The following is a 288358-nucleotide window of genomic DNA, read 5'->3' as shown; positions in this document are numbered from 1 at the left end:
ACTGCCTGTCACAGCCACCTATTAAAATAAGGTTCTCAGACACCCAGGAGCAAGGAATAACACCCTTTCACACTGCATTATGGCAAACCAGCATGTCACTCGGCATGCTGGATGGAAACGCTGTGTACATGGAGTGTGCAGGAAGATTCTCCTGATTTCCTGTACTGCCATTTGAGAGATGAATTTGAGGAGGGGAAGAGAGGACTGTACTGCTCATAGCCTCTGCTTTTGTTCAGAGGTGATAGGGAAAAAAGGTTAGCCACAGATCTAGCTTTGCAGGCATAGGGAATAAATCTGTCTCACAAATTTCTATGCTGTCTCTTCTCACAAAGGCCTTTGATTCAGGATTTGCATAGAAATGCTGGGACAGGCAGTTCACTCAACTAAGCCATAAGTATCTGGGTTGCAAACATACAGGTAATTGTGAAATCAGACACAGGATGACATCCTGACTCAGATGAGACAGCAGAGTAACCCTGTGCCTGTTTTCTTGTCTCATTAATCAGAATTTCTTCACTGGCAGTCAGCTGAGTGCTCACTAAAAGTGCAAGGAAGAGGTAAGCTCCCCTCCTGTTTTCTAGAGCAACCAAACAGGAGATGTCTGTGCATAGATATATGCAAAATAACAATACACACTGCCAGAGTGTGGATCATAGCACTCACTATGCAGAACTTTATGTGGCTTTAAGAAAATCCATGGATGTTAGGTGTCAATCTGTTTGCACATCAAGAGATACTGGGTGCCTAATATTATCAAGGTCTGCTGAAATACTTGAGCATCCATGTGAACTCTCAGCATCTGATGGCTTTGCAGTAGTAGTTGTGTCTGCCAAAAGCTTTCTCTGATTGCCACGCAGAAAAGTTCAGATGCAGAGAAGCTGTTCTTGGGCTTGTGGAAAATATGAATCACACTGGCCTCTCTCATGTCTGCAGATGCTGCCACTAGACAGTGAGCTAAGCTACTCAAGTGGCTGTTATCACAATAGTCTCCAATCTGGATTTTGCTGTGTTGGAAAGAATAGCAATCTCTTTTTCAGTGTCAAGGGATGACTGTCAGCCCTTGGGAGTAAACAGTTTTAGTTCCTTTCCTGCATGTCTCTGGCAGCTAATCACAAGCTCTGTGTGATGCTGCCTTTATTTATTGAGATAGAATATTAGCCTCCTAATTGCATCAGAATAATGTCATTTCCCTGGGAGACAGAGAACACCTGCAAGTCATCTGCTGCCCAGTTGGGAAAGGAGAGCTCATTCTTTCCATCTGGGCAGGCAACACACCTGTGACATTAAATACAATTTCTGCACATCTCACCTTTCTTCTCTCCCTTGCATCACCCCAGCAGCTCACAGGCCATACAGTGTCTCTAACCCTAAAATACAACTCAGTTGCCAAATCTTTTGACATTCTGGTTAGGAAAGAGATGTCCTCTTCCTTTCTTCCTTTTAGACATTGTCTCTTTACTTTCTTTATGTACATGAGGGGCTGTGCATCTAATTTAATGCAAGGGTTATGTCAGATACCTAAAATAGAAATGTATCAGCCAGAAAAGAGGGGAAGGACAAGATCAGAAGGCAAGTCAGGTGTCTGAGTAAAGCTCCTTCTCCAAGCTATCTACTTTGACTGCTGATGACAGAGGTTGCTGAGGAAAAGCAGCATCCTCCCTAGCTCCCAGCTCTGGGGCTTTTCACTTACCAAGGATAATTACAATGCTGTACTTGATCGCCTTCACCTTCGCCCTGGATATGAACCCACGGCTGGTGTAGCCACGGGAGGTTTTGCCACCTGGGAAAAGAACAGTTCACCTGGTGAAAGAACAGGACTGGTGTGTGGATGTGTCAGTGTGTACCTTGACAGGCAGGACAGGAATACACAATCTCATCTTTCCCTGGTGTCACTTAGGACCTCAGTAGTTCCTGAAATTTGGACCTTCACAAGTCAATCAAAACCTGAGCCACCCAAATAAAAGGGAAAAAGTAGGCAGAGCAGATCTCCCCAAAGCATTGAGGCATGTGCAGTCTTGGGGATGGAATACTCTGATCATTTTATAACTTTCTGTGGCCAGGAATTTCTGATCCTGAGCAAAATTTAGACTTGCAAGGACCTGTGAAGACACAGAAAAAGTGTTGCTGAGTATATGCTAGGAAAAAACTATTCTGGAAATGAACAAAGTTCTAGGAATAGGAATTCTAACTTCTAGAATAAGTAGTTTTACTTTTTATTAATTTTCTCACAGATGTTTCCTATTATGCCTCTAAAGAGAATTTAGTGTCAAAGGAAAGAAGGTAAATTATGTAGAAATGAGTTATGAATGAACAAATACAGAAACCCCATTCCCACCACAGCAATGAGGGCCCAACATGACATGTGCATGTCCAAGCACTCCCAGATTTGTGAGGATCAGCTGGAATTGAATCACAAAGCTGGAGTCACAGGTATGCTGAGACTCACCAGGACAGCTGGATATGATGACAGCCTGAGCTTTGCTCTTCATCCAGATGGTTCGAATCACAATTGAGTATATGACACTGCAGAAGGGGAAAAGTTACTGGTATCAGGCACAATAAATTTAACAGACATCTGAGTCTTGTGCTCTAAGAATATACTTGTCCATGTGTAAGGAGTTCACAGAGGTGGTGGGACTGCATAGGAATGATAATAGTAAATGACAATAATAATAATAAATATGATATGACTCTCCCACAGTACTTTTCTGTACTGAAAAGAAAAGTGAAGACTTTTCACTATGGAAGTCCATATGGTTGTCCTGGCTTTGTAGATGTCAAATTTGAGGCTCAGAGGAATGTAGTAATTCAGCCAAAAAATCTTTCAGGCAAGAGCTCATTGGTGATTTTGAGCCAGCCAATGCCAAATCCATCTGAGTATCAGCCCTGCAGCACTAGCTCTAATGAGGGAAGCATGGGAGGGACCTGGTTTTGCTGTATGTACACTTCAATTTTGCTGTTACTTTTTGGATATGAAGCTGGTGAATAAAATTTCGCCCTGGGGAATTTGATAAGGGCAAGATCAATCAGAAATGCAAGTAAATACAACAGTGCTCAGTTTTGGGTCTCAGTGTCCAGTGGTGGAAATCAAGGAGAACTGAAGTGTCAGATAAATGGGAAGAGTTAGATGATTCAAAATCAGATCCACCACAATTTGCATATTTAGAGAGGTTTATATACTTTCAATAGGAAAGATGAAAAGTGTCCTAGTACACAGTGACCTTGCATAGTTATGGACTTTCCCTGTGCAATAGCCAATCTGGACTTCTACTGATTTAACATAGAATAGATAAAAATAATTCCTTCAAGGTGAAGAGCTGTTTAAACCCACCTCCTGCTTGAGGATGTTAATTGTCATAAACCTTAGTGGTCCTTATGTGAAATAGGTGCAACAAAGGACATAATTTCAGGGTGTTTTATAGAGGAAAAATGTGTCTTACTGTTATATGGCTTATTTTTGTTATCAGAAGAGGCGTTATACTTATTAGTCCTTTCAGACTGATATATGAGCCTTTCCTACACCACCCTCAATCACTAGACACGCTTGCAAAGGCAGAATTTGTGCTCAAAAAACTATGAAGGTTTGGAGGTTTCCCTTTCTGTGGCAGTCTGAGCCATCTGGCTGCCAGGCTCAGTAGGTGAGAGCTACAAATTCAAGGTGCAGTCTGGGCTGTGCAGCGGAGCAGTCGCGTCCCTGCCCCAGCGAGGGGTTTGCTCACATCTGCCTACAGCTTGGACTACAGCTTGCTCTCCTTAATGCCTTCAAAAGTCCAGCTTGGCTCCCAGCTGATTTGGACATTTTCCTTTTATCTCCTGCCTTTTCAAGAACCTGTTTATTTAACAGCTCATACACTTGAAACTCGAGAGTTTCTTTGTACTTTTTACAGACAATGGTGGAAAATTCATGTACATTTCTCCTTTGATTGTTCCAATGAATCAGAATGTATTATAATGATAATTGTTGTCATCTCAGAAATTTTACCAGCTCACTCTTAAAAGTCCTGTTTCTATTTTCTTCCTAGCCTGCTGTCCCTAGCCTGACCTATTTATTTGCAGCTGAGACAATGTCCTTTCTGATGCAGATTTTCCTTTGTCCAGCAGGAAATATTCAGAGTTTCTTAAGCATCAGGACAAAGGAGTCTAACTCTGTAGTCAAAATATCCTTACTTTCGGCCAAATGCCAAATAAGGATTGAATTATGAAGCCAGGCTTCTCACTTGCTTTGCTTTGACCCCAGAATTTCTGCCCTCTTGGCTGAAGACTGGTAGGGGCATGTCTTTTGCCAGCTACAGTTACATCATCTGTCTTCTCATTGGCATTTCACCTATGAGATTACTTGCTGACTCGTTTGAATCCTTAATTTTTAGAGCTCCAGAGGAAAGTTGAATTCTTGTTTTCATCTAGCAGCTTAACAAAGTGCTGCCAACATAGTGGATCTGTGTCAGTATTTTTGCTTCTGTTCATCTTTCTTTGCTCTGTAGCTGAAGCCAATGGAGTCTTCCTTATCAAGAGTGGACTAGAGGTGGTGTAAAGCTGCTCAGGGTGGGTGTCAGGAAAGTTTACATGCTAGGTAGATTTCTGAGCAGTTCTTGTGCCAGCCACAGTTATTCATTTATAATTTGATCTCTCTGGGACTCCAATTTGTAGTAGTACCTGACCCTTTTCATTTATTTTTTCCCCAGCAATGTCGACACGCAGCTGAGAAACTGCACTTTCCAGAAACGAGTTACCTAAAGCATAGGATTATAACAGGCAACTGCATGTGTATTTCAAAGCCACAGAAGTAAAAAGAGGGCTCTTATGAAGGAGAAGTATTTTTCTTACAAGGGAAAATCAGCTTTTTTCAGAATACATTTGTAGCTCCCTTTTTTCTTGTAAAAGGTGGCTGGAGGAGGATCCTGAAGTTGGTCAAATGTCAAAGAAATTCTCACTTGAAAAATGAAGTGGAAGATGAGCAAAGAGTAACAGGGAACAGATGACAAAATGGTATTCAGAGGAGTGTTTGGAAATAGTCTGCACTATTCCAACCATATCCTAATTTCTGTTCCCTTCCTCTGGACTCTGAGCTGCTCAGCCTTCACTACCAAGATGTAAAAGCATGTGGTACACACTGCCACAAAGCTCTTTTTTTAACCCATGTAACACACCTGCATGCTGCTGGCCCTTGTCTCCACTGAAAGCACAGGGAGGTGTGATGTGCAGCTCTGGAGGTCCAGGTGTTGTCAGGCTTCTTTGTGTCTATAAGTGCACAGCACACTGATCTTCCAGCCCAGGTTGTAGGTGAGAGACTAATGAAAGGGTACTAAGGTGGAAAAGTCAAACCTGGATGGAAAATTCATCCAAGGCATTCTGAAAAGTAGCTGCTCAGGCTTTGAAGACCACAGGATAGAAAGGACATGCTGTTGATCTGAAAATGTGATGATTTTTCTAACACTGATAAAATGGGTATCTGAAGAGGTCGGAGAAAAATACAAAAACATGGCTCGCATTAAGGCTGTATCTCAGAAATGAAATTCTTTACATCTCCAAAAGCTTGATCCAAATTTTAAAGGATTAAGAGACATGTTCATCATAGCCTGCTATTAGTTAATGGTGTTGTTTAATATGCCTCATTGGTAATTACAGCATTTTTTATCCATGTAAACATGTAACTTATGGTTAGTCATACAAATGCAACTGTGAATAATCACACCCCATCTGTATTTTTAATTCATAGAACACTTTTTTTTTTTTAATAAAATGTCTTCTGGTAAAGCTATGTATTGATATTAACAATCATAAGTGTTATTGATCTGCCCACTCTTTAAATGTAGAGTTTTTGGAAATAAATAATTGCACTATGAGGGCGTCCCACACAGCCTCAGTATTTTCTAGTAAAATGAGCCTTCAGCATGGCAAAAGTGCACTTAAGCTCCCTGTTAATTACTTCTATTCATCATCCAGTATTGCCTATTGTTCCCTATACTTTATTTGTGCAAAGTGATGTGGCTGCTTTGTTCTATGGCAGCTAATTTACAGCGCTATTTGTCTAAAGAGAAAAGTAACCTCATCTGAACAAACCATTGCAGCCACATGTAATGGGTAAGTGAAGAGATGGACAGATACTAGAATGTATGTGCAAGATCCAGGGTCTTCATTTAGAAATGGAAATTGCAGGCAAAAAAGAATGGCCTCACTGAATCAAGTTCAAAAAATGACCTTTGGTATTTTTATTAATAGCATTTCTAGTCCTTTTATTTGATTTAATTCAGAGAAATACCTTTTATTTAATCTATTTTTTATTTCATTACAATGCCTTGGGTTTAATTCCATATTTTTCCTTTTAGCTGATTTTAGGTTTTTTTCTCTTCTAATTATTTTTCGGCTTCTCCAAAGCAAATGTTCTCTTTGGAGTTCAGATTTTAAACAGCAGATGGATATCTTTTTCCTCTGTGCTTCAAAAGGAGCTTTAGCAATTTTTTTTTAAAACATGAGTTTGCAATTATATTAGGTAAATGTCTATGTATTATATTTATAATTTTAAAATATAAAAAATATATTTAGCAATCATGAATAACAGCTAAAAAGTTCTAAATTTCTGGATACTCAAGTGCCAGAACATAATTATGTTTTGGCACAGAGTAGCAATGCAGACTAGAAACACAGTAGCTCTTCTGTTTCCCCATCGCAGGTTCTGAGGGGCCCAGGTGCAAATATTTGCAGGAGAGCAGTGTGTAATCTTGATTTGAGCCATATTTAACCTCTGTTCAACAGTGCCCCAGAGGTTTTCAACAATCACAGATACCATGTCAGCTTTACTTGGTGTGTTTCGGGATAGAAGAAAAGGCTTTGGTTATAGCTGCTGACACTTGTCCCAGAAGAGGAGAGAGCTAATTACTGCAGGTTCCCTAATTACTTTTTTTGAATCTTCTGCGGTTTCATAGGTTGATAATATCAACTGCAGAAGAAGTGGTAGAATAATGTAAATAAGAGGGAGCAGGCCAAATTTTTAAGTGCTGTATAGAAATGCCTGACTCAGGATCTGTGGTTCTTCTTGCACAATACTGAGACAGTGGGGACAAGGGAAGTTTTAATATGAAAAGAACAGATATTCTCCACTTTTTTCAGCTCTCAAAGATATCCACACACTGGGGTTAAAAATACCAATCATAGCTTTTCATTTTCTTTTCATTATTCAGGTCTTGTTCATTGGTATTGTAATCAGATAAAAAAAACTTGCTGAAAGACCACAAGCTTTTTGATAACTGATTGCTGATTCTCTAGTTGTGAAGAAGTGGTAGGAATAAACCTCAGAAGTATTAAGGTCTTTCAGGCTGTTGCAGTTTTCTCCATAAATTACCTTTCTATACATACATTTTTAAAAAAGCAGGGGGTGAGGGGGAGAGAATGCTGCGTTCTTCTGGTTCATGTTTTGGCTTGGAATCTGTAGAGTTTACTCACACCACATCTGGGGGTTTAGCTTGTCAGTGGAAGGGTTTTTCTTGGTGAGCATAAGGTTATCAGCTAAATAATTCATTCCATGGGCTGCAGTGTTATGAATAACACAACTCCTGTGAGTTAGTTGAAGGCTGTCAGGAACACGTGAGATCAGCTCTACAGAGAGAGCTGAGAGCTGCATGAGAGAAGCTTAAAAGATGATGGTGTCTGAACTGTAACAAGTGAAAACAGCTCAGCCAAAGCAGCATATCTAGTGTGGAATTAAGTCCTGCACCTGAAAAGTATGATTTTATCCTTTGTATGCACTTCAGATGAACAGCACCAGAAAAAGTGCTGTCATCAGTGAACTGCTTTGCTCTAGAGGTTAGGTTTTCAGCAGATTCAGGCAGCAGAACTAATTAAGAATTAACTCTGGCAGCCAGTGTCCCACATTGCATCAGACACCTGCCATGCAGCTAAATCAGAGTGCTTCAGCAGAGAAAATAAAGTAGCTGTGCAAACAATATGAATTCTTGCAGAAAAGGTTTAATTTTTTTCTTTGTGTGCACCCTGCCTTGCTTCCTCACTAAGTGTGGTGTATGGCTTAGCTTCTGGCTTATATGTATTCAAGGCTTCTTCTACTGATCCTTGACCTTTCAGTTACACATTTATGGATCTTCTCTCCATTTTTATGTTGTGGCCTTTTTTAAATAACATCTTCGGCTAAAGGTCATTAAATTAAAAAAAAAAAAAGCCTTCCAAAATTTATTAAATAACACCTTTCATTTTATAAATAATCTCTTGTCAGAGTAACACACAACTGGAACATACGTGATCTCTCTCACCCTTATGAAATAGCATCTCGTTTATCATCAAACCTCCTGTGCATCTGAAAGTATTGGGTGGAACAAAACTTTTACAGAGAAACTGAGTCCCAGGGGGTATTAACAGCCATTCCTGCTGTTCTTGAGCCACATACTGCTTACCAGAGTATTTGTATGCTGCAGCCACATCAGGTGGATTAGCTTTAAACTCCTGGACTCCCAATGATTTTTAAAGGAATAGATGTCACACCTTCAGGCTATGTTGCCAGATGTTTTACAGATACATCAGCTGGGAAGCTGCAACCTTCACTTTTCTGCTTGAGACTTAACAAAGTGTTCTAAAAAATAGCCATTTCCTTCCAAATTGCATGGCGTTTTTTCATAATGTCTCTGCTGACCTTGCCCTGTAGCTAATCCTCTTTTTCTGTGGTTTTAGACAATCCTCTCTGTTCTGAAGAAAATAGTATCACTGACAACTAGAAATAAATAAGCACAAAATAAATCCTTCCCTGCACCACTCCCCTTCCTTCCTTCCAGTGCCAGACACCAATTTGGACCTGTCAAAAATCCTTCTTCTGCTGGCAAGGACACAGGAGCATTTATGTTAATAAACACTGAAACCAGGAATGTTTCTGGGCAGGTGATGGACACTGTGCTGCCCCTGGCTCCAAAACCAGTGGTTTTAGCTCCTGTCCTGCCATAAACTTCTTGTGAGAATGTTGCTTAAGGTTAAAGCCACAAAAAATTTAGGATGTTTTATTCATGTGTCAGATGTCAGGGCAATCTCATGAAATGCCAGTTTCACTGCCTTTCTCTTTCCCCTCATGTCTTCATCACCTTCTTGCTTCTGGGGATTTACTGTAAAGCAAGTCACAGAGCTGATCTGGTTTGAATATCTTTCTTTGGCAGGGAGGAGGGGAGCATAATGTCAGCAGCTCTGAAATATTTATTGCTCTGTAGCTTGCCTTTTCTTGCCAAACAAGTATAGATGGTGTGTAAAAGGAGTGGCTGGTCTGTAACAGAAACCATGCAAATCTATGTGTATGTTAGAGTGTGAAAGAGATGTTTCACACACCTGTGGAATGACTGGTAACTGGGCAGGCTGTGGGATTTTTTTCCTGAAACACTTAAGATGCTGGCTAGAATTTCCCAGCTGCTGCCTATTTGAGAAAGCTCATAAAAGAGCCCCTTTCACAGTAACAGCCAGCCTCAAAATTTTCTAGTGCCATTTCTTTTCACTGTTAAATTGCTTTCTGTTTGTGCAGTGTATGTTTATTGATTTTGCTGCTACTGCTGGGCTGCAGATCTACCCACATTTTTATTTACATATTCCCAAGAATATTTTTTTTTGCATATTGAAAACTAGGCTGGCTTTCAGAGGCAGGAAAACATGCAGAGAAATTATCCCACCTAGGAAGGATAACTTGGGAGTAGTTTTTCCTTTCTTCTCAAACTTTTCTTTAAGGAAAACTTTCTTAATTTTTTTAATTATATCTATGCAATCTGGCACAAAAAATGGAAGGTTTAGTGAACTGACATGTTATGAGAAATGTGTAAAAATCATCCCTTCTCTCTAGGGAGCAACACTGGTCCATTTTGAATCCATATCAAAAAGTCAGCTAGATGAGTTCAAGCACCACATGGTTTTGATTCTATCAGAGATAAACTAGTTGCCATTAAAAGCTGCAGAAATTAATCTCTGTGATAAAACAGTAATAAACATCAAGGTTATGTAGTCACTCCTGTCATCATCTAGAAGAGATCAGCCTCTGAGCACCCTACTCTCACCCAGGGCACTAATGAGCAGGAAGCTAAGGGACGCTCATGGCTCATCACTTGTTGGAAAAGCAGCTGGACCAAGAGATAAATCCAAGGGACATTGCAAAAATAGTTTTTCTCTCAGAGTCCAAGCAGCAAATTATGGGGGGAAAAAAGAAGTCCCAGCAAGTCTTTCTTGCTGCTGACAAGAAGAGATGGACACCAAGAAATACAATTGTAACCTTGCTAGTGAAAGAAAGAACAGTAATGGCTCTGAGAACTGTCACTGACACTGGCAGCATTTTGAGGCAGTTAGGAAGCCTCACTCCCCTTCCACATCTGATTTTGGCTGCTCTTTTGCATTGGTGGCTCCTCGTGGCTAGTTACCTTCTGTTTCACAGCAGCTGAAGGCAGTGCTCTAGAGGGAGGCCGATCACTAAGTCTGCGATATTGATTGACTTCAGTTTTATACAGTTTCTGCAGATTGTCTTTGTGATTTGAGGCAAATCAGTCTCAAATATCTGCTTAGGTTTCCTAGCTTAGGTTTCCTATTACAAAACAGGAAGAAGTACATTTGTTCATATTTTAGGAGTAATTGGCAACTACTTGGAGCACTTGGAGATTTCTTTCCCATCCTGGTGAAGGAAACCTTGTTGAGTATTGTGAAGCTTGAGAGCACTTCAATTTAATTTTAGTTAATTAGTGTTAAGTGCAGTTTCCTGTTCTTCTATTAAAATTATCTTTTGTCATAATGGATAAATATTCATACTGGTTTTATAAAGATATCTTTCAAGCCTGAAGCTGTGGAGATAAGTGGACACACTTAGAGATTCATTCCTTTTTTCAGAGAAAATGTTTCTGGCTGTTAATACCACACAGAGAACACCCAGGGCAAGTACATGGACCCATGTATTATGTGATAAAAACCAAAACAGCTATGCAGCAGGTATGGAAATGAAATTGTAATGAATGACTAGAAATTAAAGCATTAAGCTGATTGCACACTTGACAGCATTCACCACACATTTGCTGACTGGGCTTTGGACTTACCTGATTATGATCAGAGGAATGAAATACACCAGGAAAGCCACAACTGTCATGTAGGGGATCCAGTAGGAGTCATCAGGCCAGAGAGCCCAGCACTGCACTTCCCCATTGGAGAGCTGCCGTTTCCCAAAAATAATCAGAGTGGGTATGGAAAACAGGAAGGAGAGGCCCCAGGCCACTCCTATAAGCACTTTTGCCTGCCTTTCTGTGTAACAGAGTCAAACAGACAGTGTCAGTGGGGTTGTTGGTGAGAGTGAACCCTTGCAGCACTATTGACAGAAAGGCAGGGAGGAGGAGGAAATTCTGTGAAGAAAGGGAATTTTAGGCTGCAGCTGGCTGGTGCTGAAAAGACTTCAAAGGAGAAAGAGGATTTCATCTCTTTCTCATGATAAATTGTCATGTCATTAGGAGCTTGTATTTTGCAAGTTTTATTTAAGGATGCTTAGGGCCTGTTGAATCTGAAACACTCTGAGAAAGGCACTGGTCAGGGTCAGCAAGTCAGAAACATGAAATGCAAATGGTACCTCTATGCCACAGAGAGAACATCACTTATGGATGTGAAGGACCTCAGACCTGCCCTACTGCATGCCTAGTGATGCACCTTGAAGTGAGAAAGACTGCAAAACATTTCCTATGAGGAAAAAGAAAATGCCTCAGTTCACCATCAGAACAAGATTGCACAACCAGCTGCCTTTAACTCCATCTGCAACTTTACTCACCCAAGGAATCAAGGGCCTGAAGAACCTGGGCATCTCCTGCCCTTCTCTGTATGAGGGTGGGGATCAAATTTAGCTCCTGCTGATAAACCCAAGCCATGCCAGGAGTGGACTGCTAACCACAAGACAGTGCAGATGACGGTGCTCAAGTGCCCAGCCCTGTTTTTATCTACTGCAAAATACAGGAACTGGGAGATCCTCCTGGACTTCATGGTGAAGAGCAGGAGCTAAAGGACCTCAAAATCTCCAGCAGGTTTGGGCTACTGCATCCTCTTGATTTCTGGCCACTGCCAAGTGAGGAAAAGCAAGTGGGAAACGAGATGACATCTGGTGGCACCCACAAGATTTTGTAAATATCAGTGGGTTGGAGCAGAAAGTTCCAAGGCTTTAATTTTCAAAAACCTGCATCTTCTGGCTAAAATCCAGTTAGCTCTAGCTGAAAAGGATGGGGAAAAAGGGCTTATCTGTGGAGTACCCATGGTTATCAGTGACACTTATTCCTCCTCAGCCAGATTGCAAGAGGAACATATGGGGACAGATTTTTTTTTTTTTTTTAATCTGGGAGCTTTAGTGTTCAAATACTTTATTGTCCTAAAAAACACCCGAGGTTGTGTGTGAAATCGAAAACCACTTTAAATTATGCATATCAAGAAGAATGTCTTTCCTCCTTGAAACTCTAAGAGCAATACAAAAGCATGTGGGCGAAACATTCAAAAAGTAATTTTATGCTTTATAAAACATCAGTTGCAAATACTCAGTTATCCTGCTCATTTTTAAATGCTACCCACGTTCAGGAAAGTATGGTCTTGCTAATCTAAGGCTTAAGGGAACTCTGATGACATCTGCCTAAGTGAGAGGGTTAGATTAAGGCTATAAATATTGTACAGGCAAAAGAGAACTGTGAAATTTCCCAAAGCATAAGGGAATAGAGTTAGCAAAAGGAATATTAAGAATAAATTTCACAAAATATTTCCTCACAGAAAGGATATTTCAAATGTGAGCTAACTACTTAAATTACAATCATGCAAGCCTCAGTGTTTTTCTAACTAAAAACGATCAGAGCTGGAAAAGAAATCTTTTTTTTTTGTTCTGTATATTGAACGGAACTGGACAATTTGGGTTGGGCAATAGAGCTATTTCTTTGTGTTTCATAACACTTTTCCTGCAATGTTAATTTATTTTCATTTTTAAATGTCCCTTGCATTTGGTAGAATATGGCCTTGCTAGTCTAAAGGGTGTTACATAGCACTGATAGGTAAGCAGGTTTTTGTTTTATAAGAATAATGTCAATTTTCTGCCTCACCAGCAGGACTTTTTTTATGCTGCATTTTTAATAATTGCTCTAATATGCTCAAAATGCCAGCAAATCACATAACTAGAGCTGTATCAGTTATAAATGAAATCAAACAAATAACTTTTGAAATACAATATTCTATTGAACCAGTCTGAGAATTTTCCTTTAGAGCTTTTCAAACTGTGGTGGCCAAGACTAACTCCCAGGGTTGGAGTGGGAACCTCAGCTGTGAGCTCTGGCTCTGACTCTCCTAAAAGATGTTTCCTTGTGACTGTCCCCTTTGCTCTGCTCCCACCACCCACCACCCCTGCACTGTGACAATGGGTTTGAGAACATCTCTCTGCTCCCAGCAATATGGGACAGGGGGTCACCTCCTGGAAGGAACTTTGCTTCCTGCCATCAAGAATGTAATGTAAATGTAATGAATGTAAAATGCTATGCAATCCTTTGATAAATTGAGTGTTACCTTAAAATTAGGTTTTAAACCCAGAGAGAGCAGAGCTGTTCCAGAATCTCAGTGACAGCACTGTTTTCAGCCCAAAGCCCCACAGGGATCAGTTTACACCTTTTTGGGTTTTGTCATTTTCTTCAGCAGTTCTTTTTTCACCTGCTGTTTAGTTTGCATGTTGTTTGCATATACCTTTCCAAGATGATGAAGTATTCATAAAATATTTTCTGCTATAACTTCTCAGTTTCTTTTCTTTTTGATCTTTATTTTACAAGTTTTTCTTAATACCCTTTTGGTTGTAGAATTAGGTGTCTCATAGTAAAAGCTTTATGATTAAAAGGCATTTTTCTTTCCCATACTGCACTTTCTGTGGTCATTTATATATTTGAAATGTATAAAATATTCAGCTGTTGAAGTTTGTTTTCTTAAAAACCATGCAAAGAACAGCTCATTGCTAATACTTTTTAACAAGACTTGAGGCTAGTAACTAAACCACAATTTTAAAAAATTGTTTGACATTTTCAAAGTGGAATGTTTGACTTTTTTTTTTTTTTCTAAAATGATATTTCAAGGCTACATGGAAACATAATTTTTCAAATCAATAAGAAGAAAGAACTCTTTTGTTCTTGATTGAAGGATTTTGGGGGGATGAGTGTTTCATTTTGCAAAGAAATTTGCCACAGGTTGACTCAGAACTATTCATGAAGTTCCTCTGTGTCATCACCAATGACAAAGATTTGTAAATCTCTTTGTTCTCCATCTGTAGAATAGCTAAGAGGGCATTTCAAAAGCGTCCCACACAGCACCTCTGCAAGGAATACCTGGGTGCAAAAGGTGATTATTTTATGTATGCTCCAGAAAGTTACTATGTTAAATATAACTCTCTAGAGCCTTCTTTTGGATTTACAGCTCTCTTCTTTTTTCCTTTGAACATGGACTTTGCTTGTGCATTAGTGTTTAGCCAGACCTTGCAAGAGGCAGATGGGTTTTGTCAGTGTTCTCTCTACTTGTGACCTTTTTCCCCTGACCAGAGCTGCACCCAGCTGATGGTTTTGCTACCCTCAACTGAGGCAACATCTGCTTTTCTCCAGTTAAAAAAAAAAATCAAACAAAAAAACCCTTTATGGTCTAGGTATAGGAAATGGGATTTTAAAAAGGCTTTTATGAAGATTTGAAGTGATTTTTCATGGGTTCTTTTTCAACTTCAAAGCGCTTTTCAAAGATTACCCATAGAATTCTTTACTATACCCAGGCAGTAATTTAACAAGCACTGCTTTTCCTGTGCCATGCATGAAGAAGAAATGCCAGCAGGTCTGTCCCACAGCTCATCCTGCTCAGCCAGCAGGTTTATGAGCCCCCACCCTGCCTGGTTGATGAGCCCTCCTGAAGGAGCTGTAGAGCAATGCCACCCCTCCCAAAACCCACTGGGAAAACCTTGATATCCATCTCCCTGTTCTGAAAGAGTTGATCCACACACTGGGGAATCTAAAGCTAAATTTCACACAAGTTTTTGAAGCTTTCAGACCTTAACATCTGCCAAAGCTGCACACTGTCTGAGCTGTGATAGACTCACAGGTTTTTAAGGCCAGGAAGGACCATTAATCTGATCCCCTGAATAGACCCGTCTGGCAAAAGCCATCATTACTCCAAAACAAGAATGATATTTGCATCTGATTAAAGCACAGCCTCCAGACCTCACGGCTCTTGTAATGTTTTTCTTCCTCCACACCTGCAATTTCTGCTTCTTCACTCAGTGCAACATTCTTAACACCCCACTTTGGCTCTGTGGGGAAGAAATAATTTTGTTTAAACTGTACTGCTAAGAGGCCAGGATATATCTGAGTGCTGTAAAAAAACTGAAACCAAACAAACAGAGGAAATTATAAGAAACAATAGATATCCAAACTTATATGCTAAGTCTTTTGAACATACATCAAATTATTTTGTGAATTCTCAGTACACCTTTCATCCAAGTTATTTTTTAATGTGAATAAATAGACATTATAGATGTTGCAGCTTTTACAGTCAGTATAGTGGAACAAGGGATAGCTTTTGTCCATTAAAACCTTCTAAAAATGTTGGAATATAATGAAAACCATTATACTTTTAAAAATGTCATTTCATTCTTTGCTAACACAACACTTATAAAAACTGCTGAGGGCTAAGTGGAGTTTAATAAATCCTGAAACCACAGCTACTTCGTCCTTTGGAAAACTGTAACAGAGTTCAAATGTAGCTAGAGCAGGAATGAATAATTCATAGCAACAAGGTTTAGAATTTTGAGAACTAAAAAATTACCCAATAATGTCTACAGCAATAACAAGGTACTGAAATTCTCCTACCTCCTTGCAAGAACTTCATGGGGTAAACTATGGCGTGGTACCGGTCTATGCTTAGTGACACGAGGACGTAAGTTGAGGCATAGAGAAGGACCACCTGGGGCAGAAAGTATAACAAGACAACAGTTGAGCCACATCTATTGCAGAAAGTAATGTCAGTGTGAACTCTGAACTAGGAATGTTTCAAAGCTTACTGGGGGAAAAAAAAAAAAGAAAAGGAAATCCTCCCACTCCCTTGTATATTCACCCAGGTATTTTTCCTTTTTCCTGTCCACAAAATTTAAAATATTTAATATGTTTTAATGTGTTTGACCTTTAAATGAACATTTTCAACATTTAGCACTTTTGTTGCTAGAAAAAATTCTACGCAGGGTTTTTGTCAGAGTTTACTGCTATGGGGGCACAGAGCACGAGGTTTTTGTACCTGGAAGTAGCGAACGACCCTGCAAACGATATCAGGGGCCATAAAATCTCCAGTGTAGCGCCAAATGATGTCAGTCATTATGTTGATGAGTCCTGTGAATGAATCTACAAAGAAATTAAGTGAAGAAGCATTGGAAGAAGCAAATACATCACTTCAGGTGAATCCCAGAGGCAGGTAGGACCCTTGGGATGTATCAGTCCTAGGGGCAGCCAAGCCATGACCACTCAGCCCAGTATGCTAGAGGAGTTGGGAAAGCCTCAGAAAACACCCCATAATTATTTTTTAAGTGTGTCAGCTTGATTACAGCTGTGACAAATACTGAACCACTAAACCTCCTTTATTCTTTATCTGTTATTTCATTTTAAAAAGTCTCCTGCGAAATCACCTGGAGTGGCAACCAAATGCTGCTAAAGTTAGTGGAAATTCTGTCAGGAGTTAATTTGCAAACTTAATTAATTAATGACTAACTGTGCCTTGTCAGCTTGAAGTTAACCTACTTATGCCTTTACTTTTATATTTGCCAAATAAAATACACCTCAGGCTATTTCTTCTTTTTTCTTCTCCATTTTTTTCTCCTGCAAGAAAATCTAAAGAGAAATTCCAGCCTTTGTTCTGTTTCTTATTGAACAAGTGAGTGCTCAGAGAGATGCAAGTTTTACAAATGAATCACAAGAACCGGTACTCCTGTTTTACACACAGGTAATATTAAGTTTTGTCTTCAAAACCAACTTCTCTCACATGGACAAGATAAATGTTTTCAGTGCAGTCCATGGAAGAAAATGTGTACCAGTCCAGTGTCCTGCTACTTCAAGTAACGTGTCGTGTTGCTCTTCTTGCACAGATTACCACAAAGTGAGAAAACAGGTTAGGAAAACATTTCATGCAATTTTCAGGACAAAATCAACAATATGAAGAAAAAACTTCAGTCTATATTAAAAAAAAATAAAGTGTTTCATTTTGCTACCACTATTTTACACATTCAGAAACCATCTCTAAATTTTAGTGATAAAGATATTTTAATCCTCACATCAGAAGATTTTGATTTGAAATGTATGCCTTTGGAAACAAGCTATTTCAGCAATTAATTTTTTTTTTGAGAAATAAACAGTTTGGGTCAGTATTTCCAAGCAAACAGGCATGTGTTTTGCAAAATCGATTTCTTCGAAGCCCTTTGAAATTACAGAAATTCCAGATATTTCTAGCTGGAAATTGAGATTTCAGCTTAATGCTTCAGAAAAAGCAACCTGGTATGCTTTAGTGGAAAATCAGGGTTATTTTTTCTGTATCAGTAGTCCTTTATCTCCTCATTTTCTTCTTTCATTTATCTTCCTCTTCAAGTCTCAGTTCAAAATTAAATTAGTGTAACTACATTGCCTCCCTCCTTATGACTACTGTTCAATTAATACTGGTTTGCTCTTTATTCTCGCAGCCTTTTCCAGCCCCATTTTCTCTCTCTTGTCTCTTCCCCTGCCTCCAGAGAGAGGCTGGATCAGAGGCAATCTCCAGAAGGAAGTCTGTGGTTTGAAACATTATGTTAAATATTGTTCATTGAGTAGGGTGATGGGGCAAGGAAGGATTGTTTCTCTGATGAGTACAGTGGCTTTAAGACTTTACTGAAAAGACTGTAGGTATATAATTAAGGCGGTCTTTGAAAAAACCACACAGTTTAAGTGTTTCAGAAAGTGAAGTGCATCCTCCAGCAGTGGTTCCAACCGATCCCTTTCCCTTGCCTTACCCCTGAATTATTGATTCATGTTCTCTCTCTCTACAGTAATGAAATATATATTGGTTCAAAGTATTGCACATCAATAGAGCTTCACCTCAGGGCATCCTCCGGCTTTTGATGGTCTGAGCATCTGCCAAGCAGGTGCTAAATCAGGGCTCAGCTTTCCTCGGGAGGGGGAGGGCGCAGAGGCTGCCCTCCCTCCTGCCAATCTCGGTGCTCTGAAGAGGAAAGGGAGGCAGAAAGGACAGCACCTGGGTTATCTCCTCATTCCCCTCTCCTCACGGCCATCTTCCTATCTCTTTTCAGTGCATGGGAGAGTGCTTTAGAGGTGCACCCTGCAGCTGTGGTGGGAGATGGGACAGCATCCTGGTGGTTTCCTTCAGGTAAGCAATTCGGCAGTCCCAGGCAACACGCTTTCAGCTTACACCTTTCAGCTTTTTTGCATCAGGAGTGTGATTTTTAACCTGTGGATGGCCCCCACTTCACTGGAGATGTGATGGAGATCCATAGGGAAATGAGCCTTTGTTTGGCTGATGCTCAGCCCAAAAATACTCTCCAGGGTTGCCCTCCATGCATCCTACTCGTGAAGCTACCAGCCAGTGCTCAGGCTCAGGAACCATGGCAAAGTTTATGCAGCAGAAGCAGATGCCTCTCCAGAAATACGGAATGTGGGTATCAGCTCTGTCCTTTTCTTGCTACCGGTCTCTACCCACTGTGCGTCATTACCTACAAATGTATCTATAGCCTTAAGTACTTCAGGAGCTTTAAAGACAACTCAGAATTGTCATTCCCTTGAGAGCCGTTGAGTGAGGTTTTTCAGGTGACTGCAGAGGCTTTTAAATGAGGCTTAAACTTCACAGCTTTTTTTGTGCTGGCAGCCTCAGCTCCTCTCCCCCAGCAGTATGTTTTAAGAGTTCCTTGTGCTGAATTTCAGAATTGTGGAGGGCTCAGCATGAGCCTCCAAGCACGTGCCCCTGAACACAACACACACGTGTGTACCAAAGCCAATGCACCCAGCTGCCTGTGTGGGCCAAATTTAGTCAGATTTCTCAATGCCCTTTAATTATAGAAACATTCTCCCACTCAATGCCCTCATGCCCTCCTCAGGTTTTAGGAATATCTCTTGTCTTTTCAATCCTAAATGTACCAGACTAACTTTTCTCAGAGGATCCTTCAGTCCTCTGCTGCCTGCTCCAGAGAATGTTTCTTATCCCATCTCTGCAAAGGACCAGGCTCTCTCAGTATGAACACACATGTCTCGAGGGTTTGTACTGCAGAATTTACACAGGGCCACCAAATAAATAATTTGCTTTGTGCTGGTCATCAGACAGCATAAAGGGAAAATGCAGCAAGCCTACAAATTTTGACAAAGGATTGCTTAATACTCTCCAGAGACACAAGTACCTAGTGCAAACCTTTATTAGTGATTTAGACACTAAATGTGCTGCTCATTAATCTGTTCTCTTATGCTCATCACACCTTCAATAACTAGACTTTATATTTTTCACACCTTCACAGCAGTTTTTCTTACAAGCCTCTTTTTGCACAAAGCCCTGACATGCCAGCACTATAAACCTGGTACAGAGATAATGAATTGCCAGCAGACCTTTTGCCACTGGTAGATGAATCCTTCTCACCCTTGTATCATCTCAGATGCAATTATATCCATGACCACAGCATCCTGAAATCCTCATTTGCCGTGTAATTTGAATTGCTGTGGTAGAGGTCAGTGCATGGAAGTCAGCTGGTTTCAGCAATGATCTCAGCAGATCACACATTCCCTGGCTGCTTTTGGCAAGCTTGCACCTCAAACCGTGTCACTGGATTGCATCATTGCCATCCTAAGTGGTGAATGTCAGGTACACAAAGCTGACATAGCCAATATGTCTAAACCTCAGTGTCCTCATTACTTTGACTATGCTCACCACTCCTTACAAAGCTGGTTGCTCAAGTGTTAGATACTTGTGCTCTTTCACTGACAAATGCTCCTGGGCCAAACAGCACCAAGATAATTTCTGAAAACTCTCCTAAACAATCTTCACTCACAGCTGTGTACAAGCTTGTCATTCCCACTGCCTTCTTAACAGTGTTCTAAATTTTTTTACTAAGCAGCAGTGTGTTTACTGTGGTACTGTGTCAGCATTGCTAGGCAACAGTGGGGTTATAGACCCATGTAATTACTCAGAAAAATAGGCAGAAATTCAAATAATGAAATATATTCTCTTCTGATACAAAATAAAGATGCCAGCAAGTGATAATTTGTGACTTTTAAGCCAAATGTATATTCAAAGAAGGATACAGATGAAACAATTCCTTGTCGAAGAGAGAACATGGTACTAGTGTGACAGCAATGGAAGAACTTTGCTCCTGAGGGAGAGTGGATTTTCTATAAACAAATCTAAAAGAAAAAAATCCATGAGATTTCAATAATAAGAAAAAGTAGAGGGAGAAAGGGAGTAAAGATAGCCTTGCCTGGGCAGAGGGAGGGAAGAACAGCTTTGTGGGGTTTGTGCAACTGGACAGGTCTGCAAACCTTTATTGGCCTCCTCCCTGTTGCCGCCATGGCCACAGACAGTCCTCAAAGGCAGATTAGTGTCTGCCTCTACAAACCTGTCAGCATTTCAAAATGCAGCATTTTTAGACAGCATTTATCAAAAAGGCCAAGAAAATGCCTGAGAAGGAGAAGCACCCTGTTGTTCCCAGAGGAGACTGAAACATGCTGAATATAGAGCTGCAGCATCTGTCATTGGGAAATATGTCAGGTACTGAAACAACCTGTGAAAATCCTGGGTCCTAAAGGCCAACATAACCCAAGTTTCCATCATTTTAGCAAAATGCCTTTGGATTTTTTTACAGGCATGAGTGAGTGCAGGCATTGCCTCTATAGTTTTGAGCCCAGGAACCACTTGGTTCAGGAGGTGATTGCAGTAGCTTGGGTAGTGGGTGCTGCCTCATATGACTGATCTCAGAAATGTAAAAAAGAAATCACTGCCCTTGGAGGGAGAAATCTGAATGTCAGCTTGCTGTTGGTGTGAGTGAAACAGATTTTTTTGTCAAAAAGCCCTCCACAGAGAAAGAAGTTCATTATAGAAAGCAAATGGAGGTAATTAGCAATCTGGCTTGGGAACAGACAGGTTACAACTGTCTCAGATAATATGTTCATAGAAATTCATTGACTTGATGGTATTGCCACAGGGATGTACCTGTGCAGACTTGAGGATATTCCCTTCATTGCAACTAAGGAGGTTCAATCAAAAATCTGCACTAGCAAGTCTACAAGAAAATATCTCTATCATTTTATTATTACTACTGACACCAGTCTTCCCTCAAGACACTCACCCTGAGGATGAAAGTCTTTTCTGTCAGAAGTGGAGAGCAGATTGCTGGTAAGCTGTGATGGGTTAAAAAGCTCCACGTGTCATCTCAGCTGCAGTTTCATTTTCCCCTGATGAGAACAGTTCTATTAAGTTGGATGTGGTGATCCATGACTTCTTGGTGAAGCTGTGCCTCTTACTAAAATACTCTTTCTCTTTTCGTGTCACTTACAGAGTGATTCCATTTTAACAAGGTACATTTTGTTCTGCTTTGTAAACAGCACCAAGCTGCACAAGGAAACACAACATTTTGTAAGGCAAGACAAAGGGTGCAAGCTGCTGGTCAGGGCTGAGCATTTCATATGGCTCATTTTTTTTGGACCTCATGATGTACATTCCCATCACCCACCACTCCTCAAGGAGCGTATCCTCTGGAAGCATCAGAAACAGCAGTTCACCAACACCTGCCTGAAACTAAGTGATAGACCCATAAAAACAAAAGTGGCTTCATTGCCCTATGGCAAAAATAAGGTCTTGTCCATGATTTTTGAACTGATGAGGCAGCCACTGCTCTCTGACCTTGCTGCTGTGTATCACACTTTATGTGCTGTCAGCTAACCAGAGTCAGTGCTGTGAATAGGCCTTGCCAGTTAGCAAAACTCATATCTGATATTTCTACAGGCCTGTGGGTGCAAGATATTTAAATTAGGTGTTCTTAGGGGTCCTGGAGGTTGGCTTTAGTTCAGGCACAGGGCAGAGAGAGCAGGAGAAGCTGCCCTACCTCTTGCAGACACCCCTGCAGCTCATTTTCTCCCACTCTTCCCATAGCCTGTGCTTTCCCCTGTAAATTTCACAGGTGGCTTTGCAAGTATTTACTGAACTAGAAATAATTTTGTAACCACATGTCCTAAAAAATGTACCCAGAACTCTGTTCTCATTCAGGACCTGATAGTGAAATAGGTTGTGTCCCTGCTCTGGGCATCTGTAGGACAAGATACTTACAAGATGCCTTTTCAAATTATGACATTTTAGCTCTTTAAACACTGAGCCAGGAGAGCCTGGTGTGTGGCCTCTCTGTGCAGTCATGGAGCAGCAAGGGGCTGTGTGTGGAGCAGGGTGGGTGCAGGGGGCCTGGGTGCAAGAGTTGCCCTCGTGCTTTGACAACTGATTCCTCCTCTTCACAACCCCTCCAGGTGCACTTATCTGAGTTTATGGTGGCTTGCAACCCCTTGCTCCAGCACTGCAGAGCATCTGGGCACCATGCTGGAGGCAGGGCCAATGGGGAGGATGGTTGACAACCCCAGGAGCTGCCATGAATCTGCCAATCCTGATTTTAACTATTTTAGAAGTGTTGCTATGAAGCAGATGTGATTGTGCTAATGCAGTGTAAGGATCCCAGGTTTCTGCCAGAGAATCTCTGGCAAAGGGACAGTAAGTGTGAGCCAAAATGTGGGGTGCACTAAGTTTTTGTGGGGAATCAGCAAGGACACCCACAAGTGCTTTGTTCCATTGTGGTGCCTGCATTGGAGCACACATTTTGCATTGGAGCAGGAGTTCTGCCACAGGTGCTAACAATGTGTACTATGCTGCTCTTGGGCATTTTATCCTTCAAGCCTGGCAGCCTGGAACAGAACACCAAATGTAATGTATGAAGCAAAACCCGCTTGAAAATTGTCAAGAGAAAACCTGCTCAATTGACCTGTTAAAGCTATGTGGATTTTTTTTGTGGCAGAAGTGGTGCTTTCTTTCTCTTTCTGGCTCATTGGAAGTGACAGGAAATTTTGTTGAACTGTGTGAGCACCTAATTTATTTGTTGCATTTCTTATATTTCTGCTCTGAGGTCCACTTTCTCATGAGATGAGGCAGGCCCTGTTAGGCTAGATGTTGTAAAGGATGGATTCAGTGATGCCCCAGCCTCACTCCATAGCTCATCCAGGCTGAAAGATGAAGGGCTGAGAAAAGAATATACTGCACAGTACCAACCTCTTAAGAAACAGCACTTACAAGGAGATCAGACCTCCAAGAATTAAAATTTAATATGCCCTGCCATTGTGAAAGGCATTAAAGTTATGTTTAATTTACCTTTATTAATATATCTCTTCCTACCACACCATTGCTCTAGAGATAGAGCTGGAGGGAGCTGGACTGATCCAGCAGTTCTGATAAGAAGGAGCATGGCAGCCACCAAAACAGGGCAGGATAATGGGAACAGAAGCAGCACATCAAATACAGTGGGGAGAGGTGGGCAAAACAGAGGGCTTTGTCTCATTATTCAGAAAAACTGGTTCCTCCCACAAAGTTGAAGAAATTACTGGAGAATGGTTTCCTTGTAAAACCAGGATGTATTATGAACCAGTCAGAACAGTAAAGGCAAGTAATTTTCATTCAGATGCCCCCTTTTTCAGACCTCTGCAGATACTGTGGTTTGGGAATGGCAGTTGCCCTTAGGGGGAATATGCAGGGGCAGATGAAGTTGGTGATAATTCTAAATCCTAGGACAAAGTTTCCTCATCCCATCTTGTGTTACTTGCACGTAGATGAGACCACTTTCTACTAGATGAAATGTTATTTTGTTGCATGCAGTTCATTTTGTGTAAATTCATTCAATGGTTCATTCAGTGGTTCATTCTGTGTAAAGTGAATGTGTCTCAGTGTAAATGCAGAAAACACACTCCTGTGGATCAATTTGTCTTACATAAACACAGAAAAACAAGAATATGCCTCCTCAAAAGACAAAGGAATCACACTGTTTGTAATTCATTGCTGCTGTATATATTTCAAAAACATTGCTGCTGTATTATATATTTCAATTTTTTTTCTGGAAAACACTTGTAGTGTTTTCCAGAAAAAAAATTACCTTCTGAGATAGCAAGTACCAAACAATTCTATTTTTAATTATTTGCTTCCCCAACATCTTGTACATACAACCTTCTGCTATTTCTTCTGAATCCTCTGTATTGATCCTTTTGCCAACTCTTTACCTCAAGTATTTGAAGGACAGCAGGTTTATATATTGGTCACAACAGAAACTGTGTGACTATTGTCATCTAAAAATGTGGACCATCCTAGGAGTATTTTCTGTTGGTGTAATTCATGCACCCAGGTCACTAGGGTCTTTGATTACCCACACTTCTTCCAACACTGCCTTAATTGGCTCAGATATTGTTGATGCAGATACTTTAGTTTAAGTAGGAGTAGTAAGGGTGAAGCCTTCTTTCTCCCCTCACAGCAAACGGTAAATCAGACTCCCATGGTGCTCAAGCAGTGACAATGCATGCTGCTGCTCAATTTTTCTTGAAGCTTAGGCTTTCCTTTACAGAATAGTAGAATAGTGTTCCTTCCCATTTTCATATCTGCTTTGTCTCCCCTGGTGTTTGCTCATAGCATGAACAAAAGCACACTGGTTAGTTTCATTGGCAAATTCCCATGTAAAATCATCATGTGGAAAAGGCAGATCAGGCAAACCCTCACTGAGCTGTTTTCCATTAAATATGCTGCAGTGCCAGAAGAGGCTGAAAATTCATTACATGTGGTCTGGATCTCAGTCCTGTAATTGAGCTGAACATGGCCAAAACGGACATCTAAGCATTTGGTCTTAATAGAGCAACTAGGTGTCTGCAGTGCCACATGATATCTTTGGCCTGAATTCCATAAATCCTGTTAATCATTTGTAAACATTTGGTAAGCATCTAGGCAATGGAGCTAAAGGGAGTGACTCTCCAGGGAAAACCTGTAAAACACGTGAACATGAGTTGGACATATTGGCAGGTGATGAACTACCACATGAAAATGTTAGATGTGTCATCCTACAGCCCTTTGCAAAGATGGGTAAAAGGAAATGTGTCAGTGTTAGTGACACAAAGACAATATAAGTAAATAAATATCACTGCTTGAATATGCAAGAGGGGAATAGAAAAACCCTGATCTTCTTAATGTAATTTCAGTGTATGCAAAGGCTATTTCCAGAATAATTTCTGTTTGATTGCAACTAGATGTGCTGCAGTACAGATGATGGACTAAAAGGTGCTAATGATGTATTTGTACTTTTGATGTCAAAAGTTTAAAGTCATGTCTTTTAATGGGAGATAATGAGATCCTAAATGATGATTCCAGGTAAAGCATAGTCGTTATAGCCATGCTGTTGGCAGCACCACACTCATGCAGTCCTGTTTCTCAGTAATTACTGCTGCACATGAAGAAAGGTAGCAAACTCCACACACCTACCTATAGTTAACAATGGAAGTCAAACTCTCATGTAGAGTAACTGTAAAATAAATATCCTCTATGCCAGGTGACAAACCTGCCTGGATAGCCATCAGGGAATCAAACAGGCATCCATAAAATTTAGAGGTAATGTTTTCCAAGTAATTCAGAAAGAAATCCATTTCTCCCCTTAATGCTGAAATGTTGGACCCAGAGGATTATGCAATTTATCTGCCAAGCACCTTTTATTAAAAACAAAACAAAAAACAAACATAACACAACTGTCATTAGGATTTGAATGTCTGAAACAGGCTGAAGATAGGAAAGCCATAATCAGTCCTTCAGGACCACATAACAATTCTGTAGCTGTCAAAACAAGAATTAAGGCTTCCTATAAACTGACATAAATTGGCACAGCAAAAGCTGACTGCTGCTGATGTAGAAAATTCATGGTTCATTTCATTGACTGTCAAGTGTATCTACAAAACATATTCAGGGCCACCACTGGGCTACAGGAAAGGCTATTAAAATTACCTTCCTAAGGTTATCAAAACAACCTTCCTAGACTATCCTCATGTCTGGTTTTGCTCTGGAGCCCCATAGAAAACCCCGAGTTCACCTCCTGCCCTTCATGTTTCCCTGTGCCTCATTACATGCAACAAGAATAAGACCCCACTTGTTCTTGCACTCTGCCTTGTTCGAAAAATGCAGTGTTTTGAAGAAAGTGACTTATGAAAAGAGGCATTAAACAGGACCATTGTTTTTGCAGCCAGACTTAGAGATGCTGCTGCTCTGTTTTCCCAAACTATGTTACTGATGTGAATGAGGGCTGTGCCTACACACAGCACATCTGGACTGTGGCACTGCATGGAGCTGGTGTATCAGATGTTGTCAGTGTGGCCAACTCAGACCTCTCTGACTCCTTCCCTGGGTTCCCAAAGCGTTCCACCTGAGACCAATTTGAGGGCACAAAAAACCTCCAAGACCTACACAGAGCTTTGCTCTAATGGAGTCAAAGTCCCCCACCAGTGTCAAAAGTATTTGGATTGCATCTGAATTTTAGTTTAAGGGTTAAGCCAGCCAGCCAGAAGCTGTGTCAAGGTTGCAATCACAGCCCAAAGTGGAAACCCCAGCATGCTAAAATCATAAAAGACATTAGTTTTTTCAAAATGCCTGGCTTCTTTTCCCGACCAAAAACACATGAGAATCTTTGAGATTAATAACCAGATATTGGATTTTCCCTGGAGGTAATTCACTGAGATTGATTGACTATAAAGACTGTAAACAACTCTAATTTGAAAGCTAAAATCAATTGATTTGTGCCTTTTCCACATCCTGTCAGTCAACAACCTAGCAAAGTACTTCTGAAATTGGAATGTCTTCCCAAATGATGAATGAATGTGAAGTTTTGTGTTTATTTAAAATTCACACTGAAAATGTAACTGTGGCAAAAAAATAACGAAAATCCAAGTATGTTTATCTATATCTGAAGCAATGAATGGTCAAGAAAGGGATGTGAGTATTTTTACAAACATCCTAGAATCATAGAATTATTTAGGTTGAAAACAATCTTTGTGATGAATAAATGGCATAATCAACAGACTTCATAAATTCAGCAATATGAAGAATTTATAACCACTATCATTTCAAGAACATTTTCCTCAAGGCACAAAAATGTATTGTGGAAATATTGTTAGCTGAAAACAATGCTAACCTACCAAAGCACTCATATTGAAATGTATTTGGTATACTAATGAGTGAGTGTTTAAGGATTTGGAAATAGAGTTGAAAATGAAAAACTCTATCTTACAGGAGTCCATTCATTTGTAACATTTCAGAATGATCAAACTAGTCTTGAGCAAGAGCAAAACATTTTGTTTGTGATAGCATCTGCATACAAAGAGGTCCGATAGAAGAATTCAAAACCATTTCCTTTTACAGATCCTTTCAAATTCACATTGACATTATAAACCTTGTAAGTGGAGCACAGAGTTATTTAAAAGTATACCTTCAAGGGGCATGGTTTTGGAAGCATGGCTTTGTTTTTCCGACAATCTTGTTGAATTGATTTTTTCCAGTCTATTTGTATTAGCTGGGTAGAAGATTCACAGAAATGCAATTGTGTATTGTAATTTGACTTTGATCACAGTAATTTTCTTTCTTGAGTCTCCCAAGCAGTCTTCTAGAAACTACAGCAGTAATGGTATGCAGCAGTGGATATTGAACTGCTTGCAAGCCACTCGGGTAGCTCATAAAAAACATTATTAAAAGGCAAATGCCCTTTGTGCTCATAACTCCTAAAGCACACAAGCTGAAGTGCTTTAATACTTCTAATGCATTTTAATATATTGAGATGTGCTCTCTTGGAGTTGGTGTCGTGGCTTTCCTGCTGACAGCTTGTGCTCTCCTGCCAGTCACCGTGGTCTGGTTTGACTCTGGCTCTCCCTCCAGTTCAAGAAGTCAGGGGTCTGAGTGTGGTTTGCTGGGAAGCTCAGTGGCTGGCAGGTGGCATATGCATCCTTTCTGGAGTAATCTCATCTTCTACAGAAGGAACCTTTTCAGAGCATCCTGAACTATTTCCCTTCTACTAATGAGTGTTTTCTCAAACCGTGGAGGCTCTGGAGATGCCCAGTCCTGCAAAGGGGCTTTGGCTCACCTGCTAATGTGAACTGGCTCCCAAGGTGAGAGTTCTGGAGACCTGCAAAGGCCACAGGGGACAAGAGCATTTTCTGTGCCCACGTGCTGTGTGTGCTTTACCAGGTAGAATAACAAAAGAACCCTTTAAAAGATAATCCTGATGTTCACTGAGAAAGTGGCATAGTGCTTTATTTTCTGGCTGCATTAAACAGCAATCTTCCCATCTCCTAAGGTCATCCCTCACCCAGCAACATCCATTAATGTTATGTTCAGACATAACATTCAGACATATGAGTTTTCTCCTTTACCTGATGAACTGGCACCACATCTGAGGATGTGCTTTCTCTCAAAATCAGAACCTGTGCAGGTGACCTGGAGCTTTCCCCAGAAAGAGAAGAGCAACAAGACTTGCTGTAGAGCTCAACAGCTGAATAAGTATTGCTAATCCTTACAGTGTGCTGGGGAATTCTTCTATCATTTATTATTTTCTGTAAATGTTTGTTTTATTATCATCATCTTTTTTTTTCTATCTTGTCTAGTTCTTTTGTAAACTAAGCATTAACTTTATACTGTCTACAGGATCCAGATTTTGTGGCCTTAAGAAGTATTTCTGCAAATTGCAGTCAAAAAGGATGCAAGATATGTTGGAACATCTAAAACCTTCACACCAACAACAGGCACCATGCTAGTCAGTATCAAATTGTCAACATAGGATTTATTTCTTCAGTTGGCCTCAAGAGCTTTATCCCAAAAAACAATTTCTCTATTGGCTCACAACTTCCCCTAAAATGGAAATTACTTTCCCTTCTGGTCTATTTTGGTGTATTAGGGACTCCTCTTTAATAGTGAGTAAACTGTACTGCCTTCATTTCCTCCTCTTCACTGCTCCCCTCCCCTTTCTCCACTTCCAGGTCTGAATGGAGATGTTTGATTTGCATAACTGGTCTAGATAGTGAGAGCTCCGCCCAAAAAGAGCACTTAAAAGTTACTTTCAGAGATGGAGTTTATGCCTCCACCACAACAAAAACAAAAAATAACCCACAAAAACTAACAAAAGTTAGGCAGAGGGCTGACATTCAGTTTTAAGTATATAAGTTGTTTCATGCTCCATGCCTTCGGACATGGTATGTACTTACAGTAAGGTAACTTCAGAGTGCAAAACATGCTTTTAATGCCATTACTGACAGAAAATCCATACTTGAGGCAATATACACACACTTTTCCCTGCCCTAGACACAGTGCAAAACAATTCCATGCTGATTTCCATTAACCATCCATTTTCTCCAAGGCCTCAGAAGACATCCAACACTGAATCTTGTCTCACTCATTCTACAACCTGGTCCCAGTAAGCTGCGGTGCTACATGCCCACACTACTCAAAAATATCTGGCTTAACAAGCAGTTGGTAGACATGTGACTGCCTTTGAGAAATACCTGAGGAGAGCCAAAAGTGCTCTATTTTGAACAAACCCAGTTGGTTTATTTACTGTGTGGAAGGCAAACTGGGAATTTGGGAGGCACTTGAGTACCATGTTGTGGTGTCCCATTGAACTAGGCAAGCTGTGAGTACCAGAATACCCACGCGGGGAGACTTACAGCCAGACTGCAAAGGCACAGGATGCATTACTGATTTGTTTGTCTAAGTTTCAGTGCTTGAGAGAAAAGATTTTACAGCATATTATGAGAGGGCACTTCAGAGAAACTAGGTTGATGTGCAACTGATGTGGTTGTCACTTATTAATATTAGATTAGACACCTTGGCAAAGCAAAGATTTCAGGTGAATAGTTTTATCACTGTGCTGTCTTTTGTGTGTTAAAATTTCATTAGAGTTTCTGTCTTAGAGCAATGAGATTTGCCACTAATGGCTCTTTGACACAAAGAAACTTATTCTTTATTTGAGTAACACAACACTATAAAACCTCATCAGAGCAGATCATCAGAGATTGGAGATGCATGGATTCCATGAGTGGATTGGTACTGGTACTGTAGTAGAGTCTTCTTGGGTCTCATGCTCCCAGTATTATGAGGATTATTCAAATGGATTGTGCCATTTAACAAGTTCAGTACTTAAAATGTGTCAAGCTTGCTGTGTGCCTGCATGTGCTTCTGACAGGGATAAGAAGGAATCCAAATTTAAATTGATTCTCTGAATGAAACATGGAAGTGTTTATGGTATCCTCCTTTCAAAAAGATGAACAAAACACTGAAAGACCCTTACTTTACCAGGGTTATGTACAAAGCTGTCCTCAGGAGTGGTGACACTGGATTCCATGCCAAGGATGACGGAAAATGCCACTCTGCTTTTCAGCTCTTTTAGAGGGAATCTGCTACTGACTTCCATGAGCAAACAGCTGTTACCTTGCAGTTCTTAAGAAAAGGGTTTAAATAAAAATGTCCCCTTGATTTCTAAAAGTTTTGCATGTTTCATTAAACAAAGATGACTGAGCAGCAAAAGACATTTCTTGTATTTCAACTGGCTTATCAGCAGGAGAGACCGTTTCAAAGTGAGCATTGAAATTACCTACTTAATATACCTTAAATCTTTTCTTTGGACTTACTAGTAATATAGCAGTAACTCCAGCTCTTCCGTAACACATTAGATTAAACAGTGATTATACAGTCCCTATCACTGCAGCATGGAAAAGTCATTTTTCTAAGAGGGCTCTCCATCCTTTCCAGATGTGACATCAGCTCCTGATTTTCTCTCTGACTATGGGAGCTGGAAATGAAAATGTGTAGAAATCATTCTTCTATTTAAGACTAGAAAATGTCCATCAAAAAAAACAATACCATCTCAAAATGTGGATGGGTTTTTGATTGTGGAGTTTTTTTATAGGAAACAAATAAACATCTCTTTTTTGTCACGTGTCTTCAAATTCCCAGACTTTCAAAGCAATCTGTTTCCTCATGCAGACAACCCCTTATTCCCCACTTCTAGTGTGCAGGTTTCTGGCATATTTGAATAACGTTTTGCCTCTTGTTCTATTTTGCTAGTTTATAATGAAAGCAAAAAATGCCTTTCAAGAAAAAATTCCTTTCGTTTGTTATCAGTAACCTCTAAGAAACTGGCATAATCAAACACTTCACTTTTCAGTGCTGTTATCCTTGTTCCTTAGGAACTAGCAAAAAATTTGACTTGTGAATGAAATGTTTGGAGATTTTTCCAGATGTAATTTCCATGATATTTTGACTGATCGTGTTCTTGTTAAGCAGGTCTTCACTCTTCTTTCTTGCTTGCTACTGCTTGCAACATAACATAATAGGAGTGGAGAAATGTGTGACTTACCTGCAAGTTTTTCTGGATTTCAGGGCTATGGTGTGGGGGGGTGGATGTGGCTGTGCCTGTATTACATGTGTGCAGAAACAGAACCAGATCCCCATTGCATCCTTCAGTGATTTCAGGTGGTTCTTTCCACCAACGCAGTGGAGCACAGCACTTACATGCACTGAACTCAACAATCTTGAAGTTCTTTCCTAACCTAATCTATTCTATGATCCTAAAGATTCTCCTTTAAGGCTAATCATGCAGCTGTAGTGTTAGTGCACAGGTTTGGAGTAATATTTGTCACTTAAATTTGTCACTTTTGTTCCATATCCCATTTAGATCTCTGTAACTACCTGAAAGGACACTGTAGAAAGTTGGGGGGCAGTCTATTCTCCCTAGTATCAAGCAATAGGACAAGAAAATGGCTTCAGGTTGTGCCAGGGGAAAATTAGTTTGGATACTTGGAAAGATTTCTTCTTAGAAAAGGTGCTCAAGCATTGGAACAGGCTGCCTAGGGAAGGGGGTTAATCACCATGCCTAGATGTATTTAAAAGAGATGTAGATGTGAAATGCAAGGACATGATTTAGTGATGGACTTGGCAGTGTTGGACTTGATCTTTTCCAACCTAAACGATTCTGTGATTTCATGAACAAATTGTCTTTTGGGCAGCACCTAGAAAATCTGGGACAAGTTCCACATGGCAATTAAGAAGCAATTCTGAGCTCAAAAGAAATAATCCTGCACTTTCCATCAGGTAACATTGCTATGCCTTGCTGTGCTTAAAAATAAACAAATGGAAAGGTTCTGAGAAATACCTTCCCTGTAAAACTTGGTGTTTGGGGATGGGATTTGAGTCAGAGCCTTCTGAGGTCTGATTGAAAAGGAGGAAGATTGGGTTCTTAGTTGTCAAAAATGAATAGTAATCCTGACATATTTGGTGATGAATGAACACTGGAGGGATTTATATAGTCAACTTTAGAGATCTAAATTAGGAATTGAGTCCTTCTGTGCAAGTCAATGAAACTTAAGCCCAAGTATAGAGCTGCATGGAGTGTTTTGCTCTATTGGCTATAAATTGAGCATGGGAAGGGTGACTTTGTATCTTACATACCCACAGTGAGGCGCCTAAAATAGATGGCATGAATAATCCCTAAAATGAATACCAATGTGCAAGAATGCAGTCATGAGATTTAATCCAATTATCTCTGTGATAATTATGTCTCATTTTTCTTCCCAGAACTGATGTCAAGGTGTGGGCTTTCTTCAGACCTACTTCTGTACACATGGCAAGAGGCTAACAGGGCATCTGCCCTTCACCCTCCCTGCTATTAGAAAGAATCACAGAATATTCTAAGTTGGAAGGGACTCTCAAGGATCACCAAAGTCCAGCTCTTAAGTGAATGGCCTCATACAGAGATCAAACCCACAAAATTGGCATTATTAGCACCAAACTCTTACCGGCTGTGCTAATCTCAGTATTAGTGATGTTGTATAAAACAAAAGGTGTAATATTCCAAATAATAGTAATTTCCTCAGGTGGAGAAGGTCACAGATTAAAATTGCTTTGGTCAAAGACCTGCAAATGTAAATAGTCACCACCCAGCTGTAAGACAAGGAAGGTATCTGAAGATACTTGCCTAGTCTGCATTTCACTTGGCTGACTGGAAAAGTTACCAAGATTAGAATTTTGTTGTTCTTTTTGCTGTTTCTTTCAAATGCCACACAGCTGCTCTAGCAGAGCCCAGACCATACTACATTTTTGTCTTACAGCCCTCAAAGTGCTCTAGTTGCCTGTACAAACCTTTATAAACTCCACAGAGCCCTGCTGGTACCAGCAGAGCTGTGACAGTGCAGTAACTTAGCTGCACAGTGCAAGTGTCAGCAGAGGGTTTGAGAAATTACATTGCAGGTAAAAGTGGAGAGTAAAAAGCTACTGGCAAAAAAAACCCAAAACAACCAGCTGAAAGGAAATGCTTTCATTTTAGTCACACAGCTGTCTAGTCAGGAAAAACATTTGTATGCAAAGATCTGAAGGAATGACAGCTTCTTTTGAAAGAATAGAAATGGTAAATGTGGACTTCCTGTGCAGAAATCTGTAGGTGGGTAAGTGGAATCAAGTTTAGGCTGTGTGTGTCTGTTGAAATGAGAAAACAATGCCTTTGACAAAGATAGGACATATAAGGCCCGTTCATCACTTTTAATCCTTTCAGAAATGACTTATTAGCCAGGAAAAGCAAATAGAAGAACTGATTCCATCTTAGTTTAAAATTGCATGATCTAGGGTGAATTTGGGAAGATAGGATTGTCACTGAGATGTTACACTGATATTTCTTACTTCCTTTCAGGGGATGTACAGGGGCCCAAACCTTAGAGATGGCATTCAGAAACACTCCCAGATGACTTAGTACAGAAGTCTTGTGCCTGCTTGTGATTTTAAACATACACCTACACTGCAAAGGAATAATCATTGGACACTGTATTACATATTTATAGGCATGTTGTAGTTAGTTTTTCCCCTGCTTTAGAAGCAAGAGGATTTGTGAACTGAAGCCTATTAAGTCCCTAAAAGCTGTATAAGGAAATAATATCTTTGTAGAAGCATCAACACATCTACTGAAAATACTTCATAACTCAAAAAAAAAAACCCCAAAAACAAATTAAAGAAGGATTATGTCTGGCTTCAGAGTATTAAAGTGATTGAGATGCAGATGAAATGAGGGCAAATCATCTTTATTGCTAAATTCTCAGGTCCCAGGTGGTCCACTGGAATGTGAAAAAAACCCCACATGACCATATCCTACACTGGAACTACTGACAAGCAGAGAGAGCATGTCTTCTGTTTTGCATTTGCAGAGGAAGATACAGTTTCTATCCCTAGGCACTCTGAAAATTCCACACTGAGTTCCTATGTATGATGAGCACACAAACTGTCCCCTTCCAGAACAATTCAGTGCAGCGTTTAGGAACTTTGAGGAAAGAAAATACTTTTTTCATGAGTTCTCCTTGCCTGTGTGAACGTCAGCTCTGTACTTGGTTTTAAGCTGCAGAGTGATTTTTGCTACCTGAAAGGGATCTGAAGACCACTGTTCACAGAAAATAGACAGAAAACCACTGGTTTAAGGATGTCTGCCTAGTGGGTTGTGATTGCATTAATTACAAATCATGAATCATGGACATCTTGTTCCTGCATTTGTAAGATTAAAGTAGGTTATGTAAATAAAAGTCATTACAGGGTTTTTAAGGGAATGATCATGCTTGCTTCCAGTAGCAAATTACCTTTATATTGCCACTAATGGGAGGGACACTGCATTCTACTCATTCTACTCCTACAGTTACTGCACATCAGTGCTTTTTTTTTTTTTTTTTTTTTTTGTGCTAGTGCTGCTGTTTCCTACCGCAGTGAGCTCCAGTGGATAGAGTCTAAGCAACTAAGCAAAGACAAATACTGTGTGCATCCCTGGACTTTCCAGTGATCCCCTGAGAAAATATCTAATTATCTAAAACTACATGAGCATTAAGAAAAATATAGCATAACAGGCTTCCATCTGTGGGCTGGTGAAAAACTCTTAGGATTTGGTTTGGAATTGAATTCTAAAGCAGAAGTTGTTGTCAGCAAACCTACAGCTCATTTCTGCATTCTCCAAATGTCCCATCTCTACAATAGCTTCCAGCCAGGTTTTTGGGGTATCTCATTCTGGCCTAAAACTCTCTGGTTTCTGCATCAAGATTCGATCCATTGATGTTTCTTTGTCTTTCGTCATATACTTGCTTGATTCCAATCCTTTTGGGCACATACAAGAAAGGCAAACTGCCTTAGACCCCAGGATTACTGCCAAGTCTCCAAGGCTACCTTTTTTCCTTATAGTCCCAATCTTGTGGTATCATAACTTTACCTTTTCAAGGAGGTAAATATTGCACCAAAATAAGTTTCTTTTTCTTTTGCTTTAGACCTCACAGGGAAGTAGGGTAACCCCATAGATTGTTTGAGCACTAGTCCCAAATTCAATGTTCCTACACTACTAGACCGGACTGGAACAAAGTATTTTCAGGATACCAAGTTTTCTGTGTCAGACCTCTTGCTTCATGATTTCACCTCTAAAACATAAAATCTACTCTGTTTTCTGTGAGCATTTTCCTTTGGCTGGCTGACCAAACACTGTGAAATAGAGGCCCTGATACCCCTAAAGAGAACATCTCTCTTTCACATAAAGCTTCTTTCTGTCTCTCCTGAAGTTCACTTCTGGTTTCCTTTCCTGCCTTCTGAGGATATTCCACTTTTTACCCCATCTACTTCAGGACTGGTTGGGGAGAAAATGAATTTTAAGAGGGATGAATGTATTGGATATTTTCCTGGCGAAAACAGAAACTATGTTTTGACTAACCATTTATGCAGAGATAAATGAATACATACAGACATGCAGAAATACTCATGGCTCTTTACATAAGAAATATTAGAGTATAGTAAAAGATGATTCATAATATCAAGCTGGAATTGCACAGCACCAGTGTCCAAGTTGCATATTACAAACTAGGGAACTATGATTCATCTTCAAATCTGAGTAAAAGTTCAAAGGAGAATTCAAGTCTCTCCTAGATGTTATTGAATCACAAGGAATGGCAATGGGTAGCAAATCTGTTTTGTCTTGTGCTGCCACAGAGTATTGCAGGCTGTGATCACATTTATCTTATCCTCCATTATGTTTCAGTTTGTGGGGGCACGCTAATACATACCTCACTTAAAGTCCCATGTTGTTTTCCTCTTACTGAATTCATCTTCTTGGCAGAATCAGCATGGAAAAATGATTGCTGCTTTTCCAGGCAGCTAATGCAGCCATGAAACAATTTTTTTTTTTATTCACATAGTTTCATGGGATGCATTGAATAAGCAATACTAATATTTCTGTGTTTACTCCCAGAGACCATTTTTGCTCTTGGTAAATTGAAGCACATTTATTCTGTAAATGCAAAATGAAAGTTGTACTAAATGCTATCATTTTCATAGCCTACAAAGGAAAGGTGGATGTAATCTATTTCTTTCCCTATTTATCAAGCAATGTGTGCAGTCAGGTGATTTGCAGAATTCTTAGACTTCCAGATAGGTGTTTGGGAATCAAGCTGCTTGCAAAAGTGGGGAATTTGGATGTCATTGGGTATTCTGTAAAATTTAAGTGTTTGTGCCTGAGGAAATATTAACAAATTACACTCTTTCTTCCCAATCTTGACAAACCTCTTTCAGCAGTGATGGGAGCATGCAGTGCAGAACACAGATGATCCATTAGCAGAGACAGTTTCCTTACATTAATTACACTTTCAAGAGGTTTTAGATCATAATGAATATAAGAAATGCACATGTCCTTCTCTCAATTTCAGCAATGAATTCTGCAGTATGATTGTAACTTCCTCTAAGTTTTCTTCAGGTAGGATGATGAAATCTCTCACCTTTCTTCAGCCTTCATATTTTTCCTACAAATAGCGGACAATTAATGTGGAAAGAGGAGGAAGACAGATTTCTGGGAATTAGTTCAGTTTTGTGCATTAAGTTTCTGTGTCTTAGGTGGACAATCATGTAAATCATATTGGTAGGTTCCAGCCAAGACCCAGCTGGCAAGAAAGGCAAGTTTTCTAGTATAACTGGGAACTCTATGGACTTTTTGGCTGCCAACAGTCCACCTCCATTAAGGTGACTTGCTGATTTAGCTGCTAATTGCCTCTGTGCAATTAACTTCCAATGCTCATAATCACTGTGATGTCTAAGGTACTTGTAAAACTGATGAAATTGTATGTATGATTTCTCTAAAGTGCAGAAATATTCCAAGTATCATTTTCCCAATGAAAAGCTGGAACAGAGACCATTATCTGTTAATAATGTTCTACATGTCAATTTTGGTAATGGTGTTATTATATTAAGCTTTTCTACAGATCATGGAGTAACAAGTCATCTTCATTCCTTCAAGTCATGTAGAACAATAAAGAAAATTATTGAAGGACAGGCACAGTGCATTAAAGCAGTCAGTACCCAGTACCCTGCTGGTTTTGGTGTAGGGGAAAAAAAAAAAGAAGAAAAGAAGAACAAAATTTGTTGATGTTTAGCTCTTGTAGCTGCACAGTTAGATGCACTCATTTAGTGCATTTAACTGGAAAATTAGTCTCTGCCTTCAGTCATCTAATCCAAAGTCCCCCTAGAAGTTGGTGATTGAGCCCAGCTGGTTTTAGTCTCACAGTCATGCTCTCTCTGGGCAGAAGCAGCACAAAAATATAGCAGCACTCTTTGCTTTAGCAGGGTCCATTTCCACCTATCTGCTTGTGTTGCCCTCTCAGTGTATCAGCTTTTTACCAAACACTGAACAAAATGAGTGCAGCTGGTGAGGACCAAGGCCTTCAACTTTCTTTGAGCAACCGAGGAAGGTAATGATACAAATATCTTTATATCACTTTTTAAATTACCTCCTTGCCTTTTTAATGTAATTCTCAAGTCATCCCTTAGGATTTGGTATTTATACCATAATATGGACTGTACAGCTCCATATGTTTACAGAAAATCTTTTGTTTTCCTGTTTATATGTAAGCTACCATAAAAGTTTTGTGATGTTCTTTCTATTTTCTCTCTTCATTACAGCCACAGCAATATGTATGTGAGCACACATTTCCAAACAAGATTGTCAGGCTATAGCTTAAAATTTGGCATGCAGTGAAGTGCCTACATGTATTTCTACTCCTAACAATGGACAAAATGTAACACTGTTCTTAAATTACTGATTTCTGTTAAATGGTGGAATAGAAGCACACTGAGCTAAAGGTCATGACATTTCAAGTTCCAAATTTCTGGATGGTAATGTTGGAGAAAAAGATCTAAATAAACTACCTACTTTTCATCAATAAAAAGAACTTAAATACATTCCTCTGTCAGTGGTAGTTAAAGTTGAATGGAAAATAATGAGAAGCAAAATTCTTTCTTTTTATTCATTCTCTTAAATTCATTTCTTTTCATTCAAATATAGACTTTTAATGTATTGCTTGATTGGTTTTGGAATTGGTCAAATAATAGCAGCTCTTGCTGTTACAAAGTACTAACTCTTTGGCCCATAAATTACATTTGTTATCCACTTATGCTACTCAAATACTTTGATATATGCCTCATGTCCACTGCTTTTACATTTTGAGAGTAAACTTAAGAAGACCTTCATTTAGTAGATACACAGATATAAATGAGCTATACAGAGCTCATTTATACAGATATAAATGTGAGCTATACAGATATAAATGTGTGGACAAACCATTTTTTCAGAAAACAACAATATTTCACTTCAATACTTCCAGCTTTATACAGCTCCTGTGAACTCATCCCAGTCTTTGATCTTGAACCACTTGGTGATTTCAGTCGGAGGCAAACATCTTAAATACACTAAGACACTGAAGTTATGTGAAATGGCATCGGGTAGGGGAAGATGTAGAGATTTCCTGCCAGGAGACATAGCTATGCCATGAGCATAACTTGTGCTAAGCTCAGAAGGAAAGTGTTTGGGGAAAAGTGCTTAGAAATACCCTCCTCACAGGGTAATCTTCAGAGCTTGCTCTTTCTGAGAAACTAAATTACCTTGGAGATAGAAATCTGTAGGAAACCTAGTTTTAGTTTCCGTCTGCACAGACAAACTTATTTCTAAGAACAACATTTTTACAGAAGAGGAATATGCCCAAAGGCAAACTGAAAACTGAACACAAGGCAAATATGGCAATATTCCTCTTCATTAAATTAGCTGATGCTGAGTGATTAGTACTATTGTTCAGCTCAGCTGTTAACTCTTAGCTGATTTCCTAGTGCTTAATTCCCAGATAATTTCAAAGAGATTTATGCATGAACTGAGAGTTAGACATAGACTTAAACGTTGTACTGACACAAGCATTGTATAAGTGTATATTTAATGTAAAATATTGTGAATCCAGGCTTCAGCAACATCCTTAAGCATTCTGAAGCTGAAGGGATTACTCACATTCCTACAGATCCCCGCAACCTTGAGCACCATGTTGAATTATGATGTAGTAAAGGATCAGTAAGAATATTCTCTAGATTTGTGGAGTGGGTTGAACCACTGAATTCTGTCAGTGTTGAAATAAGCCTCAATCAGTTAGTTATTTCTCATCTGCATCTGGCTTGGCAACCAGTCAAGAAGAACAACAGCACTCACTTCCTATTCATGTATTATGCACAATTTTGCTTTGAATACCTTATTTATTCTAACACAAAGGCTGTATTTTAATTTCATTTTTGGTACTACATCAGTGGGAAAATGTGAGAATTGAGGGCACCTCTCAACTATTGAGCCACAGATCAATAGACAAAAAGTTTTTAAATGGCTTTGAAATGTCTGCATTGACAAAGCTATATCCATTATTCTTCTTTCTGCTACTGGGCAGAAATAATAAATATTTTAAGGACCTCAAAATAGATGGAAGTAGTAATATTGACTAAGCAGAAACTGTTTGCCAGGAGATTAGGCCTTAGTTGGAAGGATTTAAATATGCTTGGCATGTCAAAGCAATGTGACAAGTCGGTGTTTTCATAATGTTCTGCGTCTACCTCATAACTTGTTGTGAAAGGATGATGGCTGTTGCCAGCTTGCTTTGTTCTTAATAATGTTTTTAAAGATAAGAAAGTAAAATGGCTCCATTTCAGGAATTAAGTAATTTCCTTGTGCCAAAATACTGACAAGCAGTCTTGGTGCGGGAAGATAAATTAGAGTTCTGACTCCTGCATCACAAAGAAGAAATCGACATTGCTTGAAAGGAGCCTTGCTGTTAGAGCTGAAGTTACTTCTTTTAACGTTGCAGATGTGAATGTCAAGTGAGTTTTCTATGTGAATTTTTGTAATATGAAATGGAACCGACTGTTGAACTCAGGCAATTTTAAAAGTCAAGGATAATTTTAGGGAAGGGGAAGTCAGAAGAATCAGCAAGTGGAACACACAAATCCCAGTCAAATTATAGCATCAGCTGTATAGCACTATTTGCTGCCCACATCTAATGGTATATTTGCCCTGTTGTCTTTGCCACTGTCACTGATTCTTTCAGCTCCCTCAAAACTGCACTTGCAATGCCTTCCTCTCCCTTCATGCTGACAGTACTTAAATCCCTAGTGAACAGTTCTTCACAGACCTCCATTCTAATACAAAAAGTCCTCTTTCCTATGGGTACAAAATGGAAAAATTCCCACTCAGACACTTTTCCAGCACAGAAACAGCAGTAGACTCCTCCCAGTACACCTGACATTAAATATGAAATGGATGATGTCCATCTGGAGCTTCCTCTGTTCTTCTTTCTTTGCCTGTGCTTCTGCTTGGCTGCCTGAGTACATTCCATTCATCTGGGATTGGGAGCTCTTTGAGCAGAAACTGTTTATTTTGAAACTCCTGTGAACACTGTAATGCTTGATCTGTGATTGATGCTTCCAAGCTGTGGGGTGAGGCTGTATTGACCTGCCTTACCTGATGGATAATACTGCTGCCTCATGAAGGAAGTGGCAATAAAGGTCACAACTGAGATAAGAAGTAAAACTATTTATTACAGATGACTCAGGCAAACAGGAAAACTAGCTGTCAGCACTTCAGAAAAGAAGTCACTGCAAACCTTCACCTCCTCACCTTACAAGGATTCTTCCATCACCTGTTACAGGCTTGCCTCTTTGCATCTATTTGCACACCCTGGTCTGTTTCAGCTAAGAGTAGTTCTTCAAACTGAACATGCTTCTGAGCAGACATGGCTAAGACCATGGAGTTCATTTATTTACAAAAATGCATGTTGGAAATTGGGCAGTGTAGTGCTTTGTTTTTCCAGTTTAAACACAGGTACATCAGAAAAAAAGGAGGAAGCAGTATTGTTGGAAAATCATATATTAAATGGTTCTTTAGTGAAAACGTGCTATAATTCCTACCATAGCTTAGGGGAAGAAAAAAAACAAAACAAAACAGTAGAAGCATATAAATATATCCTATATACACAAACAGTACAACACAGATGTCTTGTAAGCAGGGATTAGTAGCAGGACACTGTTATAGAAACAGCACATATTTTCCCTTGGGAAACTTAAACCCCCACAAATGTAGTCCATTCAAGACCACGGAGAAACAATGTGCTGCTTATGCTCATTTCCTTTCCTTCTTGCTGAGACTGACATTTTACAAACCAGGCTCCTGTACATTTCACATTCTGTTTAAAAACTGCAAAGTCCTTGGATCAGCATCCTTTTGTCCATTAAAAAAAAATCTAAATGCATTTCTCTCCACCTTTATATTGTTATATTTCCCTTCATTAAACTGGACAACATGAAGTTATTTTCACTCTTCACCACAGGAGAATGATTGATGGAGTAGTTTTAGTAGAAAAACACAAGAGATTCATCTTAAACTAGTTTAATTTAAGCAGTTCCATGACAACAGCTGGAGACATAGCTTCTGGGAAATGCAGATGCAAACTCAGACTGGAAGATAAAATTTAGTGACACCAGTGAGTTGCAGCTGCTGCATACTACTACATCTAGCAACATCTTTTTAGATCAGAGTCAGACTGAGCCCTAAGATAAGTAGCCATCCATTTGCTTTATGGCAAACTGCAACTGGACATTAGGTGGCAACTGAATTCTTCACCACTCAACTCACATTTCCTTATTTGTCATTTTAATAGTGATTCCTGTGCAGGTCAGGTGCCCTTTCCCCTCCCATACACTACCTGTGATTGCCAGCTGAGTAACAAAGTAGGTCATTCGAGATTTCCGCTTCCTCCTCCAGGTAGAGAAGAGCACGATGGCATTTCCAGAAATTGTGACAATAAAGAGAATCCAAAGAGTCACCAGCTGCTCTGTCTGCAATGCAAAGGAGGGGAAAAAACGTATTGATGGGTGGATGGACAGTGACTTATCCTCAGACAAATGAGATGAGAATGGAAAACAGGAGTGAAATTTGAGTTTTGCCAATTGATTTCAACTATTTAGTCTAAAAGACATTCTTGGGTGTTTTCAGAAAGTATTTAACATGCATCACTGCTAGTGATGTTCTTTCCAGTTTGGTTTGCAGTGGCTGTATATTACTTCTCTCTTCACAAAACCGCTAGCAGTGTCTGTATTCTGCACTTAGTGCTAAAATGAGAGGCAGCTCTCAGCTTTCTTGTACTGCTCCAGCAAGCTGTGAAATAACCAGCTGCCTCACTTCATAAGGAATGTTGATAGATGGGCTCCTTTGGAGAAATGGAGGAAATAAATACTTCTCTCTTCCCCGACTTCAGTGAGTCTGGGTCATTCACGAGCCCTAATGAAATTCAGACATCCAGTCCATGATCTAGACGTGCACCAAGACTGAAAAGGAAGCATGACCCACTAAAGAAAAGTATACTTGTGTAGCGACTGAAACGTGATGACAAAACGTCCCCTAGTGGTGTGTATACAAAGAAAACAAGGTAAGAAAGCAGTTCGTGCTCTCAAAGCATCAGGATGCTCTGGCTGCAGGATCAATACCGTATGTGTGTGTCCACGTTTGCTTGTTTGGTGAGTGCACACCCAATCTTTACATCCTAGCAACCGTTTTACGTTTTGTCAATGCAGTCGTTTGGGATCTTTCCATTCAAGACAGCAAACCCACAAGATGGGAGTTAGAGGAAGATGGAGGAGGCAGCTGAGGGCTGCAGCTGAGGAGAGGCGCCAGATGCTGGCCCTACAGACGTGGCCTCAGCAGGCTGGAGGAAAGATGCTGTTAGTAATACATGACTAGGCTGATAGTAGAGGAGAAACCAGGGATAACACTCATTAAAAACATTTGTAAGCCACTGTGGGTAAGCAGAAACCAGAGCTCCTTCTGCTTGCAAAGAAAATAACTCACTGTGAGCATGGGGAGGGAAGGTGAAATGAAAGGAATGGAGCAGGGACATGGAGCTTCCTGATTTATAATTAGCCTTAGTGCCTTCTCAGCACTTAGCCCCACTCCTGGCCAGCAGTCATTGTCCCTCCTTGTCCCTCCCATCACCCCCCCTGAGCAGCCTCTCCTGGGAACCAGCCTCAGCTTTGCTCCAGGTAGGGAGCCACCGTACCTTGTGGATCACAGGGTCATGCAGGGAAAGCAAGACCTGATGAGGAGCAATTTGATGTTGCACTCTGTGGCTGAGCCCAGAGATTAATTTAAGCAGTTAGTTGTGTAGAGAGGACTTCACTTTTCCCAGCATGATGATTTTCACCAACATAGTGTCATCTCACCTAACTTTAAAGTTCCAAAGAGACACAACTGTTCTAAATTGTCTTAGTATTGTCTAGGTAATAGCAGTGTCTCAGAGATGAGTCACCACTCATCTCACCTACCTTGGGATGACTTGTCTCCACTGAGTATAGAGTGACCTAGATGAGACAACCTGTGTGGGCTAGATAGTTAGCCTTTAGATTCCAAAAACAAAAATCTATCTTTTTGGGTTACCTGCAAATCTCTTGAATTTCTTGGGAACAAATTTCCTTAAAAATGTGTGGCAGAGATATGGTGAAACTATTTTTATGGGGATGCTTTTCTTAGCACAGGAATTGGAAAGAAATGTCTTTTTTGGACGACAATAAAATCATAAAAGATAACATTTCACATCACTTTTGTCCTTGAAATCAATGATTTCTCCTCAGGGTTTGTTTTGGTTTTTCCATTTCAGAAAACATATTTCTCACATGAAGAAAACTAAGGGACTAGACTTGTTCCGGTTTTCTTTGGTATAAAATCAGAAGAGCATTTTCTCAAACAGAATTATATTCCTGTATTATACTGATATAGATAGGAATAGAAGAAGGATCTGACACTCAAACCTTCTTATGTTTCCCACAGAAGAAATAGCTATGGAGCATCAGAGGCTGTGTTAGAAGGATAAGAGCACAGTACAAATGGTCAGATTAAATCCCTTCTGCCAATTTCAAAGCAATGCCTAACAATTAAGCAATGTTAGACTCCAGACTTTAAACCAGACTGCAAAGATAACTTAAAAATGCAAACACTGAAAATAGAGGTAAGTCTGGAAGGGCCGTAGACAAAGAAAGAAAGCCAAAATTTCTATTAATCTATTTGTGGGAGCTGCCATTCTGACTAAAAGGAAAAATATCTCATTCCTGAGGATTAAGAAGTTGTAACAATAGGCAACTTAAATCACTGCAGCCTCTCTCAGTCTGTGTTAACTTGCAGAATGAAAACTTCCATGGTTATTAATGGGATGCCCACTGTGATAAAGGCCTTTGCAGAGGCTAGGATCGGAATTCAAAATTATCTTCATGAATTGGAAACGTGTACTGGGAAAAAAGCAGCATGCTGTCCAACAAGGAGAAGTGCAGGACTGCAGTGTAGTGAGTGTAATCTCTCTTGGTCGGACCAGCCTTCCAAACATCAACCCTCACACGCAACACACATGCAAAGGGCCCCAGAACATCATGGAATCACCCTACCAGGAGGGCAACAGCCACCACCACTTTGGGATCAACACCAGGCTCATGTGCCTCTGCTCTAATCTTCCCACTGAGCCATGCCCACTCCTGGGCACAGTGCTTCAAGAGAGACACACAAACGAGTTGACATAAAGGATGTAGTCAGGCAAAACGACTGAATGAATCAAGTTGCTAAATCCAGGAAAAGCCGACTGCAGGAAAAGATGAACACAGCACTGAGGACACAAAAAGACTAATGTAAAAAAGTAAAGGACTAATCTCTTCTTCAGATCCACTGTGGACTGGACAAAAAATCAAAACTACGGTACTGAATTCAGGATGAAAATTTAAAAAGAAAAAGAAGGCTTTAAAATATATCATAGATAGAGAGATTGATTGAGCCAGTGAAGCCATCTGTGAAGTCTTTAAAAATAGTTATTAGATTAGAGAGATAGCTGATGGATCTTTGAATCTCACTCCAGCTGAACTTTCTTTAGTTTTATTCATCATCTTCAGATTGTTTAGACATAGAAGTGTTTAGTTTCATGTCTTGTTCATTCATCAAACAAAAATACTTTTTTAATAAGAGTCCTAGACAAGGTAATTTACAAAAAACATGCTTCAACAATATGTTGTGCAAACATCAGAAGCATTCTGATAAAAAGGCAGATAATAATATCTCCCAAACCTCTTTTGACAAGGGCTTCTTTTGAAATGGGCATTAATAATTACACTAGATGAGAATGCCATGAGAGACTAGTGTCATACAGCAGTTATTTCAAGTTAGAAAAGCTAGAGATGCTGTTGACATTATTAAGGTTACCAACAAATGAAAGTCAAGAGGATTTCCTTGGTTTGACTCGAGCCATTGCACATGCTGTTGTTCCACAAGGCTGCTGTGTTTGGAGCATGGAAGTGCTCAACATCCAGAAAGAGTATTCAGGTTTTGCTATGTTGCTCCAAGATTAAAACCAGGTTTAGTCAATGAAGAAAATGCCTCTTCATGGGTGAAATGTAAGCCAGAAAACCTGTCTGAAGATTGTGTGCATTTTCCTTTGGCTATAAAAAAGGCTTGTCACTTTCTATCTCTAATTCAATTTCTGAATCCAGAGGCTGGAATAAGTCTAACAAGAGGTGTATTCTGCTTTACATTTGAGGCAGAGATCACCCCTGCAAACCCCTTTAATCAAGACCATATTTAAATCCTTTTGGAGATGTTGGGTGGCATTTTGGTACTGCAATGCCATCCCTCCTTCCAGTTCTCCCCAGCCAACTTCCTTGCTCTGTCTTCTCTCAGGATTTGTATCTCTCTTGCTGGGGAGCACAAGCTGTGATTGTAGAATGGGGATATATCTGATAGCCCATTCCAGTGGAGGAGCTGTTCCTTATGTCTTGAGGTGCAAAAGCCTTTGTCTAATATTAGAGAAGTTGCCTAATAGAAAGAGAGGTTCAACTAGAAATGGACAAAGATTATTTGTACTTGGACAGGGACCCAATCTAAAACACTTTGGCTGCTGAGACTGCTCTGGAAAAAATTGGTTACAGGTAGGAAATGAGCAAATAGAAAAAGAGAGGGAGAGATACTCCATGCCTGGAGTGGCTGACTGGCCTTTTGATATGAGCACTGCAGGCCTGTGGTAACTTCTTGGTCCTGCTGACCTGGCATCTTTCTGCACCATCTTCTTGGTCTCCTGGGTGAAGAAGAGGAATGATCCCTCATATCACAAGCCAGTAGCAGCTTAAGTCTCTGAACAGCTTTTTCTTGACAGTTGATAAACTCTGGGAATACACAAATGATCTTGCCTTTGGTATATTTTAAAAATTATGGGGTTAGCATAGCAGCAATTGAGATTGTAAGAGAGCTGTAATCATGAAGCAAGCCAAGCAATTTTGCAAGAGTGCTCTTAACACATAAGAAGAATATATAAATCCCCTTGTTAAATTGGGTAACTGTCATGCTTGTGGTCAAGTTCACCCCTAGTAGATTGCATTGCACTTTCTTGAAGGAGGGAAAAAAAGAGAAAAATCTTTTCTCATTCTCTAAAATAATCACATTAATTGCAGACCATGCAGAAAAATGGAGCAGTCAAGATTAGCAATTTTTTTTATCCTACTATAGAAGATTTGGAATCTTGAACATTAAAAACTGAAAATGTTCATTTATGATGGAAACTTAAAACCCTTAAAAAGAAACCCAAAAAAAACCCAAACAAAGACCAAAAAAAAAAAAAAAAAGAAAACCAAAAAACCAGGAGAATTAATTTTCCAGAGGCAGACAGGTGCCATGCAGTTTGACTGATTTCTGTCAGGGATTTATAATCAGCTTATCTCTAAGGCAAATTGCACTTTTGACTGTAACACTGAGGGGAATAAAAGGAATACACCCATTAACCCAATTAGGGAGTTTTAAAGGTACTGACTAAACCTCTGATATAATTAATTGAATTTTTAAATAAATAAACAAAGCAAAAATAATAAAATGCCTCTTTTCCATACTGCCAGATTCCTACACAGCAGAAACCCTAGAGGAGCCTTCTGGGGTGTCTAAGTGCTGCCTACAATTATCTGGCAGGAGGGTGCAGAGAAGATGGAGCCAGATTCTTCTCAGATGTTCACCATGAAAGGGCAAGAGTCCACAAACAAGGCTTGCAACATGGGACATCTTGGTGTGACATTACAGGGAAAGTTTCTTCATGAGGGTGGTCAAGCATCAGGAAGGGAACCCAGAAAGGTTGTGAGATTTCCATCCCTAGAGATATTCAGAAATCAGACAGACACTGCCCTGAAAAATCTAAAATCATTTGGATTTGCTCTCAAGTGGCTGGTTCAGGCTACCTCCAGAAATCCTTCTCTACTTGAATTACTATGCACACACACAAGTAAGCATAAGACCTATTTTCTTAACAAATATTCTTAAAACTAGAAGATACTTAAACAGACATAATCAGATTAGTGGTTTGCACACGTTGCATATTATTTTTTGTATCACAGAAACATGAATAGCTCAGGTCTTTCTGGGAATCTTTACGTAAATTAAAATTTGCTCTACAAGTAAAGAGTATGGCTGTAAAGGCTACTGGCATGGAAATGGCAAAACCACCATTGTCTTAAGAAAAAGGACTTTAAAAGTCCTTTTTTTAAATATTTACTTGAAGTCCTGAGATGAAGAATTTCTGCCAGGTGTGATCAGCTTAAACTGTGGGCTTCCAGAAATGAAGTGTGATGACACTGAAAGGGTCATGACTACGGTTATGATTACCCCCTACAAAATAAAGGTTCTTTAATACACACAAAAAAAAAAGAACAAACTTGGTTAAAATTCCAAGGAAACATCCATATTTTCTCCTGTGCTGAAACTTTCTACACAAGTTGGGTTGTGAAAAAACCCCACAACAGACAGCAATCTGCTTGAAGAAAAGCTGTGGATGCATTGTGTATACTTGCGTTGTAGATAACAGTTCTAACGGTCAAGAAGGAAAAAAGTAAGGGACACCAAACATCTTACAAGAGGCACAACAAACAGAATACTTGGGCTAGAAGTAAGCTTCACATGGCAAATGCTAATGACCTGACTGTGAAAATTCAGATCACTAATTCATCTCCTAATGCTCAAGAAAAGAAAAGCTGAAGAAAAATGGCTGAAAAGCTCTTGATTCATTTGCTGATCGGCTTAATAAGAAAGAAACATAAAACTGGGAAGGTCACTGGAATCTGCAGCCTTGGCTGTCACAAGCAGCAGCAAATTGTACTGTCCACCCCTGTAATACAAATATGTTTTGAAAGAAGGTTCTCCATCCAGCAAGGCAAAACTGAGAAGATGTTTCTACTCAGACCTCACGCAAGATATCCCTGAAAACTTTGGGAAAACAATTTGATTGACACTTAAAAACCCAGGGAAATCTCATGTGAAGGTAAGAAAGACTGGGAGAAAAGAAAGTTCCAAGCTAAGTTTTATATTTTGTCATTGAAAGTGCTTCCATTATGATTGAATTTGAGAGAAACACATTTCAGCAGGCAACAAGCCCTCTAGGAGTTGATTTTTTTTTGTTGTTTTTAATTAGTGTGGCTGGAATGGAGCCTGATTCAAAGTGCATAAACACCAGTTCAGCCTCAGGTTTGACTCTGGGACTGCTGCTTTCTCATTTAAATGCTACTGGTTGTGCTTGATAGCCCTCCTATCCCCTGTGCAGAGGCTGCCTTCTAACTGATTACTTGGGTTATTCTCCCAGCCCAAGGTTATGGAACATTCTGGCAAAGCTGGGATGCATTGCCGCATGAAACCTCCACCAACATATCAAATATTCTGACAACAGTCACTTCCCAAGGAGTCCTTATCGTTGGAAAAAACACACAGCCGGAAGGAACACAAGTTGATTTTTTCTGTTCTGTTGAACTTGAGAAGCAGTTTTGTATGAGTTTGTGTTGATATGGTATTTCACTCATAGTCTGTTATGTTTATATGTTACATAGAGGAAAGATCTACAATATTTTCTTCCTTTTAGACTTAGGGAAACAGAAAAGCTGAGAAATAGACTGAGAAAGTCTATTCACTAAATCGGGACACTTCCTTATGGAAAGGGGCAATTTTGTTATCAAGATTAATTTCTCATCTTTTTGAAATCTAGCATTTTTTTTTCTGTGAACCTCTGCTTTTTAAAAAAACCTATTTATTAGCTCTGACTTCATCACCATGGATAAGCAGGGTCCCTTCAGTGCACACAATCTAATGCATGCTAATTGCAATGATCTTTCCAACCACAACAGCTGAACGAGCCTCCACTCTGTCCCAAAATTCTCTATAGGTATGATGGTGACAGTCAGTAACAAATGTGATTAATTCAATCCTATCACCAAATAGTTCTTATTTACCATTCTGTTGAGATTTGGTACAAGACAGATAACAAAGGCAGGCAGTATACTGTTCAGTTATTGCAGAATGTTTTACCCATTGCACTCTAGGAAAATTCCACAGAATTAGACAGATATTCCTGATTTAAATGTCATCAGGATACATAAATTTTTAATGGTGTACCTATCTATTTTTTTGTAGAATATTTTCAATGTAGAAAGATAATATTAGACCACTCAAAGGTCTATCCATAATTTTATGATTTCTGACAGCCCTATTTAAAACTCCAAAGTGTCGTTTTTCTTAATCACTTAAAATTATCATGTATGCCTAACTGTAAAATTTAAATATCTCAAAAAATGTGAAAAAAATTATACTTCCTAGGCACATTTATGTAGGAGATGCAGACAGGTGCAAACCATGTGCCTGTGTGGAGCACAGGGACAATAGTATGAGGTTTGCTAGTACAGAACAGCCCAAACCAGTTGGCTCAGAGCTGCTCCCTGCTGGGCTGTCATACTGCCAGACCCTTCTGTGCTGTGTTTAAGCCACTGGATGAGGCCAGCCTGGCCAACAGCACGGCAGCAGCAGTTTCCTAAGGAGATTATTCTCAGCACAGCATCTCAGGAATAGCAACAGTCATTACAGCATATTGCAGAGGCTGTGTTCAGGAGTCCCTGAGACCTTATTTGTGTAAACTTAATCCTCCTCCTCTCCCCCACCGAAAGATTGCAAAGTTACCTCTGAATTATTTGATATGTCTATTTTCTAAAATGTGTGATTGCATTTGCAGAGATTACTCCAGAAATTTGACAGCACCCATTATTATTTTCCTATTATGTATTCAATGATGGGATGCTCTGTGATATTTGCTTGAAAATCAGAATGAGCAATAGCATAAGCAAATACTTTTCAGGAGATAAAGTGACTCCTACATTTGGATGAAAGGGTAGGGACATTAGACTGTGACTTCAGCAGTCTCTGAGATCACCTGGAGCCAAATCCATGTAACTGGACAGTCCTACAAAACCTCTTTACATGTTGGTCTCCTCAGCTCTTTGCTGGTGATGGTAAAAACCCCAAGCCTTGTAAAGAGCATTAGCTCCATGGATAAGCAGCCCATGTTCTTAGAGTTGTGCTTACTTGTGCTAGGTTGTCCTGTCCTGTTTAATATCTGAGCTACATGGGCTAAAACACACAGGTGCAGGGAATGCTGCAGTGCTAGGGGATTACAGTCAAAGACATACATTTAAAATAATTTGTGATTGTTTTGATAGGCACACAGTTCCTCCTGAAAGCTGTAACACTTCAGTGTCACTGCTGTGCTATTGCTGCATGGCACAGGGACCAGGGCTCATGGGGCCAGAGGCAGGGGTGTGTCAACATTTGGACCAGTGATTGGGGCTCCCACTTGGCACGGGGGACACTGGGGTTCTCAACAACCTTGGATGTAACCTTTGTGTCCTGCTGTACAGGTGGGGACTCTACACAGCAGGAAACAAAAAGTACTACTTGATGGATTCCCAGCTCTGCTGGGAGGTAGGAAATGATGGTGGGAACACGGTCCCACTGAGAAAACTCACAGTTGCTGTTCCTTTCTCTTTTTGAGCACTCCAACCTTTACTTTCTTGCCTAAAAGCAGAGCGTCTTCTTTCTCAGCAGAGCTCTTAAAACAGATCCCTACCCAATCTTTCTGAGGACAAGCACGCGCTCCTACCATTGTGAAAACTTCCGGTCTGTTTAGTATCTGGCAGGAGGAGATGCTTCCTCCAGCCCTGACAAAGTCTCCCAAACCCTGCACAAAATCAGGCCAAACCTATTCTGAGATTCCACCTTTTCTCCAGGCGGGTTTCTGGTTTGTACCGTGTTAAGTTTGCAGAGTTAAGAAGGTCCTAAAGTAGAGGAAGGCTGCAGGTATTTAGATGATTTCTGCTCTTTTTGGACTACTGTATTTGGCAGGTGCTATTGATGCTTAGAGCCCTTTTACACATGGATTAAGCACATATGGAGGAGATTGTAAAGGATTGTAATGACCTTTCCTTTGGCTTGGAAGGTTGGAGCTGTAATTAATACCAATTTGCACATCTGTTCTGAATTAGGTGCTGAAACAGCCAGCAGAATTCCTTGTAGTTTAAGTCAGCAACATACCTGGATACCCCACAGAAAGGCACCCAGGAAGAAAGATGATCTGGGTTTTCAGGGACAATTTGCCATAACAGAGAAGCAAGACCTAAATGGCAGTGGGAATGAGGCAGTGCCTTTGCCATGGAAAGAACCAGCTCATCTTGCATGCTGAGTGATGCATGGATACACCCAGTCCCGCCCCAAAAGCTGCCATTCTGTATGCCAAGAGTCAGTTTAGTTAGCCCACATGGCCCCAAAATTGGACATCATTAGCAAAACTTTGATGAGCAGCTGGCCCTTCTGTAGTAATGACTACCAGAAGAAATTCTGCATTCCTCTAAGTGGAGGAAATGTTCCATTTTTGAGATAAAATAAAGCAGTAAAATTCTCCTCAGTCTTCCCCCCAAAAAGACAACAAAAACATGAACTGGCAAAATATTCTCTAATCTAAACTAAACTCTGCAGGGTTTAGTTGTTAAGCAGAAGAAGAGACAGAAGCGCAAATTTTTCTGGAAGAGAAGCAATCACAGCTCAGCCTTTCTGGCACTGAAATACTCTAATGCACATTATTTTACTTTTGTCATGTTGCCACCACAGTATAACACAGACACTACCTGGGGTGGGTACTGGCCATCCTTTTGCACCTCGGGAGGAAAAGAAGACACCAGCACATGCTCATGGAGTTTGAGCAGCATGTGAGATAACCCTGGCAGCTGTCATTGGGTAAAATCATTAAAAAGTCATCAACACAGTTACAAGGTGTCACTCCCTAGTCTCTTTTTATCAGTTTAGATCATGTTTTCCTATGACTGCTTTGCTAAGGTAGGTTACACCTGCATTTTCCAAGCAGAAATAGCTTGTGTGCTCTGTCTGCACACAGATTCTGGGCTCAGCCTGTGTAGTGACTTCTCACCCACACTACCTTCACAGCCAGCCACAGGTTACAGTGTGTTTGAAAATCCAAACCCTATTTGTAAGCCACATTTTGAACACCAAACTCTGTTTTTCAAATTCATTCAGCCTGTTCCATACTGAAACTTGAATTGTTTTAGCTGCTTAACTACAGCATTGTAAAGAGGAAGATGATGCTGCTTGGCTTGCTGAAGTGGGCAAGGACGCTGCCACAACATGGGCAGAGCTGGTGGAGGATGGACAGCAGAGTCAACTGGTATCAGCAGCACCTTCCACATGTGAGTTTTACTGAGTGCTGAAATTGCTGGCAGGGAGCCCTGTCTTCCCTGCACTGCAGTCATCAGAGCAGGTGCTTTCTCCTTCCTTTCCTACAGCTGCACCAGCTGTCACTCGTCTCTAGAGTCAAAATATTTCCATGCCTATCAACAGCTAGTAATTGATGTGAAATCAGTGAGTCTCCTTGCAAAGTTCATGCTACATGTGCCAGAGCCAGGCATCCGGCAGAGACTCGAGCAAATCTAATGAGAAGTCCTCAGCTACAGAATTGTTTCCTTTAGCAATGGATGAGCATGCATGACTATCCTTGGTTCCCTAATTATTGCAATTTACTCAATCTCTCCTATTAATGAGCATTTTTCTGCCTGGGGACTTTCTAATCATGGAATTAATTGTCACTTCTACTATTATAAAATACTGCTCCCATGACATTGTTCAGATTTACAGCCCTAACTGTGAAAAGAAGACAGGAGATAAAGAGAAAGTTGTTAAAATATTTTTCTTGTCCCTTGTGATTTCTTTTTCAAGAGCATTTTAGGAATCTAACATGGAGAGGGAAAAAAAAGGAATAAAAAATAATTTTCACCCTTGAAATCCTAGGTAGGAAGTATTACCTTAGCAATTATAAGCAGCATGTTAAAAGAGACCCTCACTAATTAAGACTGGCAGTATGGATCATCTCTTTCTTAATCAGGGCTGGGGAACCTGCTGTAATTCCACTGATTCCACTAGGATTGTGTCAGAGCACTACCAATCTCACAGATACAAAAACTGCTCCTGAATATATCCCCTTTTACCTCACATGTTGTCAAATGATATAAATGCCTGGATCTTTCCTGCTGAAATTGATCTCTTTGGTGCTGAGGTCCAGAAGGAATTGCAGGGCACTCCTAGCCAGACTTTTTAATGACTTGAACTTGTACGATGTACCATAAAAATAAAGAGACACATGGCATTCAGAACAAAATTAAGCAGTCGCAACAGGCAGAGAAATCTGAAGGAAATATGAACTTCAGAACTTCTCCTGAATCTTTTTCCTCCATTTACATATTGCTAGGGTGATGTTTAGTTTTGGAGATGACTGAATACACTTCCCATTCAATTGAACAGCATTCACTACTGAATGACTCATCTAATGCATTCTTAACAACAGATTTCTAAAGACACTGCAACCCCCACTCAACTCACAAACAAACAAACAAACAAACAAATTAGAACCTGTCCCTCATGATTAAAAAAAACCCAAACAACAAAAACCCCGTCTCACTTGTATACAATATTTGTTACAGCTGGAAAATTGAAAAGAAATCCCTTATGCCAAGACGATGCATCTAAGAAATTACATTAAAAATGTGTTAAAATAATGCAAGCTTTTGACTAAAGATGCATGTATAATTACAATACCTCTACAGAAAACCAGTACTGTCCTCTCTTGGAAGGGGATAGAGTTAGCTAAGACATGTAAATCTGAAGTCTAATTTCTACAAGTATTTTGCTTTTCAGTAAATGCCTCACACATGCTGTCAGTTTTCTTTGCAGGGAAAAAAACACCTACCAATATCTGGGAAAAAAAGTTAAAGAATCTTAGTTATCTCCCCACATATGTGCTGAAAATGCTCCAAAGCTGCAAGCATTTGAGAAAAGTAATGCACCCCTAAAGTAATACCTTAAAGGAATAGTAAAAGGATCCCCACTCCTCTTCTGCCACCACTTCTGTGAAAGTCACCGTTTCAGTGAAAGTGACAAGGGTAAGATCCAGACAGCTGGTGCCTCCCTGGGAGCTGCTGCTGGCTTCTGTGGAGTTGACCTCCATCACTGGATTTTGCTGAAGTTGTCCAGGTGCTGGTTTTAGTAAGAGTTAATGCAGCCAGGCTTCTCCTGTAAGAGCGCAGCACAAAACCAGCTTCTCACTGGCTACCAGAGGTGTCGGGCTTCAGTGCAGCTGAGTGATAGGAAAAAAAAAAAAAAAGCCAAGCTGGCATTCCTTTGAGCTTTCTTTTGGTACAACTCTGACAACAGCCATTCACATGCTCTTCCCAACAGCAGCAGCCAGTAGCAAAGTCTGCACACATGGCCCCAGCCATGTGCTTTGTCGACTCTGGATTACCTTGCACCCCAAGCTGCTAGCTCTGGAGTCAGGCACACCTGTAAAAGCATGGAGCTCTTCCCTGCACTGAGCCCAAGAGCCTGGGTATTCTGCTCAGCAGCATTGCTTACTTACCTTAGCTGAGCTCACTATGATGTTGATTACCTTTAGTCTTATGGTATATCCATAAACAAACACCAACATGCTCTCCTATATTAACAAAACCCTAATAAGTTTGTAGGCTTAAGGGATGTCAATATCTACCTGACTTCATAAATAGACCTCTCCCTCACCTCTGCAAAGAGCTGGAGTGTGCTGCCACACAGGAAAGCAGTGCTTTCTTCTCCATACAGAAAACCTGCCTGGAAAGGCACAGCTCCTAAATACTTAGAGACTCAAGACTCTTCAGAATGAGGTAATCAATTATCTCTCTATTCACAGATTTTCTGGGCACCGATCCCACACACCCTCTGTGTATTCAGATGTTTTTGCCCATCTCCAGCGGCATCACTCTAGCCGTACACCAAGGTGACAGATGAGAGTGCACTCACCTTCCCTGACCAGAGCTCAAAGTCACTTGTAAATACAGCACTTGTTCAGCTTTGTGAGGATGCTCTGCCCCAATGACAGTGCAATCCTAAGCAGAACTCGATGTGTTTCACACTCACACCCCACCAATTCAATCTCTCCTTACCTGCTCATGGCAAAACCCAGTCCTGCGTTTCTGTAGGTACAGACGGCCATGGGTGAGCTCAGGACTCTTTAAACCCCTCTCTCTTGCTAGCACAACACACCTTTTCCCCAGGTGCTGGAGCAGGGGTCTCCACAAAATGCCCACATCATCCATGTCCCTGATCTTCTTGGGACTGTGCCTATCCCTGCCTACATGAGCAGCAAGAGAGGGGTCACTAAAGGGCCCTCCAACTCCCAGATTCTGTATTAATAGAGGAAATTTAGCGAAATTCAGGTCCAAATTTTGACTCTGAATCCTCCCAAATTAGGACATGCCTGGATCTAGGGCTTTGGACGAGGCTGTTCTAGAGACTGCAGAAACCTCTGTGTGTCTGAGCAATAATCAGACTCTCCAGAAGATGCTGGATCCATCAGAGTAATTCAGTGGAGTCATTAGAGGAGGGAATCAGTCTAGACCAGTACAAATAATCAGTACCAGTCAGGAGGCAATCAACTCTGACTAATATGCACCAGCGATCAATATTTAACAGTGACAAATGATTCACGGGTTGGAAACATGAAATAGATAAAAAAGAAATATTATAAAGAAAAAATATAAAAAAGAAATATTATAAAGAAAAAATATAAAAAGAAATATTATAGAACCACAACATTTTTGCTGAAAACCACTGGGGAAATGCTCATATATATTATATAAAAGAGAAGGGAAACATTTTTGCATTTTTTTCTGACTGATTGTACAGGTTGAGTTTGAAACTCTGCTCAGTATTTAAGTAGCACCCAACGTTTAACATCCAACCTTCTTGAAAATATTTTACCATTTTTTTACCCCTCTTCTTCCTTCCTCTAATGTTTCTTTCTTATATTTACAGAATTTTCTTAGCTAGAGTCAAAATTTATTACACTGAGCTTTTGGGTTTTTTGCACTTTCATTCCTCCAGAGCTGTTAAGCTCAAGCATATTACAGGCACTAAGAGGCTTCTCAGTATCTACCCCACACACCAGATCATGTGCAGCTCTCAGGGCTAACCTAGAGTGACTTGCCTTGTGGCTTTGCCAGCTACTTTCTCTAAGTAGTGCTTATGGTGCTGCAAAAGGTTATACCATGCCCTGCTCCAGCACTCTCCAGTCTACAGAGGGCTAATTCAGATTTCCCATCATTATTAGCTTTTCCTCCAGTGAGTATTTCTCAGTCACTGTCACTGCCGTGTTTTGTTGTCAAAATGCTGTTTAGTCACAGAATTTGAAGCCATGGGCTGTCTGTGGTACCACATCTAGAATTAAGCTAATTCTCTAGAATAAAATGCTTTGGATTTAAACCACTAAAAGTGATTAACAACTCTTTGAAATTTGGTGTTCAGACTTTTTTCCTCACCCACTCTCCATGGTGATGTTAAGCAAACTCTGAAATGAATGGCAAAATAAAATATTTTATGATTGAATCTCAAAAACTTACAAAAGGCAAGATCAAATCCTAGAAACTCCTCTGTGCTGAAGGAATAGCTGATTGATTCCAGTAAGTCACTTAGTTTTTTCCTCAGTTGGGACCTTGAAAAGTCTCCGAGAATTTTAAATGTTTTAAGTGATTGAGACAGTTTTACAGGGAGAGAAATTCAGTCTTCTCTCTGCTTTAATGTAAAATGCTGTCCAATTATTATTGCAAGACAGTTTTTTATCTAATGTATAATAAAATATGCTTCTTCCTTCTTAACCTTTAGAGTGGCTTTTTATAAAGTTACTGTATTGTAGTACTGCACCACAGCATGCTTCCTAAGTTGGAAAGGTATTTAAAAAACCCATAAGGAATAAGAATGGATTATTTGAAAGAAGAATAGAGAGAACTTGCTTTAGAGGCCTCCTCATTTGCTGTTGCCTTTATCTCAGTCTCGCAAGCTACACACATTTCATTTTCTTAAATAAAGCCTTGAAGCAAAGGACCAGAAAACCCAAGAGCATAAATGGTTCCACTGAAAGGTGAAGAGAGTATTCTGTGGTTGCTGTGCACAGCAAAACTGATATTCTGTGTGTGCACAAACATGGGGGCAGATGTGCAATGCCCATCTTTTATCTCCCCATACTGGCATGGCATTCCCCTCTGGAAAGAAGAGGAAAACCTGTGCAACTGCAGAAAGTGAAACCAGGAGATTGATGTGATGATGTGATATGACTGATGTGATGTGATGTGATGTGGTGTGATGTGATGATGTGATGTGGTAGATGTAGGTAGGTAACTCTGGAAAGAAAAGGTAAAAAAATAAAAGGAAAAACAGGAAGCAATGAATCAAAGTTTTTAAAGATCAGGTAAAAATTAGTCATTTTGATTATTTAAGCCTGAAATTCCTCAAGCAAAAACTCTGGTCTTTCTCGCACAACACCTGTGAAATGCAATAGGTGGAGATGGTTGATTTTGTGCATCACAGTGTGGATGCTCCATGGCAGGCAGAGGTGCCATCACAGAGGATGTTACACTCCAAAACTCAGCAGCAGTAGGAGGAGGGACTATGCAGGAATATCTGGTTCCTCCTCTGCTATCTGTTTCTGTATCTTGACTTCCCTGGCAGAAACTGTTGTGTGGCAGTATTTTTGTGCATGATGTAGATAACCTGCCAAAAGCCAGACAGTGTAAATATTCTAATGTGTCAAATTTTAAAAAAGATTAGGTACATCTGAAATGGGCAGAAAAAAGATCTGCTCAAGTATATTATTTTTACTGAGACTTTATGCTAGATTTCATTTTGTTGTATTTAGGCATCATTCAGAGTAAAATTGAAAAAATATTTGGTTTTCTGCTCTTTGGAGCTTTGGCACCCTGGAGTAGTTAGGCATAATCATATTAAATGCAAAGAACAAATAACAGTATCAGACTGTAGGAAGAAAGAGAATGAGAAATTTCTTACTTCTAGAAGAGCAGCAAGTTAATTGCTTTTCTGTTAAAAACCCCATCCTTATCCAAATCTTTATATGCCAGCTTTGGAAGAGGAAATTTAGCCTGCTCTTCCCAATGCTCAGCTCCTCCCCAAAAGCTGAACATGTGGTGCAATTCAGAGGGAATCAGCTGCTGGCTCTGGTGGCACAGCACCACTTTGCAGCTGTGTGCCCTCATCCCGGCTGCACAGGAGAGCAGAACTGACACATTAGTGACACAATTCCTGTTGTTTGTCAGAAACTCATTCTCCTTTGACTTAACAAGATGCTTAGCACATGTGGTGGGTTCCTTTGGCGCCGTGCATCCAGAGGGATGCAGACCTGGGCATCCTGGGTAGGCAATACCCAAACAGGCATTGATTGCCTCAAATCTGGAACCAAAAACATCTCCATGTGATCCCAGTGCCTGGGATGTGGCTGGGAAGGGATGCCCATGTTTCTGGACTCTTGTAGGTCATTGCTGTGTGTGAAACAGAGGGTTTCATGTGTGCCTTACTTAGGATGCAAGTATTCTGCCACACATTTGCACTCACATTTATACAATTTTTGTGCCCCTCCAGGTGGAAATGACATCAAATTTCTAAATCTTCAAGACTAGAAACAGCAATGATATTTTATAGCCCAAATAAAAAGGTACTGGATTTTCTTGACAGAAACCCCTAATATCCATTCTCCACCCTCCAGAATGAAGTGGCTGTTACTAGGATTTAAAAATTTGGGAGTCAAAGTAAGATTTCAGAAGCTGGTTATAACCTCGTCCCAAGCATTTAGTTTCAGGATCTTCATCCCAAAGCAGGACCTGGTAGCAGCATGTTGACATTGCCAAACTCAGCCATTCCCAGGATGCTCTTTGTGAGGTGTGAATTTCAGCTACACTCTGCAGAGACTCCAGGGTTGTGACTCTGTCCCATCTGCAGCACATGGATCACCTTGGGCCACCGGGCCAACTAACAACACACTGTGTTCACTGCAGCCCCAAATTTCTTGGTTCTGGAGTTAGAGTCCAGTAAGTACAGCTGAAAAGCCCTTCTCTTTGATGGAAAAGTTTGAGCTGGATTTTCATCCACAATCTGCATAAACTTAATTTTGAAATATTAAAAGCATCACAGAATTAGATAACTGTTCTCTGCTGGGCTCCAGACTGATCTTTCTCACCTGTCAAGTCTCTATCCAGCTTTGAATCAGATCCCCAAACTGACAGAAAGTTGAATTTTCCTCTAATGTCAGTTTTGAATCAGATCTTTTGCACATGCTTAGATTTTACCCTTAGTAAAACACTAGAGTTTCAAAAATCACTGAGCATTTTTATAATAAATAATAAAATGCGAGTTGGTTGTTTCTCTTTCTTATATAATTTAAACACTTTTTTTTTTAAAGAGGAGATTTTTCCTCATCTTTATTACTCTTTGTTGTCTTATTCCAGACTGGTTCATTTTGCAAAAGGGATACACAGCCATTTCTTATTTCTTGTTAAGAAACTTTTGCAGAAGAATGAGGAATTCTTAAGGGATTATCTTTGAAAAGAAGCAAGCAGATAAAGAAAACATGGAGATGAATGTCATTAAATATGAATATTGTGTTAGTGGAACTGTCAGACACCCTGAGATTTCAAATCCCTTCACTCTGTTCCTCTCAATATTACCATCAAGGAAATCATATATTTTGCAAGGGCCTGATTCTCTATTCATTTAGTGTGTTGCAGAGCAGAATTTCTTCTTGTTCTGTGACTAGAATGGCAACTAGCTTCCACAAAAAATGAGCCAAACCCCTTGAACTGAAACAGATGCCTGATGAATGTGCATTCCTGAAAATATTGAGACAGTCAACATAGTCACTTGGAGTGTTCTAACTTTTCAGGAGCTGAGCAGGTGGCCAAAATGTATGGCATCCATCAGGTGCTGGCATGTAGTTATGTGTACAGGTGCCAGTACGTAGGTAGAATAAATTCACAGCTCGCATCACCACCAGAAAGATTTTTCCTTCAAAATCTTCTACTTCCAATTGCCAAGGTACTGTCTGCCCTTCTCAAAGCACTGCAGCTGGAAAGGGAAAAGAGCACAGAAATAAAGCCAAGCTGCCAAAAGGGAAAGGTGGCTTCAGGTGAGCCCAGGCCAGCTCCCAGCACAGCCGGCAGGAATGCAGCCAACCCTTCCGACAGCATTGCCCGGCACACCGTATGCTCATTAACAGGGCAACTGCAGGGAACAAAGCACCAGCCATATGCTTGTCCTGCCCTGCTCCTCCCTCTATTTAAGGTCCCATTTAACTACAATGAGCATCAATGTACTTTGAGAGGGGGGGCCAAGAGGCTGTCCAAATGCGGGTACTAGATCCTATTTTGTCTACAGCTGGCATCAGCAGCTTGCTGTAAAATCTCCTGAGCCACAGGCCAGAGCCTCAGCAGTCCAAAGCTCTGTTTTCCACAGTACAGGAAGGCCATTGGAGGAAAATTGGGTTCAGGATTTCCAAAAGCCAACTTCTTAGCCACTTCTGACACATAATGTATTTAATATCCATTAATAAGAATCTTTTTCAATTCTGTTTTCACATTGTTGTTTAGAAGAAATTTTCTTTCCTTCTCCCATTTTTAATTGAACCAAAACCAATTTAACAGGCTGTTGGACAAGATGATCATTGTAGGTCCCTTCCAACTGAAAATAATCTCATCTGGTCTCTTCTATACTGATTTTTAATTCATCTTAATCTACAGAGTGTGGATAACCACATCATATCTGCTTTGGGAGAGAAATACTCCCCTCCTACCACTCCTTACCTTTCTTTCTGCTACCTCTGGTGAGTAGACCAAGAGGTCATTTCCATTATTACCATTCAAGCCTGCACTGATATAGGAATTACTCCCCTGTTAGATTTCAGAGGATGCCCGGATCTGATAAAACTCTCTTCTTCTGCAGGGGATGATCCAATGGCTAAGACTCAGGCTTGGAGTTCAGGGAAGATAGTAAGCATCTTGCTCTTTTGCACATTCCCATTCTGACCCCGACCTTTCTCCTGTCCCATAAGAAAGAACTCTGGAAAGCAAACATGTAACAGAAACTCAGGCCCTTCTGGATCTCATTCCCCATTCACCTGGATGCTCCTGTCTGCATAGTTATCCCCAGCTCTGGGTACATTTCACAGCTGGTCTGTGGCTGAGTAATTAATTCAGTTATAAATAAGAAACCCAGCCCAGATCCATAAACTGGCCCCCGGGTTGAGCTATGATAGGATGGATTTGAATACATACAGGGACTTCACCCCATCATGTTCCACCCTAAGCTGCAGATATCTCACTGGCACAGGAATTGGCTGGTGTTTTAGCCAGACCAATGAGCTGTCTGGACTGGGAGATTCAAATCCTCCTATTTTAGGAGGGTGAGGACAATAAAACAGGCTGCTGTTGCATGAGAATCCTGGGGTGTGTGTTGTCTCTGTCTCCAACCACCGACTCCATGTAACACCTGATGCCCCGTGTGAGGATCCAACTCAGCCATTTATAACAAACAATGACAGTATTGCAGGGAGACAGGAACTGCAGTGGAATAATGCCGTGAGCAGCAGAATAATTGCTGCAACCAGGCAGTGGGACAGCAGAAAAGCAGTGGGAATTGCTGTGGGCAGCAGAAATGCAAAATCCCAATGGTAGGCAGCAGAGTGTGCCTTGTGGTTTCAAACCCCACTTTGCGGATTGGGATCACCATCAGGACCATGGGAGCATGGACCTCTACACCAGAAGACCCCACTCTGAAGATATGGACTTTCTTTCTTAAATAAAAGAGAGGAATTAATTATGACAAGTGGGCTCTGCTAGTCCTGCTCACGTGGTACAAAAGCCACAAACTCGATGTGTCTGAAAAGACCTCCTCGGACTTATTAACCTGGGAGAGGACTGGCTGAGATATACTTGCCACAGCCGCCATTGGTGATGACACAAGGCATCAATATTATAAACCACGACCCAGGTCGTGGGTGATCAAAGACCTAATACGGTTTGCACTGTTACAATGCCTAAGGCAAAGCCTTTGCAGATAAAGGTCAATGGAATGATTGGCACAGGGGCAGACATCACTGTGCCAACATATGGCCTTCATCATAGCCTACAACACCTCAGAGGGACCACACAGAGCTGCTTGAGCAGCAATCCTGTGTTGATGAAAAATCCTGAGGGCCAAACAGCTACAATCCAGCCTTACATCACTGCTGCACCACTGAACCTGTGGGGAAGGGATGTTTTTTCTGCATGGGGAGTTCAGACGGGAAGAGATTTTTAACAGAGGCCACTGTGTTAAAGTGAATAAGGTGTCCCACACCATCTCTGAAATATCTTACCACTCAGCCTGCGTGGATACCACTGTGGCCTCTTGAGAAAGAGAAGCTAGATCCCCTAAAATCATTAGTACAAGAACAGCTAGCTCAAGGACACATAGAGTCATCTATGAGCCCTTGGAATGCCCCCTGTATTTGTTGTGAAAAAGAAATCTGGTAAATGGAGTTTGCTTCATGACCTAAGAAAAATCAGTTTTGTAATGGAGGGCACGGGTGCTTTGCAAGCTGGTGTGCCTTATCCTACAATGATACCTGCCTCCTGAGACATCCTGATTGTGGACCTGAAGGATTGTTTTTTCACTATTTCACCGCACCTAGATGATACCTCAAAGTTTGCCTTCCAGTAATAATGCTGCACCAGTGCAATGCTACCAAAGGCAAGTTCTTCCCCAAGGTATGAGAAACAGCCCTGCAATCTGTCAATGATGAGTTGCACAAGCACTCTCATCACTGAGAGAACAGTTTCCAGGGGCCTACTGTTATCACTACATGGATGACATTTTGATTGCAACCTGAACAAAAAAGGAATTCTCACAGATTCAGCCAAGCTTGCTGCAAGCATTAAAAACATTTGGGCTGCAGGTAGCACCAGAGAAGGTGCAGCAGCAAGCACCCTGGAAATATTTGGGCCTCAAAATAATGAACCAAACTGCTCAGCCACAAGCAATTCAATTTTCAACCAAAATTCAGACTCTAAATGATGCACAAAAACTTTTGGGTACTATCAGCTGGGTCAGATTGTATCTAGGTTTAACCAATTCACAATTAGCACCCTTATTTGACTTCCTAAAAGGTGATCCTGAATTAACTTCCCCCAGAAAATTAACCCCAGAGGCAAAAGCTGCTCTTGAAACAGTAGAGCAAGCTATCACAAACAGACAAGTCTGCCGGATATGCCCAGAGGTGTGTTCATGCCACTGTGTTCATTCTTATTGTTAATTTTCATCCTACTGGTACTATTGGATAGTGGAATAGGGACACTGGCCTGACCCTTTGCACATTCTAGAGTGGGTGTTTTTACCTCACCAACCAAAAAAGACCCACCATCTTTGAGCTAATTGCACAGTTAATCATCAAATGTCGTCACAGGTGTTTACAATTGAATGCTAGAGATCCTTCATAAATTATTCCTGTGACACAAGAGCAGTTTGAATGGTGTTTTGCTAACTGTACAGCCTCGCAAAGTGCCTTGCAAAATTTTTCAGGACAAATCACTTACCACTTACCAAGCCATATATTACTAAAGTTAAGTGGCTAAACTGCACTATCTCTGAAACCTCTAAACAGCTGAACACCCTTAAAAGGTGTTACAGTGTTTATTTATGGTTCTGGGAAAACAGGAAAGTCCGTTGTGAAAGAGGAAGGTGAGTGGCAAACATTGGAGGGATATGAGAATGGATCCCCTCAAATAGTAGAGCTACAGGCTGTAGCTGTGGCTTTCCAACATTTTCCCCACACTCTGCTAAGTGCTGTAATTGATTCTGCATATGTGGCTGACATCACACAAAGATTAGACCAAGCACTACTAAAGGAAAATGATAATGCACAACTATTTAACTTAGTACAAACTCTAAGCCTTATTATCCAAGCCAGAACTTGCCCTTATTGTACCCTACAGATCAGGAGTCACACAAATTTACCAGGTTTTATCACAGAGGGCAACACCAGAGCAGATATATATGCTAGCTCTGCTTGAACAGTACCACAACCAGATACACTAGCACAAGCAAAGGCATCACATATTTTTTTCCACCAAGGTGTTTGAGCCTTACAGCAGCAATTTCAGCTGTCAAACACCGAGGGTTGTAATATTGTTAGCACCTGTGCTGACTACCAAGGTCACACTGCCCCACTGCAGGTGGTGGTAAACCCTCATGGACTGCATGCTTTGCAAATCTGGCAAACTGATGTCACACACATCCTTGAATTTGGCCGCTTAAAACATGCACATTTCTTAATTGATACCTTTTCATCAGCAATGTGGGATACAGTACACACAGGAGAAAAAGGTCAGGATGCCATTGCATACGGGAGATCAGCTTTTGTGGCTTTGGGCATTCCTCACATCATCAGAATATACAGTGGCCCTGCATACACTTCACAGAAAACTAGACAGTTTCTACAACTCTGGGGTGTGTCACACCAAACTGGTACTCCCCACTTAGGAACTGGACAGGCCATTTTAGAAAGGGCACATGGCACTTTAAAACATATCTTAGATCAACAAAAAAGGGGAATGTGTAGTGAAATACCACAGTGCAGAGTAACAAAAGCTGTTTACACTTTGAACCATTTAACAGTATTAGAAAATCCCAGAACCCAGTTATTTTAAATCACTTCTTATCACTACAATCATCCTGTGATTTTAGCTTGCCCAAGGTAATGGTGAGAAACTTCCTCACCAATACATGGTGGGGGTCCTTAGGATCTTATTACCTGGGGATGGGGACTCTTGAAGCGACAGTTCATATAAGGGCTTCATTTGTTTACAAATTATTTTTTCCTGTTTACAAGGTTTTTCTATTTACAGATTGTTTTTCTAGTAGTTGGGTTTTTCTCTAACAGTTCTAAGGGTTAAATGGTTTCTTGTTTTTAGAGTTAAGTTGTGACTTGTAACTATAAGCAGGCAACCTGTGTCATGTTAGCCTGAAGGATGGTGATCTCGCCTAACAGCTCCTGGAAGTGGGCGCTGCAACTTCAAGTGGTACATGGAACACTTTGCTAGCTGGGGAAGCTAGGTTTGTCAAATTAAGTAAAAGGCCTCATTCACATTAGACCACACCATTGGTCCTCAAGTGCCAGTGAAATCAGTAGTAACTAAAACTGTGCTGAGCAGGAGCAGAAGGTTTTAAAAAACTGCAAGTCTAGGTGACGTTTAAAATTAAAGTTCCAAACATAGCAAAAAGATTGTAATTAATACATAAGAACATGTTTTCAGACTACACTGCCATCTTTAATCTCTGATGAAATAGTACTTCAGATGCTACAGAGATAGAAGGGGGCAACAAAGGCAACACTAAAACCTTAGGAAAAGACCAGTACAAACCACAATGTAGGTAAAAAAATATGCCCATAGAGAGGTACTGGGAAGAAAAGCAAGCGTGGGAAGAAATTTAAATTCCTGCATCCCAGTTCTTCTTTTCCATGGAAGAAGTTGTACCTGAAGTAATGAATACACTCTGTCTTGTGGCGATGAGCAGCAGAGTGGAATTACAGATTTACAACAGAGGTAGAAAGCCATTAGATGAATTGCAGGACCCTTTATTACCAATTGCAATTTCATGGCAGGGTTATTATTTATTAAATACAGGAGCAGCCAGTTGAATTCTTACTGCTCTTTGGCTTAATTCCACTTATAAAAAGGCTGAAGAAATTACACAGAGCAGACTAAAAGTGCTCTGCAGTAGCAGGCTTCTTTCTCACTGCCTTCACCTGGATGCACACACACACACACACACAGAGAGAGAAATTTAAAAAGTCATTGTATGGAAGGGGAACAAGTCATATCCAATTTCTCTTTAAAAAATCTAAGGTAGAGTAAAATAAATGCACTGTACTGCTATCATTACTGCGCCTGAAGAGCAGTTTGGACAAGGTAACACCCTCAAGTAGCGAGGCTCAGTTTTTAACCATCTCCAGAAGAATATACACTTCACCCCCTGCTCACTCATACAAAACCAGTGTGTAGACAGAAAACAAGCACATGAAATTACATGACCCAAGTCAGAATTACTAAGTGGGTGGGGGGAAGAAGATAATATTTGCCATAATATACATTGCATCTTCATGAAGAGAGATTATGTATATTTTCAGGCAGTAAAAGGGATGAGCTATTCAAACCTCAGCAGCTTTGTACCAGCACTTATTTTGAATTCCCTGAACTGCAGAGCAGTGGAAAGGAAGAGGAACCAGAAAGAAGTGAAGAAATACCCACTGAAGAAACTGTCTCAGCATGGCTCAAATCTCTAAGGCTTTGTTCATGCTTATCTGTCACTGCACATTGGCACAAGCAGGGTGCTTAATAACTTCATTTGCCAGAAAAACAAGTGCTATAAAAAAATTTCTTTAAATTTTTTTTCTTTAGTGTTTGGCAAATAATTTAAAAAAAAAGATTCACTAGGAGCAAAAAATATGTATAAAATTTCTGTAAAATATAGTTTGTATATAAAAAAGTAATCTTCTGCAAGCCAGCTATTTTTAGAGTATAATGTAGATGTAGATTAGTCTGGTGTGATGCAAACCTTCATTTCCCAAATAACATAGTCCTTTGCTAATATATTTTTCAGGCATACTTCTTCATATATTATCTGATATTCCTTAGCAGTACATTGATGTTCCTGATCACACTGTGAAATATATTTTCATTAAAAATGTGGAAATGAACTGCTATCATTTCCATTTCTGCACAATAAAACCACTCAATTATGGTTCCAATCCAATGAAGAAGTGAAACAGGACTGCCTCACATGCTGACTTGAACACAGAAAGCACAGTTCAAAGAAACAAGATTGTCTAAAGAAAAATACAAAATTTAGCAACCAGTTTAAGGTTGTGGATACAGTTGCTCTAAGTGTTCACATCCCCAGTGACCAAACAGGCAAATTCTAACTAGGCAAATAAACTCAATCCAGCATTTTTATGTTCCCACATTTTGAGACTGTTGTGCCTCTTAGATCACCCGCATTTGAATAAGGTGACAATGATGTGGATATCTCATGCTAATGATTCTTTTCTCACTGTTGTAAATGTGAGCATAATGATACAAATGCTCAGAGAAATGGGAACTAGGGTGTTGTTTTCGGAGTGGGCATGATTACCCTCACAATGGCATTGCACACAGGCAGCCCTCACAAGCTAGATGAGGACAGCTGCTTTATGTGCAGTAAGCTGAGGACCTGCAGCATCAGATCTTCATGCAAATAAATGGGCTCAGCCCTTTTCAGCTCACAGGTTGTGCCCAAGCATGTGAGCAGCTGATCTGGCCTGCTGCTTTTGGGAGGTAAGCTGTGGATTCTTTTCACATACGCGTATATGTATAAGCAGAGATGATTTACTGTCTATACAGATAAAACAACATCTCCTTTAGTTAGCTGAGAAATTTCCAGTGCCTGTCCAAACATACCTCTGAAACAGGTAATATTGTTCTTGTACTAAAGGAATACAGGATAAAATAATAAGTATCATCTAGGAAGCAGGAGTGCGAGAAGTTTCAAGTGCATAACAGTGGTGTGGGCGGAATATATGAAGTAGCAAATACAATACCCAATTTGCTAAAGTCATTAGAAGCAAACCAGAAATCAGTGTGGGAGACATTCGTTGCACCTGCTGCTCAGAGCTAAGTTTTCAGAACTTTTAAAAAGACCAAAATTGTTGAAGAGTTCCTAAGGTTTTATCTCTGGAACAGACAGAAAATTGAAAGGGAAAAAAAATTATTGTTATGCATCCACATGTATCAAGCCAGTGAGAGATTAAATGAAGGAAAAAGAAAATGCCTCTACACTCAAAGCGTTCAAAGCTTTTGTAGCACAATTTGCTTCAGGAGAAAATAATGTTTTCTGTGGTTACGAACATGCAAAAAAGATTCCAGACTTTATATGAACTGCTGCTTGGGGATTAGATGAGGATTTAATATTTTTCTCAGAGAAAGGATTAATTAAAATCTGTCTTCTTTGGGAAGGTGATGAGCAAAATAATTTCATATGCATACAGAGCTTTTGAGCTTTTTCTCTACAGAAATGAAATGTATTTGGTGACTTCTCATTTCATATCTTTTTCTTCAAAAAAAGGAATAATTTTATATTTTTATTCATAGGACTAGCTGAAGGGATTTTAACATGTTTCCAAAATGTCAAAAAAAATTGAATCATGGGAGTCTCCTTTAGAAAACTTTGAAAATCTGCTGTTAGGAGCTGAAGAAATACTGCTTGAACATCTCTAAGGATCTGTCCTTTTGTACATATTTCACCATGCTTAACAGTGAAATTGGTTAGAAAGTCTACTGGCTAGTGATAGACCTAACTGCATTTTTAATTTCATGATCATACTGCAAAAAGTTTTACTTCTCTTTCCACAAAAGGCCTTGATTGTCATCAAAAAGCTGAAGCATGCACACACACAATTGATTTTTGTTTATTTGCAGACCTTAGAAGCTGGTGTTTTAGGGAACTAAAATCCAAGTAATCTGGCCCTGCCTCAGGGTGTGAAAGTTTGGAAATGTCTTTCACCACCTTGAGAAAGAAATGACACAAATTAGAGCATCTCATAGGATACCTGTTGGCCCCCTCCATTCTCTTTCTCTTTATAAAGCAGCAATCCATGACAGTTTCGGTGAAAAAAAGAATTTTAAATCTTGCATTATTTGTTTCATGATAGAAATGCCAGTAGACATGTCTGAATTCCCTCCAGCACTGATACGAAAGGAATAGATATTTTACTGAACAAATGTAATTTTAAAAAAATGCTAAATATATTCTTTTTGAGCCATCAAGAGTGAAAAGGCTATGATTCTTATCTTTTTTATCAAGGAGTCCTTATCTTTTTATAAGGAGTTTGACACCTGTGATCCTTTAACTGTACCATTTTTTAAAATTAAATATCTGGTAAATTTACATAAATTTAAACACACATATGTATATCTATCTACATATATAGATATATAGTAGGAATTTAAATTACTCAGGCTAAATTTCAGAGCTTCCTGTACTGGAAATCATTGAGACACAATGAATGGATAGTTAGTTAAAAAAAAAAACAAAAAAAAAAACCAAAAAACCAAACAAAACAAAAAAACAACTTAAAGAAACCTAAACACAGCCAAGCAAACAAACAAAAAACCCAAACCAAAATAAAACCAAAAAAAAACCCAGATCACACAAAAATCTGTGTAATAGGTGCATAATTCATACCAGAAGTATAGCAAAGTAAAAAGCAATAAGTGACAAACTGAAAGTAAGATCTAAAGAAAGAAACAAAAACAAAGGCTCTACTGGAGAACTTCACACCTTTTTTTTTTATACAGCTTCTGTTCTTAAAACCCTGGGACCTCAAGTGGATTTTTTTGTCTTTCATCTGTCTCATTTCTTCAGTCCCAAGATGCAGGAAGTCTAAGGCAAAGGCTTGTTCACTTCTGCTGCCCTGTTTGATGAGCATCAGTGTCCCCTGCTCAAGTGGTCAAGGTCCCTGCCCTGCATCAGAGCACGGGTAATGCCAAAAAAAGCAGGTGATCCTCCTCCTGATGAGCACACTCCAGCAATTACCAAATAGTCAGTATAGCAGGGAACAGCATCTCTTGGATGGAGCAGGGAACAGACTTGGATGATCTGGTCTACTGATTTAAACATGGCTCAACTTCAAGGAGTGTTTGCCTGAACTTTATAAGGCAGTCTTAGCCCATATGTTTATCATAGATCCAAGGAGCTCAGGAAAGGATTGATGGCCTGCAATTTTACAGTCACTGCATGGTCTTGTAAGATTAGTATGGATTAACTCTCTGAGCATTAAATATTTAATGTAATAGAAAGTTTTCTTAAAGGTATGGAAGTGTGACTTGGTCCTGCATTTTAATTATGCTTAAAAAAAGGCCAGTCAACATCTAATTTGTTCTGTTCAAATCCCAATATGGTCCAAAGATAAATCTCTTCTGTTTGGAGAAGAAGAGAGAGTCAAAGGAGAAGATCAAATAATTAGGTATAGCTGAATTTAAAATCACTGTTCCAGACTATCAAATAGATTAGACTTCAAAGACAGAACAGTAAATTATACATAGGTATAATACATGTGTAAAATTTCTCATTCCGTTTTTGTAATTGAAAAAAGAAAAAAACCATATATTATTAATTCATCCCAGACTCTCTAGATACTCAATACTAGGTCAGCAATTACATTAAATAAGTTACAGTGAAATCTTTGTGGTACCTGCCCAAAATTAACCTGAGCCTGTACCACATCATAGCATATCCTTAGCTCTGTCTAGCTGAGACTAGGTATGCATTTCACCTTCTGTACCTTTTCTCCTGCACTACTTTTTGGACCTGTGCTAATAAATTATGAGGACAGGAGGTATGACCTCACTCGAAATGAAAATAAAAAATTTCAGCTGTGTTGCTTTAGGTCAGGTAACAGCTTTTTTTACTTTAATTACAAGTAGATGAAGCAATAATGTTTCAAAACTTGTAAAATGAAGAAAATTAAGTATTCCATAGAGAAAGTGCTGAAGTTGAAATTTCTCTGACCTGTTATTTTAGCTGAAAGTCTTTGCTAATTTGAACACTGCTTGTGAAAGCAAAAACACCATTAAGATTTTATCACATTGGCCTCTTACTGGTTCTTGGTGGTTTGCCTGCAGATGAACCCAGATCTTATCTGTGTGTCATCACTTAAGAGCAGCACCCTTCAGTTCAGGTCAGAGGCAGAACATTTTTCCTCCTCTCCTCTGTCCTGGTGTCAGCCAGGTAAGAAGTTGGTGGGTGGTAAGATCTGGGTAACAGAGAGGGAGCATTCTCCTGCCTTTCTCACCTTTGCCCAAGGGAAACACAGCTCACCTCCAGTGCAGGGTGTCCCCCAGGAACCTCAAGTTTCCCAGCTGAGGGAACAGAGTCATGCAAAGTTAGGGATAGAGTTCCAATGGCATGTAGGTTAAGGTTTCTGGCCACTACCTGCAGCACCAACTCAGTGACTGAGTTTTTAAATGCTTTTTTATTGCAGAGACCATTAAACCACAGAATGTCCCTCCTGAACACTATTAAGTGGATAAATAATGAGTTCAGCTATCAGTGGTTTCTGCACCTTCACTGCTGCCTCGCAAATGGAAGAGTGAACTCAACAATTTGACACCAGCAATTAAAAAGAAAGAGGTGAGCAACAGTTAATTTTATAGCATGGAGCAATCTGAAAGCCACCCAAGGTAACACCTGCTAGTGGAGCCAGCTTATAAAGTGACCACACTGCCTGAGTGGCAGCATTCTGGTGATATACTTCACTTCATAAAGACTCCTTATTAATTAACACATTTGCATTTGATTTCTGATGGCAGGGTTTCAGCTGCAGCAGAACAAACTCTCTGCGGACAGGGAACCTGCTTGCAGGAGCAAACAAACCAAATCCACTGAAGGAGGGGAATTGTCAAGTTTGTCCTGGTGAATCCCCTAAACCTGTGCAGTGGGAAAAAGGCTGCTTGTGACTAGCATGATTTTAAAATGAAGCTTCACACCTCCTGACACCTACCTTTTTTCTGGAGACCAAAGCAAATGTGATTTTTTTTCCCATTTCACAGTGAAAACTTTGTTCCTTAACCTGAAGAAACAAGATGAAATTTCATTTGTGCACAATCATTGTGCCATGATTGCATTTAAAAAATCAATAGACACAGCTGTCCTACAGCCTGCCTTTATTGTAAAGTACATTGATGCTACCAAAACCAACTTTCCCAGAAGCCTACTACCTCAATCAGGCATATGAAACATTGGAGACAGCAGCTTGCAAGTGGCTGATCAGTTTCAGGCATTTTGCAGTATCGTGACACTTTTGCCGCTCCATGGCTTTACATTTTAACTCCATGCATTCTCTGAAAATTAAGCGCAGAGTACAGGGTCTACATTTTAAAAGGCAGAAATCAGCTGCTCCCTATGTGTGAGGCATCATGCTTGTTTTCAGACTCAGGTGGAATTTTGAGGACAAATCCAGCATATAAAAAGCAGCTAAACATTGATGGGTTGTTTTGAAAAGCAAATAGAGGCTTGACAGACCATCAGTGACAGCAGGAAGAGCAGGTACTCCATGAGTTTTACCTGTGAAAAAGATTAAGGACAACTATCTCTGCTGATGTTTAAAAATCAGCAGCAGCACTCATCCTCAGTATCTCAAACAGAAGTCCTACATGCTGCCTATTGGAACCAGAAGAAAATACCCCAGAGATGCAGGAGACAGTGGGGTGAGTTTCTCAAGGTCATTACAGGTTACTGACACATCGATCCTGGTGGTTCCAGATGGCTGCAGCCAAAAGTTGAAAGAAGGACACAGCTCACAAATTACATAGGACACAGCTCACAAATTACATAAAGCTCACCACAGTATCTCACACTACTCACACCTAATCCTCCCACATCATTGAATTTTCCACTGTCTTGTATCTGTGGGCATACCTACACCTTCAAGTATTTCCAGCTGCTGCACAGACATGTTTCATTATCCTAGCTAGAAATGGAAGATAAAAAAGCAGAATTTCTAGCTCATGGAAACTTTCTTCCCTTCACTCCCCAAGTACCTATTCTTCCACTTCCTGTTTCTAAACTCTTGTACAAATTGACAAGCCAAAGATCTGAGAGGGCTCTTCAGTGAGCAGCTGTCTGTTGAGAGCCAAAAGTTAATGAGCTTTCGATTTCCTGAACTCAAACAAAGACACTGCAAGCTCTGGCGTGGCTCTGCTGGAACTGCCTGGGATTCAGAAAACACACACTAAGCCTGATGTATGTGAGATCCAGTACTTCAAATAAATCACTGTCTTTTAGTAAAAGAGAATTGTACCTCCTACTCTACTAGCAGTTGTTTTGTCAAGTTCTGCCTGTCAGTCAGTAATGATTCTTTTTACTGTCCATAAGATGTCAATGCCATAAAAGGCAGTGTCTCCTAGACCTCCTATCAGGGGTTTGCTGGAAACATCTTCTCATCTATAGATCCTACTCAGTACAGCAATTTGTCAGAGCAATTACAAACTCACAAGAGAACTTTGCACTGCTGCTCTCCATCAGCCCTTGTGACACCCAGCTAGGAGAGCAGAGAGCACTGATTTCAGCAGGTAAGATCCACATGGTTTGTGGCAGAAGACATGGGTGCTTAGAGCAAAGATCTTAAAAGTCAACAAACAAAATGACGGAAAACTTGAGCTAACTGCGCACTTTTTCATGCTGCTTAAACCTCATCTACATTTAAGTATTCTCAGCTGCAAGAAACTTAAAACTTGCAGCCCCTCCTTTAGGTGTAGGTAAGTATCAGAGCACCAGCACACTGCAAGATGAATTCTCCATCCAGAAAATTGATGTAATAGGAACAAAGCAAGACAAGCCCATCATCTCTTCAATAAATGGTCCAAACTTTAAAGGTTTGCATCATTTGCAGCTATAAAACAACTGTTCAGTGTTTTCAAATAGCTATTGCAACCATCATTATTCAATAACACATCTTCCCTTAGCAAAAGAGGAAAAAATAATTCCAGTGCATAGAAGATATATGATATATGATGTGAACAGTATTAAGTACCTTATTTAAGCATTAATCTTTAACCTTCACAAACTTTGTGACAGCATACAATGATAGTTGCTGGAGGAAACTCTTTTTTCATATTCACACAACAGCATTATTTATAGCAGCAATGCACATCTGAACAACAAAGGAGCAGGAAAGGTAGTGATGAAAGATGCATTGTAACAAGCAATAAATCATACAGCACTGAATCATTGAACGCTAAAGAAAATGAAACTACCTGAAAATAACACTGTGATTTAGCAAAAGTCCTTTAAGATGTGCTTAATGCTAAGTACATATTTGTTTCTTACTGAAGTAGTGAACTTTTATTCAGAATTAAGTATGTTCTTAAATGCTATGCAGAGTCAGGATCTAAAGGAGGATGACATTTATGGTGACTTCCCTCTAAGTCCACAGGATAAACAATGTTTTCAGGGAAATTCATAAAGCCATCAAACACATAGGCACATCTCAGTTGATAACAACAAATATCACTGACAAAATAAACTCTATTAGCATTCTTTTCAGATTGCATAAGTGGCATTCCTGTAAGCATTCATTTTTCACCTTCCAGTAAAGTGCTTTTGCTCATGAAAAACTGCTTTAGGAGACTTAAATATATCTAAGAGCTGTTACAGATAAGCTGTTCTCCTTTACCCATGATTTTCATGCCTTTCTAGGGCAACAATTCAAGACAGTCAGGAATGAAACATTGAATTTATCCATTCAGTCTCTATCTTTGCAGACTGCCTGTGATGTTCATATGTGTGGAGTCCTTCATGTGTATTCTGCGTGTGAATGTATTTGTATTGCCTTAAATAACATTTAAGCATCAATCTTAGATTCTCTAGGAGTTCTCCATAATCATCACTTTCATTAAAAAAGCTTTGTTCATTAAGCCATAAGGATCTGGTCTTTACAATATTTAGCATGATTATTTTATACAAATAATTACTTTTTCACTGATTTAAGGCAAAAATCTGTAATAGTAAAAATTATCAGAATCTTAGGGCATGCAGCCTATACAATAACATAAAAGAACAGTTTAATCAGGAGAGGAAGTGAGTGAAGAAAGACACAGAACCAGTCTTCAAATCCATCAGCATGGGAAGGGATATGACATGAGGGACACAAACTGCAGCAACAATTAAGGTGGACATTAGGGACATAAAGAATTCTCAAGTTATAAGGCAATGGAAATCTCTGAGACAAGTTGCCTGGGGATGTAATGTAAGCCCATCCCAGGGGTTTTTCTAGTTCAGCTAATGAAACATCCATCAGGAAGGGTTTAGGAATAAATTTTTCTTGCCATGAGGATAGGAGACGTGTCTCTTGGCATGTCGTTCATCCATTTTTTGTAGGCTTTTTTTTTTCTAATTCCAGGGTAAAATTTAAGTAGAAAGTAATAGAGAAAGGAAAATGGAGGAAAAATCATTCTAGTTTCTTTATGCCAGACTGAAGAGACAGATGCTACTTTGTTTCTGGAGAGTTGTGGCTCTTCAGAGTACCCCTTAATGATGCACACATTTTTATCACCTCAGCAGTATGAATCAGCTGCCTAGATGTCCTGGAGTCTGCAAAACACCCCACAGGCTGAGATATCTCCCACAGATTACTTGACAGGCCTCTAGGTAATTTCCATTTGTTGAGATAAATGCAAAAGCACCTCCTGTGTGTTACTAGAGGCCTGCTCTCTGCTCAAGAGGGACCATGGGGGTTTCCTTGCCATTTTCATATACATACATATATAAGTTTTAGCTTAGCAAAACTAGCAGCTGCTGCTGGTCTTTGGTGATGTAAGGTGATGTATCTGACCGTGGGAAGCAATCTTTGATACACAGAGCATCCTCATTCATTAAATTAGTTTCAGCCTGAGTCTACAATAATGTGACAGCATCTTTGCAATGAAAGCCTTTTGACTCATACTCCCTCTTTAAATGCTGAGAATCCAAGCAGCTGCAGAGGTCAGTATCAAAGTGTGAGTCATGAAATGAGTTTCAGACTCAGTTATATAATGAATCTGAGCACACAGCCTCCTTCACACAGAAATAAAGCAGAACTCTATGAATCAAATGAGAAATGGCCAGAAGGAGAAAATGTTTTCTGGTCTTTGATGTAAGTCACTGGTATTTTTCAGTTTGAAGACCCCATAAAAGTTTCCCAGTGAAGCTGTGTACTGTCTTCAGTGAATTTCATCCTCTGCTGATAGCTTTGCTTTGCCTGATACTCCCACTGATCCCTTAGAAGTTGAAGAACACAGGTATATGTGAATTCCTTAAACTCAGGGAAGTTTAAAAGGGAACAAAAATTATGTTCTTCACAAGCCTGCCTGAAAATGTTTGCAATTACCTCGCTGTTTTGGTTGCAGTTAAGGAAAGATGATCCTGCTCTGTGTAAGTAATATGAAATGAACAACCTCTTCCCCTCAAAGACACAACACCTAGGGATGCCAGAACGGGTGTATTTCAAAGCAGAATTAGGCTCTAAGTAAGATTTCTGTTGGCAGCTTTTCTTATACTTTTATATTAAATTCATTTCAGAAGGTTTTTAGGCTACTATTCCAATATCAGCTGAAATCAGTGATCTTAATATTGATATTAAAGAACAATAAAGACCAAGTAGTTGCAGGATTTTTGTGAACAATTAGCTAAAGACCAATACATTCAGGGCAATTTTGCACATTTGCTCAATGCCAGGTACTTCTCTAGTTAACTCATTCCAGCTGCAATTACAACAAGCCAAATTTTTAAATTATTTCCTCAAAATTTGCTTCATTCAGTGTGCGAATCTATAGGACTTTGGCTACCAAAGGCCACAACCTTGTGTGCAACCCTGGAAAGAACTCAGTGCAGTATTCTGAAGAGCTTTTGCAATGAAAAGAAAGGTTCACACTTCAGCTATCAAACATTACCTCTCCACCAGTTGGTGCTTTGATCAGCCCATTACAGCGACGCAGCAGAAGTGATGTACAACACAACACGGCATGGTAGCTATTTTTCCGTGCTCTGAACAGCTGCACAAAACAACCCACTGCAAAGAGAAGACAATGAGATTTGCTGTGCCCTCATCTGGGGCTTTTTACCACCCATTTATTATTCATACAGAGCTGTAAAAATGGTCTGTGCTTGGCAGTCCTAACAGGATTGAAATTATCTAGGTGAAGCGACACTGTTCTCAGCAGTTGACCTTCCTGCAAGTAGGACATCCCTTATGCATCTGATTTTAATTTAATAAATAGTGTTTCATTTTCCAATACAAAGAACATTATTGTAATTTTCTTCAGCTGTACCTCAGGATACATTTTAAATGTGGTGTGATTTTATTTAAATGTTGCAACCTATGTACATATTAGACAGTTTTCACCCAGAAGCAGCACAGAGATATTAGAGATCATTATAGAACTGTTGGATTTTTAGAGGGAATGTTGCTGATAGCAAAAATATGACAGGCTAGTAATCCTTATTTATTGAATTTCTCTGTCTGGCACTGAAAGGGACGTGCTTTCCTAATTCCTCTTCTGTCTTTAGCAATTCACTTCAAATTTACTCAATTTAGAGCGTTTCCATTCACATGCTGGGTCAAAATCTAAATAGAGCAAACTTCCAGGTTCATATTCAAGCTGTAAATTCTATTTGAAAATCCACCATGTTTGATCATGTGTTTTATCCTACCCAGAATCACTTTCATAATGACTTCATTTCCTTCTTTCAAAAAAAGAGCTATTTTAATCCATGACACCATCTAGGTCGTCTCTCTTTATGCAAACTGCCTCATCCTTCTTCTGGATCTTTTCATGGGTAAGGATCTGGATATTTTTCTTTTTGCCTTTTTTTTTTTAACCTGCATCTCATAGGAGAACTAGAATTAAAATATTAATTACCTTCTAACAACAAAAAAAAAAAAGCTAAAGGGCCTTCTGAAATGTACGGAAAACTTCCCAATAAATCCAGCAGGGTGACAATTCCATCCTGCAAAAAAACAGCATGTCTTCTAGTGCTGGTCCATGGATATGGTTTTAGACACACATGGATACATTTTTTTCACTGGGTTTTACACATGTATATCTTCCTTAATGTCTCCATCTACAATCAACACACTATTTGAATTTAAAACAGTAATAGGCACTGTAGAGAGAGAGATATTAATTAACCATCCAAGAAATCCAACAAAACCCATCATTAAAATATTTGTAAACACCAATTAATGTAGTCTTAACAGATAAAACTGTGCCTGTCATAGATTCTCTCCTCTACCTCCACTCAGTCCATTTACTGCACATTTGTGACATAACACCTCCTCTGATGAGACAGGGAATCTTTTCTGTTCTTGGACAGCTGTGAAAGGCATCTCAGATGTGAAACTGTGACGCATCTCAGCATGGACATCAGAAAGTCCTACCTCTTAACCCTTGCCCTGCCACCATGCCACTGTTATACAGTTGCTAGCATCCAAAGAGAGTGTTCCACAAGAGCCCTGCAAGTAGGCAGGTACAGGGTTTTGAGCAGGGAAAGACAACTTCAGTATGATTTTGCTTTTCCAAAACTCACACCAATTGCATAAGCTGCAGAACTTTTAATCAAAGACCTTTAATTTGCCTGGAAACACAACAACAGCACTCTCACCTCACCAGCAGATTGTGTTCCTTTCTGTTGGTGCCCAATTGTCACCATAATAAATAATTTTCCAATTACAAGCTATTATCAAGCAGAAATTTTAAAAAAAAGGAAGATAAAAAGTTTGATTAATTTTATAACATTTCTTAAATAGTTTTAATTTTGCTATAGATTTTTGCACAATACTGACAGTTTTTCTCTCCCCATCCTTGTAGCTAGTCTATAGCTGTTTGCTCACTGGTCTTTCCCAAAGAACAAGATGTGCTGTTATTCAGCTTCCATTCTCCTCTTCTAATCTCTTCTTTTCTGAGAAGTCAGCCAGAGAATAAGAAAGAGCACAGCGAAAACAGTATTGTCAGAAAAAGGCAGTATATTTTAAAAATAGATTGCCATTTTTTCCATTAATTTAAAAGCTATTTAGTCATAACTTCAAAATTGAATCTAAATCTAACATCATGAAGCATCATCTTTCCAGTACTTTTTCTAAGCAGTCTTTTTGTTTAGAAGTTTCAAACTGGAAATCATTTTAAGATAAGGTAAACCTACATAGCAATACCCTTCTGCAGAAAAGAAGCAAAAAATATCCACATGGATTCTGTCTAATCACATCAGATTTCCAATATTTTTTCAAATAGATTTTTTCCACCAGCTATGTTAGCTTGAAAACGTATTCAAGAAGCACCTTTTATTATTGGGTTTTTGCTATTATATTTATTTTGGGGGGCATTTTGGTTTTCCCCTCTTTTTCTCACTGTGTTCAAGGTGGGAATTCTTTTAAATCTAGTGTGTCACAGCAGTTGTCTTGCTCCTATTATTTTATTTGCACAGATTCTTCATAAGATCAAACACCCAGAATTTAACCACAAATATTTCTTCTTTATTTGAAAAAAGAAAATAAAAAAGTATTGGTTTTCTAAACTAAACTGACACACTCAACTTTTGTTGAGATAATGCAAGCAAAGCTCAAGAAATTCTGATATTTTGATCCCTCAGATTGAATCATCAGGTTTCTGGTTTTTGAAGTGCTTTGCTCAATCCTGCTTCTAATGAAAGCCAATGATTTTTAATGAATGAGTAATAGAAATGACATTCAGAAAACTTCCAGTGAGTGGCCTTGGCAATGTAACTTTGGTTCAGTGTACCTGTAGAGCTTTATACCTTAGCTGATTAAAAGCTGATCTTCTCATGAAATCTTTAGGATATATGCAGAGTGTTCAAGCTGCACTGCATTGTAATGCAAATGAAGCTAAGTTGATCAAATTGTTTTATTTAATAAAACTATGTTTTATTAAACTGCTACATAGTTTTCTCATTTTGCAAAGCAAATGCAAAATAAATGTTTTGTCATGATTCTCTCATTTTCCATTTCCTCTAGATCCACTGCTATAAGCCAATCTGTCAGAATGTAGTTTATTTATATGTTTGTTCAATCAATGGCACAAGAGAGAAATGTTAATGCTCTTCACTCTTTGCTCCATTTCAACTTCAGTTCTCCTCCTCTTTTAGGTTGCAACTCTACTAAATAGTTTTCAAATGTTTTTAAATGAGGTTTGTCTGAGAGGAAAGATTCCCCCTCTCTTCCACATGTGGAAGTTTTTTTGGTATCTATTTTCTCTGCCCACTAATTTTAAATCTCTGACGTGGATACACTCAGCTGCTGAAATTGTCATTGCTTAAAGTTCCTGAATTTTATCTCCTCTTCTCTTCAAGAGGCCATCTTTTTATGCAGCCCTAAATGCCACACTGAACCAATCTGAAGTGTCAGATGCAACTTATTTGTCCTTCCAGGCAGCTTTTTTCCACCAATAGCAGGGAGCCAGAAGGGTGCACAGCTGCAACACCTCTCCCAGGACTGTTTCTAAAGACTGGTCAGAGACCATTCTGCCAGGACTTGTGGCCCATAGGGGACCCACCACACTGGAGCAGCCCACTCCCAAAGAACAGGACATCTAGAAATTCTCCATGCTAGAGAACTTCTTGAAGCACTGCAGCCTGTGGGAAGAACCCAGAGTGATGAAGGTTTGTCTCCCATAGGTGGAACCCTATATGACATACGGAAAATATGAGAGGAGGAAGGAGAAGAGGAGAAAAGAGTTGTCAAAAGACCACAATCCCCATTCCCCATTCCCATGTGACACTTGGGGAGTGAAGGGGAGGTGGAAGAGTCAGGACTGAAGTTGAGCCTGGGAAGACTGAGGTGGGGAGTAGGGGGAAGGTAATTATGTTTAATTTCTCATTATCCTTCTTTGTTATTAACTGGAAGTAAATTACATTGCTATTCCCCAAGGTGAGTCACCCATGAGAGTGATTGATAAGTGACATCCTTGTCCTTATCTCAACCCAGGAGTTTTTTCATCTTATTTTCTCCTTCTGTTCTGCTGAGGATGGGGACAAGTGAGCAGCTTGGTGGGCAAATGACAGCCAGCCAAGGTCAACCCATCACAGGCAGAGAGATGAGTGGAGGGTGGGTGGAGAGGTCCTGCTCTACCTGCTTTCATCCAGGGATGCATGGGACTCATTTTCTCCTTTTTGCTCTGAGCAGTACCTGCTAATCGTTGGTGTTCTAAAGTTTAACTTGCTTGCTGTTTATTACTTTGGGCAACAAATTAAAAAATATGGGACCTAAGCAAATTGGTCCAACATAAAAATAGGAGAATTCATTGAACAAACTGGTAAACATCAGCTATTCTTAATTAGAGTTATTTTTCTTTTTTATGTGACTTTCTTTATACATCTGTAAGTGTCCCTTAACAGTAGAAGAAACATTTCCCTCCTGAGCTGCAGTGGAAAGGAAAAATTCCTCTAAGGTGGCAAAAGCACATGAAAGGTCAGCTGTATCCTGAGAGTTTGGGTAGCTCAGTGCCTTGTGCCCTGCAGAGAAACATTATAAGCTCAGATGCGCTAAGCATTTCGTGTCCTTGAAAGAAAAGTAAGGGTCCTCCCTGTGTTATGACAAGTATTTTTGGACTATAAATATAGTTAAAATAACCTTTAATTTTGTGAGAGGCATCTGCACTTAAATTTTACTAGAATTTGGCAGAAGCCACAGATCCAAGCTGTCTCATATGCTGGTGTGCATGATTAAAGGGATGCAGGCGGGCCCAGCCAAGGAGGTGTGCTGCATTCCTACTTAATGTGTGTTACTGTTGCCAAGTAACATAAATTCAGTGCTGCAGTCAAATACTGCCATAAGTCAACAGCTACCCTCCAGCAAGGCATCAATCTTGAAATGAGTTGCTAAGATGCAAACATAACCTTTTCATCATTTCTCTGCAATGGAATATTGTTTTGTCCTTCCTATTTTCCTCTACTTCTTTCTCTTCCCACCAAGGTATGGGCAAAAGAATGTGACAAAAATATTTGCTGTCTGTCAGCAACTTTTAACACTAAGTGGTCTGTCATCATTTCTTTAACACTAAGTCAACAGTTATTACACTCTGTTCAAAGTTTTGGCATGTGGCTTCCTAATCAGCTGGTTGAACCTCAAGTCAGGACCTACAAGAATTTCCTTCCTTTTCCAGTCAACCAAACTGGCCAGGCTTACAAGGCTGTGAAAGTTTTGAGTCTCAATGCTCAGCGAGAAAATCTCTCTGTGGTTCCCAGCATACAATGAAGCTGAAGGGAAGCAGACAGAATGTCTTCTTTTCATTCTAAGGGTTCCAAGCAAGCTCAGATTAAAAATAAAAAAAATTTAAAAAGTAAGAAAAGGGAAAAGCAAACCCCTTTCACACTCTGCTGGCTCTGGCTGGGGTAGTTAATTTAATTCACAGTAGCTGGCATGGGGCTGTGTTTTGGATTTGTGCCGAACACAGGTTGATAATATAGAGAGGGTTTATTTATTGCTGTTATTGCAGGGGCTACACAGACCCTTTTTTGCTTTCCATACTGGCTCACTGGTCGGGAAGTTGGGGGTGCATGGGAGGCTGGGGGCCAGGAAAGCCAGGACAGGTGACCCAAACCGACCAAAGGGACATTCCAGACCATGGCATCATGCTCAGTACATAAAGTGGAGGGAAGAAGGAGGAAGGGGGGACATTTGGAGTGATGGTGTTTGTATTTCCAAGTCACCGCTACATGTGGTGGGGCCCTGCTCCCTTGGAGATGGCTGAACACCTGCCTGCCCATGGGAAGCACTGAATTAATCCCTTGTTTTGCTTTGCTTGTGTGTGCAGCTTTTGCTTTTTCTATCAAGCTGCCTTTATCTCAACCCGCAAGTTTTTCTAGCTTTCACACTTCCCATTCTCTCCCTGATCCCACTGGTGGGGGAGTGAGTGACCAGCTGCATGGGGCTTGGCTGCTGGCTGGGGTTGAACCACGACACAAAACACACATACACTTTTGGGTATGATCAAGCAAAGGACTTACGTGTGGAATCGCAAAATACAGAAAGTTAATTTGGCCTCAATGAAAAGACTTGTTTACATACCTTTGTGAAAGTTATGCAAGGTTTGTTAAACACTCTGAGAGCTTTGCATGGTGGAACTGCATAAGGGAAGGCCACAGGAGCCTCTTACCTCTACCGAAGTCAAGGGTGCAAGCATTTTCCACTGGAGAGCAATAAATGCCAGGGTGTCTTGAGCCAGGATATCCAGAGGCTGGGATATCCTATTATTGTAAATACAGGGAGGAAAGAGTTCAGGTTTATGCTTATTTAGGTTTAGCAGAGATTTTAGTTAATTCGTATTTAATGGATTCAGGTTCAGTCCCCATTCAACTAACAGATGGAAATGAAAATGGAAATATTACAGGTCTTTTGACTATTTTTAAACTTCACAAGTAACAAGACTTTAGCAACTGAAAATGTACTTGAGAAATTAATAGAAAAAAAATAAGGAGCCTGATACAACATATTTTTTATTTGCTCAGTTTTTTTACCCCTCAAAAAAGACAATACTGAATGCCAGCAACATATGCATACATAGCTGGACTAGGCAGAATAAGTTTTGGTAGTTGATATATCCAAGTTGCATCCTTCCAGGAGCAGTCAGAGACTTAGTGTCACTTCTTGCTTCTTGAGATTTGGTTCATCTGCAATGCATTGGCTGGATTCTTTTTCAAAGCATTGAGGTCTCTGTATAAAGCTCATGAAACCTTAAAACTGGAAGAAATTTCAGTTCTTTAACTGTACTTTCAAGATCAGCTATGTTTAACATTGATTCCGTGGTGTCATTATTTTTGTTCTATGAGCAAAGAATGTCTCTCTTAATTTATGTGTGTGTTAGACAAAATTTTGTGCTACATTGCCCAAATTTTAGAGTAGGACTACTATCTGTGACCACTATACACATCTGATGAAATGCATATGCTCATACAATTTTTGCTCTTTATCCTTTTTTTTTCCAATGACATTTATAAAGCTTCAGTAGAAGAAACAACCCGATGGTTACAGCTGACCTTTTAATAAAATACCATGAGGTTCCTCATGGCACTGTTCACATCAGAGAGTCTTTGTTGTTGTCTTAGCAGGCTTCATCACTTATTCCTTTGGTGCTATCCTATGCTCATTTCTGTTTCAGGATGTGTACTTCAGATCACTTTATGTTGCAGACAGGTGTTTCATAACATGGCAGGAATCCATGGGCTCAAAATGTTGCTTAAAAATACTTTAAATTGAATGTTACTTGTAAGACAAACTAAGAGGGTTTTTAGCTTGATTTTCTAAAAAAAAAAAAAAAAAAGAAAGAAAAAAAAGCCAAAACCTGTAATCACACTGCACATCTTTCCAATTCTTACCTTTTGAGTCCACCAGCAAACTGCAGTCATGAGTGCTGGATGTGTCCAAGACATAAAGATCCTGCAACCTCACAAACACCTGCTACAGAAAGTACTGGTGTCTTTACAGAGGACCCACAAAGGAGAATGCTTTTTTTTCTGCTGGGGTGATTTTCCATTTCCCTGAGCAACAAAAGACCACCCAGCATATACACAGATGAGTACACACAGAAGCTACCAAAATGCGTGGAACAGCCACCAAACTGCATGAACAATTTACTGCACATGGTGGCTTCTCCCCTGCAAAAGACAGGAAAGAATATAGGAGAACAGTGTGGTGAACACAGTATGGTATTTAAGGAGACATACATATCATGCTAAAAGAATTTTATGAGAGATTGCATTAATTTTAACTTCGAAACACAGTGGGAATACACCCCCCTCTAATTTAAAATGCATCATTTTCAATGCCCAGAGAACATTCTGTTCTGCAACAGCACACTTATTTCTTTAGTCTTGAGGCAAAATGCTCAATCAGTAAAATCTGTCTTCCCTTTATTTTTGTTGATGGTAATGACCATTGTCACTATTCTTATACATCTCAAGTGTTTGTAATTTCAGCATTTGTTCAAAGTTTCAAGTCCTAATGGCACTGAGTCAATTATTTTGCAGGATAATGATTTGTAAACACTTAAAGTGACCAAATCAAGGAGAGGGCACAGGAAGCAATTTGCTGCACTTTTTGTAGTAGTGACTGTGAAATACAAAGAGGTGACCATGAAATACAAAGCCTGTGTTGCAGTATCCTTCTTGGATATGGATTTAACTGAGAATATGTTTTTGAGAGAAGAAGATACTTAGGATTTGAAAGAAAGTGCAGCAGTTTTCTCAGGATGATGTATTTGAGTGAGTTTTCACAGACTGGTTCCCACATTTAACTACTGATTTTGCTTTTTTAGTTAATGACTCTTATACCTCTAAGAACATTCTTGGGAAATGGGGGGGTTTGCCACTCTCTCCCTTACTGCAGCTCAGCTTACACTGATTAATTCATAAAATGGTGCTTACACTGCAAGCACCATTTTATATATTAACCAGAGGCTGAAGAGGTGGTTGTTCACATTTGCACAAAATAGAATTAAAGACAGCAATGTGGCTTTTTTAATAACAAAAGAGGTCTGAGATGCTGCAGAATGATCTCCATAAATGGTCCTTCCACTTCAAATCCCAAATGCTGTACACAAGATTTCTCCTACCCTTTCTCCTACATGGCCAAGGGAGTAGATTGAGTAAAAAATGCCCTCTACACTGCACCTCAAGTGGCAAATGGGTGGCCATGTGCTTTTCTATATCACCTCTATGTCATCTGTCACTCCTAGCATAGCTGAAGAAAGCAGCCTTTATTAGATGGCACTAAAGGGAAAAAAATGAAACAAACAAACAAAAACAATCAAAAGACCCAAACAAAAAAAGGCAAACAAATGAAACAAATGAAAACTCAAACCAAACAAAAAAACAAAACAAAACAAACAAAAAAAAAAACAAAAACAAAAACAAAACCAAAAAAAAACCCCCAACCAGGCAAAAAAACCCCACAAACCCCAACTACCAAAATCATTATTAAAACCCACCTTCCCACTTTCAAGCATAAGATAGTTTTGAGGTTGGATTTTTTTTTAATGCATCTGAGATGTTATTCCCTATACACACACATTGTCTTTCTGGTTTGGATTTGGTAGATACACTGTGGTCCAAAACAAAAGCTGCATCCTCTTTAAATTTCTTGTTTAAGTCCTTGCTGGACTGTAAGCTGAGGAGTATTTGATAACAAATTCAAAAGCTGTGACTCACTGGACCCTGGATAAAGGCTTGGTTTTTGATCTCAACAGCCTTACCAAGGTTGAGATCAAAACCTATCTCAGGTGAGCAACTACCCAGGTTTGCTGGATCCCCAGCTGCATGGGATCCAGCAAATCTGGGCCTCCAAATTCACCTCTTAATGACCTAGGCAGTATCCTATGTGCTGTGCTGGTAGTATATATCCAGGTTTGCTGCCCAAACAGCCTTTGTTTTCACTTTCCTCAGAGGACAGTCTAGACCTGCAGAAGCCTCCTCAGGCAATTCACTTGATGGCTCTACTACAATATAGGAGGGTGCTGGATGGGGCTTTGAGCAACCTGGTCCAGTGAAATGTGTCCCTGCCCATGGCAGGGGGCTTGGAGCTAGATGGTCTTTATGATCCCTTCACACCCAAACCATTCTATGATTCTATGAATATTCCTCCTGGCCCAGAGACTCTCAGAACAGCTCCACACATTCTCAGCTGAATTTTTCTCCAGCTGCTCTCTCCTGACTGGCTCCTCCAGCAACCTTTGGGAACACTCTCCCTAAGGGAACTTGTGCCACTTTGTCTCATAGAACAAGACACAAGGCCACTGCAGAATAAAATAATAATAATAATAATGATGATGATGATGATGATGTTGTCAAAGTTCAATAGTTGCCTTGCCCCTACTGGGACAGAGCTGCCACATTTAAACTTGTATCTGTTGAGGTGCTGCACTAGACTCATCTGTAGCCAACATGAGATAGAAGCTTTGCATCTTTTCATTTACTTTTACAAGCCATGCTGCCCATTAAGATTTCCACATGACCACTTTACTGAGCAATTTAAATCAGAGGAGTGCTTTCATTAACAAGCTTGATGAGTTGATTTGTGCTGGGCTCCAATCACTAGAATCCTATCGGCGCGCAACATAACATGCTAGACATGTATTTCCTCTAGAGGCAGAGGTAAAGGTTATTGTCCTACTTTAAATATTTGGCTTTTAACTCTTTCCACTGTACTGATCATGGAAAGACCTCTTCAATATAGATTAATTTTGTACAACTTTCTCTGAGCTCTATGTGTGTTTTGAGTTTCAAGACACCAAGAGTGCAAGAACTGCAGGTGTCTTGAGAGACAACGAAAGCCATCTTTTACAGCAATCCAATTCATATTAAACTAAATGTGCATCATGGTCTGCTTTTGATGGATGCACCACTTCCACAGTCTCTTGGTGCTTAGCCATGTAACAGTGTTTTTTTCACAAGTGCATACCCACTAGTCACAATTGGTAGATCAATTATCTGTCTTTCTCTCTCACTGACAAGAGATAGATCCTACATCTTCCGTCCCATTTACCACAGTCTGCCCTCAAGACCACCTTCACCTGAAAGACTTTGTCTGTTCAACATCTAGCATGTGACCAGCAGGTCAAGAGAGCTATTTCTGCCCCTCAGCCCTAGTGAAATCCAACCTGGAGCACTGCATCCAGCTCTGGAAGCCCAAATGTAGGAAGGATGTGGACCTGTAGGAGTGAGTCCAGAGGAGGGTCAGGAACATGAGCAGAGGTCTGCAGCACCTCTCCTGTGAGGACTGCCTGAGAGAGTTGGGATTGCTCAAACTGGAGAAGAGACTTTATGGCATCTTTACAGTACCTGAAGGAGGCCTGCTAGAGAGCTGGAGAGGGACTTTTTACATGTAGGGGGGAATGGCTTCAAACTGACAGCAGGCACGTTTAGATTAGATATTAGGAAAAAATTCTTTACTGTGAGGGTGATAAGGCACTGGAACAGGTTGTTCTGAGAAGCTGTGGATGCCCCATCCCTGGCAGTGACCAAAGCCAGGATGGATAGGGCTTTGAACCAACAGGTCTGGTGGAGGTTGTCCATGTCCATGACAGGGATGTTGGAACTAAATGACCTTTAAGGTTCCTTCCAACCCAAACCATACTATGACTCTCTGATTCTGTTTGTTTGATCAAACAGCATGTAGGAAAGTCCAGATGTAGCTACCAAAGAAAGCAGCCAGTTCACAGCTCCTGTCTGCATATATTTAATCAAATCTTCAAACACTGCATCCTGGACTTTCCCATTATTTAAAATGCTTCATTTCATTAAGCACATAGTTGAGCCTCAGTCATCACCAGCAGTATGTTCACCTCAAACCATGTGTCTTCAATTGCTGTGCTTGGCCACTTCCAGCCTCCATATCCCCAGTGCACAATACTGCAGGCATCTTGCACAGAACTCTCATTTTTCTGAGAAGGTCTCAGTCATTAGCCTGTTATCTGCCTGCTCACCGGTTGCACTCCTGACAGTCATGCTCCATTACCTCATCCATACTGCTGTAATAATTAGCCTTCCTGTTTACAGGCATGAACAGCATTGCTACAACATTTATACATCTCAAGAAGAATTCCAGGCAAGTAAAACCAGAACATATCCCAACCTAATCCACAAGCGAGAATACAATAATGAGTTGACCTCTTGTATTGGATAATGCACCTCTATCAGCAAAGATAGCAACACTGCCTTTGCTTTGATTGTGTTCCACATTCACTACATGATCCTAAGGAAACACATTTATTGACTTATTTATAAAAATATCTGCTTTTACATGAGTTGAATTTTCCTTTTGTTTTCTTCACTGTGTTCCAACAGCTCTGTATCAGAACACAGAACTTGAAAGAGCAAAGAGCATCCTGAAGGATGGTTGTATCCAGTCCCCTCCTCTTGCAGGCACAGCCTCATACTATGCCTTTCACAAAGTATTATCCACCTCAGCCTTAGACATGGATTTTTCCCCCACTACTGGGGGGGGGCTTTCAAAGAAAACTGGCTCAGAACCTCATGCCTCTGATGGTTGGGAATACAATTTTCATCTTCACTTTATGTATGACTTTTTAATAACCATTTGTTCACCTGCCTCTGTTGTCACTTCTCTCAGATTTGTCCTTCTTGTTGGGAACTTAACATTCGTGATTATAGACATGCTAATGTTCCACCATGTTTTTATTTTGTTTGGCTAAAGAAACAATGTTTTTTTATGGCATTGTTTAAGAAAAAAATGCCATTTATGTCCTCTACGTTGGTATCAGGCTCCTTATTCCACTCATGACCCTGTCTGTGACTGTCCCATGTCCCAGTATGACTTCGTCTTCCCAGAGGAAAGACTGTTTGCACATTTGTCCTGATAATATCTTGAAGAGTTTTGTCACATGATCCAAGCTCCTTCCCTGTCTTTATTGAAAAGCTACCCCTGAAATTGGATTACTTATCACAATTCCTCTTTATTTTTTCCCAGCTGACTTCACCTTTTTCAAGCCACCATACCACAGCTGAACCGTCTAAATATTCACCATGAGATCCTGGTTTTCAGGGATCATTAGCAAAACCCTGCTGAACTTACAGAAGGGAAACAATTTTACATTCTGAAGTTTGATCAGTGGCTTCAGCTTCCTCCCACCACTCAGACCATGGCACACAAAGAATAACCTTCTGTAATCATGCACAAAACTACAGCAAGTTCAGGACATAAACATTAATTCATCCTTGCACCCCATTCACCTCCCTCAGCTCTTACATGTTTGAAAGACTTTTTGAAATCTTTTCACCTTCAGTTGGTAAAAAAACCCCATGATGTAAAACAGATGAAAGCTTCAGTCAAGAAACACTGGTGGGTGTTTGAGCTTGTGCTTCTTCCCCACAGGAAAACACAATTAAAGCTGATCTGTTTGCTTCTGGATTACACTTCCATAAGAATCCCCTTGGAAATTTCATTGCAGAAACAGTGCCACAGAAAACATAAACCAGAATTTTCTTCCTCTGGCAAATTTCATTTAATGAAGATTCTCTACTCCCCGTATCTTAAGAAATTCCTTCAGTTTTCACTTGCCCTTAATGATACTTGAATAAAACCAGTAATTTGGCTTTCAAGCAAACAGCCTGTGTGAGCCGTTAGATTGCAGCAAATTGGCCTTTCTAAAAACCCCAATACCCACAGTAGGTTTTATCACCAATTAAATAAAGTACTTGAGCCATAACTGGACATTTAGCTTGGAAAAAACAGTGCCTTTGCCAGCACTGTGAGAAGAAATAAAAGGGAGACCTCAGATTTGTGCAGCAGTTTCCTTGACTATTGACTAGAAATCATGACAGAGAGGGAAAGATTACAGGTCCATCTGTGTTAGCCTTTTAGTTCAGATCAAGAGTGCCCTTTTGAAGTGAACCTCCCAATTTTTCCCTTTTACCACATTTTGGTTCACATGGCTGAGCAGTCCTGTAGAATACAAACCAGATGTCTTTCAAATAAAACTTACCTGTAAGAAGCTTTCCACAACTGCCCGTAGGGCGCTCCAGTCACTGACAGAGGTGGATCCTTCGGGATGAGACTAATCCAGAGCATATCCCCCTGAAATGTGTATCTTTCCTGCTGAGTCTGCAGTGTCAGCTCTTTTGCTCTGCAGATCCACCACTACTATTGCATTGTACTCACTGATGCAGGTGCACAGCCCAGGTCAACCCAGATGTCTCGCTTCTCAAGCATTTCCTTCCACTGCTTAGCTTCATTGCTCTGAACTTTCAGAAATCTCAGGGCTGGAATTCAGCTATGCCTCAAAATGTTTAGGTTTTTCTTCAAACGAATCTGTGCCTATTAAGGCAGCAAAACAGGACTAAAAGTACTGTATGTATTTACCCACTTGCCAGAAATGTGGCCTTTCTGCTGGATGTAACATGAAGCAGACACTTCTGAAGTTTCAGCAATTCTCCTTGCACACCTGGAAAAGGAATAAACACAAAGCAATAAGCCAGAAATAACTAACATCCCTCAATCTGTTTGGCTAGAAAGAATCATAACACACAGTGAAGTTGGAGATGCACAAGCCTGCTCATCTTCTGGTCCCAGCTGCAAAAAATATGGACATGCAGTGCTTAAGATCAGCCTGAAACCTTCAAATGCTGAGAAAACTTTGTGTATTCAAGTCAGCCAAGTCCCTTACGGACATCTCTGAGCACCCATTTGGCTTGTGCTGTGCTACCTTTTGTACCACAAGGCTCAGAGGGATGAATGTACATTCTGGTGGGTGTAACACCACAGCAGGGACATTTCTATAAGAGCTGTTTCTGGGGTGAACCACTGCAGCAGCTCAGAAGTGTACCGCAAAAAGCAACAGCTGGGCACAAGACATATAGCCTAAGAAGCCTTACAAGAAAGACTCAGAAAGGCAGCGTTATAAGGCACTTTTAATACCACCAATGTGCCAAACTCAAAGCAGAAGGGCTTACTCATTTAAGCAAGGGAATACAAATATAACCACATATAAGCAGCTCACCACTATTATTTCATCCCATCCTGTCACACACACACAGAGAAACTAGAGCTACATGCATCTATCCCCTGCCAAGAACAGTCTCTAAGGAGAGATTACCATGTGTTATCATCCTGAAATGCATTAATTTGATCAAGGGATCAACTTCTGGCCAACTTCTTTAGCAAATTTCAACCTCATTTGCTGTCAGTATATTATCTACAAACATCTATAAATCCCAAACTACTGATGGCTCTGTAACTCTTGATAACATTAGAGCTGCAGGCAGGGTCCTGAGGGTATGAACAGCTCGTTTTGTCCCATCCTGACCTCTCCTGGAGACACTCCTACCTCTGCCTATGGCCCAGGACCCCATTTTACCCCATGTCCAAATGTGTAGCACTGCCAGTCTTCAGCTCCACACAGCCCTGAACTGCCTGGCCATGGAATCTGCTAATCCTGTCCCCAACATGTGGTGTGGGCTGATGTCCCAGACTGGGCTCAGGGATTTGCTCCAGATGCTTCATACAGATGACTTCTGTTCCCTCTCAGCCCTCCATGAGGACCACTGCTACAAATGCATTTGCTAATACATCTTTGCAAGATTACTTGCACAGCAGGGACAGGTGTCCTTTAGTGCGGCATGTGATCAGCTTTCTTAAAAGAGCTCCATTAAGAATAAATGAACAAATTTATTTACAAAGCATTGAAAATGCAAAGGAAAACATGATGAGTAAAATTCAGGGCAGTGAGCCAAATCAAATATCATCCAGCTGAAAATAAATATCTAAAAAAATGAAGAAAATAAAATGTCTCGTTCACATCTCAGAAGCCACTGTATAAGGACAAGGGAGAGAGGAAAGCTTCCCACAAATGAAATTTGAATGCCAGTCTGAGAAACCTGTAGAAAACTGGATACTTCTATTTCCCCTGTTCAGCCTGAGCAACCTGGAAACAGTCTAACTGTCCAAGAAGCGCTGCCAAACATTAAGAATTAATTCCTTTTCAATTATCATCCTAAATTCAATACACTGAATTTAGAAAGCACCCATCACCAAGTTCAAAAATCTTGATTTTCATCTGAGAACTTAACAATAGTGACACATAGGGGACACAAGCAAAGTTAACATCTGGGTGGCAGAATCATTAATTCAGTGATTTTTTTTTAATGGATGCCTAACCTTTTTTCTACTAACATGACATGAGGGTTGCCATGTGCAATTCCAGGATTTGGTGAGACTCAGGCAGGGACACCAAGTAATGTTTCTAAGAAGATGGCTCAGTAAAAGTTGTAAATCTGTATTTATTTGGAATAAAAGGCAGGGTGTCTCTCAGAGAGCTGCACGTGAGTTTTGTGACAAAGCGAAGATATCTACACAGACTGCAGTAGGATGAACTCCAAGAAGAGATATAGCTTAGGATAAAATTATCAAGTACGGTAAGTGGTGAAACAGATGAACACATTAAAAGACTTTTTGGGAATCTAAGCTCAGCTGGGAGCTGTATTTAATTCCCTTCTATAATTTATATTTAGCCAATGTTCTTCACAATTCTGCTGCTGTAATTAGTGCATGCTTTTAGGGAAAAAATTATTGAAGAAGTCTTGAGAAGACATTTCTAAACATCTGAGTATCAAAGCAACAGTGAAAGAAACAAGGGGACTTTTCCCATGCTGAGTCTATAGCCTGAGCACAGAGTGCTCAATGGACAGCTCGGAATTATTGGGAGACACCATCTTCAATGTGTCCCTTGGCTTTCTTTTCCACCATCACCCCTCCCCTCTTGTTTTTCTTAGGTTGTTCCTATCAGTAACTCCAAAGAATATATCTGTCAGCTTGTTCAGAAGGTGAAAACATAAGCTCTCCTCTGAACTGCCAGCCAGGAGGATTATAGTAGCCAGAAAAGAGTTTTTAATGGAAAGAGGAGAAACATTCCACGAAAGAGATGTCTCCAAATTGATAATGCACAAAAACCATAAAAGAAAGAAAGTTAGCTTAAACCAGAACTAGTATCCTACGGAAAGAATAACAGTCTCTGTTTTAACAATTCCATGCAATCACAGAATTGCAAAATATTCTGAGCTGCAAGGGACCAGTGAGGATCATCAATATCCAGCTTCTGGCCCACCACAGAACAGCCCATGTGCCAAAACATCACACCACATGCCTGAGAGTGTTGTCCAAATGCTTCTTTAACTCTTTCAGGCTTGGTACTATGACCACTTCCCTGGGGAACCTGTGCCAGTGCCCAACACCCTCTGGGTCAAAAACCTTTTCCTGTTGTCTAACCTAAAAGTCCCCTGTTTTTAGGCCATTCCATCAAGTCCTATCACTGGTCCTGACAGTGAAGAGATCAGTGCCTGCCCCTCTACTTCCCCTCATGAGGAAGCCGCTGACTGCTATGAGGTCTCCCCTCAGTCTCCTCCAGGCTGAAAAGACCAAGTTCCCTGTATAGTTTCCCCTCAAGGTCCTTCTCCCTTCACTGCAGTCTCTGCAAAACCATTCCCAACTGAATAAGGATCAGGCGAATGTGACTGGAGAAAAATTTCTTTTCCTACATCCCTTTTTCTTCTTTGTCCAACCTCAAAGCCAATAAACAAGAGTGCAGAGACCCGCAAAGCCCCCATCAGCCTGGCCTCCTCCAGTCTTGGATGAGGAGGGAACAGGTGTGGTATTCACATTCTCTGAATACAGAGAGACATAATTCTCTCTCCCAGGATTTTTCCTGGGGAAGGCAATGAGAAGCTCAGAGAAGAAGAGAAAACAATTCTTATTTCTATTCGCTGCTCCTGTTGTTTGGCACATGTGGAATGTGTTATGGAGATTATTTACTGAGAGAGATTTTTTAATTGGACACTGGTGAGGGTTGTTTGGATTGATTGGCCAATTATGTCAAAGCTGTGTTGTGACTGTTGGAGACAGTCACAAGTTTTTCTTTAATATCTCTTTAGTATAATTTTAATACATGGTATTAGTGTAACATAACATAGCTTAATAAAGCAATTGTTCAGCCTTTGGAAATCATGGAGTCAGAGCACGTTATTCCCTGGCTGGGGGTGCTTTTCTAAGATAAACAGGCACACCAGTGCCTTCTTCCTTTGCCTGCCCTTTGGCAGTGAGAGAGCAGTGATGCTGTCTTGCCCCAAGAGGCTCCTAAAGCAAGTTCCAGTCAGCTCTGCTGTTCCTATGGGGCCCATCCTGTGGGCTCTGAGTGTCCATGAGTTGTAGAAACCAATACTCAGGGAGAAGTCTGCCATCCAAGAAGAGTCCTTTTCCTATGGTGTTCAGTGCATTGACATTCACACCAAATTTTACAAGTAATTACAGATACAAATAATTAATTTACAGAAGATGAAACCACTCACCCAAGGCAAAATGCCACCAATCCCATCCCTAAGCTTTGGGTAAGAAAGTGAAAAGAAATAATTTTTCAGGGATTAACAATCAGATTTTACATGTTTGATTCATAATTTTTTTAAACTCATTTTGAGGACAGCTCTTCAAAATATGTATCTCAGACTTAGTCACAAGCCCCTGAAATGAATGTGACAAGAGAGCGAGAGTGTTTGCTCTTCCTTTTCAAAGTGTTATTAACAATGAAATAAAATCCACAAAGATTTAATGTGCCAAACACAACACACTCCAAGAACAGAGTTGTATAAAATTCTAAAATTTAAACATGAAGTTACCTTGGGCAATATTCATAGCTAAGATATTTTATAGAGAGCCATTCTTGTGTTCTCTGCATTCAAGAATAAATTACTTTAGCAGAAGTTATATGAACAAGGATATACACTGAGGTATACAAGTTACTTGTTCATATCCTGCATAATCACTTATTCCCATCTCATAACCCAGTACAAAAACTCAATAAAGTAAGAGAAAGAAGGACTGATAGTACAATTTTGCAGACAGCCAACAAAGTACCGCACTTAGGGTTCATTTTCATTGGTAGTGGTGGTCATTCCACAATGAAACTATATTAAGAGAAGTATAAAAAGTTTTTGCTTCAGGCTTGTCTTCACTGCTGTATCAACACCAGGAACAATCCTGTCATTGCTGCCACAGGAATACCAACTCCTGCCCACACACAGAGATCTCAAATCTCCATTTAAACCATATCACAAATCCTTCAGACAGGCAGGGGAAAAGCAAACTGATAAACTTGCAGGATAGAGCCACAGGCCACGGCTTTTCTTAGATTAATTAATCAGCTGTTAACAAGTATTCTGTCTTGCAAACATTCCTTCAGCCATTCTGAAGCCCTTTTTTCTCAAGTCAGAGTACATTAATGCAGAACCAGATCCTGAGTACTGCAGTCAGGCAAGCCCTGTTCTGCATATCACCAAATGAAGGGACTACAAGAACAGCTCATCTTGAATGAGATGGAAAACCATCATAAAGTACCTGTTCCTACTCCATGCTCTGGTAAATGCACCTGACTAAAACACAGATAACCAGTTTGTTATTCTTTCTGCTAGAAGAGCATTTTTAAGTTAATAAGGAAGACTTAAAGACAAGTCTTTATGCTTCCAGCAGCAAAGGAAGAAAAGTCAATATGCAGGGTTTAAATCTGTCATATTAACTCAAGCTTTTAAATATTAATCTACCTCAGTGTTTTAGTAGTACAGTTGTCTTTTTTATCCTCAAATAGCTATTTATGAGTCAGTATGTTACCAAGGGATACCATCCAAAGAAATGTTTCAAGGAGGTGAATGTGTTGCTGGATCCTAATCTTGATTACTAGTGATGTGTTTCTGTGAGACTGCATTCATTCATGGCAGGAATAGCTGGTTTGCACTCCTCTGACAGTTTCATCTGCTTGCCTGAAGGAAGGATAATCCCTGTAGCAAATTAAAAGTGATAAAGATTGATGAAAAGATATTATAAGGGCAAAGAAAACTTCATGTAGGTATGATCTACATTTACCACCCATCAGAGACCCAGGAAACATGAGCTGAAAGCTGACCCCACATCTGCAATAGCAAGGAATGTGACCCACGGGGGTGGGCCTGTAGAGTGAAACATTTGATGCTGAGGACCTGATTTGCCAACTCTGCTGTGCTTGGTTTTACTTTCAGACTATTTCTAGTCTGGCCTCTTGGCCAGGATGCCCGTTTTGGCTGAAGTGCTGCACTTCAGCACATATTCAACCTTCATTTCCTCTTGAAACAACACAGCTCATGAGTTCTAAGGGCCACCCCATGGTACAAAATTAGGTGCAGGAAGTGTGGGAAACCAGGAGGTTCATTTAAAACTTCACTCTGATCCAAAAAGAAATCATTAATCTAAGTGGGCCCTTACTGCCTAATTGATGCTAGCAAGATGCAGCTTTAGTCCATGATACACAGTGTGCAAGGGAGAAGGGTACAGGAGAGAGAGGCTGGAATAGAGGAATCCACTCAGAAGTCTGGCCAACTTGGAAATCTTTCTGCCAAGAACTGAAGAACTAATCAAATAGGTCATAATGGCATCATATATCTTTTCTTCTACTGAGCTGCCCAACTGTTTTTTTCTTGTCATTTATTACATTGACTACTGGTTGTGCTTTTTATAGAAAAATCACACTCTATATCGAGTATTTGAAGACTGTTGGGATACAGATGGGAGGGAATAAGATTACTTTCAATAATCCCACTAAAGGAAAGAGGCATCTAATTCTTCACCAGAAATAAGAGCCTTAAAATTAAAAGATGTCATTGGAGCTAGAGGAAAAGGACACAAAATGGCAACGAGTAAACAGTCTGGAAAAAATGAGAGATTTATAATAATGGGAGAACTGGAAGTGTAGAACTAGCTTCCAGCAGAATCCAGGATACATTTTTCAGGTGAAATTCAATAATTTGCTAAAGAAAACTGCCAGATATCATCGTCTACAATGCTGGACTGCCATCATAAAGTCCCTCCTAGTTCCATAAGAACTGCATCAAAGCCCAAAACCAGCAAAGGACATGAAGGACAACTCACCCCCATGCAAAAGAAAGTGATCTTTCTGCTCTCAAAGTGGGAGAGTGGTGGGTTTGCATCTTGTCTGGATGAGTACTATGGACAGTCAAAGCACTGCATTAGACAGAACTCTTCACATCTCAGGAGTCATTGCCTGCCCCCTTCTTTGGCATACAGCTAGATGTTCATGGGCTTAGCTCCAATTTTGGATATAGATCTCTTGCTAAAGAGTTTATTGCTCCAGCTTGCCAAGAAGCAGATTACTGTCTTTGGGAATAACACTACTATCTTGGGAACATGCAAATGCCTCTCCTTGTAAACTGTAAACTGCCACATATCTGTTAAGATTTAGACCAGACTCCCCGTAATGTCAGTACCTACCAGATCAACAACCTGCTCTATCTCACAGGCCTTTCAAGCAATATTGCCTGAAGATTTTCTCAGCTCCAATGTCCTATTTGCTTCCAAATGCCCACAGCCTCAGACTTTACCTCTACAGAAAGCTACCAACTACTGCTTATGGATATACAAAAATCCCCAGCCCTTCACTAATGATATGTTACAGTGTTCCTATGGAAATGGAAAGAGATCTGTCCTTATGCTTGGAATTAAAGAGATGCACCGGACTGTTGTTATGGAAATGTTTTGCATTTTTTGTAAATGCCAATTATATGAAAACAAAAACCAGGCTGAAAAAGCATAAAAGGTATTTTCTGCACTGAAATATTTCAAAGGGATATATTGACAGTCCCTCTGAGATAATAGACAAAAGAAAAAAAAGCAAATCAGTATTAGCTAATTGCTAGGTTTGGTCTGAAGTAAATGTCAAAAAGGAATCAAAACACAAAAGGCATCAGCTATGACCATCATAAGCTTTTACTCTTGCTATCTTCCTTTTCAAAACATTGGTCTTTATTAACTTGGTTTAATTCAGTTGTTACATACATACACACTCTGGCACACAGAACCATGATTTCTGTGCTTTTGTCAAGATAGAAAATTGTAAACAATATGTTAATATTACTCATAGTTTGTTTCATACAAAATCAAATATTTTCACTAATGACAGGAGGGTCTTGCTCTGTTTTTCAGGGGCACAGTAGTGCAGGCTGTGAAGAATGCAATTTTGATACATTGTATTGCAATGCTTTTATTTAAAAAGAGCTGTAGCTCTTCTGCTGTCATTTCTATCTTTGCTTATGGATAAAACTATTCACTGACTCCTGCACAAATTCTTTCAACTAGTCTGAAAACACACATCTTTTAAAACTAAAAGGCTATTTGATCCAAATCTTCACCAAACTCCATACCGGCACACGCAGTGCTAATGCACCAATACCACAGCCCTTGCCACCCCTTTGCAAGCACATCTTGCACCCATGGCAACCTCATGACTAAGTAATTAAATGTAGTAATACAATATTACAGTCACTATTTTAGGGAAAAAGATTATTTTTAGATCAAAGTGCGGCAGGCAGCTTCAGAGTCATATCAAAATTAAGTCAGTAATGAAAGAAATCATCACCATCATGATTTTGATCTCATTAATTACCATGGCCAACCTGATCTTTGTAACAATTTCTGGTTTTATTCAATTACATATTGATGTTTGTCTAAGTTTGGGATATCAGTACTTTCTTTTTCAGTATCCTCCTCTTCCAAAAGAATTAGGATCAAATCAAAGCACACATTTCCTGGGTAGGTTCATGCTTTAATATTTTACCAGCACAGTTTGCTTTTAACCACCTTTCCTCCCCACCTCCATCACTGCTTTTCATTTATCATTCAAAAAAACACCACGCTTTTGAGAAGCCATAGAATTTAATGGCATCATTATCAGCACAGCTTTCTTCTAGCATTAAAATTCATATTTACACTGGTAAATATGCGAGGGAGCACATAGGGGTGAAGAAAGGATGTGCGCATATCTCTGTGTGTGTGAGAGTGTAAAATGAACTATGAGGATGGGTGAGCACAGGCCAGCTTCTCACAGTCCCTGCTTGTGGGGACATCCAGACCCTTCCTGGCCTCTTTGGCTGATGAGGTGCCTGTTTCACTGACTATTTTTACCACATGAAGGTGACTCTTTGCAAGCAGCTTCATGCACCAGGAGATCTCAAAACAGCTCCCAAGGGAGGTGATGTTGGACCAGCAAAGAGTATCTGTGATCAGGCAGAACCCTGGTTCCCCTGGGGCCACGTCTCTGCCCCATGTGCTGCAACATGTTACCAAGAGTCCCCTTCAGGCCACTGAAAAGAGATTCTTCCAATCTGAGCTCCACCTCTCCTCAGACAGCAGCACAAAAGTAGCACCACAAAAGTACTGTGGCTCCCTGCAGCACTCACAGAACTCTCATGTGTTATGACACACGTACCCCTTCCTCCTCCCCCACATTTTGCAGTTGCATGGCTTCAGGCCATAACTGTTTATTCTTCTGAAGAGCTGGAAAACACTATCATTTTCCAGTTTGGCTACTCAGCATTGGATGCCATCAGCCCACCAAAACGTTAAAGGCATCAGTACAGTCTGCAGATTGTTTTAATGGCAAATCAGTCTTGTAATGCTTAAATAATGAAGTCTCATTTTCAATAGTGACATTGTAGCAGATTTGTAAAGGCCCTCTAGTGCTTTAGCCCTCACACATATTCCTATTAGACATCTTTGAAATAAGGAGGCACAATAGTCTCATTAAAAATAATTGGAGCTGAGCATACAGCTACTTTGGAAAATTCTTCCAAGTACCTACCTGTATCTTTAAGCATCTAAATACTTTTAAAATCTGGGCTGAAGGGAATACAAGTCATTAGCATTTCCTGCCAAGCACCAGTTTTATTTTTTAATTAAAGTGATGCTATTTCTGTTGATCCCATTGGTCCTTTCAGTGACCAAATGCCAGAAACAGCAAATTCTAAATTAGTGCTGTAAAGGTGCAATGGAGCAGCACCAAAAACTTGTTTAATGAAACCTTGCCCCTTCTCAATGCCCTTGGGGCATGCAGCAATCAGCAAAGAAGGCAGAGAGGTCATACTTTTCTTCCTATCTAATTACCCTGCCTGCCGTAGCCCTGCAGTATTCTGGGAGTGTCATTCAAACCCTAAGACATGGTTCAGAACTTTATAATCTGCTGGTGGTCTACTTGGGATGTCTGCAGTGGCACAGATTGCCTGGTCTCCACTGCTGTATGGTACCCATGTATCTAATTATCAGCACTGATACATATCTTCAGGTTTTGGATCAAATCAAAGATGACTTGAGAAAGTTGGTTTACTTCTAATTCACCTAAGTTCAATTACACCAACATACACAGCCTTGACAAAGGAAAAAGAAAGTGTTTGTCAGTGGGCATAATGGTATTTATTTCTGATGAAGAACAAATACCATGCTGCCAGAAAGTTTCAGTGGGGTTGCTTGTAACACCTCAGTGTTGGTAACACACCTTGTCCCCAGGACTGTACCAGTTTCTAGAGGCCCATTTTTCTAGGCTGACCCAGAAGGAGGCAAATAGTGCACAATGCTTGTAGTGCCTTATTTTAAAAGACCCTGAGTACAAATTCATCAGGAGAAAGAAATGCTAATAAGTGACTCACATTGCTTAGAAAGGGAAGTTTTCATCTTTGTTTAAGAAGGAGCCAAGAGCTCAGTTGGCAGTGCTGCTGCCCATGGTAGCTGCTGTCCTGGGAATGCAATGTACAGCCTCTCACAGTACTTCCAGCTATGCCAGAATGGCCTATAGGCACTGTAAATTTTTAGGGAGCTGGTCTTGGAAGGACATCAGCTTAGCTTCTCTCACTATTGCCAAAGAGACATCCTTCTCCTCCCTGCCCTTGACATCAAAGAACACTACCACTTTTCACAACCAAAGAGTTCAGCACCAAACACTTCCCTGTGGCTCAAAAGCTCAGCAAATGCAAGTACAGATGACATAAATGGCCACACTATTTTTTCTTCAGAAGAGTAACCACCAACACACTGCTGTCATGGTTTGGTGCACATATCCAGGTTAAAGCTTTGTCACTGCAGAATTGTTGATCATCTAGTTGGCAAGGAATCAGTTCACTGAGTTCTGCCTATAAGCATTAAGTGCCTCCAATATTTGCACAGCTCTACGATGTCAAACAAAAAGCTTTAAGACTGAACTGTTAAAATTCACTTGAGCCTTTTGAAATGGATTTGCTAATAAGTAGGCTCAGATACATTCTCTGAACTTTCCAATCAACTTAATCTTGCAGTGAGACATATTTAAAACTAACCTGGATATCTGTTTTTTCATTCCAGTTTTCTTACCTTTGCTGTAAATATCCTTCCTCTGCTAGGTAATGAATTTTGCAGGCTCAGCTTGCTGTAATCAGTAAAGCATATGCCACAGTGTAAGCTGCAATACAAAACAAAGCACAAATTCAATATATTCAGGGAAAAAACCAAATACATAAAATGAACATATGCTTCCTTTCAAAGACTTAGCAGCTTACTTGACTACTTCTGAATTTGCTTTGGCTTTTAAAAACAATCCACCCAAGACATTCCAGTGCACATAGCTCATGGCCTTCAGACAGTCCAAATTCACACCTTGGGGAGGGATGGATAAACTAAACTATCTCCCATTAATAAGAGGGAGACCAACATATAGACAGATTAATTATTCTTGTGCTGCATATTGGGAACTGAGAACATTATGCAACTACTTCTTACTCACCTGCACTTCTGCTCCTACAGATTTCCTGCTGACCAACACATAAAAACTCCCAAGTGTCTTTTTTTACCCCACTGCTCTCCTGACTTGACCCCTCTATGGCTAACACTCCTGCTTTATCAGTGCCAGGCATGCCCGCAGTGTTCCTGTTAAAAGCAAATTATTCCCAAAGCAACTTTTTCTCCAATAGTTTAGATTGAAATTTGTGGCCTCATGGAGTGGAGATCTGCTGATTTGACTCCACTACTTCTTGTGTCTTCACAGTCAAGGCATTTGTGCATTGAGATGAAATTACCTCAAGAGACCTGTAAAATAGCCTATCAGATTTACTATTTCTGTCTTTTATGTTTTGTTGTTTAGTATTTTCTCAGCCTCAAACAATCGATTCCCTTTCTTGCAGGCATCCCAGTAAGGAAATCCAATCCTTACACTGTATTAAAGTAGCACTTTAACATATCAGTATTGCCTGGAATTGCTTTTATTGCACAATTACAAATCTTGTGGAAAAACTAAAATCTTGCCCAGCAGATTTATCATCTCTAGTGTCTGTGTTTGAAACTGCAAGCAGTGTTGAAGTGTATCAGCATAAAAATACAGTGATAAAAATTAAATGCTGTTATCTCCAATGAGATAAGAAGAGGGCAAGGCTAAAGAGCTCTGACATGCAAGTATTTTTGTGATGCTGTTGCTGATGCGTTCATACAAATTGTTATATTGATTGCACTGATGAATGTAGTGGTGCAAGTTCAGGGGAAACCTGAACTGAAAATCTTAAACATCCTTTTGTTCTATCACTCTGATGTAGAGTTTATATTTCCACTAATGTGGTAAACAAAATAGCTTCCCTTGTTCCTCTTTGGCTTTCAGCTCTGACAGATCTATCCTAACAGGTTTTATTTGGGGACTGAAGGAACTGAGCATCACAATTTCCAGGAGATGTTGGCTGCAGAGCAGAACAAACATCCATCCTGCTAATGCTATCCTGATAGGAAATGCAACCTCCAGACTAAAAAAAAAAAACCCCAAGTTTTCAGAAAAGAGAAAGTTTTATAGAAAATTTTCCCCCCTCTTGTTGAATGTGTTGGATCACCTTGGAAATTGCCTTTCTCTGCCTATCGAAGGGAGAGAGTCCAGATGAAAACTCAGTCTGGATACCCAGCTTTCAAATGCTCAGCTGAAGAATATTAGTCTGTTCCTTGGACTCACAGCAACTTGTTCCTGCCAGAAGGCTAAAGAAAGGAATAGCCACTGGGCCACTCTCAGCTGCAGTGCTGGAAAAACTATGCATGGAACTATGTACTAGAAGGAAAGCACTTGACAGCTTGGTTGTTCCCTGTTTATTCTGTGGAAATACAGAGAGGGGAAAAGAAAACAAAAATATGGTGATCTTCTAAGCTGGAGAAGGAGCAGGTATTTTACTGTTGTTAAAAGGAGAACATGAAGTAAAGAGACTGCTGAAATGACAGGAGCATCATGACAACATGCAAACAGGGTTCATAAAAATACCCATTTGAAACCTTAAAAACGAAATTTAAATATTAAATACGTGCACTTTTCTGTTAATCTTTTCTTTCACCTGAAATAAGGCAGCTGTTTCACTGAAGCAAATCATTTGCCGAAGGAAACACTGTGGAAACCCTCTCCCAAACGGCAGGTTTAAAAACAAAAAGAAAAAAAGAAAAAAAAAGAGCTGATGTGTAGCTGAAGTCTCTGATTACAGGTATGCTTCCTACTTTGAAGCAGCCATGGAAATCCAAGTGCTAAGCCCAGACACAAAGGCTGTCAGGATCCCTGAACTGCTCTGACAGCACAACCCCTATTCCCCCATGCATACAGCAAGAACAACTGCCACCAGAGAAGAGCTCTGCTGAAAAAAGCACTGAATTGACTGCCTCACTCACCTCCTCCTGTGATTTTAATTTCACATTTTCACAAATTAAGAAGAATCCTCTTGATTTCAGCAGGGACCAGATGAAGCTCATCCATGAGAGCAGTATCTGAGTGTTAAACATCTGCCTTTCCCAAGTCGGCCTGATAAAATATCAAAGAGCATACGGACCATTTATTCAAGTAAAGAGTGTTTCTTTGGTTATGGATGTTGCAGCTGCCTCGAGGCTACCTAGAAATTAAGTGTTCAGAATTTGGATGACTTTAATTGGCCCTCCAGAAAGGAAATGTGTAATCTACCACCATGACCATGAATGGGAGAATTCAAGAAATAACAATTTACATGGGCTGCAGCTGCAGACATAAAAGAATGAGTGTATGTACAACACATGTGTATTCCTACAACAAACAAACACTTGGGCTTCACATTTGAAGCCTTTAAACTCTGTGAAGACACAGAAGAAGATGGAAGTGATGTCAAAACACCTTAGCTCAAATTGCTGCAGCTACTTAAATTGATTTCAAGGGTCTGTTAAGCTTGTTCTGAAATGACCTAATAATACATTGCATACCTAAAAATCACAGCTGAAAATGGGACATCTCTTTCTCCTGATGAACATGGAACCACTCCAGGGCACTGAGCTATGTTTAAAAGCTCCTGTGAACTTTCAGAAGAGCTTTGAAGCAAAAATAGACAGGGAAGAGCAGGACAAGAGCTCCCAGGGACCATGGAACAGAAGGGCTGTGGACAAGTTTGCTCCACAGTTTTGTTTCCTTTTGGAGGTTCAGTGTTTCTGAGCTTTTTGGCAGGTGGACATTTTAGTGAAATTATCTTTGTGCCACAACAAAAAAAGGCAGGGGTGAGTTAACATAACCCTACATATGTTCAGGAGCAAGAACTCTGCCAACTGTGATTTGGATGAGATAAAATTGGTAGTACTGCTAAACTCTCATTTTTTTAATTCTCTTGTTTTGTTTTTTTTTTTCCCCATAAAATTTGAGCTCTGGAAAATGTGAACATTAGAAAATGGTAAAATCTTGGAGAGGAGTGCAGTTGTAGTCTTTGGTTCAGGTAGTGATTTTAGGTCTCATTTTCAGACTTCAAGTTTTTTCATAATTTTTTAAAATAGGCATTTTGCTTCTTCCGTGACTAAGACTTTCACATAATAACATGAATTAAGCTGCTAGAAATTTAAAAATAGCACCATGAAATATTACACCAAATACCACAGGAATAAAGATTTTTAAAAAGAGACAACCACAGATTGCACTGCTTGGATTCCTGAAACAGCACTGCTACTGCAACAGGAGAGCCCTCTGCCCTTCAGTCCCCAGTCCCAGCTGAGTAGAGAATCTTCTTCGTAAGAATGCACCAGATGAAACTTCCTCTTCAAAAGAAATGTTTCTGCTGGATATAACCAACCTTTTCATCACTGATCCACTGGGAAAAACTGTTTAATTAAGTTACTGTGCCTGCCTCTGAATAGTTATCTAGTCATAGAAGGATACTAAGATTGCATTATAATTAGATGCCACAAAATTCTTTTTCCTGAAACCAAAACCTTCTGGCAGTTCTAGATCTTAAAATTAGTTTTACAAAAGAGTTTTAGAACATCCATATTTGAGTTAGACTGTTCAACACACGAAACTGACTCATCAAATAAATTTAATGTAAAAGTTAATGAAATGTGGCACCTTTATCTTGTTCACATAGAAGCCAATCCAATAAAGTTATTTAAAACCAGCCTGAATATATGGCAGTTTAGGACTGATCTTTCCAGCAATAATAATTATGTTATTATTGCACCTATGCAAACTGTTGGACTTCAACAGAGTTAAATTATTCTATGACTTGGCCATGTAAATTCCTTTCCAGAATCTCCTAATACAGAATTCTGCTTTCATATTGCCTTGGTCATTCCTAATCAGTGATTGCAACCTGAATTTCTTTCCTGCCAGGATCCAAGGTCCAGAGCAATAACACTGAGCACAGGCAGGTATGCAAAACACGTAAAATCCACCTGGGAGCTGAGCGTTTGACTCCTGTTAGTTCTTGTGCTTCCTCAGACATTCAGGGCTGCATTTCCTTCTTTTCAGAGTTCAAGGCAGAAGTTAATTTAGTAAGAAATCATGGCATTATATTGCCTATCTACTACAAGCTGGGGTAGTCCCAGGCTGCTCTGCCTTGCTCTGGGGTGAGCACCAGTGGCCACCTCGAGCAGCAGGGAGATGGCTGAAGGTGTAGAGAGACATTTCTGCATTGCTGCTCATCACAGGCAACTTGTGCATGCTGCTGTGTCTCCATCACACTCCCTGGGTGATCCTACAGTGGCTATTGCTCAGCCAGGTGCCAAAGTTTCTCGTATAATATTTTCAGTTAAAGGTGATCCAAGAGGAGGGAGCCTCGTTCCTGCCGTGTATTGCCCTGTGAGGTAGCAAAGGCTGTTTTTGCCTTCATGTCATCTGGAAAAGCATTCTGGAGGCAGAGCACAACCTTGCACATTAACGATGGCTCATGAGAATCCTGAACTGTGAAGTGTAAAAATCAAACACACATGCACCCAAAACCCTGCCTGCGCTTCAGGCTTCAAAAGGATGGACAGCACTTAGCCATTAATAGAGGAAGCTTCTCAGATTAAACTGCATTGTTTTTTTAAGAATTACCAAAAGAAGGAAATGACAGATAATAAACAGTTAAATGTTTCCAACTGTCTGATTGGTCTCCAGCATCCTTTCTTTGCACAACATTGTAGAGCCCAGTATTAGCAAACACTTCCAAACACCTGGAGACAGAGTCTTTCCTGCATCAAACCTGGAAACAGTAACCAACTCTGCTGACTTCCCATTTTCCCCCTGGTTCATTCTGCTCTTTTTTCTGATTACCAAAGCCCCATTTGGCATTGATGCATTTTGCATGCACACAAAGTCCCGCTGGAGATGGAGGCATGTTCACTTAATTGAATCTGCCTGACAGATGTGATGCACTGAGATAATGAATATGCAGTAGACAGATGCCTATGCTATGTGCGTACACATATTAGGAAGCAGGGACACAGATTTCCTGTGACGGAAAACAGAGAGAGCTGCTCATTGGAGTTGAGCTAAGAGTTGTTGCAGATCTGTTTCATTTAAGAGAATGACATAGTTGGAGCCTAGGGAGAATTTAGGGTAAGTTCAAGACCACCAGCTGAATGAATTGAGACTGTTTGACACTTGCTGCTGCTGGAAAGGGCCTTTCCTTCCCACTCGGGCCACACAGCCCTCCTATCTGCCTTGCAGAGATTCAGTTGCTCACTGCATGCCCCCAGGCCAGGGCTCAGCAGGCAGCAGAGCTGGGACAGGGCTCCTTGTTGCCAAAAGAGAATGATGCTGCATCCTCATCTTTGGCACATCATTTCCTGTTCCTGCCCATATGGTCCTGCTTCCCTGCTTCCTCCCCAGCTTCAGCTCTGGCACTCTTCAGATCCTTCCAGGGACAAATCTATCTCTTCAAAATGGCATAGCTTTGCAATGTTATGGCACAGGGAACATGCCAGTCCCAAGGCTGCAAGGATGGTGATCATTTTATTGTTTATTTTGTGCCAGTGAGCACTGGTGGGATGTTCTGCAATTCACACCACAGACAAGCAAACAGCAAGGAGAGGCTGACAGGGAGCATCATTACAGGTGATGGCAGCAACAGAATTTTGACTGGCAAGTGTCAAAACCAGCATTGCAGTCCCATATGTTGTTGTGCAAAATCAAATGCTGCAGAAAACAGGCTCAGGCAAGGACTACAGATGAAGGTAGTATTTTAAACATACCAGCAATGTAGTAAGGTCACCACTAGATTCATACTGATTTAAAAGTTTACATGAAAACTACCAAAGGGAGTGTGATTTATCACAGTATCTGGTAATGACTTCCCCACATGATTTTCAAAGAGTGGCATTTTAATACTTGCTGTGCAAAAATTAGGTCCACAGACTGGCGGTCCCTACATCCTTTGGCTGTGTGTCAGTCTAGAATTTCCTCTGGGACTCTTCACAGGATTCAGAGCCTATGCCAATTGATTGTGCCAATGCCAAAGGCATGAGAAACTTGGAGCTTTTCCTGAAGTGCTTATTTTCAATGAAAATTGGAAAGTAGTATGAAACTCAAAGTGAAAAATATCAGATCTGTAGCAATGAAAGCTGAAGGTTATGTGAACAGAGCTGTGATGGGCTGATCTCTTCCTCATGCACTTCATGAAGATCCAGCAATGTCTCAGGGCTCTCAAGTGCTCAGGGCTTCATGAGGATGAGAAGGTGGTTGGCTCCTTGCAGGACTGCACAGTTCCTGTTCGAGAAGACCAGGAGCAAACAGGTGGTAGGTTTTCCTTCGTCCCAGATGGGATGCTTGTCAAATGCCTTGCCATGCAGAAAGCCATGCAGAAAGCACACAAAATTCTGGGCCATTTGCCATGTAACTGAAAGTCCCCCAGCAGTGAAGGCAGTGAGGTGTATGTGGTGCAGTCATGGAACAGCAAAACTGGGACTTCAGGGATTTCTCCTGAATCATATAAATAACTCTACCACATGCAGGAGGCAGCTGTTTCTTTCTCAGATAACTAAAATCAGTCACATACTTCCTTAAGGATATATATAGTTCCCCCTAAATCGAGTAAATAATAAAAGAGCAAAAGGAAATCTTGTTCCCTTTTTTCAAATAGGGGAACTGCAGCAGAAAGGTATTAGACCTGAACCAAGCCTTTCTGTCTTCAAAACTACAGTGGTATCTTAGCTTCCTACACAACACAAATCTTCCTCACACCTGTCTGCTTTGGAAGCCATGAATCCCAAGAAAAGCAACACTGACCAAAGGAGAGAGCTGTTGGTGGGTGACCAAGAGGTATAGCAGGAGTGCATGGATATCACTACTTTCCCCACCTGGAGTGCAAATGGACATGGCTGTTACATGAGAGGCAGGTGGGAAAAGCAGCCTGTCCTTGATAACCTTCCTTCCACGTGGCATCTGTGTCTTTTTGTCCTAGTGGGAGTATGACTGTAGAAGATCCCTCTCTGTGAGATACTCTTGTGGGACATCACATTGTCTGAAGCACCTGCCACACTAAGCAGGCATGGAGAAGAATATCTTGGTTCACAGTATCATAGCAGGACACGAGAGTAAGGTCTAGGAAAAGGTGCTGGGATACCAGCATCTGTATCCACACTTACACACAGGTTTACATTTTCACAGATAGACATATTTCTGTAACAAATTTATCTAACCCACAATGCTTGGAAGTTTATCCTGAGTCTCCATCATAATCTAAATCATGGATCATCAATTATTTGGTCATTAACACCCTCAGCTGCCATTTCTTTCTCTATGGTTTTCTAGTGGAAGCTGCTACAAAAAGTTACACAAAAGATTGGCCAAAGTTTGCTCATGTTTGACCAAGAAGGGTTATGTGTCAAGTTCAAATTTTGTCTAACTTACTGCAAGACACAGATCCAATGCAAGTTTCCACTCAGAATGTTTTCCTGGACCACTAATTAAAATAATACAATTAAAATAATATAGTAACATAGCATGGAACAGAAGGTCAAGCAAACTGATACATTCAGGTAGATCATAGGAAAGAAATGTTGATTTACCCAAGCCCAGATTTACCTATCAAATGTCTGCATAGCATCACTTTGTGTTGTTTAATGACAGTTTCACTGAGCAGATGAAGATCAAGGAGTTTCCTCATCTATCCCACAAAATCTCAGTTTAGCTTTTTGGGCACTTTAACATTTTAAATGTGAGTAAGCCAATAACAACAGTAAAATGCACAGTAAACTGTAGCAGTTAATCAACATTTGCATATATAACTGTCATCTAAAATGCTTTTGGATGTGTTTTCTGATCAGTACAATGGAAAGATATAAACTTGTACTTTGTGTAATTGTTTTCAAAGCTTGGTAGCATCAGAAATCAACATTCTGCAAAACTGCTGGTTATGAAAAGCTTCTCAAATCAAAATTTTATGGTAAAACAATATTATACGTTAAAATATAGATACCATAATAAAACACACAGGGGCATTCCCTGCTGCATTTCCAGGAGGGACTTCAATCATGTTGTCATATTTGCACAGGGTAATAATTTTTCCTTTAATTTGACAAGGATCATTAGAATTCTTTCTGTGGCCAAGGGATTTGCACTAAAACACTTCTAATTAAACCTTTGGTGAATGTGTGCACTGTTAGAGTAGTTACTGAGTATCAAAAGCCTTATAATTAGTATTTTGCAGGTGTTAAGCAGACATGCCTTAGGGCTTTCTGGAAAAGTCAAATGATAGCAAAGCATAGACAGATGACATTTTCTCTCTCTCAGAACAGTCCCATTCTGACAAGAACGTGAGTCTTAAAAAGGCTTAGCTTAACTCAACTCCCATTTGACAGGAAATAGGCAATCAAGACACCCCCTCAGAGCAGAAGAAGGTGAAGTTGGCAGTAGTCAGACTTACAAACAGCAAGATGCCACCCAGAAGTTGGCTCCACTGGCCAGCAGAAAATAATGAGTGGGCTCAAAGACACACATTTCCAAAAGCACATGTCCCCATCTGGTTTTGCACATGCAGCACAGTAACAGCAGGTACTTTCCAGCTGTATTTCTTGGCAACCATTCAACTTGTCAACTGGAGGCTGTGCACCTGGTGCTAGAAGATCAATTTAAAATGCCAGCATACTGTCAACTGCCAAATTTCTGTTGTCAATTTTGGGGGGAAAATCCACCCAAATTGGTTTTCTTCCATTTAAAATTACATTAAACAAACCCAAAGACTACAGTAGCAATGAATGGAAGTGAAGAAAATGTAGTTCAACAGCTACAGCATCTTTCCTCCTCTCAATGCCTATGTCTCCAATAGACTCAGACTTTCTATAGTTTAGTGTTTCTTATATTTCAGATTAAATATCCGCTTACAGAAATTATTGCTCTGTGAAAGCAATAATTATAGTTACAGTTTTTCTCTTCAGAGTATATGTTTATGTGTGCTGATCACCCACTTCATAGATAATAATATAAAACACTCAAGTAGATGATTGAAGGATACTACTTCTGTGTAAAGCCAGATGCTGCTGGGCCTGCTGCTCCCACAGCCCAAGAGATGCTCTGAGGCGCCTGCTCATTCCATCTGCTCTGAATGGCCTCATCTCTTTGTGGACACACTGGAAAATGGCCCTTCCCATCACCTTTGGCATGGAACCCTTCCAGTACCATGGATTACACCCATGGCATGTTGCACTAAAGGTATGACAGGGATCCCATTTCTAACCAACAGAGGAAGGAATATATGCACTTTTTTGGGATGGCAAAAGAGTTTACCTGAGGTTATGGATGTGAGGAAAAGTCAGGAATAGGGAATTCACAAGAAGCTCTCACAATAAGGAGAGCTGTAGGTAAAAATGCTCTTGCTGTTAAGGTTCAATATGCAGTATTTTCCCACCTGAAAAGATGCATTCAGCACATATATTCTTTTTGTCTGGACATTGTAATTATTTCTTTCTGTCTCTGACATAACTTTCAGGTTGCACAAAAGTGAAAAGACATGGAAACTAGGTAAAAATATTACATCATACATTGTTCCAAGGTTCATCAATCAGGCATACTGGTCATCAATCAGGCATACTGGTTTAGACAGGTGGATTAGAATTCATAACCTCCCTAACTGCCAAGTAATAATAATCTGCAGGATTTCTTCATCATGAAGGGATTCTACAATCCATTTAATATTCACAAATACCAGAAAAATATGAAACAAACAAACAAAAAATTGCTTCAAGAGTAAAGAAATGGCTGAAAGAATGAATAATTCACTGAGAAGTCAAAAGGAAATCCAATCAGAATTTCCTATTTGTGACTTCTATTAAATTGATTTCTGGATATGAAATCTGGGACATTACAGAGAGTTTGGCTAAGTTTAACAAAGTTAAACAGTTTAACAAAACACACAATCATTCAACATCTACAGAACCAAGAGATTCTTAGCTGATCAGAGTTGCAGAATATTTAGATTTCCTCTTTCAATCAATCTTTTACCTGCTGAATAACAAAGCAGGGAAAAAAAAAGAGAAGTATATACCAATATTCCACAATTATTCAGAAGTAAAAAGAAAGGAAGGACACATTATTGAGATCATTTGTCTGCAGAAGCACTGAATGCAGCCTTGACACCAAAATCATGAAAAAAACCACTGAGAACAATCGAGGGAAAAACTAGTCAAAGTTTGTACTTCATGATCTTTATGTTTCAAATCACATTCACAATCTCTGTTAATAAATAAAAAATTCAAAACTGGTTCCTGCAGAGAAATTGCTTAACCCTGTGAAACCAGATGTCAGGGAATGGGACAACAAGCAACCCACCGATATCATAACTATTTCCTGATAAGATATATATATTTTTTTTTACCGAAATATTGCAATATTTTGTGCCACAAGGCAGAATTTCAATAAGCTGCTTGAGGGGAGGAAGCAATTCCCTCAGGAGTGCATTGCAGGTGTAATGTGAGAACAAAGAAATGAGCAAATTAATATAATCTGATTCGTGGTTACAAGTGGCATTTCTTAAAGCATTTCTTACATGTAAGAGGAAAAATTGATGAATGATAATGTAATGGAAATTTACATTATGGTTTATTCTTATTGTTAGAATAAGAATAAACCTTGCCTAATGTGCAAAGGAGCACCTGAATTTATACTCTGGATCTCTCCCACCCTCCAAAGCAAGACGGTCCCATCTAAACTGCCTTCTGCGAGTGGCCCTGGCCCTAGCTGGCCTCTAGCCCCTGCTCAGGAACTTTTTGGGAGAGCTCTACCTGCCACTTACAGCTGTCAAAGGCCTTCCTACAAATTTAACCGTACCACAGTCCATCTACAGTGCCCAGGACTAATCCCTGGCACTATGCACTGGCAACCATCCTCCTCCCTGTCTAATCAGTGTCTGATTATGAAATAAATCTGCATCTTTCAGGTTATAAGAGATGACCAGTAGTTCTAGAAGTATTAGCTTAGACTCTGACACAGCTTATACTACAGGTGTCTATCAATTAATCTATGCCTCCAAAATTCTCATTCATGATACCTTTGGATAGAGGATAAAAGGTCTTCCGTGGGCATTTAGTCAATATTTTACAAAATAGACTTTACCTTGTTTTATTTTTTCCAGTAAGATTTGATAAGAGAGATCAAGCTTCAGCCCCTCTCCTTAGAGCAGGTTTCCAAATTTGTTTTGTTAATAAGGAATCAGCTAAGGAAATTGACACTCTGCTCTGGAGAGAGGCTCTCCTATTGTTTGATGGCTACATTGAGCAAACTATTCAAGTGGTGAAGGAGGCCATCCAACCTGTAAATGCTTTTAAAAGTCCCATCACAATATTATAATAGTTCCTAATAGAAATCTCAGTAGCTACAAAGACCTTGGATAGAATGTGGCCCTCACACTGAAAATTTTCCTTCCATATCCAGCAGATCTCTGTGATTCTCATCCAGTTTTCTGCATAGGGAACAAACAGCTGTGTTCCCACACAGCAGACCACAGCAGCTCTTCCACATGATATTTAACAGACATCTTATGGAAACCCCAATTTCACAAGGGAGAGGAGATTCAGTCTAGAGCATGTCTTCACTTTCTATGAAAGGAGGTATGTCACTCCTTTAATTGCCAAAGGTCCATATTAAAATAAATCGTCTCCTCATCTACCTAGCTGTTAACATCTTTCACACCTCAAAGATGGCTAACAAAACCCAGATCATGTAGTACTGTAATCTTTTTTTCCCCTCCTTTAATAGTGATTTCATTTATTCAAGACACTATTATGGGAAGTTGACAATAATGGATGACTTTAGTGAACACAGACGAGATTTTTATGTTTCCAATCAGTACATGGCAATACCCCAGTTTAACTGTAGGTAGTCTATTAAGTATCTGGAAAGCCACTTAGTCTTCTGGACAGACTCCACAATTCCTCTGCACCTAACATTCATAACTACACAAATCAAAAGCCTTTATTTTCCATCCCCTCTTAGTCTGAGCTCATTAACAACCTTGTAGGATTCATTTCTCCCTACTCCTGTGACAAGCAATCTTCAAAGGAAGCTCTAAGAATGATAAAATACGCACCCTCCACATCCAGCATAAACTAATGTAGCCCTGTGTCCCACCAGCAAACTCCTTCTAGGTACCTGAATTTGGTGTTGCAGCCAAGTTATCCATCATAAACTAAATGTTTGAATGAGCTGGGAGCAGTGTGGTGCTGCACAATCCAACTGTGCTTCCAATGCCATTAAGGTATTTGTACCTTAAGTCCTCACAGGGGGTGATTGTGAGTCACGCATCCTGGTGCCTCGAACAAACCCATTTCCAAGGGCAGTGCAGAAAGCCAGACAATCTGCTTTCTATTCTATTTGCACACAAGTTTGTATTACTAGATCACAGAAAACCTTGAGCAAGAGCTCTGGTATAAAGTATCCTCTAATTAGCACTCACACCTATCAAGGGTAACTACCAAAACCCCTTAAGTCAAACATGACAAATCCCACATTCAATAAAAGGTAGGTATCCTTGTTTAGCTTTTGAGGGTGTACAGAGACATCAACTTTGTGAATAACATGACCTGCAACATCCTGTATTAAAGTTCTATTGAACACTTTAAAAAGTCAGGGACATTTTTCCTTTCAGTATGGTTGTTTATACTGCCTTTCAGGGGCCTTGCCAGCCTATTACACTCATCAAAAGAAATAAAAAATCAACAAACATCTAGACCTGACCAGACATAAGTCCTGTTTAAAAGGCACTCCTTTATTCTGGTTAGTTTTCTATGAAGAAGCAAGGACTGAGCACAGGGACTATAAGTATAGAGAAAAACTGTCTGTCTGGCTTGTGTTATGTATTATTACTTGCTGCAATGGGATCAGGCAGAAAAGAAAGACTGTAGGACTCATCATTCTCATGTCTTTGATAGTACATATACATAAGTAGAGAAAAAAATTCACAATTGCAAACAGCATCCCAATTACTTAACCTTTTGAGACTATAACTTTGTGACCATTAAAGCCTTTCTGGTAGAAAATCCATTCTTCTGCATAAACATTTTCCTTGTACTAGGGCTGAGAGATGAGACAATACTTTTTCTCCCAATACCCTTTGCAATAGCTTTCTCAGTGTTTGCTCAGGTCATGTTACTCATCTGGGGAAGCTGCAGAGCTGTACAAGACTTAAAACCCCAGCACAGACAACCCTGCCATCGCTCTCTTCCTCCACCAGAAACAAGGAAAGCTGCTTGAAAAGTAGCATTGAGAAATGTAGTCTTTCAGCATACCTGTTCATATCCTTCAGAGTTATCTTCTTAGAGATTTCTTCTTTCAGTATGAAAGGCAATGGCAATTTGACAGATCTGTAGATATTTTTAGTACCTCTCTGGGAAAAATCTTTTTTTGACACCTTGTTACAATTATTTAAAGTTCTGTTGAAGACAGAGATAGAGAAAAAGATCCAGCATGTAAATAAGATACATTTACCATCCATCTCATCAACATACTTGTCACAGTTTATGCCTGTGGGGTATTTTATTAAGCCCTAAGTGAGGAATAGGCCTTAAAAATGCCCTGTTCTTAAATTAAAATAGCTGATACATGTCATCTAGTATTAGAAGAATTTTACTATTGTGTTCTATAAATCAAAACTCCAGTTTCATCACATAACAGATCAGTGCCCTTAAAGGTGTGTTTTAAAACTGTTAGCTCATATGAGGTGAGAAGCAGCCCATGATGTTCCTCTAAAAACAAAATGCAGTGTAGTGGAGAGCACATTTCTGTGAAAAAGACAAACCTGTTAGCACATTTCCAGGCAGAGATGCCACAGTGCATCTGTGCCACACAGGTCCTCGGGCTGGGCAGAAGGCTGCTCTGGCAGGAACACTTTGGGAAGTCTTGACAATCATCCAGGCAATGGAGAGAATCATTCTGAAGAGCTGCAGAGAAATCTGGGGAAGAAAAAAAAGCAGTAACTTGTGTGTCTATGAGAGTGAATGGAAAAAATATTACAAGCTGCTGGATTGTTTGAGCAATCACTGATAACACTCAATAATTCAGACTGCGTTTTTCCTTTATCAAAATTATTACATTTAGCAAGAGTTTTTAATCTCATACCAGCTTCAAATTTACTTTTATCCAAAGGCATTCAAAACTTCAAGGAGACCATGACTAACAAATTATTGTTAGAACAGCAAGTCTCTCAAAGCAACCAAAAACCTTTATAACATTTGTCCATAAGGAGAAGTAGAAAACAGCAATGAAATCTGCTGGGGAAGAAGAAAGCAACAACAGCAGGAATTTTTAGTTTCAGCATAAAGCATCAGTGTTAAACATTTGATAAGTCTCATGGTTTTGTTCTGAAAATAGATGAGAGGGAGTGTTTTCGTGCATGACTAGTCACAGAGCAAATAAATTCATGCTTAAAAAATATAGCTTATGCACAGATGGCTGCAGAACAATTACTATGTATTAGTGTTTCTCATTCCATATTAAACTTGTGATGTACTAGAAACTCCCTCTTCTCCCACTCTGAAGATTTCTCTGAGAGATTTTAATGCATCATTACTTCAATAATTATGGCATGGCCATATTGCATTTAACCTTGTTTTATTCCTCCAAATGCATAATAATTCTCTTTCTTCTTATCCAGTTCCTTTCATTTAACAAAGTTACAGTCTTCTTGTAGTGATAAGGAAGTAGGCAGTCAGATGCCATCTGGCAATAAAACAACAGCCTGCTTGCTGTCCACACACATCATCCAGAGCTAAAAAAAAAAAAAAAAAAAAAAAAAAAGAAAGAGAATAGCCAGGCTATCTATCTGCAATTTAAGCAGTAAATACAGTAAATATCTGAAGGTGCCATGCATTCACTGGAGCCTGTGGTTTTGGTACACGTGCCATTCATTCATCTGGACACTCAGCCTGTAATGAGGACACACCAGACACACTCCAAAGATTCCAAAAACAGATACAGCAATTCTGATAAAATGCAGACCTGACACTCAGATTACAGCTCTTTCAGATCAGATTGAATTTACAATAAGGAAACAATTAGTGACAGAAGCAGACTTGAATATGTAGACTCATTTTCTCTTGTTCTATTCTAGAAGAATGTGAAAAGTAACACCCCTAATGCTATTATTCCTATTATGCTATTTACTCTAGAATGCTTCACTTTTGTGCAAAGATTTAAAGTGAGTTGCAAAAATATACTTGGAGATGGGGTCCTTTTTTTTAAATTCAGTTTTCACTTATTTGGTCTATTCTGGGCACACTGTCTATTCATATTGGTGACTCTTTTTTTGTCTTCAAAATATAACTTGCCCAAGCGCTGTTTTGCCCATCTATCATATTCTCTCTTTTTATGATTAGAAGACTTTGACAGCAGATTGATGTTATGTACATTTACAAAGGCAGCTGAAAAATTGCATACTTTTTTAGTTTTTTTGAAAGCTACACTAATATAGTTTATTCTCCAAGACAGCACTATCAAACAGTACTTTGGTTTTGCAAAATTGAGTCACTTTATGTCAGATTTGAAAATAAAAACCTATTTGGCTATTTAGGCTTTTATCAAAATGCACTCTTCCTTCTCCCAGTTCTCAGGGAAGTTGAGCATTAAGCTCACACATGAGTACCACATAATACAGCTCTGACCCAACTCAGACAACTGAGCCTTTACCTGTGAGCATCCCAGAGCCCCTCCTGCCAGGCTACACCTTCATTTATCAGATTATGATGCACAACATGCACAAATGACACCAAACTGGGAGAGGAGGCAGATCTGCTGGAGGAAAGAGCCTCCTCCTTGACACACCTTGACAGTGTGAAAAGCAAGCAAGCCAACAAGGCCTGCGCGAAGTTTAAAAAAGATAAATGCTAAATGCTGCACCTGGGATGCAGCAATCCCAGCCAGCACCTGAAGGCACAGCTTGGGTGGTCCTGATGGGTGACAGCCTGGACATGTTTCAGCAGGGTGCCCTAGCAGCAGGGGAGGCAAACATTGTCACAGGTTGCATTAACGAGAGGACAATCAGCTAATGGAAAGCTGTGATTTCTCCAGTCCATTTGGCACTTGTTAGGGCACACCTGCAACACTAGGTCAAGGCTTGGACTCCTCACTTCAAGAAAGACACAAAAAACTTGGAGAGGGAAGAGCCACCAACATGATGAGAGGGTAGTAGGGCTTGACAGATGAAATAAAATTGAAGGAACAGGGTATGTTCAGCCTAGAGAAGTCTTGAGAGAATCTAATCATATTTTTCCAATACCTGAAATGTAATTTACAGAGGAAAGACAGAAATTCCTTCCACAAGGATGCATAGGGACAAATACAAGTAATGGATGCAAATAAGTTTGGAAGAAAAGCCATATGCTAAGGAAAAATTGTACAACATGAGAAAAAATAAACATTAGAATAGGTTGTCCCATTTCCCTTTCTGGAAATGACAAGATTTGACAGGAACCTTCATAACACAATTAAAGGCCCAGCTTTCAGCAAAAGGTTGGACTGTGCAATCTCCAGAGGTCCCTGCCAGCCTCAGCTTTTACTTGGCTCTGCTGTGCTATGCAGGTCTGGTGACTGGTCCATGTTCAAAGGTGACAGACAGAAACTTGAGAAAGTAAATCTCTGCCAAGAAACAAGAGTCAAAAGCAAGAAGATGCTGCTTTTTGATGCTCCCATCTCTAACCAGGAAGGTGAAGCTCCTTGGCATGAAGAAATACTTATTGCTGTTGGCTACAGAATTCCATACCAGTAACTTTTGATATATGGTCAAAAACAGAGCAGTAACTATGTAAAAGTTGTTCCATATCTTAGAATAAAATATTTTATTGATTTGAATATAAAATAATTCAGGACCAACATTTTATTATTTTCCATCTTTCACTGCCTGTGAAAATCTGTGTCATTTTTACTTCTACTTTCCTGACTCCTCTCTTCAAATTTCAGGGGGTTGGGATTGTTCTGAACCCAGTGTATGGTGAGGAGCTTTGGGCCCCCTCTCCAACAGAATGCCCACCTTGTCTGCCAGGCTGAGCACAGCTCAAGAAGCACCACATCCCCTCCTCCCTGCTGCACACTGCCAGAGACAGAAATCCTAAGAGAGGAAGAGAGCCTGGGAAGGCAGAAAGGGAAACCAAACAGGTTAAAGAGCTAGTTCCATGGCAGTAAATCACTGATTACACTGTTCCCCCTGTCTGCTAGCTGTAGAAAAATGTCCAAAAAATGCAGAAGTCTGTCTGGTGAAATCTATTGCTATCACACTTATTGCTCAGCATTACACTAATAAAATTGTATTTCATAGGGTTGTGAATTATAAAAGAAGAGAAAAAAAAGAACAGAAGATACTCAAATGGGCATTATAGCTGTGGGTATATAAGTCACATTTCACACAACTATCAAAGGATGGAGGGATGGCAAAGTGAGGGAGTGAAATAAAAATTGATTCACATTAAGTAACTCTTCCCAAAGATGTAAAAGGTTTTCAACCAAGTGAAAAAAGGAATTATTGTGACAGCTACTCATGTGCATTCCCACCAGCACTGCACAGGTGACAACCTGTGCTAACTGGTTCCTACTCACTGCCCAAATTTTTGCAGCTCCTGTTTGAATGCATTACTTCTTCCCCTGTCTGTATGCAGAGTGTAGCTATCCCACATTGGATTCTCAGCTTTCTCACTGGGGGCTGGATGCACACATAACAAGCATAAATACTCAGGCTTTGCAGTCCCCAAGTCCCCTCAGTGTCTAGGCACTCTTCAGAAGCTGCCTTGCTTTTTCACTCACAGCATATTAATATTAAGCTATTTGCTTAAAAAAATCAATTTAAAAGAAAATAAAGATTTAATTTATTTTCTCTCTTCCAACTAGAAATTATTTCAAACCCCAAGAGAGAAAAAAACCCCAAACAACTAACTACCAACATAATTTTAAATTCTAAATTTGGCTTAAAAAATTACTTCTGGAGATCAGAAGGGCTAAACTCTGACATACAAATATTACCCATGAAGAAAAAAGCCCTTACATTCCACCCCTAAGTCATTCCTGATGGCAAATAAAGCTCATTTTGTCATTGAAAATGCTCTTCAGTGCAGTCTTTCAACAATGCAGTTATGTGAGTTAGAAAGGAAACATCAGCCTTGCTTCAAAACCATTTTATCCAGAGTGTTTTCAGAGCACTGAGAAACCCTCTAATTCCTGATTTAGTATGTAACAGGGCTTTCAGGAGAGGCAGGAATCCAAATCTTTACTTAGTGCCCCAGATTTACACAAATGCTACTAATGCAATTTAAATGTCTTCAACGTTAAAACATTATCAGTACTCCCTCTAGTGGGTGTCCTACACGAAGCAAACATTCCCTGCTGACTTCCGAGGGAAATATTTTATTGTCTAAAAATTGTCTATTCTCTGAAATTGAAGGGCAGAATTGCAGCTCCCAGAAAACAGGGTTGTTACTGAGTATCCCAGGACTTTTTGTTTCCTTAGGAGGTGCAAGGGGCCGGCAGCAGCCAGCACTTCACTTTTTGTGGAACTGGTAGGGGCAGGTCAGATAGAGGGAAAACCTGGTTCTAAAGAAGCAGGGACTCGAAGACATCAGTTTCCTTTGGATGTGCATCCTGCATCCCTGCACAGCCCTTCACAAATCCATCAGGACCCCAGATCCTCTCACACACACTCACACAAACTCTTGTTCCTGCCTTGGTCCCTCCCAGACAGTGGCACCTGGGCTGGAGGGAGCACGTGCTTTGTCTTGCCTTTTTTCGTTCATTTTCTATTCCACTGTCTGAACAGAGAAAACAGAGAGAAGGATGGAAAATATTAGAAGACACCCACCCCCCCCCCCCCCCCATTGCCAAAATCTCAAGGGGGAAGATTTTAGGGAAGAAAAGGTCCCCATCTCCCAGCCCCCCAGAGGAATAGCAGGCACTATCATTTCACCAGATTTACTGTCCCAGCATGAAATTCTGACTGGTTTGAATGAACAAAGCAAATAACAAAGCTCTTATTGAAATCCAAATCCTTGCTTTTTCCTTAAGAGAAAATGATGAGAAAAGTGATGCAAAATTAGAAACACTAATTGAAAGCATTACATTGATTTGTGTGATCATTTTATATACTTTCTGTGTCAAAATTTAGCTTCTTTTCCCTCCTCTAATAGAAAAAGAATTGGAAACGCACACCATGAACAGAGAGGAACCTTCTGCATGTAAATCACTACCAGATTAAGCAATGGCAGCAAGTTATTTATGAATACATTGCATTGTTCCTGTGTTTTAAACCACAAGTTCTGTTGAAAACAACTTTCCAGCTGATTGAATAATTTAAAATGTCATCTTAAAAGATGTTCAGTTTTGAAGGGTTTAATACATGCTTTTAGAATAGGAAAAAATTATGTGCTACTTTATAAAAATAGCTGTATCAAGAGCATATTCATGTTCTACATTTCAGAGCTAGCACACTATTATCTCATCACAGAGAAGCTACTTAAGACTAAAGCAGCTTGTTTAAGAAGCTCAGATGTTTGTGTGATCTCCTTCAAAATTTTTTGGGGAAAAAAAATCTCTAAATATACTGATGAGGAAACAGTCTTGTTTTCTCTGGGCTGCTGCTAGTCCCTTTTTTTTTTTGTGCCTTGCACCCATCTCCTCACCTTCAAGGACTCTGTATTCTATCTCATTGTTTGCACAGCCATAGACCCACAATAGATCAGCCCCTATGAAGGCATTGGAGCTGGAACCTCCCTCACACTCCCTTTTTCTGAATATGAGATGGCAATAATGCTCCAGTCATTGATATTATCCTTATTCCAGGTGATTTGCTAATGTAGCTGTCTCAGCCAAAATTCCAAATAGAAATGCAATCTTTCTCTTCCAGTTATCTGGAAGGGAAGAAACAACACAGTTTACCCAATCATGTAAAATAAGAGGACACCAAAATTAAAATGTGAAACCAAAAAACTTTGCCTTAGAAAGCAAATAGCTGTACAAGAGGAAGGGAAGATCAAGCCTTAACTATTGCAGAAAACTGCTGTATTTCTTTATTATCTTATATAGTCTGTGGGCAAAGTGGCACAGCAGGAGTTTAAAACCTTTACAAGAGAAACAAAATAAACAGAAGGGGAAAATCACAGTAATGAGTGATTTTGAGTGAGAATGATTTCTAAAATCCAACCCAGATTGGATCTTCAATTATCCTAATTAAGCATTTATCCTTCATTAGTCATCAGACATCAGAACAGGACCATAATACCTAGATCTTCTTTTTTTCAAGAATAACATTTTCATGCTGAAAGACACATAAATGGTTACACTTCTGTACTTGCACTTCTCAAATTCTGTTATGAAAGTATCTGCACAAGAAAACCAAAGGTTTTGAAAACTGGCTTTTTAATTTTTTGTTATGGTTCTCTATATCCAGAGGCTACTGGGCTTTAGGCACTCCTCACATGCAAGAGGAAGGCACTGTTCTGCCCATGTCCAAAACTGGGGAAAATTGGTTTCATTTCTGTCACAGATTTCCAGAGACTGCAACACCAGAAGAAGAATGAACTTAAACTTACAGTCAAAGTGACTAAAAAAGCCCCAGTAATCTGATAGCAACAAAAATGTGATTGACCACAGAGAAGATTATTCTAAGTTGCATTTGTCCAATCTATGAAAATGTATTTGCCATTTAGCCTGCACAGCTGAGATGCTGTGTTAGCTGTAAAACAAGAAATATTGTAAAACAAAAGTCAGCATGTTAACGAATCTGAATGTCAAGAATCAAGTAAAAATAGAACTGTTTCATGAGCAAAGTGGTGACATTTATAGCATTTCTCATTAATTACAGGCCGTGGGGCTCTTTCAGCTAAGTGTGGGAAATGTTACGATGACTATGAATTCTTCAGTCACAGAAACCAAACTTAACAATCAAAAAGATGTAAAGAAAAGTGATACAGCCTTAAATAGAGCATTTCACCTTTCCAAATAGCCATTCTTCTGACCTTTTGATGACATCTATGCAGTTAAGACAGATTCCAATCTGAAGAAAATACTTAAATAGACAAAAGAAAAGCAGGGCACAGTCCCCACAAGGTATTTGAAATTTTTTTTAAATTCTTCTTCATGATCCAGAAATCTACAGCAGGGTACAAGCTGACCATATACCGAAATCTGAAAAAAACATGGGAGTGTTTCCATACTAACAGGAAAAAAGATTTCTGGATATCAGGAAATGTGAAAGAATTATGGAATCGCAGAACAGTTAAGTTTGGAAAATACCTCCAAGATCATTGAGTCCAACTGTTAATGTAGCACTGCCATGTTACCATCAAACCATGTCCCCAGATGCCACATTCACTCATGGGTTTTTGAACAATTTCAGGGATGGTTATTCCATCACTTCCCTGTGCAGCCTGCTTCAATGCCTGAACATCCTTTGAGTGAAGAAATATTTCCTGTTATCCAATCTAAACCTCCTCTGGTGCAACTTGAGGCCATTTCCTCTTGTCCTATCATTTGTTACTTGGGAGAAGAGACCAGCTCCCACCTGGCTACAGCCTCCTTTCAGGGAGTTGTAGAGAGCAATGAGGGATCTCCTGAGCTCCATTTCTCAGGGTTAAGCACCCCCAGCTCCATCGGTCACTCTTGATCCAAACTGTGCCCCATACCCTTTAGCAGCTCCCTTCTCTGAACACACTCCAGCACCTCAATGTCCTTCTTGTAGTGAGGGACCCAGAACTGGACACAGGAGCTGAGGTGCAGCCTCACCAGTGCTGAGTACATTAGGATATCGGTCTCTGAAGCCCACAAGAAAAAGTCGCAGTCACTCAGAATTTGAGGGCACCATTAACTTCCTATTCAGATGTAACTGAGCAAAACTCTCAGTGAAATCAGCAGGAAATTGTCCTAAATAGGCTGAGTAGCAAACTCAGGATTGAAAAATCAGATTTACTAAAGGAAAGAATAGCATGATGTGCCATTTGCACAGAATAAGTAGAAAATAGTTATATAGACCTATGGATACACACATAGATACTCTCAGTAACACTCCAGTGTAACCAGCATATATGCATACATTGTGAAGGAATTATCCAGTTTAATAACAGGCAAAATGAAAACTTCTCAAATTGATATTTCTAGATGTTTTGTGCATTTTGCTGTAAAATCTAGATTACTGTGGGTTAAAAAATAAGTTCAGGGATTTTTATTAAAACAAAAGATAATTCCCTTTCTCAAAATGGAGAATTGAGTTTTGAAGAGAACTGCTTTTGGGTAGAATATGCTGTTACAATGCTTTGCATATATTAATGCAAATCACAGATGCTAGAGAGAATTAAAACACTATTCCCAGAGAGATTAATCCAAAATTAAAATTTATTCTGCACCAAGTTAAATAGGCCATACTGGGTCCTTCTTTGCCTATTGCAAATTAAGTGTAATTTCAGACTATGAATTTCTTGTATTCTTGTAACCATGCTGAGTTAATATATGGTTTAATATATAGGTGCTGCAGTATTTTTATGGAATCCTTGTTTTATGCTACGTGCTACATATGTACACACCAACTGCACATATTCCAACAACTTTGTATCAAATGGGGACAGTGTAGAAGAAATGTTCTGTTTTCATTCTGGAAACCATTTTCCCCCTTTATTTCAGACATTTTGCTATTCCTAGCAGCTTTTGACTGATAAAATGAGTCACATTGAAATGCTGTAATACCCTTTCACCTCCACAGAAGCACTTACGCAAAACTTGCCCTTCTGTATCCCAAAATCCTTTCTTTTCCCCCTTAAGGAGGAGAACATCATCATACATATTCCCAGTGACCCTGAGCTGAATGAAAATCAACATGTGCTGTAGCTGGAAGTTTTACAACTGTTGGTCAAAACACTCCAAACTAAAACTGCAATAATATTCTCTAGAAAGAGGCTCAGTCTTCTTCCCTCTGAGGCATCCACTCAAGCTCCAAATTTCAACCATTACCAGCAGCAGAAACACACAAAGGCAGATGGAAAAGTTGACCAAGAGGCCTCTAAATACACAGGGAAATAGAAGAGAAAAAACTTTCAGAGAAAACACTGAGTTTCATTCAGCATGATCAGAATTTTAAAAATATTCACTCCAGCTGAAAACTTCAGTAACGGAGGCTTCATTAATTTCTTGCCAGGGCCTTCAAACAGAAGCAGTTGAACTCCACAGGACAGAGGAATCCTCAGCATGCTGGGAGAAACCACTGTTATTATCAGACCAGCAGAAAATGAGCCTGGTAATTATTCTGCACACCCTGATGGAGATTGCAACAAAACAGATGGCAATAATCAAGAGAGGAGATGAATTTTAACTCTGAGGGCAGGTGGGGAGAAAAAAGGCAAATCTTGGCACAGCAGGGAGAAGGAGTTCTGTGTGAAGAGACAGTGGAAACACAGTCTGCCTTGTATGAAGCCACCAGCAGTAGGTGCCCCTGTTGTTGCTCTGGGTGGATGTTTCTGGACACGCGGCCGGGCATCGCCGCTGGTTCCATCTGACAGAGGGAGATGTGCACACCCCATCTGACTCACACAGACACCAGGCAGCTCTGCTGACAGCTCCTACCTACCTTCAGAGCCCTCCTGATTTGCTGTGCTGCCTGTAGCATCCCTTTGTCTGCTGAAAGAATCCCTGAAGTGAAACACTTCCCAAGCTGGGAGCTGCTGCTCCTGGAGACGTGGCCATCCAGGCCCAACATTCCTCAAACAAAAACACTTACACACCTGATGTACAGCTGAAAATAGAGACCTCAAAATAGATTACCCCAGCTTACTGTCTTCAAAGCAAAATCTCTTTATCTACTCATCTTTTGTGAATTAAGAAATTTCTCAAAAAACCCTGCAAAGGTTAAACCTTAATCTGTTAGGAGTTATTGCAATTTTTTCCCCTTGACAATTACCACTTGTTAAGAACTAATTGGTTTATGAATAACTTAAATGGCCTTTTATTATTCAGAGGAAAATTTTGATACTTTACATCCAATAAAGGCAGTTTATATAGATAAAATCTTCATCTAAATTACCCATCTAAAATTTTATTTCTGTTATTCATTCTGTACAGTGAGTAAAGGAAACCTTAAAATCAAATTCATGAAGGAACTGTATTTTAGAAATTCATTTTAACTCCATTCTAATCAAATTATTTGTATAATCAAATGCGTGACTATGAAATTCTTGTTTACAGACAATGAAGACAATCTGCAAAGAGTAATTTACAAAGCTACTTGTCTTCAAAATAACAAAAAAAAAAAACTTGAATTTTTTTGTTTTAAATGCTATAAACAATGTATAAAGCTTTTTAGTAACCCACTATCAGTGGCTTATGCTTCAACTGAAAATTATTCTGGTTTATTTCCTCTTGGTATAGGTAATTTATCAATAGAGCATTGTTACAAATTCCTACAAAAAATGTAGCTGTTGTGTAGAGCTTCAGTTAAGCTTGCCCATACAATTACAGGAGGAAATATATTTACAAAGTGTTTGTAGTCAATATTTCATATCACTCTAATAGTTTTTTTCATTCGTCTCTGGAGATGAACACTTGGCATTTTCCTAGGTTTTAGACATTGCTTGTAATAAATTTTCAGGAATCTCTTCTCATGGAATTTCCCTCAATTGTGAAAAGCTTTTGTCCCCTTTTTCACTAATCTGTCTAGAATTAGACTTTCTGGACTGTCTAGAAGAGCCTCAGGAGTTTAAGTAGATGAATGTGGGAAGTACCACAATACAAGAATGAATGAATTTGATATAGAATAGTATATATACATAAAATAGTTATTAGGTTAACATTTTTAGTCAAGAGCTCAGGTTTGAGAATAACCTGAGGTTTGCACTTTGCATGTGTGTGGTATAGCTGAAGGGACATGTAAAGAGAGCAGCTTTGGAGCAGGACCTAAATTTCCTGATTCTGATTCAGAGCTGCCTATAGAACCTCTGTAGAATCAGTCCCACAGCAGTATAAGATGGATTTTTCAATTAAGTTTTCATCAGACAAGTGTCCAGATTCAGCTTTGTTGTTTGGGCTGCTTTAAAGATGGATTTGTATCTGTTTTCCTTCCAAATGGAATCCAGTTCCTTAAGTCAGGAAATGTCAGGAGGAGTCAATATTACTGATTTATGCAAATAGATTATTTGACAAGTAACTCTGACTTTTCTCAAAACTGTAGGCCTTTTTTTTTTTCTGGAAAGTTATCTTAAAGACATCTGTTTCTATCCTATTCTTTGTCCTGCTTATAGATCACCACAAATGAAGGGTCTGGACACATTTCTTCAGGGTCTTTCCATAGAGCACTGGCACAAAGCAGTCAGTAAACTGAATCACAGCCAGTAAACCCCAAACACAGCCACAGCAGTCAATGAGCAATGGGAGCTGATGAGAGACCACTCCAAAAAATAAAGAACAAGTTTTCCTTTCCTCTTGAAGGGAAGCCCTGTGCTTGGGAGAGTTGTAGGAGACACGTGAAACATCAGATCCCTGGATCTATTGTTCTTCTAATGATTCGGGATCATAATGTACACCTTCCAGGAAGAAGATCATTGTTTTGACAGGGCAGGTGCACCTATGAGATGTAGACAGGGCCCTAGATGGTTTGCTGGCTACCAGTGAGAGGAGCCAAAGGAATGTGTCAGCTGATACAGGCTGGTACAGTATCTTGTATTTCACTGGAGCTGTGTGAGAAACATATTATGTGAATTTATGCTACTAAACATCTAATCTAAACACCTGCTTTTGTAAGCACTAATCCATAAGCAGTTAGCCACAACAGGAATCTTCTTGGAAATTGCTTGTGTAAGACATGTTCTTCTGACTGGAGTAAGGAGTTGCTGTTTTCAATTCTGTAGTCTTGTTTACAAACACACGCAGCAGAAAGCAGTTTTTATTTTAAACACAATTCAGTCAAGATTTCTCTTCAGTCTTGCTCCCACATTGCCTTTGCTTGCTGTTCACTCACTTTCAGATTCCAGTCACACACAACCACAATGAAGCCAGTGCCCCAGTGCCTTTCCTTGCTGCCTGTTTGAAAGGACCTACCACAGAGTTTCTGCTCAGACCTTAACCATTCCACTCTGTGCCTGGGGACAGGGATTTCTGTTGATCAAAGAGAAATTAAACAAAGATGTGTAATTGACTTTCTCTTTTCTCTGTAGAAAAACTATGTGGCATTAACTAAATGTCCCTTTTACTTTTTCCTCTGTATAAAAAGTACATGGCATTAACTAAATGTCCCAATTAACTAAAAGTCCCTTTCAGTGCCACTGAGAGCTGAACTTGGATGTAGGTTGGATTGCAGCTCCCTGCAGCCTTACAGGACGCTCCAAGAGCCAGTTCAGTGTTAAAAGTAGATGTAAGAATTTATTTCTGTCATACATCTCCAAGTCTTCTGGAGTTTACACTTACTTACCTTCCCTGATGTAAGTCGCTTTCTTTGTGTTTGCTTGGTGCAGTTCACAGTGATAGTGAAACCCAAGGACAAGAAACAGCAGCTCTTAAAACATTAAATTATATGGCACAATACCTTCTGCTCTTGAGAACACCCTTATTACCCTCAACTCCACATTACCATTTCCACTTTTGAGAAAATAGGGTAAACTTGTGAACTCTAGCTACATTTAGGCAAGCATTATAGAGACCAATCTTGTAACTAACAGGACACCTTTTATACCTTTCTAAATTGCACCTGCAGCCAAGCTCTTCCTCTCTCACTGTGGCTGGGCAGACTCTTCCCTGGCTAAGGGGGCAAGTTTTAGACTAGAATTGATGCTGCAAACTACCTTGGTTCCATTTTCAATTCTTTTTCTTTCCCCCCCCACCCCCCGCCGCTGGAAACTGGTGCTGAATACACCTCCCTTTAGATGGATGGCAGCTTTGAAATTTCCTAAATATGAAATATTAGAATACAATTTCTGAACAGGTACTAGTAGATTCAGCAGTAAAATTTGTTCCTTTTAGCTCCTTCAGGGATTTGCTTAGTGGTTTTTCTAATGTTATTTTAGTATTAACCATCCCTTGAAGGAGGTTTGTGGAGAGCCAAATCTACATTTCTGTTCAGCTCTCAGGAAGACATTACTGACTGTGGTAGGGACAGAAGTAGCCAGGAGGATTTTGGCTCAAGTACTCACAGTAGGGAAACATTGCAATTCTCCATACCAAAAAGGAATATCCTGATTTGAGGAAGAAAGAGAAACAGCCTTCACCATGAAAATGGACAATGCATCCTACATCATATGATACAGTCACAGCAATCCTGCTTCTCTGCCTTCCCCCATCCCAACTGAAGGTACACATGCAACACACATGTGCACACACACTTGGGCTGACCTGACTCCATGCCTGGGAGTGCACCCTTTTCAGGACTGGGTAAATCACAGTTCCTTTCTGAAGCCTATAAAATATTTCTTTTACAGTCTGCTTTGGCATTTACCCAGTACTCTACAAAATGGGACTGATGAAAGGGGAGTAGATGCTGTAAATTTGTGACAGATTAATATATCAATTAATCTTTTTCCTACAGCTTTGTAATTGCAATGAAGTAGCAACTTAAACAATGGAGTCTCTTGCCCAAGTTTGTTTTTAGAAACTTCAATATTAGATTTGGCTTTCTCAGTGGCAAGAGAGTTAAAATAAGAGCAGTATTGATTATTGCCTCAGCAGCACTGTGATCTGCTCACAGCAGCCTGTGGAGAATAGAAATCTAAACAAAAGGGGAAGGTGGGCCAACAGCTGCAGATGGTGCTTAAACAGACACTCAGCTGCACACAGGCTCCCAGCAATCTTGGCTGCAATCGCTTACTCCTCTAAGAAATGTTCTTAGGATCAGGAAACAGAGGCTCCTTTAATTGTCTGGTATTATAAAGGTTTCAGAGAGAATTTGGCCATTTCTGTTTGGCAACACCTCAGATAAATTCACATCATTTCCCATTGCCCATAAACAATCGTGCCTCATATGCCAGAGAGATGAATTCTCATTCCCTCCTCTGCCCCGGAGCAAGGAACAAGGGCCCCTTCACAGGGCTTGCACATGTAAGGTCCCGGTAGATCTTCAGCCTCTTTGCTGAATTGATGGCAGCTTTTCCACTCAGGTCTCAGGAGATCTGAGTCATTAATGGACCACTCACCTTTGTGCTAAAACCTGGATTCTGGCTTGTTTTAAACAGCAAAGCTGATGCTTTTTCTTCCCCATATGGACTAGTAGGTATGATTCATAATGTCTCATGGTACCACGTATTTTTCAAAGTTAATCTGATCAGGTCTGTATTTGAAATCACTGTGGGTTTGAATCCTAGTAAATCTACTGCAGATGTGGGACTTCTACATTCAAGTCCAACTGGCAGGTCATCATGTGCATCCCTATGCAGATGTGTTGGAAAAGCACCCAACTCATGTGCTTAAGCTCTTAAAGGAGTCTTAACACCGGCACTTGGCCTGCAGCTGCATTAACTTGACTTAAAGGCTGGCTTGCCTTTAAAACTTCTGTAGGCAAGGATATGGACTGCATCCCCCACAGCTGCACATAAGATCTATCATTTTCCTATGGACAGCCTTAGTTCTAGTAGGGAATCAAGCTTTGACTCTATAAAGAAATTGGGGCAGCACTATGGCATAACTGCTTATTTAGCAGGCAAGCAGGGCATCTGAAAATTAGAGTAACTCCAGAGATTTTAGGTTGATTATGTGAGCATGAAATGTCTTCCCAATGGGTTTTGCATGGCTGGCTGGCTGTCACTACAGCCCACAGTCTGCAGCCAAGTACCCTTCAGGCTTCAGAACTCACCCAACAAGGTTGGGGTTGATATACCAGTGCTATAGACTGGTGTAAATGTTTGTATTCCTGCTGTTCATACCTTATAAGTGTTTGTGCAGGAGGAATTTCCCTCTCTGAGACATTAATTGTGAGCCCTTTAATCAGTAATTTTAAAAATGCACATTTAAAAAGAAATTATTATTCTTTTGGAAGAAAAAAACAGGCCTAAAAATAATAACGATTAGTTAAAATGCTTTACTAAGCATGTCATTAAATTCTCTTTAGCTTTCTGACTCATTGCCCCCCTTCATATTATTCCCTTGGCTCATGATAGCTTGTGTTTCTTTATCATGACAGCTGCCTTATTTGAGATAAATCCTGAGGTTTTGACATTGCAGAATGTAAACAGCACCTCAGAGATGCAGCAACTTCATTATCTTGCTAATAAGACACCAAGAGTGGAAACAGTGATGCAAATTCTTGCTTAGTCCTGAGACAGGTCCCACCCACACTAGGAAAGGCTTACCCAGAACCACAGCACAAGATCATCTGTTGGTAACAGAAGAAAAAGTATCTTCTCTCATTGACAGGTGTGTGAATGAGAGTTTGGGGACATCAGACTAGGTCTCGTCACACCATTTTCTTCATTTCTTTTTGTCCATGTGGAAAGTAGTATTTGGGGGCTTGGATCCTTCCCATTAGTTAAGTGAACTATGATGAGCCTGGAGGAAAAGGGCAATGATCAAGATCAATAATCCTGCTAATGCCTAATTCCTTTCCAAATATATAGTTCCTCATAGCACACAAGAGAAGTTTTTTGAAGAGCTGTTGTTATGTGCCCTTCATTCAAACATTGTGCAGATTGTGTAGATTAATGTAAGTCAATCCTGTTGGGGGCCTTCCACTCAAAATCCATTCTTTGAAAAGACTGGGAAGTATCATTAGAATTCAAGTTGCTAGGCTTAGCTGTTTTCAGACATTGGTTGTAAAGCATATTTGTTAAGCACCATCTGCTGTACATTCAGAAAATAGCAACCAAAATTGCTACTCTCTTTCCATCTTTTAAAAAAACCCATAAATTATTTAAATTTTGTCAACTCTCTAATAAATTATTTCACCTCTAGAATGTTAAAACAGTATTTATCTAGTCCTAGAAATTCATTATCTATCCATGTAAAGTTATATGCAGACCACAGACTGGGATAGACACCTGGGGAGAAACTGCATTACAAAACACTGTGTCAACTAACCGAACACTGGAAGGAGATGGGGAAATAACAGTGATGTTGAGCCTGATTTCCAGATCTATTAAATAAAACAGGATGAATACAACTGAAGACATAGCATTGTCTTTCTAGGGCAAATTTAACATGTGCTAACCACAGGACACAATCATAAAAACAGAAATTATGCACCAGCTAAAAATCCTAAATGAGGATTATTAGTGTGTCAGTATGGTTGAATTAGAAAAACAATTATTACCAATACTCTCAAACATTAAAGTTCTATTGATGATGAACTGTAAATGATGAAGAAAAGTACTCCAATTATTAGCCTGAATTAAGCAAATAGCCTGAAATAAATAAATCTAGAGACTGTTTAAATGGAAAACAGACACACTTTTTTCTTTTTCTCCATGTTCTTCCATACTTTTCTTAAATAAGATTTTCCTCTTTGAGCGTTTTTATGAAAAAAAAAAAGAGTGTCTGCCCACTGGGTGTCTGCTCAGCTCAGAAAAGGTCACACAGGAGGGAGGAAAGGATTACTGCTGTGATGTGCAAGGCACAGGCTGCCCAAATGAACAAGACAGCAGAAGTGGAGGAGCCACAAGAGCTCTGCTAGAGGTGCCCATGACACCCACACTTTGCCTCCACTAACAGTGCAAGTGTTCTGCAAAAGGTCAGAGTGTAAAGCTCTACATTGGGCAGAGACAAAATGTTGATTGTTTATATGCTTGATCTCACCAGGAGCCAAGTGAAGCCTGGAAAGAGAGAAGTGGGGATAAAATCCATAGATGCACATTATTTTGAATGAGAATTAATACTGCAGCATTTTTGGTGAAGAGGCTGCATCCCAAATGGGTGGGGAAAATAATATGTAATCACTGTGACCACTGAGGGGTTATTCTGGGGTAGAAGTTTTGTGTGACCATGTGAGTCATCACCAAGCACAAGGAGCATGCAGGGCCTGATCACAGAGCCTTTGAAGTACTGCCCTTGCCATGTCTGCATTGCCCTCACACCTCAGTAATGGAACAAAGTCTGAAGGGACCAGCCTGCACATCCCAAGATGAACATTCAGTGTCTTGTGATATTGAAGCAGCCTGTCACTGGGGGCTTCACATGAATTTAGTTAGTACAGACTGAGCAAGGACTCCCACAGCTACAGAGGATGCAGCATAGTAGTCCTATGAATTTCCAGGAAAGTTCCAAATCTCTTACCTTCTGTGCTCTCCTCATCCTCTCATCTCCTCCTTCCAGGAGGAAGAAACACATCAAAGAAAGTGTTCTTGCCCAGGGTAGAGCAAGGTTTGCTCTCAGTCCTGGCTGTTTGGGGTCATGACCTATTTACACTTTCAGAAGCAGAACAGGCTGCTCTTGGCAAAGAAAAAAGCATAAAAATAGTTGACTATTGTAAGGACTGATCTGGAGCCCAATGGGCATTAACAGGAGCTTTGCTCAAACACAGATCAGTGGATTTCTTTCCGAAAGCTCCTGTGATTTTTGTAAAGCATCATCCTTTCTGCTTCACCAGTGAGAAAACAAAGACAAATAGCAGTGAAGTAACTTGAACTAGCAGTACCACATAAATGGCTCACCATCTGAACCAAGGGTCTCAAAATTCCATCTCTCTAATCACAGGTGAAAGTAAAGGAAAAGAGTTTGCATGGCTCCTTCCTCCCATCCCAAGAAATAAGAGTATTTAAATTCTTAGGAGAACACAGTATCAACCATTGTATGGGACGTGCTGCTTTTCTGAGTCAGACTTTGCAAATCATAACAAGTTTTGCTGAGAGCTATGAAATAACAAGGCATCAATATTTATCTGCATAAAGATAATAAATATTCTGTTTATAGAGGAATAAATAGTGTCTTTACAAACATACTCATCACAATTCTACTTTTACAAAATTGTATTAGTACAATATTCTTACAAAAACTGTATGGATACTCAAAGACAAGCCATGGGAAGGTTACTGCACAGTTTGCAATTTTGTGAGACATTAAACTACATAACAAATTTAAATTCAACAAAGATATAAACTGAGACATACTGATGAAGAAAAAAATTTAGTAAAATTTTAAATAGGTATCATTTTACCTTAACGCACCTCAGGTGAGATCTATTAAAAATTTAGCACAAGTAAGCAAAGCAATTCTAAACACTAAGATGTAAACATTCTGCAGTAATGCTCTTGACACTACAGAGCATTCTCCATAAATTTCATATAAAATATGTAATGTAACCCACCCATAGATTAGTGGCTTCTAATAAATGTGATACACTCTGCAATTCTCCCTACAGCTTCTCTTCCCCTTCATAACTTGCAGGGTACCATTTAAATGAAATGAACAAATAAAAAAACCCCAAACATGTCATTTGATATAGATACTACCCTACGAGTTCCACTAAAGTTATCCCTGATGCATATCAATATGAAGAAAGTCAGGGCTGTATATTCAGCATGGTGGAGTTCAAACACCTGCATATTTACACTCCAAACTAGAAAACATTCAGATGTCTAAGATGGGATAATATATTTGCTCCAAACTCTACTCATTTATTTCAGTTCCTTCAAGACACAGTGAAATTTTAACTGCAGAACTGCATCAGCACATATCTACTTCTGAGTTTTGATTCATATTCTGTAGAGCCCAATCAAGTTTTTTCTGTGGGTTTTGAAAGCCATTCAGGGATACTTGTTAAAGAAGCTGAAAACTTGCACTAAATATTGAAAAAAATATTAATCTTCTTAATTACGTTTTATTCATTACTTTCTACAGCCATAATTTCCTTTTCTTTATTAATACAACTTATACAAACTATTGTCAAAATAAGAAAAGAAATTATTTTTTTCTTCATCATTTACAAACTCTTGTAGCAAATTATTTATACTGATTTGGGCTACAGATGCTTTTATTCTAATACAGTGTTATCAAAGTTTTATAATGAACTACAGCAACTGGAGGTCTAACAACTGAGAGGAGCCACACCAGGACTGTGGATTACCTCCACAGCTATAAAGTCAGGACAGTGTTAGTGTGCACTCAACCCAGTTTAAAACTAGTATAGCTAGAAACAGTTAATTCACTGAAATTGTTCCCCACTTTTACCAGTACAAAAGAAAAAAAAAAATCAGGACCACTACATCCCTTTGTTTTAACAATAACAGCAAACAAAATATAGTAGAAAATTGCAAAGTTATGGAAGAAATTACTACGTTGACATAGGAAATCAATAGAAAGAAATTCCCCAATCTTCTAAAGACCCAAAACAAAAGCCTTCAAAAAGCCTTAACTGCTATGATTTTCTGGCAGTAGATAGCAGCACGATCATAAAATAGACCTATGTGTAGAAATAATGAAGAAATACAAAATATCACAAGGTTTAATATTTGATCCTGCCAGATGCTGAACTCTTTGGCCCTGGCCCAGGAAACCATTTAAGCCTGTGGTTAGAAGTCAGCATGCATGTTGCCTCATTGAAGCAAAGGAGGTTATTCAAAGTTTGAGCACAGATAAGTGCTTTGAACGATTGGGTCATTAAAGTACCAACCACTTACTGCCAGAATATAAAGCTAAATTGCCACTATGAGCAGGTTGTTGCAGAGCTGTCCATTATGAGGCTTACAAACATTCTTTGAAGTGTGCTTTGAAGCATTTCTTCACCGCTGGATAAGGAAAAAAAAGGTGGGTCTGTCTGGACAGGAATTTCCTACATTCCCATCAATTCACTTTCATGTGCAAAACTATATTGATGCCCAGGTATAAGCATCACTGAGGGAAATAGAAAGTGCTATCAGTGATAATGATAATTATATCATGCCATCACTCTCCCACCACACATATGCACCCCATTAGAGCCAGCTTCCTCCTGTGTGCAGGGCTAGCATTAATTCAACTCGCCACGAAAAGGGTAAAGTCATGCAAATAGCAAATGCTACATGTCATATTTAACATCACTTGCAGTTTCTAAAATGGTCCTTGATGGTGAGTAATGTTGCTGCAAAAAAAATTACTTATGCTCTCTCAGCAGTGAGGAGAATTTGCAATTTTATCTCAAGGCCAGGAACAAGTCCAGTTATAAAGCGCATTTGTAGGTTTTGTTCTGACAGTTGTGGCAATGTGTGTTCACTAAAATATAAATCCTGGAAGAAATCAAGGCAGGTTTGCTGTGCTAGGAAATATGTGCTAGGAAATTTCCAACCCTGGAAATAAAATCCCTTTCCTTCCCTTTGGTGACTTCTTCAAAGGAGATGTAACAGTTATGAGAAAAGTAGGAATAGACTCATAATCTTATTTTAATTATGGATTCTACACCTAACAATGTATCTATTCCAATCAGATCTCAACACATGACTACACTGCCATTGGATTGGGATTTTGAGTGGTTGGTGGGGTGGTTTTTTGCCATGGGCATGTGAGGGATTAAGAGTTACCTTATGTTGACAGGAGGAGAACCTTATTTTGTTTTGAGAAATTCTGATGCTGATGTGTCACACTTATTTTGCGTAGAAATATCAATCTGTGCAACAACTTTTTAACACAGAGAAAAGGAATATACTACTATGGCAGCACAGTAAGGCCTTTGTCCCGAAACATTTGCGGAGGTGGACTAGAAATGGTTCTGTAAGGGAGCAGAAACGTCTCTCTTGCCACAGGGCTTTCTAAAAATGATAAAATCTAGGACAGAAGGACAAGCATTTGATCAGTGTTATGTAACATAAAGTTCCTCTTTGTCAGATACTGAGATCATGGCACAATAATATCCTTTAGCTGGAACTGTTCCTGAAATAGTAGAACACCTTACCACTTCAGTGCTAAATGCTGTTGACTGACTGTCTTTCCGGTCTGTCCAGCTGAAAATGTTGTTATTATTATCATACCTGTTAGCTCTGATATCACCTTATCCACTTTTGATGAAGGCAAAAAAAAAGCAAACTGCTGTACCCCTACACAGTTGTTCAAGATCAGTCCAGCCATTGCAACTGTCAGGTTCTGTCAGTGAGAAGCCAGGCAGTGTCAAACTGTATTTGAATCCTGTGTTCAAAAAAAGCAGAAAATATGAGAACTTACTTCTTTTAGGTTATCTGCTGAAAACTACTTGTGTGATACAGGGATGGGGGGATGGGTTCACATTTGGGTCAGACAATAAGAATATTTTCTTTTTTATTTCTTTTTGTTGTTGCTGTTTGTTTGGTGGTTTTGCTTGTTTGTTTGTTTGTTTGTTTTGTATAAGTTCAACCAACCTTACTCTATAGAAGAAAAGTGTTCTTGGAAGATGCAGGACTCTTGGGCTACAACTCAAATTGTTCTGTTTGGCTATGGCTTGTCTCCATGATTTAAAAAACTCAATATAGAAAAGTAGACACAACTAAAAGACACAAATACATGAGAAGGAAGTAAATACATTTGACCTCCACATATGCCAACTAAAAGCTGACTTCCAAGTGATGATGATTTGGGAGAGATGGGACAACTTGATGTAAAGCAGACCTGAGTAGATTGGTAAAATATCAGCTGACATTACCCTGATATGTCATTTTAGAACATTTTCCATCCATAAACTTTAAAAAGATGCACAAATCCAGAGCCTTGTTTCCCCAATGAAATTAGAATATTAAATGACTTGCCAGAGAACACACAGCAGATTAATTGTGGAAATGTTGACCAGGTCTCTACTTGACTCTCTCCATTGGACTACAGAAGTTTGTACATTGGACTACTCTCAGACTTCACTTTCAGATCATTCTTTGATTGGAACCTCTGCTCCTTCAAATATATTTCACCTTACAAATTGGCACAAAGTTATATACACTGATTGACATAAGCATTATCAAGATCAAAATTTACACCACCATCAGTTTTGCATAGTGAATACACCATATGCCATATGAATTACCAATGTTATATTATTATTTTAAAAATTATTCCACATTAAACACATTTAGCATACTAATAGTGGATTAGCAGTTAATTTCATAAAAAATAAATCCCCAGTGATATAAAGGAAACTTCCAGCTCTAGCATGCTAAGGGCAATATTCCATGAGGAAAGACAGAAGGAGAAAGATGGGCTTCAACCCAAACTTTGTGAGGCCAGTGATAATAATGGTATTGATGGTATTGGGCTAGACTTTCAACTTTTGAATGGCCTTGAAAGAGAGAGAAACAGAGAATAGTGGAGTGCAACAGGCCCAACTGGGCCTGATAGCGTCTCAATAGTTCAGTTAGGTGCAAGGAAACCACAGATACAGATGTAAAACTTCTGCCAAGTGAAAATCTGGGGGAAATTTCCAGAAGAGTGGAACAACCTGTTCTTAGATGGTACATGTGAACTGAGCAGACAGATTATAGCACTTAATCTTGCCTTGAAAACTGTGGATTTTGGAGGAAAAAGCTCTACAACACCATAAGGACACAACCATTTGGCTTAGAGGTAAAACCATTTTCTCTTCCTCAGTCTACATCACTAAACTTAAAAGCATCAGTCTAGTCTTAATTAGGCAGACATGAAAAACTTAAACCAAGGAATGAGTCCTCATTTTGAGATTACCTGGTCAGGTTTCAAACTGAATCATTTTAAGACCTAAAAAAAGAAATAGAGTTCATCCTACAGAAAGACTGAGTCACCTCTTCACCTAGAATCAATTAAGCACTGCTTAAATGTGATCAGTGGACTGAGAGAGCTGGAGGGCTCTCCCTTCACCTTTCACTCACCTCTGTACGTCTGAAGAAGAGAGAAAGAGAGATGTATACACCATTCATGTATGCAATTCACGTTGCCTGTATTTTTATTTTGGAAACATCAAGCAGTAAGTAATTACAATATGCCCTAAACTAAAGGTAGGCAAATATTCTTTTAAATGGTTTAGACCCCATATCTTAGCACTGAAAGCTCGCAGGCTGAAAAGCTCTTTGGTCTGACTGACACTTGAAATTATTTTAATGACTGCTATTTTATATTTTAACTCCTTCAGCCCACTGCAATTGTTCTAAATTTCAACTTTGCCATTCAATTAGCACATGAGCCACATAAAACTCTTCTAGTTTCCTGCTCTGATGGGATCTGCACATTTTCAATTCTGCTTCCCAGTCCACTTGTGTATGAGTCTTCAAAACCCTCTCTTGCCAGTTAAACTGAATTATTTGATTGTTACAAGAAAACAAACACAAAAGGGACATAAAAAGATCAAGCTGAGTTTATTTAAGATTTGGATGAACATCCATGGAACACTCTTGGCATTATATGCCCAGCTCTTTTTAACACTGTGGTGGTACAGCATTTTGGATAGTGTGGTGCCTAAGTTAACCAGGTTCACTCAGCATCTTCCTCCAGGGTGGGATCACAGAAAGGTTGTATAACCCAAGTGTGTTTACCCACTCACTTACTGTAAACTCGGGCCCTGCTTAACTTCCTCAAAAGAAAAGAATTAAAGGAGAAAGTTGTTCAAAGCATTACAATGTGCAATTTCAATGCAAGGCATGATGGAAGTAGCTGTGTGGGAAGATATTACTTCATTATAAACCTAAATCAGATGCACAAAGATTTCTATCATCTCCAGAGACCATTCCATCAGGCTCTAAAAGAGCCTTTTCCAGTGAAGAAAAATAGCCCCCTGTCCCTTCAGGCTTGAGAAAGTTGCACGGCTTTTTTATCCGTTTCTTATGAAATCCCATATTATTGCTTCTCCCCTGGGAGACTTCAAAAGTCATGCAAACTTCACAGAGCCCACATGTTCATAAACCTCAACCAAAAGACCACTAAGGAAATAAAATGCAGTTCTCCAATTAGCATTTGACATTCCCACATTCTCTACTGGTTTTCGGTGGGGTGAATTTGTCTTTCTTCTAAGCTATGCTGATAAATTAAATGAGTTACTAAGCCTGGCATTATTTAATGTTTTAAGGCACACTGAAATAAAATGTTTCAGCGTGGGATTTGTTTTTGCATAATATTTGGGGGAGACATGAAACAAACCTAGGCGTTTCAAACATATTTAAGGGGCTAATATGCACATGAATATTTTCTTCAAGCTCCTCATTGTGTATTCACAGCTACTGCCAAACACAACAGAGATGGGGCATTAGGATATGAAATGGGAAGTGGTCAGATTTTCAAAGTGAGCTGTTGGGTGCCTAACACTTATGAAAATCTGGCCCCGACTCTTTGGTGCCGTTCCAGAAAGAAATATCTCTATCCTGGCCATTGTCCAACCAGCTTTGGAAATCATTTTGCACAGTTATTTCAGTAAAGCATAAAAGCCAATCCCCAGCTTTCTCTGCCTGATTAAGCACTGTCACCAATCACTATGCAGCTCTAAGGTACGCATGAAATATTCCTAGATAAATCCTCCATCTCCAGAGAAATGTGTTTCCTGTACAACTGTAAATCCAGGTTCTGTGTTGAAACTAATCCAGCCTGGCAGTGCTGTGGCCCTAGAAAAGTTTCCTTGGTAACGACAAACTTATGCAACGGCAAAGTCATCCAATCTTTTCATGCCACAATATTATATTAAAAACACCTGGTTTATTTATACAATGACTTACAGATCTGGGTCCTAGAAATAATAATACATAAACTTTATAGCAAAAAATATACATATTATAATTCATCCTTCTATGGTATATAGAAATTATGTGTATTTGCATGTGGACATATATATAAATATATGGGTTGTACTTACGTTTAGGGCACTCGTGTATGGACACACGTGTCCAAATACACACAGTATACATTTATATATATCTTTCTAGGTGCCACGTGTGTGTACTTAGAGACACACAAATGCACACAGAGGAGCATATTTACACTCTGTGAGCAGACATGTACTTTGCAGAATCTGCACACAAACAGCTGGAGTCCTTCACTGGCTGTGAGCATCGGGGGAGTCAGTGACCACCCACACTAGTGTCCATGGAAAAAGAATGAATGTCACCGCTGCGGGCACAGGACTGGCTTGATGCATCTTCCTCTGTGAAGAACTAAATTCGCAGGGCAGTGACACCCTGCAACGCAGGGCTTGTTGCATGGTCCAATTTCATTCCAGTTGTCACATGTTTTGACACATCCCGGACCACAGGTATCATAAACTGCACCGTGTTTACACTGGGTTGCTGAAAAGAGATAAAGGGAATAAATTATGCATATTACACACAGCACCACAAGGAAATTTACTTATCTGTTTGCTTAGTTTCTACTGCAAATATCAAAAAGCACATTTTAGCATGACGATTACCTAGAGGAAAAAATTACTTGTAAAACGATTCCACTATATCACATAATAAATATAAAAGTAGCAAAATTCCTTATCAAAAGTATCAAATCCACAGCATTATTGAAGTTTTTGAGAATTTTAACACAACCAATGGTATATAAGGCTTTGGCAAGGTTTCTATCTATATGCAGATGTACACTTCATATTAAAGGATTAAAACTGTTTATTCATTACAATGCCTTTTATCAAAGATTTCTGAAACATTTACAAAGACAGTTTTATTATCAGTTCCATTCCTACAGAAAGAGGAAGAGAAAGAAGAGTCATTCACCCCATTAGAATTTCTGACTCTAAGATCATATTTTCTATATTTAATATTGCAGCAAACTAAATCAATGTTTTTATCCAGAAGCACCATTTCTAAAACAAACAAATAAACAAACAAACAAAAATTAAAAATCAATTGTATCCACACTGTTTTAAGGGATCACTGACAGTGAGGGCTCTTGTACTTAATGATTCCAGTATCTATTCACTAATTTATGGAGCTGACAGTTCAATGTATTTTCAGCATAAAAGATCACTGAAGACTCAGCTAAAAGCACTAAAACCCCTTCAGATCAATATTGAAACTCTCAACATTTTATATCCTGCCTTTTTAGTATGGAGAATAATACACAGTTCAATGGCAAATAAAAGTCTGTTATTCTTTTTAACAGCTGTGCTGACGGCAAAAACAGAGACTGATAAAATAGTTCATAGGTGGTAAGGGACTCTCGAGCATCCAGAATCATCTCATGCTATTTTCAGAAAGGTGTGATTGTATTAGGAAGATTTCTTCAACTTTGAGAGAGACTGAAGGTCAATATTTTTTAAGCGAAAATTTTCTTATGGACAGAAAACACTATTTTGTTTTGAGAACTGGCCTACAGAGTCATTACAGCACTGCTATTATTCATAAAGAGAAAACAGAAATAAATTGATTAAACATATATAAGTGTATCAAAGAGAATGGAAGTCTTATTGCTAAGATATATAAATTTAAGGGGTTCCTTTTCACCATTAAGGGATCTTCAAAAAAGCATCAGCTTCTTTCAAGTTTTACTTGTGCATTTTATGGAATTTATGTATACGTAATTCTCAGGATACAGATATTAATAAAAAACCCAAAATTGTAAAAAAAAAAAAAAAGATAGCACAGAGGCAAATTATCCTGGTGTTACAGAGAATCAAATGCTGAATATTAGTTGGATATTAGATATCAGGGGAGAAAAACCCCAATCTTCTATCCTTAAGCAATAGAAATCACCAAGAGCAACCTACCTAGAAACTCTCTGAGACATCTTTAATTAAACATTGTTTTAGAATAGGCTGGAAACAAATATCTGTCTGTCAACTATGTTCAAGATAGCTTATTCAGTTTTTGAGCATAGATCTTTTGAGAATATTTTTCCAACTTTACATTTCTGTCTTGCTCTGCGTGATAACTTCCATGCATACTTAAGAAGGAACAAAAAAAAGGAAAAACTAAAAAAAAAATTAAATTAAATTAAACATGAAATTCATAAGGTGGGAAAAAAACATGCAAGCAATATTAAGCATAGAATAAAATCTTTGATTCCCAGGAAACTCTATGCTTACTTAGTGGGTTAAGAATAGAGTTTCAATCTTTGTAAGAGGGGAAACGAAACTGTGCAGATCTTCTCAGTGCTTTGCAAACAATGTAGTAAGAGATTAGAAAGGTAGACCAGGACATTCAAGGATAGTTAGTGATTGTCCATACACAATGTGAATTATCTTACAGGAGATGTTTATTAGAAGCTTTTATCCTTCCTCTCTGAAAATGAGCTTCCCTTTGTAGGATCGCTAATTGACCAACCAAAAACAAACATTAGACTTCAGCTCATGTAGTTTCCATACAGAAGGCAATACAAGCTTCAGCTTTAAGGCTGCACAGGTTTCATCCCACAGAGCTCAAGTGCATAATAGCTGGCCCATTCCTTTCACCTGAGCTCTGTTTGGTTCCTCAGCTGGTGGGTTTAAGGAAAGTTGGCTAAGGGCTCCTTTCCAGAGCAAATGAGAACATATTACAGCCTGCCCTCGGCAGCCATGGCATGTGTAAGTACTCCCCCTTCTGCTTTACCACACATGCATGTGGGATGTCAGAACACCTCCTTATCCTTTAGACGATGCCATGTAGAAGATATGATGACTATTTTCTGCTGTAGGCAGCCCATAATGGCATTATTAACACGCTGTCAAGGGAAAAATCAGAAAAGTACAATGGCTGCTGTTTAAGTTCCCTGGATGGCTTTTATTGTTGAGCGATTCAGTTGTTAACATGTGGTGTGATTGATCCAACATTCCACTTCATCAACAGCTTAAAATATAAAAATAAAGACATTCTGCAGAAGGCTTCCCAGGAACTGCTGAAGTGATTCGCTACCATGTAAACATGGAAAACAGAAGTGTTGTCTTTGCACCCTTCTTCTGAGACAAATTCCTCTCAAAGAACTGAGCTCTGTTACTAATAACTTCCTTAGTATACTAGCAAAAAAAAAATCCAAAACCCAAGTCCAATGTACAAAAGTTACTAATAGTACTGTATTTTGAAACATTAGCAGTCCCAACAGGATTTTTCCACTCTTCTTCTAGAACATGTGTTTGGCATGACAGATGTGAGCTTCCTCAGACCACTTTCTGAGCTGGCGGGATAATAGCCTGCTCCAGTCCAGAAGCCATATAGTCACATAAATACAGCACTGTGCCTAAGCTAATAAACCCAGCCTAATAAGGCTACAGTTTGCAGACTAGACCTGGTTTAGTCCAGCCACTTTGGCAGTTTCACAGAGGAGGCTTCTGTGCCTGTCTTTGTAGACATGGCTATAATTATTCAGGAGGAAATCTTATTCCCCAAATAAAAAAGCCAAAATATGTAGCATAACTGCTGAAGGATTCCCTTGGCTAATGATATCTGGTAAATCTGATTTCACTGAAAATTCTGAACTAATATTTGAGCATCAGTGAATGTTCTGGCTTATTCTGTCAGTGTTACACAGTTTGGAAGTCTTCTGTAAGACTTCCAAATGGTATTTGACTAATAGTGCTTGCAATTCACAACACCTCTTTCTAACAGAGCTAAAGGTGATGGATCTGAGCACTGACCTTCCCATGATACACTCATGTTAATGTTTTCAGTTTTCAGTTTTCAGTAAGTATCCACTGAAAAGCCAGAATAGCCCTCCTGATACATTTACACAGGCAATAAAGCAGTCAAAGGAAAGCAACATATAGCAGGGGAAAAGAGTGACACATGCCATAAAATTCTCCAGCAGAAAAGGGACCCAAAGGAGGAGTCAAAATCAGATATACGCTCATATTCCTCCACTTCAACTGATCACAGAGGAAAAGAGAAAATTGTTCAGATTTTATGAAACTGTTGTAGCATGTCAGCACATCAGTGCATTTTGCACTATATTATAGCCCTTATCTCATTGTTTTCTTGCATGTGTAGTCATGCCCATGGCAGGGAGTTATTGCCTTCTGCCATCCTTGAGTCTTCTTTCTCTTGGTATCCTGAGAAATGCAGCATTAAATTACTATATCCCAAGGCCTTTTAGCACTTCCGTTTACTTAATTGTACTTTATAAATGTCTTGTCTAGCCTTTCTTGGGTAAAAAAAAATAAATTTTTTTCTTTCTCCTTTCCTTTTCAAACAACTTCCACTTCTATCCTTTATTTTTCTTCTTGCATGTATCACTTTTTTTTTATTTCTTCTTTCCCTCATACTGGCTGTCCTGGCTTTTTAATTTCTCCTGCAAGAACCATATTTTTTCCTATGCCCATCCTAACAGGTCTAACTCCCCACTACTTTCCATGGCAACCCATATCTTTTTCCTAACCCTCTCAGTTCCCATGTTCACCAACCTACCCTAACCATTTTCCTTACTCATTATCTTCCACTTTTCACTCCTCCAATAAATGACAGCTGACATTCCCTTTAATGAGCCAACCTCATAGGACAGCAAACCTTGAGCAGCAGTGTTCTGCAGAATAATGAAGAGGAGGATAAGCTATTGCACTGGGGGAGATAGAAGAGCACGCAGGGGACAGGACATGCAATTCCTGAGCCTCCTGAGCATCCTATTTGGCTGGCCCTCCAGACAACAAAAGTTTTCTGAAGATTATAAAGATGAGCTAAGCTTACAGCAGTTAGGGCAGAGCAACTAGCAACCACACAAGATCTAGTTTTAAAACACACAAAAGTATAATTAAAACCTGACTTTCTAATAAGTGTACTCCATTTTCATCAGAACACAACTCGTGCAAGTATCCTGCCAGCTATGAAATGTCAAGCAGGAAATGAAAGTCACAGAATGCTAAAGTTTTATTACAGAAATTTTGTTTCCGACCTATGAACTTTTATCTGTAATTGAGACACAATAATTGCACTACTTGTTTTGGAGAGAAAAAAAGTTTGTTCAAGATTAAAATCTTGATGCTGGCCACTGGTACCAGATGGAAAGCAGTGGATGCACTTTAATTTAATGGTTACTGTATTATTTACTTAGAAGATGGTGCTACTTATCTAACATTGGATACTTAAATAAGTGTTTTGAGGGTACTTAGCCTTATACAGCTTATTTACATTTTCTGCTTAACAAGATTTCCCCTTTCTCTCTAGAAGAGATTAAAAAATTCATGCTGATTTAAAAATGTCTTTCATTAGCTTTAATGGAGGCTGTGTGTTTAAATTCCTTCATAATGTTCTCTCAAGGACTGGTTTTGCCTCAGAAAATTTTCTTCTCTTTGGTAAGATGCCAGAAAAAAAATTGCAAAATGAAGCCTCAATTAGTTAAGTCGTGATATGTCAACACTTGTATAAACTCCTTAAGGCAGGGGCTGCTAGCAAGAAGTTTTTATTCTTTTTACAGCATCTGCCACAGTGAGGTCTCAGTCTGAAGTGCTTTGGAAAAAAAAAGTCACAATGCTTGCTTCATGTTCTGCATGGATCAGCTATCATGATAGATAGATTAAAATTATATATATTACTAGTGCTGTCCAAAACCACATCCTTGAATAGGGTTTTCACTTAGTGATACCCTGTTTGGATTGTCCTGTTGCTTCGTAAGGAAAAAAATGAACCTTTTGGGAACAGTCAATCAAACATAATTTTCTCTGTCACTCACCCATCCCTGCTAAAATGCCTTCAACAGAAAAGGAAATTGAAGTTCAGAGAGTAGACCCTGAACCACACACAATTACCAAAATGGACCACAGAGTAATACCTCTTAGAACAGCACTGAGTATCCTCCTCTCATTCTTTGTTGGTTTTTTTCAACTACTGTTAATTGCTTTACATAAATCTGAATACATTTCTAGGCAAACCAATGCCATTACAGAGTGTCCTAAATTAATGAGACCATCATCAAGGGAAATACTCATCTGCAATATTGCATTTTAGTTCAAGTGCCCATAGCCACAGGCCACTGCTGCTCATGGAGGCAATTACTCACAGCTACTTGCAATTAATGCAGTCCAAATCACACAGTGAGTATGGACCAAATGCAATTATTAATGCAGGTTTACATTTTAATATTTGCACTAAATAGATTTGCTCCTCTTTCCTTGTTGAACCTACTGCAATTGTATGTGCATGTTGTCCCCAGAAATATAACTATGTTTTGACAGGAGGTCAAAGGAGTTTAAACTTTTTCTGTAATCAACAGTTTACATATCCTGAAAGAAAAACTTGCAAGAACTTCCAAGCTGCTACAACTCCTGTATCATTTTTGATCCTGCTCCACCAGTAAAAGGATAGTATGATCACAGCCTATTAGCCTATGCAACAGCTTACAAAGAAGCAGTCCCAAAATGCTTACCTGCACAGTTCTGCTCCGGCACCCACTGGACTTTCAGCCCTTCCCTCTGGCAGGCTCGGGCGTATGCCAGGAATGACTCACAGTAGCAGTTTTTATGGATTGGACACTCACACATGTCTGTCACACAGGACCTGCAGAACAAAACCACAAAACAAATAAGAAAGGAATGCTTTGGCAGATATCTGCCCGAGGGTTGGAGTTGTTTACTTTCCAGTCACATGGCATTCAATGCCACAGCAACTTGTGCTAAATGGCAAGAAAGTTAAAGGCATCCCTGAGGTTACATCCCAAGGGCTCATCTCTTTTTTGGTGTGCTACTTTAATGCAGAGAAGCCTCCAGAGCACCAGGGAACCACACAGAAACAGGGAGATGAGAAGACCCAAGAAATGCCAGGTAGAGAGGATTGAGATGATAATGGGGGAAGGCAAACTCCATTTTTGCAATGATTTTGTGTCAATATAAGACAAAAACTTTTTATTCCTAGAAAGTAACAGTTCAATAATTTTACCAACAATCATCACAGTAGTGTTAAGCGTATGAATTCTGTAGGCAATGAGCACATGTCCCTCCAGGAAAGTGATGATGCCTTCTCTTCAGGTTACCTCCAGACTTACCTCTTCCTCCTTTGAAGGCGTGAAAATAGCTATATGCCTGTTTTCTCAGCAGCATCACTACTAAGTGCCAGACTTTAAGACACTCCAAAGGAACAGGGCTGATGCAGCATAACTGAGCAGTTTCATGCTAGGAAATCCCTCAAGGATGGTTCATACCACCCAGTCTCTTCTTATGTGGAAGTACCACAATGACAAGGAGCAAAGCTGCTAACATGACCCTACACGAAACTGCTACTGTGGATGTCACCACTATATTTCAAGTTAGCTCATTCAGAACATGTGCCTATTTGGCACAGGCCTAAAATATAACTGGCAAGAGCCAAGAGATTTGAAGTTGGTGGTTTCTCCATATGCAAAATGTTTAGATGGTTCTGCATGTGTAGCAATGTGAATTCAGAAATGCTGAGTATCTACTGCTCTCAGCAGAATCATTAAAAGGCAGGGACAAGGTATAGGGAAGGCATACTCTGAAAATCACACCCTCAGTTCATCTGCTTTCCACTGAAGGTGATCTGTGCATGAACCTTGGGCATCCATGGTCAAGGCCCCCCTGTTCCATGCATGTTCAGGGGCTTTCCTGCTTCCCTGTTTCTGAGAGGACAAAGGCATAAATCCTCTTGCAAAGAGGAAGGGCTGAAATGAAAAATGTGCTCTTCATGTTAGTTGCTCTTTCTGTGGACCATAATATGAACTGTCTATAGGAAAAGGATAGATACAGGCTTAGCTTCCCAGAAACTTTTCCACAGCAGAAGAGGTAATAGCTTGGAAATGGTGCAAAAACCTCAGACAAAGTAATCAGGAGCCCTAATGCCCATACTCTAGAGTAATTGAGAGCCCTTTATTCAAAACTAGGAGAAAGGATTAGTGATCCCTTTAACACAGACAAGCCTGTTTCTGTAAGTCCAACAGTGCCCCTGAAAGAGGAGTATTTCCCCACGACAAAGTCACTGGCTGCTTCAGTGACCCGACAGTTCTGCTCAACATTTTCATGAGTTTTAATAAATTTACTCTCAGTGGACCCTCAATATGAAATTACCTAAAAAATCACTGTGACAAATAAGTAACACAAGTGTTAATGTATGAAGGTTACCTGTCCTTGATTTACTGACACATATGCACTGTGAATAAACAGAATTGCTTTGGATCAAATATATAACATCCTCATATTTACAGACCAGTTGTTTTCACTGGCAATAACTTTACTTTCTAAGGACAATGTCATTTTATTTCACTTTAGTCCTGTGGTAGGTCCCTTTACATCTTTTCCAATAACAGATGTTGCTGTATGCATATCACAGCTGAATGGCAAGGAATAGATTAGCACAACATCCTTGGGGTGGTTTGATGTTGTCAACTGATAAAAGACCTTGTATAAGCACAAAGGGTCACCTTTTTACGTGGCACACTAAATAACTTCACATTGTTTTCCTTTGGCCACAACATCTCTTTGTGATCTCTTCCTATTATCTCAGCAGCAGGCACTGCTCCATATACCCCATATAATTTAAGAGGTGCCTGTCTCATTTTTACAGTGAAGTAGATGCTTGCTTGCTACTGAAACAAATCATTATCACAAAGAAAGTCTGTATATAATCTCCATAAATAGTTGATTGTCAAGGTACCATTTTATCATGTTTTTGTTTCTGTGCCAGCCCCCTTTATGAAACACATTTCATCGCTCTCCACTCAGATTTAGTTGTTATTGATGTCCATGGTGTTTAGGGATGCTTGCCAGTATCAGCTTGGCTATATGTTCAGCAACTTCTTTAACTAAGAACTTATAAAACCCTAAATCTGAGGTACTTCCTCTGCTTTTTAGCGCATACCTTTGGTTTTGCCTTTTTTTTTTTTTTTTTTTTTTTTACCATTACCTGGAGAGAGATGTCACATCTTGCGCTGAGTCAATGAACCTACAGCTACCTCAGATGCTTGCATTGGAAAAAGATGCAAGAACAGGAAAACTCCAGGCTCACCATCAATAACCCAAGCTTTTTAAAAGCTAATGTGTTCATGGTAAGGCTAGCATAGACCCTGGCAAAGGCTAGGCAGAGTCTGAGGGATCAGGGAAGGGAGGACAGCATTCCCAGTCTGCAGGAGGGCAGCCATGCTCTTTGAGAGTGCAGAGCTTAGCTCCTATATTTATGTGAGCAACACCAACCATTATCCCTTGGCATTGAAATGGCCATGGCCATCCAGGCATGCTCCGGAGTGAAACATCTGAGCTTTGGCAGGGATCAGCGCTATTTGCTGCAGTGTTCAGCATGGGTGTCCACCGAGGAAGTAGCATGCCATGTGCAACACAAAGAATCTGCTGATTAATTACATACCGAATTGCTGGTGTAATTTTTATTTTCATTGAGAGTTTAATCCCGGTGACAGCTGCTCGGGTCAAGCCCTAGGCTTAGCTGAGGAGCCATTGTCAGATTGCAGCAGTTTTATAAATTAATTACAATTTCAAATTATTTGTACAGTTCATTAAATTAGCTAATTAATGTTAAATCAAAAAGGAGTGTAAAGAAAACTATATCCACAGCTGCCAAGCCTAGTGAATAAAAATAAAACCTCCTTTTATTTCCTAATGAAAGGGCAGTTCTGAGTAAGGACACAGAAATAAAAGATGTCCATTCTCTGGGGCCTGGTTCTGAGGGTGACCTGCTGATGGCCCAAGGCCAAGCTTCAACTTTGGGTCTGTTTTTTAGCAAAACTTGTTTACTTTTTGCACTTAATTAAATTTCTCACATTCATTATTGCTACAGTTGTGTTAAAGGGCTATTATGGGATGATTTACCAAGTAAATTGAAAAACGGATTATTGTGTGCTATCATAATCCTTTCCCCTTGCAAAAAACTTTGGCATGCCCATAGCTTTTATTTTTTTATCCTCTCCAGTGATACATTTCAAAAAATATTCTCTGCTTCCCCAGATTCTGCCTTCCTATCATTCTTCCCTTGAATTGGAAAAGGAGATTTGGTGATACTAACTGCATGTACTCACATCTTATCTGTACTCTAATCTGACTGAACTGTTCAAACAACAAAAAATACATTTTAATAAAACTTTGGAATTATGCCAATAATGAAGCTCTATTGACAATTTACTGCACTGCACAGTAATGGAGACTTTGGGTCTTGTGGGGTATTGTGACTCTTTACCAAGAAAAAAGCATTTGTGTAAATGAAGTAAAAACATATTAGAAACTTAAACATCAAAACATTACAGTCAGACAGAAATAATTCCACAAGAAGGCTGCAGCGCAAGTTACCTATAAAATGAAGCTATTTCACTAGTCATGGAAATATAAGCAAGATACTTCAGGCAACCTTAGTTCTGCCCTCAGTGAAATCATACAGAGATGCAATGATGTTGTGGTCCAAAAGAAAATGACATATTATTTTATTTTAAGGATATATTTACATTTAGAAAAAGAAAAACACTTGGATGTGACCGTACACTTTATCTGGCCTCCCCACTCCAAATAAGCACCAGAGAACAGCCAGCCTCTGAGTCCTGGTACCAAGTGCCTCACTGTGATCCCTTTTGATGCTGTCTGTGCTGCCTGCAGGGTATGTGTCAGAGATGGTGTTAATTGGGTGTGTATAATCACAAACTGTTGCAAGGGGAAATCCATGAAAGTGAAGGCATCCGGCAGCTGTGGGACACACCCTTGAAGGAGACAAACACACACTCTGCTGCCACACCTTCAAAGCAAACTGGATGACTACACTCCTTCAGCAACAGCCCTTTTTCATATTAAACTGTGGAAAGTCTCCAAGTCCCACAAAGGGCAAAGAACAGACTCCTGTGCTACATGCAGTATTTAAAAAAAGAAAAAGAAAAGATCACAGCAATGAAGCCTACAGCCTTAGTCTGTGCCACACGGGATTGAAATTGCAGATGTTCACTTGTGGAACATCAGCAGTTCATTTTCCTCTGCGATACACATGAATCCAAACCCAGAATCAACCATTTAAGAGGGGCTTAATTTTTCCCCCACATATCACAACAGGAGTATGATGCAGTGCATTTTTCAAACATTTTGACCCTTTGAGCTGTTCCACACAGATAGAAAACAATAACATCTACTTCTTTCCATCAGTAGATCTCAAGAGGTTTTACAAAAGCAGTAAGATATAGTGCATCACTGCATATATTTTGTGTATATGAAGAAGCATCAGAGGGTGACAGGGTTTGTCCTCTCTATACTTGGAATAAGCTGTACACTTGCAAATTTCAAAGCCTGAAGAGTCATCTGCCTATAGAGGAATATTAATTTCCAGCCCCACCATCCTGTGAGACTTGACTTCTTGGGATAAATTTTTATTGGGTAAGACAAATCAGAGTTTTAGCATAAGCTTGGCCTAATTTTTAAGGAAAAAATTAAAGCCTCTTTAAAGTTAGTAAATTAAAGTCAGTAGTTAAGTTGAGAGAAAGTTTCTTTGGGCTGTTTTTTCAACAAAATTCAATGAGTTGCCATTATTTATGGCCCCAGATAGAAGACATTTCACAAAGTAAGAAGATGAGAAGATGAACCATTTTCCAATGTATAATGGAAAGTCTCATGCTGTTGCTATCTCAAACTCTCTCTTGTCTGCATGTGCATGTTTAACCTTACTGAAGTATTGAAATATAGTATGTAGAGCCGGAGACTTATTATGTCTTTGAAGCTTGAGATCAAAGGCCTGAGATCATTCTTTCTTTCTCCAGAGTTTACTAATATTAATGCACAACCAGCAAGTAGCTCAAAGAAAGTAATTTTGGAGGCAGCTGAAAACACAGAAATTCTTAAGTTTATTGAGAATGCACTCAAAGCACTTGCCTGGGGAATTGACTGTTTCATGCAGCAAAGTCAGTCATTTTCAAGGACCATTTCTTCCAAGACCAGGTAAGCACGTCTGTACTCCCTCTATGCTTTTCCCACACATCCTAACATTGGTAACTACCTTAAATTGGGGATCAGATAAAGGCATCCATAACAAAGTTAAATCATCACTGCTCTGACCCTTTTTTTCTGGTAAGTGTGAAAATAAGGGCCCACAAAAACTGGCAAGCAGCTTATGTGCACTTTGTACTGGAGAATGCCCCATGCTGAAGAAGTCCCTGCTCAACAGGCTCCAAAACATTGCTACGAATGTGGGAGCAGAAAGGGAACTCACAGCTCATCTTCAGTGGGCTGTACATAGCAAATGTACTGCAGGCACATCCTCTCCATGGGGAAATCTCATTACTATAAAGAAAGCATTGGCTATAGTGCTTGAGAATATGACTGTTGTTTTTTGGCAGAATGCAGAGGAGAAGTTTGCAGCAGAAGGCATGTGAATCAGGCATTCAAAGTTCATTCTGATTCCTGATTTTTGTGCAACTTGGATTCAATCATGGACTGTATTTCCACACTAAGCTAAGCAGAGAGAATTATAAAATACATAATTCCATCAAAGGAAAAGAGCTGCGTGGGATCTAAGATTTTTGGAGCATAGCAGTCTTGTTACACACACACTGAAGAGTCCTAATTTAATTCTGAGTATCATCGTTCCTGGTCCAGATATAGATGTGGCACTCAGATAATGAAACAGAATCACACAAGATACCCATATCCATCTCTGCCTTGCCAAGGAACTCTCCCAAAGCAGTTATTTAGAGTCAACATAGGAAAAGGATGCTTTCAATGCAAGTGGTAATTACTGCTGGTAATTTCCAACATAGCAAAGACAGACAGCAATTCAATTTTGATTTTTTTTGCGTATACATCTGCTTAAAAAACATCAGAACCCATATTTCCCTCACAAAGGAAAAGCAAAAATGGTATTTTCCCAATGCTGAATAAACTAATGTCCATGTGGACCTCTGAAAGAAACCATATTGTGCTGCACAATATCACCACAAGCCTACACTATGTGCTGCTAAAAATATTATCCAAAAGCCTTTGGATAAAGCCAAAAAGAGTGTTCTGCATGTATTTTTACCCTTTATATAAAGAGTATTCTGTGCCAGAATTGTGTTTCATTGCTTTAACCAACATTACCCACAAGAATATGGCAAAATTAACAATGAAACATTGTGGAAAATTTTCTAAAGCCTCATGAAATAGAAGTTGTCAAGACAGCACTACTCTGACACCTATTTATAATCTCTCTCAATGCGCAGTACCAGCGGTACATGCACTTAAAAGGGAGGAAGGAAGAAGAACCAAATAAAGAATGAAATGGCACAGCAGCCTTACCTACTTCCTTCTTCATGATAATTGTGTCATGATAATGTGTCAAGTAGGCTTTTTACATCTCGTGCTTGGATCCTTACAGGCATCTGTGACTTTAGTTGTACTTTCTGGTCCTGAGAATGGAAAGGTTGGCTAAAATCCCTCCACAGGGAAATAGCTGAACAATGACTAAGAAGGACAATGTAGTCCCATGCTGGACTCCAAGAAGCATCTGGTATGACTCAGAATATTTCCTAGAGCTGAAGGTTACAGTACAGCTGAGCAGCTGACTTGCCACCTTTAGAAAGAGTGGATTTTTGCTCAAAAAACTCTCAACAGAATATTGAAATGCCACCCACAGCTGTGGAAGAGCTGACCCCTTGCATGCCCACACATTTTTCAGAAAGTGGAAAAGAGTTTTCACATCCTCTTCTTCTGTTTCTGTTTCTCTGCACCATGCAGAGTTTCACCTTCATTGTGCAGCCATGGCATTTGAAATAAATAGTCTTGGCATTTGAAAAAAAATTCTGTATGCAAGAGAACTCAAGTGGCTTGAGTTCATATGTAGCATATATCTTGAAGTGAAACAATTAAAAAACACTCCTCTGTGTTTACATGTGACTCTGTAACTGGAATTATTGGAATAAAGAGGAAATGCAGCATAAGATTCTTAACCCATTTCAAACAACTGCCCAAGATAACACTGAAAAGAACCATCAAAAATATCCTCATTTAACTTGCATACTGGAGTGGTATAAATAAAGTTTTTTCCACCCTCTTTGAAGAGATTACTGCAAAAAGGATTCGGCTGCCTGTACATTGTATGATCTGTGGATTGTATATCTAACTGGAAAATGCCAGTACCTTAATAACACTGCACTAGAGCAGAGTACCCAAACCCCCTATAAAGAAGTCATTTGCAATTAAATATGTGGATCAACAATAATATGAGAGAACCACATTTAGGAATATGACCTGGAATCTGACACTGAAGGTTCAAAAGCTAGAGCCTGCTTTCTGAAGATATGTTATCTTCAGTTAACTAATATCCATAGTCATCCACTTGCAAACATCCATCACATAACTGGCAAAAGCAACAGTAGCTGTATATGTAAAGCTATATGATAAGGCTTATCATGCATTTATGCAAAGTTTTGGAAAAACATACTATAGATGCTCTACAGGTTTAATGTTCAGGAAGAAAGTTAACTCTTAAAGGATTTTCTACAAAAATCCCATCTTTCCTAGGCCCAGGGGCCTTAGGTGTACAGCCTATATGCTCATCGCTGATTTCCTATGGCCAAATTGACCTTCTTTGTGTTTCTGGTACCCCATCATTTATCATAGAATGTCTTGGGTTGGAAGGGAGTTTAAAGACCATCTAGCTCCACCTGCCACAGGCAGGAATGTCTTTCACTAGACCAGATTGGTCAAAACCCCATACAACCTGGGCTTGAACACTGCCAGGAATGGGGCATCCCCAGCTTCTCTGGGCAATATGTTCCAGTGCCTTATCTGTACCCTCACAGTACAGATTTTTGTCCTACTACCTAAGCTAAACCTACTTTCTTTTAGTTTGAATCCATACCCTCTTGTCCTATCATTCCAAGTCCTTGTAAAATGTCCCTCTCCGTCCTTCTTATAGGTTCCCTTTAGGTACTGGAAGGCCACAAGTAGGTCACCCTGAAGCCTTCTTTTTTCCAGACTTGAACAATCCAAATTCTGTCAGCCTTTCCTCGTACAAGAGGTGCTCCATTCCTCCAATCATCTTGCTGACCCTACTCTGAAATTGCTCCAAAAATTTGATGTTCTTCATATATTGGGGACCCAAAATTGGATGCACTCCATCTCTCAAGAATGGAGGGGCAGAATCACCTCCCTCCCAAGCCACAGCCTAGAAAAATTGCTAAATTTCATAATGTTTAGGATTTTTTAAGCCAGTAAGACTCCTTATTACAGATTCTGTTCTGACATAATACAGCAGTATTCAAGTTATTTGACTGACCACATCATATGCATATATCAGGTCTTTCTTAAGAAAGGAAAACAAACAGAGAATGTTTTAGTGGACCTTTTCAATATCCATATTAGTATTCTACATTTCCATTCACTGCGTGCAATACTTAGCTTAGCACTTACACTGCTAAAGTGAATTTGCCTTATGACAGAGACACTCCATCATAATGGAATTTTCAGTGTCCTCTGGCACAGCTACCAAGGAAAATCCATCATCATTTTGAACTTTTACATTATGTAACTGACATAAAATTTTATCTTTTTTTCCATGTCTAGACTTGATTTTTAAAGAATACTTCCCCTAGCTCTCTAGTCAAGTGGAGACTGAACTGCCATATCTTATCTAGAAAAGGAAAAAAACTTAGTAATTTTAATCCAATTTCAAAAAGACAGACACATTTTAATGTCTAACTTTATACATTAAAGTACTTTCAATCAACAGTTAAACTTTGTTATTCTGTTTCATACAGTGTAAATGAACATTGCATGGACTAAATGGTTCTAATATGACTGCATCAACTTTCACTCTGGTAGACAGAGAGCCCATTAGTGTATTCTGTGTGACAGTTCTCATCTGAGAAAAGCCAGAGGTTTTGCATGAGCTTATAAACATCCTAGATAGAACCTCAAAAATTATTGGGAGGTTTTGAAGTTATGGCCCTATAGAAATATAAACCATGTAGATATACCAAAAGCATATTGTCATAGTCATTAGATAAACATATAAAATGATACAGGTTTCAAATCTTCAAAATAAAAATTCAAACCAGATCATCTCCTCCTGTCTGCTGACAAAATGTGCTGTGGCCCTGCTATACTATCTGTCATAAAAATATGTCATATCCAATAACAAGCACAATGAGAACACGAAGCAGGAAATATTTCTGAACTATAAACATAAACTGAAGTTATCTTCAGCTTTTGATGATGATTCACTGTATATATTTCCAAGGAGGTCTTGTGATATAATAATAAACAGGCTGGCTAGTTTAGAAACTCACATTCTTAAACTCTGCAGAGCCCACTCCTTGGCTTAATCCATATAAAATTAATTTCAATCAAGCAGTATTTTTCCTCTAGGTGGCTGCAGAGCATTTAAAAAGTTGCTGGCTCCAGATGGAATAAGAAAGACAGACAGCAATGGAAAGACCTGATAGGACTGCTATTTAGAAAACAGCTTTCTCCCTCATCTTGCTCTCTTTAGAAAACAAGAGCCAAACTCTCATCTCAGCAAAGACAGACTCATGGAAAATGCCACCTTTCAGACAGTCACATCCTCACAGTGCATTTCACCTCTGAGATCTCCCTCTTTGCTCCTCATCAAAGTAGTTGCTAAAAATAGGACTTGGATGAAGTGGCAAAACAGCCAACTTACCTGAATTTAAAAATACAGAAAAACATTCTGTTTCTGGGTTTTATGGCTTTCTGTGTGGTCCTGGCCCAGACCCATACAAAGACATAGGCTCATAAAGCATGATTGAGACAGGATTCAAACACATGAATGCAAAACTGCAGTCCTGGAGGGGTTACCCCAACTCCAGCAAGGCTGACCTTTTTCATGATGGATATTTAGCTCCTGCCTTACATTTCCTCAGACACCTCTGCTTTTGTTCTGCATGTTCTCATAACCATGTGGGCATTGGCAGGCATAAAGCCTGACTGGCAACCCAACAGTGAGGCCCATCAGGGATGGCTGTCTTAAAACAGCAGCAGTGCTGCCATGTCCCATTCAGGATTTGATACCAGAGGCAGAGGGTGAGCAGAGTGATAGGGATTCAGCCAGGAGGCAGACACCTAGTTTGTGCTCTCTAATCAGTTTGACATAGCCTGCTACTTCACAGAGAGCTTTGGATAACGTATACTTTGCATAGTGCCACAGTTCTTTAGCCTTCCTGACTGCAAGGTTTCAAGTGCAAAACACCATACAGAGCATGAAAACACAGTGGATGAAAAGCTGGCTTCAGTGAAATGGATGGGGATTTTCCTGCTGACAACACAGGAGCCAAGACTCAGAACTGTCATCAGCCTTTTTTTTTTTTCAGTTCTGTACTTCAAGGCTTTGAAGGATCCAGACTCATTCAGAACACCACCGAACATTAAATTCAAGCATTCTGAATTTAAATGCTATGAATTAAAATTTTCTGTACTAGACATAGTGACTCCAAGACATATCAGCCTGGCCCAGGAACCAAAGAAACCCACATAGATTTTATAAAGCCAGAATGACCTAATTCTGGGTGAAGTGGGATGAGACGATATGAGCAGACAGAGCCAAGGTTTGTTCTTCAAACTTACCTTCCAGTGAGTTGGTTTGGGCATGGTCATTCACTTGGCTAGATACAAAGGCAGTTGTGATGTAAATCAGCAGACTTTAATGAGAAACTGCAGCCACATGAGCAAACTCTCCCTATCACAAAATAATCACAGGTTGTTTTCCTGTTCATCTGTGGGTCATGTCCAATGGCAAAAATGTTAAGATAAATTCTGGGCTTAGTCTTGTGTACAAAGTACTAAACATGGTTTTGCCTCTTTTTGTTGGCTAGGCAGAGACTATGGAACAGATCAGTGCTCCATGCTGGCCACCTTGAACAAGTTGCCTGATGGAGCCACAAAGCAATTCATTCTCTCTCCATCACTTCTCACCCCATAAAATCTTCCCTGGCCTCCCTACAGAAGCAGCGGAAAGATCTCAGAGCTGTACCAGTTTGTTAGGAAGCTTGCTGTCAAACTTGGCAGCGGCTGCAAGCTACTATATCCTTTCTCACCAGCAAAGTTTGCGGGTGGAAATTGTCAGACCCAAGTGTGTCTTACAGACTTTGGGAAAAGGGAGGCAGCACAACTGCAGCAAAGCAGCCCATACAGCACGTCTCCTGAAGAAGCCATCTGATAGATGGAGGGAGAAATCACAGAAGGCAATAAAGAAGGAAAAGCTATTTCTGGGAATTGGGCAGATTGTGCAGGAGATTGTGTTCATGTTCTCCACGGGTCCTTGGGAACCACAATGTTTACAGTCCATACCTCTGTGAAGCCACTGATTGCTTCCCTTTGAGGTGAGCATGTGGAACAAACTCAGTAGTTTTTCTGCTCCCATGGATCTTTCCACAGGTGGGGAGCCTGAGGGCCCATATGAAAGCATGAGCAGATTAGCTCTGTCAAAACAAAGATCCTGTTTTTGTGCCAGTAAGGAAAAAAAGGAGGGAGTGGGGAAAGCATAAAATAGAGTTTATGATATATAGGAGGAAAATTGTTTTTTAATAGGATCTTTTCAACATTTTCCATTAAACTTTGGTTGCTTGCAGTGCAAGTTTTGGAATGCAACTCCCTCATCCCCTTAGGATGGTCTGCGTTTTATTACGTTAGTAAGGAAGCCCAGCTTACTCCTAGCAGGGCTACTGTGTGAAACGTTTCAAACTCAAGCCAAAGTGGCAGGAGTAAAAGCCCCTCCTCATTGATTTTCAGCTTCCATTCTGAGGCCAGCAATTTAATGTCATTTTTATAATGTGTAAAAGAATCTTTTGTTATCAAGCAATAGTAAATCACAAATGATCACATCATAATGAACAAAATTATGTGAATCCAAATGTTACCCATATGATGACTCGATTTCAGCTGGAATTCTTAACCAGAATGAGCAAAGGAATATATCAGAAGAGGGGAGGAGGTATTGGTCATGAAACAGGGGAGATGAACTGAGTAATGAAAGAACTTTAGAACAACTTCCTTCCTTCCCTTCTCTTTTCCCCATCCCTCTCTGTTCCCTCTACCCTACCAGTGATACTGGGCACACCAGTATTAGAAATAGGTGTACCAAAAGAAGAGGTATAACTGCAGTACTAGCAATCAAGGATAAAAAAAGATGGGAATCAGGACAAGTAGAAATACTAGAAGTCTATCATCTTGGAGCAGCAATAGTGGGGAAGTTAGGTGGAATAAATCCTCTTACACATTTGTGTAGCAATTTTTATAGTTCGGAGACACTAGGGAAGCAGAATGAAAGTTATGCCTGCCAAGATGAACCCAGAGAACAGATGAGACACTTCAGTAGGGTCAGAGGGTAAATATCTGCATAAACCCCATCAGTTCTGTATATTAAAGGTAGCCATAGTCTCCATGGATATAATTTAGAAGATTCCGTGAGCACTGACAAACTGTTACTCATTTAAAGATCAGGGGAAAGGAGAAAGTCTTTAAGGTGCAATTTACCTCACAATGTAGGCAGGGTCTAGCCTTCTCAAGCTGCCTTTCTTTCAGATCTAATTTTTACAGGTAAAGACAGCCTTTTGCTATGATTTTTGCTGAGTTCTGCATAAAATGCTACAGAAAGTAGTAGGATTTATCTTTCTGAAGTTGTCTAGATGCAGTCAGCTTTAAGCATCTGCCTTCTCACAAAGGCCAAGATTCATTCCTCTAAGATGCAAGATTGTGGCTCTTTAATACACTGCCCAGAAAGCTTGAATTTTTAATACCTATCACAACAAATATTGCACCAAATTCTCTCTGTCTTCCATGTGAATCTTGTGAATAAAGTCTATGTTAACCAGAACCAGTACAATTCTGCTGTACTTTCCTCTTTCTCTCTGTGTGCAATGGGTGTGTGTGCAGGTTTGGTTCTTTTCTACTCTTAGGTCAGTAATATACTGCACTTCAGGTTAGACAAAAATCTCGTTAACTAGTTGCCCTTGAATTGGACTGGATATCTTGCCATTTGCTGGAAATAAAGCAAAGCAAGGGAAAGGCAAATTTTAGCATTAGTTCTCTCACCAAATAGGTTGATAAAATCATACAGCCTTAGAGATTTGCACATGTTCAGCACATTCCATGTGGATGTCAGCTGAAGTCATACCTTAACTCTCTCCACTTCTAAGAAAGAGAAACACAGAACATGAAGAAATTAGAAGTTCATCTTATCATCTTCCAATCTTTTCAGAGAGAATGTGAATGGCAAGCCCAGAAATTCTTAGAGATCCATTTATGTAACAGTGACAGCAACCAAGGAAAGAAAAAATCAAGATGCAATGAAGTTCTTGATCCCATCTGGGCAAATAGTACAAAGGGAATCATCACGTCTGCATGAAGAGAGTGATGGTGATAGAGTATTAACAGAAGAGTCAGAATCCCCAGAGTCAAACACTGTGGGAACAAGTAAAAGCCACAGAAGGAAATGGAGGCTAAAGAGAAAGGCCCACAGTAAATATCTGCAGATGCTGTTGTTTGCAGTGGGGCCTGAACCAACAGGGATGTAGTCATACACACACGTAGCACCTCACCAGTAGAAGAATATTCTTTTCAAGATCAAAAGTCAAGCAGCAATAAAATCCGTGTCAAAAAACATCAGCAGAGGAGGTTGTGCATGCTCACTCATGAACATCTGCACTAAGAAGCCACTTAAGTAACCATGCAACAGCATGGAAGAAACATCTGCAGCATGCAGACCACCAGCTGTGCAGTAATAATACTTTGAATATCCAGAGTGCCTTTTATCTGAATGCTGCAAAGCATTTTCCAAACAAATTAAGCTTCACAACACCACTGTGAGCTTCTTATTTAATGGTAGGATTATTTCATCCTGCACTAAATGCCATTGCTGCCAGAATGAAAAGTAACACCTGCTTATCATCTCACAGAAATGTACAGTTTTCACGATGGTAAGTGACAAAAAGGGTGGGGTTAAGCTAAAGTGGAGGAAGACTTGAGGTGGTCAGAATCAAATGCTTAGAAAAGAAACTCAGACAAACATAGTATTAACACTCCCTCCCTTCCCCCTTTACTTTTAATGCAAACTGTCACATTAATTTTTATGCTCACATGTGGTTAGTCTTTGGTCTTAATTTCTCATTGGAAAAAGAGAACTTTCACGGGTGTATACTTGTAGGGGTGTCTCCAGATGTGCTCAGAAGTAGAGATAAATACCTTTCTTGGTTGTGTATGCTCAATAAAATGTATTGCTGTGCATTGCAAATAGCTTTCCTTTGTACTCCTTCAGATCTGTTTTTATAAGGCATCTTGATGATTATATTACAGATCTCCCTTCCAAGGCAGCATGCCATATAGTAAGTCCTATAACAAACTTCTTGCTGTGTGTACTTTCAACCCCACAGGGTACTCCATGTAAGCAGCATTCTAACCTGACTCTGCTGAGTTAGTGAGATCTGACTATGTTTCTTAAAAACAAAAAGAAAAGCTGGGAAACATGACATATATCCAATGAAGATAGGAAATCTTACAGACACCCCATTATGATTCCCTCTTTCTGCTTCTTAATACACCCACATTTTAATCCTGTTGAAATGTTAGTGGAGGAAGTGCTTTGATGGGGAAGTTGTGGCAGTGAAGCAGGCTGTTTCTTCATTAAATGAAGTTCAGTACTGGCAGGACAATGCCAGACAGGCTGTCCTGACAGCTAGACAAACATAAACTTTTGAGGGCAGCAAGGAAACTCTAATATGTGCTTGACACTAGCACCCTAGTGTCTTAATATATGAGTAAGGCTTTTTGATGTTACAGTTAAATAATAATATTAGCTAGGACTTGGACATGACTAATTGTATTTCTAAGAAATTGTTTGGGGTGTTTGGATATTAGGCAAATAGCCCTAGCTTTGGCTAAGGATTATATTTTAAGCATTTCTACAATTATATTTTAAGCATCTCTGAGTTGGTCTCAGCTGGGCAGGTGGTGGTTAACCTCAGGCCAACTTCTCCCTTCCCTTGAAAAGCTGGTTATAGGAGGACACAGCCTGGCTTGAGAAAAGAAGGCTCTTTTATGGTTAACATTTTCCAGAAACACTTGGTCTTGGTATAACTCCATGCCTGTTGAAGCCCAGGGTAAAATTCTGTTTGTCTGTAATGCCAGGTATGGTTGGCCAGCACCACCTGCTTCTGACGTCTCATCCTGCATGACCAGCTCTGAAAAAGTTCTCCCATGCTCACAAACTGACTTTTCTCCAGAAAGAGCTATTTCTTTTCTCTATGGATGCAACTGAAAATATGTGCCAAGTAGCTCATGATCCCGCCAGGACTGACTACTTCATTTCAAATAAACCATAAAATGGCATGTATTACTTGGGGAGAATAAAATGTTCCCTTTCAGTATGTACATTCATTAGTTTTTCTCTTGCATGCTGGTTTTGTCTGTTTGACTCACACAGGATTTTCCTTAGCCATATTTCAAAATGGTGAATAGAAGGATTAAGTCTTAAAAAATCCTTCATTTTCAATTCTATCACACAGAGGATAAGCAGTTCATCTACTTTTTGATATATGATATTAAGCTGTCCACACAGTGTGACCCATTTAGAAGAACAGTAGTAGGTGGGTGGTTCCTGTCCGTAGAAGTATCAATGTTTGTTCCCAATTTCCATTTTGGTTTTTCAGGATCATAACATTTGAATTGTATTTTGCTTTCCAGTTCAGACAAGCCTCAGAGCTCAGAGGGTAACAAAGCTGAGACCTAAGCTGCACACCATCTCCAGCTCACCAGTTGAAATGATAGGACTGCACTGTTTCCACAAGACAAGGAGAAGAACTGAAATCTCCAATCCCAGATCTGACATCTGTTCCAACTTAGTCACAAACTAAACTCATTCTCCATCCCCCATATGCATATCTCCACATACTCACAATGGAACACTCAGTTTTAAGAACATTTGCCTCTGGATCCACACTGGGTCACTTCTAGTTTCCAGAAATGACCATAAATCAGTTCAGTTTCACTAGAAAGAGTGAAGATTCACAGAGAGCCCCAGGCAAGAATCTCTACCCAACTTTCCTAACCCCAAACCTGGCTCTGCTGCAATACATTATATTTGTTTTCAGCAGTGGAATAATATCACATGTGATCACAATCTCAGCAGCAACAATTTATGAGTCTGTTTCCCCTAACTCTACCACATCTGGTCCTTCACAGAGCTAGGATCCATGTTCAGAAATCACTTGAAAACCACATCTTCTCTCAACTCTGCTTTGAACCCCTGTTGTTTTAGAAATATGGTAGCAAGAGGAAAAAGAAGAGCTGTGAAAAACAGCAAGGTTGAACCTCTGGATGGGGACACTGGAGCCCAGGACTATGTGGCTGGGGTCAGCCCCTTGCTGCCCAGTTGTGGAGCAGCTTGGCCAAGCATCACCAAAGAGTCAGGGTTGAAGCATCTTCCAGCTAGGCAGCCAGTCGTTTTGGGACACTCACCAGAGAGCTGCAGTGGTCTGATAGTTAACTAATTTCAGGCCTTGACACAACTGCTTTCATGGTGATGCTACATAAAGGAGTCCTCCAATCCCCTCCCTGCTTCTACTGCTCCTCCTCTTCTCAAGAAAGTGCTCTTCTCTACATCCAAACAGAATCCAAAAGCTGAGGAAATTTTAAATATATTGCTGACATGTTCCAAAGACTGCAAATTGCTAGGCAAGTAGGGAGCTGGTCACACAAAAAAGCATTGTGGTTTTGCACCATGAACTCCATGAGGGTAGTAGCCATTTTACCACTTGGTGGGTTCTATGCCAGTCAGAAGCTGCAATGATAGCAAGCAGCCCTGAATGCTTGAGATCAGCAGATAAAGCCTCAGAAGCATGCCATTGTTCTGTTTCCATATTTCATTTTACACACAAGTAAGTGGGCAATCTGGAGCCTCAAATCTTCATTCATGTGCTATTACAGTAAATATTTTTAAAGTCAGACTAGCTTGAAATGCCATTTCCCCCCGTCTGTTTCCTGCTAAGTTTGTGCATCTTTTATACTTTTTAACTTGAGAAAAATCCTACATTTTTAACTTATAAAACACAGGCAAGATAAAAGCCCTAGCATCAAAATCTCCTATTTAACAAGAAATGAAGGGAAGCAATGTATTTCACAGTATTAAAAAATGATCCAGCTGTACAGGTGGGGAAGGACTCCAGCCCCTTTATATAGCTTCTTTTGAGGATACCACTTTGCTGATAATTATTTATATAAATGCCCAATAACAGAGGGAAGTCACCATCTCATTTAATTTACGTACTGCTCACTGAATGCAAACAGCTTTTAGCCCCAGGCTCAATTCAAACCAGAGGCAGTTGCTAAATTACGTGCATTGACAGTCAGATCTCACATCTGTGGGATGCAAGAAGGAAATTATGCCAAGTCTTAAGTTTGTTCTTTCCAAGTTCATGGCAGTGGGCAGACCCAACCAAGGAACCTGCACCTTCCCCTCTGGGACCCAGTCATGGGGAGGCACAGGAATGGTGACAATTTGGGAAGTGATTTGTCCCACATACTCACAAATCATGTCTTCAGCAGTGGAGGAATGGCAGAGCTGGCCCTGACACCAACTTCTGATCTCCCCATTGCTATGTCTTGCAAGGTGTTTCATTGCTTTCAAGTCTTTGCCTCAGACCATCTGAGTGAAGCAGACCCTCTCTCTCACTTTTTATTTCTCCTTCCAGTGCATTCATGATGATGAACAAAATGCACAGATCACACTCTGTGACTACAGAGCGAAATGTAAATCACATTTCTGGGGTACACGTGCTTCCTAGAGCTTCTTCTGATGCTGCCTGAAGCACAGCAGATGTGCTAACTGGCCTTTCCAAATCCCAGCCTTTGCAGGGGGAAGCACAGCACACAGTCTGCTGCATCTGACTTCCAAAAGCAATGGGGAATATGCACAGAGGTGGAAGATGCCCTTGCCTCATCACTGTAATCGTATTACTTGTCTAGTATTTAACAGATTTTACAGACATACTCTCCCCTGGCCCAAGGTCTTGGCAGTGTCATTTTAGATTAATCAGCCCTGAGCTATCCAGGTCAAAAAGAGGGTCATGAGGGGTGACATTCAAAACATAGAGTTTCTCTTGACAACAGAAGCAGCAAGTGCTATCCCATATTATAATCTGAAATAAAACAGCACCACTTTTCCAGCAACTTTGTGAAAAATCTGTAAATTGACTAGATTTCATCAATCGTGATGACAATACCAGCACTTATTTTCTTTTTCCTGTTTTCTGTGCAATAAAGTGACCCAGAGATGTTTTTCCATTCATAAGACAAAATAGGGAAATATCAGGTTAAAGGCTAAATAGAAGAACTTTGCTAAGAGCAATAATTCTTCCCCATTATAATTGTTTATAATTATTGTTAATATTATTGCATTACCAATCAAAATACCTCTATTGTTTTATGCTGCAGAACTCACTATGATCTACTGCATGCAGTAGCACAGCAGTCTAGGGTAGGCTTAAAAAACACTTCCTTATTAATCTTAAATAGACATGTGATTTTCTAGCGTGGCCTCAAGCAAATCATCTCACCTGCAATGAGACAGATGAAAACTGTGCCTACAGCAGATGTAAGATGGTAGAGACCTGCAGAAATTGTCCTGCCACAGGCTTGTACTGAGAGTAACCCCTGGAACCGGTGAAACTGGCAATATGCTGTCCTAAATCTATGCACATTCTCTCCTGCAAAGGGACAGTCCCTGTAGAAATATCCACTTAAACAGCAACAGTCAAAGTAAATTTCTCCATTTAGATATCCCCTTGACATTGTCAGTCACACTCACGGTCTTATCTCCAGGGAACTTCCAACAGCTTCATATTCTGATTGGAGTGCAAATTCCTACAACATGAAGTAAACACCTCTGGCCCCTTGGAGCAGGCCTTTTCCCAGAAACCTCCATAGGAAAACCCAGGGCACTCTGAAGACCACATGCCAGAATGGAATCTTTTCATTCTAAATCCATTTTTATTGCTGTTTCCTACCATCACAGGAATCACACAGCATACAAGTCAGGAAATGCAGACACCAGAGACCAGCTAAGTGGCAAATACCTCTCACTTGCTAGATCAAGCGGCCAGCTGCTGCCCTCAGCACTGGACTCCCCTCCTACCTCCAGTTCACAATGACTCTGAAATCTGGTGCCAACCTCTCTGCTCCAGTCATCAAACTGAAAAAGGAGGCAAATCTAAACTTTATAGTCTGCTTCTTCTACTTTCTTCCATGAAACACACTCTTCAGCTACGATCCCACTGACATTAGCAAAGCTGTTGGGTTGCTTCATTGGAGACCTAAACGCAGCAGAGTAAGCCACTCCAGAAGCACATTCCTGGTCACTGCCCACTTACTGGGCAATGAAGAAAAAGTGAAAACTGCAGTGCTGAGCCAATGGATAAGACGCCAGGAAATTTCAAACTGCACCGAGCATGACGGCAAATGGAAACCATGACACAAAGCTCAGAAGGTCACTGCTTCAAAATCTTTTTCTAAAGAGAGACTTCATTATGCTTCTTCTTTTGCAAGCATTCATCAATAAAGCTAGAGTACCAGAAACAGAGAAGAAATGGGTTTATAAAAGAGAATAAAAATAAATTTTGAAGTACTTGTTGCCTGGGTGGTTCAGGCACATATTTTCAGCCTCTGGTGCAATGGGTGTATCTGCAAAACTCTGCACTGAAGAGCAGTGGTTTAAATGGCAGCCCACGTTCTGCACAGCTGATAACCCACCTGCACCAAAAGGTCAGAGGAGACTCCACCATAGCACCTGACAACCAATTCTCTCTGATTTTGGAGGCTTTATCTTGCATACTGTCCCGGATTGCCAAGCAAATTGTATTCTATTTGCCATCTGTATGGCAGTTGCCTTCTGTTAAGAAGGCAGTTTTCCTCATCTCTTCCACAACCACTCCTCCCTCTGGGGAGACATCTGCTGATAACAGGCTATTGAATGTCACTTCATGACTGATAAGAACTATAGCATCCCACTGTGAGATGCTCTGCCCAGAGGGACGAGCCAAGCATTCCTACCTGGATATAAACTTGAGCTTCTGGAACACCAGCACCAATTCTCCACTGGATTCCCAGAGGAACAGCTGCCTCTTCCACTGGATCTTCAGAGGAAAACTGCACCCTTCTACAGGATCCCTGCTCCAACAGAACCACACCTGACACTCCAGGAGCACTGCAGCCACAATTCCAACTGGACTGTTACCAACACCCTGACCAACAGGGTGTCAGGTTGTATTCTGAATCTGTCAGTGCTGTTTTGGTTTACCACATTGTTTACCACTTTTTATTTTCTTCCCTTATAAAGAACTGTTATTCCTGCTCCCATATTTTTGCCTGAGAGCCCATTAATTTAAAATTTATAGCAATTCGGAGGGAGGGGGTTTACATTTTCCATTTCAGGGGAGGCTCCTGCCATCCTTAGCAGACACCTGTCTTTTGAAAACAAGACACATACTCAGATATTGAGACTTGGAGTGATGTACTCCTGGTTGCTTCAGATGTGACACAGGACAGAGCTGGGGTCAAGCCTCATGCCTCCCATTCACTCACCTCCAAAACACCAGCCACCTCTTGAAGGTTTAAAAAAAATTATGCTTACTAAAAAGCTTTAGAGATTGAAAATGAAAGACCAAGACCACCTGAAGAAAAGGGATCACTTCCATACAATGGGACTCTGGTATTTTCCTGTGTCTAACTAGGCTACAGCTGAGAGTACCACTGTACCACTTACAGGTTTTTTACTTAATAGCATAACAACACAGAGAAATATTTCATTACAGTGACTGCTCTCCACTAGGACTGAATCACCTTTGTATTAAACAAGTGAAAAAAACCCTCAAACAACAAAAAGCTCTGGGTTTTCTGTCAAAAGCTGAGTGCTTTGCTTTGATTAAGGTCCTCTAGGAGCTCTGCTCAAACTAAGACAACTAATTTAAGGTATTTTATCTTGTGCAATTGGAATATAATCTTAGGTTTTTCGGAAGTAAAACAGAAACATGACACCAGTTCAGCCCCAGGTGTTTTTCTCTTTCCTCATGTTGTGTTTCATGGCAACTTTCCATATTTGAAAGCTATCATACATGCAAACCCATCTCTTATAACAATCCACAGTCATTTATGTGACTCCCTAGATCAAGCCAACATAAGAACCATGTGGAGTCAGAGTCAGAAAGCAGGTTCAGAGATCCAAACAACCAGCATGGCTACACTTCTGGGAGAGCTGTCAGTCAAGGTCACTTTTAATCCCACTTGTAAATACAAAACCTGCTAAATGGCTGCTAAAGAGTTCTTGCCCAGCTGTTGAAATATTTGCCTATGACCTGCTGTGCAGTCCTTAGTAGGGTCCACTTCTCATGAGGTGATCACTTGAAGCTTCTATAAAATACAAGTAAAAAAATGCCACTTAAGTTTTTTCAGAAAAATCAAATCACAATGGAAACCCAGGAGGAGAGACCAGCAGATCTTCTCTCCTTCATGTTCACCACATGTGCACTTCCAATGCCGAGTCCTCTGATGAAAAAATTAAATTACTTGTGGGTAGGAAATTACAAAGCACTATTAAAATTATATAAAACTTTCTCATGGTTTTTCTCTGGTGTTTTCTGCAACATGTCAGAAGATTAATTTGTTTACTGTCCACAGATGCAACAATAACCACAATTACTTGGAACAAGGAACATTCAGTACAGCAACACTCTGTATCCCTCTGTGCCACGACTGTTTTTCCACAGCATCTACTGGGGACTGCCACTGTTGAGAATGATTCTGAAAGCTCAAGGTGTCCTGCCTGAGCTCAGAGAGCCAGGCTCACTGTTGGCACTGGAGGAGAAAACTGATGTAATCTCCTAAGAATAGACCAAAGAGAGACTTCAAGCAACAGTGGGCTACAGTGCACCCTATGCCACTAAAGGCAAAACTCTTGCTTCTAAATCAGTACTAAACTCATGACACCACTCCTGACTTTAAAATGTTATCAATGAAAGAAGAAGCAGGTTAACAGGATTAACCATAGAAGTGTTGCCACATACTAAACTACATGACTGCGTCCTTCCACTCATGCATAAAAATTCACACAAGGGTTTTACACTGAAGCCCACCAGTGATGAGACACCCAAGCAGCTGCCTGTTGCTGCAGATAAAATGCTTATCACATCACAGCCTGGCCCACCAGCATATTCAAGTAAGAAGGTGAGTGATTCATTTAGACTACTTCCATTTCTGGGACATATCTTAGTCCTCCGTTATTTGTCCAAGTTGCTCCCACTACACTTCCCTTTTCTGAGTGACTATTAAAGTAGTCAGAATAGCAGGACAAAGCTCTCCTCCTGGGCATCACAAGAGTTTAGGATGTGTCAGATAAATGTATCAAAGAGGAGATTATTCCTGAACACTAAAAACCCATTGGAATTATATATGACAGCCCCTAGGCAGTCTGACACTAGAATCCCTCATCTGGGGCTGTTAGACAAACAGCTCATATTTTACTCAGAGTAAAAAATCACACACATTATGGTTCTCTGACACACTTTAATCTTAACACAGCTGCAAGCTTCTTTCAGCAGAGAAACCTTCTGGGTGAATGTGACCTTTGGATAAATCCTTCCATGTTCTCTGTCATGGTATTTATTGTTACAGTCAGGCTAATGATTCACTTTGTGAACAGCCCTGGGAGGGACCTTTTTTTCCAGCAGCCCACTGACCTGTAAACATGTTCCTCCATCACTGTCACACCTGTACTACAACAGGGGAAAACAAAGGGTCAACCAAAAAAAAAAGGAATATATTTTCTTTCACACTTTCATTTGGATTACTGCACAGAAAGATAGCATTCATATTTACAAGATATATAAAAGAGCACTAAAAATTTTTAACATTGAGGCAACTGGCTTCAGGTAAACTCTGTAAGAAGTTAAAACTGTTTGCCAGAAACACTAGCTACCTGAACATAATGCATTTTCCTAGGATAAGTAAGGCGTCACTTTTCCATTCAAAGCAGACAGTAGACACTTCAGGAGAGGAAGACAACACCAATACAAGCCTTGAAAACCAATCCCTATGTCTGCCAGTTTTCAGATACACAACTAACCTTAAGATAAAACTGGTTTTCTTGCAGCTGACACTCAATATTAAAAATTTGTTTATGTTCCTACTGCACATAAGCACAGTAATCCTCTCTTGGTCATTTCACACTCAGCTCATAACAAATCTTTTTGCTGAGCCACCAAGAAGCCTGAATTCACTCTGAACATGTAATTTGATGGGCTCCAAACTGCCCAGGAAGGGAGGTGGCAAAAGCTGCTGGATAAATTACTTTGCTGGATCTAACTTTTGAGTAGGTGATTGGGCTACTTCATGAAACACCATCCTGTCTAGAACCCCGAGACATGAGCTAGGTCCATTCTTGCCACCAACAAAAATGAATCAAAGACTTGGTTCATGTCAATCTGGATGAATTTCTCACATCTGAATGGAAAGCAGACTTAAGCATTTTATTAGTACCTTAAGCCTGAAAATGAAGGATGCTGCCAGCCACAAGTCAGCATCTGCAAGAGATTAATTTCTGTGTTCAGATCTTTAGCAATGCATAAAATTCAGGCAACAGTTAGGAGCAGGCAAAAATACATATGTTGTGTATGTTGGAGTGATAGTCACGTAATAAGTTGGTTTATGAGATCAGTCTCTGATCTCTGACTTTCCTGGCTCAAACTCTCAGGCATCTGATGTTTTCAAATTCTAAAACTTTTAACACAAAAGCATAAGTAGTGGTGACCTGGAATGAGTCCAGGTGCATTTTCATGCTTCTCAGGAAGGAGCAGTTCATGTCACAAAAGTCATCATTTGTTTGCAGTAATTCAGAGACAGTCAAGGACTGGATAGACACAGGGATGATTCTGTGGACTTCAGCAAGCTGTGCTGTCACACCCTGAGCTGGAAACATAACAGTAAGAGACCACAAGAAACTTCTGTTGCTCTTGTTCATACTGCACCCACACAACACTCTACCAACCCAACACACAAAACTCCCTCCCTCAGGCTGCCAATCCAGCATTTTCATGCACTCCACATAACTCCAACAACTGTATGTCAAAGGGGTATTTCCACAAATGAAAGGCTCCTAAAAGCATTACTGCAATACCACTTTTCCTAAAGCACTGTAAAAAACATTAGAAAAAACTTTGGAATCTTTCAGAAAGGCAAAGAAGTTCTTATCCTTGAAACAAGTTGCTATTGGATGTCTAAACCATGCAACCTTCTGCTTTCAGTCACCATCCAGATTTAGAAGGTCTTAAGAGAAAAATCAGGCCTAGTTTCCCCCCCAGTCAATATTGGTCCTCAAGTCAAAAAATCTTAATATTGACCGCAACATAGAAACCAGTAAATGTTTAATATCTTCTTCTGGGTTTTAATTAGAAACACTGAGGAAATTTATCAACTCTTGACTTCCTAGTCATATGGAAAAGCTTTTAAACATTCTGCACAGACCACTGTCGATCATTCCCATCACAGTTATGGAACTAAAACATATTTCACCAACAATTCTCTGAGCATTTACATTTTAAACCCTGGCATAGCTTTGAATGTAGCCCCCATCTGTTGCAAGGACAGTGAAGAAAATAAATAGCATCTTTTTGTGTTATTACTTCCAGTACCACAGTTAAATATCCTCTGCCCATATAAAATTATAATTTCTATAGATGGAGAAAGTTGACAAAAATCCCTGTAGTATTCCATAACTAAAAAGTGTTCCTTTATCATTTGTAAAGAAATATGAACAGCACTGAGCGACAAAGAGAAATAAAGGATGCAGGTAAAGAAAATTCTTGGGGCTACAGTGCACTGTTTGCATGCAGCTGATAAAAAGAACCATGCAGTGTGAATTCCTTGCCTCAAAAGCCAGATGGGAATCCTGGCCAGGGATATCACTGGCTACCACATAATACGGACTATGGCTATGGAATAGATTATGTCAAGGCAGCAGTCTAGACATCTTGGGAGAAAGCACAGGCTCATGAGAGTACACTCTGCCAGAAAAATTTGTTCCTTTGGTTTCTCTCTGCCACTATGTTTGGTGTGATCTCACCCAGCTGTGCAGAGTACACAGCTCACAGATGCCTGTAAATGGCATTCTGCATCTGCAGGGTATCGGCAGATACCAGTTTGAAATGACTGTAGAGATCAAACTAACCAAAGAGACAAATGATCTGGAAATCAGAGCAGGTGAGTTAAAGGAGAGATGGAATATGAACCAAATATCCCTTACAAATGGGCTGAAATGCCTGTGTAGTGTATTTTGATTTTGGGCTAGTGGATATTTTGAAGTCAGATCTTTACTGCTAATGGTTACAGTGAAGATTTGGGCCTTCTGTAAAGTGAGGAACTGTGATGCAAATAGTGGGAACTACATTTTTCAGATGATGACAAAACACAGCCAAATTAACATATAGAACCTGACATCATATTAACAAGCTCAATGGCAGATAAAATAGGCACTTTTTTGTGGGATCTGTTTAAGTTCTTCTCTGATTACCAAACAACATTCAACCCTTTCTAGTGATATATTGGTGATCTTTATACTGTCAGCACATAGTCTCTGCCTTCAGACACAAGGCCAGGAAGGGTATTCCTTCATGCCAACCAGTCCATAAGATGTTTTTGACAATGTTTTCTATAACCACAGCAAATCCTAAAATTACTGAAAGTTTACATCATCCTTTGAGGACAACAAGGATATCTATAATCTATGTCATCACCTTGCCATACTCCAAGGAGTATGGAAATTCTTTTTCATGAACAATGGGATGAAAACTTAACACAACAGAGAAAAAACATGTAGACAGACTGATGAGCAGAACAACAAAAATGGGTTTTCAAACCTCAGCCAAATCTTTGATATCTGAACACAAAGTTCAGTGGGGGTTTTCTTGCATATTGTCTCCTCCTGCTCCAACTGCAAGTGTTTTATAGCCCAAGCCTCAATTCATTACTAGATTTTGACTTATTTTAAGGTTCTTACTTGCCAAAGACACATTGCTAAATGGAATATTAATGAGGTTGTCATCTCTACTGGGCCTTAAAAGAGCAGAGAAGATTTAGTGTATTAAAAAAAACTAGCAATGCTTTTTTCAGAAAGTTTGAGAATTTTTGCTTTGACAAGAATAAGACAATACACTTTTTATGCATGTGAAACCTCTTAAATCCCATCAGAAGGACTTGAGCTTGAGGCCAGGAACCAGGCATTTTCACGTTTTAATCTCAACTCTGCTCTTGGCTTCCTGCACAGCAAAGAAGTCTTTCTTCATTTCAACAACTTCAAACCAGGGTACAGTGAGAATTAAATGTTTACACTGTGATTTGAAAATGTAAAGTGCTAAGAAGGAGCACTTAGGAAAAGAACTTTGTAATCTTTTTCTTTGCTGCCATGGTATCCACCATTCTGAACAAGCTCTCACTTCACGTACTCATAGGCTACATAACCTTAAGCACTCACTCTCTGTAAACTACATACCTCATTTGAGAGCTGATGTACAAAAATCAGCTGTCTGAATACCTTAACACTTACAACAGCTTCCTCTGGAGTTATCATAAGAGAAATTACTTGTTATTAATTTTCACATGCTAGATTTATTTTAGCTTTTATGTTTCAGGAATATTATGTAAACAGAATGTTAGTTGTAGAAATACCCCAGAATGCAAGAAAACATATGGCTCCAACTCCCTTCAGTATTCCCAGCACATTCACCAACAATTTTAATTTCAACTGGCTTAAGTGCAGGAGTCACAGACTTTAACCCCCTCATACTCCATCATGATGAAGAGATGAACTCACAGCACCTGCTCTCATATATGCACATCCCTCTATTTCGCGTTAAATATAACCCTACTGCTCCCTTTGGGTGAGGAAGGTACTCGTCATAGTGTATTTTGGATGCAGTGGCATTTTAGTTCTACCCCTGCTCCAGGATGACACTGGCAAAGTCTGTGTCTGCTCTGACACATCCACCAGAGAGAGTTAATTATAGGAGCACAGCCACATGTGTGTTTCCAATAGGCATCTCAATAGTTTAAGAGTGGGTGAACCCAACACACACACCCACACATTACCCAAGATTAGGGATTGTAGTGGCAAACATTTAAGATGGACAAATACACAGAAGTACCTGTGACACCATTCTTGCCTGCTCCCATTGAGTCTGCTCTTTGCTTTGGTGCTGCAATGCCTGAGGGTACAATAAACCTTAGGTGCTAAAACTTGCCGTGGGGGGTCATGACCTTTTGTGGTCATGTCCCAGGTCCTCACCAGAACTTGCCCTGCCACATATGTAGGACCTGTGTGCTCACAGTTAATCAAGGGCTGCATCTGTCTCTCATCTCACTGCTGGCGCCTGGTGCTCAATCTGCTCTTGCTCTCAGAGCTCGCTGCCAGGGTACAAACATTTTGCAGGTTGAATAGCAAAGGGAGAGGACCCCAAAATGGATTGTGCTGTGTTTGTTTGAGGCACTGTGTAAATCACAAGTCCTGCCAAGTGCTGATTCCTTCATGTGCTGTGAAGAATGATAGAAAAATGAGGCTTGAATAATTAGAAGATAATTGCTTTACACACTAGTAGTTTGTACTTGAGAGAGCAAACGTGGAGTATGGGATCTTCACACACCTCTCAGTACAGCAAGCCCTTATGGGGACAGACAGGAAAGAAGGAGATTTGCCTATACCCCGGATTGCTGCTTTATACCACAGACAGCTACTTAAAAGCTGACATAATGCAGAGGTCCAGAGAGATCTCAAAGCCTGGGAACATCCCAGATTTTTTGGATGCCCTGTGAGATTGAGAAAACAAGACAGCAAAGCTGAAAGAAAAATCTGCAACTATTAAAAACACCCACAAGAAAGCTTTTAGTTAAATCTAACCCATAAAATGTCTCTAGAATGGACCCCTCATGTGCAGCAAGTCAGCTCTCCAAAATAGAGGGAGAGCAAGCTTGATAAGCTCCTTGGAGCTGTCAAAACCTTCCTAAGGCAAGCTTTATACAGAATTTTTTTTGTAGTGGTCACAGCTCACGTCCTGCTTTGTCTGGTTATCCTGCCAGAAACATAAATGAACTCATAAGAATAACAGGAGGATTTGGTTAAGCTTATTTTTAAAACATTTCCCACAAATTCATCTCATTTGCCTGCTTACAAACACCCTTGCTCATCTTTGCTGTGTGTCTAATTAGGTAGGATATACTGCAGGTGGCTTAAAATAGGGACTGAAATATAGCAGTTTTGCAGTTATGCATGCTAAAGGAAAGGTAATTAAAATGTCATGTTATGGAGATGTAAACTGATCATCTCAGGGGCCTGAAAGGATTTCTCCTCCATTTATGACATGGTACAGTTGGCCAGCTACCATATGGGTGGGTTTGTTCTCCGTTGCAACACTTACTGACCTCTCCTTAAGGCAGAATATGAGATCTGATGGGTTGGTTTCTTGAATTTTTTATGTATAGAAATAGACATATTGCCATCAGCTAAGCATCTCTGCATTTTATTTAAAGTCAATACTGCAATAAAGCTTAAAACATAAAAAGCTAAAATTAAATTAAAACAAATTTGCAATGAAAGCCCTGCTGAGAACTTGTCGTAGAGGTTAATTAAAATGAGATTGAATGGAGATCTTGGATTTTGTAGTAGCTGTAGTTAAAAATCTGTGGTACCTGACAGAGACATGGTGGTTTCCCCTGACGATGCTTAAAACTTTTCCAAATAGCATCTCTCCAAAAACAGGATTTCTTTTTGCAGCTAAAAAGAAATACTGCAGAGTAGCAGGTATTTTTTCTTTGGCAATGGATTAAGTTTTACCAACTGGCAGGCGGTATCTTTTTAAAATATTCCTAAAAGGGAGGCTATTTCTCTGCTTTTTTACCAGTTCCTCTCCACACCTTCTCTCCTCTTTAAACATCATGCATTTTATTATAATACTGAAACATCAGTGGTCCTTTCCAGAATAGAAAATGGCTCTTTCAAAAACTATTTATTAGTGTCTGCAACAAGGATGGACTTGTATCTCACCATGGCAGTCCTACAGCATGTTCATGCTCACTGTGAAATAGTGGCATTTGAATAGTGTAGCTGTAATATTTATGATGGTGAATTCTAGATTAAAAAAATTATTCCTAGAGCATGTTTTAAAGCCTATCAAACAAGCTTTGAAAAATGTGAGAGACAGCAGACCTATCATTGCAGGTTCCTTCTACAAGTTCCTTACAGAAAAGAAAAAAAAACCACGAGTGAATTCTAGTCAGCAAAACACAGAACAGACCTCTCAGTTGCCTGTGTCCAGACATATTAGGTTTTTTGCCTTGGAAAGTCACCCTTTAGTTTTCCCCTAGGAAAAAAGAGATCAGCAAACAGGATATGGGTGTCCAGATTTGAATGTGTTTTCTTTTGTCTACCCCAGTAAAGAATGCTAATGAAACAACTAGCTGAAGCTTTCTGAAATTATCTGTGGTACAGCAATTGGTGGGAAGACAAAACAAGGATTACTAACTGATGCAAAGATTACTGTAATACAGCTTCCTGGAACAGGAAAATTCAAAAGGATGAAAACCTGTCACCCAAATATAGCAAAATTCCCATTGATTTCAATAAATCAGAATTGTACCTCATGACATCAAGGCACAGTAGAAAATAAAAACAACACCAAACTACCAAACCTCTATTAAAATAATCCAGGAACAACAAGCTCTAAGAATGCAGTCCATATTGACAAATGATAAGGGTATTGGGCATACCCTGCTTTTCTGTTAGATGTCTCCCCGCCTCCTCCCTACTCCATAGTGCCTACCATCCTGCAGGATCATTTCTGTCTCAGTCAAACTGACCTTACAGCTTCACATGCAGAGTCTCACATCTGTCAGACAATGGACAATGAGGAAGACAGCAATCGGTTATGAAACACCTGACTTGAATTTCATTGAGCCTGGTAATAAACCAGAAAGAAATGATGTTTTACTAGGCAGAAGCAGGTTTTCATCATAATTCTCTATATACCTCCATTCATGATAATGACAAAGGAAGTTCTTTCCTGGAAAAGTGAGAAATGAAGCCTCATAATGCACTTACAAGAAGTAGGAAATAACATTTCATTCAGTGTAAAAGGACAGGTAGGGTTGTGATCATGTAACTACATAAGCAAAACAAATACATTCCAGAAATGCCATCCTTTGAAGGAAAGGAAACTTGCAGGGGTTTAATCACATAGTAGTATGCTGCTTCATCTGGTTTCCTATAACAGATCTCTCCTTGTTAAAAAAAAAAAAATTAAATTTCCATATAGGGAAGTACAAGGGGAACCATGCTCTCCTCAGCTGGAAGCAAGCTATGGACAGTCCCAGGTGAATGGTGTCTATCCAACACCACTGTTTTGTCAGATTTTGGAGCCCTCTCCATCCTAATCCCTTCCCCCCACTGAATCCCAATACCTCAACAGGAAAGGAGACATCTGTGAATCCTCTGGCACTGCTTCGATGTTTTACAGCTGTAATAACCACTGATACAAAGAGAAGAATGTTTTCTAGCCCCAAATTCCTGAGGTACTTTTCTAAACCAACACAAGTGGATGGGACTTGGTTACATGAAAAATACCCCACCAGGGTCAGGGGTGTGAGGAAAGATGAAGAGGAATCATGATCTGCAGAGAATTGAGCTCAGATTTATCTTTTCTGACCACTCAACCCATTTGTCCAAATCCAAACTTCTAATCTTTACATCTAAACAGTATTTTTCAGGGAGCTCGAACTCACTCACTTTTGGATATATCAGATGAAAAATACTTCAAGGAGGGGGCTTAAAAGAGTGGTGATTTTACATATATGCAGTAGTTTTGCAGTACCCTTACCATTAGCATATAGGCAGGGCAGTTTGATGCTTGCTCCTAGAAATCCCAAAATGCATCAGACACAATGAAGTCCATTTTCTCTCATTGCCAGCCACCAGCAGTCTAAGTCATGGTGCCTCTTACCTATATTTCAAGCAGTTCATCACAGCCTTACATAAAATGCACAAGTTGGCATTGAGTGGTTTGAGGGATAATGTCAATTCATATAGAGGCATAAAGGAAAGGCAGTAAGCAGCCCAGACAGATAGGCATGAAGAACTGGTTCCCAAGCACCAGAGCTCTTGCAAGGGTTGGGGACACACTGCCTCTCCCAGTGCCTACGCATCTACTACCAGATTGCTGCGCAGCCCTTTGAAAGACCTCAACAACAGGTTGGAGAGATGGGCAGAGAGGAAGTGTCTCAAGTTCAACAAAGGCAAATGCAGGGTCCTGCACCTGGAGAGGAATAACCCCATGTACCAGCACAGGCTGGGGGCCAAACTGCTGGGAAGCAGCTCTGCAAAGAAGGACCTGGCAGTGTGCCCTTGTGGCCCAGGAGGCCAGTGGTGTCCTGAGGTGCATCAGGAAAAACATTGCCAGCAGGTCGAGGGAGGTGATCCTGCCTTCTGCTCAGCCCTGGTGAGGCCACATCTGGAGTGCTGTGTCCAGCTCTGGGTTCCTGAGTACAAGGGAGATATGGAGCTCCTAGAGCAGGTCCGGGGGGGCAACAAGGACTAGGGAACTGGAGTGTCTTTCTTATGAGGGAATTGGGCCTGTTCAGCCTTGAGACAACTGAAAGGGACCCTCACTAATGTGTATAAATATCTAAAAGTGGGGTGCCAAAAGGACGTTTCCAGGCTCTTCTTGGTGGTGCAAGTCAACAGGAAAAGAGGCAGTGGGCAGAAAATGATGGACAGGAAGTTCCACCTGAACATGAGGAAGAACTTCTTTGCTGTGCAGGTGACTGAGCACTGGAACAGATTGCCCAGAGAGGTTGCAGAGTCTGTCTCACTGGACATATTCAAGAACCCTCTGGACACAATTTTGTGCCATGTACACTAGGATGATCCCTCCTGAGCAGGGAGGTTGGACCAGATGACCCCACTCTTGTCCCCGCCAACCTTACTCATTTTTTGATTCTGTGATTCATAGAAAACTCACATCCTCATGCAGATTTGTTTAAAAATAAAAAAAAACCAAAACAATAATTGTTTCAAATATGTTTAAATTCCTTTCTAACCAGAAGTTCCCTGGGCCATGCAGCTGCTCTATGACAATTTGCCCAAGAAGCTGAATAAATTGTTTCATCCTGAGCTCCTCTCTGTTGTGGTTACACTGCTGCTAGTACCCAGACTCAGGGCCAGCTTCAGGCAGATAGTCTGACAGGCACAGAAACATCCATTCCTCAGCACAAGGGCCAGCAGAAGCAAGAGCCAACCCCTGCTCTGTGCCAAGTCTGTAAGGGGACCAGTCACAGTTTCATGCCATCAGTCCCTTTCTTGAGCCAACACCACTGGCTTTGTCTTGAAGGGGGACACAGCCAGCTCTGCCCCAGGGTGAGTGGAAAGACATATGTGGAGGCTGGTTCAGGAGCAGGAGCCAGGGCAGGAGTCACCCTGGTGAGCACTAAGAGCTACAGCTGCCCAGCACTTACACCACTCCAGAGGAGTAGAGCAGCTCCAGAGGAGTCCTGGAGCAGCCCAGCCTCAGCCAGAGCAACTGCTGTGCCCTAATCCATAGCCAGAACCTGAAAACCTTGTGGGGAGAATTTTGCAATTTGCACTTTGGCAGTAAACTGAGGGTTCCAGAGATCTCAGTTCCATCCACCCCTTAAACACTTGAAACAGGATTTTCTTAAGTCATTCTTCAGCATACATTCCTTTTGTACCATCCTGCTGAGTGAACATAGGGGCACAACCACATGAATTTTACTGTAGGACATCATTGCTAACAGGGAAAAAGACCTTCAAACCTTTTGCTTCAAAGCCACAAAACTTTGGTGCCCATCTTTCAAACAGTTTGTAACCATCTTTGCAATGCTCACATGTTCTCTGCAGCCGTTTTATGGCATCACTGCCAATCTTAATAACAGAGAACAGGCTACACAACGTTGCAAATTTTGCCTCAACTCCAAGCAGTAGTATTTTCTCTAGTTAAGTGGAAATTTTTAGAAAAACTGCAAGACTGCAGCAGTTAACTGCATAAAGTAAATAGGTTAACTGAGACAGAAATTCATTAACTGATTAACCCAGAACTATAGATGAAGTAATATCACCACATCACAAAGAACATTTAAGTAAAGAATTGCAATAAAGTAGATTTTCAATTATTGAATGCATGTGATTAACAGATTCAAACAAATGATGCTATTAGTATGTTAATTATTGCTTGCCCTAAACTACTGATGATTAAAGTGTTTAAGAGAAAAACACATCCCAGGACAATTACAAAAGAGAAAAAGAGTAATTAATTATTCAGAGTGCTATTGCCTGCTGAAATACAATAATAACAATAGCAAAAATATATATTAATAATAGGAATAATAATAATAATAAAAAGACTTCTCTTAAAAGTTAGGGACACAAATTTTCCAATGTGAAATAGAGAAATCTACTCAGCAGATACTGAATTTTTTCAAAAATTGTGGCAGTAGTGAGAGACTCAAGCACTGTCTAATCAGTCATTTATGAGCTCAGCTGCTGTGCAGGTGTGTTAGAGATGGGTGATACACCGATATCATGTCGATGTCATGTTCCAAATCCATTGATGCAACTGCTTAAAAGAAAAAGACCCCACCAAGCTACTAGAAAGCCATGGATGCCAACGAGGGCAGGTGTTCAGGTATGAGTCCTGTGTCTTCCTCTACAGTGTCTCCTGCAGCCACATTTCTCCCTGCATAAAGCAGCATTGCTGTGGCTCCCTCACTGCAGTCCCTAGACCTGTGGTAGGGGCTGCCTGCTCCTCTCAAGGAGGCTCCTGAGAGGTGTCAGTCATGACCGAGCACAGCAGGCATGGGATCACACTGGTGACCTGCCTTGCATGATCACATTGCTCCCTGGCCTCACCTGCTGGGGTCACCTGCAGGCCCCTGCTACAGCACAGCTCAAAGATGCACAATGAGATCAGCCATGGGGTACAGTTTGGTGAGAACAGAAAGTCCTCTTCTCCTTTTTCAAGCTCCCCAAGATCCCCAAATCCTCATCCATGAGCTTAAATGGTACCATAATATTTCCCAATAATGTGATAGAGCTTTTTCTGTTAACAACAGCACAAGATATTGAGACAGTATCACCTAATTTTAGTTCTGCTTATACTCAAGAGCAGTTTCAGGAGTTTGAGTGACAGCTTTATTGCATACATGGTTTAAATATCTTGCCTACAACTTGATGCTGAGTAACCTTGGTAACTTTCTTTTACCTTATTTTTTTTTCAAGGACCACTCTAGGAAGGTTAGCCATAATGAAATACCAAATAGATAAGTGGCAATAGTGGTGACCCTAACTGCTAATCTCTTCTTCACACAGGATTTACCAAAATCTCCTAGAAATTCAAAATATTTTCCCTGCTTAATGAACTTGCCTCCAAAAAGTTGAACACAAAGGTTATTTTTAGAGTATTACACATGAGTACTGAACAACTAGAAATGCATTAAAGACAAACAAAAAATACCAGCCCCAAACTAAACAAAGCAAACCACAATTTAAAAAACATCGTTTTTTTAATAGTAACATTAGTTACAAAACAAAGAACTTAAAAAGTGGTGTAAAATTTTGTTCATCTGCAGTCAGAACAATTTCAAAATCCTTTCTCACATGCTCACATTTTACTTTCTTCTGCCATATGCTTTGCAGGAAAACACAAGTCACCAAAGTCACAACATCACAAAAAAAGGGTTAAGGGTAAGATGCAAAACCTAAGGTGTCACAGATCTCTCAAGGTCAAGCACAGGAGTCAACATGCAGCTAGATCTCTACTCTCTAAAACATGAGCTATATCCTTTTCACTTAACAACCATGACAATCATGCTGCATGTTTTTTGGATGGCTAACAAAAGGAGAAACTACAGCTGTACAAAGAATGAGACTTAAATGAATTTGAGATATCTTCACACAAATCTCCTCAGTAACACAATGTCAAACAAAAGTTTGCAGTGCATTGTTCGCTGCCTTTTTTGGTATTTGGAGAAAACACACCCTAATTCCTAATGTTCCTGCTGAGTTTATTTCTATTTTTGAGAATTTTTATTAATAGCAGGTCACTACCCGAGCAGCAAAATGAAAATGAAGCAATGTCAGTAATACAGGCAAAAAGGACAAAGAAAGGATAACTCTTGAAAATATAGTATTTCAAAAGGAAAAATTCCATAATTATGTTGGAGGGTAAAAACTGAGAAGCTATTCAGTTCAATGAGGATATTGGGAGAAAAAAAAAGGATCTAACCCTATCATTCTGCCTCCTCCCTTTTCGTACGGCTAAGAGCCTGCTCAGATTAAAAAAAGCAGAATTTTAAAAATTTTAGTTGAACTTACCCTGAAATTAGAGAACATTGACTAAATATGCTTCTCCAAAAAAACCTCAGTTAAAAGCTGTGTTAATTTGAATTTCTTTCAATGGAAATCTAAATCTCCTGCAAAAGCACATCACCAGTAATGAGTTATTGGAACAGAATTAATGAAAAATGCAAATCTTTCTTGAATGTGTATCCCATAATCATTACCTCCTTGTGGACACTTCCTGGTATGAAAAATGGCCATGGTCATTGACAAAATTCCTTGCTACAACTTTATCAGTTTCTAACAAGAAGCAGCATTCTATTATATACCATTATTTAGCTATAAATGATAGTTTATCTTCATTCCTGTGTTGGAAGCTGAGCATTTTAACAGCTAGCAACATCGAAATGGAAACAACAGCTACTTCTGACAAAATATGATGGTCATTTCAATGTAACGTTTCCTGAGGGAAAAATACACTTTTCTACAAAAGGACACAAATTAAATACTTGCTTGATTTCATTGCCTTTCCAGGACAAACATTAGATATCATTTTAAAGGAACAGAAAAGCTCTATGGTAATTCTTGAGTGCAACCATGTAGAATTTTTTTGACTGTTGTAGCCAAAATATAAATCACTTTCTGCTCTGGTGTCAGGAAGTGTATTGCACTAAATTAATCACGAGCTACTTTAAAAAAGGAACAAAAAATCCACTGCAAAATTAAACAAATCTCCCTGCACCTGTTTTCCATTTGCATTGTCACCACTTACCTTTAAAGGACGATGGAAGTGAGATGGGAATGTTGCTGAAATGTATTCAACAGAACCTGTGTGCGTGTGTTAGCTTCTCTAGTGCTCTCTGTTGTGCCTTCAGCCATTGGAAAAGATAAAGTGTCATAACCTGCACACAATATAATCTTTACTCTTTGCCAGGCTCCTAGCACAGGACACACCACAGCAAAATAAATGCTGTGTGCTGAGGCACACAGACCACAAGCCAAGCTGTATGTTTCTTCTAGCATTTCCCAGTCTCAGATGTATTCTGCTGGATTAGATAAACGTCTTTCTGTCTCATTATAAAAAAAGAGGAAAGGCAATTCCTAAGGGAAATTGAGTCATTCTAGAAAACTTTTCCTAGTAAATCAAATAGTGAATGTGACCAAGTGGGGAAAGCTGGGAGCACGGAGATCAGGCAGCTTCATCTACAACCATACAACTGTGACTCAGCTTGCTCTTACCTTTTATGTCAGGCAATCTAAAGACTAGACAATTGTATTTACTGAGTGAGGGGAAAATAAATTCATGCCAATTAAAGGCCAGAAAATATGTCTTTGTGGCTTAAACTTAAACCATTTTAAAGATAAAAAAAATCTATAATAATTCACTCAGACAAGGATTCTAGATCCTCATCTGTCTTTCTTTTCTCCCAGGGCAGGACAGGCCATGCATGGAATTTTTTGTTAACGGTCCCCTTTCAAACTCTCAACCCACAAACCACACCATCCAAGAGGCATTAGACATATTTAATATCCTTGCTTTAATAGAGTAATTTTCAAAATGTTTCTGGGAAGACACACTTCTGTGGACCACAAGCAATAGCAATTGAAGTCAGCCTCAACTTTACAACTGAGTTTGAAATCAGAGGGAGTTTACAAAAATGTTTTGACATCTCTTCCCCCTCTTTCTTCAGTCTCCAAAAGTACTTTTTCTCTAGCTTGTCACAAGCCTGCCTTCCTTTCTCACTGTTGGCTGCTCAGGTCTATTTGCTCAGGACCATCTTCTGGTTCTGTACTCAGAAAATGTCACATAATATAAACTTGTATATTAATTCTTAACAAACATATCTCAACATGTGTTCAAGTGCTACAGAAACTGGGCCTCCTACCTGGTTTTTCTCATCACACAGTCACTTAGTACCTCTCTTTACAGCAAGCCACACTTACCGGTAAAAGGTGGTATAATCCACTGTTGAATGACAGCTCTGGAACTCCCAGGCTTTGAGCTTCTGGCACTCCCGATGAGCTCGGAGTTTCACCCTGACTGTCCCATGGCAGAGCTCAGGCAGGGGTTTCCTCTGCGGGCGGCTGCAGAACTCGTTCGACTCCACGCGCCAGGATTCAGCGAAGTCGTCCACATCAAACTTAAAATTCCCATCCCCCCCAATCAGGTCATCTCGCTTGTGCCCATTGTAATTGCCACACAAACCACAGAGTTTGCCTTTCAGATGAGGTGCAGCCATGACTTCCACAAAACTGTCTCCATCCCATGAGATTTCCAAGCCTGATAAAAAGAAAAGACAAAGGAAAAAAAAAAAAGAGAGAGAGAAGAAGAAATTGAGGATAACAAACTGCACCTTATGTTTGTGAAACAGCATTAATGGGGCCCTGAATAAAGCCATGGGCTTAGTTCTGATAATGCTGTTAGATTTCTATATAGTTCCCAGTAAGTGCCTCTGGCAAGTGCAGTGTTTCTTAAACTACAGTCAATTGCAATACATGCCTGCCTATCTTTTCTTATTTTTGTTTTTCTTGCTAATGAATGGGGTTATCCTAAAAAAATATGGAGCCAAGGCAGGATACCAATATCAAAGGAGGGCTCTCGCAAAATTCTGCAAATTGAACTTGCTATGGTAAATTTCTAGCTGATTTTGCAGGGGGCCTAGAATTTCAACCATTGTTACCCATTGCACAGGCAGTGGTAATACAAAGATGTCCATGACCCATGAGACTCCAGCTGTAACCTTATGGGAAACATCCTACTCTTGCCTACAAAGCTGACACTGATCGCTCACTGGGATGAATACAACTCTTCCAATACAAGTTACCTTATTTTGGGGGAATAAAAAGAGTTAAAAAGATTACAACAAAGATATATCAGATGGCAAAACTGATGTAAGAAAGCATTCTGGATTGGATTCAAACTGTTCACTCAAAAGGCATTAATTACCAGCTTTTTGTCTGCATAAGTTAGCAAAACTGAGAAATTATGGTAAACATCAAACCTTCACCTAGTGGCTGGGATGTAAGCCCTCTCCTACAATTTGCTTTACAGGAAGGTTTGGCACTTCTGGAACATCAAAATCAGAGTTACTTTTTGTGAGTGACACCCATTTTATCTGTCTGTACCCATCTAAAAGCTAGGTGTCTATTTTAAGTCAGCTGTCTAGGCCCTTTGATGGAGTAAAATAGGCAGCTCTGGATCACAACAGACTGTCTAATGCAGAGGAAATAAACTACTTTCTGAATGTCTTTCTCTTCCCAGAGATACTCTAGAGGGGCCAGAAATCAGGTGGAGACTAAACTTCTAGTTTTTACCTTAGCGACTGTAAATGAAATGGATTCCATTCTTTGAGGAGTAAATAGGCAGCTCATAAGGGAAAACCATTTTGATATCATTTGGGATAAAAACAACACCAAGAAACATTGCTCTTAACTTCTACCCAAAAATGGCCTTTCTGGTAACTATTTCCACTGTCTCCTGAATCCTTCTATGTCACATCTGCAGGAACCCTGCATTTGAAGTTCACAAATCATTTTGCTGATATTAACTTATTCTCATAAAATACCTGTGAGCAGCCATTGGTTAAGGATAAACACAAGATCCTGCTTTTCAACAGGATAATCCAGATTTTACCCTGTTCCCTTGCTTAGCCAAGAATACCAAAGAGCATCATTCTGTGGTGCAGGACCAGGGCTTCGCTCCAGCTTTCTTCATTTGCTGTGTGGGCTGGCTTAGCACCACCCTTTCCCCTGGTAAATCAGTGCTTGTCACTGTGTGATCCAAATCCTGCCCTATCCTCATGCAAGTAATTAACATACCAGTGACTCAGTTCAAAGCTGGAATCCTTCCTTCAGCAACACATCCCATTGTCTCCTATGACAATTCCTACCTGTGCTGCAGAGGAACAGGGTGAGGTTCAAGAGGAAATGATGGCTATAGAAGGGTGCCATCTTAACATCCTGCCCCAGTGCTTGTGTGGGTTACACCATGTCTCCAAGAGTTTTGGGAATGATTTACTCATCAAGACTGTGAAGGTAATTCTGCATTACCAGTCACTGCAGTCTATTACACTGTTTTCTTAACACCATAGCTTAGCAATGGTAGCACAAATGTATCCTGAGCTAACTATGCCTGAAATCAGTTTCAAATTACCTCATAAACCCAGCATGGATGGGGCCACTGTCTCCTCCTCCAAAGGCACTTTGCACCCAGCCAACTGAGAAATTGTGCAAGACTACAATTGTTAATGAGGCCAGCACAGTGGCAAGGGGGAAAGCTGCCTTTTAAGCTGCTTCATACATTATCACTGCTGGACAAATTCAAAATCCAGCGGTCTTTGCTTCTGACAACACTGAACAAAACAAAACACAGCTTGATTTGCAGACACAAGATTAATACTGCCGTGCTGGCATTTAGAAAATACTTGACATTAACTTATAAACCAAGATTTCTTCAGACTTGAGAATCATATAAACTTTCTCAAAGTTTAAAGCATCAAGATCCAAATTCTCAGACAGTTCTTTTCAGAAAATAACTAAAGCCTTAAAGCTATGTTGAAGTTTTTCCCCCAGAGAAGCTCCCTCAGAAGCTCCCTACTTTAAACAAAGTCAGAAAAGACTGGCTAAGGATTCTGCCTTAAGTTTGCTTTTAAGACTATTTTTTTTTCTTAAGACAAAACTTACTGACCTTCAGTTAAAATACATTAATTATGAAAGGTTAACTTGAAAATTTTTCTGAACATTTATGTCCTCTTTCCCTGAGTTAATTTACTTTTTACATGTTGCTTTTGTAGACTTGCAAAAGAAATGCAGGTATGCAGAAGAAAAATAACATGAAATTATCGCTTTTATTCTCAGCATATAAAAATGCACATTTTTAAATCTAGAGATTCCTGCCTTGATTACTGGATTTCATTCAAGAGATTCACTGTGTAACTGCCACATGGATGTACTTTCCTCTAGCTGGTATGGCTTAATTACACTTCATTCTGCTGTAATTGCTCAGATAGAAGGGTAATTTCTGGCTTTGATGAAGAGCCTAAAGGTTTCTGTCCATAACAGAGCTTATTCCTTTTTGGAGCAACAAGGAAGGGTAATTACCCCTACATGCATGACAATTTTGTTGGAGCCTGATCACACTCTGCAGTGTGTGCCTTTTGTTTGTTCACAAGCAGAAAGTCCAGTTAGTTTCTGTAAACCAGTAAGAGCTGCGACAGATGGGATTATGCTACAGACCAGTGTTTGAAATGGTCTCGTTGGCAGGCAGAAACTGTTTGGAAGATTTTCTTGGTGCCTACACCCCCCCTTTCTTCCCCCCACCCAAAATGAATGAGTTTCCCATTCACTTGGACAAGAATCAGAAACCAAGAGATGAGAAGCCAAAGGATGCAACATCTGTCCCATCTGGGGATGTGCAGAAAAGGAATATTCTCTGAGTTACTTTTTCATTTTTTCCAATTACTCCCTCTCTTTGAAGGATGCTCAACCAACTTGTTACTTGATTTTTTAACTTGGCATATTGTCTGCTCTACTCCATTAAAAAAAATCCTTCTGGATTTATGCATATCATACACTGAGTTGCCCATTATAGGACCTCTCATCAATTGTTCTGCATGATTTTTCATGGCATCCTTGAGGTTTAAAGGCATCCTCAAGAACTCGCAAACAGCTCTTCCCCAGACATTTAATGCCAAAGTAGTACAGAAAAAATGCAGCAAAATGGCTTTGTGCAAAAGATAGTGCAGAAACAAGAACAACAAAATGCTTGTGCAATAGAGGAATGGGTAAGTAACACCAGCCCCATGTTACCTACCAAAGACACTTTTGTCTTTCTAGCACACAAATTTGGATAAGGACTCAACACCCCAAGCACGCCCATAGCTGCCAGTGCAGAGTACAAGGACTGCTGCTGCGTGCCATCCAGGGCTACAGCTGGTGAGGAATTTAGCAACAAAACAGGTTTTCACTGGAAAATGCCAATTCATCAGAACTGAAATGCTTCAGGGAGACATATCGTATTCAATGAACTTCCAACACAGCACCGGCAGAGCTCCAAGCTGGTTTCCTGCCAGCTCGCCTGGTGGGCTGCCTGGAAGCCTGAATGATCAGGGTATGAAACTCCAAGACTGCCCTGCCATGCACACTGCCCTGTAGCCAGGGACCACAAGACTTCCTGAATCTTTGGGCTTGTCTGTTTTATCTAAGGCTCAATTCCCAGCTCTGCAAAAGGAAAACCAAAATCCGTGGGAATGCTGGCTGAGCTGTAAGGACCAGACCCTGCATTTCCCAGCCCAATTTTATTTTGAATTTTACTTCTGGTGCAGCAGTTTTGCTTATTTTTCATTACTTCCTCTCTCTCTTTTTTCACCCTACACTGGGAAAGCATATATTTTTAAAAATCCATGTTTCCTTCTGAAACAGAAATTTCTCCAGTTTTTTTCCCCAGGTACTGAGAACTTCTTCTGGAACAAAATGTTTGCCTCTAAACCAGTTCTACTCAGCACATTCTTCCTCTCTACAGTCTCTCTGCTGCTTGTCCTCTCCCAGCAAAATGGAGCCAGGTCATTCTGCTACTTCTCAGGCCTTATGTGCTGAAGAAAGTAGGACTTGGCCCATCATTCTGTATTCAGCAAGAGAAACCTGATCCTGCTCCGTTAAGAGGAGGAATTATTTAGGCTATAATTTGCAGTGATTACACACTGTTTGGTATGTTGTCATATGCCATGTTTGCACTTCCTCTGCCAACACATGGACAAAGATGTGTGCAGTCATTTATTAGGCTTGCACCAGAGACAAATGGAATAGCAGCAGGATTAGTTGTCATTCATCTTCGGTTGAAAACCTTTCCTTGGCCTGTGGCTGGCTAATGAAATCCACATCGCCTGAATTCATGGTGTTCAGCTGGCTGCAAAGAAAAACCCTCAAGATGCTTCTAATTAGAACTTGTGAATAATGGTCAACTTGTGTGCATTTTACAGACAGCCACAAAAATCTGCATTGCCACTTTGAGGAATGAGCCCAGAGCTGGGATCCACATTATGCAGACTCACTTTTCCAGAGGCAATATGAACAGGTGTCTAAATTCTCAGCTCAACAGCGGGTGCTAGTGTCCCCCCGAAACAAAATTATGCTAGATAATGAGTATGACTGTGTGTCATGCCTGTGACTGTATCACTCCATAAGAAAGACTGGTTTCACTGCTTTCACATGGCATTTAATTGAATTAACAGTAAACAGTATCCTCACTGAAACAGTACTTCACTGTGTAAGAGAAGTCTCTCAGGACTACAGTAGTACCTAACACATGCTAATGAGAAAGTTTTCAACTCCCCCTCAGTATTTATCTACGCAAAGACACTATAGTTTGAGAACAGTTTATCAAAACAAAAGTAAGTCCTCTTACTTTTTAGCATTTTGACAATTTAGCATTTTGACAATTAATGCATTTTCTAAGACTCAAAAAACCTGAGAGAATGCTACTTTCCTTCCCCTTTTCTAGAAATAAGGTAGAAATTTTACTTCTAGTGCAGCAGTTTTGCTTATTTTGTATTACTTCCTCCCTCTCTTTTTTCACCTTACACTGGGAAAGCATATATTTTTTTAAATCCTTCTGAAACAGAAATTTCTCCAACTTTTTTTCTCCTGGTGAAAAAATTCTATAAAGTTTCTCATTTCCTCTTGCTTGTGGTGTTTGTTCCTTGCAGACAACTTCTTACTTGGGCATAAAGCAAGCCAAATAAGATGGCACTGAACAGTAAATTAGGCCTTGCTTTTCAAACCAGTGCCTCCATTTTGCTGGACAGTGAAATATTTCCGTAATTTTACAACTTAAACTCATTCCAGCCATCTATAACTATGAATATATAATTGATCACCTTAACTGCAAGATACATTGCTGCAACTCTGAAAAACATTAATTTTATGTTTAAGAACTGATATTTTCTCTGTTCTTATCTGTATCAAATGATACCATGTATTGAGTTTTTATGGTAAGATTTTGGAAGGAGAAGGCTACAGGGGTGGCTTCTGTGAGAGGCTGCCAGAAACTTCCCCCATGTCCGACACAGCCAATTGCAGCTGTCTCTGAGATGGACCAATTCCAGCTGGCTCCAAGATAGGCTCAGCCTTGGCAACAGTGGCAGCACCTCCGGGATAACATATTTAAGAAGGGGGAGAAAAGCCCTGTGCAACTGCAGTCAGAAAGAGGAGGGAGAGTATAAGATCAACAATTCTGCAGTCAACAATTCTGCAGTCAGCAAAAAGGGAGGGAGAGGAGGTACTGAGGCAGCCCAGGGTGCAGACCATGGTGAGACAAGGCTGCCCTCCTGCAGCCCATGGAGCTCCATGCTGGAGTAGATATCCACCTGCAGCCCCTGGATAACCTCACACTGGAGCAGATGGATGTCAGGAGACTGTGACCCCATGGGAAGCCATGAAGAGAGGAGCCCACCCTAGAGCATATTTGCTAGCAGGACTTGTGACCTCATGGGGAATCCACATTGGAGTCTGTTCCTGGAGGGCTGCACCCTGTAGAAGGGACCTGCATTTTTGAAGTTTGTGAAGAAATGCAGCCCATGGGAGGGACAAACACTGGAGAAGTTTGCAGAGAACTCTCCTGTGGAAGGGACTCTCCATGCTGGAGCAACAAATAAGTGTGAGGAGGAAGAAGTGGTAGATACAGTATGTGTGATGGACTGACTGCAAATCCCATTCCCAATCCCCCTACAGCACTCAGGGCAGGAGGAGGTAGAGAGAATCAGGAGTAAAGTTAAGTTTGTGAAGAAGAGGATTTGGAGCGTGGAGGCTTTTTGAAGATTTTACTTCATTTCTCATTATCCTACCCTAATATTATTGGCAATAAATTAAACTAATTTCCCGAAATGGAGTCTATTTTTTCTCACAGTGGTAATTGCTGAGTGATATCTACCAGTCCATATCTTGAACCACAAGTCTTCCACTATATTTTCTCCTTCCTGTCCAGGTGAGGAAGAAAGTGATACAGTGGCTTTGGTGGGCATGGGCATGTTTAGTTGATGTCCAGCCAGGGTCAACCCACCATACTCTCCATAAGCCACTTTTAAGTTACTGGAAGTGAAAGTCATAGCACATTTGTCTGTTTGGGCAGCTAATTATCAGCTGCAGAATGAAACACAGCCAAGCAATATCCTCCAGGCTTCAAACTCATAGCTGGGATTTCTGTCTGCTTGTGGGCTGTGGGAATTTTGAAAGCACTGTGGGTTTCTCTGATCTCTAAAGAGTTATAATGCTATTTATTACTGCTATCATGTTTTTTTACTGATTACTGTTCATGCTGAACTTCAGAAGTTTTTCAGAGAGAAAGAAGACACACACACAAACACATACACAGACACACACATACTTGTCTTACCTGCTTTGGTTGTCACTTTCAGCAAATAACCATCCAAATCGATGTGAAATTGCGGTGTCTCGCAAGGCAGTGAAATTCGGGTCCCATTCCACTTCACTGTGAGGTGCTGCTGGAGGCTGATTGTGCTTCTGCCCAACACAAGGTCCACTGACTTTGTCCAGGAGAAAGAACGGGTCCGACGGGCATCGTTTTTTACCAGCACCTGAAAGGGTGAGGCAGAGGAGGAGCAGTCTTTCGTCAAAACGTACTGACATGTTCCCTGAAAGTTAAATGTCCGTCCATCAAAAGTGTTGTAGTGAGGATCTCCAAATACAGTGCAAACTCCAGGCTCTGCAGGTGAGTGAGAAACAAAAGTGCCATATCAATCAAAGGTGGAAAAAAGCAGTTATAAGAACTTAGAGATGCTGCTCTCACCTAATCTACCTGCTCTACAGGGTAGATTTTGACTGGTGCCCACAGAGATTAAATATATCTTTGAAAAACAAAAGCTTTATTGCTTTAGAAGTCTTCCCCAAAGTGGCTGGTAACAAAGGCCAGTTCATCCCTGGGGCAGCATAGGAAGGCTAAGCTGCAACTTTGTCCCTTAAACACAACGTACAGTTTAGATTATTACAACACCTGTGAACTTTTTCAAATTTCAGTGACTCCCTGAAATAAAAAACATCAGATCATTTTAGCAGGAGCTGGGTCAGTTCGTATTTTATATGTATACACTTACAAATATTGTACATTTATAAACTAGATGTGTTTACATGTTTTTTCTCCAAAATACCTGTAGAACCAGCATCTTTTTTCAGTGTTACAAGCTATTGTATATGTTGTTTATACACAACTGACTTGTCAAAGTTATTGATATCACATACCAACTAAAAGTCAGTAGTACATGACTAACATGATGCAATGACTGCCAAAGAGCATGGTGTCTCTACCAATCATTGAAGATCTCTTATGGATGTTTGAAGCTATACACTGGACAGAGAACTCACAGCCCAAAGACAGAACATTTCCATATTCATAGCAACGATGCTGAGTTACCCAGCAGCTACCCAGCAACTGATTGAATTGCCTCACAACCAAAGATAGCAGCAAACATATTTGCCTTGCAGTCTTCTGGTATAACAATAGGTTCTAACCACATTGCTGGTATTCCTGGAAGAAGGAGTCTCAAGGCAGAGAAATGCACACTGCTATTGCCAGCTGTATACCCATGGGCTAAGGCTGCTTTTGAAAGATGATGTCTGTTTAATTAAAAATGGCTTGCTTGAAAAATCAGCTTAAAAAAAGCCAAATTCAAATCTACAAAAAAGAAGTAGACATAAATGTTTTGGAGAAGGGGAAGGGAATTCCTCCCATGGAGTGCAGTACAGCTCTAACTACAAAATACACCTTTCCCAACAGAGTTTTTTCAGCCTTAGCAGAGTGCTATGCTAAAGTAACTAAACTTTCTGGTGTTTTTCTAGCTGTAAAGAGCACCCAAGGAAACCTACATGGAGACACAGAAAATGGAGCTGAAGGAGGCCCCATGAGACATTACCTTTTTTTTTCTCCAGCTGCAATGAAGAATCACCTGCACCTATATTATTCCTGATAGATGTTTATCTAATCTGTCCATAAAGAGCAGTAGTAACAGCAGCTCCATAGCCACCTCTGGCAACCTGCTGCAGTTTTGGTCTGCCCCTTCTACAACAAATGTCTTCCTAAAGCCTAATCTCACTTTCTCCTCACTGCATGGTGCAGAGCCATCACAGTGCTGATGCCTGGGTGATTTGTGCTCTACCCCTAATGGGCCACACGCATGCTTCTTTAGCTATGCCAGTAACTCATCTTGGCATCATTATTACTCCTCTTTACTGGAGTGTCTGGCAACTAGGGACCAAAAGTTTCAATTTCTCAAGGACATCATATTGAAAACTCCATCAGAAATCAAAATGGTCCATATTTGATCAACATCTCCAGAAAACAGGCCTGATAGACTTCAGGCAGGTCCCTGAAAACCAAGCCATTTAGGCAAAAGAGTGCTTTTAAAAATGTGCACTTCTGTGAGTTTTCTTTTCTTCACTTATACCAATGAGGACGTCAATATCTGCTTTCCAAAGTTCATTAAACAATTAATTGATTCTCCATAAATTGGCAGGAACTACATGGATTTTAATTAATAACATCATTTTTAACAATAGGAAAAATAATCTATAGATTTTGTATGGAGACCATCTGACTTTACCCATTACTAAATCATACTAACATGTTTCTGATTTCCTTATGTATACATCTAAGTATCTGCATGATGAGTATTAAGATACACGTTATTACAAGCTCAGACAGTACTTCAACTATTCCAGCTTTAATTTTTTCTTAAATTTAATGACAACTTTTACTAAAACTTTTATGAAAAAACATCAGCCAAACATCAGTGAAGATTCTAGAGGAAAGATCAGATTTTGATCTCTCTTTCTAAATCCAAGAATGTGGACATGTTATACATGTTTTTAACCAACCTACTGGGAGGAGGAGGAGGCTGGTTCTTCACCTAAGCAAGTGACTAAGAGGCAAGACATGAGAGGAACAAACATAATTTAGAGATGTGCAAGTAAAATTGATAGTACCAATGGGATCCAAAGGAAATATTTATTTTTAATTTCTAATGTGCTATGCAGAGTAGTGCTGTTTTATGTTATGTTACATCATGTCACGTCATATGTCAATTTGATGCCGTGCAGTTAAAAATGGATTTTGGACTGGACAGCTGAAGGTCTGATCCAAACTTTGCTGTTTTCTTTAATAACCAAGGAAATGGAGGAGGGAAAATCCACCTAAAAACAGTCTGAATAACTGATTCTCTGATATCACTGTGTAAAACATTCTTGAAAGGTTTGCTAAAATTGTGGGGTTTAAAAATAAATCTACACCCTGTAAGAGTGTGTGTGATAACTGAGGCACTGCCAGTAAGAAAAACTGGTTGGCCTAGAAATAAACCTTAAATACCGGGTGTAACAAGACTGTCAACATGAAAAGAATTCCTGCTATTTTAGCTTTTGAGTTGTTGTTTATTTCCTTTTGGGAGAGTTTCAATCACATCATATTTTATGGTTTGCTTCTTTTTATTTTTTTTTTTATTTTTCCCTTTCCTTCTTCTTTTTCTTCTTTTTATTTTTTCTTCTTTTTCTTTTTTTTTTCTTTTCTCTTTTCTTTTCTTTTTCCCTTTTGAAACAAACCAGTCTTTATACTTGGCAATTTTTGAAATCCATTGGAAGCACTGATCTCTAGTTAGGATTGTGTGTGACTTTCTTCTCTGTTGGGGCATAACAGATGAAGAGGTGCTGCTGCATCACCAAAGTTATGTTCCCCAACCCTGGAGTATGAATTTTGCTAGCTTATGATAACAAGGTATAGGGTCACAGGTGTAGAGCTTTCCCTTTTTTCCCTAGATCAAATTGTTCCCAGCTTATTGCCAACACTCCGTACGTCAGCTGTCTAAAGCAGAGCTAGAAAAGGGCTATTCTACAATATTTCCCCCTGAGACACCCCCAACCTCCAACTACTTTCAAATTAAGGACTTTCTGAGCTAGACATGGTTTCTATTAATTTAGTAACTTTTGATATAAATATTTTCTGTGATTTTTTCCAGTCCAAATTGTTTTTAGCATCTACGACATCCTTGGGCAAAGGAAATAAAGAATCATTGCCTCTCTCTCATTCTGAATGTGGCATTCATAATCTTTGGTGTCTTCTTTTGCTCATCTAGATATGCACATGAATGCAAATTTATCCATTCCCTCCCTATCCTTGAAAAACACAGATTTTTCAAAAGAGGGCCCCAGAGCTATGTTTAGGAGGCTGTGATTTTCAAAACACCTGAGGCACTCAACTCTGATTAAACATTATTGAGAGCTGGATGCAAACACCACTAAATCTCTTTTGGAAATCCTGCATGTTGCTCCCAAATCAATATTCAGACCTCCATAAAAACTTCTGGGAGCTTGGCAGTTTTTACATTTGTTTTTTAAGCAACTAAATACGGACTTCACACTTTCACGTTTGACTAAAATATTAAACTACGTGTGTGATTAATGCAGTTTGCTCAGCTCCCACCTAAGGCTCTACAGCTCACTTGCCAACTAATAATAGCATTTAGGTGCTAAAAGTGAATACTATAGAACTGTTGGCATGTTTTCCTTGAATTTTCAAATCATGCTCCCAATTCAAATGAAATAGTGACTTTCATTAGAAAAGGCAGTGTTTTTGAAAACACATGTAGCTGTACAAAAAAGGAAGCTAAAAAAGCAATAGCATGGAAAAGAACACATTAGCATTTCCCAAGTTTCAACATACTCTCATAAAGAAAAAAAGTCACAACCTATTTGGCCCATGTGGAGGGATAAAAGTCTGAAAGACGACTCATTTATAGTAAGTAGTATGCTGAGTACAGGTAAGAACCACTTATTAAACTAAGTGGTTGCCAAAAAGAACCTTTCTGCCTTCCACCCAGTGCCTCCATTCCCCCAGACAGTATTTAGCCTTTTTAGAAAGGCAAAATATATATACTGCGTGGTGGAGGCCAGACAGACAGTCAGCACACACATCCTGACCAGCCGAGACCACGAGCATATTGGCTGGGCAATTAGCACACTTGTAGCTCCAGACCAGCCACAGGATATATTGTCTCTAGCTGGGTTTATTATTTGTTGGGATATAAAGGAAATGGGACACAAATCCATAGGAAACCAGGCTCTGTTAGCTCTGGTGCTCATGGAATAGCTTGTTTTGTTTTTTCAGGAGATCAGAGCAGTCAATTGAAGTCCAAGATGTCCAGATGTCTGGTCACACTCTGCTGGGCTTGTAGGTAGTTAAGAGTGGCCAAGAAAAATATACTTTAAATTATAACTAAAATCGGTCTGGACATGTTCTAAGTAAGGAGAAGGAGGAAAAAACACAAGTTTACCAGTGAAGGGTGTTCTGGTTGCAGATCTATAATTCAAAAATATCTCAGCTTTTTAAAAATAAAATTAAACTTTGAATGTAATTAGCCTGTATGCTGAATTAAGCCCTAAATCAAACAGAACACATTATTAACCTCTAAAAACTAGCTACAGAACATGCATAATAGAATTTCATTAGGTTTTCTGTAAAAAATGCATAGCCATAGAGGACTTTCCTCATAACTGCTGCAAAGTGCAGCTTGATATAATACACATTACAAGGTGCGGTGTCAAAAACTCCTCCACAGGAGTCTTTATGGTCTATTTCATAAATAAAATAGCTATTCCAATTTGTCCAAATACATATTTGTACAGTAGACCATCACAGCTGAAATGGGAGGTAAATCATGAACAGTATTCCAGTATGAATAAATAATTGCAGTCTTTTTGTTGCTGTATTTCTTCATGGAAAGGAAATAACAGAAAAAACAGGGACCTATGTGGTCCTTTAGACCCACTTCCTGCTCTTACAGGTACCCACAATGCATAACCTCACTTTGTTTCTTTTTCTTTTCTGTTCTTTGAAAGTCAGCACTTTTTTCAGTAATTCTATAAAGACATATAAAAAGGATGTTGGACCAAGTGAAAGTACCAACCTCTTACTCCTAAGGTGGGTCCAAATGCCCTTGAATTTGGTTTAGCTCCGTTGATCATTTTGTCAATTAAACAAGCTGTGGAATGATTTGTGATGAACAAAATTTTCTGTCCCAAAAGCAGCCTTTACTGAAATATTAATCATGTGTACTGCACATGTAAACCTAGATGACTGCAGTCCACTTTGAAAAAACTTCATCCACAAAATCTCACAATGACTGGCATGAGATTGTGCTAGGACTATTAATAATGATTAAAGCATATCTACATGATTTTAGTAACAAGTTTTCATCCTGTGTACTGTAATTTCAGCAAGGCCTATGAATTCTTCTTTGTCAAGAACAAAGATTTTACTTCCACTGCAAGTTCCTATCTATGTCTGAAGTTGAGAGAAGTCTGTTAATGTTATTTGAACCCAGGTTTAGTTTTTTCTTATTTTTAATATGAAAATGACCTTGGTCTAACATAGGATTACTAATTTATGGAATTGACGTCAGTGGTGATTTTTCTAAATCAAGCCCAAAAGAGTACATTTCATTACATTTTTTACAGCAGCATAAACTAAACTGTTGAATTTTCCACTGGTATGACCATTGTGTTTAATTAGTGATAACTGTACGCCAGCCATGGAGCTTAAAAAGCAACATGCCAAAACTAACTATAGTTAACTTCAGCAACAGTAGACAAAAGAGACTCTCCAGACCTTTAGGAGACGAGGTACTTTTTCTCTTTGCAACAAACTGCTTTGAAAATAATCCTTGGATTATTTTTTTTTTCCAGTTTAAAGTGTATCCTTTCACAACATGACTGGTTTTGACCCACTTGATAGAAATTGGCTGCATTTAAACTGTACTCAAAGCTCCCCCATGTACAGTATGTTCTTGTACCTCCCTATGTTGTTTTTACATTGGAAAATTAATATCGGCTGGAGCACCAGAAATGTTTGGTGTGTTAGTATTTGGAGACAGGATCAGGATCAACATGAGCAAGTGGGTGAGGGAAGGTGCTGTGTGTACATCTTATCAGAAATTGGCTGAATTAGCAAAGTTTCCGATCAGATGGAAATGATGTCAGATGGAATGTCAGATGATAGTCGTGATGAGATTTACAGCACTTCTGCTGCAAATGTGGAATTGATTCTCTGCAAATGGTGAATGTTAAAATACCAATGTTAAAACAGCTAGTGGTAGCCACCACTGCTGTATGACACTGGGTATTTAAGCTCCTTGCTCACATTCTCTGTAAAAGCCAAGAATGCCCTGTTAATCATGAAAGTTTGGAGCCAGCTCTTCTCCAAGTACTGAATGGGTCCATAGTGAGATAACTGTAAAGAAAAGACCCCTCTATTTCATGTGCAATGGTGGAGCATGGGGCAGTGAGACAGGATGAGCCTCTTAGGCTCCAGCACAGGCAGTGCAATGCAGATAGGACCCTTAACACCCTTGATCCCTTACCATAAGGGAACAAGATTGTTTATCCTGTGGGGAGACCTAATAGCAGGCTACCAGGACATAGAAAGAGGTCACTGGGAAGATAAAGCCAGGCTCTTTACAGATCTGCATGGCCTGAGGACAAGCAATAATGATCTCTCCTTAATTTCACATGTTTGTAGTCATGAGAATTTCCTTCTTATATCACCAAGAAGTTTTGACATTTTCGGTAACCTGACTCCTAGATAAGTTATTTAAACTTTGAAGAACTCCGATTTTTTGCCTCCTTCTCCCATGAAACAATTATCACAAGTCATCACTCTCTGACAGCATTTCTGAAGGAGTCACTGTACTGTCTTCTTTTGAACCTCTTACAGCAGAGGGTCTCCTGTGCTTTGATGGAATGGCTGGCCCCACTCTTTTCCTCCCTTCTCAAGTTACAGAAGAACACAGGAAGAACACACAATAAAGGTTAAATGAGACTGAAACAAAAAAAAGAGGCAAGATAGAGATTGATAAATTCATGACATTATGGTATGTCATATCTGAGCAAAGGTCTATGCAAATTTCTTCTGCTGTGCAACTGAGCTAACATGAAATCAACTGCTAGTCAGTTGAATCCTCTTTCACTTCTTCCTCTGCTCAGTATTATTTCAAGTGTTTCTGAGTGTGTTGTCCCTTGCATTTGCTCTCATTTTGATAATGAAGACTTGCAAGCTAGATGTATTTTATCCCAAGATACACGTTTCAAACTAATTGAGCCACAGAGTGAAAAAACAGATATTTAGGATATGGGATTTGTGCAATTCAAGAGAACCCAGAACTGAGTTGAACAGCAAAAACATTTGATTTTAGACAAAAGAAGAGGAACATTTTCTCCTTTCAAAAGCCTTCTCATAGGTCATAAAACCCCATTTTAGCAGTCTGTCCCTATTTGGTAAAATACTTAAGTATGTACTGAAGGAAATACGTAATGGTATCTTGTTAACTTCAGCTCTCCCTGTTGAGTTAAATAGAACAAACTTAAAGATAAGTATTTCTGTAAGTCCTTTGCTGACTAGGAGGGTGATATTGCAATTTAATGATCATTCCTAAAGAGAGGAGTAAAGGGATAAGAATGTAAGAGTTTAACTAAGCATCATAAACAAAGAAGAATAGTTTTCTATTCTACGTTCCACTGCTGCCCCAGACTGTGTCTCAGATTTCTGCACACCTTTTTTTAACTCTCACAAATCATCTGCAAAGGTGTGATTATATATGCACATAGCTGGACTGTTAGTTACAGGTGTAAAATATACCCAAGTCCTAAAAGTTATAACTCTATTCATTTTCTTGTTTTATTGCCTACAAATGCCACAGACCAACCATATCTTTCAAAATGCAGCAGCTCAGATTTGAAAAAAAAGCATCATTTTGAAAAAGAAAATAAAAACAAAATACCCAGACATTTTATTTTAAAATTACAGATTTATAGAAGGCAAAATCCATTGCTAAAAATAATCATTTGCCCTTTAGCTGCCTCTAATAAGAAGGCAGAAAAGCAAGCATACTTCTATATATTTATTTTCTCAGAAAGAATAAAAAAGAATTTAAAGAATGTGAAGAAATTACTTACTTTCAGTGCAAATCGGACAGCATCCTTTTCTGTTCAGGATTTTACCCTAATTGGGAGAAAGACAGGCTGTTTTAATGAGAGAGTTCTTGCAGCAATGACTGTGTCATGTTGTAAGACTGGATAAGCCTTTGAAAATAATTCAAGTTGTGTTTGAACTCAGTGCCCTGGTTACAACTTCAAATATCAGGTGCTAAAAACAGACAGAGCTATTCAACAAGCTTCCTGGCAGTCTTATAAGAAATGAAATACTAAAAGGGCTCTCTGTTACCATTTTTCTCTTTAGAGAGTGTGAGAGAATTTTAGACTTGCACAGATAGCTAAAGCAGTTACTGGGTTAACAAGATCACTACCTTTTCTCCCACCTTCCCAAAATATATACCTTTCCTATGTGTTCCCTGCTTCATGGCAGGCAGGCAGGAAGGAAGAAAGGGGCGGAAGGAAGTGGCAGAAGGCAGGCGGGCAGGCAGGCAGGCAGGCAGGAAGGAAGGAAGGAAGGCAGGAAGGCAGGAAGGCAGGAAGGCAGGAAGGCAGGAAGGAAGGAAGGAAGGAAGGAAGGCAGGAAGGAAGGCAGGAAGGAAGGCAGGAAGGAAGGCAGGAAGGAAGGCAGGAAGGAACTTGGTCAATTCTACTTCTGGTTGTACCTTATACAAGGCTGACTAGGCAGGAGGCATGCCTCTGTGTATATACATTCATGTTCCTTTTCAGTCTTCATCAGTTTAAAAGATATTTTATCTGATTTTACTTAAATTACCTAAAGTCAATCAGCAAGCTATCAAAGAAGCCTGAAAAAATTCAGACTGAACAATGGGTTTTTCCAAGCAAAAGCTGGTGTTGGTTATAACAGAATGTACAGTGATATTGGAGCTCACCCATATTCCCACAGAGGGACTGAAGAGGTATATGGAGCTGTGCTGTTCCCCTTTGCCCTGCCCCTGACCCTTTGCCCCAACAGAAGCTGAACACAGAGGAAGTCCCCTCTGTGTGACCACTGCTCCTATTCCCACCAAGTAGGTGAGCAAGGTGAGGACAGCAAGAGCAAGCAAATGGAGCTGTGTTGTGCTGCCCACTAAACAGTATAGAAAACTTGTGAAAACAGACAAAAAATTGGTGACAGGTATATGGAAAGAGTGGGGAAGTGGGCACAGGCAGCCCTATTGCTGTCTGCCTTGTTTTCTGCCTACAGTGCTGCCAAGCTTTGACAAAGTGCACGGGGAGGCATGAACTCAAAGTATCTTCTAGCAAACTGGAGTGGAGCATGTTCAATCCTGCTCTTGCTTAGCGTACACACATGGCATGAACGAATCCTTGGTCTTGAACGCACTTGGGCGCATCATCCACAGGGCAAGCTTGTCTATGAATATGCAGCTTCATGTGAACAGACTTGAGACATACCTGGACTTCAGAAAAGGGCTGGATCAGAGTTGCACTGGCAGAGTGAGCACACTTAAATGTTTGTGTGACTCCCAGGTCCCTGGGCAAAGAGAACAGCTGAGGACCAGGGAGGCCTACCAAGCAGCTGCTAGAACAGAACCCCTTAAAGGTGGAACCCTTAAAACCACACAGAAAAACCACATGGAAATAGCAACACATACTTGTAGGAATGGAGACATGCAGCTGAATGCCACACACTGCACTACACAGCCTTACCTCTCTGTTTCAATAAAAGAGCTGAAATCATCAGCCGAGCTGGAAGTGGCAAGAATTCAAGTGAAATTGAAATCTCCAAGGCAGCCTGCTGAGGCTGGTTACTTGAGCCACCATGTTGGCCCGAGATCCTGTTTTTGTCTTGTAGAATAAGGAAACCCATTATTGCTAACATGTGCTGCAAGAGTTCGTTAGCATTGAGGGTTCCCTTAGGAGTGGGCTAAGTGATGTGATCCCATTTTTCCCTATGAATATTTATAAGCAGACCACATTTGAGTCTATTTATTTTCAGGGATTTTTCTTCCTTTTTATGGGGTTTTCAATTTTGTGTCTGAGGTTTTCATTTTCTATTTTTTTTAAGGCAAGACTAATTGCTGGGGGAAAGGGGGTTGTTTGGTTGTGCAATAGGAACAGCTGTTGTTTTTTTGTGCCTCATTTGGCACTAAAGTAAAAACAGCAACTTTTTGTTTGCAATAATAACAGATGTGTATAACATTATATGCAGTCTGTTCTAGAGATGGAAGAACGTGTTCTGAATTAATTTACAGCTCACTTGAAGTTCACAGGTTCAAAATTTACCCACAGACTCAAACCCTGCAAATGTCTTCACCTGCCATGAATTTAATTCTATTAACTTTTGCACAGCCTTGGAGCTCAGAAAAGGTTATATGCTGTAAAATTCAGCAATCTCTCCTCTAGCACTACAAAAAGAGACATGTTCACAACCACTGATCATTATCACAGACTTAAGATGTTAGTGAGGAATGCAAAGGCATAAGGAGAGCAGGCAAGGTGACAAATTATAAGGATGGGTAATAGAAAGGAGATGGCACAAGACAAGGAACAGACTAGAGCAGAGCTAGGGCAAGTAAATAGTGAATTCAGTAAGAAGTCTAAAGGATCTCTGAAACTCAGTCTTGCCAAATGTTGAGATTGTTCCCTTTCTATAAAGTATTTAAGCATGTGTTTAAGTTTCAGCACACATGGAGGGCCTACTAACTTCAGCAGAAATGGACACATGCTTAATAGCTTTGCTGAATGGGGGCCAGTATGCATCACACCTTGCAGGCTGGCACTCCAGGTAACTTGAGAGAGGAAATATCTGTGTGGAGTCAGTGGTCAGAGAGCAACAAAAAGAAACCACAAGCCACAAGGCTCACTAGAATGCCAAGGAGGACCAATCTTACTATAAATCTGAGAGGAGGGACTAAATTTGAAAAATATATTGCCTCCACAGCAGATGAAAAGAATCTAAGACATTTCCTGCAATGGCTGATATGGGATTAAATGCTTCAAAAAGAAAATAACAAAAGAATCAGAAATTTTTGTCTAGCACTATCAAGAAAATTAAAGAAATGGCAGAAACAGTCTTAAAAAATATGTCAGCCTGCAACCAATAGATTGAATAATACAAATGGTTATGCAGTATCAGAAATTTCTGCAGAATTACCACTTTGAAACCCACACATTCAAGAAATAATTGGTCAAAATTTGTTATTATAAATAAAATAAAATAAAATTCTACAACCAAAAAAACCCACCCACAATATCATGCAAAGAGTATTAAGACTGCATGGTAAAGTGTTTAAGTCAAGGAATAATATTCTAAATTCTTTTTGAATCTTCAATCCTTTCACACTTAGTTGTCTGTATAATAATATACGTTTAATGAGATAACGTCATGTTGCCTGATACCTAAGGGACACTAAACCACATTTTATTTGACAGCAGTCTTCAACAGTCAGTAGAGACTGCTTACTGTCAAAAATATTGTGAAGAGAGAAAAGGAGTGGACACACCTACAGTTTGCAGAGACAGCAGCACAACTCTATGCATGATATTCAGACTGTCAGTATCAGAACCACAAATATATCTTTATCTTGAAAAATGTGGTGTGTTTAAGTGATATTTATAGATTTATGACAGAAAGTCTCATCAAAGATAGTGGAGCAGAAATGAAAAGTAAAAGATTTAAATCAATTAGCATACATTATTTGCTTTAAAACTACTTGGTACCCACTTGGAATAGGAAAATAAATCTTACTCTAGAGTTTACATTCTTTCTCCTACTTCTCCTTCCAGTTTAGCTTGGAAGAGCAGAAATGCAATGTGCTCCTGTGGAGGAGGGTTGGTTTGCTTGCAGCTTGCATTTTAAGGTGGGGATGTGGCTGACTGGTTATATACTGGGGGGAATGGTGCTGCAGGGTAACAAAGCTGGTCCTTCCAGCCCTAAGGAACCAGACCTTGTTTGCAGACTCATCTCAGAGGTCAGGGCAGTTTAGGACTTCACATTAGCCTTGGAGCAGGTTCTATTGCAGCATTGAATGAGTTTGTCAGTCTCACTTCCATGCTGCAACACTGTCAGTGGTGAATTTTTACCAACCACTACTTTCATTTTAGAAGCCACTTCAACTGATCATCTCAAAATGCTCAAATTTATATACAGATACAGCTGAAGCAAGGCACTTAACTGAAGATCTCTATTAAGTCATATTAGCTACTTGATCTCAGAAGCACCTTAAAAATTTAAAATGCATCAGCACAAGGAAAATATAAATGCAATCCAGTGTGTGTGAGACCTGAAGAGCCCAAGCTCTCACTTCCTGCTTACACTGTGAATGGCATGAAGGTAGCAAATGTGCCATATAACATTCCCTGAAGAACAGCTCTATTTGTTCACACTTCCTGATGTGTATGCAGCATCTTGTGTGAGGCCCATTAAGAGGAGAACTGCCCTCTGCAGTGAGTGCCAGAGGGACAGGAAAAGGCCGTTCCCTCTTCTGAGGATCTTGAAGCCCACTGTCACACCAGAATGGGAGGTGTCAAGGACAGGCTCTTTATTATACCACCACTTCTGTCAAAGGTTTACACATATAAAATTGTACAAACTAAGAGTTTTTAATTTAAAAATTTTATATTTAGGTGTCTGTGATTCACATTTTCCCCACTGTCTTCCAGGATCGAGAAGGAAACACTGAGAAGGTGTAATGCTAACAACTTTGCTCTCTCTTCTACAGTTTTGCTCAAAGATCTGCCCCTACATGAGGTGCTATATAGAGCTCCATCTAAATAGTGACAGCTTGAGCCATAAGACCAAAATCATTTGTTGGTGTCAGAAATCCAAGAAACAAAGTCTGATTATAGCTCAGGATTTCAAGTAAAGCTAATTTTTGATGCCATTAAGTTACAATTACAGCATTCTTTGGGTTCACTTCAGACTTTCAAATAAAAAATACCCAGGCCACAACCTTAGTGAAAGCAGCATGGTTTGGTTGAACTAATTTTCTTCAATTTGTCTAATTTACATTTTCAACCAAGTATTAAGCCTCATATCTCATATGCACTGAGAAATGCAAATACAACAACATCCTATGGCTTGCCTTAACAATATATACACTACTGAAATATTAACACAGTCACCTCACCACTCTATAAAATTATTAAATAAAAGTCAAAAATAACTATTCCAATACAGATACTTGGGACAGAGTGGGTTAAAGGAGAAGGAGAGGAGGAGCACAGAGTCTTCAGAGCAAGGACAGAGGCAGGAAGACCACATTCAGGATAACAGTAGCACATTTGGGGAATGCCAACCTAAATTAACATTCCAGATTATCCCTTCTTTCCAAACAGCACTCCCCACTGCCATGCACACACTTCCAAGAAACACTGGAAAAGATAATGTTGGAGCAGAAAAGACAAGAAAGCACAGTTCTTTTAAAAAACTCACATGAGGACAGCTGCTGACTGGAATGCACTGTTTCTTGCGACACTCTGTCTTGCCTTTCACACAAGCACAGATGGTGCAGTTCACAGAAGACCATATCTCTCCATCCTGCAAGAGGGAACATGATATAGTATCAGCTGGGGTGGCAACAAGAAGCTATTTCAGCAATGCATCATTGCTCAAGAAAGGATGAATTTCCCTGTTGGCATTGTCTCATTGTTTAGTCTAAATTATTTTGAGGTGTCTGTCCATGGCCAGTTGGATTCAAGACAGAGATCAAATTCAGCCAGGTTTTCTTCCCTTTGGCCTTTTTGGTAAGAAATTCATTTTTCCAAAGCTAACCAAATCGCATTTGCACTTTTCAACACTGCCCTGATTATTTGTACTGTTTTCTCTCCAATTAGAGTCTGAGTTGTGATCACACCTACCACAAATTTTCAAGTTCACATAATTAGAAAAACCTGATTCAGTGGGTTGAGTGATGTCTTTAAGTTGTTGCACATGAAAATATTTGATAAGATGTCAGTAGTCAGTGAATTTATTCCCATATGTAGTAGCATCATTTCAACATAGGGCAGGAATGGTCAAATAATTCTAATTTAGATTACTTCAGCACTTTTACAGATAATTAATCTGCTAAACATCTGAAAATATTTAGAAAAGATACAGTGCTGAATCTCTCAAAAGCAGAGCAGGTAAGACAGCCTATGTATAGCTATGAAAATATGAAGTGCAGAGCATAATATGCCTTGTGGTCTTGTCCCCACTTGGGATGAATTGCTTGTGGAATTGCCCTGGCTCCTTTTTACATGGTGTTGCCTCTGCCAAGTGTGGTTCCTAAAACATTCTGTCCCACCCACTTACAGCCTAATGCTAGTCCACTTAGAGCCAAACTGTGCATGTTTTCTGTTTACAGGGCTGCTGGGAAGGAAGGGTGAGGATAGACCTGACAGGAACAGGCAGTTCAACAAGACAGCTGTGAATAATTATGTGCCCACCTCAACATGATGTTCTGACCAGAAACAGGCTACATCTGAAATGCCAAGGAGGCTAACTTATTCAGCTCAGCTTGCTTCATCAAAGGCTGTCTCTCTCCTGTTTTTTGTTTCTAGGGCATGTTTCTATTGCCTGGTGTTTTTGATGTTCTTCAGTCTCTAACGACCACTCACCAGGCATCCGCCAAGGTACCAGAATACATCATAGCTGACTGCATGCAGCTGCCCTGAATTTTTGTCTTACAGCTGGTTTTGCACAGGAGTGCAAAAGCACATTTGCTGTACCCATTCTACCTGTGTTGGACCATTGACTTCAACAGAGCAACACTGAATTTACTTTTTTGCACACAAGACCAGAAATGGATGTACTGTCTCGTTATTTTTTCACACTCCATATAATATTAGTAATATAATAAAATCTTCACAAGAAGCAGAATATTTTAGTTGGGTGCCTAAGAAGTAGGCATTTGTTCGTGAAGCACAATGGCGCCAGTGTGAAAGTGCCAATCAGATGGAGCATAGTCTCAGAGTACAGTAGGTTCACATGTAATTTCCAGAATAAACACTTCTACTATGTACACAAAAGATGGAATAAATGGGAAGCAATTCTGGCTGAGCAAACCAAGTATTCACACAGGACTTAACATTTGATCTGATTCAAGGGTCTCTTAATTCACAGATGGCCCATAAGGTGACAGAATCTTTTTCTGACACAGTGTGAAAAAAAGCTGCACCACTTGGAAAAACAAATGGGGTCTCAAGAACAGCAGAAGTGTTCTGCAGGGAATCCCTTGTGATTTGAATACATTGGGTGAGAGTGCAGTAGGTAACAGTTATCACATGGCTACCCCAGTATTAGATGTCAGGGGTGCTGTCCTTAGCAGAGACGTGCAATGTAGTAAATCAAGTAACTTTCAGCCAAAATGAACTTCACAAAGCTCCTGTTGGCTCAGTTATGGAAAAGACTCTTTGGCTCAGCCAATAAAGCCTACATACCACTGAGAATATCTTTTCCATGAGTATCAGTGTTTGTTTGGGAAAGCAGAGCATTAGTATCTCTTACTAAAAATGCATCAATTGTCATGAAATAGCAGTTTGAACTAGATCTACATACAGAAGGGGAGACCACATGTAACATTCAAGGAGGAATTAATTTTTAAATGTTGACTATCAGCAGAATTTACGCAAACTCAGAAAAAAATAAACAGACGGCAAATTTTGCAAAGCTTTGCCTCTGAGTTGTTCCATCATCAATGAGGATGGTGAGGATTCTGCTAAAAACAAACCACAATACTAATTTACAACAAACTCATGCTATTTTGGCTATTAAAATGGCACCTACCCTTAAGCCATTCCTGAAACCTTACCTGGAAGATCTTATTGCCAAACTTGCACACTTTCACCTCCTCAGGAGAGATGTATGAGACACACTCCTTGCAGCAGTGGTCTTTGTTTTTATTGCATTCACCAGGAAGTAAGCACCTCTTCTTACATATCACTGTTGAATCCTAGGTACAAGGGTGAAAGGAAATCATAAAATTGTCACCAAGATGTTTGTGCTTCTGTGTGTCCTTATATATTTCTGCTTGCTCAGTCATTGCATCCACCCAAGCTACAGGCCAGTTGCTTGGAATAGGCCAGCTGAGAGAAAATAAATATTATTTATAGATATTATAAATATATATAGATATATATTATAGATATTTATTTATATTATAAATATTCTTTAAAGGAAATCTTTCATGGTCTGTGAAGCTAAAGCCCAGCTTCTAATTCTGTTGGCCTGCAAAATCTCACTGATTTGGTGTCACTTTCAATTTTTTGCCTTGGTAAAAAAGTGCAAGTTGTTGCAGTCATGTTAGGGAACTAAATAAAAAACACTGACCTTCAGCAGAAACATGGTAATTCATCATTTAGAAACTCCTCTTCTAATGCAGTATTAAAGATGACCACATAATCTGAACAACTTTATTTTGCATCACACAGGGTGAGGCATCATGTCCCAGCTCAGGGAGCCAGTAACGTTTTAAACTTTCCTAGCACAACTGCAAGTGCTCTTCAGATCAGATTCTTTGAGACCACACAAGATGCCAAAGAACAGTATCAGGCTTACAATTCCACAGCCCTACAAATTACTGCTAAGCCAGACAACCATCAGCACACAATATCCAAGCACTATGGACTTACCTTGCATGTACACACTGTGCAGTTGTCATACATAAATGAGGAACCATTATCATACACGTTGCTGTGAAAGAGGCAGCTTCCAAATGGGAGGTCAAACACCTTCCTCTGTCCTGAATATAAATAAACAGTAACAGAAACAAAATGTGGTTGAAAATATGCCACACTGTCAACAAAAATAGTAGGGCTTATTGTCACCAGACCAAATTTATGTGCAGTATGTCATTTGCTATGTGTTTCCACTTCAGTGTGAAAAAAATATGTACTTTTAACAGTTCACTATTCTTTTAGTACACATTCATCTCTACAAATTCAACTGTGGGATGGAATATAAATTATTTATAGCATGTTTATATAGGAAAAATCTTTCTTCTCCTTCTCATCATAAAGTGCACAGTGCAACTAAAGGAATAAAAAGTAAGCACTGCAAACTCTTAAGGTAGGTACACTTAAACTAGTTTAAACAGTCTTTGACTTAAAGCAATAACTTATCAAATAGCGCAGTCTTAATTCTTTTAGCATATCTGTCTCAGGGGTTCACAGCAGCCAAGCTAGATCAACTCAGTGACACTGATCCAAAAAAGAAAATCATAGGTGTTGTCCCATCTCATTAAGATAGTTTTTTGTACCATGTGTTCACACAAGGCTGCAAGAAATACAAGAATTTGCATCATTTATGAACAGAATGAAGGCAACACAAGATATTTAGTCTCCATAATCTGCAAACTATTTGGGTTCCATGGGAGGGACGCAAGGGTTTGGGGCACTAAACAGGGAAGGCAGCACCAAAATCAAATCCTTCCTGAAGTTGTGCAATCCCGCAGCACTTTCAGATCCAAGTTACAATAGTTTGCATTCCTGTAAGCTTCTCTTATTCCTCAGCTTCTTTCCCAGTAAGTTAGTTTAAAAAGGAGAGCATTATAGCACATACACGAGCTCTTCAGAAAAACACTACACTTATCTTTCTAATTTTGAATTGCCTTGCTTACTTTTGGAGGCAGCCAATCAATAAGTTCTTTTATGAGTGGTTGTCAATCTCTTACTTTTTAATTTCTGAGGTCTAATGTTTAATAGGCATCAAATCCAAAGTAGGGAATGCCCACTCTAAGTACATACTAGAAGTACTAAGTACTAGGCCAATATTTTAGCTTTCAAACCATAGGGCTTGGCACATGGTAATTCCTTCCTTTTTCAGTAATTCTTGATAAATGTAGAGCATCATAAAAAAAGTTCCATTTTCCTCTCAGATATAAATGAACAAAAGGATAAGTACACAGCAAACTTCATTGGATTTACCTTAAGTTTTTTCAAATTGAATGTTAAGCAAAAGTTATTAAATAATTGCTTTTGTTCAGCTAGACACAATTTAAACATCACTCTCATGCAAATTAGCTACTTGGAATTAATCTGTGCTTGCATAGCCAGCCTTCCTTTCACTGGATGCGTGTCTTTCTCAAGAGGTTTAATTTCTCTTGCAGAACTGACATAAGGAATCAGTTGAGGATGCTCAGCAGCCCTAAAAGGAACTGCTCTACATCCGTGCACTACTTAGGGGCAAAGCCATGCCATAGTCCTGCCTGTAACAACACTTCTGCTGCTCTCTGTGGGGCCAGGACTTCAATTGCAGAGCTTGTGTCAGCAAGTGAACAAAAGTCCAGTTCTCTCCCACACCCTATTGCCATGCCTTGCAAACCACTCAGCACAATTCTGGGTGGCCAACCCAGTTCAAATAGTTGGTTAAAAACCACTGTCAAAGGAGGCATCACTTTAAAAGATGTGGTGATAAAGATATTGGCTTAATGGTTGTCTTTGCTGGCTCATAACCACTAGTTAAACTAATAATTCAAGTCCCAGTAGAGTCCACAGCATTCTTCTAAGCTATGTATGCTGAATATCAGAAATTCAATTGCAGGGAGGTCTTCCACATGATACTTTAAAAACCATGCCTCAGCATCCCTGGAAACTTTTCTCTTTCCCAACTGCCATGCAGTGTGTTACTCATCCCTTGGCTTTACCTCCCCACCAAAACTTTTAACACTTTCCTGTAAATAGACATAATCTATTCCCAGGTATACTAAATGCTTTAGAGTAAAAACCACATAAAATTAAATTCATTATTATTACTGAATTTGTTTAAATTTGGAGGGAAAAAAGAAATTGTAGAAAGATCCCCTTGAAGGAGTCAAAAATTAGTCAAACTGCAGTCAAAGGCTGCAGTTTGAATGCCTAGTTCAAGGAGGGGAAAGTTCAGTCAGGAAAAGCATGGGGAGGAGAGGACAAGGAGAGTTTTCAGAAGGAAAGAAAAAATGTCCTCAGCCAAAACAGAAGCTCAGCATTTGGACTGTTCTCTCCATTTCATTCCTCTACTGCATTACTCTTTGGTTCTGTGGTTGAATGTTCCAGGCAGACATTCATTTATCTGTAGCGCTTCTCAATTAGCAAATAAATAAATTCAGGTTTGTTTCAAGCAGCCAAAAATGTTAAGTATTATCAGAACTCAGAACTCTATATAGCTCTACTGGCTCCAAGGCCAGATATCTCTATATCCCTAACCTAGATCTGCTAAGAGATTTCAGATAAAAATATAGTCAAAACTACAAAAAGTTTCCATTGAAGAACTGGGAATAATTGGCTCTGAATTTTTTCCAAACCTAGTTATAACCTCATAGACCAAACTAAACTCAATTTAATTGGTAGGATGCAAGCACTCCTTGTTTATGAAATAGATGGAATATTAACCTGTGGGATCTGTGGACAAAGTGAGAACAAAACAAGGCAGTGCCTTATTTTGTCACTGCCTTGGTTATCATGACCTGGAAGAACCAGCCCTTCTTAGAGGCCTATGACTCACACCTTTAAAATGTGTTGGAAGGACATAATTTAAAATATTCCTGGAAGACAGTGTGATTCCACCTTCAGAAGGCAATCCTGAGATGGACTCCTGGATCTGTGGTATCTCTGACAATAAGTTCTAAAAATGCAGAAGTTCAGAAGTTTCCTCTGACCTGGATTTCCTCAAATCTAAGAATGCAAATTCTCACTTAAGTGATTATATGCAATGATGAGGCCTTTTCCTTGTGGCAACCCCAAAGAAGTGAAGTGGCACTTCCTCCCACCTCAACCTCCTTTGTAAAATATATAATGAAGCTGGGAATCATCCCTGTATTTGTTCTTCTAAGCAAGGCAACTGGTCTATGTTCAAATGCTCTTCTGCAGCTGCTTGCTTAGTACCACCCACCACAACCCTAACACTGACCCTGAGTACCTGTTCAAAATCTGTGGATTATAAACTCTGAGCAATAGAGTCTCTTTCAACTTCTGGAATTTACCAGCATTGTGAAATACTGTTTGAAAGATGTTATGTACAAACATATTGTATTAATTACAAAATTCCTAGGGGAAAAAGCCACTCACCTAAGCATTTGGGGCAACACTGTCCAGCAGGAATGTGACTGAGGTGCTGGGGACACGAAAGAATGGGGCAGACTTCTTGGATACACTGTGTCCTGCCACCCTGAATGAAAATAGGCTTCATTAGGAAAAAAGTAAAGCAAAATATCAAGTAAATGTGCACACACACACACACACACAAGAGCAGGCAACAAGGTCTTGAAAAGCCTTACTGAAGCCGTATTTGCCAACAGAAATTTCTGCTTGCATCAAGCATACAGGACATGTAAACTGTCCTTCAAGACTCTCTATATTGCTTGCAGAGACCTTGGATTACCAATATTTTTTTCAATCTCTCAAACAACAAATGCAGTAATTGAAGAAACAGTGTCTTTTTATCTTATTTCTTGGTGTGGATATGATAAAACCAGGCAAAATAAAATCATTATCCATGAACACTTCCGAATGTTCCAAAAAGTTATTGAGCAATTTTTTATATTACTCTTCATCTCCTGTGTTGTGCCCTTCTAGGCTTGTCTGGGACAGGGATTAAGTGCTGAGGCAAGATGAGAGCAGGTGTTCTTCCACTATGTCTGTGACCTCAGAAGCCAAAATCACTTAAGAAAGCACATTCTTGTTAGCCTCCAAGGCCAACTATGCAAAGCCAAAAGGTCTGCTTTGTTCAGAGGACTGAAAACCAAATGGGTATATGAAATTTTGGGAAAGAATGAGGGAAAAAAAAAAAAAGAAAAAGAAAAAAAAAGAAAGCAAACTAGACTGGATATATCCTGGTATATCAATGAATAACAGAAACAGAGGGAAAGACAAAAGCACAGAAAATGTATCAAAGATTGAGTCACTTAAAAGAGATCCTATTTCTCATTCTGCTCTGTCGTCTGATTACTTCATCGTGCCTTCAGAATACTGTGTTTAGCTCTAGACCCTCTACCAACATGTGCTCCATATGCCTATGACAGGTTGCCCAACTTTAAAAATCAGTTCACCTTTTTCTCAGCAAGGAAAGTCAGGTTTTTTCATCTAGTTGTCTTGCCTTATTTATCACTCAGAGCTGCAGGCTCATCCCAGCACTAAGCTTTGCATTCCTGATGCTGTGATTGGAGGCTTATGAACAGTATCCTCCAACCTACATGCTGAATGGCTCTTGGGGCTCCCCAGGGAGAGATGGAAAAAGCCATTCATTTTGAAGAGCCCTGTGCCTGAAATGATGGCATACCACTCCACTCCTAATGGCCTCCATGAATCATGTAAAAGCTTTTACATATAGGCAGACCCACTGTTGCACAGAAAATAACATACTGACTGTACCCCCATTCTATAATAAGTTTTCAGGCATTGAAGTCTACCTGTCCCATGGGGCTACCAAAGCATCCTGAGTGCACATGGCTGAGGACTGCTCGTAATTCTTTCACTGCAGCACGCAGAAACACAGAGCTTATTGTAGACTGAAACGACTGCTCTAAATTAAGGGTCAGACCAGAAACTTGACAAAACTAAATTAATTCTTTAGTGATGTTCCTCAGTATGCTTAGGGAATAGCTCTGTGAGAAGAGACACAGGTGCAGAATGAAAGAAAAAAACAAAGAAGGGCTCTCTGAAGTAGTGCTGTGATTCACCCCAGGGAAAAAGGCTACAAGAAGCCAAAGTTCAAACTTCGGTGACAATCCAGCAAAAGGGAAAGCAGGGCATGGATGTCTCAGCCAGACTGGTGACAGGATCAGGGATATATCCATGGAAGATAATGAGGAAAGGCTGAGGGAACTGGGACTATTCAGCCTGGAGAAAAGAAGGATTCAAGGTGACCTAATTGCAGCCTTCAAGTACCAGAAGGGAGCCTGCAAAAAAGATGGAGAGGGAGTGTTTAGAAGTGCACTTAATTCTTAGGAAAAGAAGAAATGGCTTTAAACTGAGAGTAGGCTTAGATCGGGTATTAGGAATAAATTTTTTACAGAGAAAATGACAAGACCCTAGAACAGGTTGCCAGGAGAAGTGGTGGGTACTCCATTCCTGAGAGTTCAAGGCCAAATTGGATGGGTCACTAGGCAACCTGGTCTTGTGAAAGGTGTCCCTGAACACAGCAGGGGGATTGTACCTAGATAATCTTTAAGGTCCCTTTCAACTCAAGCTTTTCTATGACTCTGTGAAGATAAAGCAATAGTCCAACACATGGTGAGCACAGGTCTTTTCTCACAATCTTGCTGCCGCATTTAATACTCACATAAGCCGTGGCTCTGCACAACTGCCATGGAGTTGTGCTTCTCTGATAGATTGAATCAAAGCTCAGGCTTAGCCCACTATTGAGAGCCTTTGTAGCCTCTTGCGTATGTGTCTTTATAAATACAAAATGCCATGGATAATGTAAAATAGTTTATCACTTCAGCCTTTTGTTTATGGCTCCTCCCTTACTTTTTGTACTGGCCCCTCTGCACAAAACTAAGACTCGTTCCACCTGTCTCTTCAACTCATTGCTACTCCTGCTTCCAGCTGGAATGCTGCCTTTTAACCCCACACTATTTTCTAACTTGCTGCTGTCCTAGATAGGCTCTCCCATGCTAGTGCAAGTTCAAAAACAGTCTGAAACAAACCAACCCATACCCTTTAAAGTGGGAATAATTATACCTGCCCTACCAAACTTAGAGAGTTAATTCATTGGGCACTCATTGAATGTTAAAACACACAATATTTCTATTTTCTTAAAAGCCTCAGTCATCATAATTCAAGACTCACAAAGCGTTCAGAATACCTGCTTTCAAAGCAGCTGGTGCAGCCAGTGCTTTAAATTGCATGGAATAGAGCTGGGTAGGAAAAAAATGAGTGCAACAAAAGTTCAACAAAAAACCCAAAATCAATGGAAAAATAACTCTGGAGAGGAAGAATATTGGCTTTGGATGACCTAAGCTAGAATGGGAATTGTACAGTGAACACCTTTCTTCTTCCACTTCTCAATTGAATTCACAGCTTTTAGCTCACATTTCCTTGTTTGATATCTCCCAGGCAGCCAGAATGCTCCAGGTCAGAAGCAACACCCTCCAGTTGTTCCAGTAAAACCAAATCTGAATTGGAAGCCAGCACAGACCAATAAAGTACAAGTGACATCTGCTTCCTGTGAGAAATGCTATTCAAGATCTAGACAAATAAATCCTTGAGCAATTGTTAACATGAAACTTGAAACAGAGGAGGCTGATGCAGTTCACAGTCTTTTGGAGGTAACAAATTTTGTAGGAAATCTACTGTCTACAAAGAAAAGATTCACTTTCCACCTTGTAGACAAATAAAAACACTTTATCTCCTGCTGCCACATCATATCTGCAAGACAAACCAAAAGACTCTGAAGCCACAGTTCAGCAGGTGGTGTGACTGAGGTTTGGTCTTGTCCAAGCAGTTTTCTCAAGAGACAGAAGAGAGGGGGAGATGAAACAGCACTTTCTAATGCTCCCACGAGAGGTCCATCTTTGAGAAAGACAGATAACAAAGCCTTCTTTAAAGGAAAGCATGGAGCTGGTCCATCTAGCCATCCATTCACTTCTGCTCAGCTCCTGCCTCAATTAGGCTATTTTGCTGTTCAATAAGGACACAAGTAACTTGGCAGTGTTGAGAGACACACCCATCCAGGATCCAGGCTATGATTGACTGCTGGACACACTGGATGGAGGACAAAGTGCAATTTCTGGGTAGGCTACCCACATGCCTGGTGCACAGCACATGTGCAGCCTGTGTTCTGGGGCAGAGACAAAAATGTCTGCAAAAAAGACTGCAGGTTGGCAGTCTGTTGTAATTAATCCCAAGAGCCTTGGGCTTCATCTACCAGGAGGGCAAGAAAGTGATCACAACCAACAGCTTTTCTTCAGCAGATTTTTAAAGCATTCATGAAATCCCAGTAGGACAGAGATTTCCACACTCCAAATTTGTTTGCTACTGATAATGAGCATGTCTAAAGTTAATAATATTTTACATGCATGATTTTTAAGGTTAAAGGTTCACATCATTATTATCAAGAACCAGGTTTCTTGTGGGTATCTCATTTTTCTATTTGACTTTCAGGTTTCGTCTCTGTGCTTTAGTGAACCTATAAATCATCTAAAAAAGATTCCTCCTTAGTTTTGCCCTTCGTTCACCTTACACTTGAAAAACTTCTCATCCTCTAACAGAAGTAAAATTTCCATTGATTTTGCAGAATATTTTGTCTAAGTACTGACTAGCATGAGGAGTCAGTGGATTGCAAACATTTATTTTTAACTTTCATTCTAGAAGAAGTGTGAAAGGTTTCATTTGCTACTAGTGAGCCTATCTTTACAGGGGAAAAAAAAAAAGGAAATATCAAAATAACATTTCTCTCAACTCTGGGATACATATTCCAGACATTAAGAGCAAGGTCAGACACACATTGTAGACTCAGCAGGGTTGTTGTAAGAACTAAGACAGATGTTCAAGGCTGTCTCCAGCTATGAAGAAAGATTTTGCGCCACCAGCATGAAAAAAAAACTTTGAAAGTTCAACAGGGTCACTACTGAGCAAGTCTGCCCCATGCCAGTGGCCAGAGAAGCCAAATAAACACCCAACTGTGTGACCGTTTGTCTTCAACTACTCTGCCCCAGTGCAAGTACAGTCACCATGAACATAATAAGAAACATCATTTCTGTGACAACAAAGGCATAAAGGCAATAAATAGACATGTTCCAATAAAGAGATGGACATATTATTTGAGATTCCAATAAAAATGAGTATGACCATTGTGGAATTAAAAAAATATTGAGGCATTCCAGGACTCATTTCATTACATCATATTGGCTGATGTGTGTAGGGCTTCCTAGGTGAACTGGACAGTGTGTTGGCTTGCATACACCTATACAGGAGCTCTGACTTATTAACTACTGTGTGATAATAAAGACTTTGATCACCTCCCAAACGTGCACTAAAAACATAAGCCAGGTCAGCAGCATGTACTATGCAAGCATCTCCAAAATGCCTCTGGAATCACATGCCCTGAAAACCCATACCTTGAGTTTACAATCAGATTACAGTCTCTGATGTACCATGTAAGTAGACTTCAGGTACAAAAGGGAGAGGATACTGTACTTAGAATGTGGGTTTAATCTGGAAATTTAATCTGGAAAGGTGTCCTCTCCCAAATCAGATGAAAGGCACTCCACTTCTTGTAAGAATGCTGGTGCATCACGGGGTGGACAGCCTCTGGAAATAACTTCACCCCTACACAATATTTCAGGGCCCCTGAAACAGCCATGTCATGCACAGTGAGAGTTCCCTGGAAGGGTCACAGGAGATAGAAGGTTTTTAGGAAATGAACAAAGTAGCATTACAGTTTGCAGCATAAAAGCAATCAGCACATCAATCAGACAGAAAAGCCACAGCTTCCCACATCCCTGCAGCCTGATCTATTGTCAAGATTAGGATTTTTAAAATGCCTCTCTAGAAAGCATTGGATAAAATTCAGAATGGGGAGATCTTGAGCTTCAGTTCAAAACAGCAGGTATTTATACTGCAGGTATTTATACTGCATGTGCCAGATTTTTAAACTTTGGATTTAGATCTCAAACCATATTTTCTGAAATATTGCTCCTACGGGAAGGCTTTAGAAAGTGGCCCTGGTGACAGTCTGAAGTGGTGTCTTAAGAACTGCATGTGAAAAAAATGCTCTACAAAGCTCACATTTATGTTAATACCAGGTCATACAGATTGGTGTGGATATAAATAAATCTTCTTAAATGGCATAAAAGTCACCTGAAATCTATACAGATTAGAAATAGTAAGATAAAAGATTCTTCTGAATAAATTACTAAACCAACTCTGGGGCAAAGCAAAGGCACAAATCTTGACATCATTTCAATTTTTAAACTCAGTCTGATGAAAATGCATTCCTTGACATAGCAAAAGAAGCATAAAAAATTCCAGCAATTTCTAGCAGGTAAAAGTTTGACTTCCACCACCTCTCTTTCCATATGCACCCTTATGATACAACTTGTTAGGTGTACAGTCTGTGTCATCAACAAGCTACAATAGCAAAAAAGTCTGACTACTTGTCTCCAACTAATGTAAATTCATGTCCCTGTGTTCCTAGCAAATTGCAAGTGCAGTTGCAAAGTGTCACAGAGTTAGAAGATCTTGACCTAAAAACCAAGAACCAAGAATTCTCCCTCCTTTGGAAGTTACTGTGTATATTATTGTATCCACCTGCTGAAGAATCAACTACATTAATTCATTAATTAGTCATTTAGGATAGAATGAGGGCTCTAAATACTGTTACATGTTCCAAATCATGCATTATGTTAACCAAATACAGAGTGTACAAAGTGACATGCAGGTGGCCAAGTCTATCCAGTTCTTGCCATCCATTCCAGTTAACAAGAATCACTTTTCCTGGAATTGTTAGATTAAGAAAATAGATTTCTCTTCTGTAGAGGGAAGAGTGTTGCTGTTTGTTTGCTGAAATATCCCAGCTTCCTCCCAGAGACTGAAGTATGCTCTTCTGGGATATAGCTCTGGCTCTCCATTTTGAAATGAGACTGTTGGGGAGCTGCTGGTCCTGCTTCTTTCAAGTTTCACAAAAACATGAATTGCACTGAGTGTCCTGTGGGAGGAGGTGGAAGACCAGGGTATTTACTGCCTTAGGTGAAAGGGACCATTCTGGAATATGAAATTATGGGTTGCACAGTAACTTTCTTTAAGGTATGCGCAGGCAGAGACACTGGTCCTAAATTTCAGTTGCTGGAACTGGAGAAGGGCTCCTCGGAGGAGGTCACAGCACTCTGCTCTCAGCTGGGGGACAGTGCAACCAGCACTTGGCCACATTTCTACAGTCTAATAGCACTATGCAGAAGTGTTGCTGGGATGATATTGCATCTGGCTTCACAATCCAGCTGAAATCAAATTGTTTACTGACCCAATAGCCTACTTGCAAAGTAACACAGCTGAACAGCCAGCAGCCCTCTCCCCTCTAGGGCTTCCACACTGAGCTCTTGGCTCTGTTCAAAGTGATGTTGTAAATAGCCCCCCTTCTCTTGAAAGCCCTGAAAGGTTTAATTGTGGTGCATACTTTGTCCCTTTCAGGCTGATTCTTAAGGAAAGAAGGCTTATGCAGGTGGAAACCAGGGACACCTGTAGTTTGTGAATCATTGACCAGCTCCAGCCACAAATGATCAAGGGACTACTCTGAAAAAGGTATATAGAGACAAAAAAGCAAAAATCAAACTGACAGTACAATCTCAAGGACATTAAATTCCTACAAGTTTTTTTTCAAAGCTGGACTGCTGCAGAGAGGAGAGAGCCCCCAGTTTCTTTCTTAGCACGAACTCCAGAAAGCATCCTACAGTGTCAGGCAGCAGCTGGCCTTCCAGCCAGCATCTCCCTGATCTTCTGCCTTTCATTCAGTGCTTGTGTCATGGAGGTGTTGGAAAAAAACCCAGATTTTTGCAGATAGGACAGATCAAGGGCCACACATCTATAGAAATAAATCTTTGCTGCTTCTGCTGTTCTGGGAACATAATGTATTCCTAGGTTAACAGGAACAGTGGTACACAAGACAGATCTGTGTCCCACAGCTAATGAAATTTTCCCATAGATGAGGCATTTTTCTTTATGCCATTCCTGTGTTGGTGTTTTACTCCCAGTACCTACAAGGATTCATGATACCTGTGTTCCAGACTGGCCATCAACCATCCTAAGTGCTGGATGCTTTCAGATGCAGCCCATGTATTTGTTCTGCTGTAAGAGCCGTTATTTTATTGATTCTTTCCCTGGACAGTCCTGGACAGCTGATGCTTTTTCCAGGGTTAGATCTGTTTCTCTCAACAAATGTCTCCTGCAAGCAGAAGTAATGTATCTCACAAATTATTCTGTCTTTCATTAGGTGGTTTTCAATGTCTCTGAAGTTTCATCCAGAAGGCAAAGCTTCCAACAATGTAATCTATTCCTTCTTTTGCTAGTTGATAGTGAGTTAAGAAAAAAAAACTAAAAAAAACCAGAAACAGTATCTCTCAAAAATTCAGAGATTGCTGGATTCACACTGCACCACAAATACCTTTGTGGACTGTTTAATTATCCCAGGCACTAGCTCCAGCAACAGATCAACACTTTTCATATTTTTTTCCCAGTGAGAGACCATCTAAAAAGTGACTTTAATTTTTCTCAAATTTACCAACTACACTTAATGCCACATAGCATGTTAGTTCTTGCTTTCAGCATACAGATGACTGATCAGCATCTCAAATCCAGCTTTTCCTCTAGTCTGAATCCTTTCACATCATCTCCACCCCTTGCTGCCATTTCATTCACTTACTAATCAAACTCTTCCTTGCTGTAGGTCTCATTAAACTGATTGCTCTCACTGTGCCTTTTAAAGTCCATGCTGGTAATAGTATCAAAAGGCTTTAGCCTTCTGAAATTAAAAATAGCTCATTATTAATAGGCAGCTACATAACAGTAATGCCATAACCACCAGTACCACAGCCTCTATCCTCCACATACCTTGGTGTTTTCCATGAACCAGACATCTTTATACAGGTTATGCTTCCCACTCTAATCTCCCTGCCAGTTGCTGCACAGGGCACACTCAAACAGAGCCAAGGCTGGAGGTTAAAATATATACACCAGATGGAAGAAGAGAATTTTAGGGCAAGATGTAGGCAAGCACTGCCCCAAAGGTCATACAACCCAGTGGGGGTCTTTCCACTGATTTTCAGTCCACTTTGGATGACAGCACTTTGAACAAAAGTCCCAGAAGTTGCACAGGCAATGGTGAAAAATGAGCCCAGATAACCACTTAGGCAGGAATGGGCCAGGAAGGCAGCTGCACACTGCAGAAAGGGGGCTCTTCGCCATCCTGGGGGAAAAGAGCTGCAGCTTTGTGGGGACAGCAGATGGGAAGCAAAGACATTGGCAAGGAAACAATTCTGGCACACCACTGCAGAAGGGAGTTCAGCTATTCATGATTAATTTAGCTGTTGCACCAGAGGTCTCCAGTGACTATGGAAGCTTTGCTGTGAGTCACATGATTATTTATTTCTTTTCAAAAAAGAACTGTTTCTATGAAAAATTGCAATAAAATATGCTAAGCTGGAAACTGTCTGTGGCCAGAAAAACTATTAAAAACCACTAACAAGCTTCTTCAGCTTATTCATGTCCTATTCCAGATAATAAGAAAGTTAGGGTTAAATCCAAGGGACTTTCCTAACTTCGGTTATTAGAAGCAGAGCAGTAGCTCTGTAAAACAGGTCCTGGCTTCTTGCAGCCATGACTTTTCCCCTGAATCAGTTGGAGCCTGCTTTGTTTTCATTGGCATCAAGAACACATGAAGTACAGTCCAGTGGGTGTACAGTTGTGTATACACCACCAGTGCATTTGCATAAGGTTTCAAAGTCCTAACTCAATGCCTGCAAAATGATAGCCACTGCCACAATGTATTTATATTAAGATCATTTGCTTTTCATAAGATAAACTTCCACAAAAGGGTTTTTTCTCCTTTTTTGGCTTATTTTTCTACAGCATAAGCTTTGTGCTAGTACCTCACAAGCTTTTCTCACTACATCCTACAGTAAATGGTACTCCTATAAACCCCACACTTTGGCAACTATTGACAACACCCTTCACCCCCACTTCCAGCTCCCACATTATAGTGCAGAACTGACCTCCCTTCTGAGAGCAGCTTTTCCCTCTGAACAGCTTGTTCACAGAGATACAGTTATTAAATCCCTCCAGTGTCCCCAGTGTGTTCCTTGCACACACAGAATACTAGTACCATTGTGACCCTGAGAAAGGTGACAGTTCTGACTCTCACTTCATCATCATTCTTTAAAATACTTGGTCACAACCAGAAACTCTACAGATGTATCCACACAGCTTTGCCTTAGAGCACTAGTTTTAAATAATTCCCCTTAAGTTATCTGCAGGAATAAATTGCAAGACTTGAGCGAATTAAATCTCCAAATGCCCAAATTCTGACATCTGGCATTTAGATACAAAGTAAAGACTTTCTATTCAGCAGATACTTTCTTGTAGACAATATAAACATCATTTCATTGAATGGTTTGAAACTTCAGGTTTTGAGATGCAAATGAGTAAAACTAATTAGGGATGTTCTTGGAAGAGCAAAAACCACACAATTTAGAAGCAGGTACCTATACACCTTAACTTTGAAAAGCTGTTGCTAGGTCAAAACCTACCAGAATAGTTCACATCAAATCACTGTTCCATTCACAAGCAAAGAGAACAAATCTCCCTCTGTGATTCAGAGCAGTGAAGTATTGGGGAGGTTGAGACTTAATCTTTCACCAGTTATTTCTACAATTTTTGAATGACCTTGCCTCAAGGTCTGATGATAAAGCACACTGGTATCTGTAGAACATCCATGGTGAAATAAATCATACTGTCATAGTAGTAGTAAGGATACTACTTCTAGCTTTTTACAGGACCTTTATACATGCATCTACACTCCTTGAATGTTATGCTCCATGTATACTGGTGAGGTAACCTCAGGAAATATAGGATTACATACACACTGCTTCCTTAATGCATCCATCAAAGGTTTTCATTAACAGGAGATCCTGTTTGTCCTAGGCACTTAGCAAAGTGAGTTAAAAATACACTTAGAAATGTTACATGAGAAAGAGGTAAACTGCAAGAGAAAGTGGTAAACTGCAGCTCATTCAGAGGATTTCTGGGAAAATAAAGTTTTAGGAAAACTAGGCTACCTTTATGAAACCAGTAGGTTATGAAACTGTTCCTACAGTGAAATAGTCATACGGATAGCTTCAATCTACCCAAAATGGTATAGGATTAGACTCACTGTCAGCCACTGGCACCTATCTATAGCAACATTTGTAATACCCCTGTGCATAATTCCATTGCTTTGTACTACATAGAGCTGTCCATCCCCAGAGATGTGACTTGGCTCTACTCCAGGGTAGGGCACACTCTGGCTTGGGATCAAGGTAAAGTAACATGTTTTAGTCTTAAACACAAGCCTGAGCAAGGGGTGCTGAGGAATCTGCAGTTCTCCACAAATAGCCTTGGGAAGCATTTTGATTAGAAATCATTTACAAGTCAGAGTTCCTCTGCCACTTCCTCCTTCCTCCAGGGGTAATGACTTAGGGAAGTACCAGCAGCAAATGCTGACATTTCCCAGTCCTGGCTAGCAAGACTGATAGAAGAATAACAGGTTTGGATTTTTTTTCTCATTCTTAGCTTGCAAGCAATCTGCACATTCATGTGGAGAGGGTGGACGAAACCCTAAGAAATCTATTTGTCCTTTACACCCCACCATGACACCCATTCAGACATTCCAAGACTTAGCTTCCTATTTTTTCACAATAAAGTTCATATCTAGCTACTGCTGTTCTTTATGGATGGGATCCTGTTGCTAATTAACAGGTTCTCATTGGCAGCCTTTGCCATTTGTAAAAGGCTGATGCCCAGGTGGCAATTTTCTCAGGGACACCTTCGGCATGGTGAAGTCTCTACATCAATATGGTGCCATTTAGGCATTCCTAGCACACCAGACTTGGCTGTATTTTGGGCAGGCCAGCTCTTCTGGCACATGCCTAAAGGCCTGCTCCTCTTCTTGATCTGGGTCAGCCCCACTACAGCAAGCTAACCAGCTTGGAACTTATCTCCTAGCTAAGCTCAGGTGGCATTCCCAAAGTGTATGGCCATATCCAAATTCTTTGCAAGGCGACAGCACATGACCAGCTTTGTTCAAAAAGATGGACAGAATAGATGGAAACACTTGTACCTACCTTTCCAATAATGTCCTGCTAACCAAAGCACTTCAAAATAGAAGTACAGAGCAGTCAAAAATAAAAAGAACCATATGAACCATGAGGCTGTCTAGAAAGGAGGAGTATATTTCCAGAACGGAGTGAAAGGGGCATGTACCCAAGAAGAATTTTTCACATCTGGGACTTCTCACAAAGGAAGATCTTTCTGCATTTTACATTACAGAAAATACTTATAATAGCACTAAGAAAGGGGGTCACACCACATGCAATTGGAAATGGAAATTACAACACAATCTTTTACTTGGCTTACTGCTTCATCATCAAAAACCATTATTAGTCCCTCGAAGAAACAATAAGCAAGCAAATAAAATCTGGGTTTGCTTGCAAGTGTAGGTGTCTCCTTGGCCTCGTTAACTCTCCTTTGTACCTGTCTAATGATGTAAAATAGTCTTAAAATTAGTGTAAAGTAACTCATTAAAGACTCTCATAGGAAACAAAACTACACATTTTTTATGTGCAGGATTTGTTGAAGTACTAGAAAAAGGTATGTTAATTGGCCAAGCAAAGACATTTGAAAAAAAAAGTGAATTATTTATATTGCAACCATCATCCATAAGCAGAGAACTTTGATAATTTACTTCTCCAAAAGCTCCTGTCTTTTTTTCCCTACTCTTGATTTTCTTTAACATGCTCCTGAGATTGCAGGACAGAATCCAGAACTCTCTTCTCAGCAAGTTTTCACCATTTGCAGTGCTCGCAGTTGCACACACTTTCAGTTATTAACCTTCCCTCTACTCATGCAGGGTGGTTCTCTGATTATGAGGAAAAGTGTCATTCGAAATTATTCTACAGCAGAGAATAACTACACACCTCAAACTATTATTGTAAGTCAACATTAATGGCTGCTATAGCTTTCAAAATGATACAATATTTTCTTACTATTTAAAAAACAGACCCATCATATAAAACAGCTGCCATGTTTATTTAGATAAGTGCTCCTCCACTCTTATAAAGTGGAGACTGATGACAGATGCGTCTTTAAGGCGAAAAATATTAATTCTAGAAATGTCAGCATCTGCTTCTTTTCAGCCTAGCCTTACAGATTCACACATCATTTTTCATCCACAATGAGAGTTTCTTTTTTTCTGTACAGAAATCTGAAAACATGGGTGTAAATTACTGGTCCCAGGGCCTGACACTTTTATTAGCGCGTCACTGGTGCTACACATGTTAGGTCTGATTAGACATAGAGAGCATTTTCCACTGCCCATTCCACATGCAATGAGGAAGGCTTGCACTTCCCTGACAGGAGCTTCCCACCTGACTGTTCCATTTCTGTGAATCAGTATTTGCTGAAGTTATGAGATGCAGTACAAAAATACTGTATGTAGTTCCTGGAGTTACTGGAGATTTAAGATATTTAAAAAACAGAACAAAACAAACAAAAAAACCCACACCAAAACAAATTAAGAACCCCACAAAGCTAAATTTTCTACTGAATTTAAGGAGTCCAGCCTTCTGGCCCACCCAGCTACTATTCTATAATTCATTTGCATGTATTTAGTACAGTAATTGTTGTTCTTTTAGTAATTTACATAGTACTGGTAGTAGATACAGCAGATGAAGCTGTACACCTTACTCACTACAAATGCACAGAGAACACTTCCTACAGCACAGAAGAGCTCTTCAGTACTCACATTGCCTCCCACAGAAATACCTTCCGATAGAAAACATCACTCAAGGATAATTCTGTACAATCAAACCATGAACAGACACACGAACAAACAGCAATTAGAAGGTGTCTGCTAACCATCAGCAACTCAAGATAAACCATCTTACAATTAGTGACCAGTTGGAACAAATTAAAGCTGCTGGACCACACTGGCTAAAAAGTCCCTCTGGGCAAAATTCACCGACATGTCGCTAACCGGTGCCACATCATCGCCAGCTGAGACATTCTCACAGCACTTGCAGACATGCTAAAGGATTTTCCACTGAAGATCCACACCTTCCTGGCACAACAGCAAGCAGCCAGGTGTTCTATTCAACTGCACAAAAGATGCCTCTGTTGAATAACCAAATAACCAAAAGCTGTCCTACCCTAACTGGTAGCTGCTCTCCACAGTCAGATATTTTTTATTCAGACAACACTCAGGTTGTTATCCTAAACATTTCAGTGACAGTAAAACCTCTCCAGCAGGACTGCAGAGAAAGGTGCTGACAAATCTCTATATTTCAACAATGTGAGCTGGCTAGAGATGAGACATCGCTTCTGGTTTGCCTGCAGGCCGCACTGACCTCTCAGCATGGCAGTGTGCCGAGGCAATACATCTCAGAAAGAGCAGACCATGAGCTGAGAACTTGAGGCTGCCCACATCCACTATAGGGGCACTTTGTACAAAGTGCTATCACTAAATTACTTAACAAAATATTCCCGGTTTTCCTTGGAGCGGGGCAGTGTAGATCTTCTCCTGTGAGAGTAAGTAATTTATTTACATAGGTACAAACAATGTGCTGCAGGTTTTAAGCATAAGGAAAGAAGCTTAAAGACCAAGTTCTTGCCTGGGCAGTCTTATTATCAAAATAGGTAACACAAAGCCAGGCAACAAATGGGAAGCAGCTTAACAAAACTGCAACTGTGACTGTCCTGTAAGCTTTGTGATCTCTTTGTTTGCTTACAAGCTTTCTGCAATTTATCCTGCTTTTGCTTCTTGGCAAAAACATATTTTTACAGATGGGGCTAAAAATAGCAATGACAGAAACAGAAGACTGAAGAAACTAAGAGTTGCCAAGTGAGGTCTGTATGAGGTCTCTGCAATTCTGTGTCCAAATTAAACTGATTCTACAGCAGCCTTTGCTAATGGCTTTCTATTTTGCTATTTTCTGTGGTTAACAAGCACTTTTTCTATCAGCTACACTTAATATCCCTGAACTCTTAATTATTAGGATTGGTCATGCATATAATGTAAAAGAAAAGTTATTCTGACTAACATTAATCTTGCATATCTTCAGTAACACCAGGGGAGTCTGACTGGCAACACCATTTTTTTTGTGGTTCAAAGACTCTGCAGGGACTTTATTTTCAAAATATTTTTATGATTTCTTTAGGAGAAAATGTTTTTTCTCTCATGTATTTTCAGATTGCAGAAAAAAGGTCAGTTTGAACTTTTTGCAAGCGTGAGCACAGCTCTGCCAAATCCTGTACGCTTGCAAGGCCTGGTTAGTATTGAGAAAACAGGATTAGACAAAGAGGTCATTTTCAACTTTGAGACCTTCTTTTCTCTCAAGGCCTCTGTAAAAATCATGCACTAAGGTTGTTCAGATGGTAACTTGTAAGCACAAACTGTCTGCCCCAGCATTAATTAAGACCTATGCAAAGAGAAAAACAATCCAAAACCTATTTTGAAATCCATCCTGTTTTTCAAGGAAAGATGCCCACTGTGTCCCAGGTGTTCTTGAGGCAGCATAAGCAAGAGAGGTGTCTTAGGAGAAGCAGCACAGGGCTCTTGATTTGGCACAGGCATGACACAGCTCATTCCTTACATATACAGGAAGTAGAAACAGCAAAATAAGGATTAAGAGAAATTCCTACCAGGAGCATCCATCAAAATACTGTCTATTCTTTCCATGTCATTTAAGAAAGTGTATGGACCAGAAGTAAGAGAATTGTTATTAAAGTGAAAACACAGAAGACAAGGCATCACTCTAGATAACAGCAGTACAATTTGCACGTGAGACCTTCCCCCTCAACTCATTTCTTTCAAACAATTAGGTGCAACCAAAATAAATGTACAGAGGAAGGGATTATTTAGCAATTTCATCCTCTACCCAAATGTGAAACACTTGCTTAGGAAGGGCTCCTCTTCAAAGCTAAATGAAATCTTCTCTGTATTATCCCTCCTATCCATAGCCCTCTCAAACTTTCTTAATTAATTTTACTGCTGGTTTCAAAGAGCACTCAGCATTGGCTCAAATCCCTTTGGATTGCATATCAGCATTAGAAACAGGAGATGTATTACTATTCTCTCTTTTTCTTTTTCCTCCCTTCTTTCTAAGAGGAAGCAAAGAAGGGTAATCAGTCACGTTATCACTCTAGAGAATGAGGCCATTATTGCATCTGAGGCAAACTCTGGACTCCTCATGTAATTTTTACACACACTTTTAACTTGATAGATAGTAACTGTGCTTTTTCTTTTTCCTTTTCTTTGCTTTCATTCTGGCAAATTCTAACAGAGTCAGTCTATTCCATAATAATCTCATTAAATCAAGACAGGTCTGAATTATGCTTCTTTTTTCTTCCTTTTTTTTCCTGCTTTACATGACTTCAGCACCAATTATAATGCCATGATGCTCTCCTCTTCCCTCTCTGTGCTGGAGCAAGCCCCAGCTGAGTCCTCTCTCCCTCATGCCACCACAGACCTTGTTTGCTTTCACTCAGCTGCTTGTTGCCCAGGAGTCAAGTTAGGCAAGATGGCTAGACAGCTTCAGGGAGGTGACCAGAATCTCTAAGTTTAGTTAGAAAAATGCTTTCCCAGTACACAGCAGAATTCTGTTGAGAACCTCCAAATGCCTATAGCGATGAACCACGAGCTGGTAACCTTCTGCCCACTGTTTTCCAGGAGGCACCTATCCACTCTGCTGGAGAGGAGGCTGAATGTAGATGAGTCTGGATCATGCTTTGCTCAGGTAAGAACTCAATGTCAAACACTGCAAGCAAAATCAGCCTCCCAATGGCCCCATCACTACAAGGTCCTCCACACTCAGTGCTGGGCCAGCTTAGGATTCTCATTCCAGTTTTGCTTTGAGTGATGGAAGTAAGGAACAAGAACTGAATTTTGATCTTACAGAGAGACCTAAAAACAGGAAATAAATTGGAGAAGCCCTAAGTGAGATTCATTACCTGAACAAAGCCTCCTACAATTCAAACATGTAAGGCCCATGAAGATGGTATAAAACATTTACCTCACTCCTGACCAAACACAAGAGAAGGGATAAGCAAGAATAAGGGCTGCAGTTGTGATTCTAAGACCACCAGCTGATGGTTGCCTTCCAGATCTGAACATTGCCAGCTGGATGCTCTCCCATCCTCAGAAGTTTGCCAAGTCTATGAGCTTCAGGAAAACGTGGTCAGGTTATCTCAAGCCACCTATACCAGCTGCTTGAGCTTATGCAGCTGATTTTGCCTGGAGCCCATTCAGCAAGTGCTTTCTGGCTCCCTTCCACTGACAGAACTCAGGAGACAGGAACATATGCAAGATGGGAATATCGAGCATCTGGGTATGGTAACATTTTAACCAGCACAGCTGCCGGCAAAGTGAACATCTGTCTGTTGCCCAGGTCTCCTTTCACAAAGAAAAATGCTCTCTCCCACAGGCTCATCTGCATACTATACAAGTATCTCCTCCTTCACAAAGTACCTTGGCCATAGTTAAGTTTGTCCACAGTGTAAATTAGCCCATGCAATGGTTTGTGTTACCATGGCTAGATTCCTTTGTATATCAACAGCTAACTTGAGCATATTGCAGCATCAAGCACACTAACTTATTTTTATTGCAAGTTTTGTGTAAATGAGCCAGAAAAGAACCTGAGAGGAAACAACACCTAGAAGAATATTCTGTATGACTTTTTAGCATGACCAGTACTGTATATATTTTGGTTAATAACAATGTGATTACCTCAAACTACTTCTTTCCTAAAGAACACAACACCTGGTTTGGTTCTTAAAGCTTAAAGTTGTTTTCCACCCAGTAATTAAGTAACTTATCAAGCAGCTGTCCTATACACAGCCAAAGCCATTGCTTACAAACTGTCTGGGGCCCACTCTGAAGCACAGTGGAAGATCTGGAAGCTTCTTAGACACAGCTAACCCTGTCATGTACACCCTGCATCATGCAAGGGAAGCACTACCACAACTGAATAATGTTGGCTAAGACACAGAGAATTCTAGATTTTGGAAATTCAAACCCCTAGAGCAGATCTTGAGTGTGACGTCAATCCCACCTGAGAATGTGAACCGTGTTACAGAAAGAGCAGTGTCGGGTGGGAGAGGAACACCATCCAGTGCTTATCATGAATCTTTCTGGCCTGGAAATACCCTATTCTCATGCCTCCCAGGCACTGCTGGCTTCACCCAGCATGAAATCACCACTAACACTGCCTGTGTCTCACAGTAGTTTATTTCGCTCCAAGGTGCAATCAATTCTTATTTTACTCCAACTCACACATTCCTACTGGTGATGCCTTTAGGCTCTCCTAGTCTCATGACATCAATGAGAGTCTCTTGCTCTCATTAGCCAACCAAGTTTTCGAACAACTGTGTCTGGGGAGGGAATTTCTGCCTGAGAACATAAGAAGCAACTTCTTCTCTCTGGCTGCTTCACTATGACTTCTATCAAATCCCATTCAGCTTCCCAAGTAAATGCACTTCTGCCTGTTCACCTCCTGCCTCCCCTCCAGCTCAGTACAGCACAGCTCGGAGCATCTCTCAGTTCCCTTTCCACCACTGCAAATTAAACAGAAACTGTGTGCTTTCTACCAGCAGAGAAAGACAAATACATTTGTACTCTGTTTTTTCCATGCTTGGCTAAATACACCTCTGCCATTGTTCCTAATGGTCTGATTTGCAGGAGGAGCAACAGGGAAAAAAAAGTAACCATTCTTTCACCAAACTCCTCAGTATAATGATTCGTTCTTCTAATACATTTCCTGTGTTTTTGAGAATTTTCCATGTTTCAGAGGAAGGTAAATAAATCCTGCAACTCACATGAGTGTTCTATTTTTGACAGTTCTCAAGGATATCAGATTAATGGACAATGTTCAGTACCATGAAAATACTGTACAAGAAAAGGGAAAAGCCACGCTTCCCGAGAAAATGCCTAGAGATAAAGTGTTCCAGCTTGAAATGTATTTTGCTGCTCTCCTGCTGGCTCTGTGCCTGCCTTCATGTGGGGAGAAAGGATAAGGTGTGAAGCCAGATCAAACTTCCTCTTTTGTCTCCAACAGGACAAGCCACAACTAAGGAAAGAGCACTGTGAATAGGTCCTGCATACAGATGCTTTTCAAGAAAGCAGGACAGGCAATCCCAGTGGAAGGTGAGCTCATACTTAAGCTTGGCTGGCCAAATGCCCATTTTCCCCAGAAGTGTTACCTGTCCAGGGATATAGCTGCAGCTGAGTCATACGGACCTTCCCCACTTCCCAAAATTTTTCATCATTAGAGCTATCACTGAAGTAACACAAAATCATTTATCCCGTTTGTAAAAGCTACAAATAATGTGTTCCATCACCCACAATTAAACTCCAAGCTCATATAGAACTTTTAATCCTGCTCATTCAACATGAGGCATTGCTCTGCTCAGAGGATGCAAGCTCCCAGAACTTGTCATGTTTGTCCAGTTTTCATTTGTAGCTTTTTAATGGTAGTCCAACATCTGTATGTCACATTCTCTCTTTAAAAGCATAATTAAATTTTCAAAGCATGCCATATGCCAGAGTTTTCTCAGTTATTGCTAGTTACTGGAATGGACTTCTTCCTCTCCTTGTTCTTGGAATGTCGTCTCTGTAGGTGACCCAGGAAGGTGCTCACCGCTATGCTCTGGCCACACTGCACTAGCTCATTGGAAAGCTAGCAGTTATTGAGAGCATCCTAATATCCCAGTTAAAGGGACACCACTGTACAGTAAATATGTGCCACATCAGTCAGAAGCAGCCTTACCAGCAAGAGAGAACAAGGGTTGAGAAAGCACAGGCTATAGCAGTAGTGGAGCGAAATAAAAAACAAAACACTAAATGCATGATTATACATTTAGTAAATAACAAATTACCTCCTTCATCTGCCCCAAAATTTCAGGCACCTTTTCTACTTCTAAATCAAGCCAGTCTCCCTCTTCATCCTGAAGAGAGCCTGTGACTTCTGCTGAGACAGCACTGGCCTCCTCCTCTCTCCTCTCTCTTCCACTGTGCTCTCTCAGGGGAGTGGGATGGCCTAGAGCCAAACCCGTGGCATTTCTTCAAACTATATCCAACCCTAAAATGCCTTTGACCCTCTGACTTCTGCTTACTGCATGATGGGGCTCTATGCAATGTTACTGGGATGAAGTCAACCTGGCCTACCCAAGGTTCTGTAACTGATAGTTTTACTATGCTTTTTAATCACCACATTCCTGGCCTCAGCATCTCTTACAGTCAGCTGAAGAAGCGGTGATAAAACTTGATATATGGTATTAGGAAGAATATTAAATTAACACCTGCTTATAGGAAGTGCTGGAGACAAGACACATGCCCAGATGAACCATTCTTCTGCCTCAATCTGTCAATCCTTATGTCTGAACAAGCAAACTGAGGTTTCAGATACACAAAGCCCCTAAACAGGCTATTGTAGCAGCAGGCACAATGGAAAGATGTCCATAGGAGTCCTAGAGAACACCAAGACACTGGCTAAGTAGCCGAGATATTTCTTTTTAAATATTCAATTGTGAGTGAATTGGTGATGACTCAAAATAAACAACCTTCTTGTCTCCCTGTGAAAAGCCAGAGCTGCCCCCAGAGAAATCCATGTGGGTGCTTCTTCCCAGGGTTAGCAAGGCATTCTCTACTAGAGTGAAAAGGAGAGAAAGGAAAGTGGAAAAGGAAAAAAAACCTACATTTTGTTCTACATGTCTGCTACACCATCCCCAGGCCCTTCACGTCAGAGACAAGGGAAATAAAATGTAAATGGGAATTACTAGGGCATAGACTAGTTCTCCTTCTAAATTATAACAGTACTTTGGACAGGCACTCCTAATTACTTACTTCATGGGGTGGATCTTCCTGCTAACTCACCTGAGAGAACAAGAAGAGTAAGTACCTTCTGGCACTGTTTCCCCTTCTGTTTTCCAGGTGGTTGCAAATGCTTCCAGTCCCTTAAATCCTTCCCAGCCTTGCAAAAATTGAAGTATTGTCGAGTTTAAGGTTGTAGTTTAAACTTGTCCTCTAGGTGGTGACTTCAGTGGCGATGTGACTGCTGACTAGCTGACACACCCACTGACCAGCCACCACTTCCTAAGTCAAGCCCTCTGCCCAGGAACCTGCTCATCCCATGCTGGTTTTAGCTTGCTTCCCTGCCTGGGCACACCTTACCCATCAAATTAGCCCAAAAGAAGATATGTCAAGTGTGGATAACCCTGCAGCAAAGCTGTTGCATCCTGTTAACATCCTCTGCAAGGAGGCAGAGAGGCTGCAGCTGCCCCTTGGGAGTCTGCATGTGTGGAAAGGCATTTCAGAGCTCTTTACACATTGTGAGTTAATGACTGGTGATTTCATTTATCTTCATTCTGATAATAAATAACAACTCCAACTTAGCACTTGCAGCTGACTAGCCTCCCACTCAATACTGCCTTTCTCCTCAGCAGAACACAACTGTTCAGGTTTCATTCCTTTGTATTCTCCTATAATTTTAATTAGGCTGAAAACCAAAAGCCATAAGTTAATGCCTGTTGTTCCAGTATTGCCAGTTTTTAATCAGTCTGCATATGCAAAAGTTTATTTCAAAAACTGCACTGTCACCAGAAATCAAATCCAACAATTTTACTCTGGTGACCTGAGTTTCATTACCAGAGAAATGATGACGGGGAGAGGCGAAAGCAGAGAACAGGAGCACTCGTAAAAGGCCTCACTAGCACAAATACACACACAGGAACACCACCAGCTGGGAAGTCAGCTCATACAGAAAAAAAAGGGTCAAGTACTTTCAGGTTCTAGGGAATTATATTTAAATCAGGGTTTCACTGCATGCAGAAACAGAGCTGCTGGAATCTCTGAATGTGGCTCCTATTAAACGTCTGTTATTAATTGCCCAGTTAGTCATAGTTGGCCATTTCTCTGCTTAGGAGCTGCTGAACTCAAGGGCAGCCCACCAGGCTGTTGTAGCCCTTCACAGTGCATTTCTACTGGTAAGTTATTGGCACAAGGGGTAACTACTCCATCTTTATTACTCTGCATCAAACACCCCCCTCTGCAGCTCCCTGTGTGGCTGGCAAAGGCCGGCGTCCCTGGGCCAGGCTGGGTGGCAGGCCAGGCTCAGCCTCTCTACACCCCATACAGCCGGCCCAGGGCCGCACCAGGCCCAGGGGGATAATTTGGTGTCCATTTCCCCTCTCTGCTGTCTCCCTGCTGCTTGGTTATGGATCTCAGGCACACCTCGGTATGATGTGTGCCCTGGCTCGGGCTGAGCCACCAGGCGTGGCTGAGGAGACCCCGCCGAGCCCCTGCGGGATCAACATCACCCATCTAAACGGGCCACTCTTCACCCGACAGGCTTCACCTCTCTGACCTCCTTCTCACTTTACGGCTCCTGGTCTTTTTCACAAAATCTGCCATCACAAGCCGGTTTCCATGTTGTTTGTTCGTGAGGCGGCCCCTGGCAAGCGCGCGGGGACTGCGGAGCGAGGCTCCCTCCTCCCGCGGCCGCCAGGTGGCGCTGGGCAACAGCGCCGAGACCCCGCGGGGCCGCGCCCGGCAGCGCCGCCTGGTGGCGGGGCGGGAACGCGCACCCAGCCACGGAGGGGCGCGGGGCCCGCGGGGACACGGGGGGCACACGGGGGGCACACGGGGGGCACACGGGCATCCCGCGGGACACAAGGATCCAGGGACATGGGGACCCCAAGGGCACCGAGGGCCGTGCACACAAGTGCACCCCTCCGTGGGCACGCAGCAGCAGCACGCGTGCAGGACACAGATCCACACACACACGTGCGCAGAGAGAGGGACCCACGCACGCTCCGCGTTTTCCATGCCCCTGGGGCTGCTCCAAGAAAGAACAAGAGAACAAAAGAATGAGCAAAAGAACAAGAATGAAAGAACAAAAGAAATATTTTTTTTAAATGCTCTCTCTCCCCACGACCACTACTCCCCTCCCCCCCATTCATCCCTTTTTCTCGATGTGGCAAAGCAATCCATTTAGATGAAACTTTCCATTTGGCTTCCAAGCCTTTATGCAGGATGTTAAGGTAAAGCTTGCCAGTATTTGCTCTTGAGTATCAAAACAGTAAGTTACAAACGCAGGACTCAATCTGTCTCTGAGTTAGCACTACTGAAATGAACCTAATTAAACCAGGAAATCGTGGGTTGTGTGGGATTACACAAAAACCAGTTTGTTTTTCAAAATTTAGAGATACCACATAGTCATCTCCAAAGACAGCAGTCTGCTGTTTTGACAGCACACTAGCAATAGGTGATAAAATTATGCAGTGGACATAATTAGTTCCTCATTTTTATCCCATCCAACTCAGTTCCTGGATTCCATTTTTATGAACAAAGTTATCTCAATTTTATCATGGAAAACCACATTCTTTTAAATATTTGTAACTTTTTAAGTTCAGCATCGTTTAATTCAGATAAAAGGAGGAGACATGGAGTCTAAATGAAATTTGGATTAAAAGGACTAGAAAAAACTTCTATAAGCACCAGCATTTCAAAGCCAGTGCTGTTGAGACTTTCTCATTTGAGAATGAGGTGGTGGAATTCATCACTGTCTTATTTGAAGACACGTACATTTTGGAGCCAAATTCAAAACTAAGAGCACAATCATAAGTTATCATTTTTTTTAAATTCCATCCTGTTTCTTTTCATTGCTTTCATTCCTGTACTGAAATGCTGAAACCCTGAATGCTAAAAAAAACTCCAGCAACTTCATTTCTGTCAACAGACTGCAAAAAAAATCTTGATAATATTTCATAGGGCTGACACATCCTCATTCTGGTATTATGGCTGTTGAAGACAAATTGTCAAACTCCTACACATTTTCAACATATTGGTTCTGATTTATTAAGCCAGTAATTTTGAAAGCTATCATAGAAGACTAAATTTCATTCAAATTCCTGTTCAGCACTGGGGAAATGGGGAAGCAGAGTTAATGCATTTCGTATTATACACTACCCAGAGATTGTGTGCTTAAATAATTTTGAATTAATAGTATTAAATTGTTATTTATTTTGTAGTTGAACCACAAATATGCTTGTTGGCATTCCAGATATGAATATTTCAGGCTATTCTGACTAGGCATGTGTGGTATGCTATGTTTTATTTTAGTTTTCCTTCTGTGGGCAATTGTCATCCCTAGGAGAAATCTGCTATCTGATCAAAGTTGATATGAACTTCAAATGAGATTTTAGAATTTTTTTTATGATACTGACTTAAAGCTCCTACTCCCATCATGACTGGTTTACTTTGTTTGCAAGGGCACAAATACCTTATAAATCCTGGACACCAGAAATTATTAATTCTCTTTTTGCCTTTGCTTTCATCTGCCCACTTCTAGGATATAGCTTATGCATGCTTCCTCACCTTAATAAATGTAAGTATTTAAAAAAGGTAGAGCTCAAAATGAAGGAGGGATGAGGATTTTGTGGGGAGCTGGGAATTACAGATTTTAATCTCTGTACTGTCTGGATATCCCTGGGTTTTCCTGGGCAAGCCAGCACCTTTGTTTTCTGTAGCAGCTCTGGGGTGCCAGGCAGTTGGAGCCCTGCTTGCTTCCTTAGAGCACTGTGTGCTTCACACATTATTTTGCAACCACCACATCATGAAGGACAAAATTATTCCCTAGGCATGACTTGGCTCCCTTCTGCTAAACCTTGTTCCATACTGAGAAGGGAACATCCTCTCTGTTTGGAACCCATTGCCCTACAAGAAAAATCAGACTAGCAATCAAAAACTTATTATAATCAGAGTATACCAGGCACCACACTGAAGTCTGAAGAGCAGTATCAGGGAACAAGCAAGTCAAATCCAAGTCAACTTTGGGAACTTTGCCATCTTTCCATAAGTTTGAAGAAAGTCTGAGATAAGGATTTCCCAGAGACTTTCAGCAATGAGAGGCACACGGATAAGATATTTAGAAATAGAAACAGGCACTCATTATGAAAACTGCAAAAAGTCCCTTTGATCATATTAAAAGTACCTTTAGATATATTAATAGTATCCTCATTAGCCTCTTCTCTGACTCAGAGAAACACTGCAAGATGCTGTTCTCAACAGAATGACAGCAAATGTGTTACACAGGTTGATGATACTTCTGTGGATGTACAAGAGTGTTTCTTCTCCCTCCATCCTCACACAAGCCTGTAACTTATTACTCATTTTATATAATCACTTGCTGTTACCTCTACTGCACTGAATACTCAGGAAGTGAAAATGTGTCCTCCAAATACCACAAATGCTAAAGCTCCAAGCAATGGCAACTTGAACATGGAGTAAAACCCCACAGCCCGTACTTCAGGAGGCAGAACTATTACTGCAGACCACAAGGAATGTAACACCACCACGGGGAAAGAAAATGCCTCCCTGGCTTGGTTTCCACCAGGTGTCAACTTTTATGGGCCCTATTCCCACTTAGCTACTTCATAAAATGCTCTCAAAGTTAGAATCAGGCTCACAGTCAAAAGAGACAAAGTCACAGCAGCAGATGCTGTGTAAGTCTTGCTGATACAAGACTTTACATGTGCCTGTCAACTACAAAAAGCAGTGGAGAATAGAAGATATAATAAACATGGGATTTTCCCTCCCTGCATCATCCCAGACATACACATACTTGCTTAAGTGCAGCACTAAAAAACCTAGAGGGGGAGGAATGGTAATTGCAAGAACCTTTGGGAATTTAAAAAACTGACCTCAAAAGACAGGGAGCAGGGCAGTTCAGCTGGCTGCTGAAAGAATAAATAGTACATCAACAACTGAGACTGCTAGGAAGAATTGCTATTCATCTGCATCCAGGAGAAGGAAAGTTATGCTGCCCCTAGGAGAGAGGGCAGAGAACAGACAGAGCACTGAAAAGAAGAAAATCCTTACACTTCTTGCAGTTAATTATTTTTGCATGCCTTAACTCATTTTCAAATTTTTCTTGAGAATATTGAGTATATGGGTGCAAGGCAGAGGGTAGTAAAAGGAACAAGACTCTCCTCATTTTTATGCTCTCAGAGTTGAGACTGGCTCTGTTTTTTCCTGTGAAGAAGGATTCTGTTGGCAAAGGCACATTAGCTTCTGTCCTACTCTCAGAAAATTCCTGATGCTGTGTTCTGGAGAAGGAAAAGAAAAAAGGGAAAAGGAACCATACAAAGCATGCAAGCTACTTAAATCCTTTTGGGCTCCAATGCCTCAAACATGAGATCTGAGTGCTGGAAATCTGGTCTTTCAATTGCATCGACTCTGACACCCAAGTAGGGGCAATAAAGAAATTTCCATGCCAATGATTTTAGCACAAAATAACAAGTAATGCCAGTAACTCCAGTTAAAAAAAAAAAAAAAACCAGCACATGCACACACACACACATCTGCTTTCTGTAGAAAATCTTGATGCTTCGTTACAAAGCTTCTGGCAGAGAGCTGAAAACTTCTTGGGTTTTCAATGAACCTTGGAGTTGTTAAGTTTAATGGTGTTCTAGTCATGTTTGGGGACAGAAGTTTAGGTACCGTGGGAGTGGAACTTCCTGGAAGAAAGCTAAGACATTCAGGCAATTTCTATGGCTGGAGTTAGAAAGCATTTTTAAGGCATCACCTTTCATATTCAGGCACCCACACCAGAAGCTGGGTGTTTACATCCCACTCCTGACCCTTTGCTGCCTGCAAGGATTTCTGCAACTTTGCTTCACATTGATGTACCCACAGCAGAGTGCCAAGGATGTTGATAGTTTAGCACCTAGTCACATTCTATTTCTGACAGGTTAAACCCAAGGGAGTAAATCACTGTCATGTCTCAAAGCACTTTCTTTTTTTCCTTTTCTGTTTCCCATGTCTATTTTGACAGCCAATGAATTATTCTGCCTATTCTGCTCTCAGCCTAACAGGATGCATTGTATGAAAAAGTTACAGCCTGTCACAATCCTGAAAATAATTTGCTGGGTATCATTTTACTCCCCTTGACTATCCAATGTGTTTGTCTCAAATCATTAAATAAGGCAAAAATAGTAGGTATTTTTGCTAACATTTAAAAAGTTGATGGAATCCAAGGAGCTTTAGCTATCCTTTCAATACAACTAGTTTGTTTTTAAAAATGTTAATTTATCACATTTCCAGCTGGAGACTAGTTTATCAGTTAAAGCTGGAAACCTACTCTCTTATCAACACAAAATGCTTCAAGAACAGAAAACAAAAACAATGCTGTAGGATGCAGTAGAAAGAGCAAGGAGAATTTAGGTGGAGCGATAGTAAGTCAAAATGGAATTTGGCAAGCACACTAGAGCTCAACAGCAATTCAAACTTATTGATCCCAAGTTTCACTTTACATCTTCTACAAAATATATTTAATAGGAGCAATGTCAACAACAATAACATGATTAACTAAAATAATTCAATACCCAAAGTGGTACAAGGTCAAACTTAAGAAAGACAGGTGGAAAATCACAGAATTTCAGAATATTCTGAGTTGGAAGGGACATACAAGGATCATTGAGTCCAGCTCTTAGGTGAATAGCCCATACAGAAATCAAACCCACAACCTTGGTGTTATTAGCATCATGCTGTAGCCAACTGAGCTAATATTCATTTTCATTCAAAACTAGGTTGCATAAGGTCTTGAGCAACCTGGTCTAGTGGGAGCAGAGGTTGGACTAAGTGATGTTTAAGGTCTATTCCAATCCCTTAACATTCTGTGATTCTATGATAAAACCTAAAGCCCCATATGTAACAATATATTTTCTCCAATACTTTATTTCATTTTTTGCTTTTGAAATCAGAGAGAGGAAAACAAGTAGGTGCTATGCAGTTAATTAAGCTCTCCTGTAAATTAATTTACTAGGATTGTGTGTACTAAACCATCTTTTCTAAGGACACAGAGGGCTGTGTGCAAGTTTAAAATCATTAACTATTGTTATCTGATAACAAGCCCCAAACCTGTGACATCCAAGTTTATTTAAACTGAAAGGATGACAAACATGAAAGGCAAGCACTCCTACTCTCTTTTCAGCCTTCCCTTCATTGTACCACCAGCCAAAAGGGTCTTGGACTCTCCATAAAATGTTTGGCAAACAAAGGCCCTGTTAATTGACAAGCTATTGCTTTTACTGCTTCCTACCACAATTTGTAGGAATCTTTTAGACCCAAATCAATTCTGCACACAAGCCTTCCCACGAGATGCCACACGCATTCTCATTTGAAGCCACTTACAAGAACTGCTGCAGTCTCTCTCATAAAACCTTTGTCTTCACTGGGCACTTCTGGAACCACGTGCAAGCTTTTCATCCCCTGACGGACAGCAGGTTCCTTTTTTTGCTTGTTTGCTTACTTTAACCAGGTTCTTTGTTTTCTGCCATCTTACTGCTTTGTTTTTACTTGAAGATAGATCCTTGCCTTTGCAAGGAGTGAGTTACAGCAGAGATGTTTGCAGTCCTCATTGCACCCCAATGCCCATAAAAAATAGTCCTCTCATCAGAAGCTGCCTGTTAACAGCTCTCCTTTATTGCTAAAGCTCAGTCTAGTTAATTCTTCTTTGTCAGTAAGAATAATCAATCTCAGCCTGTTAATTAGGAAAAGTTTAACAGGGAACAGACACCTGACAGCATAAGCTCTGTTCCTTTTTCTTTCAGGAACAACAGCAACCTGCACTCGTGGTATAAGCCCTTATTATCACCATTTAAAAGTGGTCAGCATTATTGTTTTCTTTATATGCTTTAGGAATGCAAAATCCACCCCGCTTTGTGTATTTATTTCCTTTAAATGACAAGAAGTCCTGGACACTTTTTTTCTGTACTGCAATGCCCTGTTCAGGAGTATTGTTAATCAGCATTCATTTGGGCCACTCAGGTAGCCAAGAAGCTTTAAGTCTTTCATGGCTTCTAGTGTCACTTAATTCATTCACTATCACAATACCATCTTTGATCATAAAACTGGAAAGACAGTCTCTGTCTAAACAAGAGCATTATAAAGTTAGAGCACTTTCCTCCAATTCCTCAGCATTTCTACCCTCGTTTTCTAACAGGAGAAATTCCCCACAGAAATCTGCTAAATCATGCTTTCATCTTTCTTCACATTTCTTTTTCCACATTTTTTTCCTCTCAGGGACAGAATACAGGTCTTTAGAGTATAAAGCACAACATGCTCATACATGTCATCTCAGAAATAGTAACTGGGTAGTGCTACCTATATGAAACGATGGACAAGGAAGAACAGCTGAGGCAGACTCCTCTGACTGCACAGCTGAGGAACAAGGACCATGCTGAAGCATGGAAGGAAAATTTGAGCTGAACCCTGAAGAGTAGGAGGGGCAAGAAAAAAGGCTTAAGGAAGAAAGAAATGGATATGAGAAAGAGGCTGTGTGTTCTGAGCCCATGATCCTTAAAGAGTATTCTATACCTTCAGGGAGCTGCTCAATACCTCTATTCCCTTGGGAATGCACCCAAACAGGGCACAGTCTCTCGCTGCATAGAAAGACTCATTTGATCCCCACCAAAATTAAAAGTATGATGAAGGGCTTCTGCAGCCTGAGCTGGGAACACACTCTGAGTAGGTGAGCTAGGAAGCTCTGCAGGTAGGAGAGACATAGGATGAAAGCCAAGTATCCACAGAGGGAGGAAATGAGACTTTAACACAGAAAATTGTTTCTGAAATTCTAAGATCTCAAGTGCTTATGAATAAAAATTATTTACACTGAATCATGCCCACTTGTACTGCTATGCCACAGTCTACTGCTATTTCAGAAAAATTGTTAATATTTTTAGTATTTATTTTTAACTTTGCTTCTTGACTCCTATTAAAATAATTTTTAACTTTTTCTCAGAGGTGTGTTTTTTGAGAGAAATCAGAAAAAAATATTTTAAATGGCTATGCATGTTGATAAAAGAAAAAACACACTGGTTTTAACCTTTTCTTTTTAAATGTCCAAATTTTTTTTGAAACACTGGTATTTCCAAAATTTAAGGAATTTAATATTTTAGACATGGCCTAGGTAGTGTACAATCCCCATGAAAGCAGGTATACCTTTTGAAGTCTGAAGAAAATCAGATAAAGGAAATATAAATAACAGGAGAATGCCTGTCTCCATGCTGCATTATTTTACTCGCTGAAGTTCAGCACATACCAAGTCCTTGGTCTTCCACACCCACCTTCACAACCACACTTCACCCACCTGCAGGACTGTTTTTTTATTAGGCTACTGGGAAGGCCAAACTCTCTAGCCTTGCAAAAAGCCTGCAAACAAAACTATGGGGTATTCCCAGAGAGACACAGTGACCAACCCTCCACATCCCATTTCTGAACACTGCCTTTTGCATCTCCATTTGCATCCACCCATAAACCAACCACTTCACTTATGTCACTAACTTTGAAAATGTGAACACTGCTCCTACCAAAAGACCAACTCTTTGCTTTTCCACCCCTCACTACAACTCCTTGTCTCTGTTTCTTAGCCCCAGAGTAAGGGCAGACAGTGTCTGCTGCAGTTTGGAGCTGAATCAAAGCAGCTGAAGTTCATGGAAATTTGGGAAGATCAGCATTTGGCACTGCACTAAGGATGGAAATTTGAATTTGAATTATCCTCAGCCTTCACTAAGGATACATTTAATTCCGCGTTCCCCTGAGCTTCCCAGTAGGCTGGCGTACCTCCCCCACTGTCTTTTGTGGTGGGAATGTTTTCCAGCAGCTCCCAATACCAGCTAAAGCCAAGCCTTTAAAGCAGTATCAGGGTGCTTAATCACCCAGCTGACTGCAGGGGCAGGATCGGTCTTGGCTATCTTCAGCCATCTCTGGGGCCAGGAGCTGGGTAGGCTCCTCCTCGAGTTAGTGGAGGAAGATAAGCATCTGCAGAGAGTAATCTATCCCACCTCTCTCTCTCCCTGAATTAACTGAAGAGGAGCCCAGATAAGTAGTTCAGATCAGACATATTACTTCTGAATAGCTGCAGCTAGACAAGATTAATTCCACCCTCAGCATCCAAAACACTTACATATGTAGTTTCTCATTACTTATCACAGCTGAAACGTCTGTTACTCATTGATTTAGAAACAGATTTTGCCGCTGTGATTTCCTTTTCTTTGTGCAGAATGTTTATTATTCAGTATTTGTATCCTAGCATGCAGGAATATAAGTGACAAGACATTTCCTGCACACACACAGACCCACAGTACACCTGCAGACCAGTAGCTGGGCACATCTTGAAACCCTCTGAGCAGTGGTTTAAAAGCCCTCGATGATGATGCAAAGGAGATTGAGCAGAAGCTCCTTTTTGACTCAGCTCTCCAAGAGCCTCCAATCCCTGTGCTCTGCTTCCAGCTATTTGGGTTTTATTCCTTCCAAATCACTTTGGAAGAGCAGCTAGGAGGACAACACTGCTTTTGTGAAATGATGCTGTTTGGGGACCAAACTCACATAACCACCCTGCTGATGGTCGTCCCCGGGACATGTCTCTCTGCAGGACAGACAGACAGCGCAACTTTTCCCACTCCCAGCAAGGCCATAACCCAGCCTCCATTTCCCAAGCAGGTCCGCTTCCCTTCTCCCGGCAGGGGTGCGGAGTGAGGCCGGCGCAGGGCTGCGCTCCCGGCGTGGCGGTGCCTCGCACGGGCGCATGCCTCGCATGCCGCAACACGCAGCGCCCACGGTCTGGGCAACAGCGCTCAAAGGAGTCAAAAGGGGCTACTTATGAGTTTGGATACTACCACCTAAAGATAAGCTTCTCCATGGTTACCGCTCTCATGCAAGGTCACTCTCCTGCCAAAACTCCTCTCCTCCCTCCCTAGCCCTGTCTCCTTCCCCCTCCACTTTTTTTTTTTTTCCCAAACGTGCTACATCAAAGGAGAAAATGAAAACATTTACGATAATCATAGTCTGACTATTTTAATGCAGGCTGTAGGAAAGGAAACATGTAAGCCAAGTGCTCTTACTGTGCAAGCAGAAACACACTCTCGACCTCATAAAAGTAGTATCTGAGAAATAACACTTGATTAAAGAAGCCAGTCCTTCATTTAAGTAGGTGCTTATGGTAGGGAAAACAGCCAGGGTTTCTCTAGAACAGGCCACTGGCCTATCACGAAAAGCAGGAACAGGCCAGACAGATGAATTATAGTGAGACAGCTGGGTTTCAGCCGGGGTGCGAGGAGATCCCTATTATCCCGTCCACCTTTCCTACACAAATGCCTCTCCCCAGGGAAACTGAGTCATTAAAAGCCAGCTCGTTCACTCCTGACAGGCAATATGCATTGAGTGAGAGGTGATACATTCTCATTTTCAGCAAGAAATCTTAGTGGCCCCAAGGAGCAGCTCACTTAGGAGAGCGGTAATGGAATACAGGGCCTTTCATCTCCGCCTCGCCGCCGCGAGCACCGCCTGGCTCAGTAACAGCCCAAAAGTTATTAGTTAATGGCTGGTTTCGCTGACCTCCATGAAATGAGCTTGGTGGGTTAGGTCTGGTTTTCAGTAGACAATAGCTAGGACCACAAGTGGTGTTAAACAGGAACCACATTAATGAGTTGAGCACCCAGCAGGTAAGGTCCGAGTGAATTTCCCAGGTGCAGCCATGCCGTTGCTCTCTCTGCCCTCCAGGGCCACGGAACACATAGGAAGCCCTGCAACTGGCCAGTCTGCTTCACCCAGATGGGGACCCCCAGCTCCCAGGATCCCATTTATGTCTTTATTTACACAAACAATGTGTTAAAAACAAATAAACAAACAACAGCCATTTCACATTCTTTGGGAGCTCAGTAGGATCTAGTCGGCACCATTTGGAGCTGATAATACCACAAACCTGACCTACCAAAGTGCTGTCCAAAAATGTGTTCCCACAGTCCTGATCTGAAGATGTGTACTTACTTCTGGGTACATCATTTTGCAACAACAAAATCACTTTATCTAAGTAATTCCTCATTTTAATACATTTAGTGAGGTCAGCCTTAGCAGATCAACCCTACATCTCTCCAGGAAAACAAACCACAGCCATCCCTCTTTACTTTCTTCCTGTTCAGTGGCATCTGTAGTCCCAAGTTTGAGCTACCCCTGGGACAGTGATGGTCTGTGGACTCCAGAACTCTATCATTTGAAGAGCTTGCTCCCAAGAAAATGCAGAATTCACCCTGAAGTGAGAGTAGCTGGATACCATGTATAAAGTATAATATCCCCAAAGTACCTTAGCAACACTTTGTGCTACTTCCTATGCCAAGTTTCCACAAAAGACTGAAATCCCAGAAAAAATATCACTTGGGTTGAAGAGCTTCCATCCATCTGTTAAAGCCTGCACAAATTACAGCACATCACACACAAGCCTGTTTCTATCACCTTGCATGAATAGATAGGTATCTTCAAATAGACATCCATCCACCAACTGCTTAGATAAGAGATTCACTGAGGACCCATTCCCAAAAGGGATGCAAAGCAGGCAGCAAACTGCTATCACAGCCCTGAGAATGCCCCCTTTATTTACTTCAAATTTAAATCACATAGGAATAAGCACAGTTTCCATTTCTGGGGGAGACTGGCAAGAGGGTAAAAAAGACTCTGCAGAAAGACGGAAGGAAGGTCTGGTGTGGCTTACACATTGATGCTCTTTAGCTGTCAGAAAGATTCAAATGGAGAGCTGGACATTTTAAACAGATGCCATTAACATCCAAAACAATCATGGTGTCTTTCTTGGAAGGGATAGTTAAGTGGTTTTAAACTTCTTATTCTCAATAGTTGATGCATTCCCTTCTCTAACACAGCTGAGACTGGTAACTCAAAGTCAGATCTTCAGGTGTGACCCTTTATTCTTTTATTTCTTTACACTGCTCTCCAGTGTAAAGGTACCTCCCTCCAATGCTCTTCTCTGCACAGAAGCTTCTGACAGTCAGAGAACAAAGGAAAGTTGATCAAGGAGATGCTGGTACACCATTAACTGGGCAATAGGCAATGTCTGTACAGTACTTATGAAAGAGCAAAGCAGAACCCAAAAAGACTCAAGCATGTCTCCACAGACTTCTCAACCATTCAGACCTGCCTTACACTGAGGAACATAAGGAAAGCCAGAGTGTAAAGCTGCTGCTTTACAGCTGAAGTGAGAAAGGGACCCACTAAGTACAGAGGGAGTTCTCAGCCTGAGACTGAAGGCATTCAGCAGAGCAGGAGCCCAGGGCATATATCACTGTGACATGTGTGATGTTTTCATTATTACAGGATTAAAACTTCCTTAAAAAATTACCTTAGCACCCTGATCTCCGCAGGATCAGTGATGACTTAGTGTAAATTAATTTTGCAGATTACCAGGAATTTTTTCCCCACAGAACAGTTCAAGTACTCTGCAGCAGCTTCATTAAATCACTGTGTATGTGTAAAATTACGTCAATTTTTGAAGTCTATCATTCCCTCCTCCTTTTTTGATTTTATTTTAATGATGCAGGAGAACTGTATCTGGTACTGACTAATTTCTTGGCATTCTACTGAAATGTATAGCCTTACATATTTTGCTGATAACCGGCCCACAAATTGCAACAAAAGCAGCAATTTGAACTTTGTGTTTTGCTCATCTCACAGATTACAGAAAGGAAGCCAAAGCTATCCGCCCCAACTCATACAGCATTATCTTTTAACTTAATGGAAGTGAAAAAGAAGTCTGCACTCATTACTCAAAGGACACAATTATTACTTCCTCTCTATATTGTTGCTAGTCAAGAATAAAATCCAGGATATGACCTTTTCATCAAGCGTCAAGCCAAAAATCCACCTGGGACAGCCACAGGAGGCAACCCTCATTCTTTCACTCAGTAATTCAGAGCAAAGGCCCTTGTTGTATGTAGTTGAAAGGAATCCTTGGAAAAGTTTGGCTTAAGGAAGCATCTAATAAATGCTGATCAACAGATGAAGGCCAAAAAGATTTCTGTCTCCTCCTGCATGATCCTATCACAAAAAAGGCACAGCTAATTCAACAGATCAGCCCTCTTCCAAATAACCTGCTCCACCTGCATACAGTGGAAAAGATTATAAACTCAAATTGTGAGTGATACAATGTATTAATGCCATAAATTCTTCAACAGAGACCTGAATTCCAAGAGAAGAAAACATAATAGTGTGGGATTCCTTATATTTTTTGCTTTGTTATGGCAATAATAATGTGCCTTTTGAAGTTCATACAGGGAGATACAATGCCAAAAGGCAAATACTTACAATACAAGAGCACTTGGTACATTTATTTCCTTCAGGCCTAAATTCTTCTCCTTCATTGTAAAGTCTCCCTTCAAATACACAACCTGGAAAACAGCATTTGAATAAGTTTGGCTCAAGGTAGAATGCTGATTTTTCTCCCTAACACTCCCCACCATACAACAATATGAAAAGTAAATCGTACCATCGTCTCCAATACAGAATCATGGAATTGTTTCAGGTGGAAAAGACTCCCAAAATATCAAGTCCAACCTTTGGCTGATTACCATCTAGTCAAGTAGACCATGGCACTAAGTGCCACATCCAGTCATTTCTTGAGCACCTTCAAGGATAGTGACTCCAACACCCTGGACAGCCCATTACAAGGTTAAAAACCTTTTCCATGCTGAAATTCCTCCTGGTATCATCAGGGGAGACTGAACCTCCCTTGGCACATCTTGACACTGTGTCCCCTTGTCCTGTGACTGGTTGCCTGGGAGAAGAAACCAATCCCCACCATGCTACAACTTCCTCTCAGGTAGTTGGAGAGAGAGGATCATTTCAGAAGAAAACAAATCCTGAACAAATCCTTGAGGAACCCTAAATGTCTTTTGGGGGGAGGAGGTGGGGGGAGAGGGGGAAAGCAAACATCCTTCTACAGCACATTAATATGCAAAAATGAAGTTGAGGCAAGTCTCCCATTAGAATTGCCTTTAAAGCAGTTTTTTTGGCTGTTTGCTTTTTAATAATTCATTCTTACTCCCTGAGTTTATACTAGATATTAGCAGATATTATAACTAATCAAAATATAATAAATCCATTATATCACAACTGGAGCAATGCTTACCTTCAAAATCACTGATAAAATCAAATTAACCTAAAAAAAATGGCAATTTGCCACTGCACTTCACAAAGGCAAACCCATTCTCACTCCCCTTCATAAGTTAATCTCCTTTTTTATGATTACTCTTATCCTTCCCTTCCTCACAAAATCATGGTCATCGGTCATGCAAACCCACCTTACAGACCCTCTAAAAAATGACACAAACACACCTGTGAATATTAGCACAGGATATTGCCCCTGCATCCCCTGGTCTGCATGTCCTCTAATAAAGCATATTAAATAAATCTTAATAAATCTGTGTTATATTGATCATTGTGAGTCACCAGCCCACATTTTAGTAAATTTTTGAGTATAGCAGATAAGTTAGAGGCAGCCTCCCAGGTGATGATGATTATCATAAGAAATACAGCTGCACATGTAGAATAGCATCTTAGCCATGAAATCTCACCTGGACACACAGGACAACACATTCCCCTGAGTTTGGAAGGGTTTTTGCAGTGAACAACACACTGTACTTCTGATTCTACTATCACTCCTTCCTGGAAAAGAAGCAGATAAGACACATTCACTGTTAGCATTGCAGTTGCTTTAACAAGTAAAAATTCACAATTACATTCAGTAGAATTGAAGCCCAGCACATGTTGAAAAGCACTGGCTTTCAAAACTTCTTTTCTTTCTGTACCTGCTGCCTGGTATCAGGATTCAGGTTAATCCACACTCAAAAGAGCCACTTCAGTCTCCCTGACTCCAGACATGGGATTTGCCTTAAAATGCATCAGGTAAAAAAACCAAGTATCCTCTTAGGGAAAGGAATCCTGCTTTATCAGGAATCCTTAACCTCGGTAATCTGCCATGCAGCTCTGGTGAAAACAGGCCAGACACAAGGCATTCTCCTCCCTCTCCTATTGGAGGAAAATGGTCTTAGTAAGCAGATAAAAGCATCTTGTTCTGTAGAGGGGAGACACTTATCTTTGATACTTTTCCTGATAAGTATTAGTGAATTAACATTTCCTGTACTTATTCGAGAAGTCAAGAGTCCTGAACAAACCTGGGTGTGAGGATCTATGCATAAAAGCTGCTACCTTTTTTTTTACTTACAGCTGTTTGAGGCAAGGCCAAATTGTTTTTTAAATGTGTGGATCTAGGGTAAACAGAATCACCCAGTTTTGCATTTTGACACTGAAACAGGCAATAAAGAAGAGACCATTTCATGCAACATATTGATGTAGTGAATTTCTTTTCATTAGGTGGAAAAATACAGACTACTGGTCCAGTTTCAGTCATCTCAGTGTACTTATTTTCAAAGCTTAATTGGTTCCACAGAGCAGAAGTTTTAGAGAAAAAGAGAAAAAAACCCTTGAAACTCTCATCTCCTCTTAGTAGAAGCTCTTCATACTCACAAATCTCTTCACTGCCATTCTTAGTAGCTGCCTGAGTGTTACTGTTAAAACCAGATCAAATTGTCAGCAAAAATGGCAGACCTATTTACAGACATAAGCTAAAATTGCCTACATAATTACTTGGTTTGAACCTGACAAGCAACAATCTTGAAAATGTTATGTTTGTAGATAGCCAAGCTACCAAAAATACCACTGTGTTAACAGTTCAGGAGCCCAGGAAAAAAGATTTTGTTGTGAGTTTTTCTTAAAGAAAGGTAAAACTCATGGACACATACACACAGAAGTGTCCAATTACTAAAATAATTTGTATCTCACAAAAGGGCTTCGAATGCTGAAGAAAAGAGGACTTAATTCAAAGTCAAGACAGCAGGAAATGGCATGGCTGTGTACCTCTCCTTCAGCAAAGTTTGGATATTGGGGTACTCAAGTCATTTAAAACCCATACTTCTGAATATTTGGTTATAGCTGACTGCATCTAAGTGGATTTAAATTACTTTAAATGCAAAGTCCATATTGTGCTTTGGGCATAAAATATTTCAGGTTATTTGGATTGGATAAATGAAGGCTCAGGATTTCCTGGGAAAAGCTTATAACTCAATTAGCACGATTTTTATGACATCCTTACCTGGCACTGGTATGTAACACAGGGATTGCTGGGGAGGTGCCATTTCATGGAGCTGTTGTACGTTTTTCCTTCAAAACTGCAATCTAGAGGATGAGAGAGAAGCCCATCAGTTCAGCTGAACAAAATCTTGTGGGAGGCTGCTGCTGAGGATCACAGGGTAGCATCCTAAATGCAACCCACCCTCTCCCCTGGGTTAACAGAAGAGGTAGAGCAGAGAGCTGGGATGAAAGAGAAGGATCATGTCCTGGGAGGACTGGCAGCACTGTCCCAGACACCTGCTGCTGATGCCCAACTGGCCAAACTCCTTACTAACTCTGACTGGTCAAGAGAAACCAAAATCAGGGACAAGTCACTTAAAAATGGATGTCAGTGCTTGCTCTGCAGTCCATTCAGGAGCTACTTGGTTACTCAAGCACTGGAATGGGGAGAGGGAGAAAAGAGGGTAAAAGAAGAGCTGGAAGCATTCATCATGTAGCTGGGCCATGCTATCTTCATCCATTAACCAAAGCCCTCGGGAGAGCCCTTCAGCAAGCACAGCTCAGCAGGGATGAGCTGACACTGGCAGAGCTACCTCTCCTTAATGCCTTTTCATATTCATGACAGGAAGGATCACCATCCACATGAACTAAAAGCCATCAAGTCCTATGTGGGTATGGTGAATCTCCTGGAGAGACATTTTGGACTCTCATAGAGTTTGGCTTTATTCATCTTTTTGTGCTATATGACAACTTTGTTAACAGAAAACAGGTTTGTTTACCCATGCACTGGATGAACCCACATTTATTTTGTGCAAAATGAATTTTCATGGAGCCACTTGGAAAAAAACAAACACCAAAACAAACATTAATTTTCACTTTTTCGATTATATGTTTCTACTAGTTTCCCTTCCTTTTTGGTTTTCTCTTTTGCCATTTTCTGGTATTTTGCAAAAAAGGAAACCAAAAAAGAAGACAAAGAAAATAATAAAATAACTCACCAGAGAAGCAAGACCAGAAAAAACTTACGAAGTAGAAATATAATATTTGTTTAAAAAGAGTTAGTTTATTAATGCAAAATAGTTTCTACTAAAAAATAATTCTTTGGAGACCTAGAGTGGTTCTGAGAAAAATTTGGAAATAACACATACCCCATTTTCTGTGGGAAAAATGCCCATTTTCCATTTATTGCTTTTAGGTTGTTTTTTTTTTTTCCTAGTATATTTTATTCAAAATTAGCTCGATCAAAGAGCCCATGAAACCAACAGGAGTCTTGCCAAAGACTTTGAAACACAGACGTGTACATGGAGCTACAGAATCTCAGAACTACAATCAGTCAAACAATGCCCAGGGCACCATTCTGTTTCCACACCCTACCTCAGCAACTAATGTGTGTCTTTCTCTGCTGTGTAGGGTGCACTGTCCTGCTTTGGAATAAGTTTTATATCCTTCTGAAAATAAAGGCAATTTATCAGCCCTACACCAGTATATCTTTGAGCCTACTGTAAAAAAAAAGATCAAGAGTCACAGCTCTGAGGTACTCAGGACCTTAAAATCTCCTTAAAATAATTTTGAATTCAACACAAAATTTAAAGGAATCATGATATATAAAGATCATTTGCAAATGTGTTAACTGCCTCCATTTCAGTTCCTAAACAACAGAAGGCTTGTACTTCATTATTTGCAGTAATCAAATTCTTTTTCCAGGATAAATACAGAGAAACACAGGAGAAAATTGTAGATGCTGTGGCCATTTCACTTACCTAAGCTGAAAGAGGTATATTTTGAAAAGAGATGACCAATAGTCTCAAAATTGGCTCTGATAATTTCATCTTTGCCAAACATTGAAAGGCACAAAGTATACATATGAGTCTCATAGTCTTAAATAGAAAAGCCCCTATTAAATTATTTTGAATAATAAAGAAATATTCAGATTCTCAGTGCATTAAATACAGTTCTCTGAGCTCTCAGAGATGCAGGATAACACATCAAGAGAAGAGTGTGCAGCCCTATACTCCTCTTATGCATTTTGAAGTTCCATTCTGAAAACCACTGAATTAATCTTGCAACACAGTCTCACTTACTGCTCACTGAAAACCCTGATGACTGCAGAGCCTATTCAATGTGTTTAACATCCCCAAGCTGCTGAAGCCCAGGTCAAGCTGGTCCCAGTCTGAGAAACAGTTTACAAGTGTTCAGGACACTCAGCATGGAATAAGCTGTGTTGTTAAATATCTGTGTGTATATTTTACCAGAATCAAGAATCAAGGGCTAGGTTGGAAAATAGCAACTGCAAAAATACCTTACATATTTGCTCAGCAATTATGTTCTTTAATGTAAAATGTTTCTTCTAAAAGAAAGCTAATGACCCTGGGCTAATCTGCATGTACAGATGTGCATATTAAAGTGAAATTTTCAGCTCAAGGATTAGTCTGGTCGACAAAGCATGAAGGTATTGCCCTCATATAGTCAGCACTGCTCTTGCCTGAAGGGCATATCCAAGCTGTGCTACAAAACCCTCTGCCCTGCAGCATTGTCCCTATGGAAAGCAGCAAAGGCACGGCACACCAGGAACAACCATGGTAAGGAGAGTCTGCAGGCACCTAAAGGGGAGTTTAAAAATGGGAACCAGAATGGAAAAGACTGCAGAAGCACTGGAGGGACTAAGGCTGCTCTCTCTGGTGTGGGCCAGCAGGTTGAATGAGGGAGACAGAGCAGCTCCCATCCAACACCAGTGCGAGGCGCGGTGGGAGCTGGATTTCAGCAGATGCTCAGCAGAAGGGGCAGCATGAAGGAAGGGAGAGTTAGCCAGTATAAAAAGCTATGGGGGAAGGCTGAAAGTCAGGCAGAACTGAAAAGGGTAAGAAAGGAGTGTTTTATAATCTCTGGGTGACGCTTTAACCTGTCTCTGGCCACAGGTGTGCCCTGACACTGGGCCCTTTGGACGCCCCAGAGCTACACCCACTACTCAGTCTTCAAAAGGAAAAAGAAACAAAGCCCACATACCAGCTAGTTTTTCTGAACCTCACTTTCAATGTACAGATCTCTCAGCTGACACCTGCAAACATACAGCTGGACTTTCCTAGTCCCTTTACTCACAGCATGGATATTTCTGGGCCTCACCTAATTCATCTGAGTGAAACTTGCTGCATTCTATGTGCCAGCTCAGTCAAGCCCTTCTGGCTCATCCATGGTTAAAGGTCCACCATATTTGGCCTAGAAACTAGAAGTCACTGAATATTTTGTTTTCAGAAGTCCCTGATGTCAGTTTCCACAACAGAGTATGAGGGAAGATCCTTGAAGTTCCTAAAAATCTTTTAAAGCTGTTTTTCTCCCCCCAAAAGCCCTTTGGAAATATTAGTACATTAACTATCTTTCTCCATCCACCATTCAAAGGAAGAGCAAGAGAAACTAATAAATCAAGGTCAGAGCTTAGGACTATCACTTAAATGCTGTCTACTTACTTCTGCCTGAATACCTACTTAAAAGAAAAATTTAAAAGGGTTACAGAGGAAGTTTTCAAAAAGGGAACTCAAAAAGTCTGAGAACACTCTAAGGAGTATGCCAAAGATTTGACATTAATAAGTAAATTTGATCCTGACTCATATACTCCATAAGGAAAACCTTTAGGATTCCAAATATGGAAGGAAGTTAAATATTAGTGGTCTACATCAATTTTAAAAATGCTGAAGTGATTCATATCAGTCAAGGAGTGTGTCCTAATTTTTCAGTCTTTCCTGCTCCTTTCTTTAAAAATAGCTGGTGTTTTATTAATGTAAAATATTAACTTTCAGTTAGTTGTAGGTTTTGTTGCCATTGCCTCCTTCAACCCAAATAGTTCAGATAAGTCCTGGATAAACATGCAAGCCCAAAGTTGCTTATCTGAATCTAACCAAACCACTAAATACTTTGAAGTTGGTCAATTGTTGCATATGCAGTGGAAACTAATGCTAATTACCTTCTAGTCACCTCTTAAGGGCAAAATGATCCTCAAGATTTAGTTCCTCTGACACAAAAAAGAATGATGCTAAAACACTAAAATAACTTCTAATATAATTATTTAGCTACCTTGTTTTAATATTGTGCATGCCATACTTGGGCACCTTTGTTTCAAATATAATAAACCAACCCTTGGCCAATTTAATTTGAAAGAATTATTTCATTGTTAAACAAGCATCCTCACAGAGAATTGGACTAGAATAACAAAAGAGGCGAATTCTAGTAGATTTTTCTGTTGGCATGTGGACAAGCTGATGATCGGGAAGACATTTGTCTTTCCAAATTGTACAACTCTCATAAATGACCCTTTTTTCTTCTTCCCCAGATACCCACCCATATAACAGTACCATGAAGATAGGGAAATTGACTGTAAGAGACAGTTTAGTAGTGCTGAAGCTTTGCCAGTGTCCTCAGGAGTTCATTAAAAAACAACCCTTTATTACTCAATTTGACATAGCCTAATTAGATTCTAGAAGAAACTTGTGCTTATTTTACTCTAATGAGAATTTTATAGACAAGTCATTTCCTTATTCTCCCAAGAGAAAGTGATAGATTGGTGCACAATAGACTGGCTCCTCATCCCTCATTTCTTCAGCATCTTTCTTCTCCTATCAAGTCTTTTTTTTTTTTGCTCTCCCTCCACTTTTTGTTTAAAAATGCAACCTCTCTTTTGGCATGGAAAATAAACATTAGGAAAAAGAAAAGAGTCAGAAGACATGTTTTATTTAGTGTTTGATAAATTAATCCTCAGGGAGGTATCCAGGCATGCTAACACTAAGTACCAGTTTTAGCCAAAAAAAAGAGCCAACCCCAAAACCCTAAACAAAAAAACCACACCAATAACTTGCACATTCTGCAGTATTTCTCTGGCATGAAATCAGTTAGCCAAACTAAAAGAACTGTGAATCACACATATACCTATTATGAAATATATTTTCACATGTAGCAGTGATGGTAGAGTCATTGACAGCTACTAGAAAATTAAACTTCCTGTTGAGTAACCCTGGTCTTCATTTGTCAACACAGAAGCATGAAAATGTATACAAAACCTCCCATGCTTATCAAGCCTAGCTCTAAACAGTGAAAATCCAACTCTTTCCTCTCTAACCAAGTCCAAGCAAACCTATTTGCAGCTGAACCATGGCAATTACAATACCCAGGGGATGCACAGGGGCCATTTAAAGGCTGCCCAACACAGCAGAGTGAGGAGGCCATGGGGGTGAGCTGTGCTAGGACCACACAGTTCACACACAGAGGATGCAAAGCAGCCCATATTCGCTGAGCAAACAGCAGCAGAAACAAAGACATCAACTCCTCTGAGTGCTGTTTTTGGCCCGTGCACACCACTGGAACTGAATTTTACCTTCCCAAATGTCTTGTGTTCCATGTATAGGGTGAAAAAAATTTGCCCTGCAGGGTTCCTAAGAACCTCACAATTCAAAATGGCATACAGTTAGAGCTGCCATTGAATCTTGAGCTGATACTCAATGTGCTTGCCAAGCCTGGCAGCTGGAGAGCTTTCACCTCTCATGGTTATGAGAGCTGCCATGAATGATGTTGCTCAGTTATAAAATTACTTGCTCTTGTACCCAATTTTCCCACACCAGCAAAATCATCCCAGATCTGTACAGCTTACATCTTCAAAATTAAATAGTAAAAAAATTCTTATTCCAGTACTACATGTCCTAAGATGTCTATCATTTTGTTCCAGAAAAACATTACATGTGAAACCATCAGTGTGAAAATCTGTGTGACTGATGTTTGACTGAAAAACTATTTACAACAACACGACAAGACTGTTCATTGAAATTTCTTACATAAATGGAAAATTATATTCACCAAGGTAAATAAGAGTATCTGAAATTTGAGGCACTACTGAACACAACAGTATACACCAGACATTCAAGAGATGTCAAAAGTATCTGCTAAGACCTTTGAAAGAAGAGTCAACTCAAAGAAAGGATGGAGAGATAGAGACCTTTTCTTAGCATAACCAGAAGTAATCAAAGGTGGCCCTGTGATGATACTGAATGGTACTGTCCCCGGTGGCTGTTTGTCACAGCTTCAAAACCTCTGCCTTTTCTTCAGATACAAAGCTAACATCTGAATGAACACTAAGATGAACCTGTTCTTCCAGCCTCAAGAAAAAGACCTTAGAGCTGGAACACTCTACCAAGGGGACTCAGAAGCACTGAGAAGGGCCAAGAGAAAAGGCTTGATTATGTTCTCAAACCATCTCTCATAGCCAGTCCCTGACAGAAGCCAGGTCTAGATTATTCAGGTGAAGGTGAAAGAAATTTCTTTAGGAAAATATACATATTATCTTCATATCCCATCCCCCTCCATCCATGTATTATCCCTTGCCTCTGACAGCTTGCCTTAGAGCATGCAAGGATGGGCTGCAAGTTGTAGTGCCCCACAAAAAGATCCCCCCAGTCAGTCTTGCAGCAGGACACCAAAATGGTGTTGGGCACCTCACACTAAGGCTGTCCAGAGGCAAACAAAGTGCAGAGGTACATATGAACCCTGCAGGGTGTCAGTAGAGCAGCCAGAACACTGATAATCTCACAGCCTCCCTCTAACTTCCTTTGCAAGCCAGCCTAATAGTTGAAATTGGCTGCAATCCTCAACCATAGTATTTGATATCCTTTCCAAGAAATGCACAATTAACTATGATACCCTTGGATATTCAATATTTAGTAGACCTAGCACTGTTGTTGCCTGGGCTGGGATTCCATTCTCTGATAGATTCCATATCAATGGAGCATAGCACAACAATTTCTAAGATCAATAATTAATTACTAAAAGGAAAACCAAAAAACCAACCACAAAAAAAAAAAAAAACTAACAAAAACCTCCCAATAATTCTCAAAAGTTAACAAGGACAGAAAATGCAAAATTGCATATGAGAAGTGAAAGAAAATTCTGAACATCTTTTCTTTGTTGTAAAAGAATTCCCACCAACTTTTTCTTTGAACATCCATAAAAGATCAAGATTCTTAAGATAAGAGAGTAAAATATGGGACACAATTTTAGAAATGCAAACTTTATGCAGTCCTGAGCCAGCAATACCACTTCTTCAGAGTGCAAATAACTTACTAGTCGATGTGTAGAGAGCTCTATATGTAAGTGACGGGTCTCCATCCAACTAAATAAGATAATGCTGCCAAATCTATTTCTATAATCTCAGTGACCTCATAGGTTTTCATTAAATATATTAAGTAAAATGAGAGTGAAAAGTGACCTATTTATCCCATGCAAAAGTAATAAGAGGGCTTAATTTTTTAGTATTTTCAAAATTAATAGCATGCTAGACATACGTGGTATGTTTTACAAATTACAGAAAATATCTGTCAAAAGAATAATCTTACTGAAAACTTTTCCTATTAGACTGAGTTACCTGCATTCTCCTTGCAGCAGGGAGCCACAATGAAGGGCCCCACATTCCTCTGTTCCAGACTTTTCACAAACACACAGCAAAAGTGAGCTTTGCCCCACCAACTTTACAATTGAGGTCCAATGGCCCAAAAGTCAAGAACGGTGTTAAAACAAATGGCTAGTCTGGAGGATTTAAATCTTAAATCCCAATTTAAATCTTAGACCTCATTGCAGCCTACAATTTCCTCACAAGGGGAAGCAGAGGGGCAGGAGGGGCAGGCACAGGTCTCTCCTCTGTGGTGACCAGTGACAGGACCTGAGGGAATGAGGCTTTGTCAGGGGAGGTTCTGGTTGGATATTAGGGAAAGGTTTTTCACCCAGAGGGTGGTTGGGAACTAGAACAGGCTCCCCAGGGAAGTGGTCACAGCACTAAGCCTGACAGAGTTCAAGAAGCATTTGGACAATGTTCTCAGGCACATTGTTATCCTGTGCAGGGCCTGGAGTCAGAATTTGATGATCCTTGAGGGATCTTTCCAACTCAGGATATTCTGTGATTCTGTGACAAAGCAAAGCCAAACCTTTCCATATGCTACTTTTCAGCACAGTGAATTTTCTGATTGCAAAAGCTGTACTAGTAGCTGCTCCTTACTTTTTCTGTTTCTTACAAAATACGAAAAAAAGAAGTGCTATAAATTATCTAAGTAGCATGCAAATACCCACATGGAAGCAAGGGACTTACGCTCAGCACACAACCATTTGCAGGAAAAGTTCTCTACCAACAATTCAGTTTCTCCTGTATGCAAAGCTCTGAATAGGTGGGTGCACTGCTGCAGGTACCATCAGAATAATTTGGGTTGCAAGGGACCTTTAAAGGTCATCTAGTCCAACCCCCCTGCAGTGGGCAGGGAATGTCCTCGTGCTCCTCATGATAGAATAAAATGCACTGGCAGAGATGTGAAAAATTACTCATGAGTGGTGGTTTCCTTCCTACATAAGCCTCCTCTGGAACATGCCCTTTGGTCTTAATATTATCCTCCTGATGTTGCACTCAGATGACAGCAGCCATTCATTCACTCACTCACTCACTCATTCATTCATTTTTTCACAAGGTAGGAAGATGTGAAGCTATCAAAGAGAGCTGGCAAGAGCCTCTAAGGCTTGATTATGCTCTCCCAGGCTTTGGGAACAAAGCCAAGAAAAAAGTCATCAGATTCTGATGTCTTTCCTTAGTAACATTTTGTTCATGTTTAGATGAAATGCAACTAGTTAAAAAAAAAAAAAAAAAAAAATTCCCTGTTTCCCTTTTCCTGCTTGCATTCCCCATGGGCACTCTGGCAGCTTGACAAAATGGTAACTGAGAATAAGTGCTGCAGGGCCAAGTCCCTGCTGCAGCTGAGCTTTGTGTGGGGAGTGCTGGGGAGGTGCTGGGACACCGAAGGGAGCAGCTGAAGCGCTGCACTGCCAGCCTTGTGTTTGCAGCCTTCATTCCCCAGTTACCCCCCACAGGACACTTGTTTTAGACCTGGCACAGGACAGAGCAGGATCTTCAGCAGTGTTCAGTATGGTGGGAGAGCAAGCAGCCTCCCCTAAGGTAGAAGTGGCTCCATCAGCCTCTTCCCCTGGAACCAGAACAACCTGGGGACAGAGGGCGGTGTCAAGACTGTGGGAGTAAAATGGGTGCATATTTTGCTTTGCCTTTCAGAAAGCCCAGAAAAACTTACTCAGAAATTTCACACCTACTTTGAAAATTCAGTCCTTGAGAGCTTTTTTTCCTCCCTTTGAATTATGAAATTTAATGTTTTTCTTGTGTTTTAAGCATGTAGAACCTGCCATCTTAGATCAGACCAAGAACCCTTCTAGTCAATAATCTTCTGTCTGATAGCAGCTACTACAAGACACCTTGGGAAGTGTGAAAAATACAGACCAATGTCCCTAGTTCTAGTTTAGCCTCCAGAAGGGCAGGAAAAAGCAACCTGTCTGACTCAGAGGGAAAACAGGGCATTTTGATTTGTACCTTGCTCCTTTCCTAACAAACTCAGCATTCAATTTTCCCCCTGGAGACCTGCTGAAGGTTGTTTTGATTGTGCCACAGAAGTATCTTCTATAACACTCAGAAACAGTTGCCATTCAGTTATTGTCAACTCAGAGCCCAGTATTGCATTGGTAAAGTTAGGATTGTTTTGTCCTCTGGGCATCCATTTATTCCCATTCACATTAACTTCCTTTGCTGCTTTGTCATCAGTTGTTCAGTGCCCTGAGAGCCTTTTGCAGCTCCTCACAGGCCATCCTCCTGCTTTGCTATGCTACAGAGATCGGGGCACCAGCAGCAAACTTCCTCTCCCTCTTCACCCCTTTTCTAGGTCATTTCCAAGCACTTGGGCTTGGAAATTGAGAACTTTGCAAGGATATGTTGGCAACATTTATTTACTATGAAAACAACCATACACTAGTTACTTATTTGCTGATGAGAAGAGTATCTCTAAAAAGTCAGGGCTGCTTCCTTTCTTCAGCAGCTTCCTTGTGAGGGATCTTGTTGGATGCCTAATAGTGGGATCTCTCTGTCCATTGATACATTCAAAGGACTCTAGCTAACCCCTCCCTCTTCTATCTCAAGTACCCATCTGCCTCCTGATTCTGTTTTTGAATAGTTTACATTAATTATCCCATTAGAGATGTCAAGCATACCAATCTGCAGATGCCAGGCTCAAGCTTATCAATAATGTTCTGTAGGTACCAACCCCAATACAGGATAAACAGACAATCTTAAAAATAGTCTGAATTGAAATACTGTTTGAATCAAAATACTGTTTGCTCAGCTTTGAAACATTCATTCTTTTCATTTTGCATGCATGCATGCACATATGCATATGTATGTATGTAGAATTTTCAGACCATTGAGCAAATACACATCCCATTTTGAAACTGAAAAATCAAACTCCATCCTAATCCAGCCAACACTTAGCAACCTTTTCCTACAAAGCTGATACTAAAAATGGTTAGACAAAAGAAATAAATTACATTTAATTTATGTAAAATCTGCAATTCCAAATTCTTATCGTTTCAGTAATGGTTTAATTTTTTTTCCAGTTCGCTTCCTTCTCTTTAAAGTGTCGTGTTTCTAGACAAATCCTCAAATTGGGGCTTGCCAAACCTATTCCAAAGCTGCAGCACAGAAGCAAATCATAAGCACACCATCTAACACACCTCTGCAACCTTCCAGGAAAAATACACAGCCATTATGCCTCTTCCATCTAAATTTCAGTGTAATCTGTTCTCCTGAATCTGTATTTCCTCTGGGAAGGCAAGAAATGCTTTTATTACCCAACAATTTATCCTACCCTATCTCCCTCTCAATCCCACACAATCACTAGTGGAGAATTAAAAATGACAGAGGAAAAATAAAATAAAGCTGTTTGAATTTGACATTCTGCACCTCGTTGATTATGGAAGCAGTCCCTCAACAAAATTATTGGTTTAGAGCATATTACTTACTGTATCAATAAAAAAAAAAAAAAAGACTACATCTACTTGCTTATTTTTCATGTGGTTAAACATAGCAGATACATGCCATGCATGCTTACGCTTTTTTTTATTATTATTATTTGATCATTATCTCATTTTAAACAGATTGGAATATACAATGTTGATCAATAAATAAATGTATAATGTTCAGATTGTTGCTTATTTGGCTTTCATAAAAATGTCCACAATATTATTGTTTTAATCAGGAAATGTTTAATAAAATGAATAAAATTTGCTTGGTTTGTTTCCTTTCAAGGGGAGTAATAGGAATAGCCATGGATAATTACCCTGCTCTTTATTAATCAGAAGTATTATTCTTATTCTGTCCAACCAGATAAAAAGTTAAAGAAATTCTTACTGACTACTAGCAGATCGATGCTGACCTAAAATATTTCTGATAAAATTAGAACTCTTAAAAATTGACAACATAGCGATAAAGAATAAAGATGTATTTCTAAAGGACAGTTGCTGTGCAAGGACTAATAACTGCAGGACAAATATGTGAATTTATGTATTTCCCTCAGCTTTGTAAACATATGTATTTCAATTATGGTTACTGCCCTCTTCCAGCCTCTGGTGACAGCCAAGTCCCAGCTGAGAAGCTGCGAGTTCAGTCCTATCTTTGGCAGTGTAAATGTGCACTGATAACTTTTTAAAAGCAAGGAAAATGACAGGAAGGGAATGGCACCTTTGCAACGCTCACAGCAAGCTCCTCTCTGCTTAATGACGAGAGCACAGTCCTTGGAGAGCACTGGACACTTCTCCCTTTTGCACGTCACTTCCTTATTCTGGAAAAAAAAAAGACAAAAGCTATTGCAAGCAAACCAAACCCAAGGCTACCATTTCTTGCAATTCAGAAAATAAAGTGTGGGGCCAGCAGCCTGCTCTTTTGCTCCAGGAAAGGTCCTTGTGATTCAATGCATCTTTCTTCTCTTGAAGAAACACAGTAGAAAACAGTCTTTGATTAATCCAGGAGCCCAAGTAAATGGTGTTTAAACCCTACTTAGACAGCAATTCATAACTGCTGCCCAGTGTCATACAGAACATGTGCTGCACTGAAGAAATCCATGTTACTTAAATGAACAACTACCTACATAATGTGCTTGTTAAAATATCCTCAGGGTCTTGAGGAGCTACCCCATAAACTGCACAGCTTAGGAATCACTTCTCACTGTGACAGAAAGACAAACAGCAGAGGAAAAGGCAGTAACCTCAGAAAAAAACAAAATTCTGCCACTGCGGAAAATCAATTTTGCCTAGAGGTTCTTTGAAAGAGGCTACTATGTACTATACCAGGCAAGATGATTAATGTAATTCATCTTTCTCCCCAAAATGCTGAGAATCAAAGAAGCACCATGAGCAGACAGAATCACTGTACATTACAATGTCATCTTGCTATGGCAAAAAGCCAGGGATTTCCCAAGGCCAAAGAGCACATTGACCACATTAAGGAATGTCAATAGAGGATGTGCAACAGCAGGCAGCAGAAATATTCCATTTATTGCCTACCTTGCCCCAGTGGTGTCAACCCTTTTGGTTATCCCTACCATTAAATAGGTGGAGAAAACAAATACTTGGGGTGTTTCTTTTAGTAAAATTTTGCTAATTCAAATTCCTTATACTTAAAGTAGCCCTCTAAAGTGACCTCCACCTATAATTACTAGCTTAGTTCATTAGGTGACACAGGTGGCTATCTAGTACATGCAAGTACCCACCTCACCCAGTCTTATGACTTAATTAGAGACCAAAAATTCAAAGGGCTAGAAAAATGTAAATCATAAAACTCAAGAAAAAAAAAGCTGTGCTTTCCAGTCTTTTTACTTTGCTCCCTGTGGCCTTATTCAAGGTGCCTGTGAAGAATAACACACAGCTTTTATTACACTCCAGCCCTTTGTCTAAAATCAGAGGTTTATTTACTTCAAAGTCACTGCCTGATCTGATGGGAGCTATAAAGGCACTTCAGTCTTATCAGTGTAAATGAGGACTCGCTCTCACCAAGACAGTGTGAAATCAGCAAATAAGTATCAGGCCCTAAAGCGCAGCTGCAGCAACACAAACCATTACTGTAAAAAGCCAGGTCACTGCAGTGCTGGCTGTTCTGCATCACTCCAGCACTGCAGAGCAACTATAAATGCAATTTAACCAGCAGGTTAAGCTGGATTTATGGCTGGTCTGTAGCTCTGGACTGGCACAAAGCAGCCACGACACGGAATTCAAGTGGTTCAATGTCTCTTTTAAAGCACTCAGTGGAATCTTGATTCCCTTTGCAGGAACATGGTGCTCCATAAAGTCTGCTGAAGGGCAGCAGAACCAAACTTACCAACTCACAGTTGTATTTTAAAGGATTCTGCTAAGACCTGATTCTCTCTAATGAGTTTGCTTAAGGAAAGATTTAATAAGCCTATCAGCCCCACTACCTTTATCTGTGGGAAAGCCTTCTGCCTGGTGAAAGTGGGTGTGAAGGAGGGGCAAAACCCGGTTTAGAGTTTGTTCCTGTGGAGAACATGGCTCACCCAGCTGCAGCATGCATCGTGCACCTCTGAGATAAGCACAGTGCCCTACAGGTCCAACCTGGCTGGGCTGGGTGTGGGTAAGGGAGGCCGCTGGGCAGCTGCCCATTGGACTCTCTCTTCAAAGGACATTATTGTTGCAGATGGCAGCAAGAGGGACAAAAAAATAACAGAGCTCTGTTTTTTGTTTTTAATTCCCTGGTTGTCAGAGGACTCCTGGAGCAAATTCCTCATGCAGCCCAGCTTCCCAGGCAATTTCTTCCCTGAGTGCTGTCTGCCTCCTTCTGCCCTCAGGTACATCCTGACATGGTATCTTCCTGTTGGCAATGCAAGGAGTTCCTAAGGATGACCCAACACACGTATTTCAAACAGGAGATACTTGCTAGTTACTGTTCCCAGTAGAAGCCTCCTGCTTCCCCCATATTGCTAAAATCAGAAAAATTCTGTCCAGTTATGAGCTTGGTCTCACTGAGCCACCTCAGGGGGCCAGCCAAATTCGGGTCTTGCTCTTCTTTCCTTATCACCAGCAAAGCTGCTGTTTTAGCAGGTTTTCTGGGAGGGAAGATTTTGGAATTCATGTACTGATGCCAAGGGCTGTTTTGCATTAAGCAGCTGTTCCACATGAAGAATATTAGTGGCCCACAGTGCAGTGACAGGACCTGAAGGGTCCTTCCCCCTAGGAGGATGTCTTAAGCAGTAGGCTACAGATTCACATTTCCTTTCTCTGTCTCAGTAGGCTTTGAACTATTTGCTGTTCAGTGGCCTGGCTTCAGCAGAAAGAGACTTGTGCTTCGTGCCCCCACAAGTCACTGGTTCTTACAGCAAGGGCATTTGTGGGGAAAGCAGGAGATGAGTCATTGAATTGCCTCTGGATGTGGAGGGCAGCAAACCTGGATCACTGACTCAAAGCTCAGTTATTACAGCACAGTGCTGAAAGGTAGGGAGGAGGTGCCACACTCATCACCCACTGCACTTTTTTGTTGTTGGGGTTTTTTTGTTTGGTTTTTCTTTTGTTTTGTTTCTTTTGTTCGGGGTTTTTTTCCCCAAATTAAAATGGAAGGTTAGCTCTGTCCCTTGGAGAAGCTGCAAGCTCCTCCTGCCTTAAAGGACAGCTCCATGTATCCAAGTAAATAGAGCCAATCTTTGCCAGCACAAAATAGAAGAGCAGCTAAGCACTAAAACAGAGTAGGATTTGCAAAGCTGATGTTCATCCTCTCTAGCTTGCTATAGCCCCAAAACAGGCTGTTTCACATGTCATCCCATGCTGCCTAACTCTCTGCCATCAGGGCTGGGCTGCTCTTCCAGGGTGTGAGGTACAGCATTGCTCAGGATTGCAGCCCCACCACTCCTTGTGGGGTCTTTTGGTGAAAAAAACCATACAGTAGAGCCCCAATTGCAACATATTGCTGCCCTGGGATTGTCCTCATGGCAAAATCCCTCTTGAAGTATGAAGAGATGAACATAATTCCAGGGAAGTGCATCCTCCTACTGCTTCTAGTACTATTATTACTATTATCCCAAAATTCTTTCTAAAAAAGTTCTGCTGTTTTATCTCAGTGTTGTATCTTGTGGAAAACAAGGTCAGCAGATGTGGAGGAAAGGGTTAATGTACCATGCTGATCCATCACAGGCCTGCAGCAGATAAAGCAGGGCTGGTAAATCATTGTTTAGTCTATTGCAGTCAGGCATTATCCAGTGCAGATCTCCTGGGTCCACTGGGTGTAAAAGTACAAAAATAAAACAAAAGAGTAATTGTCATCTGGAGGCTGGGTTTTTCCCTTCACCCAGTTGCCCAAAACACTGCTCTTAATGTCTACTGTCCATCTGCTTGTTTCAGTTCTGCTGCCTCCTCCCCTCCCATTTCACAAGGGCAAAGTGGAGGCTGAGAGCAAATGGGACTTGAGCAACAAATCCTTTCCTCCCAGTTATGTCCCCTCCTACCCCCAGTAATCATAACATTTCATTACTTGTCCCAGCCATACATTTAGAGAGTGGCTAAGTAGCTGCATGCAGGAGAGCTGTATTACCAAGCCTCCATCTGGGCTGTCAACAGCGTCTCTGAATCTGTTGAAAGCTCTCAGATACTTTGAATTTTGCTGTTCTTAAGAGAAAACTTCTTAGACGGCAACAGTCAGAAGCCAACAGTTATGGGAGGGTAGGGGATTTTTTTTCCCTTTTGTTTAAAGGACATGCACTCTGGCACCAAGAAGTGCGGAAGAGACACATGGCCCATAAATACATAAACCCTTTGCTAAGTCAGAAAGCTGGGAGTCAGTCAAATCCATAATAGGATCCCAAGATTCATAATAAATAACTTTTAATTACAGTCCTGCACAATAGTTATTTTAAACAGATGGTTTATAGATTCACATCTGGGATTATTTTTTTTTTTTTTAATTTAGTGCTCAGGCACACACACAGAAAGGGAGAGAACCTCAGCTAAGGTTTCTATTAGTGTTGGAAAAACGGGTATTTTTTTAAAAGAGGTCAGGCTGATCCAGAACAATACTGCCGCATCTGACGCAACTCCCCAGCCAGTGCTCAGCTCAGCAAAGGGCTCACTCTGGAATCCCAGACTCCCCTGAAAAGGAAAATTTAGGGAAGTGCTGGAGGGTCACCCTGAACTCCTCACTGCACTCACCAAGCCCAGCTGTGGAGAACTCATGTTTCAATGCATCTGGGGAAAAGATCAGAAATTTTGTTGGGTGTCCATGTTTCTCCCCTCTCCCACACTTTTCCAATGAGAACCATGGATCCCCTTAAGTAGGCATGCAGAGGTGATGTCAAATTCCCACACAGGAGAGATACACTAACCAGACCCAATATCACTGCTACTGCTTCATGTTACCTTTACTACAACCTCCCCTCAACACAATTTGTTCAGCTTTTACATGCACCTCATATTTCTTACCTTCCATCAAAGAACCCCACACAAAACAGCCCATTCTGGCGACAAATTATATCAAACTAACAGCCTTAAACTCATATGGTACAGCTAAATAAAATGCCAACATGAAAAGGAAAGAAAAAAAAAAAACCCACACACTAAAAAGGAGTCTGAATATTTGGCAGAGATCTTGGAGAGGATATGCGCCAAACCACAGCTTGGAAGCCACAGCCAACTTTCTACAGGGTTCCCCACTGGACTCCTGCCGGCTCACAGCAGCCACCAGGAGGATGGCTCTTTTCAACCTGGATTTGGCTTCAAGAGGGAAAAAAAAAAAAGAAAGCAAAATAGGAGTCTGCTTCGTTTATTCAGGACTGTACCAAGAAGTGCTTACATCAATGGTATTCTGAGCCTACTCTTGTGCTGTAACAGCTGGTTGCAGAAGACATTGAAGATGTGGTTTCTCAGGGGGACAGATGTCCACAGTGATGGTCTGGGGTTGTTTTTCTTTCTTTCTTTTTATGTATTGAAAATGCTTTTAGGAAGCTTGCGCTGCATTTCTAATACCCCGAGGTTATTAATTATTTATACTGAATGGGGAAAATGTTACTTAAACTTTCATTTAACCAAAAAAAAATGCTGTGGAGAGAAAAATAATAAAAGCAAGAGAGAGAGATTAGGTAGGAATACCTACCATTAATGACTAATCCTGAAATTCATTTTTTACCACTATTCATCATAGTCCTGCTGGCAATTCTGATAGGACTCCTCACCAAGTAGCTCAGGGTGTCCTTAAGTTTCTGCTAGGAGAAGGCTGTGGGATCACCCATGAAAACAATAACAATTTTCATACAATGGCAAAAGTTGCCCCCGAGGAATATGGGATGGAGCTTTCAAATACACACATGTAGCCTTAGGAGAAGAAAGAGCCATTTAAAATTAATGAAACAAGTGTATTCAATTCACATGGGCGGCCTCTCCACCGCAAGGCAAAGGGCAGGCTCCAATCAACGCTGGCCCCTGCCACGTGCCATGATCCCATGTTCTTAGGCCACACTGCTGGGCTCTCTGCCAGGTGCTGCACACAGCCAGAGCATCCTCTCAAGCACACAAGAAGCCACATTCACACCACACAGGCCACGGGAGGAAAGGTCTGGGCCAGCACTGGCCACAGGTTCTGTCCCTCAGCAAAGCTTGGGAGTCCCAAGCCTGTGCCTGCACCTATGTTTACATGCAAACAACCCCAATGCTGGGCCAGCCTGAACTCAAGAACAGGCTCAGACACATGCTTAACTCATGGTCTAGACAAAACCTGAGGCTCTTTCTGAAAATAGTACCCTTGCTTCTTTGGCACTCCTGCCTGGAACTCTGTCTCAGGCCTGATTTACAAACCAGAGTTGATGCAAGCAAGAGATCCCTGCTAAAACTGTGGGACTGCTGTCTTCCATGAGCATTTCTCTACCTGAGCAAGAGCCACACCATTAGGCTTCAGGGAGGAGACACCACTCCTCAAGGAGAGATGTCTGCAGATTCTTTGAATCACTGTCAAGGGAGATGAGATGATGACATTTCCCTTATTCCCTTCCAATCCTCTGCTGGGGTTTCTTTCTCTTGCAAAACAAATTTTGTGGGTACAGTAAAAACATCGTTTAGGACACTAGATGCATTTCTAAATTCAAGGTGGAAAAAATATTTCCCTATGAAATGATGTTTGTTCTCAGGAAAATGATAGCATTCTCTCCACATAACCCTACAAACACCAAGGCACATGCTTCACCAAGAGAGAAAGGTCCCATTATTTTAAGCATGTAAAATTGTAAGGCAACAACTCACAGGAGTGAAGTCAAACAGACACTTCAGTACCTTCAGCATTAGGTCCTTGCCTGTGGCAGAATGTGACCATGATTTCAGTATGAACTGCATTAGATACAAATGACAGTATTTTAGTTCAGTTCACAGTGTCTCATTCCTTTTTTTGAGCAGACCGCTCAGTAGCCTTTGATTTGCCCCCTTATCCCTGTAATCTGTTTAGCTTATCTGGCCTCTCAGGGTGAGCAGGGAGGAGGCTGCAACCTTCCTGTGGTGATGCTCAGCCAGCACCAACCATCCCCCTTCATAATTCGAGCTCTCCCTGCTCCCTAGGAAAGATGATTAAAACAAAGACCCTGCTGAAAGATGACACCAAATTTCACTTCAAATGGGTATTCCCCACTGCTGTGAGGAAGACATGAGTATATGTGCAAGTGATTCAGGACAAATCACTCACAACCCCTTACAGTCTGAACGGATTTTTTTTTTTTTACTGTGCTTAATGATGTACCCCAGCACAAGGAAAGTGACCTTGGTGGCCTGCTGCAATAGCAACACTCCCTGACAGCAGCCCTGTGCACCAGCATTTGGTGAAAAGAAAGCGCCATCTCTTCCTCCTACATTTGCTGGCATTAATACTAAGGCTGCAGCTGAGGTCAGGGTCCCAGAACATCAAACATTTTGCAGCACATCCCTGCTCCAGTGAGCTCAGGGACAAGGTAGACATGGCCAGACAGAATTACTGTGACTGCAGATTGACATTTCAGTCAGAAAGCCAGAGCAGGATCAGTCAGAGCAGGATCCAGACCATGTAGCTCTCAGTCTCCCTGTCTCCACCTCAACCTCCAAGTGCAGCTTCAGATTAGAGTTCTTCAGCTGCACAGTTATAGGCAACACTCTTTACCTGTCAGCAGAATAGCATGGCAGTCTTCTAGCAATAAGAGACAGGGCCTTCACAAGTTCCCAGCAGTTCATACTGTAGTGAAAAAAAATACCCAAAGTAATCCAGGAGCCAGATTTCAAGGAAGGGTTACACACAGGGATTCCTGTGGGAGACCACACCCTCACATTTCATGAGATGCACACTTTTAAAACTCACATCCTTTTCTTTGACTTTTAATTCACAGGATTATGTTTCTCTTTTGTCAATGAAGAGTTTGACTCAATTATCAATTACTTAAATCTGATGACAATACCTAAGAAAAAGGTAATTGCAGTCGGTAATCACAGGCAATACCTATCAATTTGAAGCTCCAGCTGCAAACCTGGACCCATGCTTCTGTAAAAGCTCACTGACCCAGCCCTGTAAGTTTATGATCTACCCCTTGCTGAATGTTCTCAGGTACTCAGATCAGTCAGAAAAACCTTTTGGATGATTACTACCCAACCAATTTTCAACTAAATGGGTGATGCTGAAGGCAAGGTCCAGCCTAGTCCTAGTCTGGTTTACCCTGACAGAAGCTGGTGGAGAATTCAATCTCCCAGAGAAGTGACGGGCATCTGAGGGCCATAAAAGCTTCCACTACCTGAGCTTGATCCACCAAACACAGCTGAAGTCAGCAGATGTGGAACAGCATTGCTGTCCTGGGTGTATCCTGGAGAATACTGGTCCCCCTTAAGTGTCATAGGATGGCTTGGAGAAGGACAAGTCTGCCAAGAAAATTGTCCTGAAAACGCCCAAAATAAATTCTACTCCTAAAAAATCATTGAAGATGACACTCATGAATTATCTAGATGATTTCATAGAGGGCAAAGCATACTACACCAAAGGTTTAAAATAAATTATTAAATCATTTGAATTCAAAATTTTAGATCAAGATATGGTGTCATGTTCTGGCTCATCTCAAAAACTAGCCCTGCTCATCAAAAGAGTGCCCTAAAAATATTCTGCTTTTCTTTCTTTACTAATGTTATCCCAGTACTATACACTGCTATTTCCTGGTAGATATTGTCAATGAGAGATAAACAAAGCCATTAAAACAATAAAAAGGACATCAAAATCGAAGCACGTCAAAATCAAATCTATCAGTTCAGAATTCCTGTTTTCGATAGCTGTATTTTCTATTAGAGACTAAATACTGACCGATATTCTTTTTTCTTCTAATGTTGTGAATTAAAAATTCATTTGACATTTATTAAAAATAAATACATTGACTGCTTTTTAAATAAGTATCATTTCATCACAATTTGATAGGCTAAATCTACAAATATATATCCAAACAATAGGTACCTGTCATTGCATCTTTATTACCTTCTTTATCTGAAGCCTGCTTACTCAGTCTTTACACTAGAGATTTCAGCAGTGGCAAATGCTCTAGTTTTGGGCTTCAGTCTGTTCTAAAAACTTTGAACAAAGCAGCCCTTGAGGCCATGTACTTCTTAAAGACTTTAAAAAGCCCAATGGGCCTCCTAACTTACTCTGCAACAAGTCATATCCCATGAAGAAACTCACTCCTGTACAACACAAAAACAGGGCTAGATTAAAGAAAAGGAAAGAAAAAGAGCAGGGTCCCCTGCTGCTCTGTCTGGCCAGAATCATGTCTTTTACTGCTCATATCCTCTAAAGAAACGATGCTCTCATGATATATTACCCTAATACATCACCAAGTGACAGTTTTCTCATGATACTGTATCCTCAAAGATGTGATGCATGCCAGAAGCAGCGACAGGAGATCTCAGCTGGGGGAGAGAAAGGGGAGGGGTTTTTTATTTTCTTTCAAATGTTTAAGCTATACTTTGGGGTTTTCCAATGTTATTTTGAGAAGAAAATCCCTGTCAGTTGTAGCTCCATAATCCAGAGGACTCCTAGAAGTTTCTGCTGTACAGCTTTTAAACCGGAAAGCACCAAAAAAACAGTCTCTTCATTTAATTGAACAAGTTTTGAAATAGGACCAAAACGCTTGAGGAACAACAACCAAATAAAAATAGTAGCCCAAAAGAAAGAAGCAACGAGAGTCTGTTTTCTATTATGAAATTATTTAGGCAAAAGGCCTCCAGACACTGCTGTTTTAATGAACTTGCAAGGAAACTGAGAACTGACCCTGAATTTGTTTCCTTACGTGATCTTGCCCGTGCTACGCAGTGGTTTTAGAAAATAAAAAAAGGTTATTCACAGCAGAGTCTGCAGAGAGAAGGCACAGCCTTCAACTTGTCAGTCAGCACAGAGAAGAGCGTGAAGAGACAAGGAAAAGGAACATTGCAGGCAGGACCCCCCAGAGGAGGCAAAAGCTTTCAGGGTCTTTTAATGCTGCCTTCAACTCACAAAGCCACACTCGTTTTTGCTGCAACTGCTGCTTGGCTGCAATAAAATCTTGTAGGGGCTGTGGTAATCCTGGGTCATGGGCAACCCACGGCAGGCATCACCCTCAAGATGTCCTCATCCAGCTGCTGCCAGCAAAGGAAGGCTTAAGGTCTTGGGAGAATTAGTCAGAAAAGCTTATGACACTGTGATGTTTAATTTCACACATCTCACTTCTGGGTGTTTCTACTTCCTATCTACTGAAACTTCTTTGCCTCCATCAGATGCAAAGAAGAAAGGTAGAATAAGCTTTCCTTTGTTGTGATTAATCATACTGCCAAATTCAGTAAGATTGTGACTTTCAAAACTTCAACACTGTAGCTAATAGGAGAAAAAGCATATTTTGACTTGTGGACTAAGCAAAAGCGATATGGAAGTCATTGAGAAGAAACTAAAAGCCAAAGCTGTCAATGTCACTTTCACAGTCCTTGAGCTGACTTTGACCATATTTTGTGGCCTGGCCATGGTTGCTTTTGGGTGAGATGTAACAGCTCTCAATCACAGCAGTGATCACTTAGCCACATAACAATACCACTGCAGTCAATGAAACCACCCATGAGAGCTCAGAGCTTTGAGTCGAGCTCTTCAGTGCAGACACATGCACAATGCCCCATGCTCTGGGTAGACCCTCTTAATTAAACACTTGTTTTTAAATGCTGCTCTGGAAAAAATTTGCTGTCCAAAATAAGAAACTCATCTTACACAACCACTTTCTTCTTGAAAAATCCAGTGGTTAAAACATGTTTTTGCATAATCGTAGCCCTGCAGGGACAGTTCTCACTTCTGAAAAGCAAATTCCCTTCTTTCTGTTTTGCACATGTACAAACAAACAGATTCTGGTATGTCCAAAGCTTGCAAATCTCAGCTATAATGATACATTGAATAGAAGCCATACAAGCAGGTTTTTTTTTTCCTCAGCCCATGTTCCCTTCACTCCTTCCTTTCCCTTGCTCCACTTGCACTGCGGGAAGTAAAAAAAATACCTGATTCTGACAAGTAAATGGAGCTGACATTAGAGCGAAGCTCGAAGGTGAACAGGGTATGCACAAGTCATTTGTCATCTTGACAAAGTGAGATTTGGTCACCAGTGGGACACTTGAAAGACATCTGAACAGTTGGCCTTGACCACCAGCATTTCTTACAGCTTATAAAGGGACCCATGGGACCAAGAACACAACCTGCTTTTGGAAGTGACTCCTGCAGGGGTACCTCTTGATGGATGTAAAGGCAGTGTGATATATCAGGTGCCATTAAGATCTTTGCTAGCAGGTTCTATTTACATAAGTATGGAGTGTAGATAGCATCTTGTTAACCCAATTAATGAGACTCAAATGTCAGGAAACAGATTATGCCTGGCTTAAAGTCCACAGTGCTCTGAAGGCAGATAGACAGGATTTCATTGTGTGGGACAGCATTGTTCTTTTTGAGCAAGAACTCAGGCAGCAATCCTTCTACCTGGACAGCTAGGGGAGGCAGAAAGATGATCTGAAATCCAAAAGTTTCACGCCTTTAAGACAAGAGGGGATCTTTATGATGAGAGATTCAAGTGTGTACAACAGAGAACCTGCAGCTGAACCGAGGAAAACTAAAACAATATCCACTTGAGGTCTTGGAAACTTAATTTTTTATTAACTGTACCTTCTTCTGCAATTAGAGAAAGTCCTTGTTGCCAAGTCACAGCCAGGTCTGGATTAGAAGAGAAACACTGTTTCATCCAGCCTGTCCACACTGCTGTGTTTTATACGGGCAAGTGAAATGTACTTCTCTACCCTAGAGATCCTGACCAAGATGAGATCACTAATCCCTTCATCAGTGGCTCTCCACATACTGCTTGATACAATAAACTGCTGTTCTCCCCCAGCCTCCCACTACTAAGCTCTATGATATAGAAGCAGATGCTCTTGTCACCCAGGTCAGAGCAGTGAACCCTGAATGGCACAGCATGAGGTGCTTGGCCCCAAAACAGAGGGGGGCTTAGGGAAAGGCCTTGTACTCAGCAACTGCTGCCAGCTCTCTGCTCGGCATGACAGCTGTAAGGAATTCCTGTCCAGAGCTGTCTTCTCAATGGAGGAAGACAGAAAGCATGGGCAGCCTGGGCCAGCAGCCCAACCTCAGCACCACTCAGCAGGTTAACCTAAATCCTCCAATGGGAACAGTACCTCGTGGCACAGACACAAGTTGTCTACAAACACACAGGAGTCGTATTAAATCTCCAGAAGACGCTTCAAATCCTTCTAGACCTCTGGTTCCAGAGCCACGCATAACTCTCCTGAAGTGACATTGCATCCACATCCTCTCCTGCCCGCAGTCCTTGTGCCCACTGAACAGGCTTGGAGCTGCCTTCCCATTTCTCCAAAAGGCTGCCTTCCAACAAAACTCCCTTTTCTGGTACATGGTTTGCTTCCTTTTCCCCTTTTTTGGTTTCCACCTTTTTATGTTTCTTTTTATGTGGACTGGTTTAATTATTTCAGAAAAAAAAATTATATCAAAGATACTCCTTTTATACTGAAACAATTATACAAAGTTTTAGGCAGCAAATATTTATGCTTCACACAACAAGTGCATTAAACCATTCAAATTTCTTACTATCATAGCCTCTAGTTGTAGATATTTTATAAATTTCAGCTTCAGATTGATCTTTGGGTCAAATTATTTTTTCTTGATGATTGGAAACCTTGCCAAGTTAAACTGAACATACACAGGCATTTTCTCAGAAGCCATACAAATGGCAGTTTCTTCTGCATTTTCATGGTAAACAGGTTCTGGTTCAGTATCAGTGCATTCTACTGCATCTTAATGTCTACATCAACAATTTCCTCCAGAAATGCTCCATGTCTATAGATCATGGAGAGATTATGCCACAAACATGCATCTGTTAAAAAGATTCCTTACACTACCAGACCCCAAACGTTTTAAGGTGCAGCAATTTTAATTTTCCAGCATTTTTTATCCACTGCACTTACAAACACGCACTAAGACTTGGTTTATAGGCTAAAGAACTTGCATGTTTTGCATTTTGTCTGCCAAAATAATTTCATTCATTTATTTGAATCAAAAGGATTTTCCAGATTGAATCATCAGGCTAGCTATCCCCAGGACTGTTTGGGTAGAAGGGTAAAGTGCTACATATGAAAATTAGCATCTGTGCACTGTCATATACAGAGAAAAAAATATTCTCTGTAACAAGCAAATGTTCAACAGCCTCCCTGTAGCAGGAGAGCCTTCTGGTTTATCAGTGTTTTGTGTCTTACAGGCAATCCTTCAGCTAACAGCCTTATCTCAAAGCCAGCCACCCTCCTGGCTCCTTCCTGCCCCAGTGGTATCTAGGTGACACAACCCTGAGATGTTTCACTAACTGGCACAATCAGATCATAATCATCATGTAGCCCTAGAGCAATCATTTATCAGCTCTTCTCCATCTCTCTGAAACCGTACCTCAACTGTACATCCAGACATAAAAAAGAACAAGGAGGCAATCTCAGGACAACCAAGGTCTGTTATTTGTCATCCACTAATAAATCCTAAGACAAAACAGAAAAACAAATGCAAACATATGAGTCTAGCTGGCCAACAGAACATACTTTGATGATTCCAAGCCTTGGGAAACTCTCATTTCCTATTGAAGCCACTTAGTATAACTGAACATAAACATGTCAGGAGCAGGTGAAAAAAAACCAAACCCCAAACAAGGAAACATAATCCAAAACACATAGATTTCTAACCTGTGAGCTGTCAGAAATCTGATTTTCCTGGCCAGGGGTATGCAACATCTTTGTTTGCATCCCCCTGGTTATGGAGAAGTGCAAGGTGCTGTTGCCATGCCTCAAGCAAGATGTTTAGCCAGGAAAGAGGATTTGAGCCATACCATGGCCTGATGGGGAGAGGGGCAGCTGATCCTGCAGCCAACAGAGGAGCCTGGGGTTACACTGAGCACACTGCCCAGGGCTGAGCTATGCCTGGTTCTCAGTGAGGCAGAAATGGCACTCTTCAACTTCTCGAGCCTTACAGGAAGTTTCAATACTGCTTGCTGAGGTTTGCACATGCTTTAGGCTGCATTGCTACCAGGTGACCGACTGCCAATGCCCAGGGTGAACCAGAGTGTCTCTGGAGCAAAAGGCAGTGCAACCAGGTCAGCAGAGCTCTGAGATGGCCTCACTCAACCTCTAACACTGAAGCTTCGTGCAAAGGTTTACTTAAAACAGGGACTCAAAGAAACTGGGACTGCATTTTGTCTGGGAAAGCATCAGGTCTTTGGTATCATTTTTTCTACGTGGCATTTCATCACATCCCCATCCTTAGTACTCACAAGAATAAATATATCTCAACTCTAATGCTGTTCCACAGTACTGCCTTTTGCCATAGCACTTCCCAGCACACACGTACAATGCTTCCGTCTCTGAAAAATCTGGGAAACAGTACAGAAAATGAAAATGAAAACTATAGCCAGGAGATTGATGTGTAGAATGGACAACAAGTAAAAGGCATGAAAATCATAGACAATGCATGAAGACAAGTTATTTTCTCAGCAAGGTAGTGATACACAGTCCTACTTTGACACCAGATTATGGATGACTATATAGAACAAGTGGATTCTAGACATGAGGAAAAGAGGAAAAAAAAATCAAGGGAAAAAGTCTAATAAATAAATGAAGAGACAGATAAAAAGTTTATGAAATTCAGGCATCAGCACACAAGGTCAGCTTCTGAGCTTCTGGGGATGATAAGGGATAAGATCCATGCTGTACTTGGATCCAGAGCCCAGCACTTGATTCAGGTGGGTGCAAAACACTGCACAGAGCTCAATCAAACAGTCAGACTAGGAATTTTTTACCTGAAGCTTAATGCATAAGATGAAGAGGCCAAGAGGCCTCAAAGGAAGTAATCACACCAGTTATTAGGTACAGTACCAGTATGATAGCCATGTACCAGTATGATAGCCATGTTAATAGTAGTAATACAGGTAAAAGCTTTTATGTAAGATTGGTTTTTTTTTTTTCACAATGGCCTTTTATTTGGCCATAAGCTCAATATAAAGAGGTTGCATTTTCATTTGATTTTTGGTTGTTTTTTAATATTTTTCTTCCCTCAAAATTTTCTATTAAATCATGATGGGGAAATAAAACCAGATATTTGATGGGGAAAAAATATCTTTTTTATACAGCAGCACAAAGCAGAGCAGCAGAAGTACTGACACTGTGAGCCATTCACTTACAGAACCATAATTCTTAAAAGGACCATTAACAACTCAATGGAAGAAACTTGAAAGCTAATAAAAACTATATACAGGTAACTGTATGCTTTTTAAATGCCATTTTGATATTGGACCAGCTCTTTAATAATGTTTTTCTTATTGGCAATAAAAAAGTGTCTTAACTTAGACTGATCCATTTTGCGCTTATTGTAGACGCATTCCAAAGACATTTGCAAGTTATATTACATTTTTCCATTTAGTTTACGGCATTTTTGTGCCCTTCATACTTTTCCATGTATTATTTATACATATTCTTTTGTATTTGAGAGATCTGATCCTTTAATTACACCAAAGAGAATCTCATTTTCATACATGATGGATTGGATCTTCATCATCCTTACAGTGACATATCACCAGCTCTCTTCCAGGAGGGTTTTGCCAAGACCTATAATCAGTTCAGCACTGTGTGCATATGTGTATTTGCTCAGTGCAGCTGCCTATGTTAGAAATGTGCAAGTAGTGAACTCTTCACTAGCCCATGTGGTCTGAGAACAACATGAAATAGCTTCTTCCAGCCTGCAGATTTGCAGAAAGGCTTCATCATAAGCTGTTACACATGACTGTGTACCACATCCCCAAAGTAATTGTCACGACAAAGCAGAGTGCTCTGAAGGCCAACATACCTGTGAGGGATGTGCCACAGTCTGAGGCAGCTCTTGGATATGAAGTGCAGAAAGTGGACATCAAGAGGTCCGCGGATGGCACAGACACAACAAACAATACAGATGGCACAGACACAAACAATACTATACAATCCATGCTCGTTCCCCAGAGGGGGGAATCACATGAGATGTTGCATGTGGTACTACTTGACCAGGGTGGGCATACCTGTACATGAACTAAACTGACTTGAACATTCCACAAAACTCTGATGGAAATTTTAAGGATCAAGCCAGAGTAACCATCCTCTACCACAGACAGTTTGTCAGGCAGGTCAAACTCTTGTTTCACAGATGTTCTGCATGAATTAAGAACAACTACAGGTGAACCTTCTAGAATCATCCTCAAGAAGATTTTACCAAAGTAATCACAATCCACCTCTGGGTCATGCTCCAAGTCACCTCCCTCTTGCAAGACCTCCTTCATATATACATGTATATACATATTCATACATACATTTCTTTCATTTCTATGACAAAGCACATATGGGACACCCTGCTGCACCAGACATGGCGTTATGTCTGTTTTTTGTTTTCAGGGTTTGTTTTTTGGGGTGGGGGGTGTTGGGTTTTTTTCATTTAAGAGGTTGCATATACATCTGTATTTGGAAAAAAAAAAAACCTAATAAAACTTTCATCATGTTGGAGCATGTTTGGGTTTCAGGAACCCTTCATGCACCGATCAAAAAAGCATTCTCTTTTGGAGTAATATGGGGGTGAAAAGTATCAGTACACTACTGTATCATAGGCTTTTTTGTCTCTCTGTTTATTATTTTTGTGGGTGAAGAGAAAGCTGATTGTATTATACAGTAATAAAGACCAAGAATATTTAAATTGAAAGAAGATGCAGTCTTGGTAGACTCTGTAGCTGATGTATGTAAACTATTGAAATTAAATTAAATAAAATAGGTATGAAAGAATTGTTTGATGATTTTTTGTTTGGTTTTTAATATGCACTACTCCACTAAAAGTCATCTGGGCCGCATTATACCTTGAAGCAACAACAATTGAATCCTCATGTACTAAAACACTGCCATCTTCACTGAACATGTGTCAAACACTTGCTCTCAGGCTAGCTACGTGCTTTTAACTTGTGTACTGTGCCACAGATATCAGCTCTGCTATAGGTAAAGAACCCCAGCAATCTAGTAGCTGTTTTGCTTTAGCCTGCAATGAAGACATGGTTTTCAGGATTGGGCTTCTTTTTGGCTGGAGGTGTGTGCGTGCAGGGGGGAACAAACATCAAAGTTATTTCTTCAGTTTTTTGGTTTGCTTGCACTTGGTTTCACCAATTTACTAGTTCAAGCTAGGCAGAACACGAGGTCTTATAATGACAAATTTAACATTATTTTTTATGAGCAAAGGTCAAATTCTACACTGTTCATTTGGATTTAAAAGAGGAAATTTAAACTACAGAATGATGTTTCATGCTGAGTAAAACTTATGGCAATCAAAGCTCTGATTTCTAGTTCCTGAGCTCCTGTCTCCAAACTTTTCTCAGATTTCCAACACTTGGTTATCCTTTCTGGCTTACATTTATTTCCTTCTGGTCTGGATTTAGGTGATAAAAGGTTGAGACATATGATTACCACTCCTCAGGTGCAATTGGTAAGTTTGAGGCACAAGCATGAGGGACGGGGGGAGGAGAAAAGGTGGGGAAAACGGCTCTGGTTTAGATGTGGTTTGTCAAGATTACAATTACACAACTCACTTGTTCTAAACTATTTTGGGGAATAAAAGATAATAAAAGACCTTTTTTCCCCACAAAAAGCATACAAAAACTCAAATCATTCATTCTCTTAAAAAAAATTCCAGAAGCCCTTGCAATGGCAAGGCCAGCATTAGCTGAGGTACACTTATCTATTTCCTTGCAGTTCCTCACTTCTACTCTGTCCCTTTCAACTGGCATTTTTGGTATGTTCATTTTGAGATTATACACATCACTGGCCAATGGATACATTATTCTTGGATCCCTGCTTGCTTCTAGAGAGGTGCTCAGGGTCCATGGAGATGATGACAAACGAGCATGAAATGACATGGCTCTCCACATCACTGCTGGCACCACCACCTGTCATCATTGTCACCGTTGAGCTCATCTCGCCTTCAAAAAACTCAGCACTCAGAATTTTAACTGGGGCTAAGTTAATTCTGTGGTCTTTTTACATTCTCACCCTATAATTATGCACAGGTTCTCATTTCACCTATTTCCGACGGACTGCAGCATTTTTATGTCTTTTCCACGTGTATGTTGAAGCACGTATTTCTTGAAAGCAAATGCCATAATATCAGTTGTGAGCCTACTTCTATTTTGAGTGCTAGATAGCTTCCAGCCAAAAAGCTGTACCAACAAAAACTCTGCTGAATTTCATCATTTACCGTACTTGTACCAGATCTGAATTTAAATATTCCATGCCTGTTTTAAATGCTGACAGTCAAATAAAAGAAATCTAATCAAAAATTCCCTTAATAGTCTGTTAATAGCATTTTCCCCCTAACATTTCAAAATCCTCAATATACAAAAAGTCCCAAACTTACCAAAATGTGCTAGGCTTTTATATTTATGAAGCCTTGTTTGGTTCTGCTAACAGAAGTTTACTTATGCCTCCACTACCTTCAGCCCAAAACTTACACATATAACAGAGAAAGATCTGAAAATGTCATACACAACATGTTTGGGCTTCTCAAACTGAACAAAATGTGCAAAGTGTTCCTATGGATTTAAAAAAAAAATCATTTTTCCACAGATGTGGGAGGATAATTTTAGAAGATAATTTTTGCATTAGGTAGTGTAGCTATAATCATTTGCAGTCTTAAAGCATTTAATAACTGGAATCGATTTCTCAAAGTGAATCAATATAACTCCATTGTGAATACCATCAAGATTATGTATTTTTACCTATAAACATCATTACCAATTCAGACTAGTTCCCTAAAACACAAAATTTTTTCACTCATCTTCATAACCACAGTTTCACTACTTTGATTTTCAGAAGCCAAAAAGACTTAAGACATTTTTACTGTTGACCATTAAGCATGACATAATGTCACAATCATATGTTCTCCAATGTTTTTTGTTCTGTCAGGGGCCACACCATTATATGAAATAATAGTTTCCCTTTTTTGGACAACATTTCTTCATAAGGTTGGTTAACTTACTGGCCATCACATCCAGCATTTCCTTTCAGTGTTTACCTTTATCTGATACCCAACTTGGTGCAGCTGAGAGCAATTCCCATCCTTTCATCAGGAAAGTCTTTAGCTATAAACACAGCTGCAATGGGATGCTCAGCCATGGCACAATCAGAAAAACAATTTTCCAGTGCAACTTCTGTGTATCTGTTTTACCCATCAGCTCTAAGTACTTTCCCCAGGGTCAGTGTTTAACAGCATATAAGGTGAAAGCATTTAAAAACAGGTACTTTCAGTTGCCTTCAGCCTTCTTTGCCCTTTTCCAGTATCTCAAATCCAATGGAAAACAAGGCTGGATGTTTTATTTCCAGAGGCAGTGCATCTCCGAGGAGATGCAGAGCCCCAAGACATTCAGAGAAGTGAGCAGAGCACCAGAGAACTCTGGCTCTAACAGCATTTTGCAGACAGCAACAGCAAGTTATAAAGCATGCTTCCCCAAACCTCTGGATCATGAAGACAGCCTTAATTTGTCTTTTGTCCATCAATGCCTCAGAAGAAGCTCAGGAAAACAGACACACCAAAAACCTGGCATCTGTGCAGCCTGCCTGTTGCCAGAGAGACATGACAGAAAATTAGCATGTTCAGATTGTGACTGTGTCACCCACATCCACTTGTAAAGTGGAAGTGCATAAAGTAAAAAGCAATGTCTTGGTAGTCAAACCATTAGACCAGGAGTTAGGAGACCTGAGCTTTCATCAGTCCTACAAGAAATTCCTTGTGGATAAACCACATTCTGTTCTTTTATGTTTTTCTCTAAAAGGACAAAAACAAAATGGCCATTTGTTGCAGTCAGCTGCAATCATGACAAGTTCTTTGGAGATCAAATTCACTCATGCTTATGCCATTGCTAAAGTATGGTAATTGTAAAAGTTCACATTGAAACCACTGTCTTAGGGTATCAAAAATTACCATTTTTATGGCATTATTAAGACCATTTAGTAGAGACATAAATTATGAATGTGGGAACTCGAGATTTTACCCATAGAGGCTTATTCAGCTGGTAGTTTTTGCATGCAGATCATTACAGTGTTTATGTACACACACCCCTACACACCCTTAGTCTTACCTGTTTCCTTATATTAAAGGCCTTATATTAACAGCATCAGAGCTGCTCCATGCACTCCAACACATTCCATTTTGACAAGCAGGGATATCCAAAGCAGAACTATCTCACTGTGGGTGCAGTGCCTTTTCTATTAGAAAGCATTAGGTACAGCTCAGAAGTGAATGGCTTACCACACACCATATATGAAACCTCCAGCAATGACTTTCAATGTGAACTTCTCTATCACCTCAACTTCTCTTTTCACATGTTAGAGCAAGTGCTCAAGAATGAGCAAATCTGGTTTGGTAGCTAAACTTGGCTATCTCTAGAACATCCCCACCAACGTCCCTCTTGTATTCAAGATTCAGGAGTTTGTGTTAACAATAAAATTCTAAAACAAGCTTCTACCAAAGAGGTGTCCACAGACAGCAGTCTGGGCTCTATCTGCTTTGCTTCTGCTCACGTTCCTACCATGAAAATCAGTCCACCCTGTCTCTGCTAATCAATGAGAAAAGAAAACTTTTGGTTTTGGTCTTCCTGCCAAGACTTTCCAGTGGTGTAAAAGGAATTGATTTTGTAATTGCTCTTTGCAGTCTTCATTTCATTATTGCAACTTACTCATTATCCATGAGCTTCCAATGTTTACCACATTTGCTCCTAGAGCACTACCTGTTGCTTTACCCTCCAAAATGATTTAGCCTATTAAGAGAAAGCCAGAGATCATTTTGCTTGTGCTGCCTCTCGTTCTCTCTTACTAGGATGCATCTGCATGCTCCACAGGACAGTCTGCAAAGCTCTGTCAAACACTTGATGATACAGATCCTGCATTTCAGTTCTGTGTCCTCTAATCTGTGAGATGGGCAAAGCCCTGGAAGGAGGTTAATAGAATCATAGAATGGATTGGATTAGAGGGACGCCAAAGATCACTTAGTTCCAAACCCCTCACATGGACAGGGATGTCACCCATTAGATCAGGTTGTTCAGGATCCCCATCCCCGGCCTTGGACACTGACAGGGATGGGGCACCCAGAGTTATTTAGATATTCCTCTTCATCCCAGAGCTGTTCAGATTTCTGTAGCTTGTGTTGTTCTTTATGGCTGCCTGTGGTCATGGAAATGCATCACCACTAAGGAAGACATGCCATAATCCAACCTGCAATTCCAGTGACTCTCTTTACCAGTGTTTTTAATATAGGTGCCCTCTGCTGAATTTTCTGTCATCTCCTAAACAGCAATTGCTTCCTTTCTGTAACAGCTTATCAAGCTCCCTTTTTAACTGCTCACCTCTTACAGTATGACTTTCCATCAGGTTTGCCCTTGAAGAGAATGATCACTCTTCCAGAAAAAGTTCCTCACTGAATTGTTATTAAACAATCAATATTTCTAGTTGAATGTAAGGCAATCTGGTTTTCTATTCCCTCCTGGTCACAAATCACCCCATTTTTTCTTTTGTTTCCTCTTTCCCTAGACCTCTTAAAATTGATCTTTTCCCTAGTGGCAGGCCTAAACAAAGATTTCAGCAAGGGGCAGTCCAATAAGTCAATGCTTTGGATGTCGCACAGCACTAAAGCCAGTATCTCCAGACTGGTTTCCATCTCCTCTACCAAGTCTCCCAGCTTCCAACTCAAGAAACAGAGATTGCATTTATCCTTTGGCAGAAATAAAACCGAGTGCAGCCAGGGCAGGTAACTGCAGTAACTCACTAGGCATCTGTGTGCTTAATAAAACATAGTGTTCTCCTGGCACAGAAAGGAGCCAAATGCCCTCAGCTGCCATTTCACTAAAGTAAGCCCTGCAAACCACAGGGATTTAGAGTTCTTACATCCAATGCTTTTTGCAGTTCTTCATGCTCACACACTAAAAGGGTGCTCATTGATTTAATAAAGCCAAGGTCTAGAGAGATCTATAAATACAAGTGTTTTACCCTCATGCATTATTGCCCTGATGCCCAAGACTGAACTTCTGCTCTTTCACAGATAAATTGCTTCCTCACTGGTTAACACCAGCTTCCATTAGCAAAAGTGGTGGCAGACATATTTGGGAAGGTGATCCATGATAAAACACAGCTTCATCTCTCTTTTTGTTTTCCCTTTGATTTTTTTACTTGCCACATCCCATGCTCCTCTTTTTCCCATCTGACTATGCTCAGAAGAAATCAATAAGGTATTCTTTATCAATATTACCTATAAAGTTATCAACGATCTCACTAAAATCTACTGAACTCAGTGCAGTGATAGATATCAACCTCGAGGGGTTCAAGATGCTCTTGATCCTAGAGTTGCCAAAATTGCCTTCTAAAAGGCAGTCTGAAACAATTCTTTACATCTTTTATAGACTTACAAAAATAATATCAATAATATTAGGGGAGAGGGTATGTTGATATTTCAGTCCTAAAGTAGAACACGTTCTGTACATTCAGCTACTCTGTAAATTCCAAAATGTAAAACATAAGGCTTTCTAGCCTATACTTTTCTTTGCATTCAACAGTAAATTAAGGTTTATGGCTTTTATTTAAAAATATCATAGGAAGTTTTATTTAGAATGACTGTTTTACAATAACTCCTAGGCCTTGGCTTGTCCAACTGAACTGCTCCCAAAAATGCTTAACTTTGAAACAGAACGACAAGGAAGCAGAATGTTTCTCCCCAAAATGTGCATCAGCTAACAACACCATTAACCACTGCACTCCCAGCACAGCAGGCAGAGCACTCTGACGAAAGCATCACTTGTCCTTTCCCTATCATGCTTTTACAGCACATACAGTCACGTTGCTGCCTTCACCTTGCACCCTTGTGGAGCTCCTCACCCACTGGGATTGTGACAGGGACCAGCTGGGAGCTCAAAGCAGCAGCGTTTCCAAACCTTACCTTTCCTTCTTTTTGCTGAGCTACAAGCAAAGGCTTCTGGGTGCACCCCCAACTCTGTGAAAGTTCTCCCCACAAATTCACATGGTAAACATGGTTTCACAATGTCCTGAAATAAAGTTATGTACAATTTTGTGTCCAGGTTTTAAAGTCAAAGAAATGATTGCCAGATCATGTATTGGGTTACTTTCAATTAGCTCAGCTCTGAGATAACCTTGTGTTACATAAAGGCAACAGAGTCACCCAAGATTTGATTATCTGAAACATTCCCCTCTCTGTGCAGTTACATTTAGTACTCGTCTGGATGTTCTTACTAGCTGAAATACACACTTACCAGGCAAACACACATTATACAAGGGTTGTCTGTGATAAAAGGTATCTGCAAAATTTCCCCTTCATTTTCACATTTTGCAACCGATCCTGAAATAGAAATAAAAATTTTTAAATACTAGCATATTTCATTTCACCCTGACAGTTTTGGAAACCATCCTCATCACACTCATGTTTAACCCTTGCTCCACTCCTAGCCCTCAATTTTAAACCCTGCCGTAATTTGCCAAATTTAATCAGTTCAGCATTTCTGCAAGATTCTAAAGAGAACAGGGAATGAGTGGCCTTTTATTGCCACACAAACCTAGACTTTCTTTGTGCCCCAGTTATAGCAAAGAAGGACGTTTTTCTTCTCTCGGATGACGTGTGGAGAATAACGAGTACTCCATGCAAAGCAGGATACGTCTATAACGATAGATCCAGAGCTCACTGAAATCAGCAGAAAGCTGTCCATTACACTCTGAGAACCTGGACCAGCACAAGCCCTAAACCAAGCATCCTTTTAACGCACGGCAACCACTTGGCAAATGAGTCAAAATTAGCAGGCTGACTGTCAAACGGAATCAAATTAGGAAACCCTTTACACCCCTAATGCTGATTAGTCGGTATTCTGTCATGCTGGACTCACTCCTCAAAGTCTAATGGCTCCTCGCCTGCGCTAGAATTTGATTCTGCGTTTCGCTCCATGCCCCAGATCTCAGGAAGATAAAACCCTCGAGGGGAATCAGGGAGAATGGGGCGGGGGAAGAAAAGGAACAAGAAAACCTTTTTTGGGGGGGAGAGAGGCACGGTTGCTGTGCTCACCTGCCCCAGCCCACGCGGGCGCACCTCGGGCCGCCCTTCCCGCGCAATGCCACCCGGCGCAGGTGGGCCCGCGCCGCCCGCGCCCGCCGTACCTGTGAGCAGGGAGGAGGCCGGCGCCCCGGGCAGGCACAGGACGCCCAGCAGGACGGCGGCGGAGGCCGGGGAGAGGCGCGGGGCCGCCGGCCAGCCCCCGCCGAGCGGCGGCATCGTCCCGGGGGTGCCGCTGCCCACCCGCCGGCTGCGGGGCAGCGTCCGGGACGCGCCGTCGGGTGGCGGAGCCCGCCCACCCCCGGCACGCCCGGCCCAGCACCGACCCCCGGCGCCGGGCAGCGGCGGGGGGGTGGGGAGCGGGACGGGAGACCGCGGCCCGCCGGGGAGTCCCACCCCACGGCGGCACCGGGGGAGGGGACTGCGGGTGCGGGGAAAGCAGCTGTCAGCGCCTGCCCCTCGGCCCCGCACCCCCTCTTTCCATCACCCCCCTCCCTTGCCCGCATCCCTTCTTATACCTTCCTCTCCCCATAGTCCCTCCTCCGGCACCCCCCGGCCCCCATGCCTCCCTCCCCCCCGGCGCACACACGCACAGACAGGCTGCCAGCCCCAGACCCCGTTTCCCTGCCGGGAGATGCCCGGCCACTCCCTCCCCGGCCCCGCCGAGCACCTCCCGGCCCGGCAGCGGCGTCGGGGGGCTGCGCCCGCGGCCGCTCTGCGGGAGGGGCGGGGGAAAGGGAGAGAGAGGATCGAGGAGAAGAGGAGGAAAGAAGAAGAGGAGGAAAAGGTAGAAGAGGAGTAGCAGGGGAGGAAACGCGGATCCTCGGACAGGGCCGGGGTACCTGGGCAGAGCGCGGCGGCTCCGGCTGCCTCCGGCGGGCTCGTCCCCGGCTGGTGTCAGCGCCCTTGGTGCTGCGGGCAGGTTTTGCCAGCCGCCAGCGAGCGGCGAGAGGGAAGGAGGGAAAGAAGGGAGGAAGGAAGGAAGGAAGGGAGGGAGGGAGCGAGGGGTCGGAGGCTGTCCGCCGGGAGCTCCGCGGAGTGGCTTCGCTCCCCGGCTGCCCGCCCGGCCGGGGCCGCCGATCTCCCTCGCCTCCCTCTCCCGCCGCCGCTCCCCGGAGCCGGCCGCTCTCCGAAGGGGCTCCCCGGCCGTCCCCGCCCGGCTCCGGGGCTGCCTGTCCCCCTCGGGGCGCCCGGAGCTCGGCACGGTGAGGGCTCGGCCGAGGCGCTGGGGAGCAGCCGGGGGCAGCTCCCGGGCCGCGCTGTCCCTCCCCGAGCCCGGCCCGCCGAGCGCGTCCCTCGGCCCGTCGCTCCCCGGTGAAACCTTTGCAGCTCCTCCTTAACACTTGCCACTTGCAGGTCCACGCTTTGCTGTCCCAGGTGTAAACACGGGCAATGTTAGCGACAGACATCCCCGACAGACACCCAGTGTTTGCGCTCACAAGTAGGCGCGGGGTATGGACGGGATGACACTCGGGGCGTGTGGCAGGAGACTCTTCTGTGACAGATCTTCCCCAGCCTGCTTTACAAATCGATTTCTTTCAAACTGAGATGTTTCACGTGGGGAAATGAACACTGTCTGAAATTTACTGCTCTGACAACAAGCTGAAAAATGCTTTCATATTTCTGCACGTTCTGATTTTATTTCTTTGCGGGCTGCATGTGAGCTGTGATTTCCAAAATGCTTACAAATAGTGGAAAATCAGGTGCATGACAGGCTGGTGTATACAGGACAGCTTCAAATACATTTTACTTTCCAGCAAGATGCAAGACAATTTGATTTGCAAGTTCATTTTGAGAGTAAAACCCAAAAGTCGAGACCTCTGAAAGTCTACACCTTTGCTCTAAAAAGCAAGATACGTACACCTCACTTTCAACACAACTTGTCACCTACCTTTAGGGTAGAAAGCAAAAGTCCTAAAACAGCTGAAATTGCACCTA

The 288358-nt window shown here is 40.4% G+C and overlaps 2 protein-coding genes across 7 annotated transcripts in view; both read right to left on the bottom strand.

Moving 5' to 3' along the window:
- Positions 1 to 116533, bottom strand: part of NPSR1 (neuropeptide S receptor 1) — a 120190-nt gene extending 3657 nt beyond the window's left edge. The window contains exons 1-15 of one of the 2 annotated variants that reach the window (XM_054641751.2): positions 116401 to 116533; positions 116081 to 116234; positions 115572 to 115715; positions 104256 to 104385; positions 101949 to 102036; positions 90730 to 91188; positions 83389 to 83479; positions 77173 to 77291; positions 54663 to 54938; positions 42132 to 42264; positions 16267 to 16370; positions 15846 to 15939; positions 11049 to 11250; positions 2447 to 2523; positions 1691 to 1780 (exon numbers count right to left, since the gene is read on the bottom strand). In XM_054641751.2, the coding sequence (XP_054497726.2) occupies positions 1691 to 1780; positions 2447 to 2523; positions 11049 to 11250; positions 15846 to 15939; positions 16267 to 16370; positions 42132 to 42264; positions 54663 to 54809 (847 nt within the window). In that variant the 5' untranslated portion in view covers positions 54810 to 54938; positions 77173 to 77291; positions 83389 to 83479; ... (4 more) ...; positions 116081 to 116234; positions 116401 to 116533. Of the gene's footprint in view, positions 1 to 1690; positions 1781 to 2446; positions 2524 to 11048; positions 11251 to 15845; positions 15940 to 16266; positions 16371 to 42131; positions 42265 to 54662; positions 54939 to 77172; positions 77292 to 83388; positions 84513 to 90729; positions 91189 to 101948; positions 102037 to 104255; positions 104386 to 115571; positions 115716 to 116080; positions 116235 to 116400 lie in introns of those variants that run through there. The other variant, XM_077178361.1, reaches the window with a different exon arrangement.
- A 22911-nt stretch (positions 116534 to 139444) lies between these two features.
- Positions 139445 to 287402, bottom strand: BMPER (BMP binding endothelial regulator). Of its 5 annotated transcripts, none has more exons than XM_077178303.1 (15): positions 287263 to 287402; positions 285633 to 285718; positions 262475 to 262574; positions 250913 to 250995; positions 249336 to 249426; positions 248068 to 248150; positions 213252 to 213351; positions 209841 to 209950; positions 209021 to 209161; positions 206662 to 206766; positions 201288 to 201333; positions 192673 to 193002; positions 185229 to 185565; positions 147361 to 147491; positions 139445 to 141377 (listed from the first exon to the last, which is right to left on the bottom strand). In XM_077178303.1, exons 2-15 carry the CDS (start codon positions 285645 to 285647, stop codon positions 141196 to 141198), a joined length of 1854 nt encoding a protein of 617 aa, XP_077034418.1. In that variant the 5' UTR covers positions 285648 to 285718; positions 287263 to 287402; the 3' UTR covers positions 139445 to 141195. The 5 variants fall into 5 exon arrangements, with proteins under 5 accessions (XP_077034418.1, XP_077034433.1, XP_054485477.1 ...); XM_077178318.1 differs by lacking the exon at positions 287263 to 287402 and adding an exon at positions 287014 to 287132; XM_054629502.2 differs by lacking the exon at positions 287263 to 287402 and adding an exon at positions 286525 to 286785.
- Between the last annotated feature and the right edge of the window lie 956 nt (positions 287403 to 288358).

This window comes from Agelaius phoeniceus, chromosome 1 (assembly GCF_051311805.1).
Source record: "Agelaius phoeniceus isolate bAgePho1 chromosome 1, bAgePho1.hap1, whole genome shotgun sequence".
Taxonomy (NCBI): domain Eukaryota; kingdom Metazoa; phylum Chordata; class Aves; order Passeriformes; family Icteridae; genus Agelaius; species Agelaius phoeniceus.
Note: the sequence above shows the minus strand (reverse complement) of the source record. Positions and strands in the feature narration are given on the sequence as shown.

Coding starts and splice junctions, on each gene's coding strand:
- BMPER (XM_054629502.2), bottom strand. CDS start 286,639: ATGCCGCCGCTCGGCGGGGGCTGGCCGGCGGCCCCGCGCCTCTCCCCG. Junction 285,719..286,524: donor GGCCTCCTCCCTGCTCACAG/GTACGGCGGGCG, acceptor TTTCTATTTCAG/GATCGGTTGCAAAATGTGAA. Junction 147,492..185,228: donor GATTATACCACCTTTTACCG/GTAAGTGTGGCT, acceptor TTTGTTCTGCAG/GTCCTGTGTGACAGACATGT.